The 286,727-nt window shown below is 47.9% G+C and overlaps 5 protein-coding genes across 12 annotated transcripts; 2 read left to right on the forward strand and 3 right to left on the reverse strand.

Moving 5' to 3' along the window:
• Window positions 1-810: 810 nt before the first annotated feature.
• MFGE8 (milk fat globule EGF and factor V/VIII domain containing) lies at window positions 811-44,328 on the forward strand. Of its 4 annotated transcripts, none has more exons than XM_074966478.1 (10): window positions 811-914; window positions 29,526-29,651; window positions 31,038-31,163; window positions 32,371-32,484; window positions 33,348-33,529; window positions 34,278-34,433; window positions 35,743-35,887; window positions 38,898-39,100; window positions 40,881-41,036; window positions 41,472-44,328. In XM_074966478.1, the coding sequence occupies exons 1-10, from the start codon at window positions 866-868 to the stop codon at window positions 41,613-41,615; spliced, it is 1,401 nt and encodes a 466-aa protein (XP_074822579.1). In that variant the 5' UTR covers window positions 811-865; the 3' UTR covers window positions 41,616-44,328. The 4 variants fall into 4 exon arrangements, with proteins under 4 accessions (XP_074822579.1, XP_074822576.1, XP_074822577.1 ...); XM_074966475.1 differs by lacking the exon at window positions 811-914 and adding an exon at window positions 24,945-25,121; XM_074966476.1 differs by lacking the exon at window positions 811-914 and adding an exon at window positions 24,946-25,121 and having other exon boundaries at window positions 38,916-39,100.
• Window positions 44,329-54,350: 10,022 nt separating this feature from the next.
• Window positions 54,351-65,427, forward strand: HAPLN3 (hyaluronan and proteoglycan link protein 3). Its single transcript, XM_074964808.1, has 5 exons — window positions 54,351-54,467; window positions 58,850-59,007; window positions 60,620-60,988; window positions 62,840-63,139; window positions 64,784-65,427. The coding sequence occupies exons 2-5, from the start codon at window positions 58,878-58,880 to the stop codon at window positions 65,062-65,064; spliced, it is 1,080 nt and encodes a 359-aa protein (XP_074820909.1). The 5' UTR covers window positions 54,351-54,467; window positions 58,850-58,877; the 3' UTR covers window positions 65,065-65,427.
• A 4,102-nt stretch (window positions 65,428-69,529) lies between these two features.
• On the reverse strand, window positions 69,530-145,019 carry ACAN (aggrecan). 3 transcript variants are annotated; one of them, XM_074966481.1, is made up of 20 exons: window positions 133,785-133,834; window positions 132,020-132,218; window positions 103,519-103,595; window positions 102,651-103,034; window positions 101,015-101,189; window positions 100,135-100,262; window positions 99,161-99,454; window positions 96,363-96,824; window positions 95,596-95,770; window positions 95,018-95,145; window positions 94,604-94,897; window positions 93,991-94,173; window positions 90,327-92,675; window positions 89,584-89,697; window positions 79,889-80,002; window positions 75,990-76,148; window positions 74,568-74,650; window positions 73,931-74,075; window positions 71,451-71,633; window positions 69,530-69,755 (listed from the first exon to the last, which is right to left on the reverse strand). In XM_074966481.1, exons 3-20 carry the CDS (start codon window positions 103,586-103,588, stop codon window positions 69,667-69,669), a joined length of 5,529 nt encoding a protein of 1,842 aa, XP_074822582.1. In that variant the 5' UTR covers window positions 103,589-103,595; window positions 132,020-132,218; window positions 133,785-133,834; the 3' UTR covers window positions 69,530-69,666. The 3 variants fall into 3 exon arrangements, with proteins under 3 accessions (XP_074822582.1, XP_074822580.1, XP_074822583.1); XM_074966479.1 differs by lacking the exons at window positions 132,020-132,218; window positions 133,785-133,834 and adding an exon at window positions 144,598-145,019; XM_074966482.1 differs by lacking the exons at window positions 79,889-80,002; window positions 132,020-132,218; window positions 133,785-133,834 and adding an exon at window positions 144,598-145,018.
• Window positions 145,020-231,004: 85,985 nt separating this feature from the next.
• On the reverse strand, window positions 231,005-250,985 carry ISG20 (interferon stimulated exonuclease gene 20). 2 transcript variants are annotated; one of them, XM_074964813.1, is made up of 4 exons: window positions 250,941-250,985; window positions 238,992-239,229; window positions 236,957-237,157; window positions 231,005-231,440 (listed from the first exon to the last, which is right to left on the reverse strand). In XM_074964813.1, the coding sequence occupies exons 2-4, from the start codon at window positions 239,220-239,222 to the stop codon at window positions 231,348-231,350; spliced, it is 525 nt and encodes a 174-aa protein (XP_074820914.1). In that variant the 5' UTR covers window positions 239,223-239,229; window positions 250,941-250,985; the 3' UTR covers window positions 231,005-231,347. The 2 variants fall into 2 exon arrangements, with proteins under 2 accessions (XP_074820914.1, XP_074820913.1); XM_074964812.1 differs by lacking the exon at window positions 250,941-250,985 and adding an exon at window positions 247,632-247,818.
• On the reverse strand, window positions 247,725-251,083 carry AEN (apoptosis enhancing nuclease). Of its 2 annotated transcripts, none has more exons than XM_074964810.1 (4): window positions 250,941-251,083; window positions 249,476-250,271; window positions 248,653-248,853; window positions 247,725-248,032 (listed from the first exon to the last, which is right to left on the reverse strand). In XM_074964810.1, the coding sequence occupies exons 1-4, from the start codon at window positions 251,081-251,083 to the stop codon at window positions 247,835-247,837; spliced, it is 1,338 nt and encodes a 445-aa protein (XP_074820911.1). In that variant the 3' UTR covers window positions 247,725-247,834. The 2 variants fall into 2 exon arrangements, with proteins under 2 accessions (XP_074820911.1, XP_074820912.1); XM_074964811.1 differs by having other exon boundaries at window positions 249,476-250,492; window positions 250,941-250,998.
• Window positions 251,084-286,727: the final 35,644 nt, after the last annotated feature.

Consider the following 286,727-nt stretch of genomic DNA (forward strand, 5'->3'; position numbering starts at 1 on the left):
ACGCACCAGTCCCTGTATGTGTCTTTGAGTCATGTATTCTCACAAGTGAGTCATACCTACTCACTGTATTACTGTCACACAAATGTCTACTCTTGGTAGCACTGAAAGTCTAGCTATGGGACAACAACCTGGGATCTATTCTGTCTCAGGCATCACCAACAGAATTGACAGCTGAGTTCTGACTGTAGGATCTTTATCCCTGGCAATGACACAGGAGGCAGAAAGAGACCTTGTTTTCTGACGCCAGGTGGAACTTGTTAGCAAAATCTGCTTTTGATAGATAAAGGGAGCCCACAGGATCGGGAAGCCAAGGGGAGAAAACAAATAAAGAGCCCACAATATGAAGTTTACAGTGCCACTTTTCTGATTATAACCTCACAAAAGGGCCCCATTGCATGACAAATATTAGATTCCTAACAGCCTCTGCTTCCAGCTATGTTAATATCATGGTCACTTTACAAAATTAGTTAGAAAAAAATCCTGATTTCAGACATTTTTCTTCCTTTGTTTACTTACAGTTTAAACTCCCCACATAGAGTAAGCTCAAGAAACAAGTCAAATTTTCCGAAGATGTGTGTATCCGGAGGGATGACTAACTCGTAAGAACTGACTCATCCTGAAGAAGATAGCTCTGGAACCAGATAAAAGGGAATTGCTCAATTGAAAAAAATTCATCATAAAACCAACCACAGTCCTAACTATGGCTCTGAGGTTTCTCCTTGCCAGTGATGAGCTCTGGATTCCTTGCTAACGGTCCAATCCTGCACTACTTACTCTGGAAAATCAGCCATTGATCCATGGTCTCTGGGGTCCCTATCATCTTCTCTTAAGCATCTACCTACACGCTGAAAAAAATGGTGGTTAAATGCCATGTAATTGTAGCTGTGTCAGTCCCAGCATACCAGAGAGACAAGGTAGGTGAGTTTCAGAGTAACAGCCGTGTTAGTCTGTATTCGCAAAAAGAAAAGGAGTACTTGTGGCACCTTAGAGACTAACCAATTTATTTGAGCATAAACTTTCGTGAGCTGCAGCTCACTTCATCAGTTCAAGGTAGGTGAGGTAATATCTTTTACTGGACCAACCTCTGTGGGTGACAGAGACAAGCTTTTGAGCCACACAGAGCTCTGCTTCAGGTCTGGGAAAGGAACTCATGGCAAAATGCGACACTGTAAGCCACTAACCCCTCCTTTTGTCCTATAACTGCTGAGGTGTTAACGGGCCACTCTACCTTGAATGGGCCCTTATTATATGTGCTAACCACTCATGCTAAACAATCTGTTCCACCTTGCATTTTGCTGTGATGCTGGGAGTTCCTTTTCCCAGACCTGAAAAAGAGCTGTGTGGCTCGAAAGCTTCTCTCTCACACCAGCAGAAGTTGGTCCAATAAAAGATATTCCCTCACCCACCTTGTCTCTCTAATGGTGGTTAAACTTAGATGTGGCCAAAGTGGATTATAACAGAGTTAGTTTTGAATTGGCCTGGTCTGTAGGGATGTGGTCAAATTATATTTATAACCAAGCTAAAAAATGGGCTTAAGATACTGTCTGTGCTGGTGTTTTAGGCTTTGTCTACACTGGCAATTGAAAGACAAAACTTTTGTCGTTCAGAGGTGTTTTAAAAAAAAAAAAAAAAAAACCCAACCACACACACACCCCGAAAGACAAAAATTTTGCCAAGGACAAGAACTGGAGTGAACAGCTGTTTGTTGGCAGGAGTGCTCTCCTGCTGAGAATGCTAATGCTGCTTGTTGGGGGTGGAAGATTTTTTTTGTTGGCAGGAGAGCTCTCTCCTGCCGACACAAACAGTGGCTACACTGCGTGCCTTTTAGCGGCACGGCTGTAGCAGCACAGCTGTGTCGCTACAAGCTGTGTAGTGTAGACATAGCCTTAAACAGGTTTGAAAACAGAGTTTGTACCCTCCCTGGTTAAATGTGATTCCAGCCAAATCAATTTCAAGCATGGTTTGGTGAGTCACTGGACACAGGACAAACTGCTTGACAACTATTTTAGAAAAGCATAGCGGAGTCCTTAAGTAGTGCTTTCTGTAGCACCAAAGGAAAAAAGGAGCCAGGAGTCCGTAAAGTGCTATGGCTGGTGTCATAGAGGAGGGCAGACTAGATGATCAGTGGTTCCTGCCCGCCTTATACTCTATTAAACCTTAACACAGAGTCAAGGTTGCCCAGTGACTGCTCATGCCCTTCCAGAATGTAGAGTTCAGCAAACTCAAACTTCAGAAAATTAGGAAACAAAAAGTTAAGGTAAATGCCCACATAACCGTAACTCTGCTCTCTGATAATGCCCCTCAACAAGGGATGGCAGAGCCCAGCTCATGTGAGGGGGGAGGTGGGCTCAGATGTCCCCTGAAAGGCAAGTCTCTCCCAAATCTAGCTCACATGATGGGAGGAATGGAGAGGAGTCAGACCTCATAGCTGGGCAGCAGGCCCCAGATCCTGGCACACATAGAGGGTTGAGGGTATGGGGCTCAAACACCCTCAGAGAGGTAAGCCCCCCCATATCCCAGATAACACGAGGGGATAAGGAGTGGAGCTCAGACACTCCCACCCCCAAAAGCAAGTCGTGACACTTCCCAGAGTTAGCCAGGCTTGTAAGGCACCTCGCCACCACCTGCTCTTAGCATGAGGAAGTCTTGTCTGTGCCTGCCAGGGATCAGCTCCCTGAAACCACCAATGTCTGGCAATGCAAGTTTCTGCAGGCCTCACTCTCTCTGTATGGGTTAACGATAGGCACACACCAACCGCCATCCTCTGATTGTCGCTCTGGAGTGCTCAGCCCCTGTTCCACTGAACTCTCAGATTCATTATTCTGAAAGGAATAGGACACACTACATTAGCTTGTAAGGTTCAACTCAGGATCACCACTCTACTTACCATACAGCACTTCGATAGATGTAGAGTGAAAACAATAAGTTTATTATTAAAAACAGAGATTCAAGTGCTAGCGAATGAGGATATTGGAAACAAACGGTTAAATATAAAATAAAATTGTAACTTGCTTTCTAGAGCCTAGACTTAACTAATGAGCATTCCCCAATCTCCTACAAGATTGTTTACGCCAAGTCCTTTTCCCGGTGTTTTTTCATAGATTCATAAATTCCAAGGCCAGAGGGGACCATTGTGATCATGTAGTCTGACCTCCTGCATAACACAGGCCCTGGAACTTCCCCTAAGTAATTCCTAGAGCAGAACTTTCAGAAAAACCATTTAAAAATTGTCAATGATGGAGAATCCACCACAACAATGTAAATTGTTCCAATGGTTAATTACTCTTAAAAAAATTACACTTTATTTCCAGGCTGAATTAGTCTAGTTTCAACTTCCAGCCATTGGATCATGTGATACCTTTCTCTGCTAGATTGAAATGCACTGTGATGGGTAGGGGAACTCCGTCCAGGGCAGGGTGAGTGAACCCCATCCTCTGAGCCACCCTCTACCTCAGGGCGACAAGGCCAAATGGCTAGGGTGGATACGGATGCCCTCTCCCTCAGGGTTGCATGGCCCAACAGTCAGAGTCAGGGGCCACCATCTCAGGGGGTGATGGCCAGGATAGGAGGATCCAGGGTGCTCCCTGCTCCACTGTGTCCCAGCCCAGGGCCCTGCCACTGGCAAGTGTGTCTGCCACGTAGTCAGTGGGGATCTACCACAACACATTGACTCTGCTCTGGTGGGGATTTACAACTCGCTCCCCACAAGCCGCTTCTTACCCTGTTTCCTGAAGTCATAGTCCATATAGCTTCGGGGGTCTCCAGGTTCCTTGGCACAGGTAAATCCCTGGGACTCTAACTCCAGTCAGTCAGCTGTAGGCTACAGGTCTCCAGTGTGGTTCTCAGGATCTCTGGCTCCCACAGGCAAGGGCTGGAGCCTCCACCATACATCCTTCTTCTTCAGCAGTCAGCCCAGACTGAGCTGGGCTGCTCCCTTTTATACTAGTGCTGCACCTGAGGCATGTCCAGTGGGGATGTGGCTTCTTCAGCCCACAATAAGGAGTAAATCCTTTCCCATCCAGTGCATGCACCCTGTCACAAGCCCATTAAATATTTGCTCCTCATGCAGATGCTCATAACATAAATGAGCCTGCAGGATGCTCATAGACTGGAGTCAAGTTAACATTCTCTCTGATAAACTAAATAATAGATTGAGTTCCTTGCGTCTATCATTATAAGGCATGTTTTCTAATCCTTAATCATTCTTGTGGCTCTTCTCTGAACCCTCTCCAATTTATCAACATCCTTCTTGAATTGCGGGCAAAAGAACTGGACACATTATTCTAGCAATGGTCACACAAGTACCAAATAGAGATAAAATAACCTCTCTACTCCTTGAGATTCCCCTGTAGATGCATCTCCATCACATAAGCTCAAGTCTGCTGGTGGCTTGTCCTCACAGACTGAAGGAATAACTAGGGGTTCTTCTGCACCCCAGATATAGTTTAAACAATTCATTGTCTTACTCCTAAACAGAATAACCCCTGCTGTTTTTGTTTTTTCCTCCAGCCCCAAAAATCTTTTGATTATCATTTTGCTCAGACAATAAATGGGCATCCTTTGTAAAAAAAATACTCAGTTTGCATGTGACCAGCCAGAGTGAGTGTCTTCTCCTTTGCCTGTCAGGACTACATGGATCACCTTTCACATAATTTTTAGTATATATACATAACGTTTCACATATTTTCCATACATTACCAATGTGACTCAGGCTTTCATTAAAGAATTTAACAGTCAAAGAGAGGACATTTGGATAAACAGCCTGAGTTTAAACTGACTCAAGGTCTTCTTTCTGATCCAGCAAATGGACAGGACATTCTGTCCAAGGGAAGGGCCCCAGTCCTTGGTATGGGTTGGAAGGACTGACACTGACCTGAGCTCTTGTGGAGATGGGGGTGGGGGGAGTGATCTCTGGTAAGCTTATTAACATATGTGTCGTTTCTTTTATTCTTTTTGATATGTTTTCTCTGTAATGCTTTTACCTTATGAATAAATGTGCTTGCTTAGAAAAAAGCTGTGTGGTAGCTTAAAACCATGGGCAATTACATTGTTTATAGTCTCTGAGGAGAAAAGCACAGCAGGCCTGCTCAGTCAGTTCGACTTGCTGGGGAACTCACAGTGTAGGCAAGGAACTGCCCAGCCTGGAAATATGCCAGTCAGGAGTGAGAGAGAGACGCATATCTCTACCGCAGAGAGGTGATGGTTGGGGAGCTGGAAGCCTAGGGTGGGTGCCCTTGCTGAAACAATGGAGGGGGAATACAGCTGCAGTTGCCCTGAATTTGACATACACACACACACACACAGGGGGTCAGGGAGTGAGGTACAGACACCCCTGGAGAGGCGAGGACCCCCATATCCCAGCTCACATGAGTGGGGGGGGCAGGAACAGGGGTTCAGACTCCCCTAGAGTGGTAGGGGCTGCCCAAATCCTGGCACACACAGAGAAGGGGAGAATGTGGGGCTGCCCCCATGCTCCCCCAGTCCCACCTGTCACTCAGCCTATTTTCCCTTTCCAGTGTCCCTCCCCTGAGCTTCTGACCTCCCCTACTACTCATCCTCATTTATCCCCCCCAGTTCGCCCTTCCCCTCAATGCAGCTCCAAACCTCTATTAACCCTGTTCCCACCACTCCTAAAACAACGTGTTTTTATTATTACATTCTCCAAAGTGGGGGGAAACAATGAGAGAGGGACAGATTTTAGCAATGTGCCTTGCAGACTTTTCCAGATCTCTGCCCAAGATGGGACTCACACTACGTAACATCAGGATCAAAGGCTTATTGCTGCTCCCCGCAAGCTATCCAGCTGTAGTGAAATCTTTTCCCCTGCAGATCCTCTTGGCTTCACTCTCTGCACATGGTAAGAGTAATCTATCTGGTGTTTGACCCTTCCTCAAGAGCCTAACTGGAGAGGCAAACTCTTGCTAATAAGGTTCTGAATTTTGCTCCCCCAAAGGGTTAGGGGGTGTCATGCACTCCCTTGGGGTACCCCTCAAATGAGTGAGACTGTTGTGCCATGATCAAAGCCATGGTTTGATCTCTAGATCTGGGAGAAAAAAAGAAAAGAAAAGAAAAAAACCTATGCCAGAATATACCTTTCGAAAAGCTGTTTACTTCGGCAGGCTGTGTCTTGGGAACCCACAGGTCATATGACCTCAAATTTGGATCACTACCCGTATCCTGTGCCCCATGAGGCACACGAAATTTCAAGGCAACCGGAGTAAGTGTGCAGATTTTAGGGTACTAAGAAGAGTCAGCCTTTAAACAAAAAGGGATTCTCAACGTTAACTATAAGAATCTATGTTATTGCTGACCTCTGAGAGCTGCCCAGATACTACGGTGATATCTTCTCTAACGTAAACATATAGCAAAACACCCCACCACACACATTTCTTCCCCAGGGGAGAGGATAAGAGAACAAATGTGTGAGACCTGTTAGTCACACTGCTTAATGCAGTACTGCAACTTTCCAAAGTGTGGTCCAAGTTGTTTGGGAACCACTGCTGCTGGAAGGTGCTCCGATATTGCAGTGATGAGCACAGTGTAAGAATCTATAGAGAAGAGACGGGAATAGCCAGCTCTACAAACCCTGATATTGACGGATGGCAGGTTGTCAAGACCCAGTCTATAGAACAGGAGGAGCGGAGCTGTGCTTCTGCTGCAGGAGAAGGGATGCTCCCAGAGAAGGGGCATTATTAGCCTGCTCCTATTGAAGTCAATGGGAGTTTGCTATGGCTTTCCAAGGGGACAGGCACAGGTCTTCAGTGTTACACTGTGGTTCAGGAACAAGGATATGGCGGGAGGGAGGCAACAGGTGTGTGACCATAAATGAGCCTGCAGGATGTTAAAATGGCCCCACAGCTCATGTGTGTTGGGGAAATTGCCCCCTCTGCCCCATGCGTGGCATGAGCCAATGTTGCTAAGGTCAAAGCCTTGTGTTGATTAGCACAGCACTACTCCTGTCTGTGTTTTGACAAGCAGTGTGGTACAGGCGGGTGGAGCTGCCTGGCCAGGAGCCTAGGTTGAGTCTGTGCAGCTCTCAGGAAATGCCATCTGAGCAGCAGCCTAAAAGAATCTCGTAAATGAAGAGTGAGAGTGAGGTGTCTGATTTCCAGGCAGCCTTCCTACTTGGAAAGGATTTGGCTGCCCTATGCCAGCAGCTCCATGCTTCTGACTTCCCTCCAGAGGAGCAGTATGACATGTGTGGCTATTACTAGGATCCCCTTGCTTAAATGCTTTGGATGGAGGGACCCTTATTGGTTAATTATTTATATTTCAGAAGAACCCAAATGTGCTAGGAGCTGTACAGACATAGAAAAAACACACAGCCTGATTCTCATTGTCTTGCATCTTGTGTGGTCCTTTACCCCTGTGCGAAGTGGCTGAAAAGAGGTTTGCAGTTCAGAATTGTTCACCTTAGACCCACGATGCACCGGTGTACATGTTGATACATGGTGCAAAGCAGCGAGAATCAGGCCCGAAGCTGCCTAGCCAGGGGGACGGAGCTAAGTAAGGCTTTGATGACCTATATCTTTAATTTTTCACCTCCTCCTTCTTTCCTTTGGCTGCTGTTGTCGCCATGGGGGATTTTTATTCCGTCTTAGCCATAATCTTGCTTTGCACAAAGGTCCCATGCTTTTTGCATCCGATGAAGTGAGCTGTAGCTCACGAAATGCAACCACTGCAACAGCCAGGGGAACATCCGTTCAGCCAACGCCCCTCTCCACCTCGACCTCAGCTCGTGGGCCCTACCACCCAGGCACACAAGCCAGATTCCTCAGCAGCCTCATTTACCATTCCAGCAGAGAACCACGCGCAACGCACATGGCTAGTTCTTCACAAGCACTGCACATCCTTACTCAGATAGATAAAGATGTGTGCCCTGTAGACGGAGGCCTGGGTGCAAAGCGTATAATGTGCTATTTGTACATGAAAAAGTCTGTGTTCACAGATAGGATTGTGTGTGGAAAAAAGAAGTATCTAGTCGAGCTATGGTAGCATTTTCTACAATACTTCTGGTTCCATGTGCAGGGCCGGTAAGACAGGCAGAACTGCAAGGTCTCAATGCATGGATGAGTCAATCGTGTAGCAAGGAGGGATTTCAGTTTATTAGGAACCAGGGAACCTTTTGGGGAAGGATTGGCCTTTACAGGAGGGATAGGCTCCATCTAAACCCAAATGGAACCGCTCACACCATTTATCTTCTGCTTACTTCTGAGTGGCCTAGCTGACATAGTTCTGTGTTTCTATGAAGTTGGGAGTTTGGGATGACTATGATTGTCTAGCTACAGGAAGCCAAACGAGTGAGACTGTCAGTGCCAAATTTTTGAATTGATTGATTTTTGTCAATATTGTCTCTAGAACAGTTGCCATATGAATAGTGGTAAATGTGGAGAGTGAAACAGGGATTTCAATCCTGCTTAAGTGAAAAGCTCAGTGCAGCCTGAACTATGGAGGTGTTACCAAATCTTCCATAATAAATATATCAGGGAACTTTCCTGTTCTTTCACTGAAGCAATTCCACAAAATCCCAGCAGGGGGCAGAACGATCATCCCAAGAAATCACACCATGCTCTGTACAATGGAGTAGCTGCAGAAATATACAACAGGACTGGAGCTAGCCCTACCTGTATTTGCATGAGTAATAGTTACCCTTTTGCAAACTCTGTCAGATGCCTATGTTGCCACTGGGTCAAATTAATACAGCAATCAGGAGAAATAAGTAGTGGAGCTGACTCCGTAGCAAACTGATTTTAGTGTGAACCTGACTCTGCCAGGGTTATGCTCCATTTTGCAAGGCTAACCCTGAAAATCATTTGGAAATTGTAACTGATTTAACATACAGCTGCCCAGAACAATACCAAGCTCTTTTTAAGTTCCTGATCCTACAAACAGGTTTCAGAGTAGCAGCCGTGTTAGTCTGTATTCGCAAAAAGAAAAGGAGTACTTGTGGCACCTTAGAGACTAACCAATTTATTTGAGCATAAGCTTTCGTGAGCTACAGCTCACTTCATCTTACAAACAGGATCTTCTCAGTGGAGGTACATCAGGTTTGGAATTTATTCCTAGAGACATGAACCTGAGCCCAAGTTTCACTGTATTTAGGACATGATGCCAGCTTCATCATCTTTGGGGATCCTTCTCCTAAAAGATGAGATGCACAAGGAGATTAATCATCTACTAATTTCTCTTATTAAGCAGCTTCATTCATTGAGGATGGAGGATTTTGTTCCTGTTCCAGGATGGAATTGATGTTCATCTTAATGTGTGTAACTTGCCCAGTTATCATGAGTATGGGCACCTTAGACATTCCTATTAGAATAATATTAAAATAATAATTATTGCAGTAACGCAAAACTCAATGGTTCACGTGCAGGAGTCTGTGTGAAACTGAGTGGTTCACACACGGGGTCCTTGTGAAATTTGGCAATTCTCATGCAAAGGTCTGTATGAAACTGAGGAATCTGAAAAACTTGGCAGTTCAAGCACGGAAATCCATGTGAAATTACCACCTCACAAGGATTATGGGAACATTTTCCTCATTTGTGATCTATGTGGAATTTGCGCCCCGGGTTTCACTTTGCCGGTTTCACTATAAACTCATCACAGAGTTTATAAGCTAAGCAGGGTTGACCAGGTTGGCACTTGGATAAGAGCCCTCCAGGGAAAAGCAAAGTACTGCAGGAAATATCAGAATTAGTGACTCAATAGGTGGAGCTCTTCTGAGTTAGCAAAGAGCAAGTGCTAGGGGGTGCTATGCTGCAGGAAATGGTGATGGTGACTCAATTAATTGCACTCTTCTCTCTTGAGACAGAATTGAGCTAAGGCTCCAAGGCAGTAATAAAGGGCTGCTGGAGATGCTGTCTTTGAGATGAGATGGAAAACCAAAGTTCTAGCCAACTGTAGTCATTTAAGATCTCCTGGCGCCTTTTACAAGAGTTGGGATGTTAACCCCAGTATCCAGGCCAAATTCTGTAATCCTTACACATTGTGAGCCCAAACCAATCTTATCCTGCTTTTTTGTTACCATCCTCAATGCTGGACTGCTCATAGGGCACCCTCTACTAGAGGAGCGGTAGGTACCGTTGAGGTGCATGAAAGGTACAAAGAAAAGGAGTACTTGTGGCACCTTAGAGACTAACAAATTTATTTGAGCATAAGCTTTCGTGAGCTACAGTAGCTCACAAAATCTTATGCTCAAGTAAATTTTGTTAGTCTCTAAGGTGCCACAAGTACTTCTTTTCTTTTTGCGAATACAGACTAACACAGCTGCTACTCTGAAACATGAAAGGTACAGTGATACAAACAATAGCACAGCATGCCAGAGACATTTTCTCTCCTCTGCTCCAGGTGTGAGTGGAGCAGCAAAGCAAAATTGGTAAGATGTCCAAAGTGATGCCCACATTTCAGGGATTGGAGGGTGTTACTGTCACTTTCCTGCTCTGTCTTGCACATGGAGTGGGGAGGAACTGCAGGAAACAAGAGAGGAAGCAACCAGGGATTAGCAGGGGAGACAGGAAACAGCAGGGGGAGAAGCAAAAGAAGAAAAAAAACTAGCAAAAAAGACATGTGGAAAGACATAAAAAGGGGAGACAGGAAGCGAAACAAGGGGAAAGAGAGTGAAGAAAGGAAAACAGAGAGAAGACGAAGAAGATAAGAGAGGAGAGAAAATAGAGAATAAAGAAAAGACAGAAATGAAGAAGGTTTCATTAGCTATTGTACAGCAATTAAGGGCTGCGGCCATGTTCAAGGGTGATTTCTCTACAACTCCAGCTGCAAATGGCAAGGCCCTCTTGTTGGTCTGCCGTTTTTTTCTGAATCCTGGTTTCAGAGTAGCAGCCGTGTTAGTCTGTATCCACAAAAAGAAAAGGAGGACTTGTGGCACCTTAGAGACTAACCAATTTATTTGAGCATAAGCTTTCGTGAGCTACAGCTCACTTCATCGGATGAATCCTGCTTGCCCAATATCAGATGTGACTAGTTTTGGAGTCCGCCAGGCCTAGCAGAGAGGACAGATGAGAGACTGACACACAGACAAAGCCAGGGGGCGCAGGACAAGAGACAAAGAGAACAGAAATAAATGTCTGTAGTATGAGGAATGTGCAAAAAAGATAGTTCTTCCAGTGATTAGGCATCATAAAAGATGTCTCGGCTAAAAGTGATGAGCGGATCCTGGGAGGAAGGAGAGAGACAGCTCTGATGGCCTAATGCTAAGTAGGAATCTGACAGCAGATCAGGTATGGACAGAGGGGATCAAACCGTAACTACAATATGTAACCCTGTCCAGGGTGGGTCATATTCACCTCTGATGGATATCTGAGAGCTCTGTCCTTGCCTTACACTTAGGAGCACTCATATAGCTTGTCATGCCAACGAAGTCTTATTGAATTGATATGAATCATAACAGGTCCAGATGTGTGTGACCCGCAGCATTTTTTCCACTAAAAAATAGGTGGGACGGCAAACCCTGGAAGCAAGCAACCAAATGTGTATGTTCCTAGCTTACCAGACCCCCCTGTAATGAATCAGGTTCTTTCCCCTGTCCCCTGCTAAGTGCTCTGAAACGTTTTGGAATGTGGTGGGGCTAAATGAGTCAGTGTCCAGCGGGAGTTCAACCAGTGCCTAAGACACTTCCTTGCTGCTCTCACATTCCCAGAAGACACCTAGAGGGAATGCTGCTTCCCGTGTTTTAACGCTGGCCCCATGTCATTAAAGGGCAAAAGAAGAAACAAATACTGTCCAGGAATTTGGCACCAAAAAATAGCCACTGACAGAATGATCAACAAAGCTATTCATATCAAGTGCTGTGAGGGCCTGAAAAGTAACTGTGAAACCAGCACCATCTCATTCCCAATATCTGTTTCCTGTATGGCTCCAGGTCAGACATGCTGACTTTACTAGAGAAGGACTGTCTGGATAAATAGCCATTACTGAGTTGCGTAGAGAGGGTTCACTAGGGAGTCAGTGCTACAGCTGGGTCCATTTCACTTCAATCAGCAATTGGGAAGACAAGGAATGCATGGAATTTGCAGCGATATTGAACTGGGGGGAGTTGGAGACACAAGTGAGGGCAGAGCAATAATACAAAGGCTTCTAGATGGCTGTGAAGGGAAAAGGGGAATCTATTAATGTCTTGGTCAGCAGCTCCCTTTAGAAATATGGGGAAATGTTTCAATCGGGATATTACGATACAGCCTATAAGTATGGTATGGAGAATAAGAAAAAGAGAAATGTAGCATAATCTTTCTAATGAAAATGGAAGCTGACCAAAACAGGCTGCTCTTCAGAATGATCTCCCCTGCCCCGCGCCAATTCTTTCCCCCTGCTTTGGGAGGGAAGCTGTAGTGTAGATGAGACTTGGGCATTTTCACTCTTGTGTCCCTGTCATCCTTGCTACCACTAGTGGAGCTGCAGAGTTCCTAGGTTTCCTCACGTCGAGAAGGCCTGAGGTGGGACAAGTGAACTGTCTTGAGAAGAAAGAGGAATGATTTCAGGGGGCCCATGGGGTATGACTAAGAGAAATGGAATGGAATTAAGAAAACAAAATGTAGTCAATGTCAAGATAAACTTCCTGGCAGTGACATAGATTTCCTGGTGGCAAAGTCTCTCCAGGGGAAGCCCTATCACTTGGGACACTTAAAACTAGATAGGGCAAAAGCCAAGTCTCGACAATGTCCCATAGGGAAAATCCTGCAGCAACCCCCTCAGAGATGGGCAGGTTGGGACTAATAGGGCTTTTTCACTCCTACAAAACTAGCTCTGCGGAGCTGAGACAGCCTCAGGATTGTGAGCTGGCTTCCGACATCACAACCGAACTGCCAGCTGAATTCCCACTGGGGAGTCTCTGTCCTTGGAGGTGATAGAAGAGGTAGTGGAAGTCCAGCTAGAATCTGCAGTGGCAGCAGCTACAAAAATTCTCTTCTGATTTATAAACTGAGCACTCTGGATGTAATAAAAACCTTCAGTGCTTACAGAGCACATTATACATTTTGATATACTTTACAAACATGTGAGATCCACCATGTACATTTCCCTTCCTGTTTGCCTCCACAGTGTGCCACAAACTCTGTCCCTGCATAATAAGCAACTGATGACCCTGATCTGAGCCCTGGTGGGTGACTTCTGCTGCTGATGCTCCCACACGGATTGCTGTTGGCATACATGCCTGGCTTGGAGTTTGGGTTTTTGTTTTTCTTTTGAGGAAAGGAGTAGTCATGTGGGAACAGAAAATGAGTGACTGGAGCTGCTCTTCTGGATGTGGGACCTTGACATTGTGGTGGGGATGCCAGACCATCTCCTGCTGTTGTTTCCATTCTCTGCAAACATGTGGTTTTGAGAAGCTGCAGCCAAGGAGGCAGGAAGCTGCAAAGAAGGAGCCTGAATTCATGAGCCAGAGAGAAGAACCCATCTGTAATCTACCTAAATGCAGTCTGTATTCAGAACAGAGGGCCTCATCCATTCTCACATATCCCCCAGCCACTGTAGGCTTCAGAGGGCATGTCTACACAGCTCTCAGAACCCAGGTTAATTGACTCAGGCTTGCTCTACAGGGCTAAAAATAGCAGTGTAGTCATTCGGGCTGAGGAGGGAGCCCGGGCTCCAAGACTGTCCCCGCTCGCTGGGTTTCAGAGCTTGGGCTCCAGCCCAAACCCGACTGTCTACACTGCTATTTTTAGCTCTGTAGATCAAGCCCCATGAACCCAAGTCAGTTGACCTGGCTCTGAGACTCACTGCTGTGGGTCCTTTTTTGCTGTGTAGATGTACCCAGAGGCACCACCAGAATCTGTGTTGAGCTCCCACTGAGCTTCAACTGAGGCACCATGGGAGTCAGCCCTATGGTTTATAGGAGTCTCCTGGCATCTGAGACAACCTGGCTGAGACAGGACCAGATTTTTAGTGATTGCCTCACTTGTAAAGCACTGCCCCCTTCAGGCATAGTGGTGAGAGGGGGTCAACACATCCTTCTGAGGCTGCATCAAAGATCTGCACCTACCTGAGTCAAAGCCTAGTGGACACAATGGGCCCCAAGTAGCCAAAGCTGCCTTTAGTCCTAGGGACTGCAGGGGAAAAGGAAGGAATGGGTAAGACTTGCAACCAAGTCAGGCATAGTCAGCCTGGAAAATCCTGCACCAGGTTGTGGGTGGGTGGGTGAGAGAGGTGACGGGATCCGGACAGGCTTGTGTTCTTCAGTAGAAAGCTATCTGGCCTCAGCCAGTCTCAGAAATGGCAACTGAAAGGCTTCTTAAAAGGGCACCCAATGTATCTTTTAAGTACTACTGTTTGAATAAACAAGTCCCTAAGCTATGGCAAATCCTACCTTGCTCACCAGGCCCCGGGGGATCTGAGCAGGGCGGGGGAGGCGTGGTGGCAGAACAGCTCGGGCATGAATTTAGACATTCTAATTAAACTCAGAAATCAAGAGACCAAAGGGAAACATAGTGAAATAATCAGGGCCAGGCATGGGCAGGAGTCTCTCTCCTTTGTTTACATAGATATGAAGCTCAGGAAGGGGGAGGAGAAAAGAGGGATGGGGAGGAGAAAGCAAAAGGGGAATACACTTTAAGAAACTGCCTCTCTTAACTCGCTGACAGAACAGGTTTCTGTAAATTCCTTGGAAGACTATGTCCCTGTTCATTATTGTTATTCTTTATTTCTATGTGGTAGCACTAAGAGGCCCCAGTGGAGAACATGGCCCCTCTGGACAAATACAGAGCAAGAGACAATCTGGGCTCCTAAGAGTTTGATATCTACCATTCCCAGGAGCATGTGAAACTCCCAATTAAATCTAACTCCGAAGGGTCTGTCTAGGAGAATGTCCCCACTCCTGGGAGAGTCTTCCCCAGCATAATTTAACTATCATGGGAAAGTCCCCATGTGGGGAGCGGGTCTCACCTCCTGCAGGACATGAAAATAACCTGTGTGTTGTATCAGGATGAGAGGGCATCACAACATGGACCCAAGATGTGGTAGCAGAAGGTGCCGATCCAGCTGCCTGACATGGGGACTCTCCTCACAGGATAAAGAGGGCTGCTTCCTGGTGCCACTGTGTCCTTTTTTGTCTTGTGCCAGAGCTGTGGCAATTGTGCATGTTGAGTGAGTGAAGGTCGCCCAGAAGGGTGATTAGAGCAATGAGTGCAGCTGGTGTTGGGATGCTCTGCAACAAATCACCCATATCTGCCAGGGGAGGGTGTGGTTCCCAATTTAATGAATCGGAGCACAACAGCATATAACTCATGGCCCAATCCTGCAAGGTTTTACCCACACACTAATCCCATCAATGGGACAAATTGCCTGAGTAAACATTACTCATCTGAATAGGGCATTGTCAAATCAGGACCAGAATTTATCCCGTGGCTCAAATCACTTCAGTTATCAAATGAAATAGCAAGAGTAAAGTTAGGCGAGAGCACAATTTAGGATGTAGGAGTGTGTGGCAATAGATTCCCAAAAAGAAGGACTGTTTAGTGCTTATCTGCCTGCAGGTATCTGCTTTGTATTTGAGCAGATGCAGTCCACTCATCCTTGCTAATCATTACAATGGTTCCATTGTTCTGTAGCTTATCTAGGCCTGTCTGAAAGGAATGTTGATATGTGCTATTAGGAGAAGGATACTTCACCAGTTGGAGCCTCATTTCCCCAGATGGAAATGGGGAAATCCCCACAATCCTCAGGGCATTGTGAGGATAAGTCCATTGAAGACTGGGAAGCACTCAGATACAATGGTAATGGGGGATTTATATAAAAGTACCTTAGATACACTAATACCAATCTGAATATAATCTTGTTTTACTCAGGTTGGAGCAGAGGCCATGAAGTCAAGCCACCTGGCTTCTTGTCTCAGCTCTGAAACAAATTTGCACTCTAAACTGGGCAAAATCATGTCACTGCACTGCACTTTCCTCATTAACACACAGGAACAATAATGCTCTACATCCCTCCCAGGGGAATTGGACAAGCAATGACTATAAAGTGCTATGTGCTATAGATTATTATCTTTCAGTACATCCTTTAGATGTTCCTGAGTTCTTAGTTACCTAAATTTTAGCACAGCCAAATACTCTGGGTTCCTACAAATAATGGCCCTTTATCAGTAAGGGAGGTAAAAATGTAGGAAGCTCTTTTATGTGGGAGAATAAGGAAAGGTCAGGTCTCATGCAGGGACTGTGGAAAATCCCAGATGTCTTTTCTGGCCATCGGTCGCCAGGATTTGGGATGCAGATTGGCCAGTCACTAGGTCAGGGCGGATGAAGCAGTTGAAGCAGGTGATTCTGTTTGCAGATCGCAGCAGCGAGTACCTGGTTGCCCTGTCAGAAGGATTAGGAACAGGCTAGGGATTAATCCTCTTGAGACTGCATTATAGACTGCACCTTCCTCCCCCTCAAAGTAACAGGCACGAGTGTTTCTATAGAAGGCTTAATTTCATAGCACTAGGAAATCTCTCCGGGACCCAGATATTGAGGTATAAAATACAGCCCTAATTGTGCTGCTGTGACCTACTCTTCTGTGTGCGGGTTAGATCGAGCTGAGAGGGAGGCAACCTGCTGCAGACACATAGTGAGCAGAGAGGCGGCCTTGGGGCCTGAATGCTGAAGTGACTTGGGGGTGATGTGTAAAAAGGTTTCGAAGACGCAGAGGATATGGGAGTGGAGTTGGCCTCTAGGCTGGAAGCAACTCAGTCAAGTTTAACATTGGAGCCACTTTAAGGGAAAAGTGGATGCAAATGCCAAGCAAGCTGACCCTAAAGCCAAGTGCCATGGTCTGAATTCAAACATCAACAGTGTAGGTTTCAGAGTGGTAGCCGTGTTAGTCTGTATCAGCAAAAACAATGAGGAGTCCTTGTGGCACCCCATGGGTCACTACAAAAACTAATTTTCCCCCTGCTGATACTCACACCTTCTTGTCAACTGTTTGAAATGGGCCACCTTGATTACATTGAACTCATTACCACTACAAAAGTGATTTTTCCTCCCTTCTTGTCAACTGTTGAGAATAGCCCACTTGGTAAGGCAACTCCCATCTTTTCACATGCTGTGTATTTATACCGCTGTACTGTATTTTCCACTCCATGCATCTGATGAAGTGGGTTTTAGCCCATGAAAGCTTATGCCCAAATAAATTTGTTAGTCTCTAACGTGCGACAAGGAATCCTCATTGTTTTTACCAACAGTGTAGTGTCATGAGGCATTTCAGTACCTGGTGCTGGCCTAAATGACAATCACAGAAACATAGAACCATTGCATTAGAAGGGACCGCAAGGGTCATCTAGTCTAACCCCCTACCAAGATGCAGGATTTGTTGTGTCTAACCCATCCAAGACAGATGGCTATCCAGCCTCCTTTTGAAAACCTCCAGCAAAGGGGCTTCCACAGCTTCCCTAGGCAGTCTGTTCCATTGTCCTACTGTTCTTACAGTTAAGAAGTTTTTCCTGAGATTTATTCTAAATCTGCTCTGCTGTAGTTCGTACCCATTGCTTCTTCTCCTGCCCTCTGTGGCAAAAGAGAACAACTTTTCTCCATCTTTTTATGGCAGGCTTTCAAGTATTTGAAGACTGCTATCATGTCCCTCCTTAGTCTTCTCTTTTCCAAACTAAACATACCCAGTCCCTTCAGCCTTTGCTCATATGGCTTGCATTCCATCCCTTTGATCATCCTTGTCACTCTCCGCTGGATCCTTTCCAGTTTCTCTCCATCCTTGCTATACACTGGTGACCAAAACTGGACACACTACTCCAGCTGAGGAGTAACCAGCACTGAGTAGAGTGGGAGTGCCTAGAACCAAAATGCCTAGAACTCTGGTACTGGACCACCCCTGGGAAAAGAAGAACCCACAATGCACTGGGCTTTATTACATACTGAAAGAGGCCATTGAAATATTCCAGATCACGTCGGAATGCCTTGGCTCCATTCCTTTCTAGAGAAGCTTTGTTTTTATCAAGAAGAGACCCCACCCAGTTCTGGGAGTGGGAGAGGAAAGCCCTTCCAGGCAGAAGCTTCAGGGTATGGGGACAGGTGTTTCAGAACCTTAATTGGAGAGTGGGGGACGTTTATGGTATTGTTATGAGTTGGATTAAACTTCATTGAAACTGGTGGGTGTAACAGCCGCCTTTCACTCAGGGTAAGTGTGCAAGCAATGGAACTCCTTGATGGAATAAACGGCTGAAACTACAGGGACCTCCACGCAAAACAAAGCTGAAACCTCATGCAAGGCTGGAGTAGACGTTAGCCATGTGACCCAAGGAGGGGTCCACTGTGATCTGATAAACAAAGGGGAAGAGGATTGATTGGATTGGAGCAGTGCGTCTGTATGTATGAGATGGAAGCAGCAGGAAACAGCACAGAAAGAGAGAGAGAGAGAAGGAGCAGAACAAGAATGGAGGCTGTGGCCCTGAGTAAAAGCCTAGAGAGCTTTTTGGGCTGAGTGCTGGCTGACAAGGTCTTGGAACTGTGAGCAAACTGTTGTTGCAGTCCTCCTGAGTTCAGAGAAACAGAAACCTGACTTTGTATATTCTTGGTAATTAAACAGGAGTGCATCAAAGAAATACATGGCTCCATCGTCAATTTCTCCTCCTAACTGAAACAATCCTCAAGCCCTAGATTTTGGCTAACTGCTTGGGTCGAAAGGGGTAACAGTATACTTAGACCTGGTGGAAGCAGATGCAAAAGAAAGTAAACCCAGCAATAAAGCCTTCCATAATGGAGCTTGGATTGTTGCAGTAGGATGCAGTGAAACTGACCTTTCCCCTCAAAAATATTTTAAATAACCCATCCCCTGCAGATGGCTTGGCTGTTCCCTGAAACCTGGTTTGGGTTTAGAGTACATGGAAGCTGCCTCCATCCATAGCTGATTTATTCTTTTACATTACAGGCCAGTTACTCTTCTATTTAATTCCTGGTGCATAGGATGTGTATTCATTCAGCAGGGACAAGGTATGCTGCAGGGGACAATCCTGCACTAGATTCAAGGAGATAAGGCTGGAATGTGATGGGCAAACCTAACTTCTATGATTCCTTGGAGTTTGTCACTCCCTTTCCCAGGTATTCTTTTAATGAGCCACTGATGCTTCCTGGAAGACTTTGAACTCTGTCTTAGTTAGGAACAATCTGGCTTCCCCATGGAATTTAAAAAAAATACTCATTCCCCTGTTTATTGCCAGGGACACAGTGGCATTTATGTCCTTAGGGACTGAAGGAAAAGATGCTGCTTTTTATTCTTTTAAGAGACCATCCATCTCCCTAGAACTGCCTCTGTGGCTGAGTTACAGGGTAAACACCCCTGTCCAGTGACTCACAATTCCGGGAGCCTCACCCCACCCACTTCTGGGTTCTCCTTTCTGGCCTCTTTTCTCTCAGGCTCCCAGCTGCCTAGTGTGCTCTCTGAACACAACAACAATAATTACCCCAGTATTGGAGGCTTCTACAAAAAGCAGGTTCTTCGCTCCAGCTCCTCCTGCAACTTCTCCTCCAGCTGAAGTGACCTCCTCTCTTTGTGGAGTCATCTTCATGGCAGCAGTCACTGATTGTGATACCACCAGCAGAAGATGGAGATGCTGGGTGGGGAATAGGTGGCTAATAGATCCCTATGTTTCCTGGGCATGGGTGACATGGGGCTGTGCTCCTGGGATTTATTTGACGGGTGTGGGCCTATCCCTTAACTCCAAATGGTCACCTGGCGATGAAAGGCCGTAATGTAAACCAACAGTCCTTCGCTGATCCAATCAAATGTACTGTCAGCAGTAGGCCCCTGACCAGGATAGGTTTCTTAGGTCCCTGCCACAGCTTCACCCTGAACTGGCCTTTGATAAACAGCCAGGACTTTTTATTTGGCCTGCTGGGCCTTGATTGGCCTCTGCTTGCTCCTAGCCCTTCTAACTACTGGGGGACCAAGTCTCGCTGGTTCTTCCAGCACATGATCCTTGGAGACATATGTAGGCAACCCCAGAAGTCCAAAGTCACTACTCTTCTCTGCCAAAAGGACAGCTTCATAGAGCTGAGCCAAGGTGGCAGGGCCTCTAGTAAGGAGCAGCAAATGCCTGGTACCTCCTGTCATAGTGCCTTGGGCAATTTCTGTTACCCTGGACTGGTCTGCATGGTGGTGGAGAAGGCAGGCAAATAAGGAAATGGGCCATTCAGGAAGGAGTGTTGCTTATAATACCAAATAAAGTTTGCATGGCTGATGATCAGGTGATTGACTGAGAAACCACAACGACAACAGCAGCACTATAAACAGCAGTAAAATTAATGGTAATGCTGAGGCACCAGACAGGTAGGCTGTGCCAGTACATCTCCCCTTGTTATTGTCAAGGGTGCGTCTCCAGCTGTTTCTTACAAGGACTGACAGTGCTTCTGCTGTGTTTGAAAGACCTGGGAATAAAAAAATGAATTTGAAGGGCAGAAAATTCAACTGAACAAAACACTTTCCCCAAACAAGACATAATTAGACGGTGGAACTCATTGCCACACGATGTTGTTGAAGCCAGGAACTTTAGCAAAATTCAAAGAGGTATTGAACGTTGAGGTGGACAACAAGAACTTCTGGAGTTTGAGTAGCTATGCTAAAATAAAGTGTTTTGTAAAAGGAGATAAACCTCGTGCTTCAGGATTTAACCTAAACTCTAACTACTAGGGTTTAGGATGAGACTTCCATGGGGGGCAGATAATCCCACAACTGCCCACTGCCGGGTTTATTGCACCTTCATCGGAAGTGTCTAGTGCTGGCCACAGTTGGAGACAGGACAGTGGATAAGAGAGATCTCAGGTCTGATCCAGTCTGGCAGTTCATTTGTTCCAATTAACCCACCAGTGAAGTCCCCCATCTGGCAGCTGGACTCACTGAGAGTGAGGCCGGGACCTTTCCACAGCTGGCACTCAAACTCGGCACCCTCCTGGTCTCTGTAGGCAGATCTGCCAGGTGGGTCAAAAGGGAGCCTGTCCTTGGCAGAAACAGTAGGAGCTGTGCAGAGGGTCTCAGGTGGGAGATGGGCCTCCGCTCATCATGCTGAGGGGCTCTTACAACTGAGTTTGCCTGCCCCTGTCTGAGACGGATTGGCCACATGGCACTGAGCTTGTGGGGAGTCGCTAGAAGGAGCCGCGCTGCAGCGCTGCCAACTCTCCCAGCTTGCAGGGTGACTGCGGCCATCTCCCAAAGCTCTAGACCCTGCCTGTGGGAAAGCCCCTCTGATTGGCTGCCTGCCCCACTTGCCTGCCTCCTGGGGAAGAGCAGCCAATCAGGACAGCCGCAGAAGGCAGGCAGAGCTCTCTCCTCCTCCCCTCAGAAGCCTGACACCTTTCTCATAGGAGGAGAGGAGGGAGCAGAAAGAGGCCAGCAGTGCAGGGCAGATCCTCAAATCCTCCTCTCTCCCTCCAGGCACAGAGGGTAGAATCCCTGGAGCTGCCTCCCCAGTCTTGAAGGGGGAGCAGGGACCCTGCTGCAGACCCCCAGCCCTGGGAAAGGGGGTGAAGAGCCCCTGGAGCTGCAGGAAGAGAAGAGGCGAGGTGGGGGAGCAGAACTAATGGGTGGTAGAGGGGGCTGGGCAGATGTGGAGGCAGAATTGGTGTAGGGACTGAGGAGACAGGATCAGTTGGGGGCAAAATTAATGGCTGGGCACAGCCAAGGGCAGATGTGGGGGTCTGACCTCCTGCAGTGGAGGCTAATAAATTTGAGAGAGGTGGCAACATAAATTGGCCCTCCCCACACACTGGGGATGGGCAGGGAGAGTTCAAAAATCAAAGCACAGACCAAAAACTACAATATAATCTTTTTTTAAAACAAATCTCATGGGTTTTGGCCCAATCTGGTGATTCTAGGGAGTCTTACTTAGGATTCTGGGACCTCTGGGGTTGCCAGTACAGCATGTGGAACTCACTATGCCCAGCAGAGTGGTAGCAGCTGCGCCAGGACACCTCCCTAGTCAGCTGAACGGGTCTCAGGTGAGAGATGTCTCCAGCAGAGCTGGTAGGAGCTGCCCTGGTGGCGCTGGGCTGGGGGTTGCTTTCCTCCGTGACTGTGGAGGACAGGTTGGGGTGTTTGGTGGTTGGCCCGTGGTGAGGCAGGTTAAGGCGGTGTGAAGTTTGGTGGCAGCCCGGGCAGACTGCACAGACTGAGGCTGCCCGCTCAGCATGTTTGCCGCACTGAGAAGTTCATTTCCACCCTTCCCCAGAAGTGGCAGGAGCCATGATGCCCTTCCCCTCTGCTCTCTCCTGCCTGACACGGGAAGAGAAAGGGGGGATTGCGCTGCACAAAGGCCACTTCTCCTGCTGAGCCTTTGGCAGCAGTGAAGCTAGACCCATCCAGCTGGCACTGCCCTACCCAGCCCCCTGTCCCCATATTCCTGCCAGGAGGGGGCATGTGCTGCAGACAGTTGCCATGGTCAGGAAGTGCCCTGCTGCCTCTCATATCTGCATGAGCTTCCACCACCATGCCAAGGGACAGGGGCTCTCAATGGAAAAATTATGCCCCAACACAGGGGCTGAAAGGGGCCATGCAGACAGCACATGCTAGGCTAGCTCATTAGTACTCCTCAAGGCTGCTAATTAAGCAATTTTGTCTACAATGCCAGATTCGTAACCCTTTATTTCTCATCTTCTTTACTAATGGCTCTGACTGTGGAGCAGGCCCAAGTAGCTGGGCGCTTCCCCCGATGAGACCCATGTGCTGTTTCTGGCCTGCTCTCTCATTTCCCAAACCAGCAGCTGTGCCCTCCTGGCTAGGGACTTGCACTGCCTTGCAGAGCATCCAGTCAAGCCTTGGTCTGTTGCTGGCTGGTGTCCTGGTCACCGCTCTGCCTGGGCCTCTGTACAGTGCTGAAGGAGGCCTGAGGTTTTGGGGCTGCGGCAGCCTAAACTTGGGAGACCTCAAATCTGGCCAGTAGTTGTGGGCCACAGAGGCTGGGACTGAATCCCAGGAGCATAGCCCAGCCCTAGATTTTATATAACCCATCAGCAACCCTTTTGTAGCTCCCCAGAACCAATAACCGTTCTTGCTGTCTTGGTTCATGTGCTCCCATTGGCTGCAAGAGCTAATGAAAAGAGACATATGATGGGCTGGAAGGGGTTGAGATGTGTCCTGTTATTATCTGCTTTGGGTTGATTGCTGGGATCTCACCTGGCAGCCCTGGCATCTACCCCGATTCTCCCTCCTTGTCTAGGCCCATCCTGGGGCCTAAGAGCTTTGTGAACTGGGTGCCACCAAGGGACAATGTGATTGAAGCAGACATTAGGAAGGGCTGAGGGAGAAGGATCCGCTGTGGCAATGGCAGCGATTTCCTCCGTATGGGGGTATGCAGTGTGCCCGGGCATGCAGTGCAGTGCCAAGGAGGTAGTTGGGTGAAGTGAGATGCTATTCCCATTCACTGGGAAATATTGTCTCCTACCCATTTGGCCCATTATTTATTTGTCAGTCACAGATTTATAAACACAGACTTTCTCTCTACCACCCTCTTATGGCAAAGACACACCTTCCCTTGTGCCTCCACTCCCCAGATGATGCCAGCATAACTCCAGGAAGAGGGTAAGTTAGTTTGCTGCTGCACAGGAAGAGTAGAAAGCATTGTTTTTGTAGGTCTTACACAAATGGAAGCTGTATTGAAAACATTCTTGGTGACTGAATGTTTACTGCCAGAAATCTGGAATCTTACAGGCAGACTTAGAGTGGCTAGTGGCACTCCCTATGCACTGTCAGCGCCAAATCCTGAGCATCAAGTGGTTTGGCTTTGTGTGACTGTCACAGTCTCCCAAAGATCTGGCCTTCCTTTACTCCCTCATTATATTTGAAAGCAGTGTTGCATGCTCTTTGGCCACATCATCACGATAGACAAAAACACCTCAGTGCACTGTGCTTTCAAATCTCCATTGACGTGCGAAGGGGTACATGCCCTGCCCTACTTGGGGCTGCCCCAGAGATGTGTGGGTCCACAGAACCGAGCCAGATCAGGGAACTTCACTACACGATGCCTGGTGCAACGCCTTCAACCTTGGTCACTCTGGCTGGCACAAGGGTCCTTAGCAGTCTGTGTATGGAGGATGATGATGGTGCATGTTGGCTCATTAAACCTAGGTCTGTGCAAGCCAACGTCCTTTCCCCCTTGCACTATAACAAGCAGCAGTTAGTTAGGAACTAAAAAAACATTGGCAAGTGCCCAACTTCACCCAAGGCCTGTTTGCTTATTATTGTGTTGCAGCAGTGCGTAGAGGGTCCAGCCTGCTGTGCTAGGCACTGGACAAACACAGAACAAAGAGATGCACCCCCCCAACCCACAAGATTCAGCTGACAACGCTTCAAGCTTAGCGCAGTTTCCACAAATGGTTGGGGGCTGCATGTCAGGAGTGAACTGCATGGACAGGGCCCAGATTTGAACAGTAAGGTGCTGTGGGTCAGGCCTGAGGGGCACCAGCAGGGCTGCGTGTAAAGCCCAGGACTGGAATAGCAGGCAATATTGCGGAGCAGGAGTGAGATGCCTGGAGTGAGGGCCAATGCTTAATTTGTCATGAAAGAGGTGTTGGGGCTCAAATTTTTTTTTTTTACATTCATAACGGATGCAGCAAGCTCAGGGCTGCTGGGGCTATGGACTGCCAAGCCGACAGGTGCCAGGGCTCAGCCCTGGCGCACATTAAGCACTGGTGAGGGCACATGCAGTGATGTCTCTTGCACGGCTCCTTGGCACTGGGATTGCGATTTGCTCCTTGACCTGCATCCAAACAGCGAGGCCCTCCCACTCCTCTTCCCTCTGAAGGGAGTTTCCATGCCATTCACGTTGCCTCCGAGTGCATTGCCCCAGGCGTGGGGCGTGGGCCCATCCCCTGCACACCCAGCTCCGGGGGCAGCTCGCCGCTGCTCCTCGGGGTGGGTGCCGCGTGTCATTGGCCAGGCAGCGGGAGCACGTGGGGCTGGGTGTAATCTGCAGGCTCAGCCTGGGAGGGGAGGGCGCCCGTCTGACTCACTCGCTGACTCTAATCCCGCTGGAGGAGAAGTCAGGACACAAACAGACTTGAGGAGCGAGTCCAGCCGGACGGGCCAGGGAGCCGCGCAGAGCCGGGGTGGCAAGCCGGAGGCCGAAGGGGGGGAGATGAAGGCATCGAGCCCTTTGCCGACGCTGTTCGGTGCCATCCTCGCTGTCTCAGCTGTGACGGGTGAGTTTGGATCAGAGGCGTAGTTTGACTTCTATATTTGGGGGTGGGGGGCAGCTCCAGCCAGGGCCAATGGGGCTGTGTGTGGTGGTGGGGGGTACCTGCCCGAGGCTTGTTTGTGGGGCAGCTCCCCCTCCTGTCCCCCTAACTACGCCTATGGTTTGGATCTTTGGCCCCTCCCTCCTCCCACTGTCTGTCCTGCTTCAGGGTCTCCCGGGTGTCTCGCCCTCCCCATGCTGAAAATCTGGGGTGCAAGGGCGGGGGCATACCCAGCCTGGCCCGCTTGTCACTCTCCGCCTGCCGCTGCACATCAAAGTCTGGGATCCTCTGGCTGTGGGATTCGCCTCGTCCCCAGGTGTGGGGGTGGAGAGGGCCAAGCAGCAGTTGCTCAGTCCCCTTCCGGTTCTGGCTGATGTTGAGAGCTGGGAGAAGGGGCCCCTGGGGTGACAGCAGGAGGGGTACGGCGCTGTACGGCGGACGCTCAGCATTGCCGCCATCAGACCTCACTAACACCTAGCTCTTTGCTCAGTAGTGCTTCACTGGCCTGAGTGCACAAATCCTCGCGCAGCCCGTCCCCGGGAGTCAGGACCGCTGCCCCCGTTTTACAGAGGGGGAGGTGAGGCACAGAAGGAGGGTGAGGCTGTGGGTGTACAGCTGAGGACTCACACCTGGCGGCTGTACATAGAACCTAGGAGGGTGGGCTCCCGGCTTCTCGCCACTCGCTACACAAGCCAATAGTCCTGAGTGACATCCCAGGCCCCAGTCTTCTCCCCCAGAGCTGGGAAGAGATCCCAGGAGTTCTGGCTGACAGACCCCCCCTGCTCTAACTATTAGATAACACTTTCCTCCTATATAACAAAACACCCTTCCTTGTTTGTATGGCCCTTAGCTGGGAAGGGAGGAATGGGCATGCGGTGAGCGCAGGGCTGGCCAAGGGAGGCGGGGAGGTGGTGAAGAAGCTGTACTGGCGGGGTGGGAGGTAGGGGTGGGGTGAGAGGGTGGAATATGTGGATAACAGGTAGAGGTGAGGGACAGGATATGGGATGAAACACTAGGAGTAGAGGGAAAAGGCGGGGGGGGGGGCACTCGCTGGAGCCTGGGCCCTGAGGCAGTGAGGGACCGAGGCTGGCACAGGGGCAGTGGAGGGCATGCAGTTTTGGTTGGAAGGGGCACCCATTTTCCCCTGGCCCATCCTTCCAGCCCAGAGGGGCTGGGATATGGAGCCCAGAGCCTCACAGGACGTTATTTTTGCTTCCCTGCCAGTTCTTGGAGCCACATAAGCAAACATTTCCAAAGGTGGCTGGTGATTTTGGGTGTCTCAGTTGGGAGCCCAGTGTGGGACAGTTGGGGCCTGATTCTCAGGGCACTCACAGCTCCAGTCAAAGGCAGTGGGGAGCGGGAGGTGCTGCATGGCTCTGAAAATCTGGCCCCAGCTGTCCCAGACACTGAGACACCCCAAATCACTGGTGGCTTTTGAAAGTATGGCCCTTCCCTTGCCTGCTGACAATGGAGTGTGGCCAATGAGACCTGCTGGAGAGAGGACAAGGGGGAGAGGGAGGGGGAAGCTCAGTTACTTGCGATATTTAAAATGTGCATAGCTTATTGGGGCCCATTCTGCCCTGGGGAGGAATGCGTTAGAGTGGCTTTTCCAGCCCCTTCTCCTCTACCTGGTCTCCTCTGCCTTGCTGTGTCCTGGCCCCAGGGTGAACCAGATGCTCCTGTAGGGGAGGCAGCTGGCACAGCAGATGCTTGGGGGACACACACTTGTCAACCTTGTGTCTCTGTACGTAGCCAGTACCTCTCCGCAGACCCAGCGCTGTGTGTAAAGCCTTGGCCAACTGGCTATAAGGATCCTTGATACTGAGTTTCTGATTCCCCAGGAGACTTGAGGAGCATGGGGCAGGTAAATAACCCCCACTCCTTGATGAATGAAATGGGTAAAGACATCCCCACTCCCCATTGGCCCTTCAGCATCTCCCTTCTCCTCCTCCTCCTCTGCTGTAGCTCATGGCAGTGCATTGATGGAAGATGAGGTCATGCAGAGCCAGGCTGGGTGGCACAGGCATAAATTTGACCTGGTGCCCAAGCTCTTCCGCTTTCTCAGGCTGGGCTATAGGAGCAGCAGCAGCGTTTCGGAAGCCTCCAGTTAACACAGGCCGGCCCGCTCCATCTGCCACGAGCACGCCCTGTGGATGTGGAGGGTTGGGATGTGGGATTAGTTCTGAGGAGCCTTGCTATTAAAAGACTAATTGGAAATAACTCCCTGAGCAGTGGCTTAGGCTAATGAGAGCCGTGCTGTTCGGTGCAGCTCTGGGCAGTGAGCTCTCAGCTCATTAAGTACCCACACAAGTAGTTGTGTGTGTGAGGGGAGGCTGTCCCGGGGGTCTCCACCTGAGCTAAACCCTTGATCTAATGCCTGCAGCATGAGCCGACGTGGCAGAGAGAAGCTTGGTGTCAGGAGACAAGCTGCCCCAGTGCTTGCTAATGAGAGACGCAACTTTTCACCCGCGGGTCACCCATTTGAATCCGCCCAGGTCGGCATGGAGGGCCCTAGAAGTTATACCCAGTTGCCAGCCAGCTGTTTGGCAGTCGTCCCCCTCACCCCGCTGTGTGAAATGAACTGGTGGGTTGCAGCCCAGCTTCCGGGCACAGCCAAAACCACTTTCACGATTGGCTTCTCGGCCGGTAGTGTCATTAGTGAAACCAGGGGCCGAATGGCTATAGAGGAGTTCCCCCTCTTGTCCCTATTGCGGGTGCTGAGGCCTCACTGGCTGACAGGGGATGGGGCAGGAGGAGTTTTCCCTGTACTGTGTGAGCTACGCCTGTCCTAGGAATGGAGATTTTCCATCTCCAGGGGAGTCTCTCACAGAGCGCGGTCCTGGACAAAGGCTGGTCTGCTGCACAGAGCCATCTACAGGTGGGGAGCATGTGGAAGCAGGTGGGAAGACTTCTCCTGGGCACTCCTTGGGGCAGATGCCCTGATGGACCCTGGGGGCCTCCCCCTGCACCCAGGAAATGGACACAGACAGGAAGTGCCCTCTGGGTAAGATGCATTTTCTTGGGACAGGTCTGAGCCGCCTGGGGGGCTGACCCGCCTCGTGCTCGCTTGCTGTTTGGAGCAGCAGCTGGCCCTGTCTCCAGGCAGTGATAGGCCGCAGGCCTGTACCCCCTCTGCTCCACTCAGCCTGGCTCCTGGGCTTCCAGAGTGTTTGTTCCTTAGGAGATGCCGGTTTTTCAGTCTTTCACAAATATAAACCGACTTAACTGAAATATCAGACGCTCGGCCCATCTGATTCCTGGGGTGAGGGCATCTGGTGCCCTATTCAGTCACCCCACTCTGCTCTGCTCCCTGCACTGCTGGGATACAGGTTTAGGGGGTGGAAGGAGGAACGTTCGCTCCTCCACTTACTCCCCAAGGAGGGCAATGTTGGCTCTGAGTATCCATAGTCTACCCCTTCTTCCCAGGAAGTCTGTGGTCATTTCACAGCCTCCCCTGGCCCAGTTAACTAGGAGGAATGGGTTGGAGCAAAGCACATTTAGGCTGAATAATAGGGAAGTTCCTGAAGAGTGAGATCAGCGTGATGGAAAACAGATTGCCTAGGGACAAAGCCGTGGGGCACAGACTGAGGAATCAGCTGCCCTGGCCCCCAGTGCAGGATGGTCAAGGTGTGGAGAGGTATGTGGTGGGGAGGGGGAAGGACATGGGAGATGGGGAACTATCACTGTCAAACTGCAAGATGTGGCAAGACGTGGGGTGATGTGCTGGGAAGATTGGTGTCAGTGGCTCCTTGGTGGCTCACTAGGGCAACTGGAGTCAAAGCAAAGGTCCAGTTGCAGAGCAGTGGGCACTGATAGTTCCCCTCTCCCTGAGCCTCCCACGCCCTCCTGCTCCTAGCATTCCTCACCTTGGGCATTACCCTGCAGTGCTGTAGGAGGGTGAGACATTCAGGCACAAGAGGAGAGCTGGAAACTCCTTGGGGGACTTACGGGGGACTTTGGTCTCCGGGGCAGACGCTGTGGAATTGCACCGAAAATGTAGGTTGGTACCATGGACACTGTGAGGGTGGGAGCTGGGCAAGTTTCCTCCTCCCACCTCCGCTGGTGCCCCTCTGTACTGACTGCTCTTCCAGTCCTGGAACCCCATACATAGCTCTGCCAGTGCGTCTCAGTCCTGCCCTGCATCACTGTGTGTGAACTCAGCCTGGGGCCCCCCATGCACAGCTGTGCCACTGCACTTCAGACTGTGCTGCACCCAAAGTAACATGGATGAGCTCTGTAAAGGCAGGATATCTGCATTTGAATTTTCCTGAAAGATCAGATTTCAGTCAAAGACCTGGGTCTGTAGCTGGCTCATGTGTGGTTTCCCTGGCAGTTAGTGTTTGTAATGACTTGTGGCCTTGGTTACAGGTGATTTCTGTGATGTGAACCACTGTGAGAACGGGGGTACCTGCCTGACTGGTAGCAATGAGACTCCATTCTTCTGTATCTGCCCTGAAGGTTTCACTGGGATTGACTGCAATGACACGGAGAAAGGTACAGCCCAGGCGAGAGGCGGGTCCAGACGCTCTGAGACTAGAATCTCCTCTGTATGTGATCGTGATGCATCCACGATAACACAGCGAAGTGCGTGGATCTGCTGGATCCACGTGTGCCCTGGGGGCACTAGCACGTAGCAAAGTTCCCATGTCATGACCCTGTCCACTGGCTGCTTCCAAGTTCCAACCCTGCCGATGATTTGTACAGGGTGGTGTTTTAAAACTGGTGCCTCTAACAAGGACATGAACCTGGGTAGATCTTAGACTCTTAGGATGAGCTTCTTCTCATGGGGAAATAACTAACAGACTGTCAAAGTATGTGTCATACCTTTCTCCAGTGATTGGTCCACTGCAGGATAACATCATACTACTGCTACCTAGCAATGGAGTGGTAGAGGTCTCTGTTATGGAGCTGAAGGTCCCAGTTTCAAACACGGATGACAACCAGGCTTGTACCAGATTCACACACACCTCAGGAGCACTAACCCAGAGCCAAATGCTGTTATGTCAGATCCATGTATGACTTGGGGTTGTTATGCTTATAAGAAGCACATAGAATCTTTTAAAAGGAGCTAAGGCAATACTCTGTGTTATTTAGTGTACAATTTAAGCATTGAAATCAGCATATGCTTACACACACACATGGTTCTGCAGCTGGATCTTATAGTTACTAGTCCTTAGTGTTGTTCGGTCCATTCCAATGGCCAGCTGAAACTGCACATGAGGGAGGGGGAACACACCCTTCTTTTATAGTGATAAGTTCCCATACAAGTCTATGGACCTTGCTGTGCCATACTGGAGCTGTCAATCACGAGGTATTCAAGGTTGCTCTGTTTAGAATTATTTTGAGTTGTTCCCCAGGAGGATCCGCAGCTATTTCTTATCTGTCCCTTTGGCTCAACTCCTTATCTCGTCCTTGGGGTGTATGCCTTTGCTTTAGGGTCATCAATCTGCCATCCGGGTGATTGATAATAAAGTTGGTGCCTCTTGACTGCTCCACTCCCCTCTCGACCATCTGGCCCAGCTGGCCTCTCACAGTTAATCACCATACATTCTTCACTCACACCAAACCCTAAATAAGGCTATTACAGCCATAAAACTTCTATCCTTCTAAGAGCGAATGTTAACACAATCAGCAAAGAATAAACTCAGAACAACTTACTAATTCAAGGCTACAATTTCTTCTTACTAATTCAAAGCTAGCAAAATGGAGTACAATTCTACTTGAGACAACTTCTTCCCATTAGGCTTTTGGCCTACAGGGTCACCAAGTCACAGTAACGGGCATCCTTGTACCAGAGTCCTGCACCCCTGGAACAGTGTGGATTCTTCCTTTCCCTGTTCCCACTTGACAACTGTTTGCTTCCTCTGTTTCCTTCCCCAGGCCCTTGCCACCCTAATCCCTGCCACAACAATGGTGAGTGCCAGCTGGTGCCCAACCGGGGTGATGTCTTTATGGAATATGTCTGCAAGTGCCCTGCGGGGTATGTAGGCACCCACTGCCAAAAGAGTGAGTATGGGTTGCTTCTGCAAGGGTGGCACCACGCACTGGCTCTGGGGGAGATGGGGACATGACAAAAGACCTCCCTGCAGGAGGAGCTGCCAAGGTGGGAGAGGAGCATGAAGACCAGGTGTCCATGTGGTGGATTGTGTTTGTGTATGTACCCCCGTTACCATCCAGATATTGTTGGGGTATGTGTAAGTGACTAATCCAGCAAAATACCCCACTGAGTTTGTTTTCATCAAGGCATCGGCTGTTTCTCAGCCTGAGCTGCTGGCAATGCACTGGGCAGCCTTGCACAATGACTCTCCGCTCACATGCCTCTGAACTGACTTGCTGGCTCTGGTGCCCACTGGCAGGGATTATGTGATTCCATCCATTCTGCAGCAGCCCAGCTGTCAGATCAACTCTGGATCGCTGGTCCTGGAGCCGCCCCTGGAAATCTAGGAGCTGGAGGGGGAGGGGAGCCCTAGGGACCAGCGTGAGGTGGGGTGTGGGAGCTGGTGCCACTTGGAATAAGTAGTCCAGCTCCAAGTGAAATGCAGGGACTGGTGTTGGGTGCGATGTGGAGAGGTGCCAGGAGAGGCGGAGGTACTGGGTAGGATGCGATTGCCAACTCTTGGTCGGATGCAGGGCCTGGTGGTTGGTACAATGTCGGACCAGAGCCAGGTGGATGCAGGGGCTGGCGCCAGGTGGCTTGCAGGGTTCAGCATTGAGTGCACTGAGAGAACTATAGAAATGATAAAGATACTGAGGGAGAAGGTAGTGCAATGGGTATGTCTGGCCTCTGCATCTTAACCATAGCCTGGTCAATGGCAGTTCTGCTTTTAGGACACCTGTGGCTCTGCCTGCTCCAGAGGGGAATTTGTGCATCATCTGCAGTGTAGAGTGGGACCCTCCCCAGAGCTTCACACAGATGCATAGAAGAACCAGTGCCTCTAAGCCCAGTCCACTCCAGTAGGAGAGGCTCCCTCCCACAGTGGCATAGCTGGGCATCTCAGCTAGACCCCCCACCACTACAAGCAGCCTGGCAGTCACCCGAGGGCCGATATGAATGCAGTTTGGATTAAAGCCCTCACCTAGCTTGCCAGAGCAGCTGCCTGCTGATAACTCTCTGCCTAAGTGATGGGACTCCCCATCCCACCATGTGGTGCTGGGTTTGAGGCTGGAGGGGGCAGAGGCTCTCTCTCATCTTCTTCGCTCCTGTCTCCCCTAGACGTGAACGAGTGCTCCTCACAGCCATGCAAAAATGGAGGCACCTGCCTAGACCTGAACGGCGACTATGCCTGCAAATGCCCCTCTCCATTCTTGGGGAAGACCTGCCATGTCCGTAAGTCCCTGACCGTGACAGGTGGCTACAGACCCTGCCCCCCCCCCCCAACTTCCTGTTGCCCCTCTCTGCTCTCAGCAGTACCAGCAAGCACAAAGGAGGCCTTGTTGGTTGGCATTAGGAAAAACAGAGGTCGATGGCTTTTGAAGCTAGCTTCATTGTTGTCCATTAGCCCCATGACACTGGAGAGCCCAGTGCTAATGAAATTAGTGCTGGAGGAGGCAACCCAGATTGATCTCCTGCTCTTCTCACATCTCATGACTCTGGGATAGTCCCAGAGACTGGATCATAACACATCACAGAGTGGGCTTTCCCTTTTCGGATCTCCTTACATCTTGTTGCTGTGGTGGGACAGCCGTGGTGGCTGGATAGTGGAGAAGGGAGGTTCATACAAGGAGCGTTCCCTCTTCAGGTTGTCCAGGCCTGTGACGGTGGTGAAAAGCTGCCTGGAGAGCTCTGCACACACCTGGACATCTTCTTTTCTGAGAGCGTTCAAGACAGTTGCTGACCAACTGGTCCTGAACAATCTTGTTTCGGGAAGTGCAGAGGGCATAGCTCTGGGGAAGGGTTAGGGTGAAGCCAGATGCGGCTGGGGAGCAGAAAGAACCAGCCACCTTCTCATTTTAATGAGACACCAAACCAGTGCCCCAAGTGGGCAATGAAGGTCCTTGCTCTGGTCTAGTTTCCATTTCATATACCCATGAGACAAGAGGTGTCTCCAGAGAACCAGGAATGTGATGGTCAGTGTGTCACCTTCTCTTTCTCTCTTGTTCTCCTCTTCCTCTCTGTTCTCACTCTTCTTTTCCTTTTCATTCCCGATCTCCCTCCCTTTTCTTTCCCCGTTTCCCCTTCCCCTGCTCCAGGCTGTGCTGTTTTGCTGGGCATGGAGGGAAGGGCCATTGCAGATGCCCAGCTGTCGGCCTCATCTGTGTACTATGGGTTCCTAGGCCTGCAGCGCTGGGGTCCCGAGCTGGCCCGACTCAACAACAATGGAATTGTCAATGCCTGGACCTCCAGCAACTATGACAAGAGCCCCTGGATTCAGGTACCAGCTGGCTGAACACACAAACTTTCCCTTGGGTGGGTCATGAGCTCATTGCAGAACAGGTTCCTCTGAAGCACCAAGCACTGGCCAGTGCTGGAAGTGGGATGCTGGGTTTGTTGGAACACTGGTTTGTTCTCATGTGGCAGTTCCTACCAGCGCTTCCCCATGCTCCAGGGCTGGGACTTGGGGACTGCTCTGAATTCTGTTGGCCAATGGGAATGTGAACCCACTGTCCTATTCCCTGCTGAAATCTCCACCTTGGAGAAGGAGCGGTTTCAGATGGGAAGCCTCCTAATGTTAACATGACTATAAAAAGGGGGTGTCCCAGGGCAGCATCCCTTTGGGGGCAGCTGGCACTTCTTGATGCAGGATGCTCAATCTCCTGGGAGGAGGCACTCAGGAAACACCTTGCATTGCTCTGCAGCAATGCTCTCTGGTGGTACAGATGGGCATCCTTCTCTCCTTGATCAGGGGACTGGGATCATGGTATGAGGCTGTGGGGATGGGGAGTTCTAGCACAGGAATAATGGGGCAGCCTGCAGATGGACAGAGCACCCACTGCAGGACAGCCCCTTTCAAGGGTGCTGAGGCTGAGTTGGTTCCCAGGAGTCCAGCTGGGCTGCAGGTCACATAGACTAATACTCTATGGGAGACCTGGGATGGCAGGGGCATAGCACGGACCATACTCTGTGTTAGGCTCTGTAGCATGTTCCCTACCCCATCCCAGTAACCCTCTGTCATGCCACAGGCAAACCTGCTGAGGAAGATGCGGCTGACAGGGATCATCACGCAGGGTGCCCGTCGTGCGGGCTGGGCAGAGTACGTCCACTCCTTCAAAATAGCACACAGCCTGGACGGGCGTGTGTTTGTGTTCTGCAGGGACGAGAAACAGGATCAAGACAAGGTGGGTACTGCAGTAATGGGCCTGCTGCCTCCACGCGTGGGGGGGAAATGGGCCTAGGGCCTGGGGCTGTGTCAGGGTGGGGCGAGGAGATCGATGCACTGGGGGTGTTAGCACATGGGCGTGTTACCACTGTGAAATTATGGCACTGGCGGGGGCCTTTTGTCACTTTGTGCGGATGGTGTCTGCTCAGAGGAGATGCTGTGTCATTGCAGGGGCTGCAAACAGGATCGGGGGGTTCTCAGAAATGTATTGAGAACAATAAATACCACCGGTTTCATAATAATGATTATACACACACACACTACAGCTGCCTAGACAGAGCACAGCAACTAGTCAACATTCAGAGAATCCCTGATTTGTGACTAACACCCCAAGTTTGCTTTGCTCTGATTCACAAGCTTCTGGGTAGTACATCTCTTGTTTAAAATGTTTGTCAGCCTATCAGGGAGCAGGCCCAATGTCATGTTTCTTGGGTGACCAGCCACACAACAAGAAGAACCAACAGTGAAGAGTACATAAACTCCCTACAGGTGTCAACGATTTGTTCAGCCCCATCAGGCCTAGTCTTGACAGCAGATACATTTGTGGGAAATAAGACTGGTCTTCGAACAATTTGCTAGAGGGGCTGAACTGGTAACAAGTAAATCAAGTGTCTCTACTATATGCTACAGTGTACAATACTGTATATGTATATATTTACAGAACCAATAGCACATATATACTGTCTACTTCCCTATAAGTCACCTGATGTATAAGCTGACCTACTAATTGACAGCAGTGTTACCAACTCTCAGGATTTTATCACACATCTTGTGATAATTGGTGTATTTCTTAAAACCCCAGCTGCTGTGATCCTGTGACTATATGAGAATCTCAGCCTTCATCATAAAAAAAAAAAATTTTTAACCCTCATGGTTGCAGAGAAAATCATGTAAATGTGACCCCAGTGTATTCGAAAGGGTAAAAACAAAAAGAAACACACACACAAGACAAGTGGAAAAAAAGAATCCAACATTTCTTGTTTTAAAACAATCTCATGATATTTAAGCCAATCTCATGATTTTGGGGGGCTTGACTCATGATCTTGTAACATTTTGGTTTGGCAACACTGAGTCCAAGGCATTCTTCAGTGTTGGTGGTGAGTTGGTCTGTCACATGGCTTTTGTTACTGAGTCTGCAAGATAAAAATCGGACCGCTGGGTCAGGGATTACTATGGACAAGGGTACGGGGTAGAGAAGGGATGAGGACTTGATATTGGCCCCCATTCCTGGCCACTAAACACACTCATCTTGGTCTGTGCCCTTACAGGTTTTCCTGGGGAACACAAATAATGATGGCATGCAGTCCAACACGTTCAATCCTCCGATCACAGCCCAGTACATCCGCATCTACCCTGTGATGTGTCACAGGGCTTGCACGCTGCGCTTTGAGCTGGTGGGCTGCGAATTGAATGGTAAATGCCTGCTCCAGGCCAAGAATATGGTGTACTGCTCCAGAGCACTCACACCCCTGTCTGTTGGATCTCTGAGGCGGATGTGCATGTCCACGGCACGAGCTGTGATTTCATCAGATCACACATGTTGGGCAGGGTCAGTGCTTGGATGGGTGACCTCTAAAGATACCTCAGATGTAGGAACCTTGTTGAGACTCAGTAGGGGGTGTTCTTCCCTCTGTCAGTGCTAACCTTAGTGTCTCAATGTGGCACTAGAAGGCAGTGTGTTGCAGGGGAGTGGTGGGGGTGACTTGGTGGGAGGGGAGGGGTGCTGTCACCTCGGAGTCATTACTGATCCCAGTGCAGTGCTATGGGATTTTGTGCTGCTGGAGGTGTTGCCTTTCTGATGAGACCTGATCACCCTTAGTTGTGAAAGATCCGTTGGCTCTTTTCGTGAGAATAGGGGTGTTAACTCCAGGGTCTCAGCCAAATCACATCCTAGATAATGACATTCTACTCCCTAAATCCTTCCCAGGCAGTCTCAATTAGGATCTTTCTGCACTCAGTCCCAAACCCCTGAGTAGTGCTGCTGTGCGGCTGTTGAACAGCTGCTGAGATCATTTCCCTGCTGGCTGAAACAACTTCTGTAGAGTTTGCAAAATTCTTTAGGATCAAAGTCCCCTAGAAAATGTAACTTAGCAGTAGGCTCAGCCAATCAGATTTCTCTCTCGCTAGCTCAGCATTCCTAACATGACACATGTGCTAGGCAGTGGTTGGCGAAATGGGCCCAGTTCCGAGTCTCTGGATTGCTCCAGGATTGCCATTCTCATTGAAATGTTGTACATTGTGTTTGTCCAGTCAGTGCTTTCAGGGAGGCTGGGAACGAGACTCTGCTGCCTGGCTGTTTGGTGGCCCCGGTGTACTGCTAGTGAGATTGGTGCATCCGTGTATCAGCTGGGGCCTTCAGCAGAGGCCAAGGATCAAATGGGGTGTGAACACCAGCCTCCCCTTAGGGGAGAATGGTCAGGGCTGGGGCCCAAGAGCAGGGTGGAGGGGGAGTTAAGCTGGCCCTGCCACTGCCCACGGCTCGGGGGGATAGAGGTCCCCGTCTCTAGCGCTATGAATCTTCTAAGTTCACCCTATGTTTCGTGCCCTTGGGTTCCTGATCTGGACTCTGCCAGGGCCCTGTCCCTCACAGGGAGGGGTGAGGAACCTGGGAGAGAGAGGCCTGCAGGAATACTGCAACAGGGGTCCAATCCCTGGGAACACCCAGGGCATGCAATTGGAATTAGCCTACATGGACGCAGGATGTGGAGTTCATCTGAAGCCTTTCAGGGAAAGTGAGCAATGCTTGTGGTGGGGGCTGGACGTGGCCCTGGGGCCAGGCACCGGCTGGCAGGTCTGGGCCCCAGCTACTTTGGCACTGGGTGCTCAGGTCTAATTCCAGTAGTGTCTGTGTTTTGGTTTTCCCCCCAGTCTTCTCTTTGTCTGCATCAGTGACCACAGTGACACCCACTGGTAACAATGAGAATTGCAGGGCTGGTCACATCTTGGCTGCAAGGTTACAGGGTGAACTAGCCCGTGGTACAATCCAGCTAGGCCAGAGGTGGGCAAACTACGGCCCACGGGCCCGTCCTGCCCAGCCTCTGAGCTCCCGGCCGTGGAGGATTGCCCTCGGCCCCTCCCCCGCTGTCCCCCCTCCCCCGCAGCCTCAGCATGCCACGCCACCAGTGCTCTGGCCTGCCGCTACTGCTGGGCAGCGCGGTGGCGTGGCTGGCTGTGGCCAGGCTGCGAGCTCCTGCTGCTCTGAGCAGCATGGTCGGGGAGCGGAGGGGTTGGATAAGGGGCAAGGGGTTCCGGGGGGCAGTCAGGGGACAGGGAGCCGGGGGGGTTGGATAGGGGGTAGGGTCCCGGGGGGCAGTTCGGGACAGGAGTGTGGATGGGGTCGGGGACAGGGAGCAGGGGGAGGTTGGATGGGGCGGAGGTTCTGGGGGGGGTGTCAGGGGATGGGGAACAGGGGGTGTTCGATAGGCGTGGGGAGTCCCGGGGGGCCTGTCAGGGGGCGGGGGTGTGGATAGGGCGCGGGGCAGTCAGGGAAGAGGGAGCAGGGGGGGTTGAATAGGGGGGTGGGGTCCCGGAGGGTGGTTAGGGATGGGGGTCCCGGGAGGGGGGTGGTCAGGGGACAAGGAGCAGGGGGGGTTGGATGGGTTGGCGGTTCTGAGGGGGGCAGGAAGTGGGAGGGGGCGGGGGCCAGGCTGTTTGGGGAGGCACAACCTTCCCTACCCGGCCCTCCATACAGTTTTGCAATCCCGATGTGGCCCTCGGGCCAAAAAGTTTGCCCACCCCGACCTAGGCGCTGCTCCACTTTCCCCACTTGGGGGGCTCACGAGGCCTCAGGCAGCCTCCACACACCAGCCTGGGGTTTGTTTCCCTATGGCGGTGGTTTTCGAGAGGCTTCTCTAGGCTGGGCATTTCTACTGGGCCCAGAAGGAAAAGGGACCCTGCCCCTGGAGTGGACTCTGCACATATAGCCGAGGAGCTATGTGCTGTGCTTAGAGAGGAGTGGCCCTTGGAAAGGACTGGGCATAGGGGCTCAGGCTTCAGCCACATTTCTGGAGGGGCAGTACTGACAGTGTTGTCCCTCCTGCAGCAGGGGGCGCTGCCATGCAGTGAATGGGCCTCCCTGGGGAAATTAGGCAGAGGATAAAATGCAGAACTGGAATAAATTGTAAACCCACCCGATCCTATGACCTCTGCTGCCTTCTCGAGAGGGACAGGGAGTTTTGAGGTCCCAGCTCTTTGTATCGTTGGAGTTCCTGATCTGTGCTCACGGCTCAGTGCTTTTTATGTCTCTACATTTGTGGTCTCTGCTCTTTGCATCTTTGGTGTCCCTGCTCTGTATTTATCAGGGATTCCTGGGACCCTGCTCAGTGTCTGTTTGGGATTCCTGGGTTCTGCTCTGTGTTTGTTTGGGATGACTATGTTGCTGGACTCCTCCCTTTCACTGTGTCTATAAACCATTGTGTTACAGTGTATTTCAACACGGCAGGTTGTTCGGAGCCGCTGGGCATGAAATCCCGCCTGATCTCTGACCAGCAGATCACAGCCTCCAGCATTTACAAGACTTGGGGCATCGATGGCTTCACCTGGTACCCACATTACGCCCGCCTGGATAAGACAGGCAAGACCAATGCCTGGACTGCACTCAACAATGACCAGTCTGAGTGGCTGCAGGTGTGTCTCCATCACCCCTCAGTGGCTCTCCCAACAGGGAGGTAGGGAAGTCTGGTGATGTGAGCATAGGCCCTTGGGCCAGGAATACATGAGGTCCAATAGCAAAACTCATTCTGATTCACTCTGTGGCCTTGGGCAAGGCACCTGAGTTCTCAGCCTCAGTTTCTCCATCTGTAAAATGGGGCTAATAGTCCATTACAGCTGCCTGAGCAGCCACATATTCCTATTGTGAAGGGCTGGATGCAGGATGCTTTCAGGGTTACCAGGTCCCAGGGAGGGGAGCTTGGATACTGGGCAGAATACAGGCAGTGTCTGTGCTCTTTGCATCTGGGATGGCAAAGGAATCTCAGCCAGGGATTCATAGACTCTTTGGACTCCCCTCCCCCCAACTTTCCCTCTTCCCATTCTCACCCTCCCTTTTTTCTAGGGGTCCCTGCTGCACCCCTAGATCTAAACATTTGTATGAGTGACTGGAAGCTGCTTGGAGTGGGCAGCAGAAACCCTTGTCAGCCCCACCACTTATCTCCTGTGGCATCCCCATTCTGCATGGATCAGCCCAAGGGAGCTTAGCTCAGCTTCTCTGCCACATGCCTGACCCTCCAGCTCAGAACTGGCTGCCACCTGGCCTCAGTTTCCTGCTCTGTGCTGTTTTTTCAGCCAGCGGGGTGAACCACAGAGGAAGCTCTCTCATCCCCTCCTGAAGCCAGTGTGGTTACTCCAAAGCCTGCCTACAGTTTGGTTGCTGGCCCACGGGTGGGCTACAGGAGGGGCCAGAGACTCCTGCAATGCAGGAATCTTGTCAGGTTTCCTGTCATTACCCCAGACCCCAGCTCCTTTCTCAGGTGACTTCAGAATCCTCTGTGGGTGCAGCTCGGGCAGGGAAAGCGAGGTGCCATCCCTCCAAGCCAGAGAGTCTCTAGGGAGCTGAGCAGTCAGTTCTGCCAATGGGAGCCAGGCAGGGCCCTCCAGAACAAACCTTTCCCTAGCATTTGCCTTTATCTGATCTTCCTTGTAATGCTGTAGCGTCCCAGACAGGTCCCTTTACTGGCTCCTCCCTTTGCTGGGGTGTCTCTGGCTCATACTCTGCGTAACCCGGCTGCTGCTCCCTTGGCTCCTGCCTGTCTCCACGCCAGCCTTGTTCTCTCCCTCCTTGTTCCCTTCCCACCTGTGAGGAGGTTCAGCACCAGCGATGGCACCCAGGCTGGGGGAAGCAAAGAAAACTTTGTCTGCCTGAATTGGGGCTGCTCTGGGGCCTGGTGCACATTGCATGATTTGCGTGACTGCTCTGCAGCCCAGAATAGCTGGAGCACAAAGAGCCCTAGCCACTCCCTCTCCTAATCCTGAGCTGCCAGCTCCTGCCTCTGGCCATCCCCCGTCACACCATATACCAGGCAGCAGTGTAGTGCCTGTGTTGGCTCTATGCTGTCCCTGCACGGGGAATTCCTCAGGGTACTTTTCCACCCCCTCAATGCACTGGGCTGGAGTGGGGGCAGAATCTGCCCATGTTCCCAGTCTGCCAGGTGGGCTATGTGATGCGTGCAGTGGACTTCCTAGGCACTGATGGATCTTCACTTAGCAAAGGTGCACAGAGCTGAAGTGCGTACGTGCAGAGCCCAGGACTGGAATAGCAGAGGGGCTGCTGTCAGGCTTGAGGGCCATCAGCGGAGCTCCATGGGCGAGTCTTGCACAGCTCCTGGCTCTCTCAGCTTACTTGGGACCCGACTCGCTTTGGGGGCAAAGCGAGCGGACGTCCATTGAAAAAGCCCTGTGTCTCTGGCAGATTGACCTGCTGACTCAGAAGAAGGTGACCGGTGTCATCACCCAAGGGGCTCGGGATTTTGGGCACATTCAGTATGTGGCAGCCTACAAAGTGGCTTACAGTGATGATGGGACATCCTGGACCGTCTACAAGGACAACAGGACGAATAGCAGCAAGGTGGGTGCAGGGAAGGGGCTTCGGTAGCACAGGGGGAAACTAGAAATCCCAGCATTCCAAAGGGGCTGGAATGAGCCGGCGCCCAGACAGCATATGGCAGCAGTGATGACAAAGGGTCAGAGGAGTGGTGTCACTAGCCAGAGAGCTGCTGGTGATACCACAGTACTTAGGTCATCAGCGAGGAAGGCCAAGGGACAAGAGCAGCTATACCTGGGGTTTAATGGGGTAGGTGTTGTGGGACCCTCATACTGACCATCCTTGCTGTGTATGGGGGTGGGGCGGGGGGAAGCAAGTCACTGCTCAGCAGGGCACTTGCACAGCTCCCCATAGGACTGTGATCCTGCAGTGTGTCCTCTCCCACAGTGCCTGCGACCTGGCATTGCCCCCTGGCAGGACCTGCTCCTCATTCTAATGCCTCCTCCCCTCCCTCCACAGATCTTCCAAGGAAACTATGACAACACCTCTCACAAGAAGAACGTGTTTGATGTGCCCTTCTACGCCCGCTTTGTGCGCATCCTGCCTGTGGCATGGCACAACCGCATCACGCTGCGCATGGAGCTGCTGGGCTGTGATGAGTAATCTGCCGGGGAAGGTGGCGTGGAAGGAAAGGACTGGCCTGCCGCCTGCCCCCGCCTCCCACTCCTGGCCTTTCCCCTGCACGCCTGCTGCTGTAACATCCCCCTCTCTGTGTCTCACCCACGCTGCCCCACGACGTCTGAGTCTGGTTCCTGGTCTGGCAGTCAGGAGGGCTGGAAAGGGGCAGTGAGTGCATGACTGTAGCTGAAGCTGATAGAAATCTCATGGGAGGGCTCTGGGTCCCCCTCGCCTTTGCTTTAGAAAAGCATGTGACAGCCCCGCATTGGTGGGGCTACCGTACTTGCACTAACACGCAAAGGCCCCTGCAGCTCTCTGGGCCCACAGCTCTGCACTTTAGGGGGCTGTCCCAGATGAGGGGCTCTTGCTCTCTGAGCCCCTCATGTTGGTCCAGGTGTTTCTCATCCAGGCCCTTACGGGGCTCCCTGCAAACAGAGGCCCTAGCAATCTCCATCAGATCCTGAAAACTACTCCCCCTTGTAGCTCTGCTTCTACTGAAGGGCCCTTAGCAATCAAGAGCTCGTCTGTCTCCCATCACCTTCAGCATTATGGGGAGCCTTTGAGCGAGATGCCCTGGAGACAGGGCAGGCCCCTCCGCTCATGGCCTCTATCTTTCAAGAATAGCCAGGTAGCTGGCTTCCCCCTTACGTGTGTCGAGGGGAGAGGGAGCTTCCAGTTCTTTGGCTCCTAAAGTAATTCAGAAGGGCCCTCAGGAAGAATCTGTTGCTACTGAGTGCACCAATCACCCCCTCCTTGCAGGCTGCTGCCCGGCAGCGATGTTGCTCTGGGTTCTGTCAGTTCAGCATAGTGTCAAGGGAGTGATGAGAAGGGATGGGGGCATAGATCAAGTCAGAAGTCACAGGGCTCCAGTGCGGGGAGAAGCTGGCAGCTGGGAATCTGTACACACAGGGCCTCGTTTTCAGACTGGGCATTTGGCTTTGCACTGCAGAAACTGCCCTGCTCCTGCAGGGCACGCATGGGAAGATCTGTCCTGCCAGTGTGGGAGCTGGGCACAAAGGGGGGACGTGCATAATTTCTGTTGTAAAATCAGGGGAGGGGCTGGGAATGTGGCCAACAGTGACTGACCCAATGTCTAGCACCTGCCCATAATGCCCCAGGGCGGACACCGGTACACCTGCTACTCACAAACACTGCAGGCACAAGAACAGGACAAGTGCTATCTGCATTCCCACTTTTGGTCCTATGAGCATCGCTTCTGAGCACCCAACTGGCCAGGAATTCATACAGGACAGCACAGCCAACCTGCCAGTCGCCACTAGGCTCTCATCCCCCACTGCCACCAAGAAGTGAAGCCCCGTGCCCCTGCCCAGGTAGCCATTGTTCCTGGACTCCAGCTATTGTAGTGCATCACAGCGAAGTCCACAGCCCAAACCCTCCTATAGGCCAAAAGGACGGCCCTAGCAAACACAGTTTATCCATGGTGTTTCACGGTACCGAGTCCCATGATGGTGCCCTGCTAAAGGAGAACCTAGAGATTCTCCAGCCTTTTTTTCTGATGTTTCCTCAATTCCATCATCTCAGGACAGTGCAAGGCAGGGGTGGCACACAGAACAAACTGGGCTTGTGGTATGGAGCTTTGAAACCCTCCTCCAGCCCTGCTCACATGCAGGGAACTCCCTAGCAGACCCATGGTACGATTCTTGGCACAGAGGCGACTGGCACGTTGCATGATCCATGAATGAGCCTGGGGTGAGGACTCAGGGTGTTCTGTGCTGGTTCTGAACCAAACTTCTGCCGCAGCACTCCAGGGTCCTTGGAGAGAGAGAGAGAAAGTGTGTGTATGTATCTGTGCGCTGCTGATCGGCCAAAGCCTCTGGCCACCTCCCATTGAGACTGCTCAGTTTGCATAGTAACTCCCCTTGCTTTCCCATGAGACAGTCTCAGGATTTTAATCCTGGGAAAGAGGGGCCCAGGCTCTGCGGTGTCTATAGCTCTTCCCCCATTGTTGGGCAGAGGTTTCCCTCAGCGGGGTTGGTGTCCATCATAGCCTGTCAACATGCAGTTCTGAGTGCCTGCCCCTGGCCTTCTGGTTCACAGGATTACCAGTTCTCCTGATTTTAGTGTGAGTCTCATGATATTTGGTCTTTTCTCAAAGCCCCAGCTCCTGGGGTCAGGTGATTACAGGAGAATCTCAGCTCTCATTTAAAGAGAGAAACAAAATGTAGATTCTGGTCGTATTGGTTGCAGAGAAAAGCTTGAAAACATGACCATTAAATGCTCCAAACCCAGAAGGACAATCAGAAGAACCCAACATTGATTCTTTTTTAAATCTCAGGATTTTTAAGCCAATCTTGCATTTTAGGGGGCCTGTCTCATGATACTTGAGTGCTTCAGGATGGTAATACTGGGTCCATCCATGCACACTACCCGCTACAAGAGTGAGAGTGGGGACAGACAGGCACAGCGACTGCCCCAGAGGGTGTGCCCCTCACTGACCTCACAGCATGGCAACAGCTTGGCACCTGGCTGAGCAGAGGCTCCAGATTTGGGATCAGTCCCCGTTGGCAGGGATGTGTGTGTCTCTGGTGTGGATCTGACTTGAAGCGTGATGCAGAGCTGGACCTTCTTCACGTGTGTTTGTGAGGGAGATGGATTCTTTGGTGTAAATGATGGCATGAGCCAGTCTTGGGTGGGAAGGCAGCACACCCTGTAAGCATGTCTGAGAGTATTAAAACGAGCTGAAACTCATGAGTGTCCACCTGCTTATTTGGGTCTGTGACTCGGGTCTTGCCTGGAACAGTGCTGAACATGGAACAGGATTCTGCCCTGCTCCTCTTCCTCTCCTGCTGCACCCCACATCGCTCCCTTCAGCACTTCCCAAGCCTGTGTCTCCTTCAAAAGAGCCAAAGGGCAGAAGGTCCTGGAGGATGTGCCCCATGTGTCTGAGGTCTGGGATTCATGTTCCCACTGCTTCAAACCCACTCCCCGCAACACAGCCTGCCATGGCCTCAGCCTCCTCCCCCCACCCCATGGCGCATCTCCTGGGCTCTGCTTACGCAGCCAGCAGCAGCACCACCGATCTCCTGGGGGCAGGGCCGCTGTCTGGAGCTAGGTATAACATGAGTGAGGCCAGGAACTTTGTTAGTTCCCTGAGTGCCCCCTTCAATCTATCACCATATAATTACCCAATTCACTCAGCATCCACTGTGCTCCTAGAGCATCCTCTGCAGCCTGGGAACTCCCTCTGCTTTCCCAGCTCCCTTTTATTTCCATGAATGCTCTGGGGCCTGGGATTAGAGTCAGACTTACTCCAGCTGCAGCCCCCTTGCCCGGAGATGAGCAGCGGTGACGGTTGCTCCTGGGAAGAAAGGTCTGAGGCAAAGCAGCCGCTTAAGAGGGAAATTCCTCTGCTCTGGGGAGGCATCAGGAGCCAGGAAAAGCCATAAATTCACAGAGGCCCAGGAGGGTCTGGTTATCTCTGCCTGTAGAGCTGGCAGGAGGGTAACAGGACCGGATAGGACTGGGATAGGGCAGCAAGGGGTGAGGGAGGGGAGTAACTTGGCAAGAGCTGATGGAGCAGCAGGAGCCTAAGTGAGAACTGGGCTAAGAGGCCCCCCCGCTTCCCCTCCGAGCTTTCCAGTCACAGTGTGCTGCAAATCCTCCTGTGGAGGGGGATAAAAAGGGGCCGATTCTTGGTGGGGGTAGGGTGGGATCATGCCCTGCCCCAAACCTAGCGATGGGAGAATTCTGACCAGTCCGACACAGGGAAGCACCTGGAACCTTTCGCTTTCCTGAACTTCTTCCCCTGGCTCAGGCTTTAGGGCCGCTGACACGGTTCCCATGACTCGGGGCTGTGGGGAAAACCCTAGCTTCCCGACCCTCCTCAGCGACGGTCCAGGAAAGGGGATTTGATTCTGGGCAAAGGTTCAGGCCAGTATCTCATCTATTCAAGCCCATCTGCCCCACCCTCCCTACACATGACCAGATTTCTAGTGTGCTGCGGGACAGGATATGGGTTTCTCCATCTTTGTAACTAATTCCAGGGCTGGCAGAGCTTGGGCAGCCTGGACAGGGTCACTCCCTGACCCAAGAAGGCTTCCCGCCAGCCCCAAAGCATTTTTTCCTTCCCTGAAGATGCTGTAGCCACCCCACCTCAGCTCAGGACCTACACAGCACTGGGGCTGGGCCAGATGGCTGGGAGATTCCATAGGGACCAGCACTCTCCTGAGTCAGTGCTGACCCCAGTACATCGCTAGGGGGTGCCAATCTGCAGGAGATGGTGGGGTGTCTCAGCTGGGGTTGCTCCCCCCTCCAAATCAGTGCTGACACTCAGCATAGTGCAGAGGGGTGCTCTGGAGAGGTGCCATTTTCCAGCTCAGACATTAAAAGCCTGGCTGCTTTGGGCTGTTAAAGGTTCCGTTGCACATTTAAGGAAGCTGCTCCCCAAGAGGCAGGCTGTTTATAACATGGGTGTGACACACAGGGGAACTGTCTGGAGACTGAACTTTCCTGGCCCTTGTCCCATAACCAGGATCAGGCTCCCAGAGGGTTATCCCCGCCAGTAGCTACTGTTATAGCATTAAGCCTGGTGTCCCTGCTACAGCCCTGTTGGGTAGTTACCTTGGCCCAGATCCACACAGGTATTTAGGCTCCTACCTTCCACTGAGACCAATGTGAGCTTGGAATACCTTTGAGGACCTGTTTCAGAGTAGCAGCCATGTTAGTCTGTATCAAGTGACACCATCATAGGACCTAATCACATTAGCCACGCCATCAGGGGCTTGTTCACCTGCACATCAACCCATGTGATATGTGCCATCGTGTGCGAGCAATGCCTCTCTGCCATGCACATTGGCCAAACCAGACAGTCTCTATGCAAAAGAATAAATGGACACAAATCTGACAACAGGAATCATAACATTCAAAAACCAGTAGGAGAACACTTCAACCTCTGTGGCCACTCAGTAAAAGATTTAAGGGTGGCAATTTTGCAACAGGAAAGCTTCAAAAACAGACTCTGAGAAACTGCTGAGAACTGCTGAGCTTGAATTAATATGCAAACTAGACACCATTAACTTGGGTTTGAATAGAGCCTGGGAGTGGCTGGGTCATTACACATATTGAATCTATTTCCCCATGTTAAGTATCCTCCTCACACCTTCTAGTCAACTGTCTAAATGGGCCATCTTGATTATCACTACAAAGTTTTTTTTTCTCCTGCTGATAATAGCTCATCTTAACTAATTAGCCTCTCACAGTTTGTATGGTAACTTCCAACTTTCTGTCTTTGTGTGTGTGTGTGTGTTCCATTCTATGTATCCGATGAAGTGAGCTGTAGCTCACAAAAGCTTATGCTCTAATAAATGTTAGTCTCTAAGGTGCCACAAGTACTCCTGTTCTTTTTGAGGACCTAAGTCCTCCTGCCTCCATTCATGCCCCACCCCAGTTCTTCACTTCCTCTCCCTTTAAAAAAAATAAAATAAAAAATGTGGGTGATATCGCTGGTGTCTCCCCAGAAGTGGCTGCAATTCAGAGGCAGGCAGGCAAGCGATCTCTGCCCTCCTGGCCTTCACAGCACTTGGGGATGGAAAGGACTCCAGCAATGATTAGTAATCAAGCAGCCCATGTGGTAATTTAGCCCTGGACATCCTCATTTGGCTTCGGCTTATCTTTGATCTGGGAGGCATCTCCATGCACTCTTGGTGTGGGTGGGAGTTGCTAAGCTGGCACCAGAGGGCCTTTCTTGGCCACTTGTTGCAGCTGATACTCAAACTGTCCCAGCCAGGCAGTGCGGATGCTGTTTGGCACCCCCAGCGCTCTGCAGGTGAAACCTTCCTGGGCAATGCAGATGAGTGGCTAACCCTGTAGGGAAGCAGGAGGATGAGGCCAGGAATCTGGCACCAGCTGCTTTCAGGAACATGATGCAGATCCCTGGGCAGAACAAAGCATGCGAGAGGCATGAAAGCCCTGCAGAGGGACCCGTTCCTCATCTCCTCAGGTTCCTGCAACAGGCGGAGTGTCCAAGAGGAGGCCAGGGCACTGTTACTCATGGAAACCCATTTTCAGTGAATCACAATGTGGAGTAGAGACTATCCCTGCCCCTCTGCCCAGCTGCTGAGCCCTGGCCAACCGACCCTGGTCCGCAGCCCTAGCTCTCCCATGAGCCCCCTACAAAGCACTCCATCTCCAGGGGCAATTGCCTCTCACCCCCCTGACTCGTGGGGAGATGCACTCCTAGCCAAACCAGCTCCCTCTGGATGGTTTCCAGCTAAGACCTGAACCAGCAGCAGTGGGGAAGGAGGCTGCATGGGGAGCTCAAGGCTGGGGGAGGATTTCCAGCAGCAGGGAGGTTTGTGTGGGGAGCACAGAAGAGGGATCACAGAGGGCAGGAGGTAGCAGGGAAGTGGGTTGTATGGTAAGCACAGGGAGTGTTTCTAGCAGAGGGGAGTACAGTGGGGGGTCACTCAGAGTTGCTGGTGACCTGGCTTTATCTGAAGCATTCTCATAGGTGAGAGAGTAAGGCTTTTCCTGCCCAGGGGAAAGTCCCAGCTGCAGAGGCCCCGGCAGTGATGGCTTCTGACTCTCAGGCAGAGTCTCCTGCCTTTTAACTGGAAATTGGAACAAAGCCTTACCCATCAGTTATTTTGGAAGCAGTCTTTTTTTCCTTTCCAGGCCCAAGTACAGTCAGCCTGGAGCACCCCGTGCCCTAGAGGTCAGGACTAAGCCCAGCAGTAGAATGGCAGGGAGTGCTGCAAGGCAGGGCAGGGCTTAGTCGCATCTGCTCACGCTTGGGAGACTTTCCCAGGTAGCGTCCATTCTGCCTGGTTCAGTAGGCACCAGCCTACTCTCACCTTATGCCTGTCCACACCCCAAATAAATACATGGGCTGGATGCCTCAACCCCCTCTAGCAGGGCTATGGGGCAGAAGCTGAGGCCACCTTCCTCAGGCTCAGCCCCTGCTGCAAGCATCCCAGGGCAGCCCTTTGATGCGGCCCCTCTTTGACCCCAAGGGCAGCAAGAAGGCTTGGGCTCTCCCTTCACGGCCCAGGCCCCCCTCCCTTGTTTTGGCAGCATCCTTCGGAAGTCGTTCCTGGGAGAGGCCGGAGAGCAGCTCGCAGGGTTCGGGCTGCGGAGGCAGGAAGCTGGCTGCAGGCCCCTCGAGCTGCAGGTCACACAGCAGAGCGGAGACAGGCCCTCGCTGCCTCATGCTTCAGCCCCATCAGTCTGTCAGCTCTGCCAAGGGCCAGGGAGGCTGCTGCTGCTCCAGGAACATGGGGGACCGGGGGAGGGATCCTCTCTCCCCCACCAACACAAAGAAATGCCAGGCCAAGATTACAGCCCCCTCTGGGCTCTCCCCTCCCCAGGGTACCCATTGCAGCCTCACACACAAGCTCATACGCTGCAAAAAACCTAAGTTTCAACAGGACTCACCCAGCAGGGCCTGTCCCAGCCTGCAGCTGAAGCACAACTCAATCAGAATCTGCCACAAGAGACCCCCTCCTCTGATCAACTAACCCCCACCCCACAGGCCCAGAGAAACAGGAAGTCTGAGAGGGCCCTTGTCAGCCTGGGCCCCACGCTATGTTATCCATGTAAACCTTGCAGAGACAAAGCCCCATCCTGCCTAACACCTCTTATCTGATCAGGAACCAGCATCAACACACAGGCGCTGGTCGCGGTGACCTTGCCTGGTGCTCAGGCACAAGGCTTCTCTGAAGCTGCAACTGGGCCAGGGGCTCAGCCACTGCAGGGAGCAGCCAGACCCGCCACAGAAGTTCCCACTTTCTTTACAAGGCTTTTGTTTAACCAAAGGGTCTAGAGCAGCAAGTGTCTGGACACGTTCCCTTCTTGCAGCTAAACTCCTCCCCTACTACCCTTTGTTTCCCCCTCAGAGAAACCCAATGACAGCAACCTGGCCCCTTTTCTGCACCTAACCAGGCTCAGCTGCACCTTGTTGGCTCAGCTCAGGGCCATTCCCAGCAGGACCTCACCCGAGGTTTAACCCCCAAGCCTCCACGTTGCAGCTGGGCTCAGCCTCCCCCCAGGAGTGCCTCTGGGAGGGGTGTTTCAGAGCTGGGCACTGATTGGCGTGGGCTCTGCGTCTCTTGGGCTCCTCCAGGTGGCCCAGCCGGCTGGCACAAAAGGGAGGATGGCCCAGAGGGGAAAGCCCCAGCATCCTTCTGTCTGTGCAGTACAGAATGGTGCATATCCTGCCCCCGGCACCCTCCACTCAGGTCCTGCCCCTCTTTGCATTGATGCTGCTCATCCCATTCAGGGAAGGAGTCACAGGCATTGGGCAGCCAAGTCAGTAGGGGAAGGAGCTGCTGCCAAAAACAGACGCATGAAAAGTCGCCACCTCCCCTCACCCTGACGGGTTTCCTGCTCGGCACAGGCTGGCCCGGCTCGGTGGCTGGCACCGCACATGGCCTCCCTTGGCCAAGCATCCAGGAAAGGAGCGAGAACTCATCTCCCCTTAACACATTCCAGGGCCTCGGCGGAGCCAGGGCTGCCGGCGCACAGGGCACTGTGCAGCTTTTTCCTCCCCACTGAAACAATGGAGCAGGGGACTCAGCGTCTGGCCAAGGAGCATTGTGCCCTGATTGAAGGATTGCCAGGGACGGTGCTTCCTAGAGACACTGAGACAGGGGAGAGACAAAGGCACAAGAAAATAACTCGTGGAAACAAAAGGTGGCCAAGAAAACTGCCACAGGTGGGGCAGGGAGCTTGAGCCGATGGGCAGGGAGCATCCAGATGGCAGCTTCTGCTCTGCCTGGTGCTGCGGGGAGGGCTGTGGACCCGTTCTCACTGGCTCCATGAAACCTCACCCGCAGACCTAGTTGAGGGAGGGAGGAAGCAGCTTCCTGGGCTGCTTGAATCAAGATGGAGCGCAGTCTATAGGGACCAGCGCAGCATGAAAGGGGAGGGCCGGTCCTGAGCTGCACTGGGCCACCTACACCATTTCAGGAGAAGGTGTCAGACTCCAGCACCCCTTGCAGGGTGGGTCCTCAGGAACCAACTACTGTAGCAACCTCCTGCCGGGCGCCAGGGAAGATCTAATCAGGCCCTCATTGTCGGCTCTCCAGCAAACTGTTTGGCTGATAAAACCAAGCAGATTGTTGGAGGGTTAACAAGCAGCGACCAGGCATCTCTCCAGAGCCCTTCACACAGGGCCCACTAACAAGGAATGGATTCTGTGACGTAGAAATGAGGGTTTCCCCAAATCCATGCAGGCACCAGCAACGCTTAACGGCTGCCAGATAGATGCTGCCAGGGCAGGATGAAGCAGCAGCCATCCTGCTCCCTGTGAGCACTCAGCATCTGTATCAAACATGGGTGCCAGGCATCTGATCCAGCCAAGCCCGGTGCTCAGGCTAAGTCTGCTCTGAAGCTGTGGCAGGGCCCTGTATTACAGCACTAATGTTAGAGGCCTTAGGTCTGACAGCTCAGTTCTTCCCAAAGCCTTCTGGGACCCTTAACTTCCACCAGGGCCTCAGAGTAGATGGGTAGAAGTGACTCCGGTCTAACACCCCCTAGAAAGGCAGCCCCTGTGTTACTGCTCTGGGCTACTTAGGTTAAGCCTGCCTCTGGCTGTTGAAATTGAACCCCGAAGCCTAGAAGTTGGAGCAAGCACTGCCCAGCAACTCACACAGACATTGCTACTAGCCTTGCGCACCCCACCTTCTTAGGCCGTCTCCTCCTCACTTACAAACACTGTCCTTCCCCCTTCCCTGTGGTCTTTCCTTCTGCCCCCTGGTTAGATGCCATTTCACCAAAGTCAGCACAGCTAGATAGCAGCTCCAATCTCCATTTCCCACTGAGATCTGGTATCCAGCTTGCCATGGGAATGTTTTCCCTATTTCTGCCTTGTCAAGTCATCTTCCTCACACCACGCTGGAGGGACCAGGAACCGGTATGCACGCAAAAGGCATGGGCATGTGTGGAGTGTCTGCCTGACTGGCCGTGCACCCACCCGCTCGTTTACAGTGTTCTAGCAGGAAACAGAAACTCGTCAATAAATCAGATAAATTCTGCCACTGTGCGAATAACCCCAGCAGCTCGCGGTGGAGCAGCAAGGTCCCCCTGCCGTGCACTGCAGCTTGCTCCACCTGGAGCTGGTCTAAGCAGACAGTGGGAGAACAGGCAGCAAAGGGACTTGCTCTTTCGTTCAGCCGTGTACGCAAGCGGGGAAGGTTACCCCTGACTAGTGACAAACCAACCTGGAGCACTCTGCATCCCATCATGGACTGTCCCTTTCATGCCTTTCCTAGCAGGCCGAGATCCCCATGTCTCTTGAGCCATTGGAAAGGAGTAGCTGGGCTGAGCGGTCACAGCACCTATTTAGTGCTGCCCATCAGGGCTTCCTATCAGAGACAGGAGCGGCTGGCTCATGACTGGGATAGTGAGGGGGCTGGCCCGTAAAAAAGCTTCCAGGCATTGGGGAGGAGCAGGCTTAGTGCCTCTCAGAGATTATTAGAATCATAGACTATCAGGGTTGGAAGGAACCTCAGGAGGTCATCTAGTCCAACCCCCTGCTCAAAGCAGGACCAATCCCCAATTTTTGCCCCAGATCCCTAAATGGCCCCCTCAAGGATTGAACTCACAACCCTGGGTTTAGCAGGCCAATGCTCAAACTGCTGAGCTCACAGAGATCAAAGGAGAGGGTGCAACTTTCAGGGACATGGGACCACACTGAACAGGACATAGACAGGCCCTGGCTGGTACCATGGTGAAGCACAAGCTGTACTTCTCAGTCCCAGAGCCAGGCAGTGTCTGTGTGCTCGCTGAGGGTTGGGTATTCAGTTCTAGCTCCTAAGGCCCTTGATTCTTTTGCACATAAGGAACCACCCCATCCAGCTCTGAGTTCCAGTTCACCCCAGGAAAGGCTGCCCCCAGCTCCGAGGCCCGACCTGCCACGGGAAAGGCTGCCTGGCTGGGAAGAGCTGGCGGTTTATTTTTGAAAGAGTTGTTTTCTTTCCGGTTTGAATGAATCCAGGTTGGAGGGCTGAGCGGGATCCAGGCCCCAACGCCTCTGCTCAGGGGCAGCTCATTTCCTCATAATAAAATAACAAACCTGAGATGTGTGGCTGCAGAGCCCCGGCTCAGAGAGGGTCAAGGGTCAGAGGGGTCACTGCGCACACAGCTCTCTAATTCCTCTTCTCATTCACACCCTGCAGATCTGTCAGCAGCACAGAGCTAGAAACAGGGCCTGTGGAATCCCTGGCCTCGGGGAGTCTGAGTGGGGAAACAGTCCATCCATTCTCTGTCCCCGCAGGGCTGGAGCCCGAGGACTTTCACCACTGAGGCTAATGTTTGCATGCCCATGTGCATGCCTGCGTATGTGCATGTGTGCCTGGGTACGCATTCATTTGAGCACACGTGTATGTGGATGTTGACCTATAAACCAGGAGAATGGCGGCAATCTAATACCCAAAAGGGCCAAATTGTTGCCATCAGCCGAGTGCCATCAGCCGTGTGCCATCTGCGCTCTGCCAAGGCATTGCACTGAGAAGAACAACCAACCCCCTCCTCTCTGTCAGACTTCTCTGGTGCCGTTAGCCCACGCAACCCTTTCCCAGGCCACCAAGTGTGGGCAGCGACCTAGTGACTAGGCCAGGGCCCCATGTGAAACCCAAGAATGGGCTCGTGTGGGCTGTTTATTTATCTGTGTTAACGACCATGTGGTGCCCATCATCACACTGCCCAGGCACCTCGCAGCTCATTGAGATCAATCAAAGAAATATTTATTTGTCCCTTCCCAGCCTTCTCCTCCCGACCCCCAGCAAAGCCCATAGCTCTGATCAAAGCATTCTCTGCTAGGGAGACCAGAGTGCACACTTGGGGAGCTCCCCAGCCCAGCTGCTGCTCTGGTCCCTGCCAAGTTCTCCTCTCATGGCCCCTTGTTTCTTCTTTGGCTCCATGGCTCCTCCTCTGCCCACGAAGCTAAACCCCAAAAACCTTCATCTGAGCTGGGCACGTGCCTTGGACTAGCAGGATTCAGAGTCCCCATCCAGACTGTGATCTCAGGAGATGCTCAAGGGGGAGGCTGCCAACAGGCCTGGCTAACCCATGCCCGGCAGTGCCAGGCTCTGCGATGGTTTCCTCGGCATGGTGCCTTCTCTCAGTGCATGGGCCATTCCCTCCTGGAGTCTCAAAGAGCCTCACCCGTAGGCAGGAGTGGGACTACTGCACACTTGACTTGATGACAGGCAATATACTCTATGGCCGAAAGTTAGAAGACAGTACAGGTCAGACTGTTGGAAGGTGATGCACCCCACCAAATACCTGCCTGGGACAGGGCATCGTGCCAGGGCTTGAATCCCCTGTTCAGCTTTTTAGTCCCCTTCTGATGCGGGGCAGGTTGTCACAGATGTGGCCATCTTTCTTTGGCCAGTGGCTTCCATCTGATATCTTCTGGGGGCCACTCTAGAGAGACGAGATCCCCACCTGGGCCAGCTCTCTCTCCATGCCCCAGTGCAGGGGCAGCAGTGTGCAGAAGGGCTCTGTGGGGCACCGGTCAGAGTCTGAGATCCACTGGCCTAGGACGATGCCGAGATGTTAATGGAAATTCTTTGACCGCTTGCGGAAGCACTATCCTAACTCCCCTTCGTATTCTGGACAACGGACTGGAAACTCAGTGACCTTCATTCTCCATCCCTCCTTTGCCCCCACTCTCCGCTCCCTGAGGCACGGATGGGAAATGGAGTGTGTTTCCCTTTAAGAGGCTGGCTCTGGAGTAGTGAGGATTGTCCTGCTGCTGTTTCCTTTTAGCCCATGCAAGAGCCCTAAACACATTTCACTTCAGCCCTCCAGCTTGACTCAGGCGGGGAAACCCAGGAGCTCCTCAACTTTCCCGAGGACACTGACCGGCCCCCACGTGTAAGTAGGGAATGAGTAAAGACCCCAGAGCTTTTCTGCACAGGGGATGGGGTGGGAGAGCAGGCATCCTGCTTTGTGTGCCCCTTTCCAGTGGGACTGAGTGTGGATCCGCTGGTGGGGACATTGGAAAGAGTAGGGGGCTGCCCAGGAAGTTAGTGGGGGGCTGCAGAGACCCTGTTAACTGCATGGAATCTGCCTGCTAACCAAGCCCAGAGTTGGGAGACCCCTTGGGAGTGAGGCTGGTGCTGGAGGTTCTGCTGGGACAGGACAGAGAGCACAGGCGTGATCGCCTGGGGCTTAAAACCAACCTATGATCTGTCTCAAAGGGTGACTCTTGGGGTAAGGGAATCCCTGGATACAGGGCAAGGGGCTAGCGAATGCTTTGCTGTGCCGGCGGTGAGGCTCTGATAGTACCAGCCCTTGGCACTCGGAACGGGGTCCTTCGGGGCAACTGGATCCCAGGTGCATTACAGAGCAAAGTAATGGCTACAAATGGAAAGACAAATAGCTGGGGGCGAGAGGAAGGAAGTGGCAGAGGCGGAAGGGGGGCGAGGGCTGGTGTGGGTCGAAATGAAACACAAGAGCCAGATAAAGGGAGCCCAAGCTTCAAATGCAGAATCCCGGGAGGCTCAGCTCAGCACGTGGGTTCGTAGGTACCTGGACTTCCCATGCTGGAAGGATGGTCCTGGTGGATCTCTGGTTGACCTGGTTTCAGAAGCGTGTAAATGACAATAAGTAGCTAGTGGACTATAGAGCAGTGGGGCTCTGCCTGTGGCCCGCTCCATCCTTTGAGGATCTCAGGCCAGTATCTCCCTCCAGATAGGGAAACTGAGGCAGGGTAGGGGAAGTGTCACCCAGGGAGACAGTGTCAGAGGTGCAAATAGAACCCAGGAGTCCTCACTCACTGTCCTGAACTCTGGCCACAAGCTGCCTCCCTCCCAGCTGGCTGGGTGTGCGGCTCCTATGCTAGGACTAGAACCCCCGTACCCTGGGGCACCGGTCCGGGCAGTTTCCTGGGCTGGTGCAGCAGGGAGCCGACTGTGTGGCTCTGGCATGCATCACTCTGAAGGGAAAGGGCTGCATACCTTCGGGCTGCCCCGTCTCTGCACGCTCCCTGCTCTCACATCCCCCAGACGGATAGATGGTGGCGGTTTCAAAGGAGCTTGTGAACCCTGTCTAAACAGGGGGCACCGATGTCAAATTCCTTCCAGGGACCGACTCCAGTAGCAGACTGCAGCGCTGATGAGTATAGGACGCCCTCTGCAGGCTCTAAGGGAGCTTGCAGCCAGCCAAATATTTCTGGAAGATATGCTCCAGTTCAAACCAGGAATTATTTGGGGGAACTGCTATGGCCTATGGTATGCGGGCAGGCAGACTACATGATTACAGTGATCCCTGCTGGCCTGAGAATCTATAAATCTCTGGGAACTGCACCTAATCGGTCTTGAGCTGGCTCCACTTGATTTGGTTCTCCATGGCCTATGAAGCCTTAAGAAGTGTCTGCTCATAATGCCGGAGGGTCTGAGGAGCTTCCCCTAAAGAGATCTGGGATTTGCAAAACAATTGTTCTCTTCCCTAGTTCAGCTCTAACGTCTCCCACTTGCCCTATGTTAAAGAGCCACCTGCTGAACGCGACAAACACGGTCAGTTCTTGTCCTAGTGATAACATGGCTTAGTCCTAGATGTAAGAGCAGGAGAGTCCCCTGCCAATGATAGCCTTGGGGCAGGTTTGCTCCTGAGAGGGTGCTCTGCAGGGTTCTGTCCAATGGCGTTAAAGGACCAAGAGAGGGAAGGAACCTCTCGGGAGAGCTGGGTGAGGACTGGGTTTTGGGGGGTCCCTGGCAATTCCAAAAACGAGAATGAAAACAATGGTTCCGGGGCAGCTGAAATGGGAGATCCAATTCCGACCATATTCACGGGGCTGTGACTGGTTTTAAATGACACGGAAGGAAGTTTCAAAACAAAAAGTCATTTTGATCTGAAAAATCCAAACGTTTCCGCTTTTTCAAAACTTTCCCATGTTTCTGACGCAGTTTTGACACAAATTTGCAAAATGTTTCAGTGTCGCTGAATCTGCTGTTTTTGATGGAAAATAGTTCCAGCCAAACAGTTTTGCCTAGCACTAACTCCAGGTTCTTCCCTCAGATTTTCAACTAGGGGGTCGCACATTCCCCTCACAAGTCCCCTATTTGCCACCCTCTCATCCCCTTCTATTTCAGAGACTCTGTGCGACCCTCCTCACCCCCTCCTTCATGCTAGGAATGCTGTGTGCCCCTTTTCACCGTACCAGCATCCTCCAATCTCCCCACTACGCCAGGGCTCTGTGTGCCCCCTCATTGTTGTGTGTATTACTATAGCATTTAGGATTCCCCGTCGTGGACCCATTGTTCAAGGTGCTGTACAAACACAGACCAAGAAGAAAACAGTCCCTGCCCCTTTCCTCCCCGCCCCTTTCCTCCTACATGCCAGGGATTCCGTGTGCTCCCAATCCTCCCCTCCCCCATGCCAGGATTCTCCATTCTCCCCCCATGTCCCCTCCCCCAGACCACTGTCTCCCATTTCCCCCTCCCCCACATGCCATGGGCCCTGGGTGTCCTCTCATTCCTCCCCCACCCCATGCCTCCTATTCGTCATTTCACCACCGTGGCAGAGGCTCTGTGTGCCCACCCATTCCCCACTCTGCCACATGCCATAGGGTCTTTGTGCTCCCCATCCTGGGGTCCCCCATTCTCCCCCACAAGCCCTGGGCTCCGTATGCAGCACTCAAAAGTTATCACATTACACACAGAGAAATGCCACCAGGAGTAGCGTAAGGCCTTGCAAACTCGGTCCCTGACAAGAGAAGCTGCCCAGAGGGCGAGAACGTCCATGGACTCTCTGAAACACCTGTTGTCTCATCCTGCCCTCACGTGCTTTCCTTGGAAAGCTCAGCGAGTGGCGAGCAGGGGATTGTTGGCATTGAGACAGGAGAGGAAATAAGGGTTTGCAATGCTGCTTCTGTGGCTATTCTCCAGACGGGTACTGGAGTCCTCGGAAGGGCTCAGCAGCCTGGTGCAGAGATGTAATTCGATTCTAAGTGTACCGTCAGAGAGCTTAAAGCTCACGTTGGCATTTAGCAAACTGGCTGTGTTTTGGTGCCAGCAGCCGTGTGAGGAGTGGGGTGGGAGTGCTGTGTGGGGAGCCCCTGCAGCAGGCATAAGGCTGCCAGGCATCCAGTTTTCGACCAGAATGCCTCGTTGAAAAGGGACCTTGGTGGCTCCGGTCAGCACCATCGACTGAGCTGTTAAAAGTCTGGTTGGCGGTGCTGAGGGGTTAAGGCAGGCTAGTCCCTAGCTGTCCTGGCTCCAAGCTGTGCCCTGGAAGCAGGCAGTAGGTCCAGCTCCTAGGCGAGGGGCCAAGAGGCTCCACGTGCTGCCACTGTCCCGAGCACTGGCTCCACACTCCCATTGGCCGGGAACCAGGACCAACGGGGGCGGTGCCTGCGGGTGAGAGCAGCATGCAGAGCCTCCTGCCCCCCCCCACCTAGGAGCTGGACCTGCTGGCCGCTTCCGGGGTGTAGCATGGAGCCAGGACAGGTAGGGACTAGTCTGCTGTAGCCCTGCGGTGCTGCTGACCGGGAGCCACCCGAGGTAAGCCTGCACCCCAACCCCGAGCCCCAACCCCCACCCTGAACCCCTCATCCCTGGCCCCACCCCAGAGCCCGCACCCCCAGCCAGAGCCCTCACCCCCAGCTGGAACCCAGAGCCCCCTCCTGCACCCTGAACCCCTCATTTGTGGCCCCACCCAGAGCCCACACCCTCAGTTAGAGCCCTCACCCTCACCCGCACCCCAACCCCCTGCCCCAGCCCAGTGAAAGTGAATGAGGGTGGGAAAGAGCGAGCCACTGAGGGAATGGGAATGTAGTGAGTGGGGGTGTGGCCTCGGGAAGAGGCAGGGCTAAGGTGTTCGGTTTTGTGCGAGTAGAAAGTTGGCTACCCTAAGCAGGCACTGTGGGGGATGGCAGTAGGAGCTCAGGCTGTGAAATAGGCCCCTGCTGTACTCGGCCTAGCCTCTCCCAGCAGGCTATACTTTAAACGGTAGGGGAGTATTTTCAAACAGTGCATGTGCAGGCAGTTGCCTGTACAGGCAGTTGCCTGTACGGGGCGTGTGCACTAGCTCAGTGTGCGCAAATGACCAAAACATACGTGCACCAGGCCCAGCAGTGAGTGCAAACTCACTTTTGCACATGTAAATTCTATCCCGTGCGTGTGCACGGGCGAGCACGCGAGAACTGCACACAGAGCGACTCGCTTGTGCAAAGCCGCAGGTGGGCTAGCAGCGGCTGGGCTGAGGGGGAGACAGCCCCCTGTGCATTGACACAGCCTCCTGGTTCTCTTGGGCAGGCCGGCGTTCCTCCGCCCCCCGGGAGCGATGCTGCTGCTATCCCTGGTTGTGACACTGCTGCAGCTGGGCCGAGGCCGCTGTGGGCTCCCCTTCTACAACGGCTTCTACTACGACCACGTCATGAACGACAAGGGCAACGGCAATGGCAACGGCGAAGGTGCGTGTGGTGGGGAGGGCAGGGCCGACCTGGGGAGGGGCTGGCCCTTAGTACCAGCCGCTAGGAGTGCATGGTCCAGAGAGGCTACTGCTCGTGTTTATGGGCCAGGAATCCTGGTGCAGGCCGGGCAGGCATCGATCACCCACTGCCCTTCCCCGCTCCTGAGGCAGTAGGCACGTGGGGTGTGAAAGCTCGGAGTGTTGCCAGGAGGTGTAGATCGGGGTGGGAGCTGTTGAGGAGGCCGGGACAGTCGAGGGGCGGAGGATGTGGGTGTGCGTCGAGGGTCTTTGCCTCCTAACTTCGGGTGGGTAATTCAGAGGGAGAGGATGACAGTTGCCAGGCTCACACCAGGCATGTTGGGGCTGTTTCACCCCACAGCCAGCTGATAACATCCCCCTCCCATAAAGCTCCCCTCCGCCGGGTGGAACGTAGGGGAGTTTTCCCCCGTCGCCTTACCTGCAAATCTCCCCTTGCCCTCCTCTGCCCTGCCAGGATGCCAGGACTGCGTCCCCTTGGCTCTCGCTCCAGTTGGAAGATCCCTGGGGGAGTAGAATGGAACTGATTTGAACCTGGTCTGACGGGGTCCTCTGCCCCATTCATCCATCTCACTCCCCTCTCTTCCCCCCCCGGTCCTCTCCTCTTGTGCTGTCACGGAATTAGAGATAGTAGAGATGGAGCAGCTGAGGAGCTGCCATCCGGTCGGGTCCACCCTCTTGCCCGTCAGGCTGGGGCTGGATTGGGCCCTGCAGCCTATTCCCTGGAGATTCGTCTCCTCCCGTTGCAAGCGGCCCCAGCGACTCGCACCCCTTCCCTTCTGAGATGATGGCTCAGCCTAACGGGCGTTTGCTGTCCGAAAGGGCTTCCTGAAATGCGGGCCAAATATCCCATCCGAGGCTCCAGATCTACCCTTTTGTTCCACCCTGAACAACCCTTCTCCCTCCCAGGGGACCCTCAGGTTCTCACTCTTGTGCGGCTGGTGGGGACTGGGCTCAAATAGGTGCTGCCCCACAGGGAAGTTGCCCTCTGCTGGGCACTGGGTTCCCTCCAACCCCAGCAGCATCTGATGCCACCTGCCTCCTTCCTCTCCACCCCTCTCCTACATTCATGCAGGAGCGGCGGGAGGGGGCACAGGATGCCACAGGAGGAAGTAATGATGAATGGCGGGGCTGGGGAGGGTGAGCGAGTGGAGGAGGAGGGGGTAGATAGTGTGAGGGAAGGGGCAGAGTTCAAGGGGGGTGGGAACAATAGTGCAGGAGGTGGGGCTCACAGGGCCAGATTGGTATCAGTCAATGGTGTGGTGAGTTGCAGGAGTTACTGTGCTCAGAGCAGGGCAGATTGCTCCCTCCCCCCTTCCCTGTCACAGACCCTCCCGTCCCTATACACGCCTAGCTCTTCCCAGGTGCCCTGTGGCTGCTGGAGGGTGCTTGGTTGCCCTGCTGGACAGTAACTGCCCTAGAACCCCTTAGTGGGGATGCCTCTGGGGTAGGCTGCCCCTTGCCTTGTAGCATACGTGGGGAATCCACTCCCCCGTGGGCTGCAGAAGCACCCTGAGCTGGAGGGACGGGGTCCCCTGGCAGTGCTCATTCCCCCTTTGGCCCCTCTCCCCCACCAGTTCACTTCAATGGCGTGAAGCTGGTGGTGGAGACCCCGGAAGACGCAATCTTCACCTACCGCGGTGCCAACATCACTCTGCCCTGCCGCTACCACTACGAGCCCATGCTGGAGACGCCGCGCAAGATCCGCATCAAGTGGTCCAAGCTGCGGGAGGACAACACCAAAGAGCGGGACGTGCTGGTGGCCATCGGGCTGAAGCACCGTAGCTTCGGCGAGTTCCGGGGCCGCGTGCACCTGCGCCAGCGCGGCAAGCAGGAGGCGTCCCTGGTGATCAGCGACCTGCGCCTGCAGGACTACGGCAAGTACCGCTGCGAGGTGATCGACGGGCTGGAGGACGAGAGCGGCATTGTGGAGCTGGAGCTGCGAGGTGAGCGGGCTGGCGTCCGGTGCCATGGCGGGTGGGGGAAAGGGGGCAGGGGAACAGATGGGGCAACTCCCCCTCACACAGAGATTTCCCCGGGATTACTGGGGACAGTAACTGGGACCCAAGAAGCTGTCCCCTTTGAGGCTCCTGAGTGGGATCAGCGTAGGTTCTGGGTCCTTCTGCGGCTCCCCCTCGCTGGGGCACTCCCATGCCCAGCCAACATGGGGGTTGTGTGTGTGCCAGGACACAGCAGTTAAGGAAGAAGCTCTCCCACTGGGTGGGTGAGGGTGAAGGAAGGTACAAGGGACCTTCCTCATAAAAATTGCCACCGAATCCTATGGCCCTGTTCACGCAGATCGGCATCCCTGCAGTGTTATTGCCACGTGCCATCGCCTTGCACTTGCGTTATGTCTGGTTAGACTCGCAGGAGCTCCTTGGGGCGGGGAGAAAGAAGGGATGTCTTCTTATTCCTTGTTTGTACAACACCTTGCACAGCGGGGCTCTCATCTTTGACTGGGGCCCTTAGGTACAGTACTACTGCAGCAATCAAATAACAGTGCACTAGGCTTCTGTGGCTCACCCTCCGTCCAGTGCAGCCGACACTCCCACTACAGGTGTATTATGAAGTGCACCTGTAACCTACAGCCACTCAGTGTGGCTCCCCCTAGTGGAGGCTGGGTGAAGGAGTCTGCTGCTGGCTTTGCGCTGACAGAGCTGGCCGTTTTACCCCAAGCAGAAGAGGCGGCTGTTTAAAGATCCAAAGGCTCCGTGGTCAAGTCCTGCTAACAGTGACCTCCAACTCCGGGGGCGCGGCGTGACGTCCAGTTGTAATGCTGCAGGACTGGGGGCCTGTCACTAAGGCATACACTAGTGGTTTTTTTAAGCTCTCACAGGTGGGAGGAGGGGACATCAGACCACAGAATGCATGTGTGTCTCTCTCCCCTCCTCCCTGGCCTAATTTCTCGCTGCTGGATCTGTGCAGTGCAGGGCACACTGCACAGGGAATTGGTGCTGGAGAAGGAGACTAAGAAGGGTGTGAAACACCCCACCTGTGACTCTGTGATCCAGACGGAAAGTCACCCCCTAGGATGTTCTCCTTCTCCATAGGCTCAGACCCCAGCTCCGCATTGCGGTCCCAGACTCACAGCCACCCAGAACGGTGGGAAATGTCCCATTTCCTGCCACCTTGTTGTGTTCCTGACCCAGTGCCACCCAGTGCAGCAGAGGGACTCGTACCAAGCCGCCTTCCAGCCATTTGGAGGACGGAGGCTTTGAGTGAGGGGCAAGTTCGCTGGCTACTGGCACCAGCCTTCAAAGCTCTCCCAATTAACTCTGAGCACGCAGAGATCATGCCTCACTCTGGCCACCAGGTGTCACCATTGACATGTGTCATTGTCCCTTTGGGCTGATGCTGCCTGTCCCTTTGGTCTTTGGACTGGCCGCTTGATTCCAATAAGACAGGGGCTGTGCTGAACTCAGATGAGATCCTGGGCCTGAAGTTTGAGGCGCTCAGGGGCCTTTCTTTCCTGGATGGTCCCATGAGTGAAACCCCAGGAGAGAGGCTGTTCTCACAAGGGGCTTTGGAGACGCTTCTGGGACGTCTCTGAACCCTAGCACGGTTTGGGGTTCGTCTGTGCCTAGGTCTTGATCCTGTGAGTTTGGAGCCATGAGCTTGGGAGGGGGCAGAGTCCTGCTGTAACACCCTCTGCTTGCTGGGAGCCCCACACTGGATGTGTTGGTGGGGATCTGTACCGTCCACCCCAGGGGTGTGTGTCAGGTTGCGGGCATAGCCAGAGGGGGCTACCCTTCACAGTGGCTCTGTGACCCAGCCACTCCCTCTCTCTTTCTCTCCAGGGGTGGTTTTTCCATACCAGCCTTACCACGGTCGCTATCGACTCAATTTCCATGAAGCCAAGAAAGCCTGCGAGGAGCAGGACGCTGTGATTGCGTCCTTCGAGCAGCTCTTCAAGTCCTGGGAGGAGGGGCTGGACTGGTGCAATGCTGGATGGCTGCTGGATGGGACAGTGCAGTACCCCGTTTCCGTGCCCCGGGAGCCCTGTGGCGGCAAGCTGGCCCCCGGCATTCGGAGCTACGGCGAGCGCCACAAGAACCTGCACTACTTCGACGTTTTCTGCTTCTCCTCTGCTCTGAAAGGTGAGCCTGGCATCTGCAGGGCTCATAGTTAGGTGGGAGAGACCTGCTTGATGCTACAGAGAAGGGGGGTGACCAGTAGAGGGGCACTCTTTTTGCAGGGCACAGTGTGGTGGCAGGGGGTGCCGCCTGTTGGAAGGGACACTTCTTCACTGAAATGTAAAACTGAGGGCCTGCAAAGACCCAGTAGAACTTCTCTAAGAGTCGGGGAGTTTGATCCAGCCAAATTCTAACCTGGGTAATTCCATCCACCTCCCTAAATTCTCAGAACACCTTCAGTTAGATCTGGGATTCTCCTCCACTGCCCAGACTGAAATGATAGGTAGCATTGCTGCATGCTGGTAAACTGCATCCGTGCCCCATGCTAGAGGTCGCTGGGTCAAGCAATTGCTCCATTTCGGTTACAAATCGGTTTGGGATGCAAGGCAAGAGAGACTGGCAAAACTGTGTCATTCAAATGGATAACATGGCACCAGCCTGTGCCAGCATCAGGGGAACCACCGGTTCTGTAATACAGGGCCTGACTCTTCCTTCTGTGGACACAAAGGGGCCACAAACCCAGGAGAACCAGCACTGCGAGAACTCCCCAGGCTTTGGGGCATGTCTGGCAAAGCTGGTATGCCCAGCTGTTGATGTGTGGTGAAGTGTTTAGATCAGGGAGGGGCAAACTTTTGGGCCCGAGGGCCACATCTGGGTATGGAAATTGTATGGGGTAGGGGTTCCATGAATTCCCATGAAACTGGGGGTTGGAGTGTGGGAAGGGGTGAGGGCTCTGGCAGGGGTGCGGGCTCTGGGGTGGGGCCAGAAATGAGGAGTTCAGCATGCAGGAGGGGGCTCTAGTATGGGGCTGGGATGCAGGCATGTGTGTGAGGGCTCCAGGTGGGGGTGCGGGCTCTGGGGTGGGAATGAGGGGTTGGGGGTGCAGGAGGGTGCTCCAGACTGGGACTGAGGGGTTCGGAGGGCGAAAGGGGGATCAGGGCTGGGGCAGGGGGGTCGTGGCGCAGAAGGGGGTCAGGGGTGCAGGCTCCGGCAGCTCTTACCTCAAGCAGCTCCCAGAAGCTGCGGCATGTCTTCTCTCCGTCTCCTACGTGGAGGCATGGCCAGGCAGGTCTACGCGCTGCCCTGTCTGCAGGTGCCACCCCTGTCGCTCCCATTGGCCATGGTTCCCGGCCAATGGGAGCTGCAGCGGTGGTGTTTGGGGCAGAGGCAGCGTGCAGAGACCCCTGGCTGCCCCTACGCGTAGGAGCCGGAGGGGGGACATGCCGCTGCTTCCGGGAGCCGTGCGGAGCCACGTCAAGTGCAGAGCAAGCCCCCCAACCCCACTCCCTGGCTGGAGCACTGGAGCGGGGCAAGCCCCGGACCCTGCTCCCTGGTGGAAACTCAAGGGCTGGATTAAAACGTCTGAAGGGCTGGATGCGGCCCCCGGGTCGTTGTTTGACCACCCCTGGTTTAGATGATATAAAATCCCTTTGGCCCCTTCCCCATTCCTGTGCCAGGGAGAGCACAGCCTGTTGTTTCTGAACTCCCTAACTAATGTGAACCCCCATTCCTAGCTCCTCCTGTGGGCGAGGGGTTTTCCTGTAGGGCCGGCCATGCTCAGTGTTCCTCCGCCTCCCAGTGACCACCCCCTCTGCCTCTCCCCTCCAGGGAAAGTTTACTACCTGGCTCACCCGGAGAAGCTGACGTTGGAAGAGGCCAAGCAGGCCTGCCAGGATGACGGGGCTGAACTTGCCAAGGTGGGGCAGCTCTATGCAGCATGGAAGTTCTTCAGCCTGGATCGCTGTGATGCTGGCTGGCTGGCGGATGGCAGCATCCGCTACCCCATTGCCTTCCCCCGGCCCAACTGCGGCCCACCGGAGCCGGGGGTCAGGAGTTTCGGCTTTCCCGACAAGGGCAAGTTTGGGGTTTATTGCTATAAGCTGAGCTAAGGAATGGGGAGGGGCTTCCTCTTTGCCAGTGGACACTTCCCTGCCTGGTGCTGCCTGGATTTAAAGGGTCAGGTTTCCAGGGTGTTGGGGTATTTTTTAATTTCAATTGTTATTTTTTATTTTACATTTTTTTCACTAAAGGGAAACTTCTCTGGGTTGCTGGGCCCTGGCGTCTCGCTCATCAGCCGAGTGCCACCTCTGCGTCTCTCTCGTGGCTAGGAATGGGGCACCAGATCTCCTTCCACCCAGCCAGTGGCGAGAGACTCAGATGGTCCCTCGGGTTGGGGAGCTTGGTGTCTGGTACCAGGTGGCTCCATCCCTTGGTCACAGGGTCATCTAGATAAGAAGTGACAGGTTCACGCACATCCACTTGGGCTAGACATTCATTTCCTAGCAGGGACGCATGCAGGCGTTGGAGAAGCACAGCGCGTGCAACTGGTGGATAGCAAAGGCAGACGCCCTGTGGACATGCTCCAGTTTCACTGGTACCAAAGGGGAACAGCTGTCTCTAATGCACAGACTGCTCTGCCATCCCATCCCATCCCAGCCAGCACGGAAGGCATCAAATCAACTGCAAGCCGGAACTTAGAGTAAGGCGGGTCACTCTCCCCCATCCCCCAGTTAATGTGGGCGAATGATCAACCACACACAAGTGACTCACAAACTCACCAACACCCTTCCCCTGCCCTCAGAGTCCTTCCCCTTCCCCTCCCAATGAAGCGCAGATGAGGTCAGAGATATTAGGCATAATTCTAAGCATAGAGGCCCAGAGCTAACACAGCTCAGGCCTCGTGTGTCCCAGGAGACTCCCTCTCCCCCCCCCCCCAGTCCCTTCTTTCTCTCCCTTCCCCTCCTTGCAGGATCTGGCTGTGTTTCGATTCTCTGAGACTCCAGTCTGAGGTTAGCGGTTTCCAAGGGCACTGAAAGGTGGTACTGTGTGTGTACTGGGTGGAACTCTCCGGTTTGCCCGCCTTGTTCTCCACCGGCCCCTCTCCCAGGCACCACTTGAATCCCAGGGGCTCGGTCTTTGTGCGTTTTGTTGTGAAAAGATGTATTCTCCTGGACCTCTTCAAATAAAGCTTTGGAGAAAGCCCCAGAGGTCTGAAACTGTGTCCTGGGTGGTAGGACAAATTCTGCGGTGTTCTCCCCAGCCAGCAGCAGCAGCTCTGGGGGCACCACTCTGCGAAGGATTTTAGAAAGGGAATGCACTCGGGGTACTAGGCTCAAAGTGGGGCACCCAGGACTTGGAAGAACAGGAGGTGTTGGAGATAAGAACCGAAGGGCATCAGCGGAGCGGTCTATGAACAAAGCTGTATGGCTTAGCAGGCCCGGGGGGCAGGGTGGGGATTAGGGCAGAACTGAGGAGCCTCTTCAGAACTGGGGGGAGAAGTAGCAGAACTGGAGCCGTGGGAAGGCAGAGTTAAGGTTCCTCGGCAGGTTGTGGGGAAAGGCAGGAGCAGAAGAGCAGGGTGGAAGGCTGCAGATCCGGGTGGAGGCGCATCAGCAGTTGTGTATGGGGGATGGGGGGAGCCCTGGGCTGGAGTAGCTGTGAGGGCAGGATGGAGGGGTGTTCCCTGGGGATGAAGTGGGGGGAAGTTGGAAGCCCGCTCATCTCTGAACTGCATTGTCTGCCAGTGGCCCATAACTCTCCTGGCAGCAGATCAGTGTCCGCTTTCCCGATGGTTTCGAGTTTTTAAACAACCAGGAGATTTTCCAAACAAATTACTCAACACAGTACTGGTGCTTCCCTATATCGGTAAGTTAGGTGCCTTCCCATGGCCTTAAAATGCCATTTCTATTATGGGCTGCAGCTCCCTGGACTTACCCCAGCAACCCTCTGTCTCCTGGTGAAATGTGTCAGAGTTTGTCTCAGCTGTGAGCTCCCAAAGGTCCTGGCGCTCTGGATATGAGATCAGCAGCACAGGTCTAGGAACTGGGCTTCTCATATTTGCAGTCTCGTCAATTGTTTCTCTAATTAGGGCTAATGAATCGCCCAGGCCAGACAGGAAATGCTGAGCATTGCTGAGCTTGATAGGCTGCTGAATCATCTTTAAAGGTTAATGGGGGAACGTCTTCATGATAGGAGATTGGTATGGCTGGGCCGGTCTCAGACACTGCAGTCGGGGGAGCGCGTGACCAGGGCCTCCCAAACAATGGCCTACTGATGATGTGCTGGTGGCTGGCAGAGAGCTGGCTGGGCATGTGTCTCCGCCTTGTAGTAAAAGAAGCTAGAAGTGCATTGAATACTTTGCTACTGTTAATTTTCCATGGGAGCAGCAGCTGTGGCTCCCACAGGGGTATTCGGTATGTACCCCGGGGGGTAACCCAAGTGAGTGGAGGGGAAGCCTGCAGGATCATGAATGGGAGGAGAGGGAAGAAGAGAGGCTGGCTGATTGCATATGGGAGGAAAAATGGGGTCTGTGCAATGGCATGTGGGGAGGGGAGTGGTCTCCACTAGAGAGATGCTGTGCTGTGTTGGGGAGAGGGAAGCGATAGCTGTGACTGGCTATGCCATGCAGCTGGGGTGGGGCCTCTTTAACTCATCTGCTGCAGCTGCTGTGCCCTGAGGATGTAGGTTTTGCCCCCAGATTCCTACCTGCAGTGGTGAGTCTGGCTGAAGATGGGGGATACCGAGACCTCGGCTGCTGCCCCCAACAAGAAGGCTGCTCCCTGCACAGTTCGCTAATAGAGAGAGGAGTTAGTACCTCCAAGAGCTCCCCCACTGCAGGGAGCAGCATGTGTGTGGAGGAGTAGTGTGATTTCCCATTGCCTGGATAAAGACAGGCCCCACTCTCCACACCTGTCCATGGAGCACCGGTCCCCAGCACTGAACTCCCTTCCCAAGCCAGAGACCCCACGGCTATAACGAGCTACAGCAGCAGATGCGGCTCCAAGGCTGGGATGGGACATTCAGGGGAGGGCTTCTGAAAGGGAGAAACCCTCTTCCCTGCAGTGCTGCATCCTAGACCTCGCTGCCCTAAGCCTGATAAACGCTCCTGCTTCAGGGGAGACCAGAGAGGTTTGGAGAAGCAGCAACAACAGGAAACTTCATCACAGTCCATTTGGGCTCAAAGGCTTATGGGAGGCCCATCTGCGTTCCCCCTAACAAGCACACTGCCCGGCCTGTACAGGAAGGCACCTTTTGCTTGGGTTTTTAAGGCACATTTGTTGCTTCCACTCATATACACATTTGCCTGGGGAGGGGACCCCGGTGTGCACACTGCTCTGCCCGGCTAACACGCATCCACATGCACACAAAGTGTTCCCACAGACAGACACCCGGGTGCCCGTGTGATGGAGGCCATCATGGCCAGCATCAGGGTATCGAACTGGGGGGGGGGGGGGGGACTTTAGAGCTAAAAGCACCAGCCTCTACAGCGTGAGCTAAAGAGCCAGGCTCTGAAGCTGCGGCTCGAGCTGACTCCCAGCCTGTGTAGGTAGGGCACAGAGGGGCTGCTCGACTCGCACCACAGACATTTGACAAGCACACACGCACAAACGTACAGTGGCACACAACCACACAGCTGCCTACACGCAGTTCACCAGGTAACAGGAAGAATAAAATACAACCGGTTTTATTGTCCAGGTTTCACAATAGCGCTGACAGCAGCAGGCACTGCCGTGTGTCAGGTTCTCATTTTAGGCACAAGACTTATAACAAAAAAAGGATTTTTTTTTTTGTTTTTTGGTTTTTTTTTTTTGCTTTTTACAAAAACAAAACCCCAAAGCTCCCCTCCCAGGCTGGGTCTCCCCGCCCCTCGTCATGAGCAAAAGCGCAATTCAGGATACGCACACACAGGCTCCTACCAGCATCCTGGAGACTTTGGCTAAGGCATTTAAATTACCCCTCCCACCCCCAAAAAAAGACTATTCCAATTTTTCTCTCTTTATTATCATTTCTCATCATTATCATCATCATGTTTCAAAAATATAAATAGGTGCAGGGAACCCTGGTGCCCTGCACGGTCCCCCAGAAAGAGCGCGCCATCACAGGATGGGAGCTGCTTCGCCATGCGGCCTGGGGACGGGGAGACTCGGCGTCCGGGAACCAGCGGTGGGAGAGAGGGGAGGGGCCAAAACCAAGAGGCTTCCCTCCCGCCTCGTCCCTCCATCTCACTCTAGCCCTTCCATTCCCCCACTTTACATGCCCCTCTCATACATTCAGCAACACTTCACAGCTATTGACTGCCCCACCGCACCACCCCCTGCCGTACTGCAGGATTCTTTAAAATAAAACAAAGGTGGCGTCCACCCCAGCCATTAAATAACAGAAATAATTACATTGTTCGTGGATAAAATCAGGAAAAAATAATCTTCTTTATTATTTAACTTAACCCCCCCACCCGCCCTCTGCAACCCTCCCACCCCTTCCCCGAAGGCACGAAGGTATTCGGAACTGGACGGCTAGTCAAAACGCTGGAATCTAATTCCCTTTGCTTTGGTGCACTGAGGTTGGTTTGTTTTTTTATATATATACACAAAGGTGGGGTTTTTTCTTTAATATATTTTTTTTCCTTATATGACAAAAAAGCAACAACAACATCAAGAAGAAGAAACTGCCTCTGCTAATATAATTTCCGTAAAAATCTCTCGCTTCCCTCTCTAACGGGTGGGTGTCTGTGCGGCTCTGCCATTGGTTCTCGACCGATTCCTTGGGCTCCTCTTGTGTAGTCTGCGTTTGTAGATGGAGGCTGCGGGAAGAGGAGGAGAAGAAAAGGCACCTTGTTACTGGGAGAAAGTTACAGAGCCCCTGCTTGTCCTTAGCTGGCTCACCCCAGGCCTCTCGTTCCCTGGAAAAACACTGCAGGGGCTGCTGTGCAAGCTCTGCCTCCGGCCATTCGGGCAGCGCGTGCCCCGGCGCCAGCCCGCTCGCCACCAGACAATCAGGCCTTCTCTTGCCTCTGGTGCTCTGGGACCTGAGGAATCAGTGGGGCGTTTTCAGGGCACTTTGTGACGGCCCCTGTCCCCCCCGCAAACACTGAATTTAAAGCGAGTCAGGTGCCTCCTGGGAGCCTGTTCAAAAGCATCCTGTTCAGAGACAACTCCGCCGCTGTCCGTCCGATATGGTCTGTATTTCTTCCCCCTCCTTGTGGGCAGACGCACATAGAGGCAGCCAGACCAGCTCAGACCAATGGCCCAGCAAGGAAGGAGACCGCCCCTCTCAAGCATCCATAATGCACCCAAACATTTTGTTTAGGGAGGCAGGGGCTCTGGGGTCTGTCCACAGCTGTAGCACTGCTACACTGTGTGGCATTGGGCAAATCCCTTCCCCTGCCTGTGCCTCAGTCTTCCCATCTGTAAAAGGGGGATAATTCCAATTTAACCCATGGTTGCATAGCTCTTGGGCTAACCCTTCCTTGATGTTTTATGTTTCCTGCTTCTGTTCAGAGCCTCACTGCGGGAGTGGGATGCAGAGAACAAGGGCTGGGTAGACAGGCTAAGCTGAGTCTCAGAGAGCTCTCCTTTAAGGGGAGCCCCCACCATGCACCCATTCCTCACTCCTTCCCTCAGTGCCTTTAGCTCAGTTGTGGATATTGCCAAAATAAACCATATAAGCTTCTTCCCCCTCCCCCCGGCCCTGAAGTGCAAATTTCTCCCTCCTTGGGAGCCCAGGTAGATCCATTTTAGCTGCTTCTCCTCCCCTCCCCATGAGCTGTCCCCCATTTTCCTCAACATCCGTGATGAGCCCTGGGCTCAGAGGAGCCAGCGCATCAGGGAGTGGGGCGTTTTGACTGGGCAGAAGCTTTCAGGCTATTGGCAGCTCCACTGACTCAGAAGAGTCAAGGCTGCGTCTCCAGCTGATCCCCGTGGTCCAGACTCATCCGGGAGATCTCAGATCCAATAATCCTGGTAACACACGAGCTTTAACTGAGACAAAGAACAATCTTGACTCTGGCACAGGGAGGGAAAGCGTCCCTTCCTACTGGCCTGAATGGCAGCAAACCTGTTTCTTCTGTGGGCGAGGTAGTGGATGGAGGACACCCCTGTCTGGGAGCCATAAGTATCTCTCTTGCTCCTGCACTTTGGCTCTCACCCATCTCACCCACCTGCTCCATGTCCCTCAAGTTGCTCCACCTAGACAGAAATGGAGGCAGCTCCCTCCAGAAGCCATCAGTCCTACACCTGGAACAGCCAGGGAGGCTGGGGTGTGTGTCAGGCAAAGCCGCTGCTCTCCCTGGTTGGGTTGCCTCGACAGCTCTCTAGCCCCCTCTGGGGGCTGAACTCTTGAATTCAAGTCCCCGCCCCCCCACACTGTATCGTGTGGATTGTTTCCAGGAATCAGCCCATGGACTCCTACAGCTTGGCCCTGGCTGAGTGCCAGCCTGGAGTCTCAGAGGCCTGCAGGGGCCATGGTGCATAGAGTAGGAAGGAGGAACAATACGTACGATCTATGCAGCCTATCCGTGGTTCCTCCCAGTGGCCATTGGGCTGGCACCGAATCGTAGGCACGTGGCGTTGTATGTAGCCCTGGTTGCACTGGTACCGTACCATGGAGTTTATTTCATATCGGTCCTTCTTCCTTCCAAAGGTCCTGGCGTTCTCTACCACAGGAGGGTCCCCACAGGCAACTGACAAAGACAAGCAAGACAGTGAGCAACTGGCAGCTCAGTGTGTGCCTGCTAGGCAATCGGCCAATGAGAGCCGCAAACCAAGCAGCTTGGGTCTAACCATGCTGCTCAAGGGGAGCTGGCCACATTCACATACAGTCCCTGGAATAATAACCAATCAACTCTGTTTCCCTTGTGCAGTTTGTCCCAAAGGATCCCAAAGTGCTTTACAGGCTGTACATACAAGGACTGCTTCACTAACCACTGAAATGCAGCCACTTCTGGGGTGGAAAGGGGCAGCTGCATATACAGGGATCATTTCCCACCCCACCAGGAATTGGCTGAATGGCTAGTGTGCTGTTCACTGCTCCTGCGCTGCATGGGCTGAAGTATGAGCTGCTCTGTGCTGAGCCTGAGTGGCTGGGACCCTGAATGTACATTACTTGTGAAACACAGATAAAGCATCAGCCTGTCTGAGTCACTGCAGTGATGGCAGAGGCCTCTGCACTGCAAGGCTGGTGAGCGCACCCGGCTGCAGTGCAAACAGCATGGCCATCTCCCTGCCGATGCCTTGGATCCAGACAGGGAAGGGGCTTCTGCACTGGAGCTTTGTTTGGCACCTATTACATGCCAGCACTTGATGCCAGTGTTGCTTAGTGCCTGCCATCACCCGGGCCTGACTTGCTGTATTGCCACGTCCGTCAGCCAGACTCGGGGGCTACGGAGGCAGTTAACAAAGGAGGGATCGTTTCCTTTGTTTGGGGGGCTCTAGATGGAGGCACTAAATAAAAGGCAGTTAATTACAAACCAACCTCCTTTTGAGATTCTGCTGCAGTTACCACTGGCTTGGAAATTTCGTCACGGGGGATATTGAAATTCTGCGGCTGGCTGGGAAACTTAGCAACAAGGTTCCAAAGGGTTCCATCCCTCCCCTCCAGAAAGGCAGGACCACAATGAGTGTCAGGCAGGAGAAAGCTGCTGCCAGGACGGCGTTTGTTGTTTCTGTGCCATTGGGGGGCCTGGTGGATGGGAGCGGATGGCTTGGGGGAAACTAGACTTTACTGGCTGGCTCGGAAGAGGGGCAAAAACTGTCTCCAAATAGGGGCTGTGGGGGCTGATGGTAGGGGAAATGGGAGTGGTACAGCCCCCCTGGGGCCTTGAAGTGGGAATGTTTGGGGGTTATTTCACAGGAAGATTGGGAGCTATGGAAGGGCACTTCCCACCCTCCATAAGCTTCCTGTTAATCCACTCCCTCTGCAGTCATAGAATCATAGAATCATAGACTTTAAGGTCAGAAGGGACCATTATGATCGTCTAGTCTGACCTCCTGCACAACGCAGGCCACAGAATCTCATCCACGCACTCCTGTAACAAACCCCTGACCTATGTCTGAGCTACTGAAGCCCTCAAATCGTGGTTCACACCACCTCTTCAGCTTGATCCAGGGCTGGATGGGATCAATGCTTGGATACGAGACCTTCCAGGAGGACCCAGGTGTGGCAAAGAGCAGTGAGAGTGACCCAGTGGTGGGTGCTCTGGGTCAGCACTGACTCACCCCCACAGTGCAGTGCTAGGGAGTACTATGCTGCAGGCAGTTCTAGACAGTGCTGTGCTGAAGAGGTGGGTGGGTGTCTCAGTAGGAGGGATGGAGTCTAGTGGCCCAGCATAATGCTAGGGGGTGGGTGCTGCTGGAAGTACCATCCTTGGGATGACGCATCAAGCCAAGGTCCTGACCATGAATGTTTATTAAAGATTTCAGGGCACTTTTTCCCAAGACTTGAGGTGTGTTCGTACTGGGGTCCTGGCCAAATTCTAATTCTGCCTCCATAAATCCCCTTTGCTGTTTCAAATCCACATAGCATTTGTCTTCATTTCCTCTACTAATCTCTTACACAGGTCGCTGTGCAAAAGTTAAGGTTCATGAGAAATGAGTGAAGTTTCCTGGGTTTATGGCCAGTATTTATTCCTGTTAGAGTCAAGGGGTGACTCAAATGTGGACCACTGAGTCCTGCAGTTGCCTCCGTGAACTCCGTGGAGGGTACGTATCCCAGCCTGGAATGCTGCATCTTATCGAAGCAGAAGCCACATTGCTTTCTTGGACGAGTCATCTCGTAGGCTGCCCGTGCAAATTAAGGATGAAGGGATCTGCAAACTGCTCTATTTGATCCACCTTACATATATCCCTTAGCACCCTAGCAAGTTGCCAGTGGGACCCTTGGTAGGGCAAAGTTTGGCTGCTCTCGTGCTATCGGTTTAATAGCTGTAGCCTAAGCCTGGACAAACACCCCAACCCAGAAACGAGTAGTGCCAGGACTCACCTGTTCCTTTCTTGCATGTGAAAGGGAGGTGATAGTTGCATGGGACATCATTCCACTCGCCTTGCTCATGCCAGATCATCACTACACAATCTTCTCCTGCCGCAAAGAAGTTGTCGGGCTGGTTGGGCCGCCAGTTCTCATATTGCTGTGAAGAGATAAGAAGCTCTTCCTCTAAGTTATGAAGACACTTGCCTTGTTCTCTTCAGCTCTCCCTTTCCCCTTGCTTCTTCTCTCTCCCTTTTGGCTCTTTTCCTTCTGCTTTTGTTCATTCATTGTCCCTTGCTTCTGTTTTTCTGACTGGTTCTCTCTCTTCCTCCTGGGTCTGTCCCTCTCATCAATGGAAATCATGTATTTTTATTATCTGTATTGTGGTAGCGCCTATGAGCCCATTGTTTTAGACACTGTACAAACAGAGAACAAAATGACAGTCCCTCCTGACCCCAAAATAGCTTATGGCTGGCTCCATTCAGCGCTTGTCCCACTGTTCACACCAATGGCTCTAGGGTTCTGTCCCCAGGCAGCAGCTTCATGTCCTGACACAGCACAAAAAGTCAAAGCTTGCATGGAGCGGGCGGTTCTTTCCTGAAATGACTCTCAGTGAAGAAACAAGACCCCCCTACCCCTGCACACAACTCACGAGGGAATTTCCATCAGACCAGCGGAAGTCGTGTTCGATAGCCCTGTCACTGAGTCCAATCCACTGGTAATCCTGGGCATAGTCTGAAAAAGAAAGACAGGGAGAGACAGGTAAGAAATGGGAAAGGGAGTCCCTCCAGCACTCACCTCTCCCACGCTAGTCCAGGCGACACCAAAGGGCTCTGCCAAGGATCTGAACACCATAGCTATGTGGTCTATATCTGGACCACATCAAGGGTTGCTCGACAAGGGGTAGTTCTGATTGAAGAAGCCAGATTGGTTAAAGGTGAGGTGGATAAACCTCCTTCAGTTAGGAAGTGAGAGCGTCTGAGCTGGCAATGCTCTGGAATGTCACTGTAAAGGTGGCTCCAGTTTGCCAAATTCATCCCATGACAGTCTGCTGTTCCCAGGCCAGCGGCTGCCATGCGGCTACTACGGTTGGAGGTGTTAGTCCTCATGTGGGCGAAGGGTCGTTCTTCCTCTGCGGTCCACCAGCCCTTCAGAGCGAGGCCACAGAGAGGGAGGCCACAGCACGAAGGGAATGGTTTAATCTTGATGCCCCAACACAAGACCAATTGGGCCACTTTTTTCACATGCCTGCAGGCCCCCACGCCTCCCCAACTCACTAATGGGGGTGAGGGAATTGCAGACTGGCATTCAGATTCATTTAAAGGGACAAAACGGGTGGTGTCAGCAGAAGGCATGTTCCCAGGAACCCCGGACAAGGCTGTGCACCACAGCAGAAGCTTCACCTATCCTAATCCCCTTAGACTGAACCTTGGTCGAACAGGGTCCTGCTCCCCACCCCAGCTGCCTGAGGATCCCACTCCAACCGGATCCATGGTGTGTGCTCTCGTCTCTGAACACAGGGGGCAGGGAACACAGCTCCCCCGCCCCTGGAAAAATGGGAGAGGTACTCTCCCCTCTCCTGAAGTGTCCAGACTCCTCCAGCGCCTCCCCCTCCTAGCCGCTGCGGCAAAACCCACTCCCGCTCTGGGTTGGAGCTATCTGGAGCTGCTGCCTGACCTGGGCGGCCGTCTCACTGGCTCCAGTGTAAGGAAGATGCTGTTCCCACCCCAGCTCACTCCCAGGCCTTGCTATTTCTACCCAGACTGGAGAGGTGGGTGGCAGAACAGTCAGGGCTGCCACCCATCCTGCTCTGGGCAGCCCCATGGACCAGCCCTGCAGAGTCTCCTGCAGCCAGCAGGGCTTTTCCCTGCCTTTCCTCCTCTTAGTAGCCAGGGGCACAGTGGCACCAGTGCTGAGGGTAGGGGGAGACTGGCTCCCCTTGGCTCCTTCTGTTGGCTGGTGTGGGCTGCTCCCCACATGCTCCGCCCCACCTCAACCCACCCCCACCCCTAAATGGACAGATTGATCTGTGCCCAGCCACTCTCAGATCCTGGCCATTACCCCCAGCACTCACTGTTTACAAACTCTTGTTCTTCTGGAGTGATGATACTGCTCAGGTGGGACTGATGTTCCCGGCACCGGGTCTCAGCTTCCACCCACGTCTCTCTCTGTTCAAAGTGCTTGTAACAATGGCCCTGGAACTTGGTCCAGCCCTCGTCACAGTCCTCCAGGTCTGAAACACACAAGAAAGGAATGAAAGGGAACCGCGTGCCTGAGGGCAGTGTGCCAACCAACTCACCTCTTGGCTGCCCAAGCATTCATGGAACAAAAATACAACACATGGTCACACCCACTAAAGAATAAACTTTTGATATTTTTGTATGTTACATCCACGGGAAAATGATCAGAAGGCAACCAAGGAATAGTTTATGGAGGGGAAGTAGGTTAAAGGCCCTACAATTTACATGGTGATAGGCACTTTTGAAAAATCTAACAGACAGATTCCTGAACATTTCAAACTCCAAGTCAGGTTCTGAGACTCTGGCTGTGAGAAATAGCCCCAAACAACACCACTTCCCCCACCCCCCACCCCCCAGAGCTGTCCTGCTGATTTTGCTCGCCTTGGAGAACAGCTTTCACCTTTAAAACCTGCATTTTACTCCCCACAATCAGTGCTAATGCATCAGAGATGGGAGGGAAGGGCAGGAGAGGTCAGAGTTTAGATTCAGTTGGCTACATCACTATTCTGAGCCTTCTCAAATGGAAAAAGCAACCTGGTGAGATCACAGAAAAGGGAGGCAGGGCAGGACTTACCATATGGGAGACAGAAAAAAAAACCTAAAGAAAATATTTTTAAAAAGGAGTAGAAAAAAAGCAAAAATCTGTTGCCTGCTTTAAGTGGTTATTGCTGGTGAATATTGAGAAATGCCATCAAAACAAATTAAAGGCACAAAATATTTGACGGGCTCTACATTATGGTTGGGGCCAGAGCTTGAAAGGGAAAGCCTTTAAAAGGGAAGTTAGCTCCTATCCTCTTCCCTGCAGAGAAATTAACCAGTTTAATTTATTTTAACAAGGGGGATTGTTTCTTTTGAACTGAAGCTCTAGTCCAGTGTGGAGAGGATGTGTATGGGAGATTCTCCTCAGGTCATACAAGGAATAGACATGCAGGAAAGGGCATCAGCCGGTAGATGAGTCCTACCTTAGGAAATATGGGCACTGGAAATGAATACTTGGGGCCACAGAAACTCTGGCAACTGACTCACAGGCCACAGGGACTATGAGACTAGCTGTGCGGGCCTTGGGGACGTAGGAGAAAAGGTAAGTGAGGGATGTAAGACAGGAAATACAGAGAAGTAGAACGCAGTCTTTTTAAAAAATGGAAAAGGGTAGAGCAGATGCAAAGAAATAAACAAAAGATGGCACTTTGGGGAATCTTTTGTTCTCTGCCATCAACAAAGTCATACCAATACCTTCTGTAAACCAAAAAGAAACAGGGACAGATACAGAAATGACAACAGTTGGGGCAGATACTATTATGATGATAAAACCATCTCCTCCAGATAGACCCTTGCATTGCAAGCAGTTGCACTCAAACGATGGAATTACTATGTCTTTTGGGCCTTGAATGTACTATGTCCCATCATCTCTTATCTCCTCCTCCACTGACTAGCACCTAGAGTCAGAACAGCCAAGACAAGATACAAAGTCAGAGAGGAACTGTCACTGTGAGGCAGATGAGATGTGATGAGCCCATAGATGAGGAAGAGGAGCACTGGTGTGGAAGGAAGATCTAGTGGTGACAAGATGGAGATTTATTTAGTAGCAGCCTTTCAGTGGCAGAGAGAGTTCTTCCATCTATCATCCTTTCTCAGCTCCTTGTTGCCTAGGGTGGTGGGATTTCATTATTCCTTTTGGCCACTCAGCAAATGTCCCTCTAACCCCATGCAGGGCAGATGTTCTATATTCCACTTTCATGAAAAAACCTCTCACCTTGGCTATTGTCCACCTTTGCATTCCAGAGTATCCCATCTCCCTTTAACTCATCAATTCCTCTTACTCCATTCCTGTGAAGCTCTTCAACCAGGGGTACACACAAACCCCATGCAGACTTCAATGTCTGACCCTCCAAAGACTGGCTAGTTGGTGGGTCCTTTGAATTCTCTTTTTCTGCCTTCTTCCTCTACAGACCAAGCAGACCATCTCTGCTGAACCAACCTTAGGGAGCAGGAGCTGTGAGAGCACTCACAAACCTGGATCTTCTCCACCACATCTCCGAGAGCAGGGGAGGGAGTATGTAATGTGCCTTTCTAAGTCTCTTTTTCTGGTGGCTTATGTCACCCCCCTTTATAGACTATCACAACCACTGAGTTGGGATGAAACACAATGCACAGCCTCAGTAGGACATTCTAACAGAAAACACGAGGCTTTCCTATATAGCAGTTACCTATGCAAAAATGTGGAGAGCAGTTGCAGGTAAAATCTAATCCCATGAAGTGGCACTCTCTCCAGGCTTTGGAAGCATTTAAGAATGACTGACTTGTGTGTATGGCACAGAAGAGCTCATCTAAAATGCTAGAGCTCATGATGTTCTTAGAGAATCAAATAAGTTAGAGAAGGGAAAGTAGATCATACATTCTACCTTGGGGGTAATGTTGGGCATTAAAGGGGGCTTTTTCACTGATATTTAGGGCAGTAGGCTGCTCTCATATGTCCCAGGGTAATCCAGGGTAAAGATACCCCTTGATGTCAAGGTCCCATTAATAGATGCACTGTTATGAAGAGAAGAGATTAAACTAGGTTTGGGTCAAACATTGGAGTGGTGTTTCAATACAGCCGTTAGGCGGAATACTCCCTATTATAGGAGGTCTCTTGCCTCTTCTCAGGCGAGGCTCCTGAAGCAGAGCAGCAGGAGGTGCTAAAGGTCAGGACTGAGGTACACTGGAAGAGGTAAGTGAAGGAAGCTTGCATGGTGCCTGCTCACAAGCGTAGCCATTCCTATCAGTTCCTCTCCTTCAATGAGCTCTTCCACACACTCATATTAAAAGGAGAAAGAGAGATGCAGAGAAAGAGAGGGGGAAGATCAAATGCGCTTTCCTATTGCCCATTTGAAGGTGAACAGGTAGTGCTTTTCAACCTGCTTCTCCCTGGCCTTGCAGAGCAATGCAGGAACATTTTTCCTCCTTGAGAAACGGACAGAAAATCAGGCTTTCAGGGACTTGCAGTAAAACAAAATCTTCCTTTGTTTTCTCCCCCAAACCAAACGGCATTTGTGCACACAAGAAAGTGTCGCTCTGATGGAAAACCAGGATATTTCAGTTTCCCCCTCTGTGACTCACACTGCTTGCCACTGTCGCCATGAAAGTCGCATTCACTTGAGGAAACGACACAAAGGTCAGGTGGAGATGGAGAAGAGTCACAGGAGTGAATGAAAGCCCTTCACGGGTGAATCCGCACAAAATGAAACACGGTCATTTCACATGGCTCAGTTCATGCATCTTTCACTGAAATCACAGAGGAGCAGAGAAGGTTCACATGCCATGAAGATGTACCTGGGACAGTGTCCGATTATTACAGGTGGATTGGAAGGGTTTTCTTTGATCCAAAAGCATATTTGTGCTTATGTCAAACAGTATCACACTATCATGTCCTTTATGCAATTTTACAAGAGAAAACTACAACAAAGAGAATAATTTCCCTTTCTAAGAAGCCAAGGAGACACCAGGTTCCCTAGGAGCTCTAAAGCTCCCACTGTCTCCTAGAAGTTAAGAGAAATTTCCCAGAGAAACAAGATGTCGTGATCAAAAAATAATAATCACTTGTAAGCAAACAGCGTAATCTTTTGCCCAGTAAGACGCATTTTATCTGCTGTTAGGAGTTAGCTTTTTGAGATGAGGGCGGGATTGGTGGGGTTAAGTTTTTTTGGGGGAGTGCAGCTGTTAGTAAAATTAGCTGAAGCCAGGTAGGCCGTACCGATCTCACACAGGTCCCCTCCGTAGCTGGGAAGGCATAAGCATTTGAAAGAGTCGATGCCATCAGCGCAGGTAGCTCCATTCAGACAGGGGCTTGAGTGGCACTCATCAATGTCTGCAAGAAATCAAGGGCTGCCATTAGGACTCTGGGCAGGGAACTCCACCAACAGGAGAACTTGTTTCTTTGCTTGTTCAGGAGGGAGCGTCCATGGTTTTGGGAGCGCTCGAGAGTGGGTTACGGGTTTCTTTTAAGAACTACTGCTGCTGCTACTGTTGAAGAAATGAAAGCAAAAAGCCCAACGCACCCTAGGCTGACATCATTTTCCACTCAAATTTCTGTCACTTGATCGCTGGACAACACTGTGGTGATATCAGGGCAACATCAGCAGAGGTCGGAGGGATGCCTTTCAGGGTATCCTGCTCAGTATTTTTGGATATCTGTTGTGTCTCTTCCTTGTCCATCTTTGCTGCCTAACTTGACCAAATGTGCAAACTTGTGGCTGTGTCAGCCTCCATCAGCTAAAGTCTAAAAGACAGATGTGGGGCTTCTCTTAAGTAAGAGGAACATGCTCAAACACAGCGTCATGTCTTCCCTCTCCCTCCTTGGCTTCTCATTTTTGACTCTTTCTAACCATAGTCCAGATGTCATGCTTCAGCCTGAACTCCCAGGGCTAAATCCTCACCTGTTCCAGAGCACAGCTGCTAGTGAGGGGGCTAGCATAAAGCCAGCTGTGCCAGCTTGACACCAGTCAAGGATTTCCCCACACTGTGGGAACTTCTGGCTGCCCATTTAGGACAGTTTTATGGACTCTTTGTACTGCTCCATTGATACAAAGAGCCCTTTGGGTGGGTCCAGATTTGGTCCCAAGTCTTCTATCTCCCAGTCTGTCAGTTATCCCAACATGGACAGTACATGTCATCACTGTAATGGCATGCCTAGCTCTCACCAGTTCGGGAAGGGAAGGGAAGGGAAGGGAAGGGAAGCGGCTTGGATTAATTGGGTATCATGCTCAGAATGAGACCAAATGGACAGTTTGTATCTAATATGCCACAAAATCCATCCTTCTACATTTTTTTCTTAACATCTCTCCAGTCTGAAACTTAATCCTATTCCTCAGTGAGTCTTGAAACCAGAAGGAAGAAATACATTAATTAGAATGAAAAGACGGCAGAGATGAAGTCAGCGCAAGAAACCATAGACAAGCTCCAAAGAGTGAGAATGTAACTGTGCCCAAATACCTACAGAAAGGGTTGTAGACAAAAAATAGTAGTCACTGGTTAGCTCCTTTAGTGAGACTTTTCTTCTTTCTTTCAAAGTCTTGCTTCTCAGACTCTGACGTCCTGGAAAGTCTTAAAGATGCTGACTGTAACAGAAGTCATCTGGCTGACACCTCACATTGCACTTCAGTGCTAGAGGGTTAGTGGGAAAGCAGACTCGGAGAAGATGAATCAGAGAAGGACGTGGACATGGCCATAATGAAGCAGAACAACAATCCATCCAGTTCAATATTCTGTCTTCTGCCTCATTGGATCAGACTAACGGTCTGTCTAGTCCAGTACCCTCTCTCCAGCTATACCAGAGCAAAGCAGTGATCCACCTAATCAAGTACCCTCTCTTCAGCCATAAGAAAACAGACAAGTGTTCTACCTTGTCTATCTGTCAAGTCACCCACAGTGACCCATGCCAGATGCTTCAGAGAAAAGTGTAAACTCCTATAGCACATCAAATTGTAAAGTATTAAATGATGGGGGAAAGTCTTCCTGGCAGCAGCTGGTAGTCAGCTTGCACTTTGAAGCATGAGGATTGAGAGCCCTTGTTATTTATATTCTAATTTGTGTCCCCAAAGGTATTGCAAATATTCCCCAAATGGCTTATCAACCACTTAAACCAGCTTTGCACTTGGATCTTCGTGAGTGCAGGGTCTGCTTCTACATTAAAATACTAATTAATGTTTTCTGAGCTATTCTTTTTAGTGTAATGGGAGGGAAATGAAATGCCCAGCTTTCATCAGTGCTAATAAGCATTTTGGGACTTTCCAGAACAAAAAGGGAATTATTGACCTAGCAGAAAAGAATGGATGAGTCAGGTTGATTACTACTTATCTGCTCACGTCTTTGGAACTTAGAAGATTTAAAACACAAAAGGGAAACTGAAATGTGTTGAGAGGAGATTAAAATCCCAGTACACACCAGGTTCCCCAGCAACAGTAGCAGCAGAAGTTGATGCCATTCACAGTGGTCTCCACCTGAACAAGTAAGGAAAGGTTCTCCTTTGTCCATTAGCTTCTATTAAGTGGAAAGCACGCTGTAGAAATGGAAATAAAGCATGTACAGGAGCTAAAGCAGAATGTTTAGCAGGGAATAATGGGTTCTTCATTTGTCTTCAGTGACAGGGACTAACATTTCATGTGCCCAAGGTCTCTTTCAGATGCAGATGATCTGCAGTGGTCCCACCTACTCAAGCCCTGGAGGAAGAAGGCAGCAAATACACACGCAGGCTAGCGCACTGCATCAAATCAGGAAATAACATTAGAATGGAACTTGCTTTTGTGCTTGTATATATTATGAACTGTACATATTATATATACTATATGGATACTCAATATATATACCCCATATATAGACACACAGGGTACATTTTAACAGTGTTGTAAAAATAATGCAAGGAAATACAGAAATACTTTTTGAAATGCATGCTGCAAATATTTTGAAACACATGAGGATAATAAATATCAAACTAGCCATTTGGCCTGTTAACTCTTTGGGGCAGGGACTGTGCCTTCCTCTGTATTTAGAAAGCACCTGGTCTCAGCAGTTACTGGTAAATTCAGAGTATCACACATGTCAAGACATATGGAGTTGGTGTGGCCGATTCTCCATTCACCCTGTAGTACTTGGTCTTAGAGATTTTTCAGAACAATAAATAATATCACCGGCTAGCATCACTCATGATATAGTTCCTAGATACACTAGAGAATGAAACTATGATATTGCACACGAGCTCTGGGCTCGGGGCTTTACATGAAAAGGAAACTTCAGTAAAAGAAATTTAAATCACCCAGTTACTTAATGCTTGACATTTTTTGTTATCCCTTTAGTTGCTACAAGCATATATTATACATCCACAGTCTTGCTCACCATTCAACCCTGCACAACAGAGACTCTCAGAGGTGAGGTGAGGATGCAGGGACCCTTCAGCAGCTGGCAGCTGTCACGTATCTTAACACTGAAGGAATTTACAAAGCCACTGTTATTGGATATTTGTTATTTTATGTAAATTTTCCTAAAAATGCATGTTTGTCTTCTCACGACTCCCTTGCGGGTCCCCCTCAAATAGCTTCTCTACCAGGACAGGAAGAAAAGATTATTACTATTATTTAAGTGCTAACAATGTACGTGGGGCAGTACAAGACAGAATGAGACAGCCCCTGCTTTGAAGAGCTTCCAGTCTAAGAGAAAGACACGGAAGACAGAATGCAATGGGGAGCTGAGAACAGGGAGCACATTTAAAACATTAACTCACTTCTGGAGGGCATCACGGAAATAAGGGGTCTTTAGAAGATGATTTATACTCACCGTGGTATCATAGAACATTCAAAAAGACCATTCAAATGTCTTGTCACAACATGGGTTTTCTAGCTGATGTATTCTTAAAGGGACTAGCATTTTAAGCCTCACTTTAAAAAAAATGTTTTCATGATTTAAAAAAAAAAATGAAAACAGGGTGTCCTATTTAATAAATGTCAACTGTTGATTGATGAAAGCAGAGAGGTAGCCGGATTACTCTGGAAGCTTCATTTAGGCAAACACAAAATAGCTTCACCAGCTTGTTATTCCCTTCCTAAGCTCTAATGTTCCCAGGTATGTATTGAATTTACTCACTCCTACTCTGTTCAAATAGTATACAACTAGATCTTCCCGTGCAGTCTTGCAAACTTAAACACAATAACACTGTCCTAGAACATAAGAAACTGGAAGAGAAACCATTTATAAACAAACGTGAAACCGACCATTTTACTATCATTGCAAACATGAACAAACAGCATCAGTGATGAAAAATACATTAGAGTTTCAGAACTGTTTCCCTTTTAATTATCTAAAATGTTATTGGCAGTAACAGTGGTACAGACTTTTTAAAGATACAATACATGTGTTTTATTAAAAAGGCAACTTAGATCACTGATAGATTTGAATACTGATTAAACAAGTTTAGTTTTGTGTTTAAAACATTCACTAAGGAGGAACAGCATGCAAGCAGGAAGGATATGAAACACCACTCTAACACAGAAAAATTCCTACATTTTTCTTGGGAATGAGAGTAATCTGTTTGGAAATACACTCTGGCATCCAAAATCCTGACTCCATTCTGCAGCTTGAAAAGCAACACATTTTCAAAGTGTACAACAGCCCCCACACTGACCTGTTTTTATGGGGTTTCCTGGTGTGTATGAACCACTAAATAGAGACTCAAAAGACCAACTAAACAATATTTTTTTAGAGAGCCAAGAAAATCTTGCCAGAAATCATAGCTTCTGCTTTCCAGGAATTCCTGGGAATATTATGACAGGTTTCAGGGTAACAGCCATGTTAGTCTGTATTCGCAAAAAGAAAAGGAGTACTTGTGGCACCTTAGAGACTAACCAATTTATTTGAGCATAAGCTTTCGTGAGCTACAGCTCACTTCATCGGATGCATACCGTGGAAATAGACTCGGAAGGGGGAGCATCTTATCGGCGGGTGCGACCCTGTCTGCACCCGGTGGACAGTCAGATTAGTTCGTCCAGGCTGGTTGGAAAACAGCTGTCGGTACGGATGCAGCACCCCAACTTCGCAGTGAGACGTGACTCTCATCATATTCACATGGTACTTCCACGGTATGCATCTGATGAAGTGAGCTGTAGCTCATGAAAGCTTATGCTCAAATAAATTGGTTAGTCTCTAAGGTGCCACAAGTACTCCTTTTCTTTTTGGGAATATTATGAACATTGATTTGGTGGGTTAAGCAGGGAAGAAGATCCCAAAGCCAGTAAGGTGGCACCTAAAAGATAACTCCATTCACACGTTACCTCTGTTGCCAGATCCTGATCAAAGTGGAAAAGAAGCAGCTGGAGAAAATAATTCTCTTAGATATGAGAGATAAGTAGTGGCTCTTGGCAATAGTACAACTGAGTAGTGACTTGGCAGCAGATGGAAAGAGTCTAATTTCTCTGATTTAAGCCATAGAAAAATATATAAAAAAATGAAATTTAAGCCTCAGGATACAGAGGAGGAGAAAATAACCTGCCACAACACAGAAAATATTCTATTAAACTACAAAACTCAGACACTTATCAGGAAACATGTTTATTTTGTGGTACTCCCTCTCAGTGCTATGTTTACAAGTGATGACTTGATTGCAAGCACTGAGAGCTCAGGAATCTCGGGAATCCTTGGCTCCACAATATTATATGTAAAAGAAAACTCACTTTATCTGTACAACAGGCCATTATTTTAGGTTGTATCCTCAGAGCTGGTTTTCCATAAGCAAATAAGCCTTTGACTTAATGTCATAAAACAGCCAGCAGACACCAAATAACTGGATTGGCCAGTAAAGACATCTGCCAGATCTCAGCTGGAACTTGTTAGAGCTACCTTACCCTCCTTCATAGCCTGACTCTCCCATTAAATAGAATTGTATGAATCACTTGTGTGATTTTTTAAAAAGGTTTTTCTTCTACTGCTTTCTTTTAATCAATAAAATATATCCTTCAGGCCATAAAGAAGCTTTCACCCATTAGGACTCCTTCAAAATCACCTAATACACTTCAGCTGTTTTGGCTGGATGGGCAGCAGATCCAGAGAGATGCAAATCTTTTGGTAAATTGCTGACATTTCAGCAAATGTCAGTTTTTTCCTTGACCTGACTGAAGTCTTTAAAACCATCAGCTAGTTCAAAAGATGTAAACCACAGCTTTTTCACTGAAATGCCAGTACAGTATTTTGGCTAATACTTGTGTGCCCTCCAATTTTGCCAATTGTAACAGGCTTCTGCACACAGTTGGCAAGAGTCTGGATGAAGAGACCAGTTATGTGAACAAGACTTCAAATTTGCAGGGCCGCCCAGAGGATTCAGGGGGTCTGGGGTCTTCAGCGGCGCGGAGCACTTCGCCGAAGACATGGAGCAGAAGGACCCCCTGCCGCCGAATTGCCACTGAAAACTCTCATGGGGGGCCCCTGTGGGGCTTGGGGCCTGGGGCAAATTGCCCCACTTGCCCCCCCTCCCCGGGTCGTCCTGCAAATTTGAGGCTCTTATGGGACCCTAATTCTGAGGGCAATAACAGATTGCTGACAACAGACATGCCCACATGGACCTGAGCATTCCTTGGCTAGAAGCCTGGAAAATGCCAGCATCCAAGAGTTAACCTTCAATCCACTGGCTGACACAACTCCGACTTTGGCTTCTGGCGTTGATATCTTGGGGGAATCATATGGTATGGTAGAGGAGAGAAATTTTCATTTTTAAAAAAACTGATCACTGAATCCACTTGAAAACCTCACCAAAGTAGGTGTAGTAGGAATTTATATGAAAAACTAGCACTAAAGGCCCACTTCAGCTGGGTCTTTGCTTTGGGCTTCTTCTTGCAAGATGAACTAGATTCCATTCTGCTTTATTATTAATTATCTTTTTTGATTATTCTTCTGGCACCAACCAATGTTCAGCACAGCACCAGACACAGCTATCAAGACAGTGCCTGTCCCAAAGAGCTCACTTTCTAAATTAGGAAGACAAGACGCACCAGGAGAACCAGAAGAAGGAGGCAGCATAGGTCCATTATTAAATACTATTTTTGCTCTCAATATGCAGATTCTCCCTTTCATTTCTCTAGCATCTCTCATCTCAAAGGATCCCAAAGCACTTTGAATACTATCTTTATAGTAGAATTGGGCTAACATTGCAAAATAATCTTTGTGAATATTTGTTCCATCTTAAAAAAATCACTTTGTTTACATATTTAGGTCTTATTTCTAGATTAAATTCACCCTTTTGTGGAAGTCTAGTACAAGGACCAGGCATCCCTTAAGTTCTGCTCTGAAATAGGACTTGTGTGGGCTCTTTGCCCACGGGTGAATTTCACTCTCCATGAATATGTTCGCAAATGAGCTTTACTAGCCTAAAAGGCACATTTTCTGCTTGAATGCTGGAATAGTCACTGAACACAGATTCTAAATCACATCTCTCCCTGCAGCACAGTGCACCTAGAACTGTGCTGGGGTACCATGGTCAATACTTACTCCTAAGGAGGAGTGCCCCCTACAGAGTCACCCACACCACTCCCTGCAGCATGGGCCCCCTGCTACCATGCTGGGGTACTCAGGTGAGTCCTGAATAGTCCCCTCAGTGACAGTGTAGAGAACAAGTGCAAGTGGGATATTGGAATCCTTTGATTTCACTGATTCATGAGCAAAGGGAAGAGACTACAACTCAAATGAGATGGAGACTCCAGTGAGTCATGTAGCCTCCACAATACTGAAGCTTCATGAAGATAGAGGCTGGCTCCTGTCACCTGTTCTCCATCTTTGTGTATTAAGAAGTGACAAGGCTCTGATTTCAGGGCTTGGTCCTTCATATCTGAACTATATCTCAAGTCATGCTGGTAACCTTGCAAACATGGAAAGACTGCCGTTTGATTGGCTACCGAAGGTATGAGCGGGGCTTGAAGTGACGATCACATGCACGGGATACACCATCAAAGAAAGTACCAGACAAAATAAAAATTTTATTAGTAAGACAAAAGAGAAGGAAGTGGGGAGAGAGCAAGAGAGCACTGATGTATCAGAAATATAACAAGCTTGATGGCCAATTGAGACCTCATAGACATAATGATCCTTTGTATCACTATAGCATCATCCACCTGAGGTTATCAAATGCATTATGAACAGAAATGAATTAAACCTCGCAACCTACCTCAGAGGCAGGTAATTATTAATATCTCTATTTTTAGATGCGAAAAGTGAAGCACTGAAACGTAAAGTGATTTACCCAAGACTCCTCTGTGATTCAGTGGCAGGTATGGAATTAAAGCCCAGCTCTCTGCTCCAGCCAGTAGAAGCGCTGCTTCCAAAAAAAGCCCCTGCCTAACCCAAAGCAGTATACATTAGTGGTGTTTTTTTTTTTTACTAGAAATGACTGAGCAAGTCTGGTTGCATTCATAGATTGTACCATATATAAGCAAATATATATGAAGGCAAAATTTCAAAAAACTTTAGAGGCACAATTAAGCACGTAAAATATACACACAAGTGCAGACCTAAAGTTTCTTAAAAAGAGGCCCATATTTTATACAGCGTGCATGTCCATCCTTGCATATTGCAACCTTGACTTGGGCTAGCACAGGTTACATTCTGGTTTGGTATCAAAGTGAAACTGAGCCAGGAATGGGAAGTGCCAAGGAATTCCATGTTATCCTTGACTTAGTTCTCCGCACCCTGACAGGCAGCAATAGCCAGATAAGCGGTCGCGGTGGAAGAAAATTCCTGGTTAATTGCTAAGGGAAGACTTTTTCACAGTAACATCAGGTTAGGCAGTTTACACCCTCACTGTATGAATAATATTGAGCTGGTTGTCAGCCATGAAAGACACATGCTCTTTTCACAATCTTAAGTACCGTCGCAATTTATACGTACGCCAGTGAATGAGCCCACCAATCCACAGATTGAAAGTGGAGTGAAACAGACATGCCAAAAGAGCCAATAAAAAATACGAGTTAATTTGATTTAGACGTCATCTCATGTGCATCATCCGATACAGCCAGTTCCAGCAAACTGAGGCACAAGACCCAATACTATCAAGCAGAACCTCAGTTCACGTCTCCTCCTTTAAAGCTTTGAAGAAATATATTTTCTTTCATTCCCAGTGCATAGTTGGGCCTGACAAACTGATGCAAAGTGCCTTGCACCTTGGATGGGGATGAACGTCCACCAAAAGGTCTCTTTTGAGTATGACAGTTCCTAGCTGCCACAGATAGTGAAGTGACAGTTGGATTCTGGTGGCAGAAGGGCACCCAGGCTAAGTTAAGGGAGGTGAGGTGTTGTCTGCCAACAGTTGCCAAGGGACAATATGGAGGACTAGGAATGTGGTTTGGCATGTGCACATACTGCCTCCAGCAGGTGCAGTTCAGAGAGCAGAAAATTCTGATTTTCTTGCTGGCTTGTTTTTGACCTTTGGAATCCCTTGAATGCCACAGAAGAAGCCAGGAGGTCCACAACAGCAGACCTACTGCACCATAACAAACATCATGAAACACAAGGCATCCATCCATTCGTACATATAGCTCCTAATGCTCTGGATATAGGGGTATATATATATATATAGGTCAGGATAAGGGATAAGGAAATAGGACAGTGGAGAATATCCCATGCTAGAGTGCTTCTCTGCCTCTTCCTCTCACCCCCTCAATTGCCAGGATGAAATTCTCCTATTGATCCAGAGTGGAAGGAGTAGCTGCCCTCTCTAGGGCTTCAGGAGAAGAACAGAGCTTCCCTGTTTTCTCTGGGCTGGAGCAACATTTAGCAATGATGGTGAAAGGAAAGTGAACTCCTCCTGGTTTCCCCCAGATATGCTGTGCTCATGGTCATATCCACAGCAGCACTCATTTTAGGTTAAAAAATATTCTCACCTTGCTGCACATCCCCACCAAAACAGAGGCCAGAGCTTACCTATATCACAGCGGTCCCCCATGTACCCAGGCGGGCACAAGCAGGTGATGTTTCCATCTCTTTCCTGGCAGGTTCCCGCTCCACAGGGCTTCTCATCACATGTCTTGGGTATAACTGTAACTCCCAAGAGAGAGGGATATCAGCCAAATTATACTGATGCCTTTTGCTGTTATGCAGTGTGACTACAGATGCTGCACAAGGGGGAGATACCTGCCATCCATGGCTCAGTGCTGCTTCACTCTCTACTTGCCATGTTACTCTGCAGTTCTCTTTGGTTTAAGTCTACTTTAGTTTGACTCCACTGCCACAGAAGGTCAGAGTCAAATAATGGGGATGGAGGAGGGCTGGATAATTGTGTGGCCAATAATAGCACTGATAGTTATGCTTGTTAAGATAAAAGCAGTTGGACATTTTGTGTTTCAGGGCATAACCTGATTGCTGCAGGTGTGAGAAAAGAACAACCACTCACATTCCCTTCATGTGCAGAGCTGCACAACTGGCCAGGTGCATTATGATTGTTCCATCATTTATCAGCCACTGTGAGAGGCAGGATAGTAGACTTGAGGGATTAATGGTCTGATCTGGTGTGGCAAATCCTACATCCCTATAGCTTTTCGTTCAGATAAAATATTTCTTAAATGCCCTTTTTCATTATGTTCCCTTTGCTGTATAAAGAAGGGAAGTCCCACCCCTTTCTATAAAAGAAGGTGGGCTGGAAAAGCAATACATATTTTTAACAATACCTTCTGCAGTGGGTTCTGGCACATTGGTGGCTTCTGGTGAAACTTGAGGCAAGATAGGAGTGGCAGTGGGTGATATCTCTAACGTTTCTAGAACAACAGCTATTTCGGTCTCTTGTTCTGATACCATGGGAGTAGAGGACTGTATTTCAAGCCGGGCCTCTTCAGGACCCATGGGCTCTTGTGTTAATTCAGTGTCTGGCATACTGGTACTAATTACAACGTCTGGTGCAGAGGTTTCCCCTGAAACATCTGAGAGTGGGTGTGTGGGTGTTCCTGAAGAATCTTCCCTCCTCTCTTCCGGTGCTCCAGAAGTTTCACTGACCACAGCTATGCCAGATGTTTCTATGTTAACTTCAGGTAATACAGACGTTTCACCTCTGGTTTTGTAAAATGTAGAAGTTTCTATGCTAATTTCAGGCAATGCAGATATTTCGTCACTGGTTTCATGTACTGTAGAAGCCTCTATGCTAATTTCAGCTATTGCAGATGTTTCACCACTGGTTTCATGAACCGTAGAAATTTCTATCGTAATTTCAGGCAATGCAGATGTTTCACCATTAGTTTCAGGAACTGTAGATGTTTCTATGCTAATTTCATGAAATCTAGATGTTTCTACAGTAATTTCAGGAAATGCAGAGGCTTCTCTACCAATTTCCCCAGATGAAGAGCCATCTCCACTTGACTCAAAAATATGGGGCAGTGTCACAGCTGTTTCTCCACCTAGCTCCTGTGAAACTGTTGGTTTTGTCACAACTTCGACCAAATCAGAAGTGACCAAGGTGATGCCTGGAAGTCCGGAGGCCTCTCCACTAACTCCAGTCACTGCTGAGGACTCTCCACTTAAGTCTGTGACTCCAGAAATGTCTCCACTAAAATATGGAATGCCTAATGGCTCTCCACTGATGTCTACTGTCCCTGATGGTAACCCACTAATATCCGTAACTCCAGACACTTCTCCAGATATTTCTCTTTCCCCTGAAGGAAGTCCACTGATTTCTAATATCCCAGATGGCCCTTCTCCTACCTCTTGTGCAACAGATGTCTGTGTTACAACTTCCACTAAAGTTGTATCCACAAGAGAGATAGTGGGAAAGCCAGATGGGAGTCCACTATAATCATAAATTCCAGATGGCAGGCCGCTAACAACCTCAACTCCAGAGGTTTCTCCACTGATGTCAATTACTCCACTTGGAAGTCCACTCATTTCAGGAGCTCCAGAAACCCCTCCACTGAAGTCTATTTGCCCAGAAGGCTGACCACTAACATCTAAAATTCCAGACACTGTGCCTGATATATCTTCATCCCCAGAGGGCAATCCACTGATTTCCAAAAACTTTTTTGCTTCTGCTTCCGTAACTGATGGGGTCGTCACTTCAACCAAACTGGTATTTAAAAAGGTAACGCCTGAGGGCTCTCCGCTTCTATCAACACCAGAAACGAGGCCACTTAGGTCTACAAGGCCGCTTATGTCAGGTATCCCAGATGGTTCTCCACTGAAATCAATTCCTGAGGGAAAGCCGCTGATATCAGGTATCCCAGACGGTGCTCCGCTGATATCAGGTATCCCGGATGGTGCTCCGCTGAAATCGATTCCTGAGGGTAACCCACTGATATCAGGTATCCCAGACGGTGCTCCACTGATATCTGGTATCCCAGATGGTGCTCCACTGATATCTGGTATCCCAGATGGTGCTCCACTGATATCAACTCCTGAGGGCAACCCACTGACTTTTCCACTAATGTCCCATTCAGCAGATGGTAACCCTGTCAGGTCTTCTTCTCCACTGACCCCAATTGTTCCTTTTCCTTCCAGTTGACTTTCTGCTACTGTTGTTACAACTTCCACCAAAGTAGTATCCACAAGAGAGACAGTTGGAAAACCAGATGGGAGTCCACTTTCATCATACTCTCCGGAAGGCAGGCCACTAGTAAGCTCAACACCAGAGACTTCTCCAGAAGGTAGCCCACTGATTTCTGGAATTCCACTGATTTCTTGCAGTCCAGATGTTACCCCACTAAGGTCCGGGATTCCAGAAGCAGACACTAATAGGTCTTCCTCGCCAGAAGGTAACCCACTGACTTCAATAATGCCCGAGGGCAGCCCACTTTCATCTCCTGATGGCAGTCCAGAAGGAAGTCCACTGAAATCCAGGTCTACAGATGGCACTCCGCTTTCTTCGATCCCTGAGGGCTCTCCACTAGGTTCAAATGTTCCAGAAGCTGATGGTTCACCACTGGTTTCAAGTACTCCAGATGCAGATATCTCCCCTGAAGGCACTCCACTGAGAGCAGTCTCTGCACTGGGTTCATCTGGTATTGCACTAACAGGGGGGAAAGCTGATGGACTCACTGGAAAAGAAGCGGGGTAAGTGCGGGGGAGAGAGAGAGCGAGGAAGAAGGATTTAACAAATTAGTTTCAAGGAGCTATTGAAAATTTCCTGTTTGACTGTGCATAAAAACTGACATCTAATAAAATAGTGACAGACTCTGAGGATGAGGGCAGAAAATCCTATACACTTTCCAGATCGCCCTCCCTCCCCTAAACTCTGTTAATGAGGATTATCTCAAATAACTCTGGAAAAGTGGTTCAATTTATCACCTCCTGTGACAGTACAAATGCAACACAAATTCCCAAAGGATAATCACCAGAACAAAGCCAGCATTCCAGCAACCATTAGTGGATAGAAACTGCTGCTGTTTCTGCTGATAATACCTAGAAGAAGAAAAAATCCAAACCTATCCTGCTGTTTTTGTCTCAGTGTTGCTTCCAGTAAAGCTGCACCACCCCTTGAAAGTCAGAAACTGAAATCTGTTTCCTGACTGATTTTCCCTCTTTACGTGCACATCGATGTGTTATTGTAGGATAGCTCAGGAATGCTGGGCTGTTGGCACTGGTTTGTTAGTGTAGGGTTGGCTGATGAGTCCAGTATGCTGGCTTTGACTATATTTATTTTAAAAAGAAGTGCACCGAATCATCTGTTTTAAAAAATAAAAAAAGTCTGAGCTCAGTTTTCCAGAACTGTGTGTGTAAAAAGGCATGTACAAAATTGACACTTGCATTTGTGGTAACTGTTTGCACATATTCTGTATGTGCGATTTTGAAACTCGGGGCCATAATGAACTACCTGAATTTTGCTAACAGCTTAAAAATACCCAAAGATGCCTCAAACTTTGGGTCAGCTGACCACTCCGGGCCCCCTTACCAAAAAGCTGGTCACAAGCAGAGTTGGAACAGCTGAGAGTCCCTGGTTTTATTTGCTCTAAGTAACTAAAAGCCCACACTTTCTTGTCATAGAATAGCCTTTCTCCATTCACATTAATCCCCGTTTGCCCTGGGTTGCCTGTGAATAATGTAGCGTCCATGAGGAATACCATGTTTCACTGTGTGATCCAGGGGGTGTGATGGCTTGAGCTCTAGGCCTCAGAGCTTGGCTAAAAGGTGCATGTGAGGTAAATCTGGATTACTGAGCCAGAGAACCAACTCCCTCTGAAGAGAGAGCTGCAGTTCAAAGCTTCCTCCCTCATCAGGCTACTTCCCAGCTGGATTCAGACAGGGATTCTCCTTCGTAAGGACACAGTATTTTTGTTTCTGGATTGCCCTGGCCCTAAATGTTTCCTCTGCCAGCCTAGTGAGTCTCTGGGCGCAGGGAACTGCCTGACCCACCTGATAGCAAGGAAATGTCAGTTGGAAAGACTTCTGTTCCCCACTCTGTCTGATTTTCAGGTTCAGTGGCAAACTCCATTTCCACAGTTGTCTCCTCCCCAGAGGGCACTTCCTCCAAACCAGGGATCACCTGGGTTACAATCTGCTCCTCAACAAATTCATCCTTGTCCAAAGATGGCAGGGCTGGAACAGAAAGATATTGAAGAGAATTTCTATGATGGCATTGGCTCTCTCAGAAGCCTGATGCTGCTTCATAAACTATCCCAATACCAGGGTGACAAGCAACATAGAATGGTCTATAATTAAATACATGGCATTTCTCTTAATAGGAGATAGACTAAATTAGACTGGAGAAAGTAGGGGCAGAGGAGACTTCATAGCTTGTTTCCATCTCAAATTTTCTGATTCTGTGAGAGTAAAATGAATGTAAAAGAATGAGCCATGTGGTGTCTCTGTGTGTCCTTGGGAGGAAGAGCTCCTTTTGGTAAACATACAGTGGAACCCTTGTGTAATCATCTCCCTCTTGAAATCATTCCCCCACAGAACGCAGTGTTTTCCCCGTGCTATCAGCATTGTGTGCTATGGCAGATGGCTTTGAAGAGTGGGTCGGTACCTCTGAAACAGAAGGCATGGTGCCTTGACAGTGGGTCAGGAAATCCCGTCTGGTTGGGGTGCAAGTAGATGGTTCTCACACCAGGTTTGTCTCCCCCACAAGCAGGACGTGGGGTCACAATGGGATATCGGATGCTGCCATCAGCAAGCCAGCCAGCGCGGCATCTATCCAGGCCCAGCTTCCAGGCGGCATGGAGTTGCCCAACAGAGGCCAGCGTGGCATTCTGGCTCTCACAGTATTCCTGGGCTTCTAGGAGGGTGAACTGATCTGCTTGGGTTGCAAAGAACACCTCACCTGGAGGAAAAAAGTCAAGTGTGAGTCACTGACACATGCAACTATGGATATTTCTGCCCGTCCGCTGTACATTACACACACCCCCTAACAGCCATGCTCACAGGCATGTGGAGAACATACCCTTCAGTCGGTCAATGTAGCAGTACACGTCGTACATCTCAGAAGCTGGGCGCACGCCATACGTCCGCACGCCTGGGGAGCTGTCCTTGTCTCCTACACATTGATTCCGTGGGGTCACAATGGGGTATCTGCCAAAACAGAAAGAAAGGGGCCGCCCCAGTGAAGGTCCTGCATACACTGCAACTGAAGAATCTCAGTGGGTGTTCCTGTGGAAGAGACGCAAGCTCTCCACTGAATAATGATAATACTGAGCATTTAGGGGTGCCCAAAGTCCTTAACAAGAATAATAATGGTAATACCTAGCTCTTGTATTGGGCTTTTCATCAGTATGATTTGGAAACATGTCATGGACGCGCAACATGGGAAAATGTGGCACACGTGGAGAACACGTTCACAATTCAGCAGCACATTACGCTACAAACTGACCTGTGTTTTATCCACGTCAGGTGCTACTGTGCTGTCACTGGGTCCTGTGTCCAGGTGGGGCTGTGTGACACATTGGCTGTAACCCAAGTAACTCCGTTTCATAGCTGAATGTTTCTTTCAGGTAATCTTTACCTGACCTGGCCTCCCCTTACCTCACAGTCTGATCCCTCAGCCAGCCGGCGTCACACTGATGAAAGCCAGTCTGGTAGGCAGCGTGCAGTTGTTCGGGTGTGGCGATGACAGCACTGTTATCCAGGCAGGCCTGCTGGGCTTTGGTGAAGGTGAGGGAATACCTGCTGGTGGCCGGTCGGTAATGAAACACGACACCTGGGGGGAAAGGGCGAGAGCAATGACGTAGGGACACGGAGACCTCCAGGCACCCTGGATGGATATTCAAGAAGGGCCTTCAAAACCAACCTGGTAGGAGCAGTATCTCCTGGAGCCATATTGATCTAAGTCCCTTGTTTACTGGTCTCTGCTGTTATTAAAGAGGCTATAAAAGGAGGGGTTATCTTGGGGGTCTCCCATTCCTCCCCACAATGATTGTAATGCAGTGACCTCCCCTTCAGCTGCAGGGTGATGCACACAGACCATTGGAATCTGGTGTCGGCCAATGCAGCTCTCATCCTCAGACAGAGGGGGTCATTCTACACCCTCACGAGGTGCCCTCCAGGCTCCCCTGCCCATTCCTGTGCCATGCACAGAAGGAGAGCTGCTGGCCGTGGGCAGATAGCTATTCCTGCCATGAACTTCTAGGGGCAGGGGAAAGGCTGGGAGTGCCCAAACCAGACACACTTTCCCCAGTAGAGCCAAATCCATTGCTAGATGGACAGTGTTCCAATTTTGTCAGCTGAAGCAGCGGTGTGGCTGGCCCTGGAGGAAATGGATTGTGAGGTTTCTTGTTGTCCCTGTGACTTACCAGTGGGAGAAATGGGCTGCTCAGGAATGAGACCACTCTCAGGAGCAGCTGTCACCTGCACAATCATCTCTTCCACTGAGGCAGACTCTAGTTCTGGCGTGGCAGTCACCCCCAAGTCCTCCTTCGCTGAGCTCACCTCCGGTGCCCAACTGGTGAAAAGAGTGTCCAGGACCGAAATGGTGACCTCTTCAGGAGTCACCCATACAGCTGTGACTCCCTCTTCAGTCACATTCTCTGCCTCCGTGAAAGCTGTCTCGGCAGTGATACCAGTGGCAAAGAGGTCTGGAGTCACTGTGAAGCCTTCATCCAGCTCTGAGGCAGTGGGTGTGAAGTCAATTGGCTCTAGAGTTGCAATGCTCCCTCGGGCTTCCTCCTCTGTGACATTGTGTGGGAGAGGTATCTCCACTTCGGTTTGAGTGACGGTCCAGATGGTGAAGTTCTCAGGGACTAAAAAGTCCTCGTCTACAACAAGAAACAAATGTTTCCTTTACTGGCGTCTCCAAGGGATACAGGCCCAGGCTTTGGAAACAAATCTATGTGCGGACACTCAAGAAAGGGGCTGGGTGTACGGATGCTCTGATGAAAGGGAGGGCGATCGGATGGTTGTGGGGGCTCTGATGGGAACCTGGGTAGGCGATAGGATGGGTGTGATGGGAGATGGGGCTGGTGATGTGATCAGAACTAGGGTAGATAATGGGGTAGTTGTACAGGTGTTCCGAAGGGAGATGCTATTGCACAAGGCATATGTGTGATGGGAGATATAGACCATGTGAGCAGATGCCACAATGGGTGCAAGCATGTGGATACTCTGGGAGCTAGTCCATCTTGCAAATGAACTCAGTGAGCCTGTGGGGCACTGGCCTGCTGGGTACTGGGTGCCCCTGTTTGGAGGGTAAAACTCTACCTTTAAAAAAGTAAAATATTGACCATTTCCCCTCCCCCTGCTCCTCCTCTCTCTAAAGCGCTCTACAGTGGAATTTAATTGAATTAAAAGGGGAGTATCATATGAGTCAGGGAGTCAGAGCACCCTTCTCTCCCCCTCCCCATACTCTTGACTCTAATCTGCTAGCGCAGCTCACACTAATCTAGTCTTTTGTGACCTCTAGTGCCAGCAGCAGGTAATTTAAAAAACAAAGCTCAAAATGGGGAGAGGAAAGGGAGTGCTCCTGTAATGCTGCAGTGCAGGCAGGCCCGAACCTGGGAGTGAAGCACAGAGAGATGTGGAGAGCCAAGGAAGTGCCTGTCCTATTTTGAGGCAGGACCGAGCTGGGGAGCAGTGCACAGAGGGAGCTGGGAAAACAGGAGTAAACACTGCAGTACAAATACGACCAGACCGCCACCCTAATGCTGCTTTGCTTTCTCAGTTGGTTTATTTCAAATTCCATTTCCTTTACCCGGCTAGTTCTTTGTCGCCGGTACCTCACAGATCCGAGAGGCTTCCAAGATCCAGGCATCAAAGCTCAAATGCTTACCTGTCATATTAAGTGGTTTGATAAGTAGCACCTGAGAGAGACTGCGGGGCACTGACATGTTGGGCCTGATTTGCTGGTGTGGTGAGGCCACTTTGTGCCACATGGCTGGCATAATCTGATCCCAAAGTGGGCTTCACTGGCCCTGGGAAGATAACCCCACTCATTTTGAATTTGAACCTCCAACACCTGGTGTAGACACACACAACCCTCCCTCCCTGCTGCTGGCAATTGGCATAGCAGGACAGGGGCATGGCTAGCAGATAGAGGGTGTAGCTGAGATGCCCATGAGCCAGGCCTATCCTTAGCTGCCACTTGGGCCCCTTATGGAAATTTGCAGCCTAGGCAGCCCTCTAGTTTAGCACGGAGCAGCCAGCCTTGCACAACGGCTAAACCAGGACCAAGGAAATGCAAAATGGAGCCCTTGCACACGGACCCCTACCATAGGCACTATGCAAAGCACTGCTGCTCAGGAGCTGACCTATTGTTTTCTTTCTGCTCTCTTATCTATAATATTAAATTACTTAATATGTAAGATCTTGATCTCTGCTGCCTGGTTCCTGGAGAGTCATCAAACTTGGAAGGTGTTTGACAATCTGGAGTGGATAGAGGCATATTACATTCACCTCCCATTGAGAACACTCAGTTGTACTACAGTGCTAACATATGCTCTGAACTCTTCTCTCTCTGCTTGGACAAGAATGGAGGGGCAGGGGGAGATCGCCTGTAAATTTACATCTGCTTTTCTTGTTTAAGTGAAACAGTAAGAAGTTTTTCTGTGTTAATTGTGAGGTGGGGCTAGCAACAGAGTCAAAGGCATTCAGAGATGGACAACAGAAATGATCGATGGGGAAAGACGACAAGTGATGTATCTGATTCTTATGTTGGTGGCCATCGCCATAATATTTGAGTTAATCCTGCACTGTCATGACTAAGAGGGGATCTCATAGCCATCCGCAAGTATTTGAAGGAAGTACCAAAAGTAGAGGGGAGTTTAGGGGAGTGACTATTTTTATTATTTATTACTATTATTTATTATTATTATTAATTTAATTTTTTTTGTATAGAATAGACTGTGAAATGGTCTCCCAAGTCCTGTCTCTTGACTCACTAAAACCAGAAGTAGACACAGCACTGGGAAACAGAGCATGACAAACAATCAGGCATTGGACAAGATGGGACTTAACAGGAGTTTTTCATCTTTAGTTTCTGTGGTTGTGTGATAATTCAGCTCTGGCTGGGAAGCACCATACTCAGCTCCTAGAATCTGCTGCTAACGAGTACTGATGGAGGCATGGTACTTAATTCAACAAAACCAGTGCAACTCACCTGTGTAGCAGATGGCATCGTAGCGCGAATGAGGGTGAGGGTACCCTGTCTGATTGACATGGAGGTACACTGTCCGCACCCCCACCAGGTTCCCACCACAGTTGGGACGTGCCTTGGAGATGGGATACCGAACGCTGCGGTCTGCCAGCCAGCCTGCACTGCACACATCCATTCCAGCCTTCCATGCCAGGTACAGCTCTCCTGTGGTGGCCAAACGGGACCCAAGACTGAGGCATTTCTCTGCAGCTTCCTGGAAGGTGAACTTCTCTGGGGAGGTGGCATAGAAGACTTCACCTGCAATCACACAGCCATTGACTCAAGGACTGACTGTAGTGTTTAATCCCTCTTCCATCTACCTCTCTCTTCCCTTTGCTTTTCTTCCCTAGGGGCTGGTGGGATGAAGGAAAGGTTAAAGAGACTAGATAAGTACAGCTTAGATGAGTGACAACTAAGGGTGGGGACACACACATGATCACTGTCTACAAATATTAGGAAGGTGCAAATCTCAAAGAGGAAGAGAAATTTTCTAGGGAGGAACAAGGGGATGTACATTCTACTTGGACTCATGCAATGACATTAAGATAAGGAATATTTTGGGGCCTGGTTTTCAGAGGTACTGAGCCCCACTGCTCCCATTGACTTCAGTTGTAGGCCTGGGTGGTCAGCACCTGTGAAAATAATTTCCTAATGCGAGATACCAGAATGTGGAATCGTCCCCTCACATAAATAATGGGAGCTCCATTGCTTTAATCAAGTAAAACCACAGTGGACAAAGCCCAGAAAAATAGGCTTTAGGGGATAATCCAGCCTTGGCAGGGGATGGGACTAGATGGGATCTCACTTGGCTTTTGAATCTCTAATGTCTCTGACTTCTAACTTCTTTGCCTCTTGTTTTATCCTTGTCTGCAGTGAGGATGCTCATGATACTGTCAGCATTTACATTTGAGAATTACATAAGAGAAACACAAGCTCACCTTGCATTTCCTCTGCATAACAATAAACATCGTATGTTTCGTCTGTCTCCCGAATGCCATAGGTCCTCACTCCAGGAAATTCATCCTTGTCACCATAGCAACCCTCTCGGGGATGGTGCATTGGGTACCTGAGAGCGAGAGCGAGAAAGAGAGCATGCACAGGAAATGTCTAGTGAGCAGATAGAAGCTTCAGTGGAAAGATGACCGCCACATGGCTCTGTGGTGCAGGAGGCATCAGGAGAACCTGAACAGGTGGTGGAGAATCAGAATTCTGGGGGGAGGGAGGAAGTGGAGGCAGGCCAAACCCCCAGAACTTTTCCAAGACAGGAGAAGAAGGAGAAGTGGACTTACTCCCTTCCATTCCTGACATTGGAGGTGAGTGGAGAGGATCCTCCAGATGTTCCCCAAAGATACTGATGCAGGGGGAGTTGCTGGTTTTCAGACTCCTCTGAGCCCTGCTAGATGACTACCTGAAGTGTGCAAAATAGAGCCACATCTGCTGAGCTTGGCATAGGAACTATGCAGTTCGCATGGGCAAAAGTAGAGGGCACGGGGACTGGGATTAAACCACCGCTCTCAAGTCTCTGGGCCATTCAGTCCTTAGCTTCTCAGCTGTGACTGCCAAAAAAGGGGGCCAGTTGTGGGAGTGGTTTTGTGATGTGGACACCTATCTACTGGGAAATGGACTGAGATCCACCAGCTCATTCCACACCAAATGACTATCAGATGGTAACTGCTAGTCATTATTTACCTGGGACAGGATTTAAACTAATTACCTAGATGTGAAAGGCTCTGTATCCTATTTCCAGCCCCTTGCTGCCTGGATAGCCCTCTTTTCTTCCCTCTTGGCCACCCTCCTTCCCCTCTTTCAGCTGATTACCTGACAGTCTGATCAGCCAGCCAGCCGGCATCACACTGATCAAACCCATCGTCATAGGCAGCCTGCAGCTGTTCAGGGGTAGCGATGACAGCACTGTTCTGGATACATGCCTGCTTTGCCTTCTCAAAGTCCAAAGTGTACCTGGTGGAGATGGCTCTGTAATGGAACACGATTCCTGGAAAACACATCCACCAGCACACACACACACACACACACACACACACACACATACATCAGTCAGTGAAGAACCAGCCCCTCACCAGTTTCCCTTTCAAAGGGGTTAGCAAGTCAGAGAAAAGGCATTCTATCTCATGTAGAAACTCAGGCGTTTGCCACAGATCATTCGTATTGCGTGGGTAGTCTACTGTGCCCTGAAGAGCCTCTGTTCTTCCCCATGGTATATTCCACCATCCCAAGGCCACCAGGCTTCAATTTAAGGGGAATTAGATGTACTCCCTTTGGTGACCAGAAAAATCTACAGGAACAGACCTGCTGTCCAGTCCAGGTTCTTTTCTCCTGTGATGCTGGAGCACCCTAATGCTACATCTAAATCCAGTGTTTTAATGCTGACTGCTTCAGCATAAACCAACATCCCAGAATGCAACAAATACATCCCTGCCAGAAGGATCCAAAACTTTCAAGACATTTAAAGTGGCTGGCATGGCATTGCACAGTATTGTAAAAATACTCTATGGAAATTGGCTAATTGTGTGTTATAAGTACAATGTTGTACTATTTTATTATAGTCTTGAATGTGATAATGTCCAATGGCCCAAATCAGTATTGAGGCTCCAGTGCACCAGGCATTGTCCAAACACACAGGAAGGCATGGTCCTTGCCCTGATGATACATACATTTTATACTATAGCAAATGTGCTTTGAATAGTTATATGTACTGCAAATGTAATTAAGCCATACTATTCCATATAGAGTGGCCTTTAAAAGGAGTGTGTGGCTGTATGCATACTCAGGCCTGGCATAAGAAGGGTTAAACCTCTTGGATGCTTTCTTTCTTGGCCCCTCTTCTTCTCACTCACAATTTTATTGATGAGAGTAACAATGTTAACTGGGGGAAAGTTAATTGTGTGTTATATTGTCTACATATTAGCTAACTAAACCACTTTTACATTTCGTGAAAGAACATAAGAACGGCTCTAACAAAACAGGCCAACGGGCCATCTGGAAAATATCCCATCTCCTAACATACTAGGTGAGACCAAACATCCTCATAGGTCCAGTATCCTGTTTCCTGCAACACCACATCAGACCACCATCCATCTCATCCAGCGTTCCATCTCCTGCCCATATCAAAACAGACTGGTGCCATCTTCTAGCACACTGGGTGACACTGATGGTCTGTTTAATATGGCATTCCAGATCCTGCCCACATTAGAATAAATCAGTGGCCTGTCTTGTTTGGCTCCGGCTCACATACAAGATCAGACCAATGATCCATCAAGTCTGGCATCCTGTCTATGACAGCGAGTGATGCCAGATGCTCATGGAAAGGGTAAAATGCCTCCACTCCTATTCATAATGCACCTGGTCAGATTTCTTCCTCCTTCTTTCTCCACAGGCAAATCAATGTAAGCATCAACACTATCACCAAGAGGAAACATTGAAGTAATGGCCTCACCTTTCACTATGACCTCTATCGTATCCTGGCTGTCCTCAATACCATGCATCACCTCGCAACGATAGATCCCAGTGTCGTTGGACCTCAGCGCTTTGATTTCCAAGGTGGCATCGGTGGGGATGGCAGGATAGTTGGGCAGAGAGATCACCTCCGTGTACTCAGTGTTGATTCGAACTTGCCCCTCTGTGGCCACTAGTAAGACGACTTCCTTCCCATTGGAGAGTCTGCTCCATTTGATTCTTGGGGTCAGAGGAGGCGTATAGGGGGCTGGGGTGGCATGATCCAATGAGTCGATGAAGTAGCAGGGGATGGTCAGAGAGTTTCCCAGGATGACACGCAGGGGAGACCGTTCAGGTATGCTCACACTCAATGTGTTACCATGATCTGCCCAGTCCCAATATGGAGAGAGACAAAGTGAGGATTAATCAATAACACACATCAGTCATAACTACCAACATTTTCAAAGTAGCCTCAATCTAGCTTGTAAATCTGCACCCACAATATTAGGAAATATATCTATTTGTATATATTCTAATAATATAATTTGAAGTAATTGATGTTCCTAAAGCAGCCCCTGAGCCTTGGTAGGAGCCCTGGTGGAATATTATGCTATTACATTGAAGGTAGGTTGGGGGCCTTGGTGCTAGGTTACAAGTTGGGACTATCTTCCACCCTACCAAGCACAGCAACAGCAGGATGTCATGGCGTTGCAGCACCCCAGAGAGGAGGCCCTTGGCAATGGTGGGTGAAATTAGTGAACTTATAGGTAGACCTGTAAAGTTGCATGGGTCTGCTGTGTGAGGGGCATGTTGGCCTGTTACATGTATGGTCCTCTGCACTGAACAGTGGTCCCGCCGACTGTACATACCTGAAACTTCCACAGAGATGGCTGCAGTGATGACTCGCAAACACACAAACACTAATAGTAAAGTGGTCATAGTTTACCTGCAACAAACAACAAATTAGAGGCAGGGGTTAATTACTGCTGGATGATTATAAGGGAATGGACCCTTCAAGGACTCTTAAGAGGGAACAAGCCCATTAACCTACAGTACCCAAACACACCCTGGCAGGGTTTTTTTACATATGACCATCAACAAAAGAGAGTTTTCAGAGCAACACCTTGTCTAATAGAGTGAGGGACAAGGCATCTTGCTCCAAACAAGGGTGTCCATTATGTGCAGTAACATTACTATTCTATTCTCACACTCTCTCTTGTGATCTTCACCTCTGTTCAGAAAGACAATTTTGCCATGGAGTTTCTCATTTGTTTTACATCTATTCCGGCAACGACCACTGGGTCAGATGCCCTCTCTAGCTAACGCTACACCGTTGCCTGGACCACCTGGAATAGAAGCTTCTTCACATTACCAATATCCTTCCTCTACTAAGCCAACATGGAATCCTTGGCCAGCTGCTTGGATGTAATTTTTGTACAACTATTCTAGCGGAAGTCTGGCCCCTTCAGGGTGAAGAGGCTAAAGGTCACAACACAACCAATAATCCTGCCTTTACAGTCTATACCACTTTAAATACAAATGGATTCCACAGCTCTTTAGCAAGTTCACTGCAAGGACTACATGACATATACATTGCGCAGGGATCCCCTTCATCAGGGGAACTCACCACTTCAGAACAGTTTCAGAGAGACAGTGGAGGACTGTCCTGTATCCAGGTGAAACGGCAGAAGGACTGAAGGGAGGCAGAAAGGAATTACCCAAACTGGAATTTGGCCAGGATAGCCAGGTTAATGTCTTTAGTCTTGTGTATAATGCCATGGGATTTTAAGTAACCACTAGTTGGCAGGACCTCAGTTTTATGTTTCATTCACAAGATGGCACAGCACCCACTAACTCTGCACGGCAACACTGATTCAACACTGAGTCAAAAGGAAGAGCCCCACCTACTGGATCATTTAGGTTTTCCTTGGTGGTCACCTATCCAAATGCTGGCTGTTTGTCTTCGGAAAGCTAGAGGGAGCCCAGCTAGTGTTGATGTGGCTGCAGTCACAGAACATTATGAGAGACAGCGTACATGTCTATTGGCTCAGTAGTAAAGTTCATTAACTAGCATACTTGAAAGCATGGCACAGGACAAGGGAAAATATAAATTACATCTTATAAAGTCAGGCCATTAGGCTTTCACTTCTGAAGAACTTGGTTCAAATCCTACTTAAGCCAAAAGAGAAAATGTGTTTATAAATCACAACCTGGTACTTTATCTACATGAACAAATATTAAACCTTTTGGAAATCTCTACTCAAGAGAGGCTAAATATTGAATTAGCAGGGGCTGCTGCAGGTCAGGGCTGAGGTGCATTGGCAGAGATGTGCGTGGGCCCAGATTTGGAATACTTGGGTTGTTGATGGTCAGGACTTATGTGCATAGAGGGTGGGGAAGGAGCTGCCAGACAACACTGAGGAGAGTCATAGAATCATAGAATATCAGGGTTGGAAGGGACCTCAGGAGGTCATCCAGTCCAACCCCCTGCTCAAAGCAGGACCAATCCCCAACTAAATCATCCCAGCCAGGAGTCATGTGGGTGTCTACGACTGGAACAGAAGTGGGTGCTGCAGGGTAAGACTGAAATATTTATGAGAAGTCTCAATCTTTCCTGTTGTATTATTTATTGTGTCTGGCTCTAGGCAGTACAAAAAGTCATTTTTACGAATATTTACTTCATACACATTTTTTATCTATCTTGTAGCATCCATGACCAAAAGCTCCCTATAAAATAAATACATTAAAAAAACAACAACCCCCACCCCACCAGCATAAGACTGCCTTTGCTCAGTCTTCACAGTACCCCCATGGCATTTTGTCAAAGAGCAATGCAGAGGTTGAGTAGAAAGTTAACCAGCACAAGAAAGGGAGTAAGATATTAATTTGTATCATGGGGAAACACTCCAGTTTCTCTCTGGCTGCTAAAGTTACGTACCCATCACTGTTAAATTTTAAGATCAGTGCTGGCTGTTATTTGTTTATTTGTATGCCAAGGAGCTTGGAGTCCCACTTTAGACACAAAGCCATAAAAGCAGACAGACTCAGTTCTAGTCTCTAGGTAAGGACTGTAGCACTGGGAAAAAACTCAAGCCAAGTGTCGGCAATGTATTCCTGGTTTGTTAGAAAGAACAAATCCTTGGAGACAGCATGACTCAGGAGATTGTTTATGTAATAGGGAGCCTTTCACCAATAGGTCCCTAGCTTTAATAAGGCCCAGGCCATTGGTGACTTAGGGTATGTCTACACTGAGCACTGGAGGTGTAAATTCTAGCTCCAGGAGACATACCTGCACTAGCTCCAATCAAGTTAGTGCACTAGATATAGTCTAGAGTGTAGCTGAGGCAGAGCGAATGGTGGGAGGGGATAGGCACCCAAGTGTCTCAGACGGGCTTGTACTCAGGTGTCTAGCCCCTCCCTACAGCTGTACTTCTATTTTTAGTGTGCTAATTTGATCAGAGCTAGCGTAGGTTATGTTTCCTCAGGCTGAAAATTACACCTGTCAACTTGAAGTGTGGTCCTCTACAGCTGTTACCCTCTGACGATCCACTGTACGTTAAATGAATTGGGAGCGGGGAAAGGGGTGCTCAGTCCAGTTTCTAATGTGGTAGGTGAGCACATCGTGCAAAATATGTAATTACAATAAGCAGCCTTGGGGACTAATTGGATCTCTTGATGACAGAATCAATAGAGAGGCCAAGGATTGAATGGGCCATGGAGATGGAATTCCCCTATCATCCCCAGGTGTTGTGGTGGGGGAGGCCTCCAAGGCAGAAGGCACATTGGTGGGGTCAGCATGTGGGAAACTCATACTGTCACAGCTTGCGTTGTACCTGCTCTAGCTTTAAAGACAAGCTGTCACTTCTCCAGAGTCAAAAATCTGGAACCTTTCAGCAGCGCCAGCATTACGCTGAAAACGATTTAAAATAAATAGCCTTGGATTAGCAAAGAGACAGGCATCCTTTTGTCTGGGTTTTTCTGCAGAAGAAACCTGGAATTGAAGCATCTTAAAGAGCACTGAAACAGAGAAATCAAATATGATGGGCCCTGGCTGTCTGAAAACACCTCCAGGGCTTTTACCTATTATAGGCTGGTATTGTCACTGAGCACTCAAAAGCTGTAACAAAAAAGTGGTTTCTGTGTCGGTGTTCATTGCCAGGGAGACACATGAAGCAGGAGAGCAGGTTCATGCTCGCGCTGGTTAGAATTTGAAGAGTATGATTATTCTGAATGGGTGAAATTCACTCATGTATGGAAAGCCAGCACAACCCCCATCCATCCCTGGAGTCCCACTTTGCTAGGGTGACCATACTTCCTAAAGTGAAAACGGGATGGCCAGGGCTCGCCTGAGTCCGAGCCACCCCGCCGTCCCACCTGTAGGATTTGCCACAGCCACCCCCACTATCCAGGGCTGGGGCTGACCATCCAGGGCTGAGGCTGGGGCTGACCCCCTCCCCGATCTCTGAACCGCCCGTGGCTGGGGCTGACCCCCTCCAGCTCTGAGCCCCCTGTGTCCCGCAGCTGAGGATGAGCACTCGAGCCCTCTTCTGCTCCCCATGGCTGACCCACCCCAAGCTCTGTGCTGCCTGTGGTTGACCCCCACCCCGGAGCTTGGCGCCACCCGTAGCTGTGGCTAATCCCGGCCCCCCCCCCGGAGCTCCAAGGGGCTAAGCGCACGAGCTGTGTGCCACCCATGGCTGCCCCCCCACCCCAGGCTCAGCACTGCCTGGGACTGGGGCTGACCCCCCATCTCCTCAGCTCTGCACCCTGTGCCACCCACAGATGGGGCTGATCCCCCCAACAAGTTCCAAGGAACTGAGCACCTGAGCTGTGTGCCACCCATGGCTGACACCCCCCACCCCAAGCTCAGCATTGTCTGGGACTGGGGCTGACCCCCCCCTTCCTCGAGCACTGAGCCCTGTGCCACCCACAGCTGGGGCTGAGCACCTGAGCCCTGTGCTGCCCGTGGCTGGGGCTGATGCCCCCCCCCCCCCACCTCCACACCGCCTGGTGCTGGGGCTGACCTCCCCGTGCCGCCTGCAGCTGCAGATGGGGCTGATCCCAATGCCAGCTGGGGCTGCCTCCTGAGCCCCGCAGCCCAGCACCTCCTGTTGCTGCCTCCCCGCCCCCCATGTTGCTCCCCTTTTTTTGGTAAACTGGGCATTTGTCCGTTTGCTCTTTCCAACTGATCAGCTGGGAAGAGCAAATGGGACAAATGCCCATTTCTGTCAAAAAAAGTCAGGACGGCCGGGACAGAGCTTAAAAGTTGGACTGTCCCAGCCAAAATGGGGCCTCTGGTCACCCTGCACTTTGCTTTGCGCTGGTCCTTCGCACAGGGGGTTATTTCATCATACCGTAAGAGCAGGGGAGACAGGAACATTTCCAGGTTTGGTTTATTCCTGAAAAAGAAAGGCCCTCCCTCCAGCTCCCCTCACCCGCAGCATCCCACAGACAGTGAATTCTTTCTCTCAGCGGCAGTTCAAACAAATTAGAATAATAGTGTGTGGAGTGCATTGTGCCAGCTTCCTAGCCCTGACTCCCGGCCAGTGCGACATTCAATCAGGTGCCTATTCCTCACGGTCATGTTTGCAACATGTTCTCCATTTCTCACTCTTCTAACTACCGCAGGGAAATCTGAGAGCCCTGCTCTGTGCTGCTTAGAGTGTCCTGGATAATTTGCCATCAGTAGCAGTGATGATTTTATATTCTACTAGTCTCTGATTCCGTTTTGTTTCTGTAGGGATGTCAGCTCGCCTGGCACTCAACAGCGGGTGAACATCTCTGTTTTAAAGAGCGCTCCTGTAACCGACAGGCCCTTGCCTAAAGACCTCAGCGTGTGACGGTACGGTCCAGTACGATGCTGAGCAAACCCGGAGTGATGTGTGGTTGCTATGGCTGGGATACATCATGGGCTTTCAAGGAAAAGAAGGAGGGATAGCTCAGTGGTTTGAGCAGTGGCCTGCTAAACCCAGGGTTGTGAGTTCAATCCTTGAGGGGGCCATTTAGGGATATGGGGCAAAAATCTGTTGGATGATTTAATTGGGGATTGGTCCTGCCTTGAGCAGGGGGTTGGACTAGATGACCTCCTGAGGTCCCTTCCAACCCTGATATTCTATGATCCTATGAAGGAACTTGGGGCCGTTGATCATGTGACTGTTCCAAGTGCAGGACCATCCTGCCTAGTCCTTGTGCTCCTGGCCGGGAGGGCTACCCCCAGCCCCTCCCCTGCTGTCCCCTCTCCTCCACAGCCTCTGCGAGCACAGGGCTGTGAGCTCCTGCCTCTCTGAGCGGCATGGTAAGGGGGCGGTAGTGCGTGCACGCGACTGCAGCACGGGTGGGGGGTCCTGGGGGGCAGTCAGAGGACAGGGAGGAGGGGGTGGTTGGATGGGGCAGAGGTTCTGTGGGGGGGCGGTCAGGGAACGGGGGGGTTGGATAGGGTGTGGGAGTCCCAGGGGGCCTGTCAGGGGGCAGGAGAGTGGATAGGGGTTGGGACAGTCCGGGGACAAGGAGCAGGGCGGGTTGGATAGGGGTGGGATCCTAGGGGGCCTGTCAGGGGGTGGGGGTGTGGATAGGGGTCGGGGGGGAGTCAGGGGACAGGGAGCAGGGGGGGTTGGATGGGGTGGGGTTCCGGGGGGGGGCCTGTCAGGGGGTGGGGATAGGGGTTGGGGGGCAGTCAGGGGACAGGGAGCAGGGGGGAGTGGGATCCCGGGGGGGGTTGGATGGGTCAGGGGTTCTGAGGGGGGCGGTCGGGGTGGGGAGGGGGAGGGGACTAGGCTGTTTGGGGAGGCACAGCCTTCCCTACCCAGCCCTCCATACAGTTTTGCACCCCGATGTGGCCCTCAGGCCAAAAAGTTTGCCTACCTCTGGTCTAGAGATAGGTTGGGTGGACAGTTAGGAAATGGATTCCCATTGGCTGGGATATGGGGGGGGCAGTTCTCCCCTGCATCAGTTGCATTTTCAAGGCTTTTCACAAAGAAAAGGGCTAGAGACTGAAAATGAAAATGAAATGCTTTAAATGAAAACTGGAAGCTTCTTTACAGGGCCCAAAGACTGTTACAAAGCTCCCCTCTGCTCCAGTCTGTCAGGGCTCTTAACCTCTCTGAGTACATAAAACATCATTTGAGGGTGAGGGCTAATGTGGGGGTTACAATTAAAGTTGTGGTTAGGGTCAGTTACTCTTATGGTCATAGACAGGGTTAGTGTTAGTAGTTAGGATTATGGTTAAGGTTAGTGTTACAAAGATGAATTTTAGCATAGGGTTAGGGATATAAACTGCCTACCATAAAATGCATAAGAAGTAAAATATGCAACCAAGAAGTTCTATAAATGCCTCAGTTTGAATGCTCCTGAGTATCTGTACTGCTAGAAAATTAGCTTGTTATCTCACACCAGTCACTAGAGGTCCCTTTTGACAAACCCAAATTACTTGTGAGTGTCATTATCCTCCAGTAGAAAACCTCACCCCTAGGCAGAGAGATCCTGAGAATGGGTACTTTGGGGGGTGGGTATCTGAATAGGTTATACCGAGAAGACAGGATCTACCAAGCACCAGCATAGGGTGAGAATTGTTTCTGATGGCAGCCAGTGCCACAAATGGAGAGTCAGGATTGTACTGAGCATCTTAGAAGAGTTTGTGTTATGGGAAAACAACAACTTCCACCCCCGAAGGTGCGTTTAAAGTGCTTTAAAGGCTGTGTTTGTGTTTAGCGAGACTGCAGATCCATTGAAACTGGGCAGATGGAGTTTGCAAGACAATTTCTTCTGGCTTTTGTGGAAAAGAGGGAGAGGAGGAGGTAGGAGGTGTTATACAGGGTCACTGTTACCCACATGGAGTCTCAGAGCACATGCTAGATCAACCAGTCTGGATTAACAACAGTCAGACTTAACAGTCACCCAAAATTCCAGCCGTTCTTCCTCTTCTAAGCATTAACTGAGATTGGAATGAGGCTTGGTTAGCATTTTACATTGGATTTATTTATGTATCTGCACTTCCTAATTCAGCCAGGTCTGGAGATAATTGAGAAAAAGACCTTGAGTTTCCAAACCATCCAGAACTGAGAAGGGCTGGATAGCACAGGAGATTTCTGCCCTGGAGAACAATTGTCATTTTAACTTCTGTTTATTGCCATTTGATATTAAGCCCAATTTTTTCAAAGATGGATTTATGCACGTGTGTAACCTCTAGTTTCTGCTCACGCATCAGAGATTGTATGCAAACAGTCACGAGGGGACTGCAAGTAAAAGTGCATATTTGAAAAATCTGAGCATTTTGAATTTTTTACACCCCTCTCTCCTTTGACCCCTTCCCCAGATTTTCACAGAACTAGAAAACCTTGTGAGAGTAAAAATTGCATTTTAGAGGCAAGGAAAGTTCTAGATCCAACAAAGTGCTTACACAATAACATCCCAGGAAGGTAGGCAGATGTGGCCCATTTAGAGCCCAGTCTGTCTATCCAATGTATTTGTTTTTTGGAATGCATTTTCCATTCTTTTTCTAGCTTGCTTTTGAATCTATACTAAGCACTTTGTTTTGAATCTATACCCTCCACAGTTTCTCCTTATGCTTTTGGTTGTCCATTCCACATTAATCACCCTTGCAGTAAGTAAGTTTACTTTAATCACCCTTAATGTCCTCTTTTTCTTGGATTCATTTCACACCTTCTTGTTTCTGAGCCTGTTACCCACTCAGAGATTGTCAGCTTTTGAAATTTGGGACAAAGCGGACACAATGACACATCTTGACGTTACATCATTGCAACAGACCATCTTCAGGACAATACAAGTGTCATCTCATTGCAAAACTCATCTGACGCTACCATGCTCCACACAGCTTCCATGCTTTGATTTGACCCAGGCACATTAAAAGATTTGGAAAACTTTTGATAAACCTTAGTGGGATTTCAGACTGGTAATAAAACAGCATTCATGGGCAGGAGCTTGTGCCTTTAGCATAGCAACATTTTCCAGGAGAACATAGTTCTTAAAATTTGGATATAAAGAGGCATCTAATAAGAGACCAAACCAGCAATACTTTAGTCTTGGATTCTCATCCCTCAAAGATTTAGTCTCTCTCTCTTTCTTCCCCTCCAGGGAATGCACCTCAGTTTCTCCAGGGAACACCAATCACCTCCATCCAATCTGGTGTATTTCAACTAACTCTCACAGCTCAGCTACTTCAAGACTTAATAATGATGGCAAAACTTTGGATGAAGGCTTAAGGAGAATTAAGAAAAGGTACCTCCTCTTGACAGAGGAGGATGTCAGGTCTTTGATCCCTCATGTACATATCTATGGGGCGTCCCAGGTGCCTTCAGAACTGTCAGTGGCTTTTTGTTTCAGTGAGAATAGGGAGTATTCCCTCATCACCTCCACAAACAAATCCCCCATTGTCTCCACATGCTACAAGCTCTTTTCCAGCACTGAGAGCTTTTCTGTTCAAATCCCAGCCTGCTTCAGGAAATGGGAGGGGAAGAAGAAAAAAAAAGGGGGGAGGGGAGGAACAATTTTATTTCTTTTTTCTTTTAAAATAAGGCAAGTTTTGGAATAGAAGTATCGTAATAAATATGCTCCTGTGACTTTTTGTGTTTTCTCAGCTGTAAAGAAAATAGGAAAACTATTCCATTCTGTTTGGCTTCCAAACCATTCTGAGACTAAGCCCTTTATGCAGTGGGCTGCTCGGATGTTGTTCCCACCAAGGCCGTTTTTGACGTGACTCCTGGGACAAGAAAGTCCTTTTTGAACCAAGAATGAAACGTGGCAGTGGTTACTGTGATATTGTGTCACTGCGGTGTGTTGCCCACAGCTTGATGGGGGCTGATATTCCCCACATCAGTTTCCTGCGTCAGACAGTGAGCTGGAGGCACAGAAAGAGACTTTATTAGCATGAGGGTAGCAAGAAAAGGAGGGGTTGCTTAGGACTCAGGAAAGCAACAGATTTCATCACACACCTCAGCCAACTTATCTCTCTCCTGTCCTGGAGTACTCCATGCTGCTGCGGTCATGGGCTCTCTTATACACAGCTCGGTGGACTGGCAGGACTTGGCCCCTCCCTCCTGACTGGCAGGAATGTTGTGCACCTCAAGAACACATGGCTTAGCCCTTCTCTTTTGATCTGTCTATGCAGTAAATGGAACCGAAAGAACCAATCAGCTCTAATTTACACCTTGGGTTATTTCAGTTTAAGTCCCTGTATGCACACTCTTATTTCAATATAAGAGCTCTGTTTCCATATAACGTAACTATAACTACCAGCTTAATTAAATCAACACAAAGGCAATCTTATACCAAAATAAGAGTATCCACACACAGACTTACACCAAACTAACTAAGGGTGTCAAGGACAACCGATACAGTTATTTCACTTTCCATTTACCAGGCGGACAAGCTCCCATTTTCTGAGGAGTGAGATGCCAGGATGAGATTCCAGTAACAACCTGAACAACTAATACTGCTAAGTCTCAGGTAGTGGAATTCAAACCCCGACAATAACAGAACAAGGAGTAATGGTCTCAAGTTGCAGTGGGGGAGGTTTAGGTTGGATATTAGGAAAAACTTTTTCACGAGGAGGGTGGTGAAGCACTGGAATGTGTTACCTAGGGAGGTGGTGGAATCTCCTTCCTTTGAGGTTTTTAAGGTCAGGCTTGACAAAGCCCTGGCTGGGATGATTCAGTTGGAGATTGGTCCTGCCTGGAGCAGGGGGTTGGACTAGATGACCTCCTGAGGTCCCTTCCAACCCTGATATTCTATGATTTGCATGGAGCAGATTTCCTTTTGAATGCATAATACCATATAAACTGCTATGGGCTGTACCTACCACACAATGGGCCACCTTCTTCTCCTCTCATTTATGCCAGTCTCACATCAATGTAACTCCATTGACATTAACAGAGTTACTCCAGAGTCACAGTGGTGTGAGTGAGGCTAGACATACTGTCCTTCTGGCCCCCAACAGCGCAGTCACATCTCCCACTCAACCACTAACATTAATTTTCCAACAAATCACTAGTGAAACTAGTAGCAGAGAACAGAATGCCCTGCAACGGACACCATCAACTTTTCCACCATTCAAGCATTCAGGAACAAGGCGTAATATATCTGGGAATGAATGGGAAACAAGTTGCATTCTTCACACTTGATACAACATCAGCACTGAATTACTCTTGAGGTGCCAGAGTAACAGCCGTGTTAGTCTGTATTCGCAAAAAGAAAAGGAGTACTTGTGGCACCTTAGAGACTAACCAATTTATTTGAGCATAAGCTTTCGTGAGCTACAGCTCACTTCTGTAGCTCACGAAAGCTTATGCTCAAATAAATTGGTTAGTCTCTAAGGTGCCACAAGTACTCCTTTTCTTCTTTAGGTGCCATGGTTCCCAGTGCAGGTCATGTATGGAGACCAAATCATTATCTCAAAATCTTTTTCAGTGATTCAGGAAAGAAGGATCACCCATGTCTGTTTCTACTTGTGTTTTATATGCACATTTCTTAGACAGTCAGCTAAATGAATGCTTAGCAAATCCTATCTCCCTGGCTTCCCTGCCGAGTCCCACAACACATCTACAACATTTAGGGGGGTAAATAAAGGAAAACTCTCATTCACTATTCATTTTCACCAGGAGGTGCTCAATTCGTGACATGGGTTCCAGGTCTCAATTTCCTTGTGCTGCCTGTGTGCCTATGATGGGAGTGTCTGTTATCTGTTCCACCAGCTATTACATGGGATTAGGATATCATTCTCCCTGTAAACTGAAGAGAGAGCGTGTTCTTCATATATCTAATTCTTATTGGCAAATGGTTGGGCTGGGTAAAATGCCTCCAGTTATCTGGCTCCTGGCCCTCTCTATGTGTTACTTTATCCATCAAAGCCTAGGACATCTGTGGGTGCCAAATACAAGCAACCATAATAGTCCTTTGCTCTTCTCTAGCATGTGCCATCTGAGGATTACAAAACTCTTCACAAAAGTTAGTTAACTGAGGGCTTGTCTACATTACTGGCTGGATCGACAGGCAGTGATCAATCCAGCGGGGGTCAATTTATCATTTCTAGTTTAGACGTGATAAATCGACTGCCAATCGCTCTAGCATCGACTCCAGGACTCCACCTCAATGAGAAGCTCTCCCGTCGACACACCACAGTGAAGACATCGTGGTAAGTAGATCTAAGTACGTCGACTTCAGCTACATTATTCACATAGCTGAAGTTGCGTAACTTAGATTGATTCCCCCTCCATAGTGTAGACCAGCCCTAAGCCTCACAACACCACCATGAAGTGCATAATGGCAAGGATCACCATCTCCATTGAATTCCTGGGGAGACTAAGACACGGAGCAGAGAACTGACTTGTACAGCAAGGCAGTGACAGAAATGGGAATGGCACTGAGGAGTCCAGATTCCCAGTCCACTCAACTAACCACGAGCCACACTGTCTCTCTCTAGAGCCAGTATGGATAGCAGTCACTTATACCACAAATTTCTCCTTTCTCTGAAATAAAACCAACATACCCTAGCTCTCAGATTCATGACTGCAGACTAGAACTGGTTGGAGATTTTTGGTTGAAAAGTTTTTTCAATAGAAAATGTCATTTCTTGTTCTTGCCTAAAATTTTTGATTTTCTGTTGGAAAAATCAAAATGATTTTTTTTGTTTTGGGTCTGGTCAACTCCATCTGAGCTGCTGGAGTTCCTCATGCCTCCATTATCCATTATGGGCCAGGTTTCCTGATGGACTATACCTCCCATGATGCATGGCAGTCTCTTCTTTTGTTGAACTACCACGGCGCATCATAGGATATACACTCCAGAACAGGGAAATAAGATGTCCAAACTATAATTCCGATGAGGCATCGTGATAATGCAGAGGGACACAGATTAATGCTGAACTGACCCAAAACGAAGCATTTTGATATTTCTGGATTGAAATTTTATATTCCATGACAAGTTTTCATGTTTCAGCTTTCCATCTTAATTCAGGACTTCTGAAGGTATTAGGGGACACCATTGCTCTTGGGTCAGAGGCCTGCAGCTGGCTGGCTGATTAGCTCCTCCCACTGCACCTGGGAAAAAGAGCTGTGACTTAATTGGCTGATCCTTATAAAAGAAGGCAGCAGGACATGGAGGGGAGGGACTGCAATACCTGCCAGAAAGCTGAGGGGCTTGTGGCTGTGTGCCAGATGGGCTGTGGCTGGAGCAACTGCAGAAAGGAACTGCTCCAAGAGCCAAATACACAGATGGGTGACTATGAAGTCCTGTCGTCACTGAGTTCTGAGGTGAAAGCCAGGAAACTTGGACGGATAAACTTATGGGTGTGAGGGACAGCTGTGGGAAAGGGACCACTTGGCCTGCACAGATTTTTGAGGGGAGAGTCTGTGAAGCTTTGATCTTGTTTTGTTAAGAAGGCTTGAAATAAAAAACAAAACAACTAACTCTGCTGGAAACTGCTTCCCTGGATTCTGTGAGACGGCTCCAGACAGACTTCCCCAGAGAGGAAACTGGCTCAGCAAGCGCAAACTCAGATCCAAACAGGAGGAGGGGGCTGTATGATAGGCCCTGATCCTGTACAAGGACAAAAACAAATTTTGAAATACTGGAATTTCCCACAGGGTGAAAATTCTGATTTTCAATTGCTTTAGGTGACCTGTACAGTGGGATAAGCAGTTGAAAAACCACCTACACAACCTTTGAACTCCTTTGGGAATTTAGCTCAGCCCTATGAAGTAGAAAGACAATTGCAGCTGAATGGAAGTTGCGTTCATGGGAGATACAGTCCAGAACAGGGGCATAAGATGTCCAGACTACAGCTCTGATGCGGCACCATGATACGGACTGAGGATAAACAGTGTGTTCCAAAAACTGCTGAGAAATTTGATTTCTCACCTAGAAGTTTGGATGCTTTTTTGAACCTTTCTGGTCTGTAAACCAAGCTAGAAATGCCACCACAATAGGTTCTGCCATTTGATTTCCAACACTTTTGAGAAGTATCAGGAGAACAAGCTTTGCTGTGGTATTTTGGTGAGGGAAATTGTTTCTGATATAATTGGCTTTTTTGAAATCCTAAAAAAAGTTCTGGTTTTGTTAGAGCTCTCAACGAAGATTTTGGTGGTTTCTTTCTTATGTAAACTCCTTTGCTTATTACTAGACACAGTCTGCTAAAGAATCTCATCACATCTAACATTTCAGAAAAATCTTCATATAGAGAAATCAATTTATTCCCTGCCAAAGGGCAAATCTTCCAGGAAACAATATACTGTTCCAAACAATCGGGCAATGACAGAGTCTACACCAGGGAAACAAATTCCCCGGAGAAACATGGATCGATAAATAAATGAACAGTGGGAAAGAGTGCTTTAAACACTAATTAACTGACCCATGTATCTGCTGAACTCTAGCTCTAAGTGTGATGCATTAGTTGTAGTGTGGATACAGAGAGAGAGATAAAGGGATGGCTGGATACAGTGTGATAAACTACCACTAAAGAAACCAAGAAAGAGTGGCTGTTTAAAGTGCTGGGTCCGCTAATAGAGGTTTTTATAGGACTGCATTCTGTGCACATGGGGATACTTTGGGGGCAGACTCTGAAAACAGGAGGTTGCTTAATAGGACTGATGTCTTGTACTGGTTTCACTGTGTACCTAACGTAAGTGCACTAATGTTAAGCGAGAATCTTGCAAACAGTCTCCAAATATCCTAGTCTCCTGCCTGGTACATAACACCTGCTTCCGCCACAGTGCTCACATGTGCAGTGCACTCCCCAAGGAACTACAGAGACAAGGGGCAGACCATTTTCCCTTCATTCTGTGTGAAGTTGACCCTATATCATTACAGGCATCTAGTGTCATTAGCAGGCATGGCCAGGAACTTGGCACCTGCTCATTTGCTCTTGAATTTTGTTCTTCGTGTATCCTCCATTAAAACATCATACAGCAGCATGAAATCTACCAGCTCAGCATGACTTCTATGGCTTGCTCAGGGGGAATGATTCCTATCCGAGAACAGCTCAGCACACCTCCTGCCCTCCCTCAGTGAGTGCTTACTCTCAGCTTGCCTGCAGCACGCATCCATTAAACTCTAACACTGCCACACTAGCTTCCTGGACACACAATCAGCTTCAACAATGGAACCCTACAGACAACCATATACCAGAAACCCACGGATCAACACACCTACTTTCATAGATCCAGTAACCACCCCAAGCACAGCAAGAAATCTGTTATCTATAGCCAGACACTCAGATACCACAGAGAATATGCTCCGAGGAGAAAGTCTAGGATATACACCTCAATACACTCAGAACCGCCTTCACCAAACAAGGACAGACCACCAGAGAACTACATCGCACCATAGAATGGGCCACCCAAATACCCTGAAAGAACCTGCTTCAGTACAGAAATAAAACCTCCTCTGACCGCATACCCTAGTTGTCACCTGCCACCCAACACTGGAATCCATATGGGGTATCATCAAACTACAATCCAAACTCAATGGGGACCCCATCCTGAAAGAAACGTTTCCTGAATCCCCATTTCTGGCCTTCAAACAACCCCCCAATCTCTCCAAGCTCATCATCAGAAGCAAGCTCCCCGCAGACCATGTCACACCAACTCAAAGCAGCACCAGACTCTGCCAGAACAACAGATGCAAAACCTGCAGCCATATCTCCACTGCTACAATGATCAGCACCCCCCACAACACACCTTATAAGATCCATGGATCCTACACATGCCTATCACAACATGTGCCATACCTCATCCAGTGCACTAACTATGTGAGTGAAACCTGACAATCAGTACACCCTCCAATGAACTCACACAGGTAAATGATAAAAGACGAAAACACCACATCAGCTGTGGCTGAACACTTTTCACAAAGTGATCTCTCTATATCTGACCTATCAGTCCCCATCCGCAAAGGAAACCTGCACAACACTTTGAAAAGACAAACCTGAGAGCTTAAATTCATAACTTTGCTAGACATTAAAAATCATGGACTGAACAGAGACATTGAATTTGTGGTTTATTACAACAATCTGTAATCCATTAACTCTCTCTTTTTGTCCTATGACTTCAGAGGTGTTAACGGGTGACTCTACCTTTAAAGGTCCTTTACAATATGTGCTAACTATTTATGCTAAACTTTCTCTTCCACCTTGCACATAAGTGTGACACTCAGGGCACCTTTCCCAGACCTGAAGAAGAGCTCTATATGACTCGAAAGCTTGTCTCTCTCACCAACAGAAGTTGGTCCAATAAAAGATATTACCTCACCCACCTTGTCTAGCAGACTAGCTGTCTACAGACCTCAAAGGTCCTGGTTCATGTCTTAACTGTGGTCACATGCACAATGATTCCAACTCATTGCTCAGACCACAAGTGAGGCGGATGTGACAGACAACAACCCTCACCTATCATCATTATTTAGCACCCTAGGTGGGCATAGTGTTTTACAAACTTGTAGGAGAACAAGGTTTGTAATCTGCCCCAAATTGCTTACAGACTAAATCAAATGGGTCTAACACACTGATTGGTAATCAGACTACTGTAGATAGCATCCAAGTGGAGATCAGAGATGGGAGCTCACCGAGAGAAGGGAGCATTGAGGAGAAAGGAGGACCATGTGCATGAAGGAGGGATGAAGACTGGGCTTTGTGCCCAGGAAGACAATGCTGCATATGTGCAACATGCCTGAATTAGCATGGCAGGGAGAAACTGAACTCTGGGGTCTGGCTGATTTTGAGCAGTTGATTTCTCATTCTGCAAATTGTGTTAATCCCTTGTTTGTTTGTTTGTTTAATTTGTTTATTTGTTTGTTTTCATTTCCTTGGATTTTTTAAAATGAAAAAATGGGGGAAATGGGAAAAATCCATCACTATGTGGCTTGTTCATTGTACAAACTCTGTAGGTTTTGCCAATTAAGCTTTTAAATTCCTTGAACTGTATCTATTTAGCCTGCACAGCTTACCTGCTCTTTGCCACCCGCATCCAAGCTTGCATCTCTCCCAGTCTCTCCTGCTTAACTGAATAGAGACAAACCTGAACACATCTGTTCTCTGGATCCCTCCCCACACCCTGCTTTCACCATCACTCTTGACAATTCTGCTATTCTTCCTGTCACTCAAGCTTGCAGCCTTGGAGTTACAGAATCATAGAAATGTAGGGCTGGCAAGGACCTCGAGAGACAGAACTAAATATACACAGACCAACCTGGACAGGTGTTTGTCTAACCTGTTCTCCAATGATGGGGAGCCCACAACCTCCCTTGGAAGTCTGTTCCAGGGCTTAACTATCCTTATAGTTAGAAAGCTTTTCCTAATATCTAACCTCAATCTCCCTTGCTGCAGATTAAGCCCATTGCTTTTTGTCCTACCTTCAATGCACATGGACAACAATTGATCACCTCCTCATTGAAGCAGCTCATTTGAAAACTGTTATCATATCCCTCCACAGTCGTCTGTTCTCCAGACTAAATATACTCAGTATTTTTAATCTTTCCTCATAGATGTTTGACTCCTTCCTTTCCTCGTCTCCTCACATCCAGGCTGTCATCCACTCTTGTCTCTTCTCTTTCTATATTTGTAAAATCCACCCATTCCTCTCTGGCCCCTCGGCCTAATCCCAGTTCACATCACTGCTCTCTGGCTAGAATAGTTAACTTTCCCCTCTCCAGCTTCCATTGCTCTCATCCGCCTTCTCTTCAACCTAATGCATAAGATAACAAGCTTCCTCTCCCACCACTTGTTATATATTTATACCTACATCGACATCGATATAGATATAGATGAGAATACTTTAAAACGCTGTGTACAAAGCCTCTCACAAAGAGAATTGCCTAATAAGAGGCGCATCAACCTGGTTCTCGCTACGACCAGGTCAGGTCAGAGTTGTGGGCAGAATCATCTTGGATTTTACCTGTTCCACCCCTGAATGCATTAATTCCAGCAGTGCCATTTCTGTGGGTACATCAGCTACAACATATTCAGCCTGTTACATTTGCTCACCTGACAGCTGCCTTAAAGATCTATTCATAGAGAGTGAAATTCATCCCAATGCGGAGGATTGGCCAAAGGCCTATGCACCATTTAAGCCCTACTTAAATCCTGTTTTGAGGGCTTAAGGGGGATTTAAATGGGGCACAGGCCTTGGGGGAATTTAACCCATAAAAAATAAGTGATATTCTGAAATCTCTGTTCCACGGAATAGGTCACCTCCCAGAACAACAATCTAACTCCACCTAAACTGCGCTTTTCTGTTAGCAATTGCAGCCCATACACTAAACATGGGTGATTTATTTTTTAAATCACTCCTCCTGTTACTAAACAAGAGCAGTTTCTAGTTTCCAATTTACTGGTAAATAGAAAGTGAAATTTTCCTTTGGAAACAAAACTGGCCAGACTTGCTAATCAGCTCTGTCCCCTCTGCACTTGTCGTGCAGCAAAAGGGTCTGGTACCTGGCCGCAAATGGCCAGGAGGGCATTCCCCGGCACAAGGTGTCCTGTGACAGCTACCCTCATCCCCAGTGTAGGGGACATGTCGGGATGGATGCAGGACATGTCAGGGGCCGGGAGGGGAGGCAGCAGAGTGAAACACTGTGGCACCTATCCTCCACTGGCATAGAATCCATCTTATGGACCAGTCGTGTATCGTAGAGCAGCCTGACAGCCACTCTAAGTGTCTCAGAGTCGGAACTGGTACTTAGCATTAGGGAACTGTAACTGGCCTCCTGACAGAGCTTAGGCGCAGGAGGGAATCTGGCCCTATGTATGTCTATATATTTATCCACCAAGATGTCCTCCTTTCCCTCCCTACGCTCTTAGAAGAAAACCTGAAAAAACGAAGACCCAGACCTTCATTTGTCCCTGCCCAGTTTGCATGCACATGTGCAAGTCTGGTGGACACCAAAGTGCATGGGCCTAAATACAAAAAAGCTGTTAGAAAAATGGCCATTTTAGTCCATATTGCTGCCGTTTGCCCAGCACTTTATGATACAAAGTCTAACAACTCTAGGGAATAGAATCTCTCCCTTTTTTCCCATGTGGGAGCATCCCTGTCTGTAGGATGGGAGCTATGTAGAAATCTTTCACCCATCTCTGTATCACTGAGGCCATGTCTACAGTACAAAATTAAGGCAACCTAACTTACATCGGCATACAGCCACCACAATAAATGCATTGCTTGTGCATGTCTACACTTTGCTCTTTGTATCAGCAGTGCGCGTCCTCACCAGGAGCGATTGTATCAATTGTACTGTCAGCGTGGGGCGTTATGGGACAGCTCCTGAAAGCCAGTAACAGTTGACATAAGCAACACGTCTACACTGATGTTGCATTGACCTAACTACATCGACCTTCACTCTACGCTGCTCTACAGCTATTAAGTCGGCGTAGCAGGGCAATTAACGTCAGCAGGAGTGAAATTTAAGTGGAGACATTTCCATAGTTAGGTTGACATAAGCTGCCTTGCGTCGACCTAACTCTGTAGTGAAGACCAGACCTGAGTTTCCTTCACAAGCTCAGACCCAGACAGGTTCTCCTTATGCCACAAACTAATGCAGTCAGCTCACTCAGTGACATACGCAGTGTAAGAAAGCCAACCCAGCCTTCTCTCTCTAACTCCGTTGTCCCCAGCACAGATTTCTCAAACCACTGCACATGCAGAAGCTACAACCACAAACCCAGACGCATAAAAAGGCCTCTGTGCTTGGAAAATGAACCACGAAAGGATGAGAGTCCTCAGCAGACAGTGAATCAGCTACCTCATATACCTGAATGATATAGATTAATTATTTTATATTCTAATAATAATCATTAGTACTTTTCATTAGAGATGAACTGTTAGGTTAATGAAAATGTTTGACATTTGAAAGAGTTGGAAACAGACCCAATTTTCCTTTTAAAAAAACTTTTTAAGCACATTTTATTCCCGGTATGTTTTAAAAAATTTAAAAACTGGATCAAAACTATCAAAATTTTCATTTAAAGTAGTAAAACAATTAGCTAATGGCTAAAGAAATGTTTCATTTACCAAAACCTGGGTTTCCTGTCATTGAAAAATGTCTATTTTATAGTGTTTTCAATCTTTTTTCTTTAAAAATTTAGCAAAAATATATAAAGCACAACTTTTTTGTGGAAAACATTTTGGACAATAATGACAGTTTTGTTGTGATAATTTTTGTTTAAAAAAGAGGCCTTTTGCCCCAAAAGCCCTTCGTGTTAAAAAAAAGTTTTACTTTTATTAAGTAATTCACTAACATTAATTAACTACTCTTAATAGCCACCGGTGGGAGTGGTGCATGCTTAGGCCCTCCCCTCCTCCGGTGGGAGTGGTGGCATCCTTAGCCCCACCCTCCTCAGAGATAAGCACCTAAGTCCAGGCTGCAGGGAAGTGCCTAGCTCTGCTAGTGATCTGCAAATGGGAAAGATAGGTGCATGGCTGCCTAAGTGGAATGTGGGACCTGAAGCAGGACAGCTGGCAGGGGAGAAAGGCAAGCTCCCTTATTACCTTTAGCCTAGTGTACTCACCCAGGATGTGAGAGACCCTTGGGTCAGTACCCTCCACCTCCTGAGTGGGAGAAGGGATTTGAACAGGGATGGATCACCTCCCAGGTGCATGTCCAAACCACCGTGCTATGGAATATTCTGACGTGGGTTCCCTCACTCTCTCCTGTTGAAGCTGTTCCACTTTAATTAAACGATGGAATATTTAAATACTACTTTAACCAAAACCAGCGTTTAGAATGATGGTATGGCCCAGTGGTTTGGGCACTCCCTTGAGAGGTGGTAGATCTCTATTCACAACCCTTCTCCCCCTCAAGAGGAGGGGGGACCTCGAACTGGGGGTCTTCCACATACTGGGTGAGTACATTAGGCTAAAAGTTATAAGGGAGTGGCTCCTCTTGCCCCGGCTGTTTTGTGTGAACTCGCCTAAGGCATCTGATCTAGTAGGCATGCTCAGAGGGCACCTACCAGATGGTGCCCCTGCACATAACCTCGGCAGCTGACTGCTCGTCTTCCCATTTGTGAATAGGTCTGGGGCTTAGGCAGGACACAGGCACCTGGGGGCCTAGAGTGAGGCTGCGATGTGCATACTTAAGTAAAAACTTAGGAGCCAAGTGAGTTTAGGCACCTACAGTGTTAGGTGGCAGCTGAGCAGGTGTTTTGTGGTTGCTATGGAGCCTAAAGGCAGGACTTAAGGGGCTGGGTACCTTCATGGATCCCACCCTAAGTTTCTGACCCAAGTCCACTTGGTCATTATCAGAGCCAGAATTTTTGTCAGTGGGAGCGGAATGGACATCAAAATGTAATATTATCCCTTAGCTCCTTCTTGCCACCAAAGAGCACTGCATACACCAAACGAGAGTTTAGTAACAATTGGTTACCAGCTCCACTGCTGGCCCTCTGCAGCCTTCCGACCCTGGGCTGGAGGCAAAACGTCAAACAGAGCCAAAAAAAGTCAGCTTAGAAAGTGATCTGTCTGTGGGTGCCAAGTGTGGAGACAGCAGTTTGGGCTGTGAGCCAGGGAAGTTCAAAATGGGCTTTTAAAGAGCTCTAATCAAACCATTCCTAATTAAACACATTGGCTTTTTAGAAAGTGCCCTAGGGAAATATTAAAGTTGTTTGCTTAGGTACATCACAGACCCCTGCTGTCTAAGCTTAGATCAGCCAGAGGGCAAGAACCAGTTGCCACTGAAATCCACCAAAATCTAATACAGGACAAGAGGGAGAGGACAGAAAGGAGGCAGGGCAGCTGGGAAAATACCCTCTCGTTAGCGTTTGCTTGGGATGTCAGACTGGCTCTCTTTGCACAGTTTTTACTCTTTCTGGAGCACTAATTAGTAGTGTGCATGCAACAAGTATGAGCCAAACAAGGGGCCAGATCCTCTGTGGATGGCAATCATCACAGTTCCAGTGGAGTATGTAAAGCGAAGCTTATTTACATCAGCTGAGGACATGGCCCAATGACCCTGAGTGGGACACGAGAAGTGCCCAGGTGCTGTGCTGGCTCCTCTGCACCTGGGGCAATTTCCCCCTCAGGGAATTTTGACTCTCCACCTCTTTCACAAAAAGGCCAAAGCAATCTCTTTTCCTGGTGTGCCTGGACATTCCCAGCAAACCCTTGCAATGCCAAAAACGGCATGGACAAGTTAATGAATGTGAAGCTCAGCAAGTGCATGTCATGTTACAGAAAGAGCCTGTGAAACTGACAAAAGGGGCCAATCTCCAAAATACATGTACAAGGGCAGAAACTGGACAGAAAATATCTTCTACATATTTACCGGGGTTGCTCTGCTTTTCCCCCAGCCCAGCCCAGCCCAGCCCAGCCCTACCCTACCCTTTAGCATTACAGCAGGCTCCCCTGTTTCCCTCTCTCTCACCCTGTTCCTTGGTTCAGCCCTGCCCTGCAGCATTAGCAGAGCTACCCTACTTCCTCACCTCCTCCTGTGCTTTGCTCCATGGCTCAGTCCTGCCTAGCTGCACAGTGGGGTTTCTCTGTCTCTTTGAGCACTGACTAATCTCTATTTCACTCAGCTGTCTATGCCTTGGTTTAAGATGTGCACAAATTAGGCTCTAAGAGCCAGATTGTGAAAGGAAAGGTATTTAGGCACCTAAAGATGCAGAGAGTTGGATTTTCAAAAGCACTTGGACACCTAACTCCTACACGGCACCTCTCTGCATGTTTGGGTGCCTAAATACTTTACAAACTGGCCCCAAATCCCCAAACACCGGGGCTGCAGCAGAGGATCTGGTTACTGAGCTTGATAAGCCAGCACCTTCCAGCCATGACAGCTACTCATCTAGCAGCCTATCCAGTCCCCCGGCTGAGCCACCTGTCAGAAGAGCAAAGGCACCAACGTGAAGCCTTTCATTTACCCACATTTCAGCAAAGGACCATATTAAAAATATTAACCCAGGGGAGCCCGCTGCCTCCCACCAGCCTAATAACCAGTGGGCACATCACTCTTCATCACATGCACACAGAGAATGCTTGGTTGAGGCTCTGCTGTGGTGATATGCAGACTGGACGTGCACAGCCAACCACTGGATGAGAGACACCAATAACTGGTTACATTTGCTCTAGTTTCTGACCACTGGTTGGGCAGATCCATGTCCTTATGTTACCCAAGACCATTGTGGAAGAGCATGGGGGTAGGGAGCAGCACCTGGATGACAGCAGCAAAGAGAACGAGGGTGACTGGTGAATCTGTCAATGTAGCGCCATTACTGTGGAGGAATTTGTTACCCACGGTATGCAAGTCACAGTCACAGCAGATAGTATCCAAAGGCAAATAGAGATTTCAGAGGCCTGTGCCTGGGGCCATTCATTGACTTTGCCACTTACTACTAAGGTCTGCATCTCATGTGGGTTCACACCTAGCATTAGTGACTCACAGTGTCATGTTCGTGCACATATGGTCTTAGACATACAGCCTGCAAACTTGGCTTCTATTAAAGACACAACATATAACTGTACACAACATGTGACTATTGGCATTTTGAACATAGCATGTGACTGCATACCCAAATGTTGTTAACGACATACTGTGATTGCATATACAGCTGTTATTAATCACATGCTTTCTTATGTGACCACACCCCAAGCTGACTCTAAGGACATAGCACGGGACTGCCCACCTGGCTGGTGCTCATGGTGTATGAGATGAAACAACAGGTCTCTCTGCTGCATAGAGTGGGAAAAGCAACTTTCCAGCCATCCCCTCCATTTGGGCAACGAGCCTTCAGCTTTGTTTCAGATTCAGTATCTGCCCCTTTTTGCTCCCTGTTTTTCCTTTTCAGTGCTGGCACCTGAAAGTTTTCTCTGCATTAATTCCAGATATTGTGTAAACACTAGGCTTGGATTCTCTTAAACAAGGCTGTTTCAGTCCAAACTTTCCTACCAAAATGTTTCCGGTCTTATAAATTCCAGGGATGAACAATTTAGCTTCATCTATAAGGTGAAACCTCCACCCCTTATAACCTTTTTGGCAGCTGGAAGACAATAGGGCAAATTAAAGCATCTTTGCATGGGAGAAGTCCTATGCATTTCTGGTAAGCAGTTGGGAAAGGGAAAGATGTTGCCTCTTGTGATATTCACTAGGCAGCGCCAATGGGCCAGGCACATGCCACTGGCTTGCTGTAAATATTGTTGAAGATTTGAGGTTAGGGTGTGAGACTCAGTCTCTTCCCGACTACTTTCTTCACAGCCCTGGTATTTCCTCACACAGGATGAATGATCTTTATTTTACCGAGATCATTGATACTGTTGGCAGATATTGGTGGCATTGATACTGGTGGCAATCATCCAGTACTCGCTCTTTGTTTTCCCAATGCTCAAACAAAGCAATCAGTTGCCTGTGGAAAGCCAGCTGCACAAATGTGCAATAAGCACTGACACCAGCATGGTCACTTCAAACTGGCAAGCGGATCATTTCACAAGGCAGGGAGAGCCGTATTGCAAAAGCGAGCCGTTTGTTCTTTCATTCATGTTCAACTAGGCACCAGCATTCACCAAGCAGTTCAGATATCTTGCTGGAGCAGCATAGGCTCCTGGCATTAAAGCATGTGTCAGCTTTGCTACTGATGACAAAGGAACCTGCCCCTCCCTGTGTCTGAAAAAGGACTTGTGCCAAAGCATTTGAGCAAGTTTCTCTTTAGGGCTGTCTGTGTGTGTCTATGGTATTTGTAAAGGTACACCTTGGTATCTAAGCATCTCACACGGAGCAGGTGTCTTTGTGTTACATTTGCAGTTTAGTTTCATGGGTCAGCGCACAGTGCCAACTGAGGCCACTGATGTGACATTCCAAATATAATCTGAGAAGGAGACTCTGACATCAGAAGCATATTCCCCTTTATGCATCAGGTGGAGCTTTCTCAGATGGGAACTCATGTGGCTCAGAAACGTCCTGCTGCTCCAGGACAGGTGGGACTGAATGGCTCACGGATCAGAGATGGGAGACAGCCTTTCAGCACTAAATCAGACCCGCCAATCTGGCTCTAGTCTGGAGAATTGTATGCTATGCAGATGATTAGGCCTGGGAAACAGTCTTTCACTTTTATGCTGCTGGGCCCAGTCAGGTCCAGTTCAACAGTGACTGAGTGTTGCTGCCACACTTAAACTATTCTCTGGTCCACAGTGTGCGAAGGTAGTTGGCCATTTCAGTCCACATCTCAGAAAGTACCAGGCTTAGCCTCACTGGTGGCCGTTTTAGCAGAGATGCCAAGGATTAAATAGGCCATGAAGAACGCATTTCCCTTTTCCCTCCAAGGCCGGGACAGCGTGAGTGGTACTGTACCATTACCTGCTCTGTAGGTAAGCACAGGACTTCAGTCTCCAGAACACCTTTTCCCAGCACTTCAAATGATCTTTAAAGAGAAGCGTGTTGAGAGTCGGGAAGAGTTTCCTGCCTCAGCTGATCTCAGCATATGGAAATTCACATTTGTTTGCAGAATTTAGCATCACCAAATTTCTAGCATATACATTTCACACTATCTGTCTCCAGTACAAAGGCAGCAGCAGTCCGAGAGGCCTCATCCTCTTGTCACATCACAGAATCAAAGATCTGTGCAAAAGACCTATTAAGCCACCCACCATAGGACTATTCCTTTCAGTGTACCATCCAGTATGTTGTCCACTTTTGACCAGCTCAATCAACGAGGCTTCCAGCACTTCTCTTGAGAGGCTCTTCCAGAGTCCAGCAGACCTCAGTCTTGGGACATTTTACTTTATATTTATGCTGATTTATTCCTGTGGTCAATGTTGTCTTATGATTCCTAATTACATCTCTGCATGCTACCTTATACAATTCTTCTCCCTCTTCTATATTTACACCCTTCACATACTAGTAGATAGTTCTCCCATACCGTACCCTCTTTGCTCAGCTAAGATGTACGGCTTATATTCAGTTAATTTAGCCTTCCTTATAACTCATCCTTCCATTTGTTTTAATTCCCTTCGGTTGGCCCACTTCTTCCTAGGAATGAAGTGCGCCAAAGTGAATCTATCTGCCTTATCATGTTGCCATGTCACCAGTCACTTCAAGGATATTTTAGCCTTCAGGGCTACCATACATAGAAACGGACTTTAAGGGGATACGATTCTCTATCTCCCTGAGACTGTTCTTATTCTGAGGCATTTGAGCAATCCGGCCAGATGGAGACACTGCTCAGCTGCACCCATTCCATCTTTTTCAATCACTTTATCCCAACACTAATTCTCTGTCTTTGGTTCACTCTGTTCCTTTCTTTTTTGGGCAGAAATCCACTGGAATTAGGGCCAGAAAATAAATCGCCTCTTAATTTTTTCCACTATCCTTTCAAACCATGCCAAATTGTCCAATTGAAACAAGGCAGATGACAATGAGAAGATAGTTTACAGCTGAACAAGCTTGGTTTGGGTCAGGTACAGAGGGAACATCCATCAGACAACTCAAAGACTCCAGAGAAAGCCCTATTTGATCAGGCTGGCTGGGAGTTGGAAAAGAGAGGCAGGAGGCAGGCGGAGGAAAAGGGAAAGATGCCTCAGGAACTGCTCTCTTCACAATTCCTCTACAGCTGCTGACCCATCAGTGAGAGTGGCAGCTGAGCTGGAGATGACACACTAATCTAGTGAATGGAGCAGGTGACAGATATTGCAGTGAGCTGACAGTGGAAGGAAGACAGGAGAAGGAAAGAGATGATAAGGCCGTTACCCTCTCTTCATTCAAATCCTTCCTGAAGACTCTCTTTTACCTCAGCCCCCCTGGAGAAGTTAGTCACAGCAAAGACAGGCTTATTTATGTATATCATTAAAAAAACTCCTGATCTGCCATGCCATGCCCAGGTCTTCACTAAGGAACCAGGTAAGCTTATTACTGCAACCCCCGAGCTTCCTCCCGTAGCAGTTAATCACTGTCTGAAATCAGATTGTAAGCTCTTTGGGGCAGGGACCATGTCTTCTTCTCTGTACAGTGGGGTGCCTAGCACACTATTGGGCACAGTAAAATAACACCACCCAAACCAGCACTTGTAGTCATGCACTAACTAGCACCACTAATACTAGTAGTCATGCACTAACTAATAGTCACCCCTAACTAGTTTCATTCCCTTTTAGCTCAAACTCAGTTTTCATTTTAAACACAATAAAGGATGTGGATAAATTTGAGAGACTCACAATTATTTATGAGAGACATTTGTTTTTATTTTCAGTTCAGGGCCATATGAATGAGTAGATGCAAGTTATTGTTATTTCATGTTTGTATTGCAGTAGCTTGGGGCCCATCGTGCTGCACAAACACATACAAAGACATGGTCCCTGCTGCAAAGAACTTACAATTTAAAAAGTTTGTGACCAACAAAGTTGAAAGGTCAAACGTGAATTTGAGAAGACCATGTGATTCCTTAAAAAAAGCTAGGCCCCTTTGTGAAATAGAAAAGCACTGTGTGAAGTGCAGACTGGTATGGGAAACCAATTTAGCCCTAACCCAAGTCTGACACACAGGACCATTGGTGGTTCACTACTCTGTGTCAGCAACTCTTGTCAGGCCTGTCATACTACACCTAACACACTGTTGTCATAATCTGTATCATATACAACCTGGTAACATGCTGGTCCTGGAAATCATTGTGTGGTATATGTACGGGGTGTATACAAAGAGTTATATATATGCGCTAGAATTATGTTCTTAAAATGTGGTTGGCAAGCAATGCGTAAGCCCAGTTTGCCCTAGACAAAGGAACGTGTATTTGCTTGTCTGACCAGCCTGGCTGTCAGGCACAGATAATGAAGGTACATTTACATATAAACAAAGCTATCAAGTGGGGAAGAAGATAGCATAGCATCTATGCCCCAGAATGAGAGAGAAACTTGGTCCGGGCTTACTTTTTGAAGGATACATTTCAAAGGTTTACTGGACTATAAAAGGAAGGGGACAGGAAGAGTCAAAAGAAACCAAGTGCTTTGAGTTCTGAGTGTTGGGTCCTGGCCAAACATGCAGGAAGAATGACTGCGGTAAGAAAAATGTCTTTGAACAAAAGACTAGTTTGTTAAGTTGAATTTTAGTCTTGGAAGTGTATTTACTTTTGTTTGTTTGTAATCATTTCTAGCCTTATTCCTTATACTTGGTATCATTTAACCTATGTCCTTTTGTTAATAAACTTGTTTTACTTTTTCCATAAACCAATTCAGTCCTTTGATTGAAATGGAGGGTTTGTCAACCCCAATTAAGTTAATCAGCTGGTGTGTTCTGTCTCTTTAAAGGAACAGCAAACTTGATAAGGATTTGGGGGTGCTACAGTAAGAGGTGGTGAGCACTGAAGAGTAAGATGTCACTGAGGAACTTGGGAATTGGTGTTCACTGACTGTTACCCGATGAGGCAAGGTCTGGTCTAGCAGAATCCTGGAGAATTTGCTGGCAAGACAGACAGCTGGTGCGTCAGGGAGGTGACGAAGCTCTCATTTGCTGAGGCTAGTGGCTCAGAGCTCTGGGAACCCCAGCAGATTGTTGTACCAAGCCATGGACATTTGTAGAACCCATGAAGTTAGTGAAGTGAAGATCTGGGTTCTGAGGCCTGGCTTAAAGTTAAAATTTAGGTCACTATAGCTACAGCACTCAGGGGTGTGAAAAATTCATACCCCTGAGCACCATAGCTGTGGCAACCTACTCGCTTCTGTAGCTTCCATCAACCAAGCTACTGTCACTGGGGGAGGTGGTGTTCCTACAGTGAAGGAAAAACCCCTTTCGTCATTGCAGCTTGTGTCTACACTACGGGGTTATGCTGGCATAGCTACAGTGCCATAGGTATGCTAGTATAATACCCATAGTATAGACATGGAGTGAACTTGGTATGGAATGAGCAGAATCCCTATTGTATCATTTCAAAAAGAGAAAACTAGCAATGAAGGAAACCAGATGAGCAATTAAATAGTAATAGAGGGTTTTCTGAGAGGGAAGAAAAAAAATCCTATGCATGAGATGTGGTTGAGAACACGAGCCAAGAAGTAGCTCTGCATTTGGTGAAATACGCCATAAAGTGCAACAGAAAATACTGTTTTCCTAAAGGTACGGGGAGCAGTTAAAGCCAAAGGTATCCAAATTCTGAGAGAACATCAAGGCAGCAACACAGATCCCCTTGTAGGTACAGTGACTGTAGAGCAAACTATTTCAAATTGGCAAATACGCCTAAACATTAATGGCAGAGATGGATCCTTTAAATGGAATACTGAGACACCCTGCAGTGTTATTCCAAAGAAAATATACAATACTGTCGCTACAGAAGCGGTATAGAAATCTGAAGTAAAGCTTGTTTCAGATCAGAACTTAAAATGCCAGTATGAGGACAAGTAATAATTACAATTTATTTTAAAAAACAGACTCACTTAAATTTCCAAAGGATAAAGGCAGGTAAATTACCTGGTAGCCTGATCCTATCTCCGTTGAAAATAGGAATGTTGTGATTTACTTCAATGGTAGTAGTATTTGGCCCCTGTTTTAGGACTACAAATTGATCTAGACATGATTTTATTAGAAGTTGTTTCCTGTAACTGCTACAGAGCCCTCAAAGGAGTCCACTTAGAGAATTCTGAGACCAAGAAAGTCGGGATGGAGATTCCTATATTAAGACAGAAAAGTCATTAACTCTAAAGATCCATTCACAAAGGCAAATCCCATTTGTCTTAGCAGATAAAGTTAGAAACTGTAATTGATAATATAGAAAAGTTAGGAGTTACTGAAAAGATAGTACAACCTATAAACTGGATCAATTCTATGGCTATGATAGAAAAGACACGTAAGTCATGGATGTGCATTGCTCTATGTAATTTAAATAAAGCCATGAAATATGGACATTATCCAATAAAAACTACCAAGGAAGTGGCAACTAAACTTTCAGAAGCACAAATATTTTTAGTATTAGATACAGAACATGCATTCTGGAAAACAAAATTAGATGTGTCATGCTCTAAGCTAGTGACTTTTAACACAAACGTATTATAAATTGAAATGAATGCCATTTGGTATTAGTTCTGTCCCTGAGATATTTCAAAGAGTCACCGCAGATCTCTGAGGGATTATGAGGTGTTAAAGATATAGGGTAAGATTTTCAGCCCTGCTCCAGTACCTCTGGGGCCAGAGTGCTGTACAGAGGCATTAAAAGCCTCATATCTGGCTGGGAAAGGAGTTCCCTGGTATAGGCACTGCAGAGAAAGCTGTACTAGTGCCTCCAAGGATACCCTTGCAAACCCTATTGTAGGTGAGATATTGGAGGTGTGGCCAGGATTGCCACCTGTCCAGGTTTTCCCAAGATCATCTCTTTTTTGGGGTAGCTGTCCTGGGAAATCTGTAAGGGTGCTCACTACATGCTGGCAGCTCTCCAGCTTTATGGGCTCAGGGACATCCTGGATGGCGCACAGTTTTGTACCTCAGAGGTGGCAACTCTAGGTGAGACGATTGGAGGGCCATGTCAGAAGTAAGGCCACAACATTGCAGAGCTGCAGCTTGGCAAGCCTGCCATCACTGAGACAGGCCCTGAGGGCTGTTTAAGTTATGCCCAAGGCCTCTCCCACCTCTGGAGCAGTCCAGGATCAGGAGGGAGCAAGGTGGCCCAAAGACACCACAGCTCTTCTCCCTCCCCCACTCTGAGGGGAACAGTACAGAATCTCACCACTAATGTACTAGATTTGAATGTGGGTTAGTGATATTAAAGGAGACAACGGAAGGCTTAGGTGAGTATTGCTGAGAGCAAGTGAAAGATACTTAACACTGAATATTAAACAACCACAACAATTGGTCTAACAGAAGTCACCCCTGCATGACATAATTAGAGATTGATTACTGATTCAGATATAACAATAGCAATAGCTAAAATGCACACACTACAGGATAAAATAGATCCATGGAGATTTATGGGGATGTTAAAGCATTTAGTAAAATTAATTTCCAGTCTGGTCAATAGTGGCCAGGTTTTCAAAGGTATTTAGGCACCTGAAGAGGCAGATAGGGAAGTTGGGCACCCAGACACTTTGGAAAATCCCACTAGGCACCTATCTGCATCTATAGGTGCCTAAAGACAGTTGTAAATCTGACCCCAATCCTTTAAAGTAGCTGCTGGAAGATGGCATAACCTTGCATTGAGAAGTTAGATATAAGAGACATTTGAGCAACTAAAATGACAACTCACCAATTCACCAGGTTTAAAATAGTAGTATTTAACTAAGCCTGTTGCACTGTCAGTAGAGGTATCTGCCGAAAGAAGAAGTGCATAGTTTATGCCGGAGAAGTAATCAATTGCATTTGCCTGGAGGTTCCAGAATAGAACATGACAGCAATAAACTGTGCCTAAATTGAAGAGGAAATGATGACAATTGTATTTGGTTATCTTCAGTTCTGGCAATATATATTTACAGAAGCATCAGTAGACCCTAAAGATGCTGCTAAGTTTTGCATATGAGAAAGAAAAGAAACCAATCACAAAGTACTTGAAATTTTGTTTAAAAAATTCTTCATCTTTCGTACCAGTGAGAATTCAAAATATGGCATTGAGGCTGCAAAGATCTGATTTCTCAGAAAGAATATAGATAAGATGAGGAACTACACATTGCAAATTCCACTAGCAGGGAAGTAACCAGTTCAAGGCCACCCATAAAAGAAACTGATGAATATGAAATTAATGCAGTGAAGCACATGCCCATAATGACTTCAAAATTAGATTTCAAATTGAAACGCAAAAGGCCAGTTTTAAACCGAACCAGATGAAATTTTTAGGACAAACACTTTGTCAGCTGAAAAATGCAATTGTGGGTTAAATTCAGCAAGTAATTTTGGCTGAAAAAAACGAAAAAGCAAAAAGTTAAAAAAAGTCAAAATGTTTCATTTTGACATTTTCGAAATGAAACATTTCAACTTTTCATTTTGAAATGACATTTCATTTCAAAATTCAGTTAGCTTTATTTAAAAGAACAAGCAAAAAAAAAAAAAAAGGGTAAAAAACATCCAGAAGCTTATTTTGTTTGGCTTGAAACAATTTTTTCAGTTTTTCATGTTGGCCACTGAAACAAAAAATCAATTATTCACTCAACTCCAGTTTAAACAAACTGAAATTAACAATTTTACCTAGATGGCCTAAAAAAAAGCAAAATTGAGGTGGACCATGTCTTAACAAAAGGGGAAGGACTGGGGAAAGAAGATTAGAAACTCTTTGAGGCAGGGACCATATCTCCCCATATGTTTGTACAGTGGTCAACACAATGACACCTGATCCAATGACATCCTGATTGAGGCAAATGGGAGTTACCACTGTACCAACAGGCTATATTTAAGTGAGAAATTATTGTGGTTGAGATTTTAAAGGAGACTAAGGGAGTTAAGCACCCAAGCCCCAATGAGATTAATTTTAATAACTGCTCATTTAAATACATCTCTCTCATCAAGGTACTGGAGAATGTAAATAAAAGGCAAAAGGCATTGGGCCGGATTCTCAGTTACATTAAGGCCCCTTTACACTCCTCTGTTGATTTACATTGGCAGAAGGGGTGTACATGAGAAAGAGTTCTGTGCTGGGATGAGAGCTCAGATAGCTGATATGATTACTCCAACCAAAGCAAATACCAGCCTTACAGATACAGCCGAAAGAAAGGCAAAAGAAACAAAACTGTTACTATAATAGTATTGTAACGTTATTGACATGAACTGGGACTGTATAGATCATTGTTGCAACCAAGGTCCTGTAGTGGCACCAAATCTTGTATTAAGGGGGGCCAAATAAGGAGTCTAAGACAAGGTTATGGTTTGCTGGTTATGATTATGCTATCTGTATATGTGTATCATTTTTGTAGTTGAAGTTATGAATATTGGCTCTATATTGTATGTATTTCAAATTTATGCTATGCTTCTGGGTGACACCCCAGACAAGTTGGTGTCAGCACTGCCTAGGCTGCTTGATGGCCCATTAAGGACCATCAGCTATACAATTGACCCATTGAGAGAAGGCAGATACACCTTGTGACTCAGCAAGGTATGCAGGGTCATTCCTATGGACAGAACTCTGAGGTTTTTCATTCCATGTGATGGACAGCTTGTCCTTGGGACAAAGAAAGCAGAGACCACATGGCAAGAGACTGTAGCTAACGAAAGCTTATGCTCAAATAAATTGGTTAGTCTCTAAGGTGCCACAAGTCCTCCTTTTCTTTTTATAAAAAGCTGCTGCAGCTCCTCCATCTTGTCTTCAATCCTGCTTCATACCTCTGGAGGGACTTTGCTACAAACAGAAACTCTACACAAAGGACTGATGACCCATCCCAGCGGTGGATGTACTCCAGAGACTTGATTTGAACCTGCAGTTTATTCCATCACTACTACAAGCCTGAGCTAAGAACTTTGCCATTACTGTATGTAATTGATTCAATTTAACCAGTTCTAGCTCTCATCTATATCTTTTTCCTTTTATGAATAAACCTTTAGATTTTAGATTCTAAAAGACTGGCAACAGTGTGATTTCTAGGTAAGATCTAACTTGTATATTGACCTGGGTCTGGGGCTTGGTCCTTTGGGATCGAAAGAACCTTTTTTCTTTTACTAGGGCATTGGTTTTCATAACCATTTGTCCCCATAACACGTGGCACTGGTGGTGATACTGGGAAACTGGGGTGTCTAAGGGAATTCCTTGTGTGACTTGTGGTTAGCCTGTGGGGTAAAACCAAAGTCCTCTCTGTCTGGGGTTTGGTTTCCCTTAGAGGTGGAAAAACCCCAGCCGTGGGCTGTAACTGCCCTGCTTGAAACAATTTGTCCTGAATTGTCACTCTCAGTTGCATCCCGCCAGAACCAGCATCGTTACAAGTATACACAACCACTGTTCATCCTGACACTGAGCAGCCACTCTACCGGAGAACAGGTAGATAAGAGCTGGAAGCATTAAACCAGAACAGAGCCACAATCATATGCTGCGGAAACAGACAGAGGGAACCATCAGGCTATCCCAGATATCTGATGATGTTAACAACAAATTAAAAAAATTACAGGTGCAAATGTGATTGTGCTAGGAATAGGTAAGGGAATAAGAAACTGTACCAAAGCCAGCAGAACCATAAAAGGCAGCTGCATCCCCAAGGTCACCCAGTGCAGAATCACTGCAGGCATTGCCATCACAAGTGCAAATAGCGCTGGGTTGATGTCACAACACAATCCACCTGGAGTGAGTCATTTTAGTGGCAGTGTCCTGAAAAAACCATCCGGACACATATGGGACAGAAATAAACAATCACTGATTCCAATAAGTATTTCAAATCCACCAAATCTTTCTCCGCTATGTTATTTCAGAGTTGTAGGTATTGCCTTAGAGTCTCAGACTGATGAATTAAAATAATTTTAAAGGGTGTGGGGGAAGGAAGGGTGGGTATCAAATTACTAGTATGGGAATAACTGCAAATGAGATAGGGAGCATATCTTTGATGAGCTTCTGAGCATACCCAGTGTGAACTAGATATTTCCAGAAGCCTGAGGAGACTGACACTGAGCTGAGTGCTAGTTAAAGTGCAATGCCTTCTCTCCTGTAGCAAACCAGATGCCCAAGAGCTTTCTAAACATTACAGGGATCACTTCACCCTCCCAGTGAAATGCAGCTATCTCTGGGGTGGAACACTGCTGTTGTTGAACAGCCACACAACCCATCCATTCATGATAGGATGGAGAAGACTATGTTCAGCTGAAATGTAAAGAATCACTTTAGGAAGACAAAATGTAATTACCCAAGCTGGAATTTGCTGAGAGAACCGCTAATGTCCCGACTCTTTGGTAAAGTAGCAAGGGGTCTTTAAGGACCTTGAATGGTCAAGACCCCTGTTTTATGTCTCATCTGAGGGATGGAAGGTCCAGCAGTTCAGCCCCATGAGTACTCCACTGAGGCATTGCATTTAGTGCTGGTTCAGAGGGAAGAGTGTCCCTTACTGAATCACTCACTGTAGCACTCTGGGGTTCCCGAGGGAGGGAGAGCAGAGGTGTCTCCCATCCAAGTACTGATCAGGCCCAACGCTCTTTTGCCAGTGGCAATCTGATTCCAAAAGCAGCAAGACACAACACAGGATGGAAAAGGACCAGCTGGAAAAGGTCCAAGGTGGAGAAATATCCCGTGAACTCATCTTCTCCCTGCAATATCCCACACAATCACATCATATCTGCAAACATACAGCAAGGGAAATGAAAAGCCTGATAGAAAACCTTTGGGGACCTGGCAGCGTTGTTATAACTTGTCTGCCTCCCTACTACTCTGGCTCACCCATGTCACCAGGGACAGCAATGACCCTTTCAGCTGAAAGCAGAGCCAGGCTGCTGCACTGACTTGGCTGTTGAGCTCAAGCCCAGATGATATCCTCCTCAACTGGTCATTTATATATACTGTAGGCATTTCTATGGTGCTGTGACCATAGGTTCTGAGTGCCTTTCATGACCCTCCAGGATGCATTTAGAATAGATACAGGGTGCAAATAATCCTCAGTGGCCTACGTTCTCAGTGCTTGGGTGGGAGCCCTTTACTAAGGGTATATCTATATTACCCGCCGGATCGGCGGGCAGCAATCGATCCAGCGGGGGTCAATTTATCGCGTCTAGTCTACATGCAATAAATCAACCCCCAAGCGCTCTCCCGTCAACTCTGGTACTCCACCTCGGCGAGAGGCACAGGCGGAGTCGATGGGGGAGCGTCAGCAGTCGACTCACCGCAGTGGAGACACTGCAGTGAGAGATCTAAGTATGTCGACTTCAGCTACGTTATTCACATAGCTGAACTTGCGTATCTTAGATCGATACCCCCTCCCCTACCAGTGTAGACCAGGCCTAAGTATTTGCACTTCAAGTACTATACTGCCTCGAGGTAAGAATGGTCAAGATAATACTTAGTCCTGCCATGAGCGCAGGGGACTGGACTAGATGACCTCTTGAAGTCCCCTCCAATCCTACTATTCTATGATTATTTGTAGCCCACAAACTATCTGATGGCAGGTACTATTCTTAATTGCAGACCAAGCACTACACAACCACGGGTTACTGTGTACATATCAATTACTATAAAGCAGCAGGGTATTATTTATACAATAAATGCTACATAAAGCAGCAGGGCATTATGTATAGGGCAAGCAGTATAGAGTGGAATGGTATTTACTATACAGCAATGGTACTGTATTATTTACTCACCAAGTATTATACAGGGACAGGGTGGCATTTACATGCCAAGTTCTATGCAGGGGCAGGGTAATATTTAAAAACCAAATACTATACTAGGGAAGGGTATTATTTACAGGCCAGATTCTATGCAGCAGCAGCAGGGTGTAATTTCCAATAGAGGGAAAGGATATTATTTCCAAGCCAGTTAGGATAGAATGGAAGGGTAATCACTACTGTAGAGCATCAAGTATTAGCTACAGGCTAAATCCTATAGAGCAACAGGGTATTATTGACACACCAAATACTATACAGACCTAGGTATTATTTACAAGCTAAATAACAATAGCAGGTTATTATTTACGTGGGAACTATCCTATAATTTCTAATAACAGAACTACTTGGTTATTGCTGATCTTGAAAGTATGTTGCAGATCATGCAACGGTTATTAATTTTGGACCTACTGCCGCTTTGCTATAGTGCTGTAAATCTAGAGCAATCCATTGAAATCAACGGACCACCATGTGTAATGACCTGCAGGGGTCAGTATTTCTTATGCTGTTACAGGGTATTTATTGAGTAAATAAATGCAAGTTCCATGTAGGAAAGAGTTACAGATTACTCCACCTTCTGAACAGAGGCTCCAGGAGCAGATGCTGATGAAGAATAAGGACTCCAGATGGAGGGGACTCACTGTTCAGTTCCACCTGTTTCATGAAGTGCTTGTTCCCATCAGGTATCTTCTGACTCTTGCCCTTTTCAGTTTGCTGTCTAATCTCACATTGGATGTTTCCCTTGGTTGTCCTCAAGTGCCTTCTCTTGGAAGCTGTTCCGTTATCAAATTAAACTTCTTATCTAATCTAAAGTCCCTCTTCATTAATTTAAGGCTGTTACTCATTGGGCTGTGTCAGACAAATCCTCCCTTCCCTCTGTTTTTGCCTACATTATTGAAGACAAAGTCTCCGAGACCTCTGACTGATGCTAACCCATGTCATTCCAGAAGCCATAGGCACACAGGAAGTGCCATCTCAGATCAAACAAATGGTCCGTCTAAGCCAATATCCTGTCTCTGACAGTGGTCAGCATGAAAAGCTTTGGAGTGTAAAGCTCCCATCATGGAAAAATATGGAATAAACTGCTGAGGAGGAAGTTTCTTCCAACACTAGGCAGTAAGTGGTTGCCTTATGCCCTGGAGCATGACGGTTTTACGTTCCATATTTTTTCCTAATGTAAGCTAATTTATTGGCCATGATTCAACCGACAGTTTCAAGCCTCTCCAGCCTAACTATAGCCACTCCCTGCCCCACCAAATAGTTTCCTGTCACACATATTTTCTACCTAAAAGACAAGGAGGTTTTCTATGTCGGTCTTCACTTCATAAATGCTCCTTCATTTGTCCCCCTGATACTGCCTCTGCTAACACAAAGTGCCCTGCCACTGGGCTTTCTGTATAAGCACATGGGGCTATAGGAGAAAGGTCTGTATGCCTCATTTCTCCCAGACACATATTACACCAAAGTCCTTTTGAACAACCTTCACTCCAGTATCATTGCCTGGTAACACTATGATAACCGGGACCATCTTTTTGTTCTATTTGTACAGCACCTAGCGCAATGGGGCCCTGATCTATAATAATAACAAACACACCTCCCAGGCCCTATAGCACAGACCTCCCTTTCTCAAGACACCTCCTCACCAAAATCCCTTATAATAATAACCACACCTCCACATGGTGTAAGCCTTCCTGCTAACCAGCTTCAGGGTTAGCAGTGTTGATTATATTTTTTCACACTGGTTACATGACCAGTTTTGCTAATCTGGGGGCAGGGAGGGGAGAAAGGGAGGAGCCCACATATAGTTTATCTCAGAATTTTGCTCCTCCCCTAAGGTTCCTCTTACTGCAAGACACCTAGCTTTTCTCTAGCTTACATCAGAGTCCAGAATGCCGGCCTTAGTGAACTTCCATGCAGTGATGCCTTGGCTGGTGAAACTAATGATTGCAAATCAGAAAGTCCAAACCTAAAGCACATGCCACAGCCTCCCATTCCTCTCCGCTGTCACCTCTTCCTCTCAAAGTGACATTGCTCTGTCCCCTTCGCTTAGTCATCACCAATTGATTCCCAAACACACACTAGATTCTCCCCTCCCAAGGGTCTCTCTAGTGAGACACAGTGAAATGCAGCACCATGGAAAACATACAAACTCCACTAACAAGTGGCTTCAGCTGAGAACAGCAGGCATGGGTCTGAGAGCCAGCAACACCGAAGTTCTGTTCTATGCCCTGACTCTGACCCTCCTCTCCTGTTTTAGGAGAGTTACTTCACCTCATTCTACCTCAGATTTACCCATCTGCTAAATGGGGACAATAACATATCCACCTGCCTCATGGAGACTCATGAAGATTAATCAGGTAATGGGCTAAATCCATCTCTAATGTAAGTCCATTAAAATCAACAAAGTTCAAGCAGGGATGGGTTTGTAAAGTGGAGGAGGAAACTCTAGCAGCTGGAGAGAAGGCGCCTGCCTGCCTGCCAGTCAACAGCCTGGGGGTTTCCAAGCCAAGGCCCATGGAGGCTTTTGGGCATCATTTGGGATTGAAGCCAAATGTCCCACTATTCTCCCACACACACATACACACCCTGTGCCCTCTCTAGTCTGGACCAGCTTTGAGCAATGTGTGCAAAGGGCAAGCTGATCCCGAAGGAGATGCAGCATCTTACAGGGAAGAAGTGGAAATTTTTATTTAAAAACAAACAAACAAAGAAAAAACCCAGGCAAAGCCTCAACGTGAAGAGAATCTAAAAAGCTGGATGGTGACCGTTACAAATGCCTCCCCCCCACCACATCCATTCATGAGCCCAACAAAAAGCTTCTTTAGGTGTATACTGTAAGTCCATTGAAAGCGAGGGAGAGGGAGCCACTCACACACACACTCTCCCCTTGTACATGCAGCCGGAGCCCGCAGATCAGCTCCACACACAGGCTGAGCTGTTCTGCTCTTTCACAAGGAGGCTCTGAGTTTTTAAAAGTAAACTGTAAGGTTTCCGTTGTTGCACTGGGCTCAAGTATTTTTTTATATAACGGCTCCCTCTCTTTTCCTTCTCTCTCTCCCTTTCACCCTGTAAATGGCCCTGAATGTTCTGAGCGGCTCTGCAGTAGCTGAGCTCTGGCACTGTATGTGGTCCAGACCCTGCCATGAACACGGCTTTTGTTGTTGCTGCTGCTAGGAAGCTGGCTGTGAACTGCACACACAGACCGGTTTGTTTAGCGCATGGAAATTGGAGTGGGTGGAGGGAGACCAGGCAAGACTGGCATCATCTTGTGGGAGCAGAACACGCTGCTCGAACCCTGCAAAGGGAAGGGGGCAGATAGGGCAGGAGGGTGAAAGGGGAAAAGAGGCCTTGTTATGTTTAGAAGGATCCTGTTGATTTTTAAAATGGGACGGTGCAATTGAATAGCTGGCCACCGCCGCTGTAGCACCCAGCTGAATGCAGACATGCTTAGATCCTCCGCCGGTGTAAATCGGAGTAGCTCCAAAGAAGTCAATTGAAGCCAATTTACACTGGCTGAGGATCTGCACCACAGAAGGGAAATACTATAACACATTTGTTTCCCCCAGACTTCAGGTTACTGTATGAATCCCTGGTTAGATATCAGATCACTGAACAAGCCATGAATAACTTGGGTTCCCCCATCACTTATATATGTATTAATCTTTTCTTACATTGTTTTATTGGGTATTAGCCATTCTCCCCTGCCCCCCCACCTGCCCCGACACTTTATCTTCCCATTCTAATTACATAAGAGTGTAGTAGTGGTGAATTCCTATTTGTTCTGAAGATGTAAAGCACAGGTGCCTGCTAAATGTTATTTAATGCTCTTTCAAGATAGTCTCTCTCTCTCATGTTCCCTTTCCCCACTCCCTCACTTTCCTGTCTTCTCGGCTTTCTTTCCCCACTGATTGTCCAAGACTTTGTGCCGCTGTCAAGTAACTGCTGCTGTAGGTGGAGTTCATTACAGGGAACATTAAATAGTAGTTCCAGTGGAACAGATGGACCCCCCCACCCCCGCAAAGGCCGTGCATGTTACTGAGAACAGACAGCCGGTGTATGCAAATCTTCAGACTGCTCCAGCTGCCTGAATCCAGCCTCCAACCCTAACCTGAGAAGCATGTGAGCAAGCAACACCTTTGCTTCTACAGTATGTCTCCCTCCCCCGCCAGCACTCTGACACCAACTTGAAATGTCTCAGTGAGGGGGGAAATAACCACTTTGATCTGTCACTCTACAGACAGAATCAGTCGAGATATCTACTTATAGCAAGCATGGGAATTTAATATAAAAAAATCAGATTATGTGTGGTATAACTCATCCAGAGCAACCAGCAATGCCAAGGAAAGAGGATTAGTTTAGAGATACCCAAGCTTCCTACGGATCAAAGTTTGCTTCCCCAGATGTTAAAGTTGTAAATCAGCAACTCTTACTGGAATTAGGCCAGTAGCTCAACTTCCAAATTCGTGTGATGCCACTGGGTGGGAGAAGAGTCTGAAAAATCTACTAAGGTCAGTCCCCAAATGATTGTTTCCTCCCTCAGAGCCAAAGACCCTTACCTGGGTTTTACTGATCAGTTGTTTGAAAAAACCCTGAACAAATAAAAAAAACAAAAGCAGCAAGGAAGGCTCAGCAACCCCCCTTGCTATTGCCCTTTGGGAATTCTTTTTCATTTTTGCAGACTAAAACCAATGGCATTTGGTGAACGTTAAAGTTTACAAACTAAAGGTTTTAGTGCTTGGCCAGAAAGCTCAGAAGGAAAGAGTTAAACCGGGGCAGGCTTTCCGCAGCATTCGGTGGGAAGATTTTTATTTGGCATCAGATTTAAATGAAAACTTTTAAAAGCAATTAACTGATTTAAGGAGAAAATGCTGATAATGTTTGGGAGAAATGAATACATGAAGCCTGCACTCCCTGCAGACTATTGCTCAGAATAAACTCTGTCTGTGCATTCATTCAGAAAGAGAGGCAGGTCCTTAGAGAGGCTCTTAGCATCTCTGCTGCCTCTTTCACTACAGGTTGCTCAGTTCCAGCTGCCATGACTCTTACACGAGCAGTGTGCACACCTTCAGGATCCAATCCCTTTTTATTCCCATTGCTGGGATGAACTGATGTACCAGCCATCCCCTATGCAGGGATCAACAGTCCTTTAGCTAAGTTATTCCCTTTGCCCTCTATGGAACATCATAATAAATAATAATAATAAATAATAATAATAAACCCAGGTTAGGACATTTCTAAAGAAAAGAAAAAGCAGCGGCTCCTTCCCACAGTGCTCATCATCAGTGTGAGAACTGTCCTCGGTGCTCAGCTGCCAGCTGAAATCAGTCTTAAAGAGACATTCAGGGTTTAGGGGGTCGCTTGGGGGGGGGGGGGAGAACTAACCTCCCCTCCTCCACTCCCACCTGTTGATCTTGGCAGGGCTTTCTTTAAAACTAGACACTAAGCTTTCTTTTTTTTTTTTTGCTAAGGGAACCAACAAACTCAATACCTAGTTGCCGCTTCTGGCTGTAGGTTTAATATCCAGAAAGTGCTCCTGGCAACCTTGAACAATATTTACGTTCTAGGCAAACTTTTCTCTTGCTGGAGCTGTGCATGTGCGTGCATGGAACTTATTAGAGAAGTTTGGGATCACTCTGTTAGCAAATTCCCCCACATCCTCCAACCCCTGCCCACCAGGGAAACAACCAATCCAAATATCGGTACCCTGCTTCCTTAGGGCACTGAGGAAAGAAAAAGAAAGGTTAAAAAATACTAAAGCAGAGATGATGGATGAAAGTGCTATACGTTACCTTTAACAGTTCAGTGCAGTGTTTCAAGAATCTAAGTCCCATACACCTGGCTGCGAAGTTAGGTTTTCTCCTTTTTTGTGTTTAATAAGGAAAGGGCTTGCCACTTCTTGCTATTACTGTATGTCTTCTTCACAGCCTCCAGATGGGTCTTCTTCACAGTCCCCCCCAGAAGAAATCAAAATTCCCTGTGTGGTATGTCAGGTTCCTTTCAGACAGTGGCAGCAGGAGCAGCAGCACAGTTGAAGAGTACTATATGGGAGTGTGAAAAAAGAGAGACGGTTTGCAACATCAGACCATAGCTGCCACTGGCTGTAAGAGAGACCTTCAGACTCCTCCTGTCAGCCTCCTTAGATACCTCCTGGAATAGCTGGCAGATTACTAAGTGTATTGGATCCTCCTCAAACTCGCAGAGTAAAGGTAGGCAGGCATCCAGGGGAAATAACACATGGGCAGGGGGAAATAGGAGGGCTCTAGGACAGAAAGGAAGCCCAGCCTCTTGGAAAGTGGAAAAAAAGCAGAAAAAGAAAAGAAAAGATGACTTAAAAAAAACTGCAAAGGGAGAAAACTGAATGGGGAGGAGGGGATGGGGATTAAACATAGCTCTCCGGTTTGGAGCCAGCTAGACTGGGGACCACAAGTTGATAGAAAGGAATAGGTTAGGTAATGAGAAGAGAGAGATGCAGGGTTTATGCTGAATAAAATAAGAGAAAGCTAATTAAAGAGTGTTAGAATATGCCTGCAATGCAGTCGATATCACTGCAGTCTGATTGGGAATTAACAGACTTATTTGGAGTAATGTAGAATGGAGAGAGCCCCGAACGAGCAGAAAATTTAAAAAAAGTTTAGAGAAGTGGCTCTCAACCTTTTCTCATTTGCGGACCCCTAAAAAATTTCAGATGGAGGCGCGGACCCCTTTGGAAATCTTAGACATAGTCTGCAGACCCCAGGTTGAAAACGACAGTTCTATGATAACAACAACCTTTCACAGACCCCTTAGACATAGTCTACAGACCCCAGGGGGTCCGGGGACCATAGGTTGAGAACCACTGTTTAGAGCACTCATGGTGTGGTTTTGACTGTGTGACTTAGTGAGGGGAGGGGGCGAGAGTAGAAAGAAGAGGGGCACAGGCGGTGGAAGGAGGAATTTGGAGATGGAAAGCTGGTGAGGATTTCCAGTGCTAAGGAATGGAAAGGGCCTCAAAACCTCAGTAACCAATGAGCACTTAAAAGTGATGAAGTAACGAGATACTGTCAACGAAAAAAGCCTGTTTAAAGGCTGGGTAGAATAAAAGATGAGGTGGGAGAAAACACCGAGCCAGGAAGAGCTTGGAAATGGTGGGGAATGAAGCAATGACCAAAAAACCTCAGCTAGCTTCCAATAAATAAATGCAGCCTTAGTCCTGAGGTAGTCTGATGACATGGGGAAGTGCTGAGGGCACAGCGATTTGAAACGTTTCACCGGGTGTTCACTCTACTGGCCGTGGGCAAGTTCCAGTGGCAGCGAAGTTGTTCTCTGAACAGATAGAATACATTTACTTTTGCAGATTTAAACCTTGGCTGGTAGAAAGACTGGATGACAGAGGGGATGGCTGGCTGGTGGGACATTGCAGAGGACTTCATCTCCAGGTTGCCATATCCAATCCAGCCTATGCCAATAGTGATCAAAAGCTGTTACTCTATGATGGCTGTGGGGTGGCCTATATGCAAAGAGTAGCTGGTTCAATCTAGTTGATAGGTGTCCACCTGAAAACCTCCCAACTGATACACCTTAGTGGCAGCCTCAACAGAAAAACCAAGGAATGACTGGGCCATGGAGCCTGACCTCCTCTCTCATACCTACAGAGGGCCCTCCAGGTTGGGCTGAGTGTCTGTCCATCATTTGTAAGGTGCCTATTGTCCCACCACCATAGTGTCCATTTGGAATAGCACAGTTAAAAACACGTCTTTTCACCTCTCGCTGTCCACATTTGATGTGGAAACTCTGTGATGATAAACAAGGAGCCCCACAATGTCATCTGTACAGCACAGAACTGCAGTTTAATGCCGCTGCTTGTGCAGCACCGGCTCTGTGGAAAACCCCAGGACTTCAGAGGAAAGAGTTGCTGGCTTTCTTAAAAGGAAGCCATCTCCCCACCGCCATACCTCAGAGGAGAGAAAGTCAATCAGCCAAGCCCGAGAGAAAGCTCCTTAGGACTGGCTGTGTGACTAGAAGTCGCCAGGGTGATAAGAACAGGCACATGTGCAAGGCCAATGGGAATCATCTTGTTGGTCAAGGAGCTTCTGAGTCCTCTCATTCCAAAGTCAGCTACTTCCTTAACTACCGATCCTCCCCCTCTCTCGTGATTAGAGCTGAGCAAATAATTGATTTTTTGGTTCAGAAGTTGACCCAGAAAACCAGAAAAAAAAATTCTGTTTGTTTCCAACCAAATCTGAATTTTTAAATTTTTTTTTATTTTTCTTGATGAAATGAACAGCTGAAAAAATCTCATCTGGGTTCATAGAAACGTGCTAAATATCGACTCAAAACAACATTTTCAAAACAAACCATTTGGACCTTTCCAAAATTTTTGTTTTCAATTTGTTTTTCAGCTGAAACTATTTGGCAAATTCGACCCATATTTATGAAGAGTTTTAGTGCCCCCCCAAAAAACACAATTTTTGGTGAATTTACTATTCCCTGAAAAAGAAATCACCTCACTCTATTTGTGACAGCTATTGGCACACACTTTCCTTCCTGGATGTAAGGACAGGGCATACATCCTTCTCCAAGCTTACTACCAACAATGCTTCATCACTAGGTCTTGTGCACTCTCTGTTAGCTAAAGATGCTACCTTTCCCTGGCCCTGGGTGAGATCCTCGAAGTTGCTCTCAAACTGCTCCCGTACATGGCAGTCTAGTGGATTGCAACTCCTCAGCACCTCATTACCAGTTGTCTTTGAATGGCCCAGACGCTCAATGAGGAGGTGTCCAGAAAGAATGTTGACCTTCTACCACTATATCTGTTTGGAACTTCTTTCCCCGCTGGCTCTGAAGCCCCAAAGCTCCTCAGTGGCTTTTAGTAGCTTGGCCCTGCCTGTGACAGCTGGTGAAGTTTTATATCCTAGGCATGTTCCATGGACAACTTACTCCCTTGTATCTAAGCCACATACCTCCCCATTCAGCCTTTCTCCCTCTATCTATCTCTTTTGACATGGTATTAAATATCTATTTCCCTCTCTGTTCCCAACTCCCTCCCTTGCCTTCCTGTTTTATGATTATAATCATTTTTCCTCTCTCCCTGAATTTTTTTTAATCCCATTCCTCATTTCAAATATGCCTCCTTGTCTGTTTCACTGTTAAACCTGATGTCCACAGTCACCTCACAAAAACAACAGGGAGTCCGATGGTACCTTAAAGACTAACAGATTTATTTGGGCATAAGTTTTCATGGGTAAAAACCCCACTTCTTCAGATGCATGAAGTGAAAATTACAGATGCAGGCATAAATATACTGACACATAAAGAGAAGGGAGTTATCTTACAAGTGGAGAACCAGTGTTGACAGGGCCAATTCAGTCAGGGTAGATGTGGTCCACTCCCAATAACTGATGAGGAGGTGTCAATACTAAGAGAGGGAAAATTGCTTTTGTAGTGAGCCAGCCACTCCCAGTCCCTATTCAAGTCCAAAATAATGGTGTTAAGTTTGCAAATGAATTGTAGCTCTGCAGTTTCTCTTTGAAGTCTGTTTTTGAAGTTTTTTTGTTGAAGGATGGCTATTTTTAAATCTGTTATTGACTGTCCAGGGAGATTGAAGTATTCTCCTACTGGCTTTTGTATGTTACCATGATGTCTGATTTGTGTCCATTTATTCTTTTACGTAGGGACTGTCCGGTTTGGCCAATGTACAGGGCAGAGGGGCATTGCTGGCACATGATGGCATATATCACATTAGTAGATGTGGAGGTGACCTTATAGATCACCTCACAGAATCCACACCCTTTCTTGGTGGCTTTGCATCCATCATCCTGACAGCTAATGTTCGCCGACCACACAGCATGGAGACACACTTGGATAGGCAATCTGCCTACTCACAAGAAAGTTATCATATCTCAGAGGCAGATCTGGGCATAGAGCTAAATCATTCCCCCCATCTCCTTCATCAGCTCAGCGTGAGATTTTAATTTAAAGAGAAACCCTTTCCCAGGTTCCAATATGTTAGAGGTCAAAAGGGCAACGGGGGAGATCTCTCTGCAGTCAGTAGAAATGGCATGACTCTAGAGACACACCTCGCAATTTCTTACATCTTTGTTTTCTGTGTCTTATGCCTTTACATGCCGAAGAACTCAGCCTGTCTGCGAGGGGTATGATCCTGTCTGTGAGAGGTCTGATCCACCATCCATGGACCAGAGGATGAGAGCCCAGGCCCAGATTCGGCAACCATATTACTTACCAAGTTACTACAGCCTGTAACAAGGGAGAGAGATACATGCACACGAGTGCACAACAGATGTGTGCTGGTCTCTCACGGACACGCTACTGTTCAGCTTTCTTGACCTAAGATAACAGTCAGTTCAGACTGAATGTGTATGCTTTGCCCTATGAGTGACACTCATGTGAGCAGTTATGGGTAGCGATCAATATATCAAAAATGGAGTGAAAAAGCAGGACTCAGAATCCCATAAAACTAGATCCCTCTAGTAATGATCATAGAGTCTGCTTTGGATCTCCAGGACTTCATGTCCTTCAAACACATCTCAGCCTTGGCCTCCTCGTTACTCCACACATACCCCAGCACAAAGTTCAACCCTTTCTCACCATAACAGAAATAATCCATAGGGAAATTAACCAACATTTTTTGGTTTCACCATGAACAGGCTGTGAACCCTGGATTGTCCTCCAGCGCCACCTGTGGTTTGGAGACGAGAAGCCCATTTAATCCTTTTGTGGTCTGAAGCCAAAGGAGTTAAAAAAATTCCACTTTAGACCTGAGCAGCTAGAAAAGTGGAATTCTCTTCTTTTCCTTGTCTCCTCATTAGCAATTTCAGGAAAAGGACAGAAACTGTTCAGTATCTGCTAACTGCCCCAATTTCTTGTCTATGGGGAGAGCTCGTGGAAAAACCACAACATATTTTCACAGAAATTGTGATTGAAAAATAGCTACTTTGGGGGGCATTTTAAAAAAAATGACTAAATCTATCCCCATGTTCCTTCAAGAGGGGCTTGAAGAAAGGTCATTTGACAGGTTTTTTTAACAGGGGAAGTGGCCATTTAGAGGCTTGTGAAATATTTGGAACAAATTGCCAAAGGATTTCCATCTCAAGTAGGTAGTAGTTTTTTGTTTTTTTTACATCCCATCATTAATTTTAAAAGGACCCATTTGCCTGAAAAATTCTGCTTGGCAGTGGGAGTGTAAATATTTTCATTGCAAATGGACTGTAGTTCCAAAACAAAAAAGGAGTCCATTTTGGAGTGAAGATGGCTTTGAACTGAAAATGGGTGATCAGCCACCTTTCTCAAAACAGGCACTGCCCTGAAAAAATGTACATACTGAAAAAAAGATTGCGACGATAATAATGGACATCATAAAAATGCATATAGAGTAAAAACAGCCACAGTGGGTCAGACCAATGGTCCATCTAGCCCAAGATCCTGTCTTCTGACAGTGGCCAATGCCAGATGCCCCAGAGGGAATGAACAGAACAAAGCAATTGTCAAGTGGTCTGCATCCCCGTCATCCAGCCCTGGCATCTGGCAGTCAGAGCATCCCTGACCATCCCAGCTAATAGCCATTGATGGACCTATTATACTCCATGAACGTATCTCATTCTTTCTTGAACCCAGTTATAGTTTTGGTCTTCACAACCCACCCTGGCAACGAGTTCCACAGATTGACTGTGCATTGTGTGAAGAAATACTTCCTTTTGTTGTTTTAATCCTGCTGCCTGTTAATTTCATTGGGTGACCCCTGGTGCTTGTGTTAGGTGAAGGGGTAAATAACACTTCCTTATAATAACACTGCATTTGTGAATTAATTTCACTTTCTCAAAACCACCTAGAGGCAGAACTCTGGGTGATTTTATAAAACATAAAACATGCAAGACACAAGGAATAAAATCCTCAAGATACATAACATACATAATGAGCTACATTGAACTCCTCACTCATAGTAATTATTGCTCCCACAATCACCCCATATAAACCTCTGCCCCTACCACCCTTTGTCTTCATCCGGGGGGAGGGGAGTGGGGAAGCAGGCCTTTGCAGCATCCTTGGAGCCAGATGATTAATTACTCTGAACAGTGGCAGACCAAGTTGGAGGGGGTGGAGTTTCAGAGTAAATGGCTCCTCCCCCAAATGCCCTAGCCTCAGTCCCCCTCTCCTCCCTTTTAATGAGGGAGCTGCTCCCTGCTGGACCACATCGGGTGGGGTGGGAGGATAGAACACACAGTGTGAAACAGCAACAAATTCAATGCAACAAAAATGGCGACATTTGTCCAGCTTTAGAGCCAACAGTTGTAATGTATACCCCTGTGCAGCCAAGACTCAAACCTTCCTGTCCCGAAATGGCTACCCTGCATGCTGTGTTATAGGGAATCCCTATCCTCCTTCTTACATCCACTCCCCCTTGTGCTGCTACTGTCTTATCTCTCAGCTGGAAGTCACTCACGCAGACATCCCGGCTGGCCTATACTGTCACCCACAGACCTCCTGGGGCTAGTAAGGGGCAGCCCTTTTGAAAGCATCCTTAGTATCTCCTGTTGCTTGCATCCCTTATTGCTCCAATACACAGGAGGATCCCAGGGAGTCCAGCCCTTCTGGGCTTGTGCCAGTTGGCAGAGATGGATTCTGTCCCTGTGCCATGGGGCAGCTTTGACCTTTCTCATTAAGAACATCACCTTTTGTCAGACACACGAATTATTGGAAGAATCAGTTACCCCGTTGTTTAAAGTCCTCCGTGTGCACTTCATTTACCATTTGTAGGACAGTTATTGCACGTTAAACACTAATTAGTAATTTTTAAAGACTTACTGTGGCTAAATAAGGAAGGTAACCAGAGGGTGGATTGTATTGCTTACTCAGTGTGAAGGGGACTGAATGGAGGACTCCCGTATTTAAGATTCTGTAGCAGGTCATAGTAAGAAACTATTGAAAGGCCCTGGGAAACCCAGGAGTTTGAGGCTTTAGCTATTCACTTAACTCCTACTAAGTACTTTTATAGTGTCTGTCATCTGAGGAGCCCATTATCCCAAAGTACTTTGCAAACAGTCATTAATTACATATTACAGAATCTCGTCAATAACCAACAACTACTACACAGTTATTTGTGAAAAGCTGAGAATGCTATATAAATAATATCCATTGTGCAGATAGCCAATGAAGGCACACAGACGTGAAGTGACTTGCCCAAAGTTACACAAGAAGTCTGTGGAAGAGCCAGGAAAGGAATCTAGGAATCCTGATTCCCAGTCCCACCCTCTTCTCTAAGCAATTTAGGTATGTCTACACAGCACACTAAGCCCCCATCTGTGGGACCTGGGCTTATGGACTCTCATTTCCAAGGCCATGCTTGAGCATCCACACTGCAAGGGAAACCCGGGCTTCACAACTGTGCTGGTGCGTCCATACTGCAGTATGCAGATCTGAGTCAAAACTTCAGCTTTTTTGGGTCAGTACTATTGTATACACCAGTTCCTAGCGCCCTTGCCAGCTGAAGCTGCTCAAGTTCTTGGCTCGTAGCAGGTTATGGGAGAAGTTGTCTGTTCATGATGTGGGAGCAGACCAGAAGTATTTTGGGTGGTTTTAGCCCTCAAACACATCCAGCCAAGCCATTTTGTGTTTGAATGCTCCCAGCAGCCACAGCCATCAACATGGATCTTGACCCGGTGCATCTCTACCTCATGCTGTCAGTCCTGTTTCGGGACGTAGGCAGAGCATCTGGGAGATGCTAGTGGACATTTCATTGGTAGCTTTTGTACTGCTGAAGGCCCCCCTCGGAGGAGGACACTGACGTGCCATCTGCCACCCAGCTGATGCTGCTCATGCCTGTTGTTGTCTTAGCTTATATTCTGCCTGCATAGACTGGTGCTTCTGGAGCAGGGCCACAAGCTGGGATCACATCATCATGCAGGCCTGGGATGACCAGCTGTGCATCCAGAACTTTCTCATGAAGAAGCAGACAAAACCCTGGACCTGTTAAAATGGCCCAGGAACCACTGCCACTTTACGAGAATGGCACATTAGCAATGGAGAAGTGGTATATTTTTCCGAATCAGAGACAGGCACCAGAGCTTAGGGAGAATGTGGTAGTCTCTCGAAAAGCTCTGCCATCTTTTTAAACAGATAGGAAATAAAAGTCCAGTCTGACTGCCAGTTCTGCTTGCAAGCTGAGAATCTGAGCATCTAGGCGCAGTTCATGGGGAGATGATACTGCAGAGCATTTAGAAATGAAAGGCCAAAAGCTCCGTAGCGCCTATGGCGGCATGAAGACGACAAGTGCTGCCAAAACAGAAACATTCCATGCTCCTTTGGCGTGCTAAAGGCTGTCACCTCGTTGACTGAATATGGAAATGAGCCACTAATTTGGGGCGTGTTGGGCATTTTGTGTAGTTCCTGCTCAGTTTCTTGACATTTTGCAAACTTCTTGGTTTTCGCTTGTCATTAAAAAATGGGTTCAAATTACACCAAGCTAAGTACCCTGAAAAAACCCAAATGTGACAACTCCATTTCATTGTAGGCCCGGCATGGAAACACTAGATCTCCGTACAAGCCCCAGACAGGTGTATGGGTGTTCCTGACAAAGGTGGCCATTGAGTAATTCACACTTCTCCAGTGTTATCTGGGGGATGGGGTGAGGGGAAATGGGATGTACTCCCAGTGCTGGGCTAAGGTGTGTTTTTGAATCAGTTCCATAGCTGGGAATATTTAACTAGTGGCATTGGGTTATTTATCAGCAGGTACATGGCTTAACATCTGTGTGGCTGCACAAGGTGGCATGGATAAGGGCACATGGGTAAGAATGCTAAATGTTTTGTGAAGTCACATCTGCAAACCACTCATGGGCAACATCCTGAGTGCAATTAACATTATGAATCATGTGCTGCCCAGTTGACAGAGCACAGGACTGGGAATCAGGCCTCTTGAGTTCTGTTCATATGACTGTCTCTCTGAAAGCCCATAGCCCCTCACCGTGTCTCAGTTTACACCCCCCCCACCCCGTAAAATGAAGATAATCATTCCACCCCACCGCCCATGAATGTTTGTGAAGTGCTTTGAGATGCATGTATGACGGGGCTGCATAGCAAATACACAAGACACCTTCGAATGCCTCTCTTTACAGGAAGTCTCACGTTCCTCGTTTGCAGTTTGGGGGCCTCAGGACACAGTGAGTTTTGGTGTCCTTCTAACTGCTGAGGCCCTTGTAATTCAGAGACCAGTGTCTGCTGGGTGCCAAGTCAAACTGGTAAATGGCATTTCACTCATTTAGTAAAATAATGGACTAAACCTCACTCTTGGCCAGTGCCCCATTGGTACATGGTCAAGTGGGCAGTTGTGGCACTCGCTCTCACTGCACAGTGAACACATCCCTCACTACATGGGCAGCCTGGGCAGAGGGTCTTCTCATTTACCACTTGGACAGCACTGGCACCTCGCGATGAGGGCAGCATGGTACAGGCCTTGCCAGACAGAATCACTTGGGGGCAAACAGTGGCGAGCCTGGAGCATTGTTCAACCTTTGCCTCAGCTATTTCACAAGCCGCAGCTCACACGTCCCTCACCCTGTTCCACACAGGGGCAGCCGAGCAAGATAGAAAGGGTTGATTTGGGGGCCGACCCAGTGCTGCCGTTGCTCTCGCTGCTCGTTGCCAGGTTTGACCCTCACCTTGGAGTGCCTTGCTCATCCAGGAGGAGGGCTTGGGGACCAGCAGGGGCTGGGCAGAGTAGCAGGCTATGACCCTGGAGACAGGGAGTGAGGGTATGTCTCATGGCTCTGCTCTGGATAGTAGAGGATTGCCATGCAGGCCATGGGGAGCTAGAGGGAGAAGCTGCAGAAACGCCTCGAGTTAACATTAGGAGGGGCCCTAACAGGTCCTAAGAGAGTCAAATCTAGTCCTCAGCAGGTAGGACATCACCGTGACAGGGCGCCTTGAAGGCATGGGAGGCAAACAAAGAAAATGGGGGTGTCCTCAGGGCTTAAACAAGGAGATGGTGGAGCCCCAGTTCCCATGCCCCCAAACTGCCTTTGCTCCCCTGGTTGTATGAATGGGAAATAAACCCCCCTCCTTTGGGAAGTGATCCGCCCCCACAGCCCCGTTGGGTCCCCTGGTTGGAAACGGTGCCTTTCCAGAGCCTCCGGCTCCAGGACAATGTACCTATTCAACCTGCAGCATCTGGAACTCTCCCCTGGATCCCTCTGAATGAGTCGCCTTCTCCCTGCTCACACTGGCATCTCTTACACTTTCAGACATAAACAGCAGCGCTCGCTTCCCTGCCCCCTCCGCTCCCCCAGCCCCAATATGGTGGTTTATTCATCAGCTGATAAAAATAGAAGCCAAGGCCTCCGGGCGGGCCAACGCTCACAGAGTGGGGTTTGTTTAGCAGCTATTTTTTCATTTTCCATATCCTGTCAGTGTCCTTCCAATTGCTCAATAGGTCTGTCCAGAGGGATCTGGAACAGGACACCTCCAGTCCTGGATCCAGTGCTGGGCAGCACGGGCTGCTCGACTAGTGCTATTATTTGCATTCAGGGGACTCTCTCGTCTTCTTCTTTCCATTGTTATTTGAGAACAAACCCAATGGCTCTGACTTTGGGCTCTCCTGGCGCCCCACTGGCCTCCTTTATAGGGTTAATATACTGTCCTGGGAAAAGGGATGGCAGTTTACATCTCCAGGCATTGGAAACTCAATGCCTCTGGGGTGCTGGGGCCTGCTATCTCTCCCATCATTTCATTTTCCAGAGAGCCTCAAAGAGGCAAACTGAAAGAGGCTCGTTTTGCTTCTCACCAGCCTGGACTATGAGCCATTTTCCAATGCAGCAGATTAATGCAGGAGCCATGAGTCTCTGAGATCTGGGCCTTGTGGTCAGGGGATCCTTGAATGAGCAGTGAATCAGATACACGGATGGTGCTGCTGGCTGGACATCTGTTTCTGTGGAAGGGGCTAGACAGGAGGTGCACCAGGCCCATAATATCCTGATGATATTCTCCCTCCATCTTCCTGACCAGTCTTTGGGACAACTAGAGAATCCCCTGGAGAACGATTCCCCAGGGACTCTGTCCCAGGTTACATACTGACGCCAGTGGATGCTGGATCAGGACTTTGGGGGTTTAGCGAGTGCAGGGCAGATGCCTGTCTGGTGCAGGCACAGTGAAAACAGCTCATTGTCATATACTCCCCTAGTGAGTGTCTCCATTTCACATGTTCCTGGAAGGAGTCAGGGTGGCAGTGACTTGGTCTTTGGGCATCTGGGTAAGGTGGGAGGTGGGTGTTGTTCTGATGGATCCAGGTCCAGTACAGTCTTAATTCATCCCTGATAAAAGCTGAAGCCAGGTTACACAGCAACAAGCAGAGAGTATCCACCCATAGCATTAGCATGCCGCCATGGTATGCCTCCCTTGGCATTACTATGCCACTCTCATGGCTCACTCATGCCACAAGTATCATTCAAACAGTCTGATAATTGTTCTCTGGAGAGTGTAGGGTGAAGTGACATTTCCTCTAGAGAGGCTGGCTGACTCATTCCCTATAGCCAGGCAAAGTCTCTCACTAGGCTAGTGTCAGTGCTACATCCCTCTGTTTGTATGTATTTCTCTCTCACGCCCCATTTCAGTTTGGCGCGACCTCCTTTTTTGCACGCTTGCCCTGGTCTCAACCTGTCAGCAGGCTGCTTCTGAGAACCCACCTCAGTCTCCTGTGGAAACCTGAAAGCTCAGCAAGAAAGCAAAGGGGCCGGCACAAAGCACCGTATTGATACAATGAACAAATGAACACAGTGCTAATTTTATGTTCCTCCCAGCCCAAGATGGAGTGCGTCAGGAATACAGCACCTTTTGTATGGACACAGGACATCTCCCCTGTTTGCTTTTCTCCCAGAATTCCCTTCCTCGTTCAACACAGTACAAACAGCTTGCTATTGACCTTGGAAGCTGACGAGAGATTACGTCAGGGGAGGCAGGTTTGATATTTATGGCCTCGCACCCTTTTCCCCTGGCTGCAGAGGTTACCTACAACACACACACTCAGTGCTAAGTGCAGCGCTGGGCTCTGAAACGGGGTCAGTCACCACGCCACACCCCTCCTGCTGGAGAGGTACAGCAGAGCGAGGCGAAGGGAACTTGCTGACTCCAGGGAAATCTGTTTGTCAAGGGGATTTTTTCAGAGAGATTTACCTTCTGATTCATGTTGGTTTTGCTCCAGGGCTTTCTCTCACTAGTGAACTCTGTCCTGAGGAAAAGGGTCAGCTTATCTGAGCCTGTGACATGGGGGCAAGGCCCCCGGGAGGTCTCACCATAGAAACACCAATGGCCTGACCCTGGGGAAGGAGTCAGCTTGCCAGCTCGAAACTGACTATCCTGGAGTAAGCCTCTCCGGAGATATGGGGGGGCTCCTGCTTGGTAGCTCAGCCAATCTTTGGCCTTTCTACTAATATTACCAATGTGGGGGCCAGTTAATACCACGGTGACGAGGTTTCTGGGTCATGAACACTTGTTGGCTAGCAGCTGCACAGAGACCCAACAACTCCTTGCACATGGGGATCACTGCACAGAACCCCCTAAGATGGGAACCATGTTCAGTCACGTCCAGGGCTTTCTACAACTCCTGTGTAGTCATGGATTGCATGTGCCCTTTGTGACCGGGGGAGTGAGGGGAGGACTAGATGACAGAGCGCCTTAGCATTTCACCTCGGGAAGACTGGGTTCAAAACCTGTATAGTCACAAAACCAAATATGTCTGATGGTCTTTCTCAGGTTCCTTTGTCCATTATGTGGAATCCTTGTAACAAGTGCCGATTACCAGTCTGCGCAGGTAGCCGCCACACTTGTCTAGCACTGGGGGCTACAGGTCAGCACTAGGGGATGCTGGTAGAGCTCAGAACTGGGATAACAGGAGGCACTGCCGGTCAGAAAGAAGCTTCATCAGCAGAAATTTGTGGGGGACAAAGGTTTGGAACACCAGGGGTGGGGCAGCAGCAGCTCAGGATTGGGGTGCATTGGCAGAGCTGTGTGTGTGAGTCCAGGATTGGGATAGCAGAGGGTGCTATAAGTCAGGATCAAGGGGCATTGATATAGCTGTGGGGGCAGACCAGATATGGGATAGCAGTAGGTGCTGTAGATCAGGATTAGGGTGCATTTGTAAGTCTGTGAGAGGGACATAGCTATTAATTTAGGGACACAGTTAAGTAGCTCTTAGATACTTTATTAAATGACCTTTGCTCTTGGGGAGAGTGCTATGACCCTTGTTGCAATTTTGAAAGAAATACCAGCTGTATGGGATTTTTATGGATTATTTTTTTTTTTTTTTTACAAATTAACAAAAAGGCAAACAAAGCTAAACAAACTTCTTGCTAAAACTAATGATACCTTTTACTAAACTAAGTAAGACTGGAACAGCACAATGATCAAAATCACAATTAGAATTGAGTCACTAAATTGACAAATTTCAGAGTAGCAGTCGTGTTAGTCTGTATTCGCAAAAAGAAAAGGGGTACTTGTGGCACCTTAGAGAAAATTGACCAGAATATGGAATGAAATCAGCAATCAACTTAGTTGTTGGATGAACACAATCAAGACTTCAGTCCTGAAGTTAACATAATACATGATCAAGTCTTACACATACTATCCCTGGAAACCTAAGGAGGCGTAGTCTATTTCTCAGCCTTGTGAAGCAGTTCTCAGACTCCTTCAAGGTTGCCGTTTACTAGGTGACTTCTAGGTTGACTCTTTTGCTGACTGATTTATCTCTACTGTGCTGTAGCATGATTAACAACAACCCATAATTTCCCCTTTGGGGCAGAGTTGTTTGTGCAGGCACATTTTTACAGCCTGAGGTAACATGAAGTGATGTACGATAGGATAGACTTAGAATCGGGAGATGCACGTGCTATTTCTTGCATATACACACACCTTTTAAAAAAGCGGTAGAGAAAAGATTATGAGTACAAGTGGTAGGTGTCCCTGCCACAACACAAAATGGGAAGAAGAGAAAAAGTTATCTGAAAAGAAAAAGGTTAACTCTTTATCTTGCATGATCTTGCAGAGCAGCTGAGCCAGGACTGCAGTTCAAGGATCAGATGATGTCATCTCCAGGCAGTAACGAATGCTGGCTGGCAGGCTTTCCCAGGCCGTTGCCTGGCATTCTCTACAGTAGACTTGGTCTCCACCTTCCTAGAAGAAGCTCTCAATGCTCTGGTAGCCTGGGAGGATCACACCTTCTTCTGAGTTTACCTGGACATTGAAGGTTGCCCTTTTAGCTTGCTCCACTTCATGGCACCTTCCCAGAGATCTTCCGAGTGAACAGGGGGTTAGAGGTCTTGTACTGCAACATCATGATCCAATCTGGGTTTAGGGTGGGTGAGTTTGACCTTTGGTCAGTCTGGAAAGCCCCATCTCTTATGGCGGTTCTGTAACAACATATATCACCAGACCGCAACAGACGTGCTCCAAAAATATTAAAACCATGGGATCAACAGGAGATGACTCCATGGATGGGGTTTTGGCCCCTCTTCTTTGGGAAGGGTGCAGATGGTCAAGTTCCTTTAGGGCTCTAAATGTTCTGGACATGATCAGTGTCCTAATGACAATTATTGTTTCTTACTTCAGGCATACACACACTCGTCCCTATTTCATTCTCTCAGCATTTCTGAATATATTCTGGATTTTTTGGGGAACGAACAATTTTGGCTCAGCCAGGAAATGGTCACCTCTTAACAACTGAGCTGTCTTAAATTCTCTTCGTTCATAATTCTATTCATAAAAAGAAGCTAAATCTAAAGAAAAATTAACGTTTACAGAACCTAAAGAAAATTGAAGGCTATAGACTAGGCCTCAATCACCAAGGCCCATTTCCCTCATGTCTGCGGGGGAGGGGTGGAGGGGAAAGAGGGGAGTTTGCACACTGCTTGCTTGTGCTGTATTACTCTTCAGCCAGTTCTCACGTGAGCATCATTTTAACTCACAAAATTAAATTAAATCGTTAAAGATGTGTGTACGAGTGACTCCTGCCCAGCAATGATCTGTTCTGAAATAGGGAGGGAAAGGGCTTTTCCATGCCCTCATCAGAGCTTGAAGGAACACCCCTCCAGTTGATCTCCTACTGTCAAGGTCACAGTCATTGTCCTTACAGCTTTGGAGGCCATGAAAACTGCACCTACTGGTGGGCTCACTACACTCAGCCATTAACCTTTCCTCTGCTGCACCGATCATGGATTGAAAGGGAGGGAGGTGCTGGGTACTTCCAGACAAGCTACACAAAGGCCTTTGATGGGTGTGGCTGATAGACCATCCAGCCCCAGGGTTAGCGGGTGAGTTAGCAAAGTTTGTTGCTTCCCCCTCAGTTGGATTTATTATTAGTGTTTCCCTTGCTTCTTAGTTTATTTGCCCAGGAAACCGCATCCTCTGGTTTCAGGGATTTCCCCTTGTTTTCCAGGGGCTTTTGAACAACATATGGAATGTGTTGTTTTTGTTTGCAGAGGGAAAGGATTTTTCTGTTTGGATTGTGGGGCTGGGTGGGGCTGGGGTGTTAATGCAAAAAGTCAAGAAATGTCCTTCAAGGTACTAATAATAACATCCCTTCACCCTCCTCCAACTGATGGAAGGTGTAACCCGCCTTGCCTCATAGCTCTGGACATTCTGAGAGCCAGATTAAACCCCTGCATGAGAAATTTACAGCAGAACAGAGAAGGAGAAATCTCCCTGTCTCCCTCCTACATGGAATCAGCAGGAGATTCTGCCCCGAGAAAGAGCAGTTCTCTGGGGATCTGCCAGGGTCACAGGGCTGTCCGTGTAGAGGGCCTGTGCCACCACACCAGCTCCAGGGCCTCTTCCTCTGACTCCTTACAGCCTAACTTCATGACATGCTTCACCAGGGTTTCTCCATCCACCATTATCCGGGGAGACAGAACTCCAATGGATGGTTTCTATTTTTTGGCCCTGTGGGGATTGTAATTGGCATTGGGACAATGTGCGTCTCCCCTAGCTCCACCCTGCATCCTCTGCTAGGCCCAGGAAAGATAATGCCACAAAAGTGGCAGTCTCATTCAGGGTGGGTACAGGGAGAGCCATGCATCTAGGGTTAGGTGAGGCATATCAGTTAGGCAGGGTGAGGGAAGCTACCCTGTCCCTGCCTGGGCTGCACCTGTCTTGCCAAGAGCCCTTGGTCTTGCACCTCTTACTAGTGCTCGTCACACACACAAATATCATCGGAAAAGCTTTTGAGGAGCACGGTGGCTAATTTGCATGCTCCCAGCATGCAATGGCCCCTCAGCTTGAGCAAAGATGCTGCATTGACTGGTGCACATCCATAAAAAAAAGATGATGGCAGCTGCATTTAAAACTCCCCTAAGCAGGCCAACCCTCCCAGCGTTGGTACTTCTTGTGAAACACCCTCATACCACCTGTACAGAATGGTCTTCGGGCGGCGTGCAGCTAGGAAGACATTTCTGTGGGCCCTCTATGAATTCCCTGAGGCAGGGGTGGGGTTTCACAGAGATTCAACAGGTCTATGTGAGCAACTTCCGTGGTAGAGAGGGGAGGGGCTGAAATCCAAATTCTCTCCACTAAATTAAAAAAAACTTCTGCAGATCCAAGGCTTCCTGAAAATGTTGTTTCTAGACTGAGACTCGGAGATCGCAGTGTCAATATTTGTGAAGTAGGAAGGGCCCCGGGCAGCTGCAGCACTTCCAGAAACAAGCTCCTCTGTGCAGGGCCCGGGGTGGCTGCTTCAGGACAGGGCGTGGCACTGGGAGCTGCACTTACAACCGGCACAGCCCATCCCAGACCCACCCCGTGTGGCTGCTGGTGCAGCCTCCCACTGTACCAAGGCAGGAAATCACCACTCCTTGATCTTCCTTAGACAGGAGTAAAAAAATCTCATGCATGCCTCAGAGGGGTGAGTAAGCGACCTGACCTTGGGGCAGTGATGTTACAGCTTCAGGCAGGGGGTGAGGGTGAGGGTAAGAGGCTAGGCCTTTGGTACAGTGACATTACAGCCTCAGAGGGGTGGATAAGAGGCCTGGTTTGTTCTGGTGACATCACAGCCTCAGTCCTAACCAGGGCTTTAGCAGAGGCCAGATCTCCCTGTAGCACATAGAACACCCCTTTGTTAGCAGTTTCCACCTCCTGCCTAAAGCAGGCCTAGGCTAGAACAGATCTGGACTGCAGTACATTGCATCATACCCTAGTGAACCGTGAATAGCATACAACTGGCTTGTTTTATGCTTTATGTGAATTTGCTGAATCATTTGCCGTATGTGTAAAATATAATTAGAGGCCTGCTAGGTAGGTGATGTTAGCAAATGAACCAGTGGTGTTTAGTATTGGAGCTCGGTGCCCACAAAAGATGGAAAATGCCCTCTCTGCATGGAGGGAGTGACAGCTTAGTTCTAAAGCTCCTTCTCTGACCAGCGTTTTTTCTCTCTAGTTACCACTGGAAAGGGACAGGAACATGGCACAGAGTAGGAGCAGCAGTGGCTGCAAGAGAGACCAGGCTGAAGTTCAACTGACAGTTTTAAAGATGGGGAGTTGTAAACTTAAGCATGACTAGCAATGTCAGGAGAGTCCCAGAACTTAATTAACAAAGGCTGTTGCAGGACAGAGGGGCACTGGCAGAGGAATGTAGGAGGGACAGGATTGGGGGAGCTGGATGAGATAATAGGGACTGCCGCAAGTCAGGCCTGAGACGCATCAGTAGAGCTTTGTGTCAGAGGGAGGGGACAACACTGGAAAAGGATTGGGACTGTGTGCTGGGAGGAACTGAGGTGTATTGGCAGAGCTGTGTGTGCCTGGAGGGAGGCGGGGGCAGCAGGACTGGAATAGTGGGGAGCATGGGGCTGCATTTGAAGACTGTGTGTTTCACAGGGTTGGAACGCGAGCGTGCTGAGGTGCACTAACAGAGAGGAACAGCCCTTTACTTGCATGAGCAAAATAATCACAACTCCTCTCCCCCCAAAAAGATATGCAAATCAAATGTATCCTAGCCCTCCTGAGAACAGAGCAAATTCTCTGCATTCAGTCAGCCATGTTTTAAATCACATCTGATTAATGGTGCACTCCCACCCCCTGCCACCCAGAAATAAATTTCCCACCCCCTCAGCACAGCTCTGACTAGCAGCGTGTATATTCTGTTGCCCTGCGAACAGCATGTCCTGTAGCTGGCCAATATCCAGGTGGAAAAATAGAAATAAAATATCCTTTCGGGGTTTTGTGCTTTGTTTTACTCTTTCCTTTGTTGGGTTCTTCTACAGGAGCCTCAAAGTACAATTATAAAGAGACAGCCCAGGCGGTGTGGACCTTGGGTAACTCTTTTTGAAGACTATGAGGCCTGCCAAATAGCCCAAGAGAAAAGAACTTACTGTGTTGATTTGTTTTCTTTGGTTTATGGGGGGAGGGGGATATTTCACACGTAATTAGAGCAGCCACAGAGAGATTGTATTAAAGGCCCTTTACTGGAAATTTCAAGGGACGGAACAGGGGAAACCTGTGTTAACACTAGCCAGCGGGAGAAGGACCCTGCTTGCAAAATGATGGGTGAAGACAATGCAGAGTGTTCAAACTTCAAGAAGGAAACTGTTCAGGAGAGCAGCAGCCACATTAAGCTGAGCTGGAGAGGATCATAGAATCATAGACTTTAAGGTCAGAAGGGACCATTATGATCATCTAGTCTGACCCCCTGCACAACGCAGGCCACAGAATCTCACCCACCAACTCCTGTAACAAACCCCTAACTTACGTCTGAGCTATTGAAATCCTCAAATCGTGGTTTAAAGACGTCAAGGTGCAGAGAATCCTCTAGCAAGTGACCCCTGCCCCATGCTGCAGAGGAAGATCATTTGGCTTCTTGCGCCCAGAATCCTGGGAGTGCTGTGGAATTCCATCCAGGGCAGTCACATGTGGAGCACACGGTGAACAGACTATTCCCAGAGTGGGAAGAGATGGCAAGACAAGGGGTCTGACTCATCCCTCCCAGTGACAAGAGCCTTCGTCCTCCCCTCTTGCCAAGCTCTCCCAGTTCCCACTCACTGGCAAGTGGCAGAAGCTGACCAAAGGGGGTTGTGCATGCTTTCTGCCAAAAGCCAAGCACTAGCTGATTGTTATGGCTATTAAGAGATGTTTGTGTGGGAACCAGTTTAAGCAATGTGTAAAATGTAGACTATTAGGCAAAACAGTTGAAGTGTCACCTGAGGCGAGGCGGGGTCTCAGGGCTAACACAATCAACCTTGAGGTTGGGAACAATGGACATCTGTGGAGACATCACTTTGTTTAATCTCTGGACCAAGTGGAGACTTTGCATTTACAAAGACAAACCAATCCCAGGAAAGTTCTCTGAACAGGAGGTCCCCTGAGCTAAGAGACTATAATAGCCTAATAGGCTAATAGCCTGTAACTGTATAAGAGCAGAAGATGGCCCAAGTTGTTATCCATTACAGAGGAGACTCCCGTGGGGTGTTTCATGAAAGCTCTTTGACCTGGACAAGCACTGCAAGTACTGACCATTGGGTGAAGAATACCTTATTAGACAGGAAAGTAACCTGTTAATAAGTACAGGCCATTGATTGCGCTTTATGTTTTTCTTTTACCTGTAAATGTATGTTTCCAAACCCTTATACTTGCTTTTATTTGAATCTCTATCTCAAGCTCCATTAAATACACTTCGGTTTGGTTTTACTATAGACATGTCTCAGTGCTTTGTGATAAGGTGTGCGTTGAGCAAAGGTGAAACCAGTGAACAGAGGTGCACTGCTTCCATGGAGGAGTGGATCGGTGTACATTGCAGGTGTCCAGAAAATAAGGGGATAGGCACTGGGGTGTAACAAAGTGGGGTGTGTAAACTGATAGCCTGCAGAGGGATATAGGCTCGAGAATTCTAGAGCAGAGCCTCTGTGCCAACAGTAACCAGTGGCCGGAACCAGTTCCCCCTGGTGGTCACAGACAGGGTCCCCTCCTGCTGTAAGCTGGTGACAGTGCTTCACCCTGGACATCTCAGGTTATTCAAGAAGTGTCACATCATGGTGCTTATCCCGGAGCTTTAGTCAATCTTTTAGATACCGTGGGCCCACACCACTGAGTGCCTTGAAGATAAGGACCACAACCAGGAACTTGACTCACTAGTCTATAGGAAGCCAGAGTAGAGAGCAGAGGACAGGTGTGATGTGTTTGTGGTACCCATGTTGCTAGATACTTATATGGCTTCCATCCTGTAGTATCTGAGAACCTAACACCCATTAATGGATTTATTCTCATAACACCCCTATGTGGGAGGGAAATATCATTATCCCCATTGTACAGGTGGGGAGCTGAGGCACAGAGAGACTAAGTCTTGCCCAAGGTCACACAGGTTGTCTTTTGTTTACATGTTTTCAAGTATCTAGAAATGGCTCTAAACCTCCCCTATCTCCTTCCCCAAACTTAGACCAAGCAGCATCTGGACTTGTCTGCCTTCAGATTCTGCTCTCCTCTAATAACAGACTGCAGAGCTCACTGCGAGCAGTTTGGAAGCAAACCCTAATATTTGTATTCCTTATTATTACTGCTTGTTCCATTTTTTCAAGCCCTTACATCCTTCCATCATCAGCAGTGCCTTTTCTGTCATACAACAGCCTCTCTTCCCTGAGTTACCTTGAGGGAAAGTGGGAACTAAACAGCAGCTCCAGAACCATTTACTCCATGCAGCACTCAGAAAATGAGCAGAGCATGCTCATGTTTGCTGTCTGCTTTTAGACCTTAGGGAGTGATGGTTAGCGCAGGGAGCTGGGAATCAGGACTCCTGGATTCTACTGATAATAATGCCACTGACTAACTCTGTGATCGTGGGGGTAGGCTACATGACTGCCTCACTTCCCCATCGGCGTATATATGGGTATAATTATATTTAACTCCCCCATAGGTGTGCTGGCAGAGTGCTATGTCAATTTGTCCCAGGACTGAACAAGCAAAGGATAAGTCGAGTAGATGGAAAAGAGACTTCCCAAGAACAGCCAGATAATGCAGTGACTGAGGCCAGGTCTACTCTAAAAAGTTAAGTCAACCCAGCTACATCACTCAGGGGCAAAAAATCCACACCCCTGAGCGACATAGTTAAGCAGACCTGACCCTCAGTGTATACAGCACTAGGCAGACAGAAGACTTCTTCCATCAACCTAGCTACCGTCTCTCAGGGAGGTAGATTAACTATGCCCTCCCGTCAGCATAGGAAGCAGCTGTGCCACTGTAGCATTTCAAGTGTAGACAAGCCCTTCATAGGAAGCACTTTTCCCTTCTGCATCTCTGCTGAGCCAAATGCCCCACTCCGGTGGTAAGGTGTGTGACAGTGTTTGGGTGCTGGAGGGGCCAGCCATCAGATGAGATGTAAACAGAAGGTCTGAGCACCTGTGCTCCGTAAAGATTCCATAGTACTTTCCATAAGTGTCAGGGTGTTGGCCCCACTGTCCTAGACAGATTGTATTTCAACTCATTTCTGCCTCACTTAGTTTCTCTTGCAGACTAATTTAGATGTCTATAAGAGGCCTCGTCATGAGCTGTGTAGGGATGCTGCTGGCTGTTAAACAACCACAACTGCAGAGACTGCGTTTCACTGTGAATTTGCAAAAAGCTTTGGGGTCCTCTGGTGGGAAAGATGCTTTAAAGGTGTAAGGTTTTTTTAATTAATAATAAGGAAGCCCATCTCCCTCTGGATCTCAGAGCTCACCCCAATTCTGGGTCCTGTGTGTGTGTATGTGTATCAGAGGTCACCCCATTTCTGGGTCCTAGCTGTGTGTTCGTCTCTGAGGTAGCCCTGCCTCTGGAGTCCCAACTCTCTGTATCTCCTAGGTAACTCCAACTCCGGGCCTCTCTCTCTCTCTGTGTCAGAGATCACCTAGTTTGTGCCCCCTTCTCTCTCTGTAACTCTGGAGGTGGATGGATGAAGGGGAATGGGCAAGAGCTGGGCAATAACTGAGATAAAGCCCAGGCACTGGCAGGCAGTGGGGACGATGCCGTGGCCTGGATGGGTAGCACCTGGTGAGCAGCGAGGTGAGATTGAGATAATGCCCAGGCTTGAACAGGCAGAGGAATGATCAGGGCTATGCCCAGGTGGAGGAATTGTTGGTGCTGTGCCCAAGCACTGATGTGTAGGAGAGAGATTGAGGGTACTGCCTAGGCCCAGCCAGTAACTGGGGTAGTGCCTGGGTCGCTGGGGGCAAAGGAGTGATAAGGTTTCTGGACCTGGATAAGTAAGTGGGTGTTTTCGGTAGTGATCAAGCACTTGTAGATAAGAGAGTCACTGGGATAGCTCCAGCGGGTGGTAAAGCAATTGGGAGGTTATCCTAGCAGGCATAAGAGGGATAAGGGTAATGTCTGTGCTCTCCTCTATCGTACACCAGAGTCACACCGGGACCAAACCTTCACCAGCCAGGGATGAGCAAGTGATTTTTTCCATTTGTCCTGTCTGTGGGTCTGTTCTTTGTCCCCTGCCAAGCACAAGGTCTGGGAAATGCCACTGCTATTATTATATCCAAACAACGGGGTGTCTATCTCACCCTGCCTGCGGCAATGGGGGTGAAGTGCAGGGAGGGACTGCGTGTGTCCCTGCGAGACCATCACATACTTAGGAAGCTGCCGCCTCTCCATTCCCACGTCTCCTCACTTAAAGCCACATTGTTTGATTTCAAGTCTGGAGGAGAAGGTGCGGAGTTGGCAGCAGCAGTGCTCTGGCTTTCTGCTGCCCAAAGGTATGAAACAAAAGATGGGGAAGGGAAGGGGAGACCAATGGCACAGCCAGCCAGAACTGCAGAGATTTTTCTTTCCCGTGTCTGTCTCTGGGCAGTTCCGTTCTGTTGCTTCCACAGCCGCTGGAATTACACTGCTCTCTTCCCAGCCAATTTTCCACATCTCTTAGCATTGTGGCTGGCCTGTGACATTAATCCTTTCCCTGCTGAGGTGAGTGAATAAGCTACTGGGATATCTCTGGTTTAAAAAGCCAAAGATCCAGCAAGCTTTTGCCTGCATCTACTAAGTATGCAGCTCACAGCAACAGAAGAGAGCGCACAAGAGGAAATAGGAGGCACAGGCAAGGGGGGAAAGGGAGATTTTAAAAGAAGGTGACCCAAAACATACCCTTCTCCTACCCTGAACACTCAACTCCATGGGGATCCTTTCCAAATACACCCCGCAGCTGGAATACTGATCTCAATTACCATCCATGTGTCTGTGAGAACCTGGAACAAGTGCTGGGTCACCTTACCCAGCAGAGGGCTATATGTGCTGCGATCCTTAGCCACAATGGGACCAAGTTCAGGATGCCTTAGGAGCAAGCCATCTTACACAACTAGTGACTGGGAGCATCACCCCCTGCCATTGACACCTGCAAGTGCGAAAACCCCACCTTAAACGTGATCTCAGAACACACCAGCTGAGTCTCCCATTGTAACTGGATCTCCCATGCATAGTCCTAAATAAAAAAGGAAGCAAGGAAAAATGCCATAAGTGTGGCAAAATGGCAAGGTTCAAGAGTTATTCGAGGTATCTTTCTGAAAGAAATCCAGCACTAGTGAATGAACAGAAACTATAGCCAGCAACATGGGAGATGGGAATTAGTAGGGCTAAGAGGGAATTTGAAGAGCAAATAGCCAAAGGTATCAAATGAAATTCTTTCAAGTACATCAGATGCAGGAAGCCTGCGAGAGAATTGGTTATGGCACTAGAGACACTAGAACTCTACTAACCAAATAGCATAACCCCTCCAGTAGCTGGATTTGCCGCAGACACCATGCACATCATTGCAGCCAAGACTTCCACCTGGATCCTCAGGATCCATACGCTGCAGCTTTATTGGTAGTGAGCTCCAGAGATGCCTCCTTGGGAATCTCACTGAGCTGGTCACAGCTGGGATCTGCCTCCCCAGGGACTACGCGGGGCCAGTCTCAAACAGTTATCACCTCCGTCAGCCACACTATTTGCAGTCAAGGAGTCACCCTCCCATAGTGGAGCCGTGCTGAGCTAGTCTTGGCCGACAGTCACACATTGCATGAACATACAACCAGCTCAGTGACTTTTGAGCAATGGGGCAAGGAAGGGCTTGTTGCAAACTGATTCTGACACTCCAGTCATGGAGCCCTCCATCCCTTCCCTGGAAAGGTTTTCCAGCCAACTTTCATTCTCATCTCCTGCAAGCCAGAGGTGGTAAAGACACCAGGGGGAACCCTGCTGAAGTTACCAATAGGCATTTAAACACATCACAAAAGCAAAAGCGGCCCAGTGCAATGGGCTGCAACAGCAAGGGGGTGGTCCCAGATGCGTTACAGAGTTGCATGGGGGAACCCAGGACTGCATTGTAGGCCAGAACTGAGGTGTATTGGTGAGGTTGGGTGAAAAGGCATAGTATTGGATTAGCAGGGGTGCTGTGCACAAGCACTGAGGTGCATTTAGCCTCTGACTTCTTTCAGGCCATGAATAAGGAGGAGGGGAATTAATGTATGCCCTGTGTTCAGTGGTGATGCTGATTATGCTGCAGGCTCCAAATGAAAAACATGCTTGTGTTTAAATTAAAGCAATTTGTTAAACTGGTGAGCAATCTGCATAACTCTGTGATTTGGGAGAGGAAAGACAGCTCTGGACATCTTGTCTTGGCTGCCTGTGCCAAGAAGCTGATGACCACAGGAATCTGGCAGGGAGCAGCGACTCCGGGACACTGACTTTAGGGGAAGAACTGGAAGTCCTGCAACTCTCGGCGCACAATCGGTTCTTGTTTAGAAACCCTCGGACACGTCCCCTGCACTTTGCTGCACACTCACCAACCTGGCAGGGCAGCCATTTTCTGCTGAGCACCTTCCCCAAACTAGCTAGGCTCTTTTGCTTGCTGCTTTTTAAAAAGCTTTGCAGATCTCTGTAGCAAATGATCCTGAGCTGTAGCGGATGGTTATTAAGCTGTAAAAATTACGTGGCCTGAGCACAGCCCCCATGTTTGGCCAATGCACAGGGTTGCGCTGTCAGCTTATCCAACTGAAGTCTATAGGAATAACCACCCACAGAGTCACGAAAAGGCACAGGCAGAACGGCCCAAGTGGGCAAAGCCAATGGCTCTGGGATATGGCTGGGGGTGAAGAGCCACTGCCTGCTGGTCCCCTTCCTGTTCCATATCTCCTGAATATGTTATGCAAGCCATTACTAAGCTGAAGGATCTGCAGAGACAAGGTAGCCTTCTGGGAGCTGACTGAAGAGATTTGGTGAGTAGACGGTGTCTCTGAACACAGCACTGAGAGCCAGACAGTCCTGAGTTCTAATCCCAGTTTAGGCACCAGCTCTGGCCAAGTGACCTCACCCTGGTGTGTCCCAAGCTGTAAAATGGGGATAACAACACTGACTCACCTGCTGCCTTTCAGCAGGTGTCAAGAGTTGTTTATTGTCCATCCAGGCTTTCAAATGGAAAGTCCTGTGTGAAACTTACCTAGATAGCAACTTGCACTATGCTTCTGGCACAGGTAGGATGAGTCCCACCTACATGGGCTACCTGGACCTTGGCTCTGAATGTGAAGGAGGATTACTGCCTCCCAGAAGCAGTTGGAAGGAGGGTGGCCCAGTCTTTAAGGGGCTGACATGAGAGACCCATCTTCAATTCCTGGCGCTGCCACAGACTCCCAGTGTGACCTTGGCCAAGTCATTTAATCTCTCTGTGCCCCAGGTTCCCATCTATTCCATGGGGATAATAGGTGTTGTGGAGATAAACCCATGAAAGTTTGTGAGACACTTAGGTACCATGGTGTTGGGGCCCACACAAGTACCTAAGATAGAGGAATGGGTGAAGACATGACTCTACTCACTGGCTAGCATGGCTATAGTAATTTACCGGTAATATAGACAAGCAACTAACTACTCTTCCTCCTGCTCTGTCCCTGATGCCACCTACCCACCACTCCTTATACCTTAAGTCACAGTCTAGCCCTACGTGAACATAATGCTCCTCTCCTAAAATTGTGGCCTCACATATAAAGGATGTGACCTCCCAGAGCCCACTGCATGTTTGTCAGGACAGCTGAGCAACTGGCCATGGCTTGAGCTGGAGCTGGCATAGGAATAGCCTTGTCAGAATGGCCAGGGAGCATCCCAAACAAGGTTGCAACATTGAGCAGACTGGAATGGCTGTTTTCATTACGAGCTTATATAGGGTTAGACCCGGTTAGACCCCGCTTGTGGGTTGGATGCCACCGGACCCTTAGGACTCACAGGGAATTGCCTCAAATGACTCATCAGAGCACTGAGAACACTCAGGCTCAGGAATGAATCACCAGGCTCAGAACACCCGTCACAATATTATCTTCTCCTAGCACTTATATTTTAAAAAAAAATGTGGAGGTCTTGTTGTAACACCCCTGGAGATGAAGTTTGGTCCTGTGGCTTCTAGTGGATGTTAAGTATGTGAGGGACTTGATGCAGGAAGACGTTAGCAGCACCCATGATGTGCAAATCTGAAGATAAATAACAGGAACATTTTGCTCTTGATCCCCACCCCTGAGCTGGGACCATTTCTATTGGAAAGTGACCTGGCTTGAAATGAAGCCTTGATTACAGTACTGCAGCAGACAACAACAATAAAAATAGAAAATGCCAGAGACAAGCTTATAAACAGTCAACCCCCTCCCACCCTCCAGCTTCCCCTTGTGTTAGCTACTACATCTTTTAAGTGACCTCTCATTATGAGGCTTGCTATTGAAGTGCAGGTTCTATTGCTGTCTCTGTAGAAAGGGACAGTGAGGTTGATTTAGAAAAGAGTGTCCTTCCACTGATAAAGAAAGGAGCAGTAGTCCCCAATACCCTCCTGTCATCACAGAAACAAGGCAGGTAGAAGGGATATGGCCTATCCCGTCTAAAGGAAGCTGTAGGGATATCTGTGACGTTGATTCACAAGAGAATCACAAAGCTAAATGTTCCAGAGCAGTATTATTTCACTATAGTAAAGGGGCACTTATAGAAACTCCAGTGGAACTGGATAACCTCCCAAAGTCTTTATCAAAGAGCCTGCAGACCCCATTTCAAGGCAGGTGAACTGGTCATAAATACTGAGCAGAGAAAGTTGATCTAGATCCAGAGCATTTTTAAAAATGGAGTTAAAAGGCAAAGAGCTAGTGCAGACCCACTGGCTATTCCGATTATCTGAAAACGGGAGCTGCAGCTCTGAGTCCTGTGTTTATGGAGGAGAATTATAAAGAGAGCTGTGTTTGCTATTAGTCACTGGGCTGGACGGCAGGAGCTGGAAGAGATTGTTCAAAGGATAGGAAGGTTACGGAGTCTGAGCAAGGCGACTTCTCTGCGTCTGTGTATTTGTACTGAGCTCACAGCCAGATGACCTGGACTGTCCTATCTTTACACAGCAATGGCTTGAGAAAATACATGCATCTGTGTAGCTCTGGGGCGTGTGTGCTGTGTTGGTCATCTTGTTTGTCTGACACCAGGAGGTGTCTCAGCAAGTGCAATGACCCACTGCCCGACTGTTCCAGGCAATTGCACAGAACTGTTAGAAGTCTCATGCCGCTGCTTCAGCCAATCAGAATCAACTAACTCTTGGAGCAGTGCAATGTTTCTACAAACCATCCATGTATGGGCCTGCAGTTGAATTCAGTGGGTCTGTTGCATGTGGAGAGCTTGCAGGATCAGACCTAGAGTGTATTATAACTAATTCCAGCGGGAACTAGGCTTGTACCAGTGGTGATAGTAGCAGTAGTTTTCAGGTAAGATGTCCTCTAGGCCCTCCCCTCCACAGTGTAGTGAAAAAGTTGAGTTCTCTTGCAAGGCCTATGTTGAGGGATTGATAGAATCCTACAGGCTCTGGGAGATGTCTGTTCCATGGAACGTTATTCTCCAGCCTGTTTGAAAGGCCCAGGGTCAGGAGTTTGCATTCGTTCTGGAGACCACTGCTAACTCTCCATGGTAAAGATCCTTCCCGCGTAGGAAGGAGTACTGTGGAATGGGATCTGGGGGTCACAGTGGCTCACAAGGTAAATATGAGTCAACAGTGTAATACTGTTGCAAAAAAAGCAAACATCAAGCGGACAAGAAAGTCCAGAGAAGAGCAACAAAAATGATTAAAGGTCTAGAAAACATGACCTATGAGGGAAGTTTGAAAAAACTGGGTTTGTTTAGTCTGAAGAAGAGAAGACTGAGAGGGGACATGATAACAGTTTTCAAGTACATAAAAGGTTGTTACAAGGAGGAGGGAGAAAAATTGTTCTTCTTAGCTTGTGAGGATAGGACAAGAGGCAATAGGCTTAAATTGAAGCAAGGTTGTTTAGTTTAGACATTAGGAAAAACTTCCTAACTGTCAGGGTGGTTAAGCACTGGAATCAATTGCCTAGGGAGGTTGTGGAATCTCCGGCATTGGAGATTTTTAAGAGTAGGTTGCACAGATACCTGTCAGGGATGGTCTAGATCACTGGTTCTTAAACTTTTTTACTGGTGACCCCTTTCACACAGCAAGCCTCTGAGTGTGACTTCCCTTATAAATTAAAAACACATTTTTAAATATTTAACACTATTATAAATGCTGGAGGCGAAGTGGGGTTTGGGGGTGGAGGCTGACAGCTCACGACCCCCACATAATAACCTTGCAACCCCCTAAGGGGTCACAACCCCCAGTTTGAGAACCCATGGTCTAGATAATGCTTGGTCCTGCCTTGAGTGCAGGGGACTGTACTAGGAGACCTCTCAAGGTCCCTTCCAGTCCTATGATTCTGTGACAAACTCTATTGAAATGTTAGAACTCAGCCTTTTGATACACACATTTTTTCACAAAGGAAAATACACTGAAAGGCCAAGATCTCTCCTTCCCTCATCCCTGAGCTGCTCTGACCTGCTGATCCAGGGACACATTTTATAAATCAACAAAAACAACATTTGTGTTTTATATCATTGCCTGGATTCACTCCTTTGCCTATTGACAGAGATGAAGTGCTTCAGGTAAGTCAGCTGGAGACAGCCATAAATTATTCACCCAGGGTCCCTATGAGGCAAGGACCCATCCCTTCCAATTGATAAATCACAGCAGGAATATGTACTGGCAGCTTTCAGCTCACTCAGCCATCTGATTCCCACTGTCCCTTTACTATAGCTCTGCCATTAGGTGGAAGTGTGGCAAGGCATATATCACTACAGGGGTAGGCTGGACAAAAAGGTCAGGGAAGTCTATGGGCCAGTTGGGCTTTAGAGTTTGATAGAGTCTGAAGTTGCCTGGGGTATGGGACTGCAGGGGGGCTCGGACTGCCTAGGTTCACAGTTTGGGACAGCTGGGAGCACTGTCTATGCTGACACCTTTTAGATGGCCTGTGATTCCCAGTTTGAGCAGCTCTGGGAGGCAGGGCCAGTCAGTGGTCCGTTTCAGTTGCAGTTGTTGACAGGCCTAGATCAGTTTCATTTCCACTCTAGCTCCTGTGTTTGGCACAGGGAGGGTTACAACGAGGCTGTTATTTCTGCTCATTCAGAAGGTCACAGGTCTGTTCTTCTGAGACACTTGGCTCCTCTGAGCAGCTCTTGGGCAATTCCAGAGTCCTGCTATACCCACAGCATGAACAGAAACAGCTACAGCCGCATGCCAAGTGCTCCGGGGCTCACACGTAAGCCTTAACGGTTTATACTGTGCCTATTGTAATCCCCTTTGTGGCAGGCACCCGGCTTTTCTAAATGTCTGTAAACACCATTCACTTCCCATGGCCTCACCTAAATAATGAAGTGCAAGTTCGGGGTGGGGGCCTGTGCAAAAACCCCTGGCTGGCAGCAGATGGGCACAGTGGAGAGCACATGTACAGCACTAGCCTTCTCCGAGGTTCCTGGAATGGACAGCTAACCCTAGTACTTTTCCGTTCCCCTTGGCGAGTCTACAGGCTGTAGTCCTGATGAGGGGGGCGCTGTTAGTGAATCTAAAGCCAAGAATGTCCCGGGATATGTCCACACTGCAATTAGACCCCCACAGCTGGCCTGTGCCAGCTGACTTGGGCTCCTGCTAAGGGGCAGTTTAATTGTGGTGTAGACGTTCGGGCTCAGCCTGCAGCCCGAGCTCTGGGACCCTCCCACCTCACAGGGTCCAGCCCAAGCCCAAGTCTACACCACAATTAAACAGCCCCTTAGCCCATTCCCTGTGAGCCCGAGTCAGCTGGCACAGGCCAGCCGCAGGCTTTTAATTGCAGTGTAGACATACCCACATGTTCTGTAACCTAGCGGACCCCGAGCTGCCAGGATCTCCCATGCTTATTTCATGTTTGTTTTTCTCCTCTGGCTGGGCAGGGTCTGGAATGCACCCAACATGCTCACAGAAAAAAAGATGTCAATGGCTGACAGCCCCATGGACAAGGCAAGGAATTTAGCAGCTCCAGGACAAACCCAGTGCTTCAGAGGGAACTAAAGAAGTTTGTGGATTCCACTGAGGCCTTTCAAACCTCTTGCTGAGCTTAACCTCTTAAGTGCTGGACCCTGCCACAGCCTCTCTGCAGTCGCAAAACATGGCAGAGTTCTTTTAATTATCAAAGGCAACTCCGATACTGTCCCATGTCAGCGACATAACGTACAGCCATATTTTAAATGAAAGTGAGCAAAGCACCAGCAAGTGGGGTATAGAGAATAATCTCATGCAGTTCCCCAGCAGCATGGAGTAGATGGGACATCATAGCATTTCCTCATCTCTAATGGCTCTGGTTCCATTTCCAAGAGGCATTTCATTAATAAATAATAATAAATCATCATAATAAAAATACCTAGCTCTTCTGTAGCTCTTAGGGACTTACTATGTGCATGGGGCATTTTTGAGGCAGCATCAAAGTGTCACCATCTGGAAAATGTAATAATCCAGGATGACTGTCCATAATGGGAACTGGGCATGCTCCCAGATTGTGGGGCTCATTGTCCTGACATTTCAGTGTCTGAGGGACTAGAGATGATTCCGGAGAAGCTGGAACTCACTTGGTCTGACAGGCTTGTGCCAAAGAGGTGATGGAGACAGGTCCCAGGGCTTTTTATGGAAGGAGTGGGAGGGTTCCTATTTAGTCCTTTAACTAGCACTGACCCAATTGGTTAGTTGAGAAGGGCTGAGCCATTGGACCAGATGCATGAGCATCACAGCTCGTCCTGGGCTCCCCTCTTCTCTGGGGAGGAATAAGTTATTTCACCCTTTTTGGGATGTAGCTTATTCCCCTCATTGTGCCAGGCTCTGGGGCAGAACCTGGTCTCTGCATTCACCCAACCTCACTACATCCCCTCCCAGCCCACTTGCTCATGGAGGGGAGAATCAGGCAGATTGCCTTGGCACTCCCCCCAGAGCTGCAAGCCAGCTAAGATTACTGCAGGTACCCCAGGGGGAGGTGAGAGGAAGGATGACTTTGTGGCTGAGATGCTGACCAAGAGCTTAGGAGTTCTGTGTTCAATTCCTTGCACTTGCCCCAGATTCCCAATGTGAGCGTGGGGCCATGGGCAAGTCCCTTAGTCTCTCTCAGCCTCGGTTTCTCCTTTGTGATCCTCCCACCTTTATCTATCATGTCCATTTAGACTGTAAACCCTTCCAGGCAGCCTAGCACAGCAGAGCCCTGATCGCAGTTCTTGTATCGCTGTACAAGTAAACAATAATAAGGGGCGCAACAGGTCCCTTATTGCCCTGCGAGAACCATAGTCTAGCCCTTTGTTCAAAGTGTCGTGCACATGCTTAGCGACACACTGAATAAGAGTTACAAAAACTAAATGAAAGATTATCCAGCGTGAGATCCTGGGGAAAGAGAAACAGCCAAAGCTCCAAACCAGCCTTGGAGAGTTAGAACCAGATTGTGACTGTCTGCTGCGACAAGGGGTCCATATTCTCTTTCAAGCATCCAAGAGCCAACATGCCCCGGTTTGATTTTGCCAGAGCATGCTGACACCAATTCACCTGCACATCACCGGTAGGAATAAACAGGGGTGGACAAAACCCAGGCAACGTGATATTTTGCTGAAGGCAAGAACAAGGAAAAAGTGGTCACAGATAAAAAAAAAACCACTCGTCCCCTGCCTTCCCCAAGGCATGTGGTTGTGCATCCCGGCCAGCTGCTGAGATTAGAGGGTCATTTTGTTAACGCGATGTTCTTTTAACTGGAAAACTTTCTGTTGTCTGTTTAAAAGAAATCCAACCCAGCAACAAGTGCCTCTAAGGTCTGTGTTCCCATCACTCAGACCCTTCACTAGCTATATCCTCTTCTCTACCTGGGTCTATAAGCCACCTTTTCTTCTTCTTCTTCTTCTTCTTCTTCTTCTTCTTCTATTTTTTCCTCCTCTTTGCAGGTTCCAAATACTATAGGTTCTGTAACTACAGTTGGGAAACAAGTGAGGAGCTGTGTGCACTCCTAGCCAGGGCTGATAGTGTGTGTAAAGCAATTGAATACAAAAATTAGAAATGGAAAGTGGGTCAGAGCCAGGCAGCCAAAGCAAATACACTTAGCAAATGCAGGGGAGAAGAAAGCTGTAAGATCCCCAAATTGGACAGCTCTCGGAGGTGTTGTGTTGGGCATCAGGGAGAGAAGAGTTATCCATCTCTGTTCCTGGGGGAGTGTGTGCAAGGGAATGGAGTGCTGACAGCTGCAATCTGCCAAGCACACGCCGGACAAGTTTTTGGGGGGACATGGCAGAATGGTTTGCAAATACTTGGTGGCTCTTTGCTCGACAGATATATTTGACAACTAAACAGGGATCAGAGTGGAGGTTGCCAGGAAAGCAGGCCCCACCCCTGGGCTCAGTTTAGCTCTGAAATGGACCTTTGGTGCAAAGATCATCATTCACTGCAATGTCAAGCTAGGAAATAACACTCACTCCTCTTCTCTATTTAGCCTTCCCACCTCCACGTCCTTTGTCCCTGTTGGTCACTTTTTGTTATTTCAATAAACAAATTTGCATTGTATCAGGCAGGGATGGAAGGAATCTCGTGTTATGAATCACTGAGAACTCATGGAAAGGGCCCCCTTAAAAAGAGTGAAGAATACAAGTACTCAGGGACATTGCTGAATGGTAGGACTGGGTCAGCTATTCATTAAAAGTAATAATTGTTATGAACTGAGCTTCTGTGGTTTTTTTCCTGGTTTTTTTTTTTTTTTTTTGGTTGGTGCACTGCCCATGAATTGATCTTGATTTTCCAACTTGTTGGTAAGGATCCTGTGAGTAACATGCTTTTAGTTACAGATTTCCTTCCAAATAAATCTTTGGGATAGAATGTACAAAACTGTTGGAATTCACAGATATTTCCATAAGTTCCCAGTTGGAGTGTTCTGAATACAAAATAATATGGCCCTGACTCTCAGCAAACAGGATTCAGCACTTTTAAAACCAGTTTTTACTTATTTGACCAACTCTAGTAATAGGATAGGGGGACTTTCCCTTCTGAAGAGGATATGGGACCAGCTTGGAAGAATCCACAAGTCCTTACCATTTTGGTGGTCATATGGTGGTGGTCATATAATGGCGTTCATTTAAAATAAGTTGGGGGGTTCTCGTTCCGTTTTTATAGAGCTAGAACCACCAAAGCAACCGGCACTGATTGTCCCCCTTGTTGGCTTGCTCAGAAAGTCCCAGGGCTGAATCAGTCAAGGACACTGACCACTCTTCTTTGCACTAGTCGTAGTCTCTTCAGGTCAGGTTTGAGGTAGATGTCAATGTGTGGGAAGCCATCCCTGCTGCTGCCCAAGCGGTACCAGCCTGTGGATCAATGGAGGCCTGTCTCCAGGCCTGTCAATCCAGTACCTTCCAACAACATGAAATTCACTTAAAGAAATACAGACTTATTCATTTACAATTCAGGCAAGAACTTCTGGCTCCTCTGTGTTTTAAGGAGAAATGCAAACTTTAGCATCGTGAGGAAGCTGGGAAGATGCTTCCAATTCCTAAATGTGTTTAATTACATATTAATGGTCAGATCCTCAGTGGGTGTAAATTGTTGAATCGCTGTGGACTCCAAAGGAGCTACGCCAATTTACACCAGTGCAGGATCCAACCCGTAAGGCACATATAATAGGATAGTTACTGTATGCTGCCGAAATACAGATGGCTGGATGAACTGTGATTGGCCGAAATCCACAGCAAGTCTCTTCCATCAAGCCAATCAGAAGGCAATTTTTCCATCATGAGGCCATAGGCAACGCTCATTCTCCTGCTCCAACATCCATCAGGCAAAAAGCTGCAATCTCCACCAGCCGTTCACTCAGAAGGAAATAAGGTAACTGGGATAAAACATCAGCACAAGGTTCAGCTCTCTTGCCCTGAAATTAAATATCTTGGCTTCCCCGTGGCATTTCTGTAGCAGCAGGAGACCATTATCCGGTGATAAATCACTGACTTCGTTGCGTCAACAGATGCTGTCACCGCTTTGTTAAAGAGTTTTAATTTTCATTTCACTTTCCAGAATGTGTGTTACTCTTGTAGAAGCTTGGAGCTAATGTTTTGTTCCCTGAAGCTTCTCCCTCCTCTTCTCCTCTGTTCCTAGCTAAACCTGTCATAGTCTGTCGGTATAAACATATCTAATGAAAAGCGAGGGAGAGAGATTCAGTGCAAATGATGTATGGGGCTTTGGCTGAAATTTGATATGCATAAAGGTAAGAAAATCCAAGATTACAATAACCATCATTATTTATCATTAAAATCTCAACAATGGCACATTTTCATATGGTCTCAATTGGGAGCCCTGGTGTGTGCCCATGTAGGAGCTCCCTGACCCCCTTGCACAGGCTATCCGCATCACTGGAGCCTGTGTGGTGGACAGATCAACCACCCCTGAGCTGCTACTCTTCTCCCGGGGAGTGGGCGGAGCCAAGGCTTTGCCTCTACAATCCCCCTGCAATGCACTGGCCAGTGCAAAGGAGCTGGCTCAGAGACAGAAATAGAGGGAAACAGCTAAAGGACTACTTCTGCCGGAGCAAGGAACCCGATTGTGACTTTCGAAGATTACAAGCCAGCCAACAATTATTTGCAATTAATTTCCATGCCTTAAAAAATAATAAGAAAAAACAAAGGAGATTGTAATTGATGGCACATTCAAACAAACACACGGCCTGCACCTGGGTTGCCATTGTGGTATGAGAATCAAATGATCACAGGATCAGCTAGAGGTAGGCAGTGAGAGTTTCCAAGTAACAGTTTACATGACTAATGGCATCCGCTCATGTTCAAATAATGCACAAGTGCGTGTTTGTTTCCCTATCTAATCACTGAAGGAAGTGAAGGCGGGTTTATGTCAGCGTAGGGATAGCCGCATAAACACATGTTCTCTTGTGTGTGCCCATCTAGATAATGAGAGCTGGCATGCCCATAGTTCAGGAAGAGAAACCCAGGGCTCTGTATGTTAGTTTCACATTTGCCTGTAAGAGGGATCGTAGGAAGCACATGATCCCTGCCGCAACTATCATGTATATACGGATTTCACAGGAGCTATGCCAGTTTACACCAGCTGAGGATCTAGTCAGTAGTTACTACTGTGACTATTTTATTACAACAGTTAGTGTAAACGAAAAGAAAGAAAGAAAGAAAGAAAGAAAGAAAGAAAGAAAGAAAGAAAGAAAGAAAGAAAGAAAGAAAGAAAGAAAGAAAGAAAGCTCAGTGGAACTTATTTTTCCTAAGTGTAAGAAGTGAAGATGTTAACAGGAGCCAAGAACGACTTTCTTCTACTGAAAATCTCTCTTCTGTTTGCCCTTAAGTGTGGTGCTGGCACAGTACTCTCCAGCTGGACCTGCTATTCACATTGGTAAATGTTCCCTTGAATGGCCCTTTGAAAGAGCAGTCTGTGAAGAGAAAAAAAACCCCACAGGGCCTAGGAATATATAAATACTACCTGTAAGTGATGATGTTCTCTCTTTGGGATCCAGCCCATTTATTTGAGATTCACCTTGGATAACTCGAATCCAGATTGGGATGACCCAGCCCACCAAAAACTGATGTGCGCTATGTTATTTGGTTATCTTGCAGGCTTGGAAAGCCACCCTCAGACTGCAGATCCAGAAGTTTGAAAAGGTTTGGAAATTCTGTAAATAGGTCTGGGTGCTTCAAGGTTTGAGCTGGGTTGCTTTTTTTTCCTTCCCTAGGTTTGGCAAACACGTCACACACACTCCATACTTTCCATTTGTAAGGTTGCCAAGGAGTTATTAGTGAAATCAACAATTAGGAACTGATGCATTTGTTAGGAGGGGAACCTGCAAACGTAGCTGATACCCACGGACACAAATACTGTGTGGCTGAGCGTGATTGTATTGCCATGGCTTGTGGTGGCATCCCACAGTGCCCTAAGGAACATCTGAAATCCACAGCAGCAGTCATTTAGAGATACATAATGGATGTGTGGACAGGGAGACACAGATAGCTAAACCAGCACACAGACATGGTAAATAGACAGAGAAGTAATATAAATGAGGACAGACAGGTAGGCTTCTTCCTGTACATCCCTGGTTGCCCTCCAGCCATTTCTGGGTTGAAAACTGTTTTGACTAGAGACTTCAGTTAGAAAATAATCCAGTGCATTTTCGCACGAGGATTTTCATACTCAAGCTTAGTACTCCACAATACAGACAGCAGTACAGGGGCTAGGAAACACAGTAGCCATCATGCACTCTGCAACTGCTGCCTCATGACTCCGGGTGTGAATAGCTTAGTGAGAGTTTTGTGCGTGGCAGAGCTGCGAACCCAGGCTGTGCTATTTCTCTAGCGTCTTTCATTGCAAAGGATACCACAGTTTCCTGTTGTTCATACTATATATAGCGGAATCTCTTCATGCAGCCATCTCTGGGGGGAGTGAGAAGAGCTGTTGGAGAATGCACTGTAACACACCACAGCAGTTTAGGACAGGAAGTGAATTGGAAAAGCCAGTAGAGCTGGTCAAAAACTTTCCTTCAAAACAATTTTTCAACAAATAATGGCTTTTTTTTAAAAATCAAAATGGAGATTTCCACAGGAAATGTCCATTTTCATTGTGTTTGTATGGGAAGGCCATCAAAAAACTGGAAAGCTAAAAACAGAAACCCAAAACTGAAAAATTTCAGCTGAAACTGAAAATGTTTTGGGGGTTATTTATAACAAAAAATTGAAAAATTTTGAAGAAAAATTTCAAAGAAAATTAAACTTTTTTTGTTTCTAACATTTTTTTGCAGGCGGAAAAGGCATTTCCCACCCAGCTCTAAAAGTCAGAGCTTTTTGTACAGCATCCCCGAGTGACATGTATTACAAATGATGTGAATAAACATTGTGTGTTTCGCTTGGGGGTGCCAATTTTGGTTGGATGTATGTCTGGAGGTTTCATCACAGCATAATGTTAATTAAATATTAATTTTTAATTTCTGGAGACTCTAGGACAATCCTGGAGGGTTGGCAACTCCAGTTTGGCTCCAGCTCCCCATTCCCAGCTCTGTGCACTTTGGCCCCAGTGGATGGGAGGAAAATGAGACAGAGGTAATCACCAGGGTGAGAAAGTGGGGAGAAAGGGAAGGAAACACTGGATGGGAGGGGAGCTGGGAAGAAACCAGTGTGGGGACAGAGCAAACAAATTATTCATCAGCAGGTGGGAAGAGAAGACAGGAGGCATCGATAGATAGATAGGTAGATAGATAGATAGATAGATAGATAGATAGATAGATAGATAGCAAGCATTGAAGGGAGTATGGAAACAGCAATGAAGAGGCTCAAGGCAGTAGCTGCAGGATAGAGGAAAGGTGCTTATTTTGCTGCCTAATTGAGTCCTCTTCACCACAGGAGTCCTCCAGGTGCCGCAGTAGCTCACATTGTCCCTCACTGTCTCATGCTCTCAGACACAAGTTAAGTGTGACTGTCCTACAAGACAGCTGGCCCCGGCAGGTATAAATCCCTTACTCCACATGAAACTTCAGGAGGATTTTAGGTAGGTGCACTGTAATTAATTGCTCACTTGGAAATGGGCAGGATTTTAGCTTTTCCATCTCCTCTGAAGGACAAAACTTTCCAGAGTGTAGCACCTCCCAGCACCATGTCATTGTGACTCAATCAAGGTGAAAGAATATCCATTACCCAGTCTTAAGTACCACTTCCGGCAGCTCCTAGGTAGACCTTAAAGGTCTCCCAGCCAAGTGCCAACCCAGCTCAGCTTATGAGATCTGACAATAGCCTGTCTTCTCAAACTGTATTCTGAGGCCACATAGCAAGACAACATGATTGCTCTGTAGTGAGATCTACCTTACTATCATGCGATCATTTGACTCAACTAATTAACAAGCTGGTTTCCCTTTGAGGAACCTGAATTTAACAGACTCAGGACAGGCTGCTAACAGAAGCAGAATGGGAGCCATTCACGGTTGTTCTCTCTTTCATGCTCTCACATTGCAGTAATGTTGACTGAGACAGACAATCTGTTTAACCTCCTGGAGCAGGCAGGGTCTGACACTCTGGCCATTATTGCCTATGCAAAAAGCAATAGTGTGTGGTCATGATGAGAAGTGCTGGCTCCAAAAGCCAAGTAGATGGGGCTGGGATAAAACCAAAGAAACATCTGTACTGGTCTGGAATTTTATTAGTAAACCACCGAGCCATAATCCAGGAGCATCCAAATTTGCATCAAGGCCATTCAGATCAAGATGGAGCTTTGCATCCTGGGATTTGTAGTCTCCCTGAGCTGCAACCATCTACACCTCAAGGAACTAAAGGAAATGTATGGAATTGGGGTTATTTCTTAGAGACACTCCAGCACTTCATTCATGATGCAGAATCCCATGTTTGTATCACAGTGTCTGAACCTTTGCATGATCATTGCTTGAAAATATAAGGCTGGATCCTGATTGCATCCGTTTTGGGTTGGTTAACGGTTGGAAAGCACCTGAAAAACCAGCTTAGTTGGCTATCCATAACTTCTCCCAGTGCAACAGCAATCCAATAACCCCTTCTGCCATAATGGTGCAAGTTAGAGTAGCCCAGAAGCAGCAGCAGACTCATAATAAACCAGTACCCATGGTCTACTTTACAGGGAGACAAAGGGCCCCATTCCTGGCATGGGTTACACATGCAATTGCAATGTTGTTACCTGCATATTTATTCCATGTAGAGCTGGTCAAATAATCTGAGGAAATTTAGTCTTGTGGATTTGATCAATTTTTCAAATAAAACTGTCAGAGCTGAATATTTTCATTTCTTTCCTACCTCCCTGTAAAATAAGTCAATAACCTTTTAATTTAGGTGAAACCAATTAACCCTGTGTGATTGGCTGGGAAGTATTTGCAAAGATGTGGAGGAAATCTGCTCTTTACTGCCAACAAAGATGCTATATATTATAAAGCCCCCAATGTCAAGGAAGAAGCCGCAAAAGTTCAGCCAACTAGTTTTGAACAATATCCCAGGCCAGGTATCAACCAATACTGTGTTTCAGGACACACACACACTGCCAGCTGCAAAAAAATTTATGAGCTGTTACTAAGGTAATTGAGTGCTGGCAACCCTGATGGGAGCACACTGAAACCAGATAAAGATTCACTTTGGGAGTCTGCTGGGACTGAAGTTGAAGAACTCTCAGGATGATAATTCACTTCTATCACCTTTTTATCCTCCCAGCAGTCTTTACATAAAGCATTTAATGTCTCTGTGTGTCCCACATACCGTATGGAACAATGGCCTGGTTCATGGAAGAAGAAAATGTTAACACACACACATGCATGCACACACACAGACAGCATTAATGATACATACCTGTGGAAAGTGATTATCCAGGTTCTGCAGAGTGGAGAGGTTAGAGAGCCACTGTCTGAGATGGGAAAGACAGGTTCAATATATCCTCAGGTGCTTCAGGACTTCTCTTGTTAAAAAAAAAATTAAATCATAATTAAAAGCTCCTCTAATTTTAAAAAGTTTTTTTTAACACTTCCCTCTTCAGCAGCAACAGTGGGACAGCCCAACGGCAGTTCTCTTTCTGGATGGCTGTCTGAAACATTCACACACTACACTGTTGTGTTATTATTTCCAATACACAATGCACTTCTCCTGATCTTGAGTGATATCTGGTGCCCCCACTTTCCATGTGCTTCCAGTGTCATCAAAGCTGCTGATTTCAGTGGGAGCTACTGGATTAAAATCAGGCCACTTGTTTACTAAACTAAATGCGGATATAGAAGGCTAACTTTAGGCTCCTATTTTTGACAGTCTTGGCCTAAGTCACACAATGAAGTCTGCAGCAATACTGGGAACAGAATCCAGCTCTCTTGAGCTTCAGACCACTAGGCCATTCTTCCTTTTACAGAAATTACACTACAAACATTATCTTATGCATACATCAAACACATATGATACCTTTGGCTGGGGTTCAAACCATCACAGTATCCATTTTTTTATTTCATCAATCTGAATTACAGCTGGTCAGAAAAATTCCAACAAAACAGTTTGTTGTTGGAATTTACCAGTGTGCTGAATTCACAATGTTCCATGGAGAAGGTTCAATTTTGATGAAGTTCCTCCAGAACCCTGCTTGCCAGGCAGCTTTCAAAACCTGCCTGGTTTCCCAGCAAGTCACCTGCCCAGCTCCTCAGCAGCCTGCCTAATTGGAAGAAAACCAAATGTCAAGATATTGAAATGATCCATAAAATGGAATTATTTTTCTCTGTACAGCTCTAATGCAAACAAGGCAGGATGAAAAATGAGTTGTTCCAGCAGCAGATGTATGCTTTTCTCTGCACTGAAGGAGAATTTAGACTTTCAGGGACTTTAGCTTTCCCAGTCCCAGCTACAAGATGGATCACTGGAAATCCACTTTTTCCAAGGTACCAAATAGCTGAGCTGATTGAAGAATGAAAAAAATTATTAATGAATTTATTCATGAATCTGAATTCCATTGAGGGCATGGGGTTCTATGGTTCATGAGTGATAATCCCCAAATTCTCACTAGTTTTAGCCCTAGCAATCTTTTACCCGGAAGGTAATCTTTTATTTGCTATCCGTTATTATTTGTTATTCCCTCCAGTAATCCAATCAGAGATCAGAAAAAAGTATCATGTGACTCGGCTGACCAATGACACAATGCAATTAACAAACTGCGAATAACAATTAGTTAATACAAAGAGTTTGCAAACAAATCCATAGTCCGGGAATTGTTCAGCCAAGTTCTTAGGGGAATGTTTACGAATAACAAAACCTTCTACGAAATTGGGATCTGCTCACGGACAAACCGAGAAAGAAGCTAAACCCCCTACTAATATTAACTAAATTTTCCATGCTTCGGGGGACTGGATAACTCCATGCACATCAGACTCTGGGTCTTTTCCAATAAAGAGGAATTCCTTACAATCAAATCTCTCATCTGTCCCCAGGAAAAACACCCCCAGAGTCATTTTAGTCTTAAATGGGCTCCCAAGCCAGATTTCCCATAGAAATCTGAGGTCATCCTCCTTTTCTTATTGCCCAGGTTTAAAATCAGAAATGTGGAGCTGTTCAATTGAGGTGGCCCAAGATTTTATTTTCATGAAAGCTGCCCAGCATGATTATTTCTCTTCTTCCCCACTCTTTGGAGCCTTGCCTCTCACTTTATACCACATTTAGGCTGAGAACATTGAGACGTCTGAGCCCAAATGGTCTGGGAGTAAACAAGCTAAATAGAAATACCTCTCAACAATACTACTGTATTTAACAGGCAGCTATATATACTGTGCATGCAAATTATTATTGGGGGTTTTAGCCACATAGATTAATATAGTCACCTACTTTGAGAGCACAGTCTGTTATTAGCCAGTTCTTTGACATCTAGCCTAATTAGTCCCTGTTAGGAAGGGCTGTATAGGAGATCGACAGCCTGTGATAAACGGGACATAGATCTTTGCCAAATAAACCACAAACCCGCTGGGCTGTCTAGGTTGGAGACAGACCTATTGAGGGCGAGCCGATTTGCACTAACTGCTTCCATCTTTGCTAGCTTATTCTTGTCATTTATACTACAGTCTGGATGGGAAAAAAATCAGATCAATTGAATCCATTTGTCTCCTCTGATTTTACAACAATTGAACTTTTCTCCGTATGTCTTTCCTCATTTGTTGGTAGGTTGGGAGGGATTTTTTTTTTCATTTAGATAATTGAGCTCATTTTACGCCAAACCAGAAAGAGATGCAACCATTCCTGAATGCAGCTCAGGAAGCACATGATGTTGTTGGAAATGTACCCCCTTACTGTTCGGCAGCCAGGCGGTGGGATGAAGTAGCCTTGCCACTTCCTCCACTGTCTCAGCAGCTCCACTGCTAGGAAATTAGAACCAGAGGCTTGGGATGTCGGCCACTGCGAATGAAATGCCAGGTTGGTTGGAGCTGCTAAAAATACCAACTAGGCAAGGCTGCTGAGAAGGAAGAAAAAACAGCCAGGCCAAAATTTTGCCAGAGTTGCAGGATTTGTGTTTCATTAACTAGTAGAAAATATGAGCAGTGATTCATACTTTGTTCAGCAAATTGGAGCACTTTGGGTACATTGTCAAACCAATGCATCAGTGAGCCCTTATTATCTAAACTAACCAGTTGCCTTATTCCTCCAGGCATGGCTCCAAAAATGGAAAATTCTCATGCAAATAGAGTGCAGAAGGAGACAGGAGTGGAATGGAGGTTTCCCCCAGATTTCCAACAGGCTTTGGAATATGCCGCCTGGTTTTATAAGGGAGGAAAATAAGAGGGGCCTGATTTTCAGCACCCATAATCAGGGCTAGGTCTTCAAAAGAGTTCAGCTCCCATTTTAGGCACCAAAATATGTAGCCATATTTTCAGAAGAGCTTAGCACAGTGGGAGCTGAGCTCTTGAAAATGTGGTCGTAAGTCTCATGTTGGGTACTGAGGTCTTTTGAAAATCTGGTCCTAGCTCTAGAAGATATGCTCTAGTTCAACCATAAATTGTGGGCTTGATAATCTTTACTTACCTAGTTGGGAGGAACAATTCCTTCCACTGTAGGAATCACTGGGTGACATTCTATAATCTGTGTTACGCAGGAGGGCAGACTAGGTGGTCATAGTTGTTCCTTCTGGTCTTAAAATCTATGACTCTTTGAAGCTCTCCTCTCATGTCTTAATGTTTTGGATCAGCTGGATGCAAAAAAAAAAAAAAAAGAGGGGGGAGGTGACATCTTTATATTGCCTTTTGCTATCCACTACATACAGATCAAAATAATATACAGTCTCCAAGGAAGAGGAGAAGTAGTCCGCATGACTGATTTCCCTTGCTAGGCATACTATTCTCCATTCTAGGGAATGTCCTACCCCCACATCCTTTTATTGTAGCACAGCCTGTCTTGCTGTCATTAGCCTCTTTATAGTCTTCAGATGAAGGCATTATTCTCCTTGCTTTGCTCCTTTGTTCATGGGCTTGTTTGCTTGTCCGTCTCCATCTTGAAAGGGGGTCTGCATTTTTAATTGCAGGACACAAAAAGCCTCATCACTGTTTTCATGTTATTCTACTTTCCAAAGACAGACTCGCTCCATCCAGTCTGGAGTTCTCTCTTCAGCTCTTCTTACTGATTTGGAATATCAGGGATCGCTTGCCAGGTGGACATAATCTTTAATAGTTTAATAATTCTTTACTCATTCAATTACATCTTTTTTTCTTCAATGACTCCGTTAAACATGGATGTGGCCTTCTGCATATTTGCCCCCAAATCTACCACTCTTCCTCTTTCAGTTGTGTTCACTTTTCATTGCTGAAATGTCTCTTGGGGTTTCAACAATGCTTACATTATCAACCAGATACCTGAACTGATGCTCGTGCTTTCAGCCCCTACCGTGAAGCTAGATAGGAACCATAGTTCTGTAGTTCCTCTCCCTGGAACCCATTCCTAAGAGAGATTTCAGCAGAAAGGCCAAGTTTTGCAATATTCCCTGCATAACCTCCTGGCAGAAATTTTAGTATCTCCTTGCTCCCTAGAAAAATGATAATCTTCATTTGGGAACACAAACCTTAATGGTAGTAAACGAATTAACAGAGTTACTTCTATTTATGCAGAACCATTTCCACACAGTGCAATCCCATTTTCATAAACCAGAGTAACAGTCCAATAAGTACAGTGAAACACTGCCGCATAGAGTACATAGGACAACTCTGCTCTGTTATATAGTACATGCAGAGTATTCTGATACAGTACAATGGGAAAGCCCTGAAAGAATTTAAGGAGAGAGGAGTTGCTAGACTGGGGCAGACCAATCAGCTGCTTAGTAGGAAACCCCACCTCTAAGGAATGGTGGGTGCTTTAGGGGAAGATCTGTGGAACTGTGCAAGGACAGTGACTTCAAACTGTGTCAATGAATGTGAAATGACAAGTCCTTGTAACTAACTGGCCACAGCAGTTACAATGTGCTTCCTGCTGTTGCAATTGCTACCAAACCAGTTTGGCAAGAGGGCCTTCTTCCTCTGAACCTAAGCAACTGTAGCAACAGGAAAAGGCCATCATCTCTGGTCCGCCCAAACAGGCTCACCGCACCTCTCTTGACCCCTTTTTGTTTCCTTTAATCCCATCTGCCTGGTTGTTTTTTCCCCAGATCCCTCAATTGCCTTTTTCTTCAGAACAACCTAGGAGACACATCAGCTCTATTTACCCTTGGGGAAATGTGTGTCTGGAAATGTTCCCCTCCCAAGGTTGGGTTCAGTGAAAGAACAGTGTGACGTGGAAAGCAAAGAGAAAGCAGCTTCCTGCTCCCAGACCTCCACTCCCCCACCTGAGCCTGGGTAGTTGTGTTTAATAACTAAAAGCCTCTTTGTAATGTCTTTGAAAGAACATATTTATTTTGGTTCCTGAGCCATGTGAGCAGTGCATTGTATCTCCTGGGTTAAGAGGGCTGTCACTGTGTGCTGCTTGGGGGCCTATTCAATCCCTCTGAAGTCAGGCAGATGTGAAAGGATTCCATTCATCCTGGCCCTCAAGCCTGGTGATATCTGCTCAGCATTCATCCTAAAGCGCTAAAGAGCTTCTACTTTCATCTCACCTCTCTTCCTCTCCTACAGCCTTACTATCCTTCCTGCGCCTCCTCACATTCACTGACAGCGAATACAAGAGAAGAGGGGGTGGGTGCTGTGTGTCAGGTTGGGGGATGTCTTCCATTCTGGTTCTCATTCCCACAGGACTCGCCCCAGTACCCTACTTCATGCCGGCACAAGCACTTGCTCCTGCAGATAGCCAGCAATATACAACAAGGCAGATCTAAAGGACTGAACATTCTGGGAGAGGCGTGTTTGGGGTGATGACATGTGACTCAGCAATGTCTGCATAACTGTTGCCAGGACACCACCTGCAGCAGGTCTGGGGTGGGGGTATGCAGACGGCCAGGGGTACACAGAGGGGAATGTGTGCAGGGGAATTGCTGTCTGTGAGCTGGAAAGGAGATGGGAGGAAATATAAATCAGTGGAGTCGTTTGGTATCAGATGCATGGGGGAGGTCAATGGGCTGGACCAATTTCTGCTTTCTTTCCCTCTGCTTTCTTCGAAATCAGCTCACCCTCAGGGTCTTTTTGTACCTTGGTTTTGTGAGGTGAAGCTGGATGCTATTTATTTGCTCTTTGTTTTTCGTTTCTGACATCTACTCAGGCTATTAGATGATCATATGGTCCCTTGTGACCTTAAAGTCTCTGAGTCCATATCCTTTTGTTAGTGTTTACTGGCTATGGCCAAAGCTGGCCAAATATTGCAAGGACTGCTGGTGAGAATTTAGTATCTCCAAGCCAGTCTCTGATCCCTAATTTAAACCTAGTCCTGATCACTGCCCCCCTCCTTGATCACCTCTCATTATAACCTGCTTGAGAAACCTCCCTCTTCCAAAGTGACAGGAGATTAGGATGGAGCTGAGGTAACCCAAACCATGACCAGTCAGGATTCAAACACAACCCATGGCCCATGCTCATTTCTCCAGCAGAGGAAAGGGCATTGCCATCTCTGTCCAGATCTCCAGCCAGATCGTTCTTCAGGATGTTGATTTTCAATTCTGACGAGATTGGTCAAAGCTGGGTCAGGTCAGTCACGCTTTGCCAAACGGCAAATCGAGTTTGGAACTCCAGATTAGTCCCTTACTTCTGCAGGTCAGCAGTGGGAGAGCAGAGGCGCTGACGCAATGTGGCAAAGGGCATTGCTCTGCTCTTCTTACACCTTCTGCACTCTCCAAGTTCTGGATGGAACTGGGAAGGAAGAGCCAAAATACCCAAAGAACACTTGTTCCATCTGTACTTCTGGTCCCAACAGAAGCAGGAAGTCCCAGAAATCTCACCAGGAAGTGAGATTTCCAGCCCAGCTTTGCAGATTCAAGAAGCTCAACTCAGATAGTGTGGGTGCAGTGTGGAGAATCAGCCGAACTTCTCAGCGTGTGGCCAACCCAGACCTCAGCTTTGCCCATTACTAACACAGTTTATTGTTTCTAGAGGGAAAATATAAATTTTTAACACAATGTTGCCAAACCATTGACTTCTTAAAAAATTAGAGAGAAAAGGGGGTTTCTCAAGTCTGGCTGGAAGTCAGTAATTTACTTTTGGCCCCCTCAGAAGAGTGAGAGGATTCAGATTTCAGTCAATTTGCCATTTCCATTTACACTCCTAAAGCTCTCTACTTGCTATAGGCATGGAACAAAAGCTCCTTTCTTTCTAGAGATGGGGGTGGGTGTGTGTGTGTGGAGGGTAGGGGAGAGATCTGGCCCTCAAAGAAAGGAACACTGGTGTGAAGCAACCTCAGTGTATGCTTCTGGTGGTGACCTTGCAATGTACTGAGAGAAAGAGAAAGAAGCCCTAGCATGATTTAAACTCCCTTTAGATAAATGTATACTGACCTCACTGGAGACATGACATAATCACAGAGTTTGTGGGGAGAAGGCCCTGGAAACTGGCTTCTCTGAAACACTGTTTCCTTATGCCTAGAACAGCACTTCCAGTCTTTGAGTCTCAAGAAGTTACAGTCTGTCACAACGCCAGACTGCAGAGCCCTGTTCGCTGGGCTGGAGACAGACGTATGGAGGCAGCAGGATTCAGAGAATCTGAGAGCTGGTTCAGAGAAGGAACTGGACGCTTCAACGGAGCCCCTGATGCCTTTTGGGAATTCTCTTGAATATTCTTCTCAGATTGCTCTCTCTTAAAATAAATAAACGGGCAGCACTTTCTGCTAAGGGGCTACGCAGCTTTGCCATTCAATCCCATGCCATATTTTATTTAAAGTAGCTCAAAATCGACTGTTCTTAAACAGGAATAGAGGCAATACCAGCCGCTTATATTATGTACATAGCAATTGAACCATTCCATTCCCCGATGTGGAAACAAATTCTCCTCTCACTTATGATGGTACAAATCCACAGTGATTCCCACTGAAACCAACAGCGTTATTTTGTGTTCAGACTCACGGAATTGAGAACGCGCTGTGTCTCCTTGGCAATTTGGAAGGTACTTTACAATAAGAACTGGCTTGTTGGTCCATATGCAGGGCGTTATGCTGCCTCTCAGCCAGGAGCAGCATTGAGGCTCGGAGCCCATTACCTCATGCTCCATATAGCCCTGGGAGTGTGGGGAGGTGGATGCACATCAGTTTGTTCTCCAGTGACCCAGTCTCTAGCCAGTGTAAAATTGGACATGACAGCTCTGGTGGGAGACATTTTGAGACCACTGGGATGGAGTGAGAGTCTGCATTCAACTGGCACTACAGATAGTGAGGAGAGAAAAATGGGGCAAGTATGGACATCCCAGAGGCCTCCTCAAACTCAAGAAAACATGCTTCATAAAATGATTTAAGAATATGGAGACATCACTCCAGTTCATTTAATTACAGGGAATAAAGCATTTGCTGTATAAACAGGACCTTCCCCTAACAGCCCAGATTATCAGAGGGGATGGGTGCACTTTTACACATCTAATTTGCATGTGCAATTCCTGCACTTTGCATGTGTGACCCACTGTTCAGGGAGTGTTATGTATTCTGCTCTGTGCTGGATCCACAGAGGATGTGAGTCTGTTCCAGCCCCCAGCTACAAAGCCTGGCTCTTCAGCTCAAGTAGTAGAGACTCAGTCTTTCAGCTCTGGAGAGCCCATGTGTCAGCCAAAATGGCAGCCTTCATACATGCAAATCAGGTAACTGCACAAGTAAATAGCCTTTCAGATATATTTGTGCATGCAAATTCTGTGGCTAAACTGCCAGAAAATCTGGCTCTAAAATATTACCACATTCTTATTCCTTTGACTATATGCATGTGGCCAACAAGGAGAAAGGATCAGATAGGGATAGAAATAGAGACTAAACTGAGTATAATTTAAATGGCAGTGAATTAGAGGAAAAGGAACTGGACACAATGGTAGACTCCCATGCTTGCATTCTCAGGCCAGGGTCAGCAACAGTAAAGAAGGCTAATAGAAGGTTTGTTTGTGTCAAGAGGGGTGTGCTGTAGAAGTCCAAGTCTTATAAAGCACTGATGTGACCACATTTGGAATACAATGCCCAGGATTGGTCACCGTGTTTGGAGTAAGGTACAGGTGGGCAGAATACAATGCAGAATGGTAAATAGAATGCAAGGGCTGACAGAGAAGCAGAGACTACGGAAATCTGAGATTGTTTGGTTTGAAGAGAAGATGATTAAATGCTTGTCTTGTGAATCCCTTCTGCCTTTCTGAATTACACAGCATCAGAGAAGCCCATCAGATTCCTTCAGTGAAGTTGGGCTGGAAGATAGATCAGGTTAGTTGGGCACTTAGATAGGGAAGGCTGCAGTGCGAACCAGGCATAAAAGTTACTCTTTGCTCAATAATATCTGCTAGTTAGGGAGCCATAGGTGCTGCTTGTGTAGTCTCCATGTGCCGAGGAACATGACCAGTGATGTTAATTTTTGGAACTGTCTGGGCCAATACTGACAACCAAGCATATTGCAGTGTTTTAAAAAGCTCCAACCCAATATCTTCCCTAACGAATTATAGGGAACCAATACCATCAAATGATCTCTTGCTGCTTTTTACCAAGCTACTATATCTTTATGTCACTAGCCATAGGCATGCTGTTAGTTAATGGTAGCCACAGACATGCCTTCACTGGTTATGAAAAAAATCCTTTTCACAAATACTCTCTCCCGTGGGAAGCTGTTATGCAGACTGATATCCCAAAGGGGGAACAGCAGAGAATTCATCTTCTGGAAGTCTATATTAGACTGAAGCAGTAGGAGATATAGATTTATACTCTGTTTTTTTATTTTATTTTGCATCCAGCAAATTGTTCTGTTGACACAAAGCAGCTAGTCTGGATTTGTAGAATCTGCAAGCAAAGCTCAGGCTCTAAGAAAACAAGAAGACTGAATAATTATTATTAAAAAAGAAAAACACCTTTCCCTCCCCCAGCCACCATCAAGAAAGGGCCTGTGTCGCTGGGGCACGCAATGAGCTATACAAAGCACCCACAATTGCACAGTAAACCACACAAGACTCTCACTTCGATTCTGGTTTTGCTATAATCTTGAAATTCAGAGCAAGATGATGGACAGATGGAAAGAAAGGATGGCCTGGTGGTTAGTGCCCAGCTCTAAAGCTAAGGAGACCGGGCTTCCATTTCCCACTCTTCACAGACATCCTGCATAACCTCAGACCAGTCACTGGATCTCTCTGTGCCTTGGTTTCCCATCCACTTCTATGCTAGATTTCTTTCTCTGTCTTGTCTAATTAGAATGTAAGCTCTTCAGGGCAGGGGCTGCACCTTACTATGGGTTCATACAGAAGAAAACAGGGCCAGAGTGTTCAAAGGGGGCCTCTGGAGCTGCTGTAATATAAATAACAACAAGAAAATGTTCTCTAAGGGTATGTCTACACTGAAATTAGACACCCACAGCTGGCTCGTGGCAGCTGACTCAGGCCCAGGGGCTGTTTCATTGCAGTGTAGCTGTTCAGACAGCCCAAGCTCTGGGATCCTTCCACCTCACAGGGCCAAGAACCTGGGCTGCAGCCTGAGTGTCTATACTGCAATTAAACAGCCCCACAAGCCCAAGTCAGCTGGCACGGGCAAGCTGCAGGCGTCTAATTGCAGCGTAGACATTCCCTAAGGTTCATGCACCTTTCTGAGTGAATCTGGCCGCAGTTCAGGGTTTTGCCTACGAGTGCCATCAGAATAGCTGTTCCATCCAGATGTGAGAGCTGTGGAAAATGAACTGAGACACATCCATTGAAATCACACTAGATCCAAGGGCCCCTCTGGCACTAGTTAATTCCCCTCCCTCTCCAAATAGAACCCTAACTGCTGGGGCTTGGCAGGCACCTGGTCACGTGCAAGGGGGAAAATTTGTATTTTGTGTTTTAAGTATGTTTAGTAGCCAAGAAGTTGTCACCTGAAAGTTGACTCTAATGCATATCCAGAGGACTTTCTCTGTGGTTTCTATCACACTTACTATGAATAACAGGTTATGACAAAATGGTACTAGTTTCACTGGTGGCAATTCTGGGGTGGTTATCAAAATCTACGGATCTGCTACAACATCGCAAAGTATTTTTTCAATGATTTCTTTTCAATCATTTATTGTCAGTTGTGATGGGCAGCTATTTGACAATGGAGAGTATGTAAAATGGTCACAAGCGTCTGAGCTGACCCTGCTAAACTTGTTATACTTGAGACCCAATCCAAAATTCAAAACCCTGGTCTCCCAAAGTGAAAATCCCACTCAGGCTTCTCCTTCCCTCTACTTAATGAACTCCTCGTTTCCTTAAAGAATCCACAGATCAGAGGTGGTTACATGAATAGCTCATTTGGTTGGCAGAGAAAAAAGGTTATTGTTGTTTTCATAGAGGTTTCATAGTGTGTGTGTGTGTGTGTGTGTTATTTCAATTACAACCATCCATCTCTTCATAAGGCCTGATTTCACTCTGCACTGGACTAAGCCTTGGCTGAGTCCCAACTTTGAAAATGCATGAATGACTCCTCAGAAAGTAGGAACTTTTCAGCATGCATGTCTTGAAATAAATGTCTGCATCTCTCTCACCTCCTTCTCTGCCGCTCTCTCCCCCCCCACATCTCTCTCTTGCTCAGAAAGAGCACCACAACGCGGTCTATATTTTCAGAGAAAGCAATTACTTGGCAAGAATAAAACATGGGCATTGCGCTCCATGGAGAGGCCAAAGTGCAGTACTAGCGTTTGAGTGTTTCTTAGAACACTGGACTGCGGAGGATCAGGGCCATGTCTTCCCTGCTCAGAAAAGGTGTGTTTTTTATCTGGAGGTAACTAACACAGAGAGCTATCCTGAGGTAGAAACACAGTGAAGATCATGCCCTTTAGTTCTACTGTGAGGTAAATTTGCCAAGACAAGCATCCTATCCCTGCTTGGGGTTGACTTTGCCTAGTTAGTTTACCCCACAGTCAAACTAAAGTGCCTTGTCTTCATTGTGTTTTTACCTCAGAATAGATCACACTAGTAACCCTGAGGTAAAAAATGGACCTGTTTTAGAAGTGAAGGCTAGGCCAAGGACAGACAGCTCCTTTCATCCCCCCTGACAGTGCAAGTACACAATCAAATATTTAACTAATTAAACCACAGGCCCATAGGAGTTGCCATATTGGGCCACATTATTGGTCTATCTAGGCTAATATTCTATCACCAACAGTCGCCAGTACTGGATGGTTCAGAGAAGATACATGAAACTCTATTGGAGACAGTTATCAGATAACCTGCACTCAGGGAGTGTTTCCTCCTAATCCTAATAGCTAGATGTTAGTTTAAGCCCCGAAGCCTGGGGGTTTAAAATCTTGCCACAAGTCTTGTTTATTTTTTAAATATTTACTGTTATAACTCTGGATATTCTTGTCATCCATATAAATATCTAATCCCTCCAAATATAAGCATCTTACTCTACCAGAAATTGTCCTGGCCAACTATAATTTGTTGAGGGGTCTTAAAGGATATACATGTGAAATCTCTAGTGCAAGCCCTTTCTGAGCTTTGACAAAACTGAAAAAGTTAGAAGAAGTTTCAAGAAGCAATTTCACCTAGATTTTCCTTAAGATCTATATTTTAGAAACAGCGCATCGGAGACGTCTCAAATTTTGCACACATCCAACAGTTAGCCGCACACCACACAAGTGATGTGTGAAGCACAACTTTTTTTGACGGGTTTATAGACAAAGGCCAAAATTTGGATTGCAATGGAAAGATAGTCACAATCCTAACTACAGATTGACTGAACGTATTTCCATCATGAGTGTGTGAGAGGAAATTATATGCCGTCCTCTCCCAGCCAGTGTCGCAGAACTTGGACTGAGAGAGTGGGGACAGAAGTGCAGTGGCAAAATCTGGAGAGGATGGAAGGAGGAGAAAAAGAACACCAAAAAGTTGAATACTCCCTGTGACAGATTGCTGGGCAGAACTCCAGTTATTTGGGAGTAAACCTGATGATAATAGCTGTGCCTAATTAATAGACTGGGGTTGGGCTGGAGAGAGCTACAAGGCTAATTAACCTAATTAGCCCAGAAAGTTGAAAAGGCACAGGAAGGAAGCACCAGGGGAGATAGGGCAAGAGAACCAAACTCTAGAGTCAGTCCAAGAGCAATCTCCTATCTTTCTCCTATCCTTGCCGTAGGGGTCTGAGGATGGTACGCGATTGTAAATAAGGAACTGCACAATGCTGTAAAGGTGCAGGGGAACACTGTAAATAAAACTTGTGTGGTGTTTACAGAGTGTCTGAGCAGTCTGTGTGTGCGCAGAAGAATACAGGAGCAGAAACTCACCCTGCTACCCTGTTTTTTCAGCTGAACAGCCGCACCCTTGTACATCCTAGTTGTACATCTGTATGTAGACTTTGAGGCTCAAACTCCTTCCCGTTCCTGCTGATCTCAAATACCCCAGCCTGCTCAACACCCATCTCCCCTGGTTTTGGAGATGTATGCAATATAACTTTCTGGAAAGAGCAAAAAGTTCTGCAGCGTGTTGGCATGCCTTAATGCAAACACCTGAGGGTGTCCCTTTGGGGTTATGGTCTAGCTTATTTGGGTTCTCAGCTCAGGAGCATCAATACTGTCCTTTCTGTCTTATGCAATGGCACTTAGCACCAAAGTAGACATCACATGGAAATAATAAAATCTGGATGGCATGAATCATTATCTGGGAAGTCATACTTTATAAAAATCCTTGTTCCCAAGTGTGTATTTCTTGAGAACTTTCAGATGTGTCGGTTCCAGGAGCATTCTGGGAATTGTAGTTCAAATGATCCCACTTCAAACCTTGACTCTGAAAAGGGTCTAGAATCCATTTAACAGCTTAAATCATTCTAACATACTGTAGCGACTGTCCTAGGAAATGTATTAAGATCTTGAAACAAACTCTTAATGTTAAGAGACTCCCTCAGACACCAACAAATGGATAGACTGCCTTAAATTATGGTGGAATAAGTTCCAGTCTCCTGTGGGTTTCTGGTGACGCAGGCTTTGCATTCTCATGGTTTATGATTTCACCAGATCTCTTCAGTGGAATTATTTCCCTGTAACTCACTGCAGCCTATCAACTCTACATATATAATATTGCACATAAAATAATAATAATGCCATCTTTCCTGAAGCAGTAGCTGGGCTAAAATTCTGCCACCCTGATCCTTTTTATATTATATTAGTCATGAACTGCAGCTGACAGGAAGTACCTCTATGGAGCCCCCTCCCAGAAGTCTGATGGAAAAGAAGCATTTCTTTAAAATGAATTCCAGTTGAGTGTATCAAACAGGAAAATGTTAACATTTTCCAGAAACAGCTGCTGTTTCATGCTCCCTTGAACATAAAAGCACATGAGCTGTCTCAATTAGCTGCAGCCCATTAGACAGACTTACTGGAGAGATGCAAGTGACTGAGAGTCAGGAAATGATGTCATCACTAAGTACCAATAAAGACCCATGAGGCTGAGCCTTAAAAATAACTTTTATAGTCTAGTAATCCAGAAAGAATAAGTGCGGTTTCTCGTGCAGTCCTTGAGCAAGCATACAGGCCACCTATAGTAGCTGCTGTATTAGATCCATTCACCCCGGGAAGGGCTGGTCACTGAGACACAGGACCCAGTTCCCCACTGCCGTGCACCTTGTGTTGTCATCAGCACCTGGGCTAAACAAGGATAAGGTGGGTATAAAATACTCCCAGATCTGAATGGCAGCACTTTGCAGCCACTTGGCATAGGTGGAAAAGATGCCACAAGGTGCCAGGCAAGAGAGAATCAGGACCTCGATAGTCAGTCAGTGACACTCATCGCTCCACCAGCCACGCCTGTGCCTTTCAGCATGATGGCATTCTGTGCCTTCCCCACCAGTGGGCCTCAGTCTGTGGCAAGTCCAGCAAAACCACCATCTACAGCACCATGTCCTCCCCGCAACTCTGCTAACTGGAGCTAGGCAGGGAGACAGAGATAGATCTACCTCTGGACAAGTGCCCTAAATACCCTTGCTTTAGCCAAAGGAATCAATGTCAGACACCAGAAGGAAGAAAATGCTCTCCCTGCCACCAAAAAGAGTCATGAGAGCTGCTGGCCACCATCCTGTTGGTGCACTGACATCACATCCTTCAGACGGGACAAGGGACATTCCTGCCACCTTTGCTGGGAAGTGCTAGGAGATGTTATCTGTCTATTCACCCACTAAGCACACACCAACTTTCTCTTCTTTTCCACCATTTAGTACCACCCCTGCACACACCCATACCCACCAGGAGACAAGTTGCACATTTACAACATACTATATGAATGCCTTGAAATTGATGGTCAGTTCCATTTGTGCTATGCTTTATGTTAAAATGGACAATTGCACTTTGTGTAATAGGTTGCCTATTGCAAAATAGATTTGGCATGCTATATGTTTCAAGTGCAGTTATGAAAATGGCGGGGGGGGGGGAATTAAACTTAGTATCAATGGGAAACTAAGGGAATTCAAAGTTATGGTGGGGGCATGCCACTCTTAACGCGTTTCTTGATGCCTAGAGATTCCCAGGTAGCAGCACAGGGGAGATCCTATTACAAACCATTTACCTGATTCCACAGTCCTAATTCTTGTTGATATTAACAGGGGTTTTACCTGCATGAGAATCATTCTCATTGCCAGCACATCGCTGAGGCCCCATAATAAAGCCTTTATTTCATGCTTAGGCAAATCCCTCTTTGACATCCACTGGACTTTTATCTGAAAAAAGATAGGGTTAAAAGTAAGTTAAGGACCTCACAGATTTAGCCCTAGATGAGACTCATGGAGTTATTGCATCAGGGGACAGATGCAGAACCCAGACAGACAGACTAACAGGGCCAGGAAAGAGGGCATAAAGAAAAGGAGTACTAGTGGCACCTTAGAGACTAACCAATTTATTTGAGCATAAGCTTTTGTGAGCTACAGCTCACTTCATCGGATGCATCCAATGAAGTGAGCTGTAGTTTACGAAAGCTTATGCTCAAATAAATTGGTTAGTCTCTAAGGTGCCACTAGTACTCCTTTTCTTTTTGCGAATACAGACTAACACGGCTGCTACTCTGAATCCTGTCATTATGAAAGAGGGCATCTTACAGGCCTCCTCAGAACAAAGGAAGTGATCTGAATCTGGGTACTCAACACTCAAGCAGAGGCCTGCTCTTTGCCATGCCTGGCAATCATGGTGGAAGAACTTTGTTCCTTACAGGTGAGTTCAAGTACTGAGCGTCTTCCTCTGTTTTCACTGGTTTTCTACCTTTTGGAGGCCATGTGCACGACTGGACTAATGCTGTTTCTCTGGCAGGTTTGCTTTTGTTTTCCCAGCTTCACATCAGATTCACTCCAAATGACTCGATCTCCTTTTTCAAGCCCAGTGATCCAAAAAACAGAAACCCAGCATCAATTCCGTCCAGCCCAACTCCTGACTGGGTAACAACTATGGGGACTATGGGGCTGCTGGTGACATTCATCACCCACCATGATACGCTGCCTCCCCAGCAATCCTCAGAAACAAACAAAAATCTTTCCGTACAATAGTCAAAAGATCTGATTACTATTAAAAACTTAAATCCTGTGGAAGGCAGGGTGAGCGGTTTATGACCATTGACCTCTAATGCAACTTGGTTTATAAAGAGCTGTCTTTCTGCCGTGCCACGGGGATTGTACAATTTTCTTGGCCGTGAATAGCAGCTTTGTAGTATTCCTCTGTGTGGTCATTCACAGGCAATCTGTTGGTCCTTTTAGAACAGTTTAATAATAATAAAAAAATGTATCTGAGACACCAGGAGGGGGGAAATCAAGTATCAACTCATGGCCCAATCAATGAATGAATGTATTTGGGCCTCCTCAAGGAAGAACAAGGTTGTTTTTAGGAATTTAACCTGGCACTGGCAGGGTTCTGTCTAGCCTTTTCAGTGAAAAAATGCAGGGAATTAATACGAGACAGTTGGAGTGAGGACAGGAAGAAGAGACAGGGAGAGAGGAAAAGACAAGAAAAAGGGCCATAGAGTAAAATAAGAAGGAATGCAGGGAAGGGTAGCCCAAAGCAATGTTACCTTCTTCTTTTGCTAGGGCCACTTCATTCACAGATTGTTGAGTCTCTACTGGAACTCTACTCATGGACTGTCTATACTGGGGTAGACTTTTCCAGTTCATTTTCTAATAGAACCTTAGTCCACTCATTTATGTCCTTAAGACAGGGCCTTTATTGCTGTACTGATATTAGCAATGGCACCCTTTTGTTCAGCCCCATTCATACCTCAGCTATGGGCCTCCTTTGTTTGCTCATTTATGGGCCCTGCTGCTGAGCTCAAGTCAATTGCTGGGATCAAAGGGGCTGCCTAGCATAGGCCCACTGGAGTGTCACTGACTTTTTAAACTGGAAAAGTTCTAAAGCAGCTGGGAGGTCTTGGCAGAAACTGAACCAACTGAAAAATGTTTTCATTCAGTTTGTGTTTGGGGGAAATGAGTATTCACTGGATAAGAGCTGTCCCACATGCAGACTGCATACTTCTCTTGGGAAATGCCATATAGATAAATGAGGCAAACAGTTAACACCAAACTTCCAATCAGTGCAGAAGTATAGCCCATTCTGTCATCAAAGAAATATGTCTTGTGCTGATATGCATAGTTTGGTCTTAACTCAGAGGTCCTTCAGCCATACTGTTCTACTTGAACAGGGTGAAGAGGGGCCAGAGTGAGGGGAAACACTAGGTATGACCTACATGAATCAACATTTCATTCCATTTGTTTGTAAAATTTCCATCTTCCAATGCTGTATCTAGGATGCTGCACAAACAACCTTTACACCAAAGTTCATGGCCCAAGTGGGCCAGAAATGGCAAGTTTCGATTGAAAGTAACATTTCAAATATCAATCGGTCTCTAGTAGATGAGGGAATTGAAAGATTCTTTTTGAAATAATCTTTGACTGCAGGAACAGGTCTTCAGAAGGAGCATACTTTCAGCCAGCCATGTCTATCTGTCTGCAGTTTTCGCTGAGCTGAACACAGGAGGGACTTAAAATCTGCAGAAGTGTCTGCAGCTTCTAAAAGATGTTATGGGAGCCATGAAATCCACTTGGGGGAAAACAACAATCCCAGCTCTCACCACTGGATGGGAATGAACAGCAATGAAGATCAGACACTGAATTTGTCTATTTTTCTTTTCCTGCCTTGCTGAAAGTCTCATGACAGCCTCTTGGAAGCCACTGATGGCTCTCATGGTTCTGGATTACTTGACCTGACATAACCGGTCTTGTTGGTCTTATCAAGGGTAGTCTTTGCAATAACAAGATATATTGTCTGCTTCTCCCACAAACATCTGTGTGCCTGCTTCCACGCCACCCCCTAAGTCCTTCCTCAGCTGATCTGCAAACCCCCTCCTCATTTAAATCCCTCCCAGAAACCCACTTCTCCTACAACCCCCTACAAGAAACTAGCTAAGGGCTTGTCTACAAGTGCCATGCTGCACCGCTGTAGCACTTCGTGAAGATGCTACATCCTCCGCAGAGATTAGGCTGGTATCACTGCGTCACTCAGGGATGTGGATTTTCCAGCCCCCTGAGCAACATAATTATACCAACATAAGTTTGTAGTGTAGACTGGGGCTCAGGCTGTGGAACGGGACTACTCTCATGCTTAACATTAAACATGTGTAAGCACTTCACTGGATCAGAGTCTAGCTCATCTATTTATCTTGGGAGTGAATTGCTCACCTGCGTGGAGGGAGGATATTGAATGTTGGAGACAAGGGAAGATGGAGATTGGAACTGGAGCCAGAAATGGGTATGGGAGCCAGATCAGAAGGCTGAATTCTCCAGCAATTTAGAGTCTTTAGTTTAAAAAAGCAACAATGACAAAATATATGTAATTAATAAGTTTTGACCTGTCACCAACCTGCTCCGTATTCTCCCTTTTGTCTGTATTGTCTTTTTAGAGTGTCAGCTCTCCCACAGCAGGTTTATGTTACCCTCAGTGTTAAGAAAAGGCCTCATACCTAGAAGGTGCTACTGGAATCTAAATAATAAATAGCAATAACAGAGTATTCCTTCCCATTCCCAGACAGGTGCCATAAATCAATATGCTTAGATTGTAATTACTTCTTAGATTGTAAACTCCTTGGGACAGGCAACATCTCTTTGTCCTGTTTGTACAGTATCTAGCACAATGGGGGTCTGGTCTGTGACTGGGGCTTCTAGGTGCTCCGGCAATGTACATTAATAAAATACTACTACTAACAATAATAATTAATATACACAGTCACCAAGTTAACAGACAGATGCAGAAGAAGTTTCAGGATAGAGCCCTAATCAAGCCTAATCTCATTTATACAGATTTTTGGGGAAGAGATAAGTGCACAAGGTGAGGAGAATATAAAAAAAATACACATGAACCTCTTCGCTTGGTAGGTGAAGTGGAGAGCCTCATCTCCAATGCTCTGGACAGCACAAGATGCAAGCTTGCTTCCAAATACTAGTCTCTGCCTGTCAGTGTAGCAATCTCTGTCAATGACACCAACAGGCTGGCTGTTCCTAATTACTATGCCTTGGTGACAGACATCTACTGCTGAGCTTTCATGAGATCTGTTGAAGAAGTTTGTCAGCACATGTCAGTTTTTCGAATGGAAACAATGGGCACAGTTACACTCCTCGTGAAAGGCTGCCTTTGGGATGAGAGATAAAACGAAGGCCCTGACTGCTGTGGTCATGAAAGATTCCATGGCACTTCTTACAAGACTTGGGATGTTAACCCGGTTGTGCTGGCCAAGTTCTAATTCGGGTATTCATTCTGCCTCCCTAAATTACCCTGCAGTTTCAGTTGGATACTGTGTTCTTCACTCTGTCTTCCAAACTGTTGTGTAGTGTTGCTGTGCACTGTTAATCATCTGTCCTTTTCCGCTCCAGTGGGGGCTGCCTTTCAGTGGTGGGTGAAGTGATCTCAGGCAGATAGTTTGCAAAACACTTAGAGATCCTTGTATAAAAGGCATCATTATAAATGCCAGTCATTACCATTAGCAAAGATCTCGCTCTCCTTGTGTGTACATGTGATGTTGCACTCCATATGTTTATGGAAATATATTTATAAGTGTAAATATGATGTAAGTGGAATATGCTTTATGCAAAAGGTCTCTTGTAAGGTATCATATTACAAAGCATATAATCTACTGAGTGTGGTCATCCTTTTTGTATGAAGGTATCATTCTTGGATCTGAAATTAGGAATATGAAATATAATTCTGAGGTCCTATTGTAGTTATGCAAAGTGTGGGCCATTAATGGTGGTTGGGAATCTTGATAGCCCCTATTAACTAGGAAAATTGGTTGTAGATGGCTCTGTTTATTTCTAAGCCTTCCTGTATAAGTGTGTGCCAGCAAGTGGGTAATGAAGTCTCACAGGACATGTGAAAATGTCACATCATACTGGAATCCATCTTGAACCTGGTGCTTTCCCACTTAGAAGGAGGGGGGGAACGCAGAGAGAGACAAAGGATTCCCACCTTGTGCCAAAGCTATAAAAGGGGATGGAACAGAACAAAGGAGTCCCAGTCATGTGGAATCCCCTGCTTTTCACCTAAGATGCCTGCTGGAACTAACAAGGCCTGTACCGGGGAAAGGATTGGACCCAGACTAGGAAGGAGTCTAGTCTGTGAAAGGTTTCAGAGTAGCAGCTGTGTTAGTCTGTATCCGCAAAAAGAAAAGGAGTATGTGTGGCACCTTAGAGACTAACAAATTTATTACAGCATAAGCTTTCATGAGAGCTGTAGCTCACGAAAGCTTATGCTCTAATAAATTTGTTAGTCTCTAAGTGCCACAAGTACTCCTTTTCTTTTAGTCTGTGAAAGAAACTTATTGGCACATCTCTAAGGGTGAGATTTACCTGTATTCAGTTTCTTAATGTATTAGGCTTAGACTTGCGTGTTTTGTTTTATTTTGCTTGGTAACTTACTTTGTTCTGTCTGTTATTACTTAAAACGACCTAAATCCTACTTTTTTACTTAATAAAATCACTTTTGTTTATTAATTAACCCAGAGTAAGTGATTAATACCTGGGGGAGAAAACAGCTGTGCATATCTCTCTCTCTCTGTTATAGAGGGTGGACAATTTATGAGTTTACCCTGTGTAAGCTTTATACAGAGTAAAACGGATTTATTTGGGGTTTGGATCCCATTGGGAGCTGGGTGTCTGGGTGCTGGAGACAGGAGTACCTGCTGAGTGGTTTTCAGTTAAAGCCTGCAGCTTTTGTGGGACGTGGTTCAGACCCTGGGTCTGTGTTGTAGCAGGCTTGCGAGTCTGGCTCAACAAGGCAGGGTTCATAGAATCATAGAATCATAGAATATCAGGGTTGGAAGGGACCCCAGAAGGTCATCTAGTCCAACCCTCTGCTCGAAGCAGGACCAATTCCCAGTTAAATCATCCCAGCCAGGGCTTTGTCAAGCCTGACCTTAAAAACCTCTAAGGAAGGAGATTCTACCACCTCCCTAGGTAACGCATTCCAGTGTTTCACCACCCTCTTAGTGAAAAAGTTTTTCCTAATATCCAATCTAAACCTCCCCCATTGCAACTTGAGACCATTACTCCTCGTTCTGTCATCTGCTACCATTGAGAACAGTCTAGAGCCATCCTCTTTGGAACCCCCTTTCAGGTAGTTGAAAGCAGCTATCAAATCCCCCCTCATTCTTCTCTTCTGCAGACTAAACAATCCCAGCTCCCTCAGCCTCTCCTCATAAGTCATGTGCTCTAGACCCCTAATCATTTTTGTTGCCCTTCGCTGGACTCTCTCCAATTTATCCACATCCTTCTTGTAGTGTGGGGCCCAAAACTGGACACAGTACTCCAGATGAGGCCTCACCAGTGTCGAATAGAGGGGAACGATCACGTCCCTCGATCTGCTCGCTATGCCCCTACTTATACATCCCAAAATGCCATTGGCCTTCTTGGCAACAAGGGCACACTGTTGACTCATATCCAGCTTCTCGTCCACTGTCACCCCTAGGTCCTTTTCTGCAGAACTGCTGCCTAGCCATTCGGTCCCTAGTCTGTAGCGGTGCATTGGATTCTTCCATCCTAAGTGCAGGACCCTGCACTTATCCTTATTGAACCTCATCAGATTTCTTTTGGCCCAATCCTCCAATTTGTCTAGGTCCTTCTGTATCCTATCCCTCCCCTCCAGCGTATCTACCACTCCTCCCAGTTTAGTATCATCCGCAAATTTGCTGAGAGTGCAATCCACACCATCCTCCAGATCATTTATGAAGATATTGAACAAAACCGGCCCCAGGACCGACCCCTGGGGCACACCACTTGACACCGCCTGCCAACTAGACATGGAGCCATTGATCACTACCCGTTGAGCCCGACAATCTAGCCAGCTTTCTACCCACCTTATAGTGCACTCATCTAGCCCATACTTCCTTAACTTGCTGACAAGAATACTGTGGGAGACCGTGTCAAAAGCTTTGCTAAAGTCAAGAAACAATACATCCACTGCTTTCCCTTCATCCACAGAACCAGTAATCTCATCATAAAAGGCGATTAGATTAGTCAGGCATGACCTTCCCTTGGTGAACCCATGCTGACTGTTCCTGATCACTTTCCTCTCATGTAAGTGCTTCAGGATTGATTCTTTGAGGACCTGCTCCATGATTTTTCCAGGGACTGAGGTGAGGCTGACTGGCCTGTAGTTCCCAGGATCCTCCTTCTTCCCTTTTTTAAAGATTGGCACTACATTAGCCTTTTTCCAGTCATCCGGGACTTCCCCCATTCGCCACGAGTTTTCAAAGATAGTGGCCAAGGGCTCTGCAATCACAGCCGCCAATTCCTTCAGCACTCTCGGATGCAACTCGTCCGGCCCCATGGACTTGTGCACGTCCAGCTTTTCTAAATAGTCCCTAACCACCTCTATCTCCACAGAGGGCTGGCCATCTCTTCCCCATTTTGTGATGCCCAGCGCAGCAGTCTGGGAGCTGACCTTGTTAGTTCTGGAGTCCCAAGCTGACAGGGAAAACGGGCTCAGAGGTAGTTTCAGCATGTCAGGTGACAGTCCCAAGGGGGTCTCTGTGACTGAGCCCATCACAGTATATATGATTACTGTATCAAAAATTTAAGCTGTTCACTTCAGGGTAAAAAACCACGCACTGGTCTTGCCAAGATTCCCCACATCACCTGGGATAGTCCCTGTGAAAGGTCTGTGTCCCATCTTTCTTCTCTGGCAATAGCCCTTGCTATATTTAATATCCCTTTGTCTTTATTTCTAACTTTAAAGTGAAAGAGAGAGAGACGTAACTAATCCATTAACAATGACTCAGAACAGACATGGTTAAAATATGTGAGAAGCTCAGGAATAAGAAACATTCACAGTTTCACTGCCACTTTCAAATAAGAGCTTAAAAAAAGATCTCCCACCAGCTGGTCTATAAAATGCGTGACTTGTACATTTGTAAGCTACAAAAGTCCACAATCTCACAGAACATTAGGACTCGTCAACCAGAACCCACAAGTCATGACACTGGGACCTTGGCTCTGTCCTTGCTAAGCTGAGGACCAGATTCTGACTGCAAATGACATGAGCAGAATTAATGTGTGGAGAGAAGCTTTTCACTGGCATAAAGCCAGCCAAGGCAGCCCCTACACCAGCTGGATCTGTCCTCACCGTACTCCCCAATACAGGGGTTAGCTTGGGGGAAGGGAGGGGACATGGTGGCATTTTAGGGACCTTGCACCAGTGGCATAAATTACAGCAGCACCTAGGCTGCTCCAATTCATGCTGGGGCTGGGCCGGCACAAAAACAGGGAGAATTACAAGCTCCCTGAAGTCCTAACCCCAAAAGCCCAGAAACTGTTCTACTGTGCAGGCACCTGCCTTGGAAAGTTCATTTCCTTATGTATCTGCTGTAGTGACCATCTGGAGATAAGGGAATTACTCAGATCAGTCCTTGTACGGGTTCAATTGCATTCAGAACTAGGAGTTTAGATTCCTCATGAAACGCTTTATTCCTAGATGTGGCTCGGGTAAGTGCCAGTGTCTCTGATTCAAGGTATCAGAGCCGCTGAGCCAGACCCCAAACTAACTGGCAATACTATCAATGGCTCCATTGAAAATGCCGATGGCAAACACAACCCAGAGCTTCAAAAAAACCGGAGTGCTGAAATGAGTGGGGCTGCCTAATCTGTAGAATTGTCAGGTAACAAGGGGGGCTGGGGCTGGGGAAGAGGGTATCTGGGGAAGGGGGCAGCTTCTTAAATGTGGAAATTACACAGATGGAGTTTCCACTCAATAGGTCTTAGAAGGTGTGAGTTTTGGCAGAGCTGTTGTGGTTCCCATGGAAACCCAATGAGACTGGAGCCGAGATGTCTGGGGAGAAAGATGACAGCAGTACATTGTAAATGCATTGTAATTGCCCTTGGAACACATGAACTGGAAGCCTCTGGTCTGACGCAGCACATTGGAGATATGTTGTTGCTTACTGTACAGATACTTTTTTATCTCTGCATCTATTACATATGGTCTAAGGGCCTCTTTTTTGCAAAGCAGCTTCTGTTTTCTGATATCAAGCCCTTTCTGGAATACCTTGGGCGTCAAGCAGGATATGCCCTGGAAGCCATGAGGTTTAGTAGATTGCGCATTACGCAGATTAAGAAAGCTCCATGACAAAAATACCTCATTGGCTCAGTGCACCGAAGGCCCAGTCTGTGCCAGCACTGACAGCACTTTGCAGTACCCGATGCGCAGTTCCTTATGTGATCTCTCTCTTTCAGCTACAGCTCATCTACCAGATCTGACGCAGAGGGGAATAGCGAGGTACTGCTTGTTTTCCAACACTATGGAAATGAGATGGCAAAGTTCTGCTCTCTTCCCCCTAGGCTACACATCACAGCCAGGTAACACAGCTTCAGAGCTGTTAGCTTACCTCTGACAGGACTTTTTGATCATGTTAAGCACACACAGTTGAGCGAGCACCACTGAAAAACACTCCTTTTTCCCCTCAGAAAAACAGGACCAGAGGGAGATGAGAGCTACAGAATGTAGATAGAGGCAATGGTTTGGCCAGTGCATACACGTATTTCAGCATTAGCTCCAACTCTGTTTACAATACCCATGATGCCCAATGCCTCTGTGAAACAATGCCACTTGTGCAAGGGAGTCGCAGCATATTGTATGTTGTAATATATATTCGTTTTATTCAGGATTATTTTACCTCTTAGTAAATCCAAGGCGATTTTCAAGAACGTGTTTCCAAATGGAGAGGAGGGGTGGTTGTTACAGAAAACCATTAGTGATCAACGGGCAGTTGGGGTATAGACTTGAAAATGTATGTCAGAGGACAGGATACACCACCTCCCATTTAAGGCAAATGATGCCATCGCTGTCGCGGGATAGACTTGGAAAGAATCATCGGATTCTTCATTTGAACGGACCCTTTGGCAACTGGCACACTTAGATTAGAGCATGATCCTCCTACAAAGGGTTTTGCCCCTAAACATCTAATGAAGTCAATAGGAGTCAATGCATTCAGCCTCTCTCAGGTTTTATCCCATCTTCTTTTCTGTAACTGATGAACTGCAAATAGAAGTGTACCCAAAGGAGCAATGTGGTGTGTGCATAGAGCCAAGGTTTAAATCAGGTCTTGCGTCACCCTGAAGGAAACTGAGAGACACATTATTTTTACTCACACAGTAGGCTTTGGTACAGAAAACAGCCTGGGCTAAAGCTCATCCTCAAACTCACCCAGCCCAGTTAGGGCTGGAAAGAGCCAGGCCTGAGACAACAGAAGGAGCTCTCATTCTCCATCTGAGTAGGGCTTTGTGAGTCAGGCTGTGTTTGCACAAACTGGACCTGGTTACTAACTGCAAGTTTTCCTTTCTGTAACCACTTTGCCTTTGAAGGTTATTATTAGCAATATAATAATAGTTATTAATGGCAACCTTAAGTTTGCACCCTCATGCAAGATAACATATGTGATAACATAACTCTGGGGAATAGGATTACTTGGCTTTTTTTTCTTTTTGACTCTGATTGCACCTGCAAGTATTCTAGTGAGTGAGTTTACTGGCAGGGCGTATGTAGAAAAAGTGAACAGCAATTATTAGAGAGTATTAGGAATTACATGGATTCAGTAAGGGCTCAGAAACATACCATATGAGCTGTGAGTCCCATCAGAGCAAGCAACGCAGGTTGAATACCAAATATTCATTGTGATCTGCTTGTGTGAAATCTAGAGAGCAAAATTATTGGGTGCATCATTTTGAATAAATTTGAGAAAATTGTACTATTTTTGCAGTTTGTGAGAAAAGAAGAGACAAAACTCATCCAATAAATTATTCACTGCCCGTTACTCACCCATCCTTACTGTGGCAAGAGGATATTCATTAACATGCCTAGCCAAGTGGAGAGCTAACCAGACACCATAATTTGACTTCCATTTGTTTCACTCATGAATTTCCAAAGCAGATAGTTTTAATCTGCTCTTGAGATCCTGAGTGTGCCCTGGAGAATATTGGATGAGAAGTGCCTGCCTTGTCTCCTTTGCATCCTAATTAGCAGATCACCATGTCTGAGCCAGGTGTAACCAACTATTCTGCAGCCCCAGGTGGGACAAAGACATGAAGTATACAAGGGGAACTCTTGGCTCTATGGAGAACTGCAATCTTGTTTTGTTCCACCTCACTCATATTCCTGCATTTCTTTTTTTAAACTCTTATTTTTCTCTTCTTAGCGACCTCAGCATTATTTCATCACCTCTCCCCATTAAGGATGGGCCATGCAACTGAGACCTTTCCACCTTTCAAGATATTTATGGAAGGAAGAATAACCATCTGCCTGCTGCAGGATTTAGATTCACTCAAGGATGCTCTGGCTGATTTTGCCTATAGTGCTTTGCAAACAATTTCTGAGTATGAAACTGAGTGGGGTAAAGAGAAAACAAAACCTGTTTGGAAACATTCCAAAAATGTGCTTTCTTCTGCACCTGAGCAAATCCAAAGTAGTTCCACTGATTTCAACAATGTTTCTCTGTATTTATCATAGTGTAATTGAAATCAGAATCTGGCCCTATGTCACTATCATTAGATTGTTGTGAGGCTTATTTTAAGATGATGCTTCAGTTCTGTGACACTACTGTGGTTAGAGACAAGCGCCCATCTGTTCTCCATGTAAATCTGCGCTTGCCAATTGGAAGAACTGTCACAGTAAGCCTGTCCTGGAACCAGGGGAGTTTGAAACGACACCTGCTTATGTCCTCTCCAAGGTTTGGATATCACTTTAAATATTCTAGACAACTTATTCCTATTGTGTAACTAATTCCGCTTTGCAGGACTTCCTCATGGTAAGCACAACTGTCCCACCCTGAGACTCCACGTGGCTGGGAAACAAAACTCTTTTTAGCATGAACCTCACCCTCCTTTACTGGACAGAAATCACAGTTGCTAAAGTGATTAATACTTGAAAAAGGTGTGTCTGCCTTGGAGAAGAATGGAATGTTGGGCTTTTATGGCACCTGGAGAGTCTACTGGAAAAGACAAGTTGAATAGCAAAATCAGGACTGCAGGAACTGGCTTGGTAATGAGTCCTTGCGGATGAGTTCTGCTTGTTATTTATTTACATATATTAAGAGGAAAAACAACTTTATTGTTAGTCGTTTGGTTTTCTTTCCCAAATGCAATATTAGTTATATAATTAAATATACGTATTATTACTATATCCCATGAAATACTCCCCCACCCCAAAAAAAAATTTGGGGGGGGCACCATGGAAGTTGTGCCATTGATTTCCATGAGGACATGTCCATAGTACATGATTTATATTTAATGATTTTAGAGCAAGGTTGGATGGCACGGGGTATTGACACTTGACCCATGTTTATGCTGCAGCCTCTGCCGTTTCGTTTCTACAACCAGTGGAGAATTCCTGGTCCCAACTTTCCCATTGTGTATCCAGCTTAAGTGAGCTCCTTCCACCACAGCCCTGCCACCCTTCCTTAGGCAATCTACAGTCAGTGTAAAAGGAGCAGGAACAGAGAGAAATGGGGTGCTGGCTGGGTGATGGGGAACTCTCCCCTGGAGACTATGTGACACATGAATAACCTGAGACCCTTTAGGCAGGGGACAATAAATAATGCAGAGCTGACAAGGGGGCGGTGGGAGAATACACTAGACAAATAGATTGGCACACACGTGTCTTTTACTCTTAAAGTGTCTCTTTGGAGAATGGCTCCAATTTCTGTTCAGCTTTTTAACAGGGTGAAAGCCCAAGAGAGGTTTTAATTAAGTATTTAGCTGCTGGCAAATTTTGTATCCATCTGTTCCAGCATGGGATTTAGCTTTCTTTCATTCAGGCTTAGACTTCTGCAGCTGGCAGGTCACCTGGTGGTGAGCAGGGAGTGCCACACTCAGAGCCAGAGTAATCCCCGGCCTAATTCTACTGTCTGTGGTGCTGTTATACAAGGGATGATCTTGGCCCTGAATGTTCAACAGCTGGGACAGCAAATGAGGGAAAGTAATTTGTTTTCACTACTGTTTTCCCCTAAACTGAGCTGTCCATTTACTATATTGAGGGCTAGAATTGTTAACGTAGGGCCCACAGTGCTGAAAAGTATCAAGAGGCTGCTTGTTTCCCTTATCAAAGGACAGTAGAATGCCTACATAAAGGATCTCCTGTTAAAGAGCATATGCTTTCCATGCACCAAAGCCCGACAGATCTAAGGGACATGCAATCAGCTTCTAGCAGGACACGGGGAAATCACAAAGGAAAACTGGTTTAGCAAAAGAATTGATCCATTAATTGGAGACATTCCCTGGGCCTCAGATATATTTTATGAAACAGCCAAGGCCTGAGAAATGAACGTACTGTAAAAGGACAAAGATAATGAGGGTAATCGGCCCAGAGAGAACTGAAGGAAATGTGCTCATAGGAGGACAAGGGAAAGCTTTAGTGCAAGGTCTGAAACAGGAGACAGTGCACATGCAGTTGAAGGGGCAGAAAAAGCAAGGCATGAAGCCTGCACAGAGCTGGACCCCTCCAACACATGTGGTACCTGAGAAAGACATAACAAGAACCAAAGGCTGGAAATTAAAACCATCCAAATTCAAATTAGAAATAAGGCACAAAAACTTTTAACAGTGAGGGTGATTAATCATTGGAGCAACCTAGCAAGGGAAGTGGTGGATTCTTCATCTTTTGATGTCTTCAGATCAAGACTGGCTACCTTTCTGGAAGATTTGCTTCTGTCAAGCGTATGTCATTGGGCCCAACACAGCGGTAACTGGGTGAACGTCTATGGCCTGTGATATACAGGGATGTCAGATTAGATCAGGGATCGGCAACCTTTGGCACGTGGCCCATCAGGGAAAGCCGCTGGCGGGCCGGGCCAGTTTGTTCACCTGCAGCGTCCGCAAGTTTGGCCGATCGCAGCTTCCACTGGCCGCGGTTCACCATTCCAGGCCACTGGGGGCTGGGGGAAGCGGCACAGGCCGAGGGACGTGCTGACCGCGACTTCCCACAGTCCCCATTGGCCTGGGACAGCGAACTGCGGCCAGTGAGAGCTGTGATCGGCCGAACCTGCAGACGCTGCAGGTAAACAAACTGGCCCGGCCCGCCAGCGGCTGTCCCTGAAGGGCTGCGTGCCAAAGGTTGCCGATCCCTGGATTAGATGATCTAATGGTCCTTTCTGGCCTTAAAATCTATGAATCAAATCAAAATCCAAAGTCCAGCACCCTGAACTTGGGTGATGTTCTGACCCAGATCTGAATACTGGGGTTCAGGCTTATTTCTGCTCATGAGTCCCATTCTTTTTGTGCCTCATCTCCAGTCCCTCCTGATGCAGAGTATGACACCCCCCCCCCCCACACACACACACTTCATGGCTTTGCTGTGTGCCTCACTCACAGCTTGGTCCACAGGGGGAATTAAAAGCATTTGCAAACATTTCAGATCGCGTCAGGCATTGTATGGGCAGGCGCTGTGCAAGATTCCCACGCACAGCCCTGCCGACGCACCTCTGATCTGCAGCACCTGCTCCTACAGACCTGGCCTCCCACACAGCTAATGTTATTTATTTGCTGGGTTTATTTATAGGGCTTTGTGTGGGGCCGGTAGAGTGCAGCAGCCGGGCGCCGTACAGCTTATTAAAAACAAACAAAAACATGCGAGTCGTCTCAATGCAACTACTCAGCATCCGTCGCCTGCCCAGCGAAATCTCTGGCCTTAATAGTATGTCAAACGGAGTCAATTAATCAAGAGCCAAATTTCAAACACTTGGGGATCTGGAGGATGGAGTGTCCTGGAAGGCGAGGGATGAAGTAAACTCAGGTTGCAATAAAAAGTGTGCTTCAGGGAAGCACAATTGCCATGATTGAGCAGCAGGGAGGGAAACAGAACCAGATCCTTAGCTGGTGTAAACTGGCATAGCTCCACTGTCTCCAAGGTAACTACGCCAATTAACGCCAGTGGAGGATCCAGCCCACAGGCTCTAAATGAGTCCCAGATCTTGGAGGGTTTGGAAGATTATAATTAGCAACTGGAATTGTCCTTGGAAGAGCACAGATAGTCAACAAAGAACGGGGTGAGTATGTTTTCTATGGGCTCACAATGACCCACCCTGCTCCGGAGGCGAGCAGCCTCATTCCGCACCAGCTGAACATTCCACGTGCTCCTCAAGAGTGGGGCATATTACAATAGCCTAGTTGGGCGGTTTGGATTGCAACTCACCCCTGGCCTGTGCTATCAGGGATTAAGTGCCAGCAATGCACCCAGCTCTGAAATAGTAGCTCACACGATACCAGATACAAACAGGACAGATGGGACATGCTGGGAGGGCTGCTTGTTAAGGTCTCATGGTTTGTGGGCAGCTGTCACAGTTCCTAGGCAAACTGCACCTCTGACCCCTCGCAGTCCTGTCGAGTGCCCCCCTCCCGAGGCTCAGGCCTTGGGATGTTGTCTGGCTCTGATGGAATCACAGGATGCGCCACTCTCAGACTGGTCTCTGGGTTGCAGTGCCCTGATACTAACTGAGATTACCTCAGCAGGTCTGACAGAGGCTCAGACCCTCCCGTTCTGTTCCCTCTGAAGCAGGGACCAGTGGTTAATATTGTGACCAGGCAGCCTCCTTGAAGCAAAATATCATTTAGTTAGAACCACAGTATTTCAGAGAAAACAGCTCTTAAAACAACAAAACAGACTGTACGCATGTCTAGGTTTTCCCTAAGGTAGCAGTTCTCCAACTTCATTGCACTGTGACCACCTTCTGACAACAAAAATTACTCCATAACCCTGGGCAGGAGGGCAGGGAAATGGGGTGGAGCCAGAGCCCTGCACCCCGGGCTAAAGCCCGTGGGCTTGGGCTTCAGCCCGGAGCAGAGAGGCTCAGGCTTTGGTGTCAGCCAACAAGTTTAACATCGGCTCTGGGTCATGACCCACTTTGGGGTCCTGACCCACAGTTTGAGAACCCTTGCCCTAAGGCATATGATTCCCTGGCTCTGGGAAGGCCCAACTGCTTTAGACTCCCTCTGCAGAGTTTCTCTGTGTCAGCCAGTCTCCCTAGACAGCCTCTGACAAGTGAGCCCCCCCATGCACCCCCTTTCCCCCAGAGCAGCAGTAGTGGGCTTTTGATCTCCAGGCTCCTCACGTTGGCAGAACAAAGCTGGAAACAGGATTCTTGAAGCCAGCAGCCTGCCCCTCTGGCCTTTCAAGGAGGTGCTGGCTGGGTGGAGCAGGCTGGGGAGACACACTCAAAGTGCAGGGCCAAGATGTAGGCTGAGATGGAGGTGGGCGGACAAGAGGATGTAACCTGGATTGGGTAGGGAAGGGGAGCGCACAGAAGGATGTGGGGGATGGGGAGAGGCACAGTCAGAGCGTTGGGTGAGGACAATAATATTAGCAGCTACATTTTGGACAAACGGGAGGGGCAATGGGGGCTCAAGAGGACTGGAGAGGAGGCCACTGCAGTAACAGACAGAAGATGATCAGGGTCCAGAAGAACTTAGTCAAGGTGTTACTAGCAACAGCCCTTGTGATCTGGGACTCCCACAAAGCTCTGCTAAAGCATCTCCGTCCTAATCTGCAGCCCAGCCCTGCCCCAGCAGTCCCAGTCCTGGGCTCCCACACAGCTCTGATAGTGCCCCTCAGCCCTGCTTTGCAGCACCCCCTGCTTTTCCAGTCCTGGGCCCTTACTCAGCTCTGCACCCTCAAGCTTTCTGCCATATCCCATGCCCACCAACGAAGGGGTGAATTACCAAATGTCGGTGCTGTTGCTGCTGTAGACTCTTTGGGTGCTGTTAACTGTACCAAGGGTTGACCAGAAACACTGCTGAACAAGCCCTTCCCATTAAAATAGAAAACCCACTTGTGTGTGGCTTTCGGCTCGAAGCAGACCTTGGCCAGACAAGCCTTCCTGTTGGCTATCCGGAGCGTAGGTGTGTGGCAGCAGGCACGTAGGGTTGATGGCCAGTCAGAAGTGACGCATTTTCCTCTAAAACTGTTCAATCACTTCACATTCCAGGTATTTCATGGCGTAATAAAAGTCCCTGTGTCCTGGATGCCAGTAAGGCCTGGGGGGCGGGGAAGGTGAATTAAATGAGCCTTTTACAAGCATAGAGAAGCACTTACTCCTCTTCAAGCCATTTAAGGCAAATGTTGCTGGACTTCTACCCATCCTGGTGTCCTGCTCAGCCCTGTATGCATTGTCCTTTGCAAACACCGTGGAGTCCCAGAAGTGGGGCTGGAGCACATTGTTGGCAGAAAAGTTGAAACAGAGAAGGAAAATGGCTATTTGTTTTAGAAATTGAGCAGAGGTGATTAGCGTGTTTGTGTGAAATGAATAAGGGCTTGTGTCTCTCCTCCCCTCCCACATTCTGCCAGCACTATCAGAGTCAGGTGGGAGTGGACAGCACTCAGGAGTTGCATGCACCTGGTTTCTGGGATGCAAATGCTGACAAAGGGCTTTTTTTTTTTTAGGTTTGATCTCAAAGGAGAAAAAAATCAAAGAGCTTGGAAGCTCCTGGGACATGTTCACTCTGCTGCCTAATAAAATCAGCTGTAAGGCAGCTGCAGCGCTTCTAGGGTGACCAGATGACAAGCACAAAATATCGGGACACATGGGGGGGGCAGCCACAGGCTCACCTCCCACCAGGGCCAGCTCTAGGTTTTTTGCCGCCCCAAGTGAAAAAAAAAACAGAAACAAAAAAAATGGAGTGCCGCCGAAGCAAAATATAGGGACAAATGACGTTCCGACCGTATGTCCGTCGGGACACGGGACAAATAACTAAATATCAGGACAGTCCAGATTTTATCGGGACGTCTGGTCACCCTAAGCATTTCTCACATAGGAAGAGTGTGTGTGGGGGTGATTTGCACACAAATAGCTCTGCAAATCAGAATCCAAGAGGCCTCGTTTGCATGAAGATATAGCAGAACTGTGGCAAGGTCCAGATCTGCAAGGAATGGTCAGGACTCGGAGTGTAAATTAACAGAGGATTTATACACAGGGACGTGCTTCTATGAAGAAATGGATGGAGTTTTGCCACTGAATTCAATGGGAATATGTTCAAGCTCAGTATGTGTTATCCTCCCAAACGGGCAAACTTATGGCTAATCAACTCCTTCTTTCTAATTTGGAACAACCAACGAGGCATTCCCTGATTTGTCTTTTGAAAGGATTGGGTAAATGTTGAAACAAGAGTCTGGGGTCGATGCAAGTTTTCCTGCTCCCCAGCTCTGTCAATGATGGTCACTCATTCCTGGTGTGCAGAACCAGAGCCTCCCCCGCTATTCCAGTCTTGGGTTCCCATACATCCTAATGAGTATTACTCCTGTTATTCTAGTCCTTGATCTTTCTGCTTGTGATCTACACCGGATTTGAACTCAGGCCTCTGAGATCTCAAGGTGTAGCATTAACCTGCCACATCACCTAAACCGGGATGGCCAACCTGAGCCTGAGAAGGAGCCAGAATTTACCAATGTACATTGCCAAAGAGCCACAGTAATACATCAGCAGCCCCCCATTAGCTGCCCCCCTTGCCGCTCCCAGCGCCTCCCACCCACCGGCAGCCCCGCCGATCAGCACCTCCTCCTCCTTCCCCGCATCTCCCGATCAGCTGTTTCATGGCATGCAGGAGGCTGGGGGAGGGGGGAAAGGGGGAGGACTGAGGGCACAGCAGGCTCAGGGGAGGGCACGGGAAGGGGTGGAGTGGGGGCAGGGCCTGTGGCAGAGCCAGGGGTTGAGCAGTGAGCACCCCCCGGCACATTGGAAAGTTGGCACCTGTAGTTCCAGCCCCAGAGTCGGTGCCTGTACAAGGAGGCCCATATTAACTTGTGAAGAGCCGCATGTGGCTCTGGAACCACAGGTTGGCAACCTCTGACCTAAACCCTATCAAGCTTTTCAGGGGAAAAATAGCAATCAAAAGTGCGTGTATGAGAGTTAAAACATTTCCAGTACGGCAGTCTTTGTTTCCTGTGATTTCTTTCAAGTAATAGATGTTATGCTGCTGACGATACTTTGATCACCTAATGCACAGAGCCCACAGTGAAGCTGCTGATCTTGTTGGACCTATCTCCTACATATAATCTGCTCCCAATCAGCCTCAGGTATCAGTCACACCTGTTGGGCAAGAGAATGCCCCATCTCACGGGAACTTCAGGGCAGGTGCACCTGCATGGTATAGTCTGAGCACATCTGCCAAACAGCCACAGCCACTTAGGAGCTCTTCCTTTCATTATAAATATTTATGAAGCTTTGGCACCCGTGAAAGTGGAGAAAGAATAGCATCAGCTAGGTCTAAGTTAGTACAGGCCTCTCACACCGTCTGCCAGAAAGTCTCCACCCTGACCTGCAACACCCCTTGCACTGCCAGCCTTAAACCCAACACAGCTCTACTACGGCACCACAGTCCTGATGTGCATGCCCCTCCCCCCGCATCTTTTTGAGCAGAAGGGTCCCATATCTAGCACTGAGTGCTTATAATCCTCTCTCCCCCTTGGCACTGCCAGGACAGCACCCACTTTAGCTCATCTCCTGCTCTTGCTGCAGCGCCAGCACCTGCCTCTCCTAATGCCAATCACAGAGGGAGCGCTCAGCTCAAGAAGGTCTCTCTGCCTTTGACCTCCAGCCAACCTACCACCCTGCCTAAAATTTCATTTTTGATAAATAAAATGTGCCTACAGCTAGCTGTCCCTCCCCCCAGCTCACATGATTGGCAGCAGAGAAAAGAGAAAGCCAAAAGGAGCCCTGCTTCAGGAAGAAGATCCAGCAAACACTACTGCTGCAGCGGGGAAGGGGTTAAAGAGACAGCACCAAGAAAATTAAAAGACCTGAAGTGTGACCTTGCGGGACTACTACTGAAAAGCTGTTCACAGCAGGAAGGTAAAAGGACCGGAGAGCCTGGGGTAAGACTTAGGTATTGTGGGCTCTAGAGCAGTAGGGTCTGACTCTGGCTTTCCTAGGCCAATCCTAGTTATAATTAGATGAGTTTAGTGCATACAGACACACCACTCTCTGCAGGGAAAGAAAAAGCCCTTCCAGCTGCTTTTAATGTGGTACCATGCTGAGGTCGAATCCTGTGTAGATAAGGAGTTTGGCTGCTGATTCACTGACAATGGCCCCTAAATTTAGCTCAGACAAGAGAGGAACCCTCAAAACCTCAAACAAGACTGCTAATCTGAGAAGAGTGGATACATCTCCCTTTAGGGGCAGGGATAGTGCAGCTATTCATTTATATAGGAACCAATAGGGTGGTTCTAGAGAATCACCCACCCAGAACAAAGCTGAGCCCGTCTGTTCCTGGGGCAGAGGTATAAAGGCCAGTTCAATAAAACTATGCTTTTCCTTTTGCTATGGGGGCTGGAGTATGGAGTATAGGGGGATGGCTGTTGTTAATACAGATGAGGCTGCTGTAGGGAAATGAGTTAGTGATATTTATGAAGCCTAGAACAAATGATGCTTAGGTACTATGGAGATGAGTATATTAGAAACACTTGAGAGAAATCTAAGCCACCATAATGGCTTAAAGGAAGGCCGGCCCTTAAGGGTATGTCTACACAGGGGTAAAAAACTCAAGTCTGCTGAGTTTGGCTCTGGGGCTTCAAAATTACTGTGGAGATATATGGGCTCCACCCTTAGCTAGCTTCACTTCACTAGCCCCACAGCCTGAGTCCTGTGAGCCTATGTCAGCTGACCCTGGCCAGCTGTAGCTGTGCTGTGGGTCTTTTATCTTTGTGTAGATGTACCTTAACTGTCTTGTGTTGGTAACCAGGGTTCAGTAATGCTTCCCTTTTGAGGCCATTCAAGTGCTTTATACACATTAATTGAGCCTCCTGTGGTCACCCCTATCTCTAGCACTCCTGTCCCATTGAAAAAATCAGTGCATCAAACATATTTTTAAATGCACAATAATAGGATGGATGCTTACTGCCACTATTAATCCCTTTGCTCTTTCCCTTCTCCCTCTCTTTATGCATGATGTCTCTCAAAGCTTAGTAGCCCTGGGGAGGAAGGGACCATGTCTTTGTATCTGTGTGTAAAATGCCTAGTACACTGATGCTGTACAAATAAGTAATAGCAGGGCTCACACTAACCCTTGCTTGGGGGTAGGTAACTATTATCTCCACTTACAGACAAGTGAAGTGAATTGTTTACAGTTAGAGTGAATTGGTGAGAGCTGTGACTAGAACTGCCATAGCTTAACTTTGCTGTGTTTGTTGATCACGCTCCCTTTCTGTGATCTCTGGTTTATAAATGTTAATGGTGGAGTTAGAACTCTCTTGTATCTACCAAAACACGTGTAATGGATGGGCCCCAGGCATGGTCCTACACAAACACAATGCAGTGCTCTGTCTACTAGCTCTGCAAGAGCCACTGTTAAACACTATTCCCTGAAAGTACAACACTGACACTTCTTAACACAGCTAGCACGTGAACAAGAAAAGGACCATGCTACCTTCCAGCTCTGCTATAAACAGACTGGAGGAAACAAAGGCTACAATGAGAGGGAAATGCATTTAATTCTCAAGGGCCACCGAATTAATGGAGGAAATGGACATGAAAAATATATCTAAAGTGTACAGATAAAAGTACAGCGCTGGTATCGTCTCAGGAGTTTGGAGAAGACTGAGGGCTGAGACAGAGTTCTGTCTTCTTTCCTCTTGACGACATATTCATTAATCCCACCTTCCAACCCTCCCAACATGCAGGAGCAGAGTCTGAGGGCACAATCAGCTGTGCATGCTGTCAAAGTGAGAAGGTGAGAATAACCAGGACATAGATGATCCCACAGAGGCAACCTGGTCACTTCCACTCACTGGGCACCCCTTGTTTCCTGGACCTAAACTGTATTCACACTTATTCTTCCTTGGGATGCCCCATATGATACAAGTATAATTTCATCCACCTGCTACGTGGCTTTTTCAATGTCTCCTAGAATTGCGTTTCCTTTTTAAATTCCCCTTCCCAATTGTGCAGATCATTTTTAAATAAAGACACCCACTGGTCCCTTTGGAAAGACAGTTTTTCCTGCCTCTGTTTGCTATTAAAAATTTGCTCTTCCAGTCACTTACCAGCTATAAAAACAATATGTGCTTTCTTCTTGGCATTTTTGTTTCTGCAAGAGGTTGATTTTCATATGCTAATATTTTAGGCATATATGCATTAGGGCAGAAACCCATAATGACCTCAGAACACACCTGGGATCATTTCCCCCTTTCATGAGCCAATCCCAGAAACTGATTTGGATCCAGTATAGTTACTAGATGAGAAAGTCCCTGGCCCAGAAGATTTACAGTCTAAGTGGGCTCAAAGGGCTAAATCCTCAGCCTTTATGAATCAGTGGCCCAAACAGAGCAAACACGTTGTTTTTCTTCTTACATTAGCAAAAGGTTTATTAATGTGTTGAGCCATTGCTCACTGTATTTATTTCAGTGTTCTTTTCCTAGTGGTGTGGCAGCTAGAGGTGGGAAATGCCCATCTAATCCATCCCTTTGTCAGTGCAGTGGTAAATTGTTCCAGTGGTTAATTATCCTCACTGTTAAAAATGTAGGTCTAATTTCTAGTCTGAATTTGGATCCAGCCATTGGATCTTGTTATACCTTTGTCTTCTAGATTGAAGAGCCTATTATCACATATTTGTTCCCCTGTAGGAACTTATAAACTGTGATTCATTTCCATGACAAGCTCCTTGACTCTATCATTATAAGGCATATTCTCTACTCCTTTAATCATTCTTGTAGCTCTTCTTTGAACCTACTCCAATTTATCAACGTTCTTGAATTGTAGACACCAGAACTGGACCCAGTATTCTGGTGGCAGTCGCACCAGTGCCAAATACAAATAACTTCTCTGCTCTTACTTGAGGTTCCCTGTCTATTCATTCAAGGATCACATTAGCCCTGTTAGCCACAATGTCACACTGGGAGCTCATGTTCAGTTATCATTCACTATGATCCCCAAATCTTTTGGAGTCACTGCTTCCCAGGATAGTCCCCTATCAATGGAAAGAGTGTTCTCATCATCATCTTTCTCTCCCCCGCCCCCAGATATAGAACAGAAATATGTATTGCATACTTGTTTTTTCTGCATTGTTATTGATAATTCTACCATATCCCTCTAGTAATGGACCAATACCTTTGTTAGGATTCTTTTTGTTCCTAATATACATAAGGACAATAAGGAGGATTTTTTTTTAAACTCTGCTGGCCATAGATTTCTCCTTGTGTCCCTCTCCTTTGCTTATCACTTTTCTACAGTTCCTAGCTTCTGATTTATATTCATTACTACCAACTTCCCTATAAGGTCCCTGCCTCCTTGATTCCATTCCTAGCCATGTATTTGGTTGTAAATTTCTTCTTCATTGGAAACTCTGATCCCTCAGCCCAGCCTTCTGTCCTCAGCTATGTCTGCCCTACCAGATGTTTACATGGTGTCCATCATCATAGTATCTAATGATTAAATTATCACCTTTCTATCTCGCCTAACATCACTGCTTTCTGATAGCTGCCTCTTTATTTGTCTTTCCCTCCATTAGCTGCCTTTTTCCTTATGGAAAAACCTTTGGATTTCAGAGCATTACAAACCGCTCCTATGACGTAACTATTAATCTCCCTATTTTAAAGATGGGGAAACTGAGGCCCAGAGGTGAAGGGATCTTGTAAGGTGACACAACAAGCCAATGGCGGAGTGGGGAATAGAACCCAAGATTCCAGAGTCCCTGTTCTGACCACAAGACCCTCCTCCTTCTCATCTGCTTCATTTTTGGTGCTGTCCAACAGATCTCCCAATGCAGAAGAGCTGTCCCTGGAACAACTGATATCACATTCAGGCAGAGTGGTGCCAACCTACCAGACACAGGCATCATTCAGGGTAGAGAGGGGGCTTAAAAAAGGGAGTTGGCCAGAGGGAGTTGGCAACTCGTAACGAAAAGCAGGAGAGAAAAGGCTCTTTTCCAAAAAAGAAACGAAATAAAAATTAATAACTAAAGCTAAAAAAGCAGACTCAGAGTGAAGCGGCTCGATTTTTCCGAGAAGGCTCCCCAGATGCACAATGGGAACATCTGTGCCGCGGCTCACTCCTTGGAAGGGCCTCAGGCCACAGAGCGATGCTGGCGTCAGCTGGTTACAGTGATGGCCTTGATGAGGTCCTCTCCCTGCTTCCCACAGGGCTGGGGCCGCTCAGAAAAATCTGCTTGAGTGCAGCTACGCCTGCTGCTGGGCTTGAATCGCAGCCCAGGGCTGGATCTCAGCAGCCGTAAATTCCTCTTTTCACTTTGTCTTGTTCTCTCCGGGCTCCATATATTTCAAACAGACAAGAGTCCTACATGGGGAGGTTGGGGGGGGTGAGGGGGGAGATGGTTGGGCCCAGAAACAACCGTCCTTCTGTGAGGCCCATGAAAAGCGTTTTCATAAGGCCCATGCTCAAAACGTTCTGTTATCAGGCACCCAGAAGCAGCAGGTCGATCTATGCCCTGCTCCCGGGAACGAAATGAAACTCTAAACACACACATACCCGCAGTGGCCATTTGCACAGACAGGCATGGCCCATGCTCAGCACGGCTGTTGCATATAAACAAACAGTCTTTTCTGTATTGTTGCCAGCAGCGCCTAAGAGCGAAAGGTTTGTTCCTATGTTCTTCCCACACAAGGTGAAGACACACATGCCATAAGGATGGAAATTCACGGATCAGGATTAAATCTTCGCACAGGTACTTGCAAAAGGTGAATACAGAAGTGGTGCTCTGAATTTGTATAAATAACAAAACCCTGCCTTTGCGTAGCATCTTTCATCTGACCCCTCTGCCTGGTGGGTATTCCGATGAGCTGGCTAGCATGCATGTGTCCTTTGCTGGATAGAGTTGGAACTGTTCAACCATGTGTCGCAGTCCCTGCACTGCTATCAGCTAACGAAGATTCCCTTCTCGTTCAGGTGCTAGGAGCCTTTGATATGGAAGCAGGAGGCTCTGAGTTCTAGTCCTGCTGTCACTTTCATGGTCCAGGTAACCCCTGTGTGCAGCACTGTGAAAGCCAGGACCTCCGAGAGAACTGCTGACTTGTTACACCCTAATTACCTCATTTCGGAGGTGGTGAAATGGAAGCACATGGAGGTGAAGTGACTTGCCCAAATCAATGGGAGTGGAACCCCATTTGGGAAGGAAGGGGTTTGTGGGGGGCAGTGGGAGCTTTAGGCTGCTGGGGGTGGGCAGGGTTGGTTGGGGAGCAGTGGAGCTTGGGGCGGGGGGGAGCAGTGGAAGCCTAAAGCAGCCTGAGGGGATTGTGGCAGGGGGGATGGGTGGATAGTAGCAACCTGAGGAGGATTCCACCATTCTAACCCTCTCTCCATTAGCCTGCCCACTTCTGTCCCCTTCCAGCCCTGGCCCCTCTCAGCAGCTGCTGCCACCACTGACCACCTCCCTGGGCCCCAGGGTTCTGTGCTTGCCCAGCATCAACAGAGGGAGCTTTAAGAGGGGAGACAGAGACCACCTATGTGCAGCAGTTCCCAGGAGGCAGCTGGGGAGAGGGTTGGACAAGCAACCGCAGTGGCCTACCTGACTGTGAGCTCTCAGCTGGGATGCAGGCCAAAGTGACACTAGCCAGCCCTGTTTTATAAAGGTGAATCTGACTGCATTGTCTGGGGTGAGGGGTCTTCCCCTCCGGTTCCTGACCAGGAGTTTGGAATAACCAAAGGAAAGATTAGCCCCCGAAGAATCCATCCCAGTTTACACACTGAGACCAGCCTATGCTGAATCAGGACTTTGGGAATTCAGTGAGTGCTGGGCAGATGCCTGTGTAGTTCAGGCCTGGTTCATACAGTTCAGACACATACTTCCTAGGAGGGAGTCTTTGTGCCTTGATTTAAGGCACATTTAATTCCCAGTAACTGGGGACGCACCAATTGTGTTTGCTAATCTATCTTCTCAGGAACAATCCTCCAGTCTTTCATGTTGTGGGGGAATCCAGCCCTTCCACTCAATGTGTGTTGAATGGCTGGGAGGATGGAATAATTTGGGATAAGCGGGAAGCTTTCTTTGAGCTTACAAATCCCTTCAAATTTTAAATATTTCCATGAGGGAGTATATATTTTCCAAGGAGTATATGGTGCTTTGTGGAACGTTTTTCATATTTACAAAACCCATCCAAATACACAACACTGGTCAGTTTTCTGGACATTCAAAATATGAGGCCATCTTTAAAATGGCTTCACCATATAATGATGCAAAATTCCCCTGTTTGAATAAAATTCCCCATAGGTTTTATACCCTGATATATATGTAAAATAAATATTAGGAAGCAGCAAGCTTTGGAATAATTTAAACAATGTTCCATGTATATTACTAAATGCATGGCCAATATCCTTTTATAAAATGCATCCCCAGCATACAGAAGACACCCTGATACTAAATGCAGTACACACTGGAAAAGGGTTGATTGCATTTTTTATTAAGGTAAAAGAAATTAAGTTGGATGCTTCCAAATAGCCAATCTACACAAAAATATATAATTGGGTATTTGAGGTACAATAGCATATGACCTGGCTGCAAGATTATCTATTAACCTGCACTTGTGGGATAAAAATGAGGTTCTCTGAGCCATTTTAATGTAGAAAGTTATTTGTAGGCCTCCTTGCACTATGGAACAGTTCTGCCTTATACTCTGAGATGAATATGCTTTCAAGTGGGAGCGTCCGGGGGACGGAATGTACCCACTCGGAGACACAGGATTGGTGTGTATCTTTCCAAAGCTGGAGAATAATTTTAATAGGTGTCTGAAATTTTATTTTGTGGTTTGGTTAATCGTTTCTCTACTAGTGGTTGATTTAAAGGTTAACAAAGAGCCCCAGTGGCAATTGTCACTTTTTGTTTTTTCACATGTAATCTACTACCTTGTCCTCAAAATGACAAAATACATGGGCAGGGGGGAAGGGTATAGACAGGAGTCCCAGAGTCACTAAATTGAGCAGCAGGAGCCTAGGCTGGCTGGTACTTTCAGTGTGAGGAAAATCTGTCTTGTCCATGACTCTACATAAACGTTATGTTCCCATTTGGGGGCTGTGACTGACACCTGACCTTTTTTGCATCCCTTTATTAGGGACAGTGGTTTGACATGGCAAAGGTCATGGGGTTAGTAACATTTTATTTCCTTCAGGCTGTGAGGACTTCAGAAAGTGCCCAGTATGGTCTGGCTGCTACCAGAAACAAACGATTAATAAGTCAACCTCTGTGATTTCCAGCTTGACTTTGCCCACTGTACAAGTCAAAACAAGAACTCGAGCAGCCAGCATGATCTAAATGAAACTCATGCTGCGTTCTTTCTAATGCATACATCACTCATCAAGAGGAATTGAGATTTTAGGATGGGGTGTAAGTCAGGACAACGTATGGCTTTTGTGGCTTACACTTCCACATCTATATTGGGTCTACAGGGCCCAAACTAGCTAAACCTTGTTTCTGTCCGCAGTTATGACTCAGAAATTGCTTTTGAGGGACAGATATATTCAGCATCATGGGTACTGTTTTTAGAGTGACTTTTCTGACCATAACCACATATTAATGTCATCCTAAAAAGGTAACAAATGTTGCTCTATGTCGTGCTTGCTTTGATCTTTTCCACCTTTCTGTTATTTTAAGACACACAAGGATCAAGTGGCACACTACCATGCCCTGATTATGTCACAACAGAGCGACCTTGTATGACTCTCTCAGTGGAATTTGCCACTCAGTTTATTGTGGCTTTCCCTTTAAAAATGTGGAGAAGTTGGCTCTAGTAAAAATGAAAGACTCTCAGTACTGGTTAGCTGGAGAGTGAGGGGAAACAGTAACCATCCAAACTTCTCCATGAAGGGATTGCAAACATACCCTACCTCTGACCTGCAACACTCCTTGCTATTCTAGCCCTGCATCCCAACACTACTCGGTTGATGTCCCACAACCCTGACTTACATCATCCCTTGCTATTCCTATCCGCGGCCCTTCCCTCACAGAGACTGGCAATCTTGCCCTATTGTTCATTAGATTTTTGAAGTGAACAATTATCTTCTCGGGCCAAGGCTAAAATTGCCACTTAGCTAGGGGTTTTTAACCTCCTGAGCCAGTCCTCCCAAATGTCAGCAATGTGGTGACTGGGTTTTAAAAGTGATGGCGGTGGATGGTGTTTGCTTTTTAAGGTTGAGAGTCCCGCTCCTTGTGTTCAGGAAATCGTGTCTGCACCCCCACCCGTGGGGCAATCCTGCTTCATCTGCTCTGAGCAACTCAATGTCTGTCTACATGAGCCAAATGGAGGCAAAGGTGCAAAATTCAAATGCTGAGAAATTTGGGCAACATCAGGTAATGGTGCTGAGAGCACCTGCTGCCCTGCCTGACTACTGAATGCAAGAAGATTGGACCCCACATATAGAGAGCGGGGGAAATGCAGGAAGAGTCATAGATGTTACAAGATGGAAACCTCTACTGGGCCCTATTTGCTCTATTAAGTCCTTGCCAGTCCAGTCTTTCACCAGTCAATGCAAGATTGTTCTCTCTCATCCATTTATCCAACCTAGCTTCACAAGTCCCAAGTGATGCATCCCCAAGCTTTTCCCTTGGGAAACTGTCTGAGGGAGGGGTCAGGAGCTACTGAGCCAGGAAGCAAGCAGGGGAATGAAGACTCTGGGACTCCAAAACCAAAGTTACATGTGGAGGAAAGAGCCATGGATGCTCTGCAGCATGAGGAATGGGTCTGGGATAATGTCAGTAATCCATGCAGCAGCTGTAGAGGGGAGAGAGAGAGAGAGAGCGAGAGAGGAAGGCAGCTGGGAGGTCAGCATGGAAAGACACTGGAGAAGAACCAATGCAGCAGGAAGGGGGAGAATCAGCCCCCATGTGAAGCCCATCAACACTAGGAACTGGCAAAGGAGATCCCAGCTCAGAAAGATGGGGAAACACTTCTAACTTACACCTTCACAGTGCGATTCCCTTCCGGGCTTTCCTTGCTGCCTTAGGCTCCTTCGGTTCCCCAGTAAACTCTGATTTACTTTAACCTTGAATAAATGCAAAGAACTGGAAGAGACCAGGTTTGTGGTTTTAATTGGGTAGCAATTAAGTTTTGCGCTCTGTGTTGGGACACCCCTTTTGCTCTGGCTTCTAGGAAAGCCCATGTAAAAACTAAACTATGTCCCTCAGGAATAAGCCAGAACACCCTGCTAGTTTGCAAAGGAGGGGTGGACAAGTGTGTACCTCAAAGCCAACACCCACCCCTCATTGCCCTTGTGTTTGTGCTTTGTGCCTCCCTTTGCAAATTATCCCCTGGGAATGAACAGTCCCTTGCTAGATGAATATTTGTCCCCCTCCTGGTTGCATCTCAAGCTAAGCTAGGCACAATATTGCTGTTTCGGCATCTTCCAACTATGATCACAGCACTGTTATTTCAGTTTTAGCGTTATCATTGTTTTTAAACAAAGTGCTTGTGGCCAACACGTATGGAGTAGTTTGATTAGCCCAGTTGTAGGTACAAAAAGCATGGTTTTTAGCTGCGCTGGGGTGTGGCTTGGTGCGCGGGTCATGGATCCAAATTGCACTGGGCCCAGCTGAATGGTGCCAGCCTTGGACTAGGCTAAGAATGAACAAGTTTCATTTTGTTTGTGACCCATGTCACGTGCAAATCCGGGTCTTCAGAAAAGTGAAAGGCTGGTACCTTGCTTAGGTTCTCTCTCTGCTCAGATACATTTGTACCATCCTAAAACATTCCCCAGCAAACTCAGTCTCTCCTCTAAATGGCTGCCTGCCAGAGGTGTGTACAATATACCCATCTGTTAGCGGGTAGGTATGATATAGACAAAAATAAGCAGCCTAAGGGCACCACCTAGTGAACAACTCTACAAACGTGACCCTAAATCCCTAAGCTGGTAGAAATAAAACAGAAGACTGTGTAACTAAGGGCTGGGTATTCAGCAATGCAGGTGGTGGAATAGTCACCTATTGCTCCTGCCCTTATCCATCTATCTATCCTTATTAGTTATTTGTATTGCAGTGTTGTTTAGAGGACCCACCAGAAATCAAAGGTGCCTGGTGGAAGGCACTGTACAAACGGATGCTAAGAGACAGTCCCTGTCCCCATGAGTTTACAATCTAAATATATAAAAGACAGACAAAAGGTGGGAGAAAGAAAGTAGTAATTTATGGGTCAGATCCTCCCCTGGTGCAAACTGTCATAGTTCTATTGACTGCAATGGAATTACGATCATTTACACCTTTGGAGGATCTGCCCCTATCCATATGGACAATATACCAGATAGATACCATCAGTCTGGGTTCTTATCCTGGGCTTATCGGCATTGTGTCTACATGCCCCTGCCCCACTAAGGTCAAGAGGGCACCAGTCAAAGGAGCAGAGAGGTTAATATTTTGATTTTCACAGCATCTTTTATTTTTATTCAAGACATTGTGTTGCAATGCAAGGACCATGAGCTTCATTTATAACAATAATCGCACTTCTATAGCACTTCATGTCCAGAGACCTGAAAGCACTTCACGAAGCTGGGCAAGCAGCAGCATTGCTCCCTACCTCCCCGTTTACAGACGGAGAAGCTGACGCAGAATTATTCGGGCCAACATGGGACAGTGTTTCAGTGGCAGAGCTGGGGACTAGAACTCAGTCACCTGACTCCCAGCCTCAGTCCACAGCTGCCCGGTTCTCACGAGACAGGTTTATACTTCTTTCACAACACTCACAAGACTCTTTAGCACTACATATTAGTCCCTATACCACCCATTAAGGATCTCTAGCTTTTATTCCATATGGAGCCTAAATTATGCATGTAGTCATACCAGAAACTCTGGGCACCCATGGGATGGTTGGCTCAAGACTAATGCGATGGGTTCATTATCCATACTGAGCTTGTATTTCTACACATATATCCAAGATGAGTGACCACAGCACATCACTAGGGGGTGATCAAAACCCCTCTGATTCTTGAGCATTATTATGGTGGTTTTATATTGCAGAAAAAGGGTCATATCCCTGCAAAAGGGCAGCCCTCCCAATGTCAACCCTAGCCCCAGCTGTTGAAACAGCTGACCCAAGCCAGGCTTTCATGTCCTCTGCTACAGGCCTGGCTGCAGAGTTGACAATTGTTCAATGGCTTCTCATTTTTAAGAATCATTTAATAAAACAAAAAAATGCAGATCCCTTTTATTAGTGCCACCCTGCCTATTTTAAAGTGACCCCCTGTGTAGGGTGACCATATGTCCTGTATTGGCCAGGACCGTCTCTTTTTTTAAACCATTCTGACTTTTTGGCAAAAGTGGGCATTTCTCCCATTTCCTCTTGCCAGCTTGATCAGTTGGCAAAAGCAAACAGGGCAAATGCCCACTTTTGTCAAAGTGGAGTGCGGCACAGAGTAATGTGCCGGGGGGATGGGGACATGCACTACCACTAGCCTATGCTTGGGGGGGGGGGGGCAGGCAGGGCTCAAGCGAGCGGCGGCAGCCTCGAGCGGCAGGCAGGGCTCAGATGAGTGGCAGGCAGACAGAGCTCAAATGAGCAGCAACCCCAGCCTTGAATGGGGACAGGGGCTCAGGTGAGCAGCTAGGGCCAGCCCATGGAGAGGTGGGGGGGTGCTTGGGCCAGCCCCGTGTGGTGTCCTGTTTTCCCTTTGGGAAATATGGTCACCCTACCCACATGGGACATTCACTCAGCCCATAACAAGATCATCACTGGACATGTTTCTAGGAGCCCGTCCCGTAACCTTCAGCGCAGCTGCACATGTGACCTGATGAGACACAGAGAAGCAAGAAGTCCCTTAAATGGAGCCATCCCCTTTTGATCTGGCAAACTTGAAGAGCTCCATGGCCGCCCTGGCGTCTTCCACAGAGGAGTGGCCCTCTCTGTCAGTCTGTAAAACAAAAGAAGGGCCCCAAGAGTGACGTAGTGCAAGCAAAACCAGCCTGGAAAGATCAAGGTCTCCAGCTGGACATTCCAGGCTTTACTGAGACAACCCTGCTGACAATAAGGCACCCCTCAGCCGTGTATTATGTCTCTGGCTGAGGGATCATTGTGGCATCCAGGCACATACACAACCCAAGGGCAGTATTATACTGGATTGGGAGGGGTCCTATCCTCTCTTCCCTTTGCACCAGGTACCTGCCCCCGAATGGGAATTACACACATGTATCAAGGGGAGAGTAGAACTCATGGTGTCCAGCCGTTCCCCAAAGAGTGGAAAAATCCTGATACTCAGGACTGGGAGGGTGCTTGTTCTGATCATGAGGTGGGATAAAGGAGAGGAGCCTTAGATGCTGCAACATTCCCTGCAGGAACCCTGCACCCCCCTGAAACAGCAACAGACCAGAGTGATTTTACTAAAGGAAAATACAGGGAGGGTGGAGGGAATAGCCAGACAGTCTCTCAGTAGGAGTCTGTGTGCCCTTTAGTATGCAGCATGTGGCCTTCTCGCCCGCTGGTCCTAGGCCCTCCCATCTGCTCGCCTTGGAGCCATCAGCTCCACACTTCTATTTTCCATGCTGGTTTCCAGGGAGGTTAATGCTGACTGCACTGTATCATTTCTGTAATGATACAATTCCAGGCAGAACCATTTCCAGGCAGAGATGCCTGAAGAGAAGGTGCCAGGCTGGGATTGCAAAATGGGACTGGCTCTCAGCAAGCTCAAGCCAGAGCTCAGCGCTCCAGAGTCTCCGCCACAATCTGTAGCGAGCATAGAAATGAGCTCTGTGATTAGCACGTCAGCCCCATAACAACTCCTCTGCAGTCCCTAGAATGCATCACTCATTCGACAGCCAGGCCGAGTGACACTGTGATTATTTTATTACTGTGTTTATAAAGGTGCCAGTTGGTGCAGAGCTGGCTCTTGTTTCTGCCAAGAGCAGAAATCCCGATGAGGCAGGGCAGGATTCCCTCCAGCTGTCCCCACACTAGCTTGATGCCACCCACTGCACAGTAGACACTTGCCCAAAGGTTGTGACTCCTAGGCCTAATTCCAGGGCCCAGCCTGACAGTTCTCCCAGACGTTCACAAACTCCATAGAGCTCCTCCCCAATATTTAATGGTCTTCAGAGTGGTGGCGCCAAAACATGAACGAGGGGTTCTTTCCACAAGGTTTCTCCACCCTCAGTGAGATGTGGGGCAAAACATTCTTCTCTTTCCCAGCACCATCAGTCCCTGCACTACACTCTCCAGCCCTGCACCTCTTCCCCTCCCTGCTACATCTAGGTGGCTTCCATACCCAACATCCATTTTCACAGTGACAGCAGGGGCAGGTGCGTTGTCCTGCAGTCTCTGGCAGTGGGGCGGCTGTTGGGGAGTCAGGGGACTGAGTCTCCCCACTCTGTACAGCAGCAGCTTGGCCCCACTCCTGCTCCTGAGTTGCATCCATGGTGTAGGGACTACATGGGTCCCTCAGGACACAGGAGGGGAGTTCCCCTTGCAGCAAGCACTCAGGGGGCTGAACACTGTAATGAGCAGAGCTGGCCAAGGCATTCTGGGGCTGGTCAGAAACAATTTGTGGTTGGCTACCTCCAAACAGAACCAGTTTCTGCTTGTGACAGTCACAGGCCAGTGCCCAGAGCCGGGCTGAGGATCGGGGGGTGTTTTGCAGGCAAAGGATTGTTAGATCCTTCTTCTCCGGTTTAATGCTGCAGCATGGAACCTGCTTGTCTATTCATTTCATTTGTAGTCATTGGTTTGCATCAGTTTAACATCAGTTGCATTTTCAAACCTCTGCACAAGGAAAAGGACTAGAAATTGTCTGTTTTAAGTTAAAACTGAGATTCTCCTGGACAGGGCCCAAAGGCAACTCTGTTAGCGCGGGTCCCCTGCTTTAGCTCATCAGTGCTATTACTTCCCATGAAGAGAGTTCCAGATGATCACTTCCAGGGCCTGGGGACAGGAATGCTAAGCAATGATTTGCTTATACAAAAGGTGGCCACGACCTGCAGTGCAACCCCCAGACTGTTGCTGGGTGTTCTCATATTTGGTCCAATTCCCACTTACCCCAGCTTGATTCCAAAACCATCAAGGGCTGTGTCTTGGACATGCCCTGAGCTCCTACAGGTCTGTGAACTCTCTTTTACTCTGGGCATTTTTCTGCCATCCTGGTGGCATCTGGGCCTGGGTCTCATCCATCGGGCTGCACGTGTTCTGATCAAGAGGAGAGTGCGCTTTTGGCTCAGAGAGGTGCGTTTCTCCCACAGAGCTGCGCAAGCTTCAGTGTTGTAGCAAGACAGCTCCCAACCAGCTTTCGCTTCTTTTCTACACGGCCTGGAGAATTCTTCCTGTGCTGCTAACGTTCAGCTCTGGGCGCACAGAGGCTGATAGGAGGAACTGGAGTGACCTTGCAGGATGCATTAGTGGTTCTGCCTCCGTTATCCCGCACCTGTGAAGTCCCAAGTCCTCCCAGCTCCCATCGACTTCAGTTCCTGACGTCCACGGGAGCTGAGGGCACTCACTGCATCCCAGGTTTGGGCACTTTCTGAGAGGATCTTGCCATTTTCTCTTATCTGCAGACATTCACATTGTTTAAGTGGCTTGTTTTCATTAGGGAAAGGCTGTTGCTAGGCCACACCAATCCCTCTCATTGGTGAAAATGGTTCCTTGCAACCAATCAGTGGGTCTTTGCTGGAGTTCACACACACCAGCAGCTGAAGTGCTAAGTGACCGGCAGATGTGCCTATTCATTTTTAGCTCACACCTATTGCTTCTGCTGGCCAAGCAGGTTATTAAGGCTCCTGTGATTTTAATTTTTAACTGACTGTAGGTTTTCTGCCTTCAAATTTGCAATCCCAACAGAAACAAGGCGGCCGTTCATGTGGCGAAGGCACAGGGCCAAGACGCAGGACGCCTGGTTCTACCTCTGACTCTGCCACAGACTCCCTGTGTGGCCTTGGCCAACCCACTTAATCTGTGCTTCTGTTCCCCATCTAGAAAGTGGGATTACAAGCCTTTCTTCCTCTGTCTTGTCTATTTAGACAGTAAACTCTTCAGGGAAGGAACTGTCCTTCACTATGTGAAAGGTAGTGAATGTACCTAGCACAATGGAACCTCCAGGGCAGGGGTGGGCAAACTATGGCCCACGGGCTGGATCCAGCCCACCGGATCCAGCCCGCCAGCCGTTTTAAGCTGGCCCTCGAGCTCCCACTGGGGAGCAGGGTCTGGGGCTTGCCCCGCTCTGGCCGGGGAGAAGGGTCGGGGGTCGCTCCACGCGGTTCCCAAAAGCAGTGGCATGGCCCCGCTCTGGCTCCTATGTGTAGGGCTCTGCTCTGCATGCTGCCCCCGCTCCAAGCGCTGCCCCCGCAGCTCCCATTGGCCAGGAACTGTGGCCAATGGGAACTGTAGGGGCGGTGCCTGCGGATGGGGCAGCACGCAGAGCCGCCTGGCTGCGGCTCCACGTAGGAGCTGGAGTGGGGACATGGCCGCTGCTTCCGGGAGCCGCTTGAGGTAAGCGCCACCCGGAGCCTGCACCCTTGAGCCTCTCCCCATGCCCCAACGCCCTGCCCCAGCCCTGATCCCCCTCCCGTCCTCCAAACCCCTTGATCCCAGCCCAGAGCACCCTCCTGCACCCCAAACCCCTCATTCCCAGCCCCACCCTACTCCCCCACCCCCAGCTGGAGCCCGCATCCTACTCCCCACACCCCACCCTGGAGCCCCTTCCCGCACCCTAAATGCCTCATTTCTGGCACCACCCTGGAGCCTGCACCCGCAACCAGAGCCCTCACCCCAAACCCAATTTTGTGAGCATTCATGGCCCGCCATACAATTTCTATTCCCAGATGTGGCCCTCGGGCCAAAAAGTTTGCCCACCCCTGCTCTAGGGGCTACTGTAATAGAAATAGACAGCTCCCATTTCTAGTCTCAGGAATCTGGGGTTGCTGCACTGCGAGGTTTTCTTTGTCCAGCCTTTTAAAGCTAGAACTGTGATAAAAGAAAATCGTATTGAGCATTGTAAAACACTCCAGATCCTCTCCTCACCATCCCCTACTGGAGGCCCCATACAAATAAAACTTTAACAGCTCCACAAGAGCTAGAGTTTACTTGGGTGCATCAGAAAATCCATAGCCCAGCACTTCCATCAGAGGACCAGGAGAGCCAGGGAATCGGAGGCAACAGGTCACTAGTGACAAATCCCGGGAGTTGAGTTTCCCAGCTCAGAGTCAGCACTTGTCTCCCTTTGCTGCTGCTGCTGTTTCAAGCCCCCGCCCCCAAGAATGATCTAGAGTCGACACCTCGCAAAAGCAAGCAAGCAGAGACCTTGCCCCTGCCCCAGAGAGGGTACAGTTAGACATACACAGTGAGCGAAGGATGCAAACAGACAGAGGAGGTAAAAGGGAAAGGAAGCACAAGTGGAACAATAAAATCATGCAGTTACTCAGCAAGGCTGTGATCCTGCAGCGAGCTCTGCACAGACAGACCCCTGCACCAACATGCAGCCTCACTGACTCTAATAATGGGCAAGTCCATACACACACGAGTGTGCAGCTGTAATAGTGGGGCACCGGAGAGGAGCGGAGCTCATTGCAGGACTGGGGATGGAGGCACATGCATATCTTGATGGTTCCATTAACTTCCCCCACATCCAAGCACCTGTGGGAGAGGAAAAGCTGCCAGGAATGTACATAAGGTCAGGGGGATGATCCATTATAGGATTCAAATTGCAAGGTGCCCCTCTTTGAAAAATGTTTAACAGAATTAAAGGGAAAAAAGCTTAATAAGAGAGATGTGAAAGCAGAGCTCAGCTGGAATCGTCACATGTTGCTCCAGGAATGGCTGTTGCTAGACAGAAGTAAATGTCTGTGTGTCACCTCACCTTCTCTCATTGGTTAAAATTCACTTCAGTGACAGGCTCGTCAGTTACCTGCTATTGCAGCTGATTGAAAAGCTAATTTGACCAAAAAAAAAAAAAATTTTTTTTTATAAGAGCCTTGAGTTCGCATTGCTAGGATTCCTGGGCTTCTATTAGTCATTATTCGGGAGTATTTGGATGAAAGCCACTTATTTGCAAATCTTAAAAGTGACATGAAATTTAGCATAATGGATATTCGTCCACACATTCACTACCTGTCATTCTCTTGCTTAAAAAAGTGTTCAGTCATCCAATCAGGGAGCAGAAACACCACCATGTGACTCAGGCGATAGAACAATGCAGATAATAGCTATCTGACGCAAACAGCGATTCATTGACACTTAGGTGAATATTCACGAACATTCTGAGAAACTCCACACTTGCTCTTGAATGAGTCGCTAAGCAGCAAAGGGGCTACATTTGTAAAGCTGTTCATAGCAAATACTCCAGCCTGCCATTCTCCTCCACCAGCCAGACTGGGTCATCAGGAAACCACACCCCTTTCACCAGCTACAGCCCTTTCGACCCGCTAGCCCCGGCATGATTTTCCTCCTTACCTGGATGCTTTTCTTGAGCAGCCTTTCACAAAGGACCTTGAGGGAGACGCGCCTGGAGTTTCCCAGCCCGCTTTCCCTTCTCAGCAGCCGGTCATTGCACGTGTCATAGACCCGGTAATGCCACATGTTTTCTTTCAGTGCTTCAAAGTCATGGCGTAAATCGTGGCCAACCACCAGCTTGTGTCTCAGGATCTGTAAAATCTGGAAAAGGTGGCAGTGAAGCAATGCTCACACCACGAAAAAGCCCCAAAGGCCAAGAGAAGCACCTGACGGTTGGGCCTTACCTGTGTCATCATAGTCAAACTTTCCCAAAGGCCGGGGGACTGTTCAGAACCGGGGCTTTGGGCTTGTTAGAGACGAGGATAGGTGCAGCATGCACCCATCTCTGAAAGACTCGTGCTTGCCGAAGGCTTCTGACATTTTCTGTTTGCCTCACACAGAAACACATGCATTTAAGTGATATTTTCAGAAGCACTCACCGCCCACAATTGGGCCCAGATTACCAAAAAGGGTTCAGCACTCAACAGCACTGAATGAGTGAAAACCTCGGCCCAATTGTGGGTGCTGTGCCCTTTTGAAAACCTGCCCCTTCTCGTATACCTGACACTCAAGACAAATCACAATTGTAAATCTGAACATCACCTACGCTGAGGCATTTTAATGTGCAGCACTTTAGAAATGTTCTTTCAATTCCATTTCTTTAGCGTGTGGTATTTTATTGTTATTTCTGCATTACTTATTTTGCTTAATGTTTCCCCTTTCTTGTCGGTATCTTATTTAAACGCAGTATCAGTCAGAGGGCCTGTAAGTGCTCATATCCATAAGACTTAGTTTGTAGCTTCCTGTATTTCAACTTTGGCCACCACACTACACGGTGAAAACAATTTCCATGACCAGTGTGGGTCTAGAGTAGTGGTTTTCAACGTGGGGTCCACAGACTATGTCTAAGATTTCCAAAGGGGTTTGCAACTCCATTCAAATTTTTTTTACAGATCCGCAATGAAAAAAGGTTGAAAATCGTTGGTCTAGAGTCTTACTTCAAGGTCAACCAGCATTAGGAACTTTTTGTTATATGTTTGTACAGAGCCTAGCACACTGGGGTCTTCATCTAGGACGAGGGCTCCTAGGTGCTACTAGAATACCAATTTATAATCGTCATCATTAACACATAGGATAAGGATCACCAATTGGATCACAGGTTTGCTCTGTGAGGGAGGATCTCTAATTTTGATAAAAATACCTTGTATGCATTTAACATTGAAAACCAAAATCTTTCCAAGCAAAGTATCAATGCCTTAGTGACGGAAAGTCATTACCGTCTGATGGCAGTTTGGTAACCCACATGCAATGAGTCTAGTGGTGTATGACTTGCGGTGTCTGTTCCAGGCTGAGCCAAGCCTGGAACGTAGGGAGAGGATTGGCAATTGAGGAAGGCTGCTTGCCTAGCCTGGGGTTCTACAGAGCGTCATCAGTCCCTCATCCGCAAAGACAGCACATTCACCTACCTTTGTTTACTGTGAGCATTTTCTTTCACGTGCTCCCTGTTCTTTTGTGCCATTTATCTATTTTTTAATCTCTTTTGGATCAGGATCCCATTTTAACTGAACTAATGGAAACACAAGCCACCTTGCTGGCAGCTTCGGCAGTGACCCTAAGCAGCTAAATAACCCACAAGTCACTGCAACCAGGATTATTCTCATTAGCTTTTCTACAGCAGCGACAAAAGAGTGTGTGGCAGCCAGCATCAACTCCTGTTGACGTAGTTACTGTACAAACTAGATAAACATGTCCCCAAACTGGTCAGTCAGCCTCACCACCTCACCAGCTGGGCCCGACCTTTTATAGATTTCAGCTAGAAAACTATATTGGGGGGGGGGAAGTGTTCAGTGACACATTGACACATGCGCTGGACGATGAATCTAGAGCCATGCCATGGTGCCAGTTCCAGGACAGAACTCAGAGAGGAATGCCACTCTCTGCCCAACAAAAGGCCAAGTGTTTCATTTGGACAAGGCTGGATTGTGATTCCTCTTACCTGTTCCCGGGCAACCCTGAATGGTGTGGCCCCTTCCATCTCCACTGGGCGAACTCCGCTCACAGGGGTCCTGAAAGCTGTTACAACACCTTCTGGTCGGATGAATTGGTCATAGACCACGTTGCCATAGTAATCTACGATGCTGCAACGGGCCAATCCATTTTCAGTTCCGAATGGTCCCATGCCCACCATCTCGCAGTCCAGGGCCACGATGTCAGAAGGCTCCACCATCTTCAGCCTGGTTTAAAGATTACACAAAACAGCATGTGCAATAAATCTAAGCAGACTGGGTGTGGATGTGTGTGTGTTACAGTGAGCGTGAGACAGCAAGCCGTGAATGTGCTTCAATTCCTTAGAAAACACACAAGGCATTGCAGGAGCATTTTGTAAAAACACAGTGATTGTTCCACATCCCTCTAGAATCATGTGCAGCAAAAATCACCATTTCACTCTGCCAGAAAGACCCCCCCTCTCTCCCCCATGTCAGAAACACCAGCACTTTTCAGACAAGACGCTCCTCACTGTATAACCCTTTTTCAGTAGCAAGGTAACTGTCTGAGGGAGACTCTTTTTCTATGGGGTCACCCCAATGAACACTGTCCCCACCACCCACACAGTTGCAGCACATTCCCTGACCCCCATGCAGGAGATCCTCTACCGATCATTTATATCAGTGGTCCCCAAACCGTGAGGGATGCCCCCTGAGGGGTGCAGAGGAATGTTTGGGGGGGGCACATGCCAGGACCCAGGCCAGCACCCACAAGGGGCAGGGAGGGAGCGCCACCCAGCCCCACTCTGCCCACAGCCCCCCTCTGCCCAAAGCCCACCCCACCTCCGACCCCAGCTCTGCTCCCAGCCCAGCTCTGCCTTCATTCCCTCTCCGTGCCCAGAGCAGCTCTGCCTCTAGTCCCAGCTCCTATAGCTCCCCCATCCCCAGTTCAGCCACCTCTCTCACCACCAGAGGTTGGTCCAATAACAGACATTGCCTCACCCACCTTGTCTCTAACATCCTGGGACCGACACGGCTACGCCGCCCCGGCCAGTGCACTAGTCCCGGTTTGTAACCCTGCATCAGCCCATCCTAGCCTGTGGAGGACGCCTGACCTTTGCAGGGGAGAGGAGACTCCTTTGCTAGAGGGCCCTTGGCAGGGGAGGGTGGAGGTCGAGTAAGGGTAAGAACGGCATGCCAAAGGCAGCCCGCTGCCATCAGGAGCGAGGACCTTTGGCACGGTGGGAATGCTGCGGGGTTTCAGCGAGAGGCTGCATAGTGCCATTGCCCAACTGGCAGGCCTCGCTCCCCCCAACGGGTTGCTCACACTGCCCACTCCTCCACTATAACACACTGTGACGCATCCCTCCACCGGTTTCTCTTATGGACAGACCTTTAACCGCCTCCTTCCCTCCTAAATTAGTTGTATTATAGTAGCACCGAGGAGCCCTAGTCATGAGGGCCCCATTACGCTAGGCTCTGTACACAGAACAAAAAGACAGTCCCTAATACTGGCTGACCTTGAAATCCTGTCCACCTGAAAAATGGCCCAGCTGTCCTGGGGACAAGCAAAGCATCCTATGGCCTCTCAGAGGAGCTGGGGGTCTGGGGCACAGCTTAGCTCTAACCAATGCATGTTTAGCATTTTTAGGGTAAGCAGAGTTTCTCCTTAAGGAGTTAAATATATGCAATCCGGACAGGAACAAATGCAAAAAGGCCCCACCTGTGAGAGTCAGTGCAGCCAGTCTCCCAGGAAACAAAGGTTTCAATCAGCTAAAGTAGACACTTGTTTCTAGTTGAGTCCTTCCCCCTCCACTACTCTGCTGCACTGCAGACACTGGTTGCTTGGGGATTTTTACAAGAGCAAAGATCATACAGGTTAGAAATGGGAACAGCCTGTTAGCTGATCTTATCTAGACCCAAGCAGGGGCCAGGGCAGAATTGTTTGCCACAGGCGGTTCCCCAGGGTGGTGTTCAGTTCAGACGACAACCTTGAGAGCCGAGCATTCAAGGGACCAGCAGATTGTTTATTGAATCTTGTACAAACAGAGGGAGACACACTGCCTGCCCCAAGGAGTTTATAACCTAGCGTAGGGCCAGCCTTAGATATGCTGCTTTAAGCATTGTTGCCAGCTCTCTCAATTTATTGGTACTTAAAGCTCCAGCTCCCAGAAGCGAGTATGTGAAAATCTCAGCTTTCACTAGAAAAAGTTACTAGCCTTCATGGTTGTGGAGAAGGGTCTCATTTTTGAGCCTCAGCACTCCCTGAAGGCTCAAAAACCACACGGCAAACAGAAATAACCCAAATTAAAAAAAATTGTAACCATTTTTAAGCCAATCCCATGATCTGTGGGTCCTGACCCCTGGTTTTTGAATTTTGGGGGGTTGGCAGTACTACCGATGAGTTAATATACTCTAGCTCGGGCCAACACAAAGGCTACTTATCTCAAGGTGAAGCAGGTCATGCTGGCACCTTTTATCTGTGTGCTGCGCCTCTTTATTGAAAGAGGGAAGCACAACTGCAAGCCTCACTGTAGAGCTCTGTAGGGTGCCGGAGATGACTCTTAAATATCCCCCAGTTGAAATTCTGCTATCTGTTGCCAGGTGAATTAGAGACCCTGTAGTTTCCCAGAGAATCTCTCTCTTCCAGCTCTGGTCTAATTATGCCCAGGTGGAGCCAAGAGCAAGTTGCTAGGGAGACCATGTGCTCTCCAAGTTGTTACCTGGCTACCTGCCTGCACTCTCTCCTGCAGCAGCTACTCTCTGCCTGCAGTCTCTCTCTCATGCACACAGTGACCCTGGGATCTGCATAAACAAACACTTTGGGCTAGATCCTGGCCCTAGTGAAGTTCATGGCAAGACTCCCATTTCATGGGTAGTCACTTTCTTCAGAAGATTGGACTCTTTTCTGTTTTACTCACAAGGTAATGCAATTTCCAATCAGCCTTCTCTGCACTCCGCATCTGTTATACCCCCCACCCCAACCTCATTCATTGTGTGTTTGCACTTTCCCTCCTTGCAGCAAACAGGGTGCAATTAACATTGGGGAGATGACATCAGAACAGGTTTCAAGATAAATCCTCTCCACTGTCCCTTTTTGAAAAGAACGCAAATATAAGTGACGAGCAAATCACTGAGTTTCAAACTAGCTGCATCTCTCCTGCATGCACCTGGGTGATAACGTGGCACCTTTTAGTGCATTACCAGGACAGCCTGTTGGTTGAGGCTCTTAACACCCTTGGAGTCCTGTGATTAATGGTCATTGGTTTAACTGACACACTAATCTTCCACGTCAAACCACAGCCAGACACCTACTCAGTATATTAACTTTGGCAACAGTGGTTACCTTAGCATGCCAAAAACACTGAAACTGAAGTTTGAGTTAACAGATTTTAAAGGAAAACTGCAACGGAGCATTAACTATTTTCCAACCCCATGATGCAATGTAAAACATGGTTAAATCACTAGGATGTCTTAAAGACATCCTAGCTGTTTTTTAAAAATCAAAATAATGGAGGAAGCAGCACCAGCTCAAGGCTGGTGACCTGAACTGAGAAAGGAACACAAGAACCACAGCCAGAGCTAAAAAGGACTGCAGATCTTCACAGCTCTTTTTAGACAAATTCTGTAACATTTTCAAGGGTTTTCTGACTCTTCAGGCTCCCTCTGAATCTTCTGTAGCCAGAGAAGTAAAGGTGGAGGTCAGTGCAGGGTGCATGGTACTGCAGCTCAGATCTTTCTGTCTTGAGAGATGTGTGTTGTAGGGATTTTTAAGGCATCTAAAACCATGTACCAGGCAAACTACTCTAAAAAAAAGTGTCTGAACGTAGCTCTCTTTTTCCTGATGCTGAGTTGTCTGCAAACAGTTTGGTAAAATTATTCATTCTAGTCTGTCACGTTACAGAAGATTTCAGTTTGTGAATAACCTGCTGTAGGCTACTTCTTTCAACTATCTCTGATTATTCACAATTAGTGATGGGTAACTGGTCACCTCAATCATATGGCTGTGTTTGCACATCCTGATTGGACCAAACACTTCTGGCTTGAACAGTGAATTCTTGTATTGACACACAAATCCCTTTGTTGATGTGCAAACACAGGTATTTGCACAAAGAGGAGCCATTTCCCTCCCTATTATGTGAACAAAAATCTATTTGCACAAGTATTTGTGGCAAAGTGAACAAAACCCCTATACCCTGTCACTCCACACCACTGTTCAGATAGTCACAAATCCTGTTTTGCAACATTACTCCCCTCTTCTCATTACTGTGGTTTTCATAGTGGAATTATTTTGATAGCATCCTCCAGGACTCATAAAGTTTCCCAATTCATATAAATGGAGATCCTGAAATATTTGCAGGTATTTATAGCTGCAGTACTGAGCCTGCCTGGTTCACCTTCCATATTCTGATTTAAGTTCATTTTTCTGCACTCATCTAATTCCATCATCAAAATAACTGCAGTTTTCCTTTAAGCAAAGCATTTTTCTGGTAGATGGGAAGGGCAGGCAAAGATGCAGCTTCAGAACACCAACCATAGTGTATTTTAAATAAAATTATCCTACCAAATATGTATGACTCACATAATGATTAGCTTTGGGGAAATAAGGCTGAGCAAGCCTCCTGCCCCTTGCAAAACTCACTTCATTCTTATGACATTTGATCAAGGCAGTTTGTTTTGTTTTATGAGCATCAGTGGCTGTAATTCTGGCAAGATGCTCCTTCTCTTTTGAGCGCAGGCATGATTTGTGAGAACCAGCTTCATTCTGCAAGGTGAAGAAGGCTAGGGTGTGGGAAGCACTTCCTCCCAGAATAAGTGTGGAGTCTCTTTAAACACCTTTTATTGGTTTGTTCTGCCCTTGAGGTAGAACAGCTGAAAATACTTAGCACTTCTTGGGTCCTTCTCATCTTCAGAACACGCAGTAGCCCTGAAACAGGAGGCCACCAAACATTGCAAAGGCTGGGATATTTCTACTATACACTCACACTCCTGAAGCTTGGGGGGAAGGGGTGTCACACCACTCTAGGGAGTGGAAAGCCATAGTAAACAGAGGAAAGGGCAACTGTAAAACCAGGTACTGGCAGGTGTAGGATTTGAACCTAAATCGATTCATGCGTTCTGACCTGACTTGATTTCAAGGCACCCGTGTTCCTTTAACATGCAGAAGCACCAGGCTTTAGATGTCACCATCTTTAACTAACAGGAGTCACCACTGCTGCTTCTCAGTAATGGAGAAGTACTAGGTATAGGGCAACCTTCCCTAGTGCAGCCCAATCAGAAGATCCTTCAACAGCTGATACTACTGCTCAGTATCTCTCTCTCCCCATTATAATGTCTGAGTCAGAGGAACATACCAGGAACAATTGTGTTGAATCTTTTATGGCTGTGGCCAAGAAACTTGTGGGCAATGGGATCCTCTCCCAAGCAACCTTCAGAAAATACATTTATTTGGTGCATTCTTACCTTCTAAAGGTGGGGAATCCACTGTAAAGTTGTCTTGAGGATAGGATCAGGTCCTAGGTGTTTGGGACAGGGCATACACCAAGGAGCACTCAGAACAGCTGAGGTCAGAGGCAGGGAATTCCCTCCCCAGAGGCCCACCTTTGAACAGCATTTTAAATGAAGGTTGTTATTGATTTGATCCCTACATAGAAAGTGACTTGTGTTAGGAGACCTGTTTGCAATCAGTTTTTACAGTCTGTGCACATCAGGCAGTGCCTGGATTGGTGACTGTCAAATGCTCTGAAATCTCCCTCCTTACCCCAGCCTGGCCCAATCAAGACACACCCAGGTTTTCACCAGTGAGTTTCACAGATTGACAAATATATTATATAAATATTTCATTGTAAACCTCTAGCATCACACTACACACTTTACACTCTTTCTAGAGAGATACAGAGTTGAGACTCTGAGTTTTGTTTGTTCATCACAACCCTGATACCTGGGACAGGAAGCTCCTCACTCAAGAGGCTATGAAGTTGGGTTCTGAATTTCCTCCAGTTTTATTGTTGCAGTCGGGCCACATTAAACCACCAAGGGGTGAACTGAATGAGGGAAACCTCACACTTTCTCTCAGCCTGTGAGACTGCACATTCAGGAAGACTGTAGTGCAGCACTTTCATTGGGCGCATCCTCAAAGCAAAGGCTAGAATCTTTTTTCCTACTGGTCCGCGTAGACTGTGGGGACAAGTATGAAACTGACAGGAAGACCCCAAGACAGGACCATCTGCCTTCTCCTTGGCCTGTTACTACAGAAAGTATGTACAGGCATGCTTCTCTTCAAACACAGCATCGCTAAGCAGAAAGGAGTGTGATCCAAGGCAAGGTGGCTGGTTCCCACCCTCTATATTCAAACTGCCCCAGAAGGAAACAAAACCAGTGACAGAAGAATAAAGGAAGCCATCAGCCACAGAGCACTATACCACAGCTGAAAGGTTTTACGTACTTCTAACCAATGGTCATCCTGGTACCCCTTCCTCCTCCCACAAAACAATTAAACATTTTGGGGGAGGAGAACAAAAGTCAACTTCTCTTAGCATTGAGCAGCCTCAGCACCATGGTTGTCACTGGCCCACACAGGCTATGGTATGAACTGGCCTTAGGATATTGCATATAGACAGAGCTTTCTGACTGGCAATGGCTGAATAAAACCCAGTTAACTGCACAACTCTGGCTTATTTCTATGGGTGGGTTTCATCTGTAACAATGATAGGGCTCCAGGCAGAGCAGTTCCACAATCAGTGCACTTGGAGATAGTTAAAGTTACTCAGCCTTATGCATAACACAATCACCTGAGGCAGGTTAGAATGGAGGTAAATGCACTGTCTGGGATTTCCTGGTGGTTAATTCAGAGTCCCCACCACGAAGACTAGTTCTAGCTCTGCCAGAGAAACATTTAGCCTTTTAAACCATACAGCTGATTGCTATCACAGAAATCAGATTTGAAGCATTTCCCACTCCTCTGATCCTTTCACTTAACCCATGAAGAGTCAGTGATGCAGGCTCAAAGCTCAGCGGTATGCATACAAAGGTCATATAAAACTTAGAAACATAGGCACATGAAGGAAGGTTGGGGCAGAGGAGAGTGCATGTCACGTTTCTATATGGCAGCATGGCATTAACCTTTGTTAGAACCTGCTGAGTGGATATCCCACTGCATCATTTCAAAGTGCAGTTGCCCATTAACTCAGAGCCAAAATTGATTAGGAGGCAGGGTCAGCCCTGCCCGACATGGTCCCAGCTCTGCGTGATGTACATATACTGCAAGGAGTGCAACATTTCCCCTGGGAAGGGGAGTGTGCAGCTTTCCCCATCTCTGGGAGGACATAAGGAGAGATCCCAAATACAGACCCCAGGGGCAACACACAGAGACTGTGGTGGAGCCCCAGGATCGCCCTGAATTTAAAGTCCCAGAGTTCCAAACAGAGTGGAAGGATGGTCTGAGCACACAGGCGGGGCAAGATGACATTGCCATCACACATCCATCCTGTTAAAGTGTGGTGGGACATAAAGGGCAGCCTAGAGAAATAATCTTTATATCTGCCCAGGTGGTTTACATCTGATAGAATCAGCACAGGAGCATGGGTGGGGAGTACGGAAAGGAGCCAGGCCTGTCATAGATTTTAATCCAGGAGCCACAAGTTGTGCAAAGAGGGGCCAAGTCTGCTTTCTGTCAAGTCAAACCCACTGCGAAGCTGCCTGAAAAGCAGGACATTGCATTTGATCCAGACTTGGATCTCAGGGCCCCATTATTTGTTGCTTTACAGCCACACAAAGCCCAGTGTACATTACAGCGGCCCTGTGCTCTACGGGAGAGTCAGGCGGCCCATGCCACTGCTGTCCCAGGAGTTTAGGGAGCACAAAAATGGTTTAGAGCCACCTTGGTCTCCCTCCAGTATTGCACTTGGGACTGAAATGGAACAACTGAGAATTAGGGCCTAAGGGCCTCATGGGGTCCCAGAGCCTAGGCTCCAGCCTGAGCCCATACATCTACTCTGCCATTTTCTAGGCCCCCGGGCCTGAGTAGGTTGACATGGGCCAGCCATATGGGTTTTACTGCAGTGTAGAAACACCTCGTGTCATCTCACTGCAGTGTAGAAACACCTCATGTCATCTCTGGTCACAGAACTGGGAATGTCAGCTGCATTTTGACCCTGACATTGAGAAACAAGCATAATCACACTTCCTTTGCCATCGGTCAAAGGGCCTTTTGGCAGGGCTCTAACAAGATAAACAGCTGCCTGCAACCTTCCAGGCAAGCTAATCTGTGGTGGTAATTAGGAAGCAAGGTCCCAGAACTTCTCTTTAGTCAACAGCACTCCATGCCACTGAGGGTCTGCACCTGCTGCCCTCCTACCCCTCCCTCTTTCTGCATCTACTACACAACCAAGACTCCCCACATCATGCTTTGCAGTGTAACTGGTCCCCTGGTGGCCATCAATGCAGGCTCCATAGCAGCCAAAGAAGGGCAGAGATGTGCTTCACATTTCATCTTAGTTCTCCCTAGTGTTCAAACATGGGAGGGGCATTATAGGGCACTGGCAGGTGAGAAGTGGGGAGGTGGGGGGGGGGGTTGGGTTAATTTCCCTCTCTTACTAACACTTCAAGTTAATGAAGCTGAAAGTATTTAAAGTCTTATTTTCTCATCCTACATTTGCTTTTTGTCCAGCTTGGGCCACACAGTTGGATTGATCAGTGTCATTTTCAGGCTCTCATACACCACCACCAAGCTGCAATGTTGGGGGAGCAAAGTTTAAGTAGGAGCCGACAGCTATTCTCGGTTTAAAATCCGAAGGTGTGACAATGTCTCTATTGGGAGGAAAAACCATCAAGGAGAAGATGGAGACTGAGCATTTCATTTGCAGACTATATTCAGGTCCTTGGGCCAGTACTGGTCCTCCATGTAGTGGTCTGTGCAGCTGTCCGTAGGAGTGTGAGGGGGACTGGAGGGGTGGCAGCTGGCAAGCTCCTGCTCCCACTGGACCTCCACCAGTCTGTAAAGCTCCATGGAAGTCCGAGCATCCTCCACCGACGAGTGTCCCTTCTGGCCTACCTGAGGGCAAAGAGAAAAGGCCATGCTAGAGGAGAGGGCTGGTGAAGGCCCCAGAGCCAAGCTCCCAGCAAAACTTGCTGTTGATCCGTTGGATAAGCGGTGTTTGGATCAGATTCTGTTGGGCTTTGAACACACCAAAGGCCTCCATCTTGCAATCAGATCTGCACATCAGTCTGTTTGAAGTACTTTCTGCCCTGCCCCCCCACCACAGTATCTGTGGCCCAGAGGTATTGAAGTCAATGGGAGCAAGATGCCTAAATACCTTTGAGCCTGAACACCTCAAAAATCTTTAATGGATTTACTCTCCCACCTTGGTGGTGCAGGGCAGTGCTATCATCCCCTTTTTACAGATGGGGAACAGAGGGTCACAGAGACTAAATGACTTGCCCAAGGTCACATAGGAAATCTGTGATGAAGCAGGGAATTGAACCCAGGTCTCTCACATTCCAACTTGTACCCTAACCAATAGGCCATCCTGCCTCTCACATGCAGACTCTTATGCCCACATGGTTTCCCGTTGGGTCTGCCCACACAGATCCAATTGCAGCCTTAACCCCTTCACTGCTGAGATGGCTAAGAACTCCCCAAATCCTGCTCTCCATTCCCAGAAGGCCCCTTACCTGAATCCTTTTGTGAAGCAGCTGCCTTGCCAGGCTCTTGAGAGAGGCACTGGCTTTCACAGGGAGTCCTGCCTTCCGGTTCAGCAAAGGGATTCGACTGGTGTCTCGAGTCCGGCTTCTGGGGTGAAAATATTTCAGGGCTCGGAAGTCATTGTGGATGGCATGTCCCACCACAATCTTGTCTTTCAAGATCTTCAAGATCTGGAAGTGTCAGAGGTTGTTAGTTGGGCATCACAGTGGGAGTAAAAGAGGGACTTAGAAGTCCTTCCTTGCACTGATTTTGGTTTCTCCCGCTCTATCTAACCCCACAACTAGTCATACCTCTCTGATGTCACAGACCCCAACTGCCCAGTGATAGCTATTCAATCACAATCAATGAAGAAGCAGGGCTACGTGTCCCAGAGAAGGCCAGTTCCAAAGCATCCTCTGGTTTCAGGGCAGGCTGGAAATTTGGGGAAGGGGGAGAAAAGTGGGGGGGGGGGGGGAGGAGGGAGATGCACAGAGATACAGAATCTCTCACCTCAAGGCTGACACACAGCAAGCCAGCTTCAGAGCAAGGATTAGAAACTAGGAGTTCCTGGCTCCTAGTCCTACATTCATGTCTCTAGGCCATGCTGCTTTTCTAATATCTCCTGGGAAAGCCTGGAAGGAGAGGGGGGTGGGTGACAGACTCTGGTTGTTTGCATGCCACCTGCCAGTGGGTCTTAGAACAGTGACAGCCTTGGATCTTGGCAGAGCAGTGCCCTGACAGCTGCCCAAAGATGGGATAAAATCTAGCCCTTGTTCAGACTGTACAGATATGCACACCACGCCTCTTGTTTACCTCTCTCTGTGCAGCACTGAATGGGGTAGCATTCTGCATGTGTTGCTTGGTGATCCCACTCCAGCGAGTCCTGTAGTCCACGATGGGAAGCTCTGGCCGGATGTATTTGTCATAGATTACATCTCCGTTGTAGTTCACCACCGTGCATCGCGCCAGCTCACTCAGCTTCCCGCCAGGGCCTGTGCCCACCATCTCACAATCAATGGCCACACATTTCCCAGGTCTCTGCAGCGAGCGGGACAAGGAAGCTCTGCCTGAGTTGGAGCTGCCAGGCAAAGGTAACCTGCTCTCCGAGTCTTGAGAAAGTGAAAGGGAGCATTGCCCACCTGCGCCCTCCGAAGGGAGTGGCAGAGACTGCATCAGAGCCCGCTTCAGCTTTGTGAGCTTTACATGGACTTCCCCCCCAGACTGATTTTTCTCAAGAGATACAGCCTTGCTGGCTGGCTGGCCACATCTGCTGGCTTCCCTGTTTAGCAGGCCCTCTTTGGACACCGTGAACGCCATTGGCTCAGTCCCGTGTCCCAGTGTGGGTCTCAACAGTCCCCTCTGCTCCAGCAGAGCCCTGTGCGCCATAAACCGCTGGTGCTTCCGACTCTTCTTTTTATTCTGGCTCTGCAGCAAGCCACGATCTTCCACATCTGCTCTGTGAGCCAGGTGGGCTTTGGTGCGAGGGCAGCACAGGTCCCTTCTGGAGTTGGAGTACCCAAGAAATCGGCCATCGGCACCTTTCTGCCCCACCTCACACACCTTCACTGTGCTCGCAACACCTGGCGTTAGACCCTGGCCAGAAGGCATCCTACCAAAGATACCCACAACACAGGGTTAGTCAGTGCCTGGTAAGTAGAGATGCTCCTCACCTGGATTTGAAAGGGATTATCCCATTCCCACAGCTGAGTTGAGATAGCACATGATGTGCCCACTTGGGGTTTATCGCATGCAGTCTTGTTGTAGCCACGTCAGTCCCAGAATATTAGCGAGACAAGGTGGGTAAGGTCATATCTTTTACTGGACCAATCTCTGTGGGTGACAGAGACACGCTTACAAACTACGCAGAACTCTGCTTCAGGTCACAGGGTTTACCATAGCTGGTCACCCAGTCAGGCCTTGTTAGGGCAGGGCGGGGCCCATGGTCCAGAGCGCAGGAAGAGCCTGCGGCAGTCATAACGCGGGCCTGGGGGGGGGGGGGGCAGCATCACCCCAGGCAAAGTGGAGTAATACGGCCACGAGAGGGTAAGGGGGTGGGGGGTTATGAGCTAGCACGACCACAGCTGGCGCTTATCCCAATCCCACGGCTTGGCTCCGCGGTGCCAGCTCTGGCCTGGGACGGAAGGACTCAAACAGGAATAGCAGGAGAGAGATCATGTGCTTACGAGCCCCTCTGCCCCCTACCTGGGTCCCCCTCCTTCTGCCCAGCCCTCCCGACTGGGTCGCTCCCTGTCCCCAGCCGGCCCCCCGCATCTCTTACCCAGCGAGCCGGCTGCCCACACGTGGCTTTCCCGGAAGCAGCTGCTGCAATGGCTCCCACATGCCCGGGCAAGTCCTGCCGCCACGCTCCGCCCCCCCGCCGCCTATTGGCTCAGCGGGCACGGGGCGGGATGCGATTTGCATGAAGGGGCGGGGCCGGCCTATTTGCTCCTGCCTGAGTTGTTTCCTAGCGCGCTGGGCAGGTTCCCTGAGCGCCCTTCCCCGGGGCGTCTGGGCGTCTGTCTCGGGCAAGGGCTCCAGTTGGATCGGAGCGTTGGGGACCAGGTAGGCGCGGCAGCCCCTTGGGCCTGGGGTCCCTGCCCACCTGCGGGCAAGGCCCTGGCCGCGAGAGGGCTGGGTGGCCGGGTTATATTGCCCCACACACTCTGCTGCACCTCTGCAGGGAATATTCCCCGGGGCTCTGCTGCAGATTCCCCTGCACGCAGCAGTCTGGCCCCGTTGCCCTTTGGGGAGCACTGGTGGTAGGGCTCTCATTTATCCTTGTGGCATAGTGAAGCTGTGGGGAGAGCAGAAAGCAGCAGATATCTTATCCCAGCAGAGGCATGATGCTCAGGGTTAATTGTATTACAGTAAAAAGAAAAGGAGGACTTGTGGCACCTTAGAGACTAACACATTTATTGGAGCATAAGCTTTCGTGAGCTACAGCTCACTGCATCCGATGAAGTGAGCTGTAGCTCATGAAAGCTTATGCTCAAATAAATTTGTTAGTCTCTAAGGTGCCACAAGTCCTCCTTTTCTTTTTGCGGATACAGACTAACACGGCTGCTACTTTGAAACCTGTATTACAGTACTATTCCCGAGAGTTGCAGCAACACCCACAACCATGGCTGCTATATTCTAGGTAGGGCTGCACCACCTCTGAGGTACAAAAAACTGGGCACCCCCCCCAGGGTTAATCATGAGCCTATAAAACTGGACAGCTGGCAGCATATACCAAGCCCCCTCACAGAATTCCCAGGACAGCCACCTCATGGCAATCCTCGTGCTGCATACACACAGAATAAAATGCGGGACCCTGGCCCAATGAGCTTGCACTTTTGTCTACATGACGTATAAGATTAATGTGGATTTAAACTGATGTCGTTCTACTGGTGTGACACACACACATGTGAACTCTTAGTCCAATAGTCCAGCACATTTTCCAGTCTGGTTTATGTCACTTGGGCAGAGGTTTAAGTTGAACTAAAAAAGCCACTCGTACTGGAAGAAGATTACAACATATGAGGATATAATCATAAGAATAACAGGGAGGTTATACTGGTATAACTATATCATTTTAACTACACCAGTATAACTGGTCAAACTTCCTTGTGTAGACAAGCCCATTCTGCTCTATTTTGTATTTATACCGTGCCCATCACCATGGGATTTGGGTTCCTGGTGGCATCTCCTTCAGAAAGAGACCTAGAGATCACCTAAAATGAATGCAGAGTTTAGTCTCCCCTGTGTGAACTGGGCCAAACGTTGTTCTAACAGCTGCCCCAAGGTAGTCACGATCCAAGAGTATGTGGGGCCTTAGCGCTGCTCAGGACTGTCAGATTAGTCCAAAGCAGACCTGGGCGAAGTTGAGCTCGGCTCGTAGTCTGATGCCCAGGTTGTTTGGAGCGCAGAGCTTTCTGAGCAGGCCAGCATTCTCCTGCAACACGAAATCTGCTTGCTCCAAAGGAACGGGTCCCAGTGTACCGTGTGGACAGTGAACGTCACTCTCTGATATTTGACCATAAGGGCTGGTATCTCGTCTAACACATAGGCCCGGGGGAGTCACAGGCAGGTTTAAGCCAGTAGCTTGCATCATTTATTTTGTAATACAATTCAAGACAATGGTCTTTTACTGGTATGACAAGCTATAACAAGTGTCACCAAGTGTTACAGGGACAGAAACATCTATGGGTCACTGAGACTGTGAGTGCTTTCTTTTCTCCTTGTCACCATGTGGGTGGATTTCACGGATACCCCAGGGTCATTAGAGCAGCAGTGGTTCCATTTCACATCCAGCGTTTCTGATTTCCTTTTATGTACTTATGCAGTGATCTCTTATGCCCAGGAGAGGGCGCTTCATAGAACTCCTCTCCTTCATCTGTTCCTTCCTCTGCTGGCTTGTTTCTGTCCCCAGGAAAGGTCGTCACAAGCAAGTTCTTGTCTTTGCAAGGATTCTGCTTTTTACTCCCACTTTATGGTGGCTGAGATGGATTTACCCCAGTGGTAACAAAGAACTGAACTTTCACCACAGGGAAGAACTTTAGGCATCAAAGGACTATAATGAAACCGCCCACCAAGCACAGAGAATGGGTCACACTAATCATATTAGCCTTTGGCTGCTAGCCACCAGGGTGGGGTTGCCAGATGCTCATCAGTTTGCACCTCAGCAGGCCACCCAGATCTCACTGTTGCATTAGACACGGTACACAGGTAATTTAGAACTCCTTCAACTAGGCACAGATGTTTTCTCCTGTACTCACCTGACTGTCTTATGCCACTAAATGTAGATTAATGAGCGCACATGAGGGGATTTGACAGGCTGTTGAATTGAGCCCACAATATTGCTGAACTGGTTTGTCAGGATTAAAATAGTAGGGAAACTGTGGGCTAGGGTTGAGGGGCGGTGGTGGAGGAGAGGGAGCATGTATGTGTGGTGGAGATGGGAGTAGCAGGGGGTGCTGCAGGTCAGGACTGGGCTGCATCAGCAGAGCTATGTTGCATCTTCCCCTGTGGACAGGCAGTGGTTCAGGTAAGAAATAATAAAATGCCCCACAGCCCCAAAGGCCTTTAGCCAACACACCTTTGGACATACCCAGACCTTTGCCATCTGCTTGTCCTTTGCTAACTGATGGCCTGAAAGCAGAGCCAGCTTAGTGAGTTAACAGACTCCCCAGTGCTGAAGGCAGGCTCGCTTCATGTGCATCTGAGGCCAGCCCTGGGATACTTCTATTCTGAAGATAGCAGGTCTGCCAGCTGAAAAGGAACGCTGGGTGGGAGCTGTCACAGCCATAAGCCCTCTTTGCACGCTTTGCAGCACCCCAAAATCTTAGCCATGCCCAAAAGGGCAGGAGTGACCCTTTAACAGGAAGTGTGTGGATTTATAAAAGGACTCGGTGCTTCACTCAGACCCCAAAGACCAGGGTCTGGCCCGCTCTCAACATGCTGTCAGGCCACCAGGAGGACTTTCATTAACAGCTCTGCCTGTTTCTGATTAATTGGAAATTTGCTCGCATTGTGTGTTATTCCCCCTCCTCACTCCCTGTCTTCCATTCACAAGGCAAAGGGCCCTGGCCATGTATGGTGAGTTCGCATTAGTGTCGATGCAATTCTCGTGTAGCCGGTGTGAGGAAGACGAAGAGAGACAGCACAGGTGCTTGCAAACGTCAGATAGGAAATCCTGAGTGGGAATTGCTGGTAACCCTTCAACTGAAGAACCCTGAACGGCTCCTCCACACACTTTCAGCTAACCACCCTGAACCCGCTGAGGCTGCGTCTTCCTCTGCTGCAGTATCTGTTTCTTCTAGCCGCACTGCAGTATCTGTCCATCTACAGTATCTGTCAAACAGCAGCATCTCCCACTCGATCGCTGCCTTATGAATCAAGACAAAAGGGAGAGAGCCCAGCATCATGCGACAGCCTGTTGCATTGCTTATGTTGTTCCTGCGCTGTTGGGGCTCTCAGACGCTGCTTCGGAGTGCTCTAAAGGCCACAACTCCTGCCTTAGCTACATCAGACAGTTACTGTATTCCTTTATTTGCCACTCAGGGCTCCCTACCTCCCCGCCCGCTCACCCCTTATTAACAATGGCAGCTTCTGCTCTCAGCCTCTCCCTGCATACAATCCATGTCAGAGAGAGACCGTAATTTGCACTCTCCTCCGGTGCAAATAAGATTTCTAATAGGGACAGATGCCTGCTGGGGGCTCTCAGAAAGGAACAGCTATTGAAATGGAATTGTTTGCTGTGGGATGCCAGGTCTTGGTGTGAGGCAGACAGGCCCAGGGGCTGGAGGGGGGTGGGCAGGGCTGTGTACACTGGTGAATTTGGGGCTATTTTTGGTGGGGGCTGGGGTTGCCAGTTATTTAACTATAGAACCCAGAGGAGCTGGCAGGGCTGGTAGAACAAGGACTCCAAATAGCCACCTCTTCCCACAAGTGTAAAGAACAAGGGTAATGGCCAGGACAGTCCCAGGAAAGGGACCTGAATTCAGTGCAGCTGGCTGGAAATTGCTCCATTCTTTCCATGAAACATTCTGAACAAAACGAGAAAAAAGGGTGTTGTGTGCCGAAATACTTTGTGGAGTTTTTCTGACTAAATGAAAACAAAAATCAACTGGGTCTCCTCCCTCTCCACCCACACGCCTGTTTCTTTCCTTTTTTCCCAGCTGGAAAAGGTGGGGGGAAGGGTACCAAAAATAATTGCGGGTTTTCATTGAAAAACCAAAAAAATTTGACTGCAAAAAAGCTTTCAGTGAAAATGTCCATTGCAGGCAAACAAACACCACAACCATTTTTTGGTTGGGAAAAAGGTTTAGATAAAAGATGCCAATCAGTTCCGACACGGACCCCAGAGTGTTTGTGTGTTTCCTTGATCCCACCTGGCATCCTCCCACTTCTTTATTCCCTTCTCTACTCCTTCCATCCCCTGCTTGGTCTCTCCTTCCCAGCTAACACTCCTTTTCTGTCTCCTCTCCATTCTTCTCTGGAAAGCAACATCTCTTTTCCTCTCCTTCCTCCGTGCCCTCTTGTCTACCCCCCCCCCCGCCCCCCCCAGCTAGCTTCGGTTTCCTTGCGCCCCTCGGTTTTCACTGCTCTCTGTTAACTCTTCCCCCACTCTTCCCATATTCTCCCTCTCACCTTGGTCTTTCCCTCCATTCCTCCCAAAGAAACAAAGGGGCAGACCCATCCTATTACAGTAAAGGGCAGCATTTTGCCTGTGACTCAGACTGTGAGCTCCTTGGGGCAAGGATCATGCACTGTTGGGAAAGTGTAGGGTACATTGGGGGTGCTACCAGTAATAAACAGAGTAGTAATACCCCGCCCCACCACACACACACACACACACACACACACACACACACTCACACACTGTGATCAGCATTGAGCTGTGGCTGGGGAAGCATCTGTTCCATGTTTAACCTAACAAAACAAAAGCTGCAGGGAGATACGGCTTGTTCTCTATAAATATACCAGAGGGATAAACACCAGGGAGTGAGTGGAATTAAGGCCAATGTTGGCACAAGAACAAATGGCTATAAACTGGCGATAATAAATTTAGACTTGAAATTAGGTGAACCATTAGAGGAGTGCAGTTCTGGAACAGCCTTCCCGGGGCAGTAGTGGGAGCAAAAACCTGAACCTGTTCATAGGTGCTAGAGGCTTCATGTGGTTTCCATTATATCCAGGGTTTACAGTTTGATTCAGTGACTCTCAGCACCCCCGCTATAAAAAGTAATCCAGCAGCCCTGTACCTGTTTTAAGACTGATCTTGATAAGTTTATGGAAGGGGTGGTACAGTGAGATTGCCGACAATGGCATATGGCCCATCCATGACTGCTATTAGCAAATCTCTCCAACTGCTGGAGACAGGACACTAGATAGGGAGGGCTCTGAGTTACTACAGAGAATTCTTTCCCAGGTGTCTGCCTGGTGAGTCTTGCCGACATGCTCAGGGTCTAACTGATTACCAGATTTGGGGTCAGGAAGGAATTTTTACCCCGTCAGATTGGTAGAGACCCTGGGTGGTTTTTCACCTTCCTGTGCGGCATGAAGTACAGGTGTGTTGCTGGTTTGAACTAGAGTAAATGGTGGAACCTTGTAACTTGATCAAGATTTGAGGACTTCAGTAACACAGCCAGAGATTATGGGCCTATTACAGGAGAGGGTGGGCGAGGTTCTGTGGCCTGCAATGTGCAGGAGGTCAGACTAGATGCTCATGATGGTCCCTTCTGGTCTTAGAGTCTATGAGTCTGTACATACACAGAAGTGCTGCAATTCAGTGAGCTGGGTCAGAAGCCACCTGGCCCAAGATCTTTCAGCAAGGCCAATTTGCTATTGCTTAGCATGTTGGCAGACGAACCTGTCTGCCTCTCTTGTCCTGGGAGCAGTGTGGTGGAGGGAGTGGAGCGCCTTTCTTTTCCCTATTTCTTAGTCATAAAGACTTTGTCTCACCTAGAGGATGGTAGATTCTCTATTGCTTAAAGCCTTTAAAGACTGGATGTCTTTCAAAAAGCTCAACCAGAAGTGATGGGCTTGATGCAGCGGTCACTGGTGAGGATTTATGGCCTAATTGGTGCAGGAGGTCAGACTAGATGATCTAAAGGTCCATTGTGACTTTAAAATCTACTAATACAATCCTCTCTGAGGGGACGTGGATCACTGTAGCCAATTCCAAGGTGGTGGTGCCTATTCAGAAGGCAATGGCATGCCTATGTCCTGCTCCACAGATTGGCTGCCCAGGCAATGCCTGGCCCCCGTGGCCCTGACACGTGCTTTTGAAAATGGAAAAAAAGACAAAAAATGGACGTTTAAGATGAAAACAATGTACAAGGGTGTGGAACCAGGCACCCGGAAAGCCAAGAGATGCTGAGTCCTCCAATAGTTAGTGAGCAGAGGGCACCAATTTACCAATACTGGTTGTGCTGACCGGTGACAGAGCACTGACGAACTCGGGTTGCTTTTCTGCCTCCCTCTGCATGTCATTGCAGCTGTGGTTATTCATGCCATTACTGCAATGTTTGTGATTTCAACTACCCTGCCTAGCTATAGCAAATGTACATGATCCATTTATGTCACCGTACAGTACCTTGTATCTCTGACACACATGGAAGTCCTGAAGCGTGTGTGTGTGTGAGAGAGAGAGACAGAGAGCTGCCCTTAAAATTACTGCCAAGGAGTATTTTGTTGCTGTGGTTCCAAAAACTACAGTAACTGCAAAACCGCAGGTTCTGCCTTTGATAAAAGTAGGAGCTAAGTGAATAGCACGTGTGGCTCATTAGACGCTCTGTGTGGGGTTGGAGAAGTGGATATGGTTACGTTCATTTGCTTCTCGTTGGAGACACTTGAAGTGCATCACAGGGGATTCTGAAGCCACTTGAACATTGTGAGTCTGAGCGGTGATAGTAGAACTCAGCTGAACTTTTTTGTGGTTTGAGTTCTGGAGAAGAACAGCTTCTTTAAGGCTTGCTGCAGGGCGAAAGTGTGAATGGCATTTCCTTCAGCCCCCTGTGCTTAACCAATCAAATCACATGGGGAAATAGAGCAGGAGGTGAATGAAAAGCAGAACATCAGTGAAAGGCAGGAGTGGAGTGAGAGCAGGATGGGGAGCAGCAGACAGGAGAGAGGATGAGTGAGCAAGTGCACAAAGATCCACACGCAAGCCTGGGGAGATGCAGAGTGTGCAGATATACAGAGCTGGAGATGTGCACAATCCCGGGAAGCTGCCTGATCTCTCTCTCATACACAATGCTGGGAAGCTCTCTCTCACACGTACACACACAAACCCTCAAGGACGCACATACACAGACCCCACTGTGAGACACTGTCTGAAGGTCTGCTCAGAATCACTGATGCCCAGAGCTCCAGGTTCTCTCCCTCTGGCCTGTGCTGATGACCAGGTACTAACTAGCCTTGATCGGACTCCTGGAAGGAGTGCAGGTTCCCTGGGGTGACAGTGCTGGGTTGCTGGATGCTGCTTGCTCTGGCAGATGTAAATATGGGTTTCAGACCCACCCTCTCATTGCTTTCCCTTGAGATGCTCACAAAAGCAACAACTGAGGTGATCAGAAACAGAGAGGAGGCATCTGGCTGCCCCAGGGTATCCATGAATCACACCCCTAATGCACTCCATTCACCTTGCCATACCCCAGAAAGAGCACAACGGTGCGGAGCTGGAGGGGCGCAGGCAGTGTTCAACAGTTCAGCAAGTGCGGGGCACAGTGTCGACGAGGAGGCCATGCACCATAAGGCAGACTGTGACTTGTTGTCATGAGATGAGCTATAGAACAACAAAATCACTAGTCTTCCATAAGGGACGGGGCCAGTGAGCACAGCAGCCAATCCACACCTCACCTCAATGTCCACCCCCCAGGGGCTGGGCGAGTGAGCCCAGCCAGGCCCAGAGCACCCATTCCACATCTCGCCCAGCCATGTCAGTCCCTGAGGGGCTATGGGAGTGCGCCCTTTACATACTGCGACAGAGCTGGCAATTTCCTACAATGTCCTGGACACACCTTATTGAATTAAATGTATGTAGCACTGTGAGCCAGGGATTGTATGTTGTTCCATGTGAGAGGGTAACCATGGCTCCTCCAGGTACTAAAACCAGGGGGGCGTTATTAGGCAAATTCACTCAGGGTGTAACACTTCCCAAGAGGAACCCTCCCTCCCCCACCCCGGCTTGAGAGACTTGCATATAGTGGATCAGACTGGCTTCTCTAGAGACTAGCAGACAAAGGAAGGACTTTTGGATAAATAAGCTGAATTTAAACTGATTTAGGGCCTCCTTTCTGACCCAGCAAATGGACAGGACCTGTGATCCGGGGGTGGTGGTAAACCTTAGGAAGGGGCTGAAAGGATTTTGGCCTATTGAAGCCCCGTAAGACTGGGTGCCTGTTCTGAGTGAGAGCTGTTAGGAACTTGTGACCACAGAAGAACCCCTGTGTGGGACTTGCAGAACTGTTCACCAGCCAGAGCCTGGCTGGAGTTGGGGTGATCTCTGGTAAGCTTATTAGCACTTGTGGGGGGTTCTTTCATTGTTTTAATCTGTTTTCTCTGCACTGCTTTCACCTTAAGAATAAACGTGCTTGCTTAGAAAGAGCTGTGCAGCAGCTTAACCGTGGCAATCGCACTCGGTGCCATCTTTGAGGTGTTGTGGGGATATCAAAGTATAGTTGGGGAATGGTGCAACCTGGAAATACCCCCATGAGAAGGGAGAGAGCAGCATGTCTCCACCCAAGAGAGGTGATGGCTGAGGAGCCTGGAGTGGATGCCCTTGCTGGACCATGAGAAGGAAATACAGGTGCAGTTGCCCTGACCTGTGACAGGTCATGTACAGTGAGTCTGTCCCTCATGCCCACCTCCAATGAATGAAGTGCATATCTGATATGCCTATTGCACATGCTGGAAGCCTGGCAATCAGTAGGCAGGCTCTCATGCCCAGATTGTCAAGAAGGCCAGAGAGATCACTGGAGTTAGGACTCCTTTGATCCATTTCTGTCTCCGGGCAGGAGCAAGCTGGTCAGAGCAGGGAACGTGGAGTCACACTCCTGGGTTCTCTGGCCAGCTGCACCATCGATTGACTGCATGATCTTGGGTAAGTCACTCCCCCCTCTGTGCCTGAGTTTTCCCATCTGTCCTCTGGGACTGGTACCCTTTATCTGCCCAGCCAGGAATGCAGTGAAGCTCTCTGAAGATGGGAGTGGATGTGAGTGTCTAATGTTGTTATTGAATGTGACATTCCAATGGGCTTAAACTGATAACAGCCCAAACATATACTGGGAAAGTTATTGCCCGTGGCAGTGCTCAGAGCAGTTAGTGTCCATGGAGATCCCAGATGAGACCTTTGTCGTAGCAGTAAAATTATCCATAGATCACGGTACTTACAAGTGCATGTCACCTGATCATCTCTAGTGCTGGCTGGGCATGGTCAGACATCCCACTCATTTCAGCTTTAGTTCTCTGTAGAGAGTGAACCTGGAAAGCTGACCCAGGCCCAAGGAGAACCAGCTCTGTTGTGAGACAACTCTGACTGGCCATCATGGCCCTGCATGCACTCATGTACCATGGGAAACTTAAAAGCCTTTTTGCTAGCCCATCCCCCCTCCTGGCAGAGAGGGAGCGGAAATCAGCAAAGCATACAAACTGGAATTCCACTCCCCTCGCTCCTTCATAATTCAGTGTCCTGCCCACCCACGGTGTGGAAGCTGGGAGCAGAAATCCAGACCCTTCTTATTTCTTTGTTTAAAGAAGGTGGCTTGCATTGTCTGGGCCTGATTCTCCTCTCTCTTACCCCAGCGTGATGCCAGGGGCACTCCATTGACATCAGTAGTGGGAGTACCCCGGGGTGGGGGGGAATAAGAACCAATATCTTTTGGGAGATGATGCACACCTCCCTTTGCAGTCTCATTGCTGCAGCCATTCATTCCTCCTCCTTTGCCCTAAGCTTGTGGGCTGAGCAATTCTAAGTCTCGCTGCTTTCCCCTCTTCACCACCTGAGGGCTTGTTCTGTCTTTTCAGAAATTAAAAGGTTTAAATTGGCTTCAAACTGTAATTTAATTTTTATGTTCCTCTCCTTTTATGAATTTCTCCTAGTTATTAAACCTCTTCCCTAAATCTGCAGCCGTCTATTACAAACATTTCCCCCCCGTCCCTGCTGCTAAGCTAATTAATTCCCCCCTAATGACAGTCCCACAATAACTTCCTAGGAGGGCCCTGGAAGGTCATTTGGTTTTGTAGCCATTTCTAATCTTGTTTATTATATTCTGTGAGCCCATGGGATACTGCTGTAGGTAATTCTTAATTTTTTATTCTTTTGGAATCGCTGGCCTTGCTTTATCCTGCCAAGTAATTGTTAGCGGGGAGTGATCGGACCATAATACGATGCCCATGTCCATTGAAACAAAAGTGAACTTGCACACAGAGAAACAAAAACCATAATCAGTGCAGGTATACACACGCCAAGAGCTTGAGTAGGAGTTGTTAGCACAGGCTTATGGAGACAGCCTTCTCTGTGCGTCACAGTGGATTAGTTCTGTTACAGTTTTTTTTTATTACCTGAACTGCAGTTGCTATTTTGCTTAGCTTCACTAGCTTTTTCCGTAGTCAATTATGCATTTAAAATCCCCTCTTGTTTTTTCCTTTCCTACTGCAGAAGTCCTCAGAACCTAAAACATGCCGGGGAGCTGGCTGTACAGGGACCCCAATATGGTGGTATATAGATAATCTGGGATAAGTGGGAATCTCTAAATGTTCTTTGGTGGAGTTACTCATGGTTTGCACCGCTGTAAATCAGAGCAGAATTTGGTCCTTGAGTTTCCATTCAAGCCCCCTTTGTGGTCACTTTCCATGACCATGACCATGAATGCAGCTGAGTTTTCCTGGCGCAGGCGTTCGTGGAAGGCATGCACAGACCTCTACAGAAACTGATTTCTTAATTTACCAGTCGCGGAATTGCAAAGGAAGTGCTTTCAGGCTCACCCTATCAGAGGAGAGAAACAAGCCCGGGATCATGTGACTTACCTGGCCAATCGCAGCTAGCCCTCACCGCCTGAATAGTGCATACTGGACACTCACAGGGGATGGTTGCAGACCAATCTGTATGGGGAAATAAATTTGAAAAAGTGGATTTATTTAGAATAATGACTACATTTGGGAACCATCATCAGGGCACGGATATTATGTGAGCAGAAGAACAGACCACATTTATTCCATAAATAATATTTTGGGAAATACAGGCTCAGCTCTAGTTTTTCCATGGCAGAGCTATTTACGGGGCTGAGATCATGTGAGAACTATTGCTCTGTGTCTCTTTCTCTCTCCACCACCTCCTTTTGTTCCAGCTCAAAAGCAGCCAGCAGGTTGGTAGCATTTTGTGACCTTTACATAATGCTGCCATGTCTTCCTCAGTGGCCTGGAAAGTGCAGTTAATGTACCTGAGAGGATTCTTTCCGCAGGAGACAGCAGTGTCGTCCTTCAACACTCTGTCTGCAGAAATACCAGGTGCACCAAGACAGTTGAGAAAAATTGCACGGAGTTACCAGCAGCTGCCATTGGAAATGAGATTGGTAGAAAGTATATCAGGAAGAAATTACATGTACACTGCAGCTAGCAGAAATGGGCTATTGTTCCTTGGTTCCCGCACACAGCTGGGAGGTAGAGAGCGATATACATATCCTGGCTTCTCCAGCCAGCAAAGCTGTGCAAAGTCTTGGAAATGTTCAAGGCTAGACAGCCAGCTTACCTGCACTGTAATTGCACCTTAGTTTCTGGTGTAGACGTACCCTAATTTAATGATCCCCTGAATCCGTCCATGATCGGTAACTGCTGGTAACTTGGTGCAAACTCTTGTTAAGATCATGTTGATGTTAACAAGTGCATTGACATCCCCTGCCTTGTATGCCATGCTTCAGGTTTATGCACACACACACAGTGTTGCCTGACTAAGAAATTAGGCACAATCCCTTGGTAAATCAGTAGTTCACATAAGGTGAAAATCCTGGCCCTGTTGAAGTCAATGGCAAACCCATAGACTCTGAGACTCCCTCTTTCTATGGCTCTAGTGAGTGCCTCTCTCCTCTGTAAGAGGTCGTCTCTTCACTCAAAGGAACTCGTTGGGAAAGTGGAATAGCCACAGACATTATTTCAAATAGAAAGGCTCAGAATCCTTTGGGTTGGCAGAGACAGGTAGCAGGGTCTCCAAGCCAGGACTAAGTTAATTCTCACCTGATTCAGTCCACCATAGGTGGGCATCTAGCCTTGAGCATTTCCAGTGCTGGTGATTTCACTGCATCTCTCATCAGCTTCTTCCCAGAACCAAACTGGTCTTAGAGTTCGAGGACCAAATCCTGCAGCCCCTTTGCATTGCCAGCCTGAAAAACGTTGGCTCTCCTCAGAGGGAGGGAACTGCCAGAATTGTAGATTGTAGAACTAACCCCAGGATCAGGCAGCCATAACCGACTTCCTCAACTGCACCCAGTCGTAGAGGTTTTCCTAAAATGTAGCCCAAAATTTCCCTACTGCAGTTTAAGCCCATCACTATTGTTCTGTTCTGATGGACTAACAAGACTAATGGATTCTTTTCCTCTAACACATCCCTTTCTGAATTTATAAGACCTTATCCGTCAGCGTTTGCGAGACCAAACACATCCATTTCTCTTAATCTTTGCTCATAGGTCTTGTTTTGCAAACCCTATATATTAAAAGAGCATGCAATTTGCACAAGTTCATGCAAAGTTATAACACTTCCTTTTAATTGCAAAGAAACCCTTGCACAAGCAGTTGTGAAAACAGCCTTTTGCAGTTTTACAAGCCTGTTATTTATTGCTTAGATTGCGAGGGGACACTTAGGTCATATGCCCCCAAACAATCTGCATCCCAGCTGTCCACTTGCTCACAGGCATGGAAACAGAAAAGTCAGAATTGCTTTACATTTGAATATAGTGGATTCAGCTTATTTGACTAACCATTCTGCATTTCCTGTATTATGTCATTATTAACAAGAGCTCAGAGCTAATTTTAAGCTGCAATTGCCCCCTGAGCACATCTTACCTGGTTTTATGTTTCAGAAAGGATACAGGAAAGCAGTCACACAGCTGTCACTTTGCATCCACCAGCCAGACTAGAGCTGGGTGAACTATGCAAAAACCATTTGTTCAGATTACGGCCCTGATCCTGCAATTCGACCAATGCATGTGGCCCCCAATGCCTACAGACTTCATTGTTGTCTATGTGAGTGCAGCAGCCTACCTGCACTTATCTGACTGCACATTAACTTTGAGGACATTTGTGTCCCCATTTTGTTTTCAGCACGCATTCAGAGAAGTGAGCTTCCTTTGTTCCCAAGCATGTTTGTGGAAAGTGAAAGTTCATGATTCCTCATGTCCGTGTGAAAGTTGGTGCAGGATAGATATGTTCACCTCACCCTCTTGAAATCTGTCATTTCCCTTCCTCTGGTCCGGGAAAGTTTCAGTGATCCAATCAGAAATAAAAGACTAAGCCATGTGAATTAAGTGATCAATCAGCACAAAGAAGCAAAGGTGAATCGTTTGCATAGAACCCAGAGGCTGAGATATATTTCCGTAAAGCATTTGTACAATCTTGAATAATGAACAAAACTGTAAAACTGAGTAGATCGTGGATAGAATAAAGAGCTAAATTTGTAGAATGAATAATTCACTACAAATAATTGGCCTGGCTCAGAGTGAGAAAGAAGCAAGTGTGATCTTAGAAGGCTAGATGAGTTTGGATGGCTTGGTTGTTGATCGCTAGCCATTTCCTGTCCTGCAATATTTTAATTGTTACACCATAATCCTTGCTATTTAGACAGAAGCTATTCACACTGTGTACATGACTCATCACACCTGGATTCTGCAGAATATTGGTCTGTAATGCTCTTGGGCTTGAGGGCAAAGGAAAGTTTGTCAGTGGTTATTAGACCAATATTCCAGACATGCTCTGTCACTGGGCCAAATTCAGGCCTAGTGGAAGCAGGTGCAACTCAGCTGAAGTCAATGGAGATGCACTGGCTTACACCAGGTCACAGTTTAGTCCATTGTCCTTGTCTGTTTCTGCTGTCCCTGCATTTCTCTCTTTCTGTCTCTAGCCTCCTCCTGTCCCCTTTAATCAAAGTAGGCTGTGGAATAAAGACATCTTGACATTTGGATTGGGAATGGAAATGAATACATGCAATGTCCCAGCACAGGGAGGAGGCAGCGACAGGCGAGCGCGGCTGCTGTGGCAGACAATTAGCATGATCATGTTTATGAATGTGGATCAGTAATTCCAGGTAAAGTCCCTGAGAGTGCTAATGCCAGATAACAATGCCTCTTCTCTGCCCAGGGAGCCAGGCAATGGGCAGAGGGCTCCAACAACAGCAGCACGTTCCTGCTGTGACTCCAAAATGCTTCATTTCTCAGTCCCAGCCTGGACGAGTCTCATTTTGTCTCCTAAAGAAGTTATTAGCGAGAACCTGGAGCACTGCCTATGGAGTCCAAGCAGAGCTGCTGCAGATCGTCCCATTACATATCGTCTCTCACTGGCCTTTGCTGTGTTAGGCAGTCACAGACTTGTGTACATGCATGACCTAGCTTTGCCATTTCCAGAGCCCACCATCCCAGGGGTCATTCTGGAGGGGTCTGCAGTGCCAGGAGTGCAGGGGGAAGTGCACTTCATGGGGACAGACAGGCATTCTTAAAGTGAAATGCCAATAACAATGTTTTGTCCTTTTGGACCAACATTCATGGAAGGATCTCAGCTATTTTACAAACATTAACTAATCAAGCTTCATGCAGTCCCCCGTAGGGGGTGCCTTCACTGGGAAAAGAGGTGATTTTTAACCAAATGCTAGCTAACAGGTGGTAACATCCCAGCGTGTAGTTTTAACACATAGAGCAGGTTGACCAGGACCATGGTGTACCTCTGCCTGTTTCCCAGCCTGCAAAGGCAATGCCTGGCAATTGGGACTAGCCAGCAGGGAGGGAAGGTGGTTAGGACGAGGGTGAGCCAGCTCAGCAAAGATGCCCTGGCCCCTGCTTCCTGTTAGCTTAGTGTCTGAGAATGAAGAGGGGCCCAGTTCACATCTTGGAGGGGAAGGCGGCACAGAGGAGGGGGAAGTCCTGGGGCTTGGGGAAGGCCCTGTGCTCCAGACCTACCCAAATTTCTTGGACCTTCTGGACTAGGGCTTCTGTAGGGACCCTGAATGTGCCTGGGGTCTGTAGGGCACCACGGCATCTTCCAGTCAACTGTGGCTCAGCAGAGTTACAGAACCCAGGAGCGGGGCTTTCTTCCAGCAGCCCCTGCAGTCACCATTCACATCGGCAGGCAGGTATAGTTAGGGAGGCCATTCTGTGTCCCACAGGAGAGAGAGGATGTGGAGGGGTTTCAGTGATTTGAAGGGGGCAGTATGGAGCAGGGGGGCAGCAGCAGAGGAACAGAGGGGAAAGTTGAGATGAAGCTGAGTAAGGAGCCTGGAGGCAGGTGTGAGCAGCAGGAGGACTCCATCAGAGCGAGTTTTCTTCAGAAAGGCCAGTCCAGACAAATAAAAGCCCCAAGAAGTGATACAAGGATTCCTAGTTTGGAGGTAACAGACTGTTAAGCATGAAGTGGCAACTACAATGGGTGGTAAGTTTTGCCCTCCTGCTATCTCCAGTGTCTCTGCCACTCGCTGACTACATGGCTCTTCAGACGCCACCTCTCCTGTCCTCTCCAGCCCAGGCCTACACCACTAGCTCTCTCCCTAATTAAATGCTCCAGTCTCATTCCCTGAGCCTCCATCTTTCCCTATGCTCGCTTTCCTTCAACGCAGTCACCACATGCTCTCCCCGTGCCCCTGCCATACCTGCTGGGTGCACTGAGCACACACTGATTGCCCTGAGATGTAGAGCTAAACAGCCGGGACACACATCTGTGGGAGGGAGGCAAGATTATTGAGCAAGAAGTGATCCAAAGAACAGGGCTGGGCAATTAAAAGAGAGAAGCATTCCCCTTTCAGACTCCCGCTGTGATAAATGGACTGGTTGCCACTCAGGGAGCTGCCTTGGAAGCTGAGTCATCAGTCAGTTGCTTATGGGTGAACAGGAGGGTTTCCCCATTGTTATTATTACCATCAATGTCAGCGCTGGATTGACAGCAATGTCAATCACAGATGGCCAAAGACGGGGCGTCTTTCTAGAAGATCTGCTCTAGCTCAACCATACGTTATGGGCTTGATGCAGCTATTACTGGGGGAGGCTCCACTGCCTGTGTTATGCAGGAGGACAGACTAGATGAGCTAAGAGTCCCTTCTGGTCTTAAAAACCTATGAATCTATGATGAGTGCTGGAGACTGAATTCTCCTGTTACTCCACAGGAGAGGTACAGCACAGGAGGTGATATTGGGAACTCTCCTCCCCACATTGCCCCTCGGCCGTCTGCCTCCATCCCTGACCTGGAGGGGCCACTTCTGCAGATGGCAGGAGAGTTCAGTCTCCATGGCCCCTCTGCTAAGATGGCCAGCAAAGGTGTCAGTGGTACGTGGTGAGGTGGACACATGCCCATGAGGACCTGGACTCAGACTGGCAGCTTGTCTCATGGTGTCAGTCAACCACAACAAGCTCAAGAGCAGGAAGGCAAGAAGTCCAGCCGAGAGGTCACTGCTGTATACGGACAGCTAATGGCAGGTGTGGGAAGAAGCCATAAATATTAACTGAACAGAGACATCAACCATGGAAGCCAAGAGTTTACGTCTAGGTAAGCATCTCTAGCTGATGATGACCTCAGCAAGGAGCAGAGGTATGCTGATGGGTCAGTAGTTGCCAGGGCCTAGCACTCTTCCCATCTCTTTTTCCCATCTCCGTCCAACTGCCTCACATCCTTGATAATCCCACTGCGGCTGCAGCCTGAAGCTTTTTATTGAGTTGCCATGTGCAGAGGAAGAGCCAAGTGCAAGGGAGATTGTGTTCCTCCTGTTGGAGGCAGAGGAAACTCTATTGGGCAGCACATAGAGCAGCCATGAAGATGGCTAATGCTGGTCAGCTGTGGACTCTCTGCACAGGGCTGTGCCCTGCAGAGAGAGATCCTACTGCATCCTTTCACTCACCCACAGCAATAACTACCTCTCTCTCTCCGTGGCACCATCCCTCCTTGCCCTTAGATATACAGACACTGAGTGCAGCCTTCCTGGTGTGCTGAACACGGTGGAGGAAGCCACAAAGCCAGGAGCAAGCACAGGCCATCTCATCTGATCAGGTCTGAGGGAGGAGATGACACCTTGCAGAGTATCACGGCATTGCAATTCGACATTCGATTTCAGACATTCGATTTCAGATGGAGCAGAGTGCTGGTATTGGGTACATGGGGGAGAGGGAGACAATACCACGAGCACCACAGAGGAGGAGGAACAATCCTGCCTTTGCCCTCAAGGGACAGGGTGGCTGGATTAACATAGTTTTAGGAATTAGGGGTGGAAGTGCCCTATTGCTGCTGGGGCAGCCCACGTGGGGTGGAAAGCAGGTGACCCTCCCAACTGCCCCACTTTGCTGGCTCAGCCCTGGGAGAACAGTGTGCAATTATGGGCCTTGCGGAAGCTTCATTATCACACTGTCTCAGCCTCGTTTGACAAGACGCTTTATTGCCAAAGTTATTAAAAGTGAAACGTGCAGCTCTGCGCTGTAATTTCCTGTCTGCAGCGATAAGCCAGGCTGCGCCTGCTGTGTAAAAACAGTTATTTTTATGTATGGCTCTGTCTGGGGTGGGTAGGGGGATGGGGCCCAGCTCCCATTAATTGCATTTGTTAATGAGATTTATTCTGGGACTTCTGAATGAGGCCATGCGCGCTGTCCCCCCTCCCCCACTTTTGTTGCTTTGCACCAGAGGTGGCCAATGGATAACTGTGTTGCTGAGCCGTAGACAAGAGGAAGCAAGTAGGCGTGTGTGTGTGTGCACATGCAGCAGCCACAGCCAAGCTCTGCTTTGGTTAAATTAAAAACAAAAAACAAACTAACCCCTTATTCCAAACCCATGTTGACTTCACAGGATTGCTAGGGAGTCTAAGGGAATTCTGGGAGCCAGCCTGAAGCATCACACTATCCAAAACGTGCAGCAATTTCCCGTGTATATTTTGCAAAGTGTAAATTGTTTGTTTCCTAGTCTCTCCTGCTCACCCCTGCCCCCGAAATCTGACCCCCATTCAAACAGTGCCCCCGCTTCCAGCTCTCAAAACTCACTGGGTCCAGAAAACCTGTGGATGCAAGCCAGTTATTTCTTGCTGACTGGGTGGATCCCTCCATTATCCCATCATGTGCAATTTCCCACAATGATTATTCTAGGGCTGCCTTCCCCAGACACATCCCTGCTATCCCCCACAGTGGCAGCTCAAGGAGAGAACTCTGATAGCTTGAGGTCCCATGAAAGACCAGTTGAGTCCCTTACTCTACACAAGGGGAAGGGCACTAAAGTCCCCTCTTCAACCTCACCCTATGCAGCCTTTGCCTGCCAGCCATGTCACTCCCCAGGTCCCAAGAGGCCAGCAGCTCACTATCTTCCTGTACTACATCCCTCGTGGAAGGGAGAGCAGCAATGGAGCTCAGCAGGGCATGACTGAGCCCGGTCTCCTCTGGAATGCTGGAAGGGGCAATGCAGGAGAGAGGGTTCAGCATGCAGAGGGAGGGAAGTGCATTGGGATAATTGGCCTATTGGAGCAAAGGCCCCGGTTCAACTGCGCATTCATTCAAGGAATGATTCATGCATCCTAGCGGGGATGAAAATGCCAGGCTCTGCTTGCGATGGGGTTTTTTTTCCCCATCCCCCTGTGGATGTTTGTGTCAAATTGTTCTAGACACATGCTTCACAACAGGCACCAAAGGAAGTCATTTGACCACAGACCCCATCTATCCCCACCCCTTTAGCTCCCAGATGGACAGACCATAGAACCAGATCACTCTAATGGGTAGGGAGGGTGTCAGGTGGAGTTAGCAATAGGTGGGGAGGTTGCTGGGGTCTGGTCTCATGTTGGAAAGGGAGGCAAGCTCAGGCCAAAAGTCTAGGCATGGATGGAGATAGAAAACAAGGGAACAGGCAGCTGGGTAAGGGAATCCAGTGGGGCTCTTTGTCTTGCAAGGATGAGAGAGCGGAGGGGCAGTAACCAGCAGCTGCAGACAGAGGGCGGGTTTGGGGCGCTCTGAGAGATTGTGGGACACATGCTTGTCAGAGTGGAAGAAGCTCAGCAATCGGGAAGTGTGCACTCTCGGTTAAATCCTTTTACCATGTGGCACTCACCGGACCTTCCATTCCACTCCATCCCAACAGAATGCATAGTCCTGCCCCACTCTCTTCCAGGCCCCTGTACGTGGCCCAAGCAGAACATCCGGAGCCACAACAGAACGGAGCAGTGATTGCTGTGGGACAAATACCTTCCGAGGCCCTTCCAGCCTCCTCTTCTCCTCCACCCTCTTCCTGCTGCCTTGATGGGGTTTCTCTGCAGAGCTGAACAGCAGCTGAGTAACATGTCCTCGGAGGTAGCAACTTCTTTTATTCAGGGGACAGAGCAGAGAATCCTTTTCCTTTGTCGGATGCCAGCTGCTTGCAGGCCTGATGGATGCTTTGCTAGCTGTTTGCAAATCTCATTTGCTGGAGCTCAGCTGGAGTGGAGGGTTACATATATTTTGTGTTATTGTTGAATTAAATGAAATATGTCCTGAGCCTCTTAGCGAGAGGCTCAGTGAAGCAACAGCAGAAAGAGCCTGTCTGCTTAATCTGCCTTTGAAACCCTCAAAGTTTAGGTCAGTCTGGGTGCAATTCTGATTGTGGATAGGGCCTGCAATCCCCTCTCCCAAATGGGTCTCCAGCACTATGATACCAAAACCATGACTCAAGCCAGCTTTCCAGCATGGCTATTGCTGGCAGGGCTGGATCATGAGTTTTCTGCCCATAGCGGACAGACAGATTGGCACTGTACACAGATAAATGCTAAATAATAATATACAGAGTCAGGCTGTTGGCTTCCTCCAAGTAACTAGTCACATGGTTTCCGAACACTGTAGTCATATTGGGCATGGACCCAAAACCTGCCATACTTTAATGGTGTGAAATCATTTTTCCAATATGTGTAAAAGCAGTATGGACAGGGGCTGTGTGTGATGCTCATTCCAGTGTTATGTCCCAGGTACTGAGACCAAGTAATGAAGTACATAGCGCTGAGCTGTACTGGACTGTCTGCACTGTCCAAGCATCCACATGGCAAAACTCCCAGGCTGGATTCTCCTCTCCCTTATGCTGGTATAACCACAATGCCTTCAATGGAATTACTCCACAGCCACACTTAAGGGAGAGAGGAATCAAAGCCCCACACGCCTGTCCCAGCCTGAAATGCTGTCACAGGAAAACTTGGGGGCTGGTCTTCTGCTGGTAAGGGCCATTAAATATTGTCCTTTCTCTCTCAGCTGAAGAACTTCATGTTCACATCAACCCTCACCAGATTTTCACCAGAATCAAAATCTCCACCTAACCTCCCAGACTCCCTGACTCAAGGAGATCTGACTCCTTTTCTGAAAGTACTGCCTCCAGCAGGTGGCCACAATAAAATAAAAATAAAAAGGTCACTGAGGGTGAAAGCCTATCAGCATTTCTTCCACTGGTAGCAGCACCCAGGCAAGAGCACCAGCACTATGGATGCACCAACTTTACAGGGTACAATTTCAGAGTGTCCAGCAGGCACACCCCTCCCTGAACATTGCAGGTGGGATTTAAAAATATAAAACTTGCTCTACAAATACCTTGTAAGAAAAATAACCGCATCCTGCAGCCAAGGCCAGCTATATGTTTCAGTCGCTAGAGTGGTTTGGTCCATGGTTTCACTCCACCATACACGAGTCGCTAAAGGCCCTTCCAGACATGAGGAATCATTCTCATATCCCACTGGCCGTCAGCATGTATTCTACACAAGTGCTGTATATATACAGCAAATGGGAGAGACACAGCATTTAGCCCCATCTTATTTATTGCTCTGATTAGCAATTTTGGCTTTGAAAATCCAAACCCGCAAATACGGTGGGTGGGAAATCACAACAATGAGGATGAAAATGCTCCAACGAAATCCTGCTCTGAGCTCAGCCTCCTACAGAGCCCAGGTATTCTCCCTGCCTCGGCTCGGGGTCAGAGTCTGCGTCAGCTTCATGCCCCTTCCTAGACTCCCATTGCTTGTTGGCTGGCAGTAATCACTTGCTAGGTAAGCTCCCTTTAATGCCAGCCAGGGCCCCTTGTTAATTTGTATTGCAGCGTGTGTCGCAGACTGATGTGTAATTAGAACTCCTGAATCCTGTCTCGTGCTGTAATTGCCCTGACAGGGGCCACAGCATATCCGCTTGTTAATTAGTAAACCACAATATCCTGGGGGCTCACGGAGAGCTGCCTTAATTGTATTTTAGCTGGAACAGAGGGATAATTACCCTTCACTAGCACTGCCACTTTTTAATTCCTTTTAAAAAAAGAAAAGAAATCAGCTCTTTCTCTTCCTTTCCCCCACTTCCCACCAGCAATGCAACAAGCCAACTTTCCTGAATTAAAAAAAAAAAAAAACCTACCAAAAATAAACAAAAAACCAGGCTCAGAAGCCACAGAGTACATAGCTCGGGGGTGTAGTGGGGAACTTGGAGGAGTCTAATGAAACCAAGACTTTACAGGTAGAGACCCAGGGTTTGCCAAAGGAGGCAGCCCAGGTCCCTCTGTGAACTAACGGGTGTCTTGATTTCTCTTTATATGAGCGAGCGAGAGAGAGATTAAGGAGTTTGCTCTACAGCCTTAGCTAACAGCCAGTTGGCTTTTAGTTCATGCGGTAGAGGCTCATGCACTGAGCTCCAGAGGTCCCAGATTTGATCCTGCCCGCCAACGACGGGGGTCTGTCGGTGTTACAAGTGCTCCAGTTTGCCGTTGAAATGCAGCTGAAGTAAGAGGTACAAGTTGTATCTACAAAAGAGAGGATACCCTTTTGAAAATAAATGTCCCCCTGTATCTAGCTGTGTATATGACTATGGCTGTTTGTATACTGCTCCTTTAAATTTCTAATATGTACATTCCTTGTGTGCAGTGCGCTGCAGCCATTTTGTTCCAAAACTCAATACAGACTGTTATAGCAAAGTCTCACACACACACTGTGCTCTCACACTCTCTCTCATGAAGACTTCTTTCTTGTTTTGTTGTTCTCTTGATCTGAAAGAAAGGTCATTCTAGCTGAAAGTATCTGTCTGGAGATACAACAGGTTCTTTTACAGCCTTTGATGACACAAGTTCCATTTCCAAAAATCCCAAAGACATTTGATAAATACACTATTATTATTTATTATTTGTATCACCGTAGCCCCAGCCATTGAGCTAGGCACTGTATAAATACAGCATGAAAAGACAGTCCCTGCCCCAAAGAACTGACTACAATAGCAAGAAACTGTTGGGGTTGCTCCAAGATCTCTTCCACTCAGTTCCCCAAGAACTTAGTTTGACTCCAATCTTGTCACTCAGATTTTTTTACTTGGCATACAGCAAAACTATGTGGAGTTGATCAGACTCAAGCATGGGGGGCGGGGATATATAACACATCCAAAGTTATTCAGCAAAAAACCTTTCCTTATATACATTTTTACCAACATTAATAACACATGCATCCTACCTATATATTGCATGACATGCTTCGGGATTGGCTTGGTTACTTTGCAGGAACCAATTCCTGTGCAGCATACTCTGACTATGCATGTCATACTCTTTACCTCATCTTACATTCCAGGATTATTTTGTCTATTGTAAATGGCACCAGGGTGTTCCCACTTATCTCAGCTAGTACAGACACTCTGTCTCTAGCCTACCGCTCCATTTACCTTCCCAGTCGTGCCCATCAAGAAATGAGGCAAGTCACCTATGGCAAATTACTTATGCCCAGGCTTACAGAAATGTAGGAAGCAGGACTCCTGGTTTCTGTCTCAGTTCTGCCACTGGCTTGCTATGCACCTTTGAGGCAAGTCACTTCATTTCAGGTTTCCCTTTCTGCAAATCTGCCTGTTGTGGGGAGGGGGCAATAGTGGTTTTTTGAGACTTCTTAATCTTAACAAAGTGCTTTGAGATCCTTGGATGCAAAAGGCAATGGAAATGCGAAGCAGGATTATGGCAGGTGTAAGTGTGATGGCTGCCATCTTGGCATCCACCAGGGACTGAACTAAGGAGTTTCAAAGCTAAGATCATGAGCCTGAGCTCAAGGACCATTTCCTCTACCTGGAAGCTGTAGAAGACTCTCATCCTCAGAGGATCAGGACAACATGCACAGAACAGTGGGTTACAAATGCAGCAGCCAACACCATGTGAGTGAAGGCTATTGCTCCATCAAGAACTAGGAAGGATGAACCCACATTCACTACCTTGAAATGATTGTCATGAGGAACAAAGCTGCCACACCTATGGCACAATGCATCATCCAAAATCACAGTCTGAGAAGTCATGGCCATGACATGTCAGGAGGCTTGTTATGTCCTATACCTACCCTAGTTTGCAGAAGGGTGGAAACATCCTATTGAAACAGGAGCCTGTATTAACCCTGGATTTCCCTTTAGACTCAGTGCAGTGCAGTTCACCTTGGCAACTCCTCCCCTGTGGCATTACTTGTAAAGAAGGGTCTGGATGATGTACAACACAGCAATGGTAGGACTACTGCAGCCAGAGAAGAAGTCCAGCTTTGCAGCTGTCACTCTGAAGTAGAAGTTGGTTGGAAAATTTTGTTGAAAACATTTCAATTAAAAACAAAATGTTTCAATCGTTGTTAGTTTCTTTATAGCATTTTCCAACCAGCTCTTCTCCAGAATATCCACCAAACTTGGCTGGGATGGGAAAAGGAGGCTGTTGAGGTTGGGGTTCAAGACCAACTGATTAGCCCAGAGACATCATTCCCTCTCCAGAGAGAGGAACTCAGCGCTCCAGAACACAACCGACAGGGGAAGGGCCTTGTGTTACACTATTGCAGTGTTGCCAATTGGTCCAGGACCTGGAAAGAAGGTTTTAGCTGGAAACACTGTACAGTTCGCTCTTTCACATTCAATAGTAGCTCATTCTGCATCACTCCAATAAGACCATACAACTATCTTCCCATCCATCAACACTGCTTACTCCGGAAGTTCAGAAGCCACTATATACAACACCTGGTTAACGTAAGAATGGCCATATTAGGTCAGACAAATGTTCCATCTCGCCTAGTATCCTGTCTTCCAACAGTGACTGGTGCCAAATGCTTCAGAGGAAATGAACACAACAGGGCAATTTTGAGAAATCCATCCTGTCATCCAGTCCCAGCTTCTGGCAGTCAGCGGTTCAGGGACACCCAGAGCATGGGGTTGTGTCCCTGACCATCTTGGCTAATAACCATTGATGGATCTATTCCCCAGGAACTTAGGCAATTCTTTTTGAACCCAGTTATACTTTGGGCCCTCTCAACATCCCCTAGCAATGAGTTCTACAGGTAGTCTGTGCATTGTGTAAACAAGTACTTCCTTTTGTTTGTTTTAAACCTGCCATCTATTAATTTCATTGAGTGACCCCTGGTTCTTGTGTTATGTGAAGGGGTAAATAACACTTTCTTATTCACTTTCTCCACAATTCATGATTTTATAGACAAATATCATATCCCCCCTTAATCTTCTCTTTTCCAAGATAAACAGTTCCAGTCTTTTTAATCTGTCCTCATATGGAAGCTGTTCCATAGCCCTAATCATTTTTGTTTCCCTTCTCTGTACTTTTTCCGGTTCTAATATATCTTTTTTGAGATGGGATGACCAGAACTGCATGCAGTATTCAAGGTGTGGGAGTACTCTGGATTTATAGATTGACATTATGATACTTTCTGTTTTATTATCTAGCCCTTTCCTAATGGTTCCTAACATTCTGTTAGCTTTTCTGACTGCTAATTTACAGCTAATTTAGACACCATCCTTTTTATGTATAGTTGGGATTATGTTTTCCAATGTGTATTATTTTGCATTGATTGGATTTTATCTGCCATTTTGTTGCCCAGTCACCCAGTTTTGTGAGATCTCTTTGTAACTCTTCACAGTCAGCTTTGTACTTAACTATCTTGAGTAATTTTGTATCTTCTGCAAACTTTGCCACTGTAAATATTTGTGAATATGTTGAACAGCACTGGTCCCAGTACAGATCCTTGGGAGACCCTGCTATTTAGCTCTCTCCACTGTGAAAATGGACCATTTATTCCCATCCTTTGCTTCCTATCTTTTAAACACTTACTGAGCCACGAGACAATCCTCTCTCTTATCCTATGACTGCTTATTTTGCTGAAGAGTCTTTGGTGAGGACGTTGTCAAAGGCTTTCTGAAAGTCAAAGTACACTATATCCACTGGATCACCCTTGTCTACTTGTTTGTTGACCCTCTCAAAGAATTCTAATAGATTGGTGAGGCATGATTTCCTTTTACAAAATACGTGTTGACTCTCCACCAACATATCATGTTCATCTATGTGTCAAAAAATTCTGTTCTTTACTATAGTTTCAGTCAATTTGCCTGGTACTGAAGTTAGGCTTATCAACCTGCAATTGCAAAAATCACTTCTGGAGCCATTTTTAAAAAAAAAATGGTTTTACATTAGCTATCCTCCAGTCATCTGATAGAGAAGCTGATTTAAACAATAGGTTACATGCCACAGTTAGTAATTCTATTTCATATTTGAGTTCCTTCAGAACTCTAGGGTGACTTATTGCTGTTTAAATTATCAATTTGTTCCAAAACCTCCTCTACTGACACTTCTCTCTTGGACAGTTCCTCAAATTTGCCACCTAAAAAGAATCAGTCAGGTGTGGGAATCTCCCTCACATCCTCGGCAGTGAAGATCCATGCAGAAAATGTATTTAGCTTCTCCACAACTGCCTTGTCCTGACTGACTGCTGCTTCAGCACCTTGATCATCCAGTGGCCCTACTGATTGTTTGGCAGGCTTTCTGCTTCTGATGCATTTTAAAAAAATTGCTGTTAGTTTTTGTCTTTTGCTAGTTGCTCTTCAAATTCTTTTGTGGCCTGCCTAATTCTACTTTTACACTTGACTCATCAGAGTTGTGCTCCTTTCCAGTTTGCTCATTCAGATTTGACTTGCAATTTTTAAAGGCTCTTGGGGGAACAATGTGTCTCATGAGGATAGTTTTTGAAATTATTTAAATAATGAGCCTTGCTCTCAACTGGGCTGAGCTATGGGATGTCACAGGGAGGCCACTCCTGGGAACAGCCTGAATGAAAAGCTTCCAAGTGTTGCCAAGAGCAAAGAAATTAAACAAAAAGCTTTAAACATGAAATAGTTCCAACACCTCTGATGGAAATTCAAAAACCTCAGAGGCTCCTCCCACCAGGTATTGCATGAATGGGCTGAAACAACAAATTGACATTGCGGGTCCTGGAGCACATGAGAACTGGCTTTAATGTCAGAGTAGCCATGGAATCAGAGGATGTGACTACTGTATGTTCCAAAGGTTGGAGCAAGCATAGCATCTCAACAGCCGTGATAGCACCAGCTGCAGGTAGTCACTGAAGCCGTCTGTGTGAAATTGAGGGCACCTGGGGAGTGAGGAAAAGGTGGCTGGACACAACCAGGATGCTAACAATGAATGTCACAGTGCCACTCACTGTAATTAGAATCCAGGATGGAGTTTATAGCTGAATAACCACAACGACTTTGCACAGATTAGACATTATACTGCAGGTTAATTAGATTTGTTACTGCTGACTTGATTAGCCCAGCTCTGTGATCTGCTGTGAGAAGTGGACGGGGGCCCCTTGAAGCTAACAGGCTCTTTCACTTGTAGATTTGGATAGTTAAACATCTGACTGGGAAAATGCTGCAGTGCGTCTGCACGTGAGGGAAAATGGCCACGTGTACACCCTCGGAAGTGCCCACTCTCCATTGCTCGGAGGGAGGTGGGCAATGCAAGCTTCCCTCTTACAGCCCAGAGTGTCAGCCTGGATTCACACTGTGGATATTTCATGTGATGGTCTCTTAATGATGTTTTTTAAAGGGAAATGTAACATTTAATTGACCTGCATGGAGCTGGGTGAACACAGAAGGAAAAACAAAATCTGAAAATGTCCGTTCATATTTTTAAACCAATTTACTTTGACTGTGTCAGGGCCTGTTTTGTGTTTGCTAGACAATTATGTGGCTAATGAGAACATTCTCAGTTACATTAGACAGGATTAGAAATGTAGAGATACAGACCCTCATGCTTCGATGCATAAGCCAGGCACTATCTAATGGGGTTAGGAAGCCATGTTATTCCATATTTGTCCACTGTGGGGTTTCTTGCATCTTCCTCTGAAGCAGCTGGGCTGGCAACTGTTAGACCAGCTGCTAGGCTAGATGGACCCTTGGTATGGCAATTCCTGTGCTCATGATAAATGAATGAGGTTACCAGCAAGAAGAGGCAATTTTAAGCATATATTGGAGAATGGTTGTGGGAAGTGAGTTTTGAATTTGTGATCACAAACGTTCTCACAGGAAACCTGGCTCCATGAATCTCATTAATCCAATCAAGGAATAGAAACAAACCATATGACCAAGCATGTCCTGTTGGAACCACGCAACACAGCTCAGATTCTGAACACTCACTATGAACAGCTGGCACAGAATCTACAGACTTAGAACTACACATTTCAGTTGTTCAGCAGATCATCTGAAATAACAAATACATCTGAGAAAACTAGGTTGCTCACAGACCATTTGCAAACAAAAGGAGAGGTGGTGAAATCTGAATCAGCTACTCAATGAGAATTATAAACTAAGCTCTTGTCTCATTCTACACTAGTTTATATGTAAGAGATTAAACTCAGGGTGGTCCATTTCTATGCAATAGCTGTGAAAAGGGAAGTTCCTAACCTGACAAGTGTAATCAAATAAAGAGGATGTACAATTAGTAAGAACCCTAATCTACATCTGCTTCTGTATTTCATACCTTACTCTCTTTGTACCCTACCTCACAACCCCACACCCTCACCTACCACAATGGCCAATACAACCCTATCCCTTCCCATCCTTTCCAACCCAACCTCACTAGCTGGTTAGTAGCTGGAAGGTTAGCCTTCATTAACATTGTACTCGTGTGTAATCTAAGCTCTCTAGTCAAAGGGCATGTCTACACTGCAACTTGAGGTGTAATTTCCAGATCGGGTAGCCATACCTGCTCTAGCTTTGATGGAGCTAGTGCGCTAAAAATAGCAGTGTAGCTGTGGCAGTGCAGGCGGCGGGATGGGCGAGCCATCCAGTAACTTAGATGGGATTGTACTTGAGCAGCTAACCCCTCCCACTGCTCGCGCTGGCCTGCCTATGCTACTACCACACGTACATCTACCCAAGCTGGAAATTTTGCCTCCCGCTGCAATGCAGAGGTACCCAAAGGCAGAGGGGTTCAGTGCAATATGAACACACAGGTGCGGGCCACAGCCGAAACGGACGCATTGTGCTACAGGGAGAGCTTGTTTTCCAGGTCATCCAGGCAGAGACAGACACCAGCAGTTAAAATTGCCTTATGATATCTTCTCCCAGCCGTCTTTCCATCTCTCCATCCGGTCTCCAGTCAGCTGTTCAGCCATGCATCAGCTCTCAAATCAGTCAGCCATCCAGCCTCTTCCTTTAGCAATGGGAGTCTGTTTCCAGTGCTCTCTGCAGGTGTCATAAGTCATGTTCAATGAATTCGTACAACCTGCTTGCAAGATCCCTCTCTCTCTCTCTGTCTTGAGAGCAGCTAGCATTCTCAGTTAGTAACTGGAGAGATTTCACATGCCCTCCTCAAACCCACTTCTTCCTGCACTCTCCCCAGCAATGATTCCCCTGCCAAACATCTGCATTCTATGCTAAGAACAACATAAGAGAGTTGGATCCAGCAACCAGTATAAAAAGCAGGCAACTTCATAGCAGCGCTGGGCACATAATGGATTTTCTGGTTTGCTGGCAGTTCAGACAATTGTGATGGGGGGGGGCAGAACTATTTTGGGTTAAACTGAAAACAAATTGTTCTGAAATTTTCAGTGAATCCAAAAGTAAAAAAACAAAAAAATTAAAACCTACACATTTGGGGTTGAAAGAAACATTTTGTTTTGAGTTTGGCCATTCTAAAACATTTTTGATTTTTTAAAAATGAGAAGGCATTTGAAACCAAACACCTTGAACGTTAAATTTCTGAAAAAAGTCAAACAGGTTCAGTTTTGACATTTTTGAAAAGAGGGGTTTTTTTGAGGGGTGGAGAGGGTTCAGCCAAAACAATTTAGCAAAATTGACATGAAATGTACAAAACATTTGGTGTCACCGAATTTGCATTTTTTGCCCCCCAAAAAACAACCCCCAAAAATGTGCCCAGCTCTACTGCAGAGGCTGGCTTTTCTGATTCTCCTCCTTTTCCTGTTGTCATCTCTCCCTGCACCATGTCATCTCAAACCTAGGCTGTCAGCTCCCCAGGGCAGATGCTATGTCTTTGTTCTTTCCCTACGGCATCATGCACGCTTATAGGGAGTGGAGGGCAGGAACAGTCCTGTATCCTGACTTCAGAAGAAACACACAGGGCTTCTGCTAATTGTATTGTAAACTGTGACTACATCATGCAAGGGAGAGTGAGCAGAAAGTGGCAGGCATGACAAAACCATTTTCAAAAGGGTCCTCTGACTTTAAGGATCTCACTTTTTGAGTGCTCAATTTGAGACAATTTGGGCCTAATTTTCAGAGGTGCTCAGCACCCACTGCACCTCTTGATATCAGTAGCTCTGAGAGTCAGGCCCCAGCACCTCATATTGGGCACCCAAAGTCAGTGGCCACATGGGAAATTTGGCTGTAAGTGACTATACGCTATACATGGGAAATCTACACACAAAGCAAGAGTGTCTAAAGAAAAACAACTATAGGGCCTTTTCTGTGCAAGGCTTTTCTCCCTAAAACTTCCTTCCCTTCTTACCCCCAGTATAACTCCACTAGTAGTAGCAGTGGTGGAAGTCTTATAAATATAGACAAGGTGCCACCAACCACTGCCATTTTAACCACTATGTCATCTGGAGCTGCTCTGAGCAGGCTTAGGTGACTCAGTGACTAAAACATTCATGGATGGCTGGCCAAGCACTCCCTTTACAGTTACTGGCAGTGGAGCTGTATTGCTGGTAGCAACAGGGAAGCGTGGAGCGAAAATGGCTGTTCAGTGGGTTACACATCCTCTTCCCTCTGCAACAGATCCACACAGGACAAGTCTATTCCAGCCCCCAACTACAAAGCCCAGCTCTTTAACATACTTTAGCTTTAGAGACTCATGCTTTTCGCCCTGGAGAGGACAATTCCCAGTATCAGCTACGATACAGTCATAGCACAGACACAGCTCCAGTTCACACTTATCAGCTCCAAAACTCTCTATATAGGTTCACGGCCCCCCCACTAACTAGCACATCTGCATCTAGCAGAACTGCTCCCCGGGCAGGGTTTCTGAAGCTGGATTCTCTTCTGGCCAAGCCAGCCTGGTTCAGAGCACAGTCTGAAGTGAGCAAGTTTGAAACAAAAAAGAGAAAGGGAAGCAGAAAAAGGAGGCTGCAGCTGCTAGGGCAGAGTGTGCCCCTCCATCACGCCTGCCCTCGGCTTATGAAAGGGAGGAAAATCAAACCTTTGCCCACCATAGCCGAGGACAGGAGGCATTTCAGGCTTGCCCCCATTAAGAGGCAGAGGGTTTGCAGATGGGGTTTCAGGCTGAGGGTTAGGGCTAACGATACTTTTGATGAGACGTGGCCTTGTCCTTTTCCCTGAGCCACACTGCTTTATATATGTTTTAAGGTGGGGTGAATTGAAGGAATTTGTACCCCATTGGTCTCAGCTGCTAACACTAATGTGAGTGCAATCTAAATCAGTTCCAGTGCATCAGCTTTGGAAGCTACTCGTGTGTCCTCAGACATTGCTATGCTCCTGAGTGACAAACACAGGTTTCTTGAGAACCAAGTTAGCCTCAGTGACAAAAACAGAGGGCTGATGTTAAAAAAAGAAATGTGCTGCAGGCTGGAGTGGGTTACTCCTGGCAGCAAAAAGTCCTAAGTCATATTTCTCACTTCCCTCTCCTGAAAGTCACTAGGGAGCAGGTGTGGAATTACAGCTCAGCATTATTGGGGTGGGGTGGGGTGGGGAGATGCTGAGTGCTATATGACAAAAATACAATTACCAAAGAGAGGCTGTAGTCTTGTGAATTAAAATCACAAATGGGTGTGGCTTCCTCCAACAGGGGAGGCCTATCACATGGACAAAGTCTTAGAGCCCTGGACTGAGAGGCAGGAGATTTCTGCATTCTAGTCTAACTCTGCGTGTGAGATCCTCAGGCAAGTAGTTTCACCTTGGTCACCAGATCAGTGGAGAAACTGAGTAATAACCAGAAACTCCACATAAGATGCAGCAGCACCTGAGCTGAAGATTTCCCATGGAGAGAAATAACACAGGTGGAGCATGGTACAAGAACAGGGATCAGCAGTACCTGAAGATTTAACTGACAGCTATATGGAACGGGGACGATGTGCCTCTTTTGGGATTAGAACCCGCAACCCTTGGATTTTAAAATAGCATCAACATTAGCTATCAACAACTGGTTACTACTAGGCATATACACAGCTTCTAGTATTGTTTCTCACAGCCTTTAATGTATAAGGGAGCCATCAATGGAACTGAAATAGCATACATGAGCTGGGGAAAACACCATACCTCATGTTACTTTGGTCCCATAAGTGGATCCCTGTGGCAAAAATAAACCAGTAGAAAACAGAAGTAAAGAACAATTCAAGAAGTTTGTGTTTGCTCAGGATCTTGCTACTAACAGCAAGAAGGGCGACAGCGGGTTACCAACCCATCTCAGGCAGAACTGATGTTCTGCGAGAAATCAGAGGTCGATTTCCTGACATCCCTTCTAGAAACACAACCCCAAACATGGCTCTGCCCAGCTCCAGCCACTCCGGGAGTGGTATTTGTATTCAGTTGTCATTGTGACTTCACCCCTCTGATCCTGACCCTAGCTCCTGTGTGGAAGAGCTGCTCACCACCAATAGGCCCTTCTCCCTAAGTCCCTGCAACAACTGGTGATCTGCCTGAAGTCCGGAGGGGGGGGCTGAGCACAGAGGAAACCATGTGTACTAAATAGAGAGCTCCCCTCATCAGCCTGTGACTCTGTGCTCTAGCCTTGGGCTTCAAGGTACAGAGTGAGGAGCACTGACTATTAGAATTATCAAAGGTTATCCTGGGTGGGGTTTGTGTGGCCTAATTTGAGTGGATTCCAAATACAGCCCTAATTTCTGTGAGAAGATGACACTTGCAGAGGGGTCTCTCTTGAGAGCAGGCAGCCTAAGCCCATCTCCAGATGACTAATTCAGGCAGTAACTGAAGGGGAAATGAACAGCAGAAGGCTCTGGAACACCGAGAAGTCAGGCTCTCCATCTTGGCTTCCTTCAGGGAAATGTCTTAATTAAGAGTCTGTCTTGCAAGGAGAGATCATTTTAATCTTAGAGATTAAACATTTCTTCTTGAAATAGCAGTAAGGGAGAAGTTTTCCCCATGCCATCTTCTCCTCTCTGGATCAATTTGGCCAGTTGCAGAAATGAAGGACAGAGAGAGACTGGACAAGATTCCACCCCTCTTACCCCCACACGAGTTCTGCTAGTGCACCTGAGTCCTGGGCCCCTAAAGAACTCTGTAGTCCTGACCTGCAGCCCCCCATCATTCCAGTCCTGGGCTCCCATGCAGCTCTGCTGATGGTCCTCAATCTTGACCCACAATGCACCCTACTGTTCCAGTCCTGCTCTTGCTCCCTGCACTTCAGTCCTGACATGTGGTACCCCCTGCAAGGACTCGGTGCATTACTCACAGCAAATAATTTATTCAGCACATATTGCCCCTTTCTCTGTTTGTTCAGGCTTTGATTTGGATGACTGTGTTCGCTGCATGTATTTGCATAATGGTTTGAGATAACTTAGGTCAGCCTGTTGTTTGCTCTTAACTGTATCTTCCATGATTGGTGCCTGGGGTATTTGCAGTGTGTCACTTCCCTGCTCCCTGAGTGGGGGCCGGCCCATCCACAATCTTCACAAAGGCTTCTGGTGCAAATACAGTCGAACTAGTGTTCACTTCCCTTTCTGCACACAGCCTTGTTGACTAGCATTTGCTCATAAGAACTTTCCTGGAGAGTGAACATATGGGGTTGGGAATCCCAAAGCCAACTCAGTCTTTTCTATGACTGATTGTTTGACTGGCACTTGCTATAGCCTTCACCCAGCTGTGTCCCCTGCAGTTGCAGGCCTGGCCTTTCCCAAGCTGACATTGACCACTGTGGATGAAAGGCCAATGCCCTTCCATCTGCTATATGCCACGGCCTCCATTAGCACTGTTCCTGCGGGAGCTAGAGTTGGCAGTGTGGGCTCCCTTTCTAAGGGGCTGAATGCCGAGCTTCCATACTGCTTCCAGCCAATCTCAGCACTAGGAATTAGGGGTTTAAAATCATCTCTCTTCCCTGCCCCCACGACTAGATTTGCTGCGCCAGCCCCTTGCACTGTCTTGCACTGGGCTGGTTTTCTGTTACTGGAGGTCAGTTGTTGCTGCAGTCAGGGTTGGCCTCTGCCTCCCACAGCTTCACTAGGCCCATGCTGTGCTGCAGCCCACAGTGCCAGTCTATCCCATAACAGCCTCACTGCACTAAGTGCCACAACTATTTCTCATGCAAGTTCTTACATCAGGAAGAAGAGGCGGGCATGGGGCAGTGTGCGCTGGAGGGGAGGGGTACAGCGAAGGACCATTGTACCTGTTGCTTTTGCTTTGAAAGCATCTAGAGCATTGAAAAACCCAGCCCCTTCCCCACGGCCTTGACACGCACAGCTGTTCCCTTAGAAATAGCTGTTGCCATGGTTTTTCCAAAGAAAACACTTCCCCCCCCCACCCCACCGCCTTAACCTTGTGACAGCAGCGATGACGTGGCTTCTTTGGAAAGGCCACTTCATGTAACTATGGTAACAATTAGCTCTCTATTTTACCTCAGGGGTTGTGTTAACTAGACAGACACAGATTTGTTCTCCCAGGGGCCAGGTGCTTCCCTTCCTGGCCATGTGTCCAGAGCACTGCTGCTGCCCCGCAGGGAGGAGGTCACCTCTAGCACCCTCGAGGGCCTTGCCTGGGGGAGGGGAGGGGACTCCTCTCCAGTCCAGTAAGAAAATTTACTTACAGGACAGAGGTTGGAGGAGGGGGAGCAAAGCCAACCCCCAGGGCTTCCCCCAAAACAATAATTTCCCCCCCCACGTCCGTCATGCCTCTCTTCACATTAAGTTGCAAGGAGAAGCAAGACCAAAAGGGGATTGGGAAAATGGTAGGCAAGGGGTCCACCCACACCCAAACGGCTCCTGAGCCAATTCCCCAGCCCTGGCAGTTGTCCCAAGGGTGGTCAGATTTGTTGGGTCCTCTGGGCTGCAGGAATTAAGCCATGCTGTCCTGACATGGTTTTGCTGGGAGTTATGGCACAGCCTAGGCCAGCAAATGGCCATTCTCCTCTCACTCTACGGAAGCCTCAAAAATGGGACAATGGGTCAGAGGGTAAAACCCAGTAATGCAAGGAATGTTGCTCGTACTCATTAATAGTCCAGCAGTGAAGGAGAAGAGCAGCTGGCTTAAAATGTGGCTCTAGTCTGAAAAGAGACTGTAAAAATGGCACCTTCTTACTCAAGAAATCTGCTGCTTGGGTGTAACGGAGTCATAGCTGCTCACTGCAGTGACTAAAATAAGCACTGAATGGCTTTTTATTCCTCTTAGCCTTGCAAAGCCCACTCATTTCTGGGAGAGGGAGCTGGATTTGGTCTGACCTCGAGCATCATTAATACAACTGTTCACTTAGTTCCAGTTCTGCTCTCAGTTACACTCTGCAATCCACCAGACTCTTTATTACTGGGGAGGATGGTGCGAGAGCCAGACAGAGCCCAGCTCGTCTATCAGCACCCAGGCTGGGCGTGTGCACCAGCAGTTAGAAAAATCTTTCTTTTACTTTTCAGGAGAGCCAATGTGATGTGGGATCAATGAGAAACCAAACATGAGAGAAGCCCACAATGCCATTCTTACAGAGTTGCTTTAATATTCAGTGGGGATCTTTCTTTTTTATTGCATGAGCAAGTCAGCCATGTTCTTTCGAGACTCCATTCGCAACTGTCAAGGACCATCTCCAGATTTCCCTCCCCTGAGCGTTAATGTTGCAAAGGATCATCAATAAACTCTAGAATGCAACATATCACTACATAACTAGGAGCAGGCCGCAATGCAGGCCACTTTGAAATGGATCCGATCCCTAGGGGAGGGTAGCACTAACTCCTGCCAAGAGAATGTGGGGAGCACCCTGCCTGGTTAAACCTCAGAAAGCCCTGCTTTGTGGAGGTGGGGGTCATGTCACAATGGCCAGGACACCCGACCATTGTATCCTTTTGGGTGGGGGATGGGGAGGAGAAAGAGGCCTAATCCTATGTATGAAGTTTCTCATCCTTTCAGTTTGGTGAATCTACTTCTCAGATGTCAGTTTACACCAATGTGAGAGTCCCAGTAGGAGATCT

This window comes from Natator depressus, chromosome 10, assembly GCF_965152275.1.
Source record: "Natator depressus isolate rNatDep1 chromosome 10, rNatDep2.hap1, whole genome shotgun sequence".
Classification (NCBI taxonomy): Eukaryota; Metazoa; Chordata; order Testudines; family Cheloniidae; genus Natator; species Natator depressus.

Bases quoted from the DNA above. Each gene is read 5' to 3' on its own strand.
- ISG20 (XM_074964812.1), bottom strand. From the start codon at position 247,681: ATGACACTGATCAATCCAACTGTGTGGCCCAAGCTGGACAAAAAGCAA. The intron at 239,230-247,631 runs GTAGGATGAGAA...TCTTTAAACCAG, and splicing joins AAGCTGGACAAAAAGCAAAT to GCTGAAGATGGTGGAGCCTT. The intron at 231,441-236,956 runs GTAAGGAGGAAA...TTTGTTTTACAG, and splicing joins TGCTCAAGAAAAGCATCCAG to ACTGACAGAGAGGGCCACTC.
- ACAN (XM_074966479.1), bottom strand. From the start codon at position 103,588: ATGACCACTTTACTATTAGTGTTTGTGTGTTTGCGAGTCATCACTGCA. The intron at 95,771-96,362 runs GTAAGTCACAGG...CTTTCCCCCCAG, and splicing joins GCAGCCCATTTCTCCCACTG to GTGTCGTGTTTCATTACCGA. The intron at 74,651-75,989 runs GTGAGTGCTGGG...TTTCTTTTTCAG, and splicing joins AGAACAAGAGTTTGTAAACA to ACTATGCCCAGGATTACCAG.
- AEN (XM_074964810.1), bottom strand. From the start codon at position 251,083: ATGCAAATCGCATCCCGCCCCGTGCCCGCTGAGCCAATAGGCGGCGGG. The intron at 250,272-250,940 runs GTAAGAGATGCG...TATCTTTGGTAG, and splicing joins GTGGGCAGCCGGCTCGCTGG to GATGCCTTCTGGCCAGGGTC. The intron at 248,033-248,652 runs GTAAGGGGCCTT...CTTTGCCCTCAG, and splicing joins TGCTTCACAAAAGGATTCAG to GTAGGCCAGAAGGGACACTC.
- HAPLN3 (XM_074964808.1), top strand. From the start codon at position 58,878: ATGCTGCTGCTATCCCTGGTTGTGACACTGCTGCAGCTGGGCCGAGGC. The intron at 59,008-60,619 runs GTGCGTGTGGTG...CTCCCCCACCAG, and splicing joins CGGCAATGGCAACGGCGAAG to TTCACTTCAATGGCGTGAAG. The intron at 60,989-62,839 runs GTGAGCGGGCTG...CTTTCTCTCCAG, and splicing joins TGTGGAGCTGGAGCTGCGAG to GGGTGGTTTTTCCATACCAG.
- MFGE8 (XM_074966475.1), top strand. From the start codon at position 25,058: ATGAAGGCATCGAGCCCTTTGCCGACGCTGTTCGGTGCCATCCTCGCT. The intron at 31,164-32,370 runs GTGAGTATGGGT...TGTCTCCCCTAG, and splicing joins AGGCACCCACTGCCAAAAGA to ACGTGAACGAGTGCTCCTCA. The intron at 34,434-35,742 runs GTGGGTACTGCA...GTGCCCTTACAG, and splicing joins AGAAACAGGATCAAGACAAG to GTTTTCCTGGGGAACACAAA.